The sequence below is a fragment of the Heterodontus francisci genome, unplaced genomic scaffold (assembly GCF_036365525.1).
Source record: "Heterodontus francisci isolate sHetFra1 unplaced genomic scaffold, sHetFra1.hap1 HAP1_SCAFFOLD_188, whole genome shotgun sequence".
NCBI classification, from domain to species: Eukaryota; Metazoa; Chordata; class Chondrichthyes; order Heterodontiformes; family Heterodontidae; genus Heterodontus; species Heterodontus francisci.
The window spans coordinates 1,126,829-1,415,186 of NW_027140635.1; the positions used below are offsets into that span (position 1 = coordinate 1,126,829).

The following is a 288,358-nucleotide window of genomic DNA, read 5'->3' on the forward strand; positions in this document are numbered from 1 at the left end:
GTGGTTACAGGGATAGGGAGGGTTGTAGGGGATGGAGGAGCTTTCAGTGATAGGGAGTGTTGTTGGACTGGAGGTGGTTACACATGTAGGGAGGGTTGTCGGGGCTGGAGGATGTGACAGAGATAGGGTGTGTTGGACGGTCAGGAGGAGGTTACAGAGATAGGGTGTGTTGTGGGTGCAGGGGGAGTTTACAGAGATTGGGAGCTTGGAGGGGGTGCAGGATGTTAGAGAGATCGGGAGGGTTGTATGTGCTGGAGGGGAGTACAGTGATAGGGAGAGTTATAGGCACTGGAGGCGGTGACAGATTTAGGGAAGCTTCTAGGGTATGGAGGACGTTACAGAGATAGGGACGGTTGTCGGGGTGGAGGAGGTTACAGAGATAGGGAAGTTTTTAGAGGTTGGAGGAGGTTGCATTTATAGGGAAGATTGTCGGAGTTGGAGGAGTTGGCAGAGTTAGGGAGGGTTGTCGCTCTGGAGGAGGTGACAGCGATAGGGAGCGTCCTTGGGGCTTGAATAGGTGCCAGAGATAGGGAGGGTTGGAGGGGCTGGAGGAGGTTACGGAGATAGGGAGGATTGTAGGAGGCTGCACAGATTGGGAGGGCTGTAGGGGCTAGAGGAGATTACAGAGATAGGGAGGGTTGTAAGGGCTTGAGGAAATTACAGAGATAGGGATTCTTCTTGGGGCTGGAAGACGTAACAGAGTTAGGTAGTGTTGTAGGGGCTGAGTAGGTTACAGAGATAGGCAGGGTTATCAGGTTTGCAGTAGGTGACAGAGATCGGGTGGGGCCTGGATTGAGTGGAGGTGAAGGTTCTATTGTCCTTAGCAGAGAGTTCAGTGACTAGGGGGAATAGATGTAAAGTGATTGCCAAAATAATCAGAGTTGAGATGAGGCAAAATGTTTTCACACAGAGGCTGATGTGGGTCTGGAACTCGCTGCCTGAAAGGGTAGTTGAGGCAGAGATCCTCAACTCATTCAAAAGGAGTCTGGATAAGCACCTCAAGTGCTGTAATCTGCAGGGTTACGGACCAAATGCTGGAAGGTGGGATTAGAATAGGTGGATCGTTTTTGGGCTGGCACAGACACAATGGGCCAAGTGGCCTCTTTCCGTGCGTTAAACTTTGTCTGATTCTATTTCTATGATTTAACGTTTCAGATCAATTAGCCAAGAACTGACGATCACTGATTAATATTTCTCCCCCCAGCCAGAATAACACCTTTGCTGCAATAAACGTAGCATCGAATTCCTGTGATCAGTCCCAGCTCCTCTCTCTGGTCCAGATAACAGACAGTTCCACAATTCGGGAATGAACAGTACAAAACTCCCCCATTTCCAATGAGCAACCCCACCTTCTCTCTCTCTCTCTCTTGTTCAGTAACATAGGAATTCTGCAATTGGGGAATGGACATATATCAAAACTCCATTTAACTATGCAACCTGCTCTCTCTGGCCCAGAAAACACGCAGTTCGAAAAGATAAATGACAAAAGTCTACAGTGTGTCTTGTACAATGGGAGGTCCTCTCTCTGGACCAGATAAAAGGCAAAGTATGGATAACAAAAAAAAGAGAGTGAGAGAGACGAAAGAAACGGGGTGCCAGACCGTATGGACGAATGAGACGAGGTGACAGAGAGTGAGATAAAGGAAGCAGACAGATTGATATAGAAATACAGACAGGGAGTGAGAGAGAGAATTGAAGAGAGAGCGAGAGAGAGTAGAAAATTACAGAGCACCAAACAGAGTGAGGGAGAGACGTGGGGGGAGACGGGGGGAGAGACAGAAAGTGAGAGTATGTCAGACAGAGCACAAAACCAAGAGATAGATAGAGAGAGAGAGGGAGAGAAAGAGAGAGAATGAAAGTTGGACAGGTAGAGCATGAAATAAAGAGAGAGACTGACGTGGAATGAGAGAGTAAATCAGACACGGAGAGAGACAGACATGCAACAAGTGAGAGAGGGGGGGAGTGACAGTGAGACAGACAGAGCATGGGAGAGAGAGAGACAGACACAGAGAGAAAGTCAAACAGATAGATCTGAATTTGTTCAACGTGAGTTTTGAGCTGTGGTTGGAATTGACATGTGTCACTGCCTCCCGAATATTTTCCAATTCCTGTGTGGGGGCTGTAAGGGGGATCAGACATATTCAAACTGCAGTAATGTTCCCGCCAAGGGCTTAGAATTAAATGTTTTACATCAACAAAACAGATCCACTGGTCAAACTGGTTCTGTCCTCATTGTGCTGAATTAATATGTCAATGGACAGGACCTCGAGGAACATATTGAACAACATCACAACGAGTAACATTTTTTTTTCTTTCATAGGATGTGGACGTCGCAGGCCAGGCCAGCATTTATTGTCCATCCTTAATTGCCCTTGAACTGAGTGGCTTGCGAGGCCATTTCGAGAGCATGTAAGAGTTAACCACATTGCTGTGGATCTGGAGTCACATGTAGGCCAGACCAGGTAAGGACAGCAGATTTCCTTCCCTAAAGGACATTAGTGAACCAGATGGGTTTTTACAACAATCGACAATGGTTTCATGGCCATCATTAGACTAGCTTTAAATTAAATCATATTCACTTGTGAAGCAAACTGTTGAGCTGGGTTGTGTCTGTGTGGAAAGGAATCCCCGTTCAAATCCCAAAACCTCTCCCTCCCACTCTCTCCAGTGGAAAGGATATTTCTCTCAGTCTGGTGAGTGTGGGTTGTGTGCTCGCATTGTGAGCTCAATCGATATCACTTTTGATCCTTTGCTTTCTAACCAGCATTTGTTTGAATTGGGATGTTACTGAGAGATTGTCAGTACAACTGAGAGAAAACAGTTTTGGGATCTTGCTGTATCTATTGCTGAGAATCTTTTGCTTTGATGTATCCAATTTAATTTATTTTACTGCTCTGCTCCTGGGGGCATTTGTTTTACTTTGAAAACTATAATGACAATATGTGGAGAGAGTGAGAGAGCTTTGGGATGAGTAATATTCATTTATTATTTATTTATTTATTATTACGGGGCGGCACAGTGGCGCAGTGGTTAGCACCGCAGGCTCACAGCTCCAGCGACCCGGGTTCAATTCTGGGTGCTGCCTTTGTGGAGTTTGTAAGTTCTCCCTGTGTCTGCATCGGTTTCCTCCGGGTGCTCCGGTTTCCTCCCACAGCCAACAGACTTGCAGGTTGATAGGTAAATTGCCCATTATAAATTGCCCCTGGTATAGGTAGGTGGTAGGGGAATATAGGGACAGGTGAGGATGTGGTAGGAATATGGGATTAGTGTAGGATTAGTATAAATGGGTGGTTAATGGTCGGCACAGACTCGGTGGGCCGAAGGGCCTGTTTCAGTGCTGTATCTCTAAATCTAAAAATCTAAATATTATTGGACAGACTGTCCATCCGCGTTGGACAGTGTCCTTCACCCAGAGGCAGGATTCAATGTGTCTACCTGCATTTGTGTCTGGCTTTTGGTCCATTTCAACACGCGCCTGTTTGGTGGTGGTCCTTGTGTTTTAAAATGGATTAAAGTTTTTGTTAGTTTAGGCATGGCCCGTCATTAATACACGAACATGTTAATTCGAGATGCATTCATTTAGGAAGGATAGGCGGAGGTGAAAAGGAGGTGCGATAGTGCTGTTAATGCAGGACGAGACAGTACATTAGTGAGACAGTATCTTAGATCAAAGGAGTAAGATGTCGAATCAGTTTGGGTGGAACTAATAAACAGCAAGGGGCAGCAAACATTGGTGGGAGATGTTTTGCAGACCACCAAACTACAGTGGTAATGTTGGACTCGGTAAACATCAGGAAATTACAGCTGCATGTAATACGGGCAATACAGTAACAATGGACATCTTCAATTTACAGATAGATTGCCTCATCCTAATTAGCACTAATTCTGTGGAGGATGAATTCCTAGTATGTGTACGGGATGGATGACTGGAGCAGTATGTTGAAGATCCAACTAGGGATTGATCTATTTCTGATTTAGTATTTTGTAATGAGAAAGGGCTAATTAACAACCTTGTTGTAAAGGAGCCATTATGAAATCGTGACCACAATATGTTAGAATTTTACATTTGAGAAAAAGGATATAGTTCATTCTGAAACTAGGCTTGTAAATCTGAACGAAGGAAACTGCTCACAAGTCCAGTCCAACTTAACTGCAGCTTCGACATGATGAGTTAATAAATGCCAACAATCTTCACCTTGTTGGAGTACCTTAAGCTCTACTCTGTATGGCTTTCAGAAATTAAACATTACACATATACTACAAGATTAAAGATTACACGTAGGTTAGGATACATAGAATTCCAGCAAAATAGCACTAAAATCCCAGTGAATATTCCTGGAAAAATCAATGCTGCAAATGATCCCCACAGACTCTCACCTAGTCTGTATCTTTAATCTCACCAAGTTCCCACTGATCGATGATCAGTCGTTCAGGAGGGACCTTCTTCCAATAGCTGGCCCGGCTATCTGGACTGCAGTGTCAGATAAAGGAAAGGGACCCCCTTATTTCCAGGACTGACCCTCACTCTCCCCTCGTGCACCATGTCACTGGGTTCAGTGTTAGGGTCCTTCCCTGCATGATCAATCACAATGTGTGATCAATATCTTTTCCTATACTGCCTGGACCACCCCACACACACATTGCATTTGCTTCTACATTCCAAACCTCACCCGTACCTAATTTCTTCTCATTAAAAGACTCCATTCTTTTCTCCATATCCTGCCTTCCTGTAATTCCAGGCCTTTAGATTGGACCAGGCCACATAGCTGACCAAAAGGTCACGGAGCAAAGGCAAACAATATGTTAATGGTGTTTTGAAAGACAAAACATTAGTACAGATTAGCTGTTAAGATACTGAATATTGAACAGCAGCAAGTGCAAACCTGAAAATAAACAGTGGGTAAGCAAACTGAAGCAATCTCGACCTCCTTTGTTATCTCTTGCCCCACCCCCACCTCACTTGCTTATAATCTGTGACTTTTCCAATATTTGTCAGTTCCGATGAAGGGTCACTGACCCGAAACGTAAACTCTGCTTCTCTTTCCACAGATGTTGCCAGACCTGCTGAGTGGTTCCAGCATTTCTTGTTTTTATTTCAGATTTCCAGCATCCGCAGTATTTTGCTTTTATTTTACTGGATAAGCTGGCGTTGTTTTCCTTCGAGCAGAGAAGGCTGAGGGGGGACATGATTGAGGTATCCAAAATTATGAGGGGAATTGATAGGTTAGATAGGAAGAAACTTTTTCCCTTAGCGGAGGGGTCAATAACCAGGGGGCATAGATTTAAGGGTAAGGGACAGGAGGTTTCGAGAGGATTTGAGGACAATTTCTTTCACCCTGAGGGTGGTTGGAATCTGGAACGCTCAACCTGAAGAGATGGTAGAGGCAGGAACCCTCGCAACATTTACGAAGTATTTAGATGAGCACATGAAATGCCATAGCATACAAGGCTACAGGCCAAGTGCTGGAAAATGGGATTAGAACAGGAAGGTGCTTGATGGTGGGCAGGAACACGATGGGCCGAAGGGCCTGTTTCTGCGCCGTATGACTCTATGACTCGAACTGTCGTCATAGTATTCAGTTCAAAATTGATCAGTTACATTGTTATTTCAGTCCATATTTACAGTACACACGGTACCTTACTGTTGAAATAAAGTCATATTGTATCTATTCGTCCCACTGGGGCAAAATTTCACTGGCTCAACATTCTGACCAAGTACTAAAACATTCCACAATGCAAGAATCTGAATTCAACAAAAGTTTCCTTTTCTGAGTCCCGCTAGTCTGTTCTGACTCTCCGAGGGATTACTGATGCGTATCCTTCACATGATCAGTCGCCCGAATCCCGTGTGCCTGTCCTGCACCCAAACCCGGCATCCACTTCTTTTAAGGCAAGTGATACAGGAGAGTCTCAGTGACTGAGGCAGGTGAGTCTTGAGCCTGAGCCAGGCACAGTGAGTGACCCGGGTTAATCCAACACTCCAGTGAATGTTTAAACAGAGCTGTACTCTATATCTAACCCGTGCTGTACCTTCTCTGAGTGTATTCGATGGGACAGGGTAGATGTGCAGAAGTTATCCCTTCATTTCATCTCTGGGAAATTGGAGAAGCCAGGGTTGTTCTCTGTGTCTCTCTCTGTCCTCCTCTCCATCTCTCCCTCCTGCTATCTCTGACACTGGGAGAGAGACAGAGGGAGAGAGACAGAGGGAGAGAGGGTTAGATATGCAGAGAGAGAGAGGGCTGCAGAGAGGAACAAGGTTGCAGAGAGTGAGATTGATGGGATGGATTTAAAGGGAGAATGTGAGATATATTCATTTGATGTCATCCTTCACTACTGTGTACAGAAACAGAGAAAGGTCGGTGTAGAGAGTGAAATATTGGTAGAGAGGGAGAAATGTAAATGAAGTTGGGGCCCAGGCGGCCGGTTCTGATGATCCAGAAGGAAAATGCTCCTTTGTGAACCTTCAGCAAGCTATTCCACCATGGGAGCCATCACACCCTCATGATTTTGGTGTGGAAATCTTATAAATCTAAGCCCCTGCTAAATCCAGCCTATCCAATCTTTACTCATCGTTAAAATTCTCCATTCCTGACAACATCCTCTGTAAATCTGCTCTGTACCCTCTCGAGTGTGACCACATCCTTCCTGTAGTGTGGTCACCAGAACTGTACACAGTACTCTAGCTGTGGTCTAACTAGTGTTTATACAGTATTAACATAACCTCCATGCCCTTATATTCTGTACATCGGCCAATAAAGGAAAGTATTCCGTAAGCCTGCTTAACCACCTGATCCACCTGTCCTGTTACCCTCAGGAATCAGTGGACATTCACTCCAACGTCCCTCTTTTCACAGACAGAGAGATTGTTCAGTTAGATTGTAAGAGCAAATGTAAAACATGATCATTTGATGTAATCCTTCACTGCAGTATACACAGACAATCGAGCGAGAGGCATGGAGTGTGAAAAATCGGGGCAGAGGGAGAAAAATAGACGGAGAGGCTAACAGATAGGAAAGGAGTGATAGGCACGGAGCGAGAGGTAATCTCTGGTAATATCTCTCGCTGGTAATCTCTCTCTGTGCCTATCTCTCTCTTCCCCTCTCTTCTACTCTCTGAAACCCTATTTCATCTCTCAGTTTATCATTTTCCAAGTGTATCGCTCCCTTTTAGAACATCGAACACAACAGCACAGTACAGGCCCTTGGGCCCACGATGTTGTGCCGAACATTTAACCTACTCAAACATCAAACTAACTACCTACTCTTCATTCTACTATCATCCATGTACCTATCCAAGAGTCGCTTAAATGCCCCGAATGTATCTGCTTCTACTACCACCGCTGGCAGCGCATTCCACGCACCCACCACTCTCTGTGTAAAGAACCTACCTCTGACATCTCCCCGAAACCTTCCTCCAAATCACCTTAATATTATGCCCCCTGGTGATAGCCCTTTCAACCCTGGGAAAAAGTCTCTGACTATTCACTCTATCCATGCCTCTCATCATCTTGTACCCCTCTATAAGTCACCTCTCATCATTCTTCGCTCCAATGAGAAAAGCCCTAGCTCCCTCAATCTTTCTTCATAGGACATGTCCTCCAGTCCAGGCAGCATCCTGGTAAATCTCTTCTGCACCCTCTCTAAAGCTTCCACATCCTTCCCATAATGAGGCGACCAGAACTGAACACAATATTCCAAGTGTGCCCTTACAGAGCTGCAGCATAACCTCGCCACTCTTAAACTCAATCCCCCTGTTAATGAAAGCCAACACACCATACGGCTTCTTAACAACCCTATCAACTTGGGTGGCAACTTTGAGTGATCTATGGACATGGACCCCAAGATCCCTCTGTTCCTCCACACTACCAAGAATCATGTCTTTAAGCCTGTATTCCGCATTCAAATTCGACCTTCCAAAATGAATCACTTCACACTTTTCCAGGTTGAACTCCATCTGTCACTTCTCAGCCCAGCTCTGCATCCTGTCAATGCCCCGTTGCAACCTACAACAGCCTTCCACACTATCCACAACTCCAGCAACCTTCGTGTCATCGGCCAACTTGCTAGCCCAGCCTTCCACTTCCTCATCCAAGTCATTTATAAAAATCACAAAGAGCAGAAGTCCCAGAACAGATCCTTGTGGAACACCACTGGTCACCGAGCTCCAGGCTGAATACTTTCCATCTACTACCACCCTCTGACTTCTATGGGCCAGCCAATTTTGTATCCAGACAGCCAACTTTCCCTGTATCCCATGCCTCCTTACTTTCTGAATGAGCCTACCATGGTGAACCTTATCAAACCTTTTCTCTTTCTATCTCTCTCTGTACACGATCTCAGTCTCTCCCTCTTGCTCTCAGGATGGGAAGAGGTAGAAAGAGAGCAGAGAAAAGGTGTCGCAGGTAGTGAGAGAGGAGGAGAAATAGACAGAGGAAGAGTGAGGCTGGCATTGGGAGAGGGAGCTTTACTCAATATCTAACCCCATTTTTTTTTCTAACCCCATGCTGTTTGATGGGGACAGTGCAGAGGGAGCTTTACTCTGTATCTAACCCCTGTGTTTTTTTTCTTTTTTTGGGGAGCTTTACTCTGTATCTAACACCGTTTCTTTTTTCTAACCCCGTGCTGTTTGATGGGGACCGTGCAGAGGGAGCTTTACTCTGTATCTAACCCCGTTTTTTTCCTAACCCCGTGCTGTTAGATGGGGACAGTGCAGAGGGAGCTTGACTCTGCATCTAACCCCGTTTTTTTTCTGATCCCATGCTGTTTGATGGGGACAGTGCAGAGGGAGCTTTACTCTGTATCTAACCCCTGTGTTTTTTTCTTTTTTTGGGGAGCTTTACTCTGTATCTAACCCCGTTTTTTTTCTAACCCTGTGCTATTTGATGGGAACAGTGCAGATGGAGCTTTACTCTGTATGTAACCTCTGTGTTACTTTTTCTTTTTTTTGGGAGCTTTACTCTGCATCTAACCCCGTTTTGTTTGTGGTCTTTATACCCCAGGCCCCTTTTATATTTTTCATGATAAGGTGGCCTTTATTGCCCAGGCCCCCTTCAAACACATACTTATATTTTTTTTAAATAACTTTATTAAAAACAGAAATAAACAAAAACTCAAATTAAAATGCCATTCTCGGCGTCGACAAAGCACTCCAGTCCCTGCGGTGCCCACCAGTCATGGAAGGCCTCAAGCGTACCAGCGGACACCGCATGCTCCCTCTCCAGGGACACCCGGGCACGAATGTAACCGTGGAAGAGGAGCAGGCAATCGGGAAGGATGGACCCCCCGACGGCCCGCAGCCTGGACCTATGAATTGCCACCTTGGCCAGGCCCAGGAGCAGACCAACGAGGAGATCCTCCTCCCGGCCCATGCCCCTCCGCAACGGGTGCCCAAAGATCAGGAGCGTGGGACAGAAGTGCAGCCAGAACCTAAGGGGCAGCCCCTTCAAATACTCAAAGAGGTGCTCCAACCTTGCACACTCATATATACATGGAACACGGACTCGTCCAGGCCGCAGAAAGTACAGGCAGCCTGGGAGTCCATGAACCTACATTAAAGTCTATTGCACGGGACTGTCCTGTGCAACACCCTGCACACCAGGACCCGATGTAAAGGGGGAAAGCTCCCGCATAGAGAGACCTCCATCGGGGTTTACCCTCGCCGCCAGATGGCAACCCAGACCGCCAGGGCGTGTCCGGCCAGCTGACGAGAGCGAGGAAGTGGAGAGTGTACAGGGGCAGCCCGTACAGGAAACCCCTCCGCGCCGATTGGAATGGTATGGAGGGCATTTCCGAGAGCCGGCTCGGGTTGTGCAGGACTGGCTCTCGAGGAGGGTTTCGGGGCCTGGGTCCGATGAGCAGTTCCGGCCGAGCGTGGGTCAGCTCGGCCGGGAGCGCTCTGCACTCCCAAGCCCCCTCGCCGCCCACAGTGAGAGGCGTCCCGGGGGCTTCGGCTACTCCTCCGCCCGCCGGACCGTCCCCGGAGTCGGCCGCCCGGACAGCCGAGGCTCTCAGCTCCGCCGGCGGGGGAGCACCCTGACTGGAGGCGACCATGTTCCAGACTGGGAATAGATCCCGGTAAAAGACAGGCAGCTCCCTCAGAGAAGCGTGGCTAACGGTCTCCACCGGGAGCTGCGTGTCGTCCTGAAGGCAGTGACACTGGTGGAAAAAATACATCGCCAGCGCTCACCAGCTAGGAGGACGCTCGACGTACAGGTATCTCTGCAGGGTCTGAAGGTGGAGAGTCGCAGGCTGGGTGCGGACGCACACCAGCGACTGGCCGCCCTCCTCAATCGGGTGGCTCAGGTCCCCGGCAGAGACCCAGTGTTTCCTCTTGCCCCAGAAGAAATCGACGAGTTTCTTCTGGGTCATGGTGGCAAATGCAGGGGACGGGGCCAAAGTGACCAACTGGTACCACAACATGGAGGCCACCAGTTGGTTTATGACCAGCGCTCGGCCCCTGTAGGAAAGCACTCGGAGCAATCCTGACCAGCACCCCAGCCGAGCGGTGACTTTCGCCTCCAACTCCTGCCAGTTTGCTGGCCAGGCTTCCTCAGCGGGGCTAAGGTGGACTCCCAGATAGAGGAGGTGCCATATGCTCCACGCAAAAGATGTCATCTCCTTGGAGTCCAGGTATCCTGCTACTCTCGTTATACCACCCAATATTTCACATTCATCCTTAACCACAACGTCTGCATCATCCCCCTCTTTTTTGGCTATTTCACAATATTGTTGCTCCTGTGTTTAAAGGGACAGTGACAGAGGGGTTGAGACATTGGGTAAGAGACAGAACACAGAGAGTTGTGGTGAATGGTTGTTTCAGACTGGAGGGAGGTATAGAGTGGTGTCACCCAGAGGTTTGTATTGGGACCACTGCTCTTTTTGATGTCTATTGAAAGCGCGCAGTGTCCCTCAAAGGTATTCGTGATCCACCCTGTCCAACGCATTCGCCCAATCGAGGGAGAGAAAGGCGACCGACTGACCAGTCCTCTGGGAAAGATGGATCAGATCCTGATCCAGGTGGATGTTGTCCTGGATGGACCGGCCCGGGACAGTGTAGGACTGGTCGGGGTGGATCATGTGGGCCAGCACGGAGCCCAGGCGGGTAGACATAGCCCGGGCAAAATCTTATAATCCGTGCTGAGGAGGGAGACCGGGCACCGGTTTTTGGGCAGGCGGAGATCGCCCCTCTTCAGCAGCAGGACGATGACCGCCCTGCACCACGAGAGGGGCATTTCCCCAGTCGCCAGGCTTTCCCCCAGGACCCGCGCGTAATCGTCCCCAGTTCGTCCCAGAACGCCATGAGGAACTCCACGGTCTGCCCGTGCAGCCCTGGGGATTTGCCCCTCGAGAGCTGGTGGAGGGCGCCGGACAGCTCCGCCAACGTGCGCGCAGCCTCCAATCCTTCGGCGCCCTCCTGGCTGACCTGCGGCAGGTCCTCCCACAAAACTCTGCACGCGTCCTCGCTGGACGGATCCGGAGAGAACAACGCACTGTAATAAGTCCGGACCAGGAGGGCCATTCTCTGTGGATCCATGATGGAGGTTCCGTCGTTGGCCAGCAGCTCAACGAGCTGCTTACAGATCCCCTGCCATTTTTCCAGCGAGTAGAAGAAGAGTGAGGCGTGGTCCAAATCTTCCAGGAGCTGGATCTGCGACCTCACGTACGCGCCTCTGGACCCTATGAGCTGCAGGTCCCTCAGCGCGCCCTTCTTCTCTTTGTACACCTGCCACAGGGCCGGGTCCGTGACGGCATGACCGAGGCGGGACTCCAAGTCGAGCACCTCCCTCTCAAGGCGCCCGATCTCGGCTTCCCGCTTCCTGGTCACCCACCCTGCGTACTGCTGACAGAAGACGTGGATGTGAGTCTTGCCCACATCCCACCATTGCCTCAAGGAGGGGAAGCCCCGCTGCTTCCTTCTCCAGTCAGCCCAGAATCGACAAAACGAGTCCCAGAATTGCTCGTCTTCCAGCAGCCGTTTATTAAAGTGCCAGTATGCGGACCCCGCCAGCGTGCGGAGCGGAGTGAAGTCCGCCCACACCAGACAGTGGTCCGAGCACGGCACCAGCTGCATGGAGGACGCCGAGACGCGGGAGACGTATGCCTGCAAAACGTCGAGGTGGTCGATTCGCGAACAACCTCCTCCAGTCCTCCACATGAAGGCGCTGGAGTCGGGATGGAGATTCCGCCAGATGTCCACCAAGTTAAGGGTACTGATCAGTCCCCACAACATGCTGAAGCATTTGCAACAATCTTCAGCCAGAAGTGCCGAGTTGATGATCCATCTCGGCCTCCTCCTGAAGTTCCCAGCAGCACAGATGTCAAACTTCAGCCAATTCGATTCACTCCACGTGGTATCAAGAAACGACGGAAGGCACTGAATACTGCAAAAGCTATGTGGCCTGACAACATTCCGGCAATAGTACTGAAGACCTGTGCTCCAGAACTTGCTGCGCCCCCAGCCAAGCTGTTCCAGTACAGCTCCAACACTGGCATCTATCCTGCAATGTGGAAAATTGCCCAGGTATGTCCTGTACAAAAAAAGCAGGACAAATCCAACCCAGCCAACTACCGCCCCATCAGCCTACTCTCAATCATCAGTAAAGTGATGGAAGGTGTCATCAACGGTGCCATCAAGCGGCAATTACTTAGCAATAACCTGCTCAATAAACTGAACTGGACCAGCCATATAAATACCGTGGCAACAAGAGCAGGTCAGAGGCGAGGAATTCTGAGGCGAGTAACTCACCTCCTAACTCCCCAACGCCTGTCCACAATCTGCAAGGCACAAGTCAGGAGTGGAATGGAATACTCTCCACTTGCCTGGATGGGTGCAGCTCCAACAACACTCAAAAAACTCGACACCATCCAGGACAAAGCAGCCCGCTTGATTGGCACCCCATCTACAAACATTCACTCCCTCCACCACCGACGTCCAGTGTCAGCAGTGTGTACCATCTACAAGATGCACTGCATCAATGTACCAAGGCTCCTTAGACAGCACCGTCCAAACCCGTGACCTCTACCAACTAGAAGGACAAGGGCAGCAAATACATGGGAACACCACCACCTACAAGTTCCACTCCAAGTCACACACCATCCTGACTTGGAACTATGTCGCCATTCCTTCACTGTCGCTGGGTCAAAATCCTGGAACTCCCTTCCTAACAGCACTGTGGGTGCACCTACACCACATGGATTGCAGCGGTTCAAGAAGGTAGCTCACCACCACTTTCTCAAGGACAATTAGGGATGGGTAATAAATGCTGGCCTGGCCATCGACGCCCACATCCCGTGAATGAATAAAAAAAAACTTCTGCACCGACGCTTGGCCATGCTGGGGACCGGAGCGACTCCCCACCTCGAGGGTGCAGTTAAAATTCCCCCCGAGGATGCTGCACTCTCCGCTATCGATGGAGTTCAAGAGAGCGGACACTTCTTCAAAGAAGCACGCTTGCAACGCGCCGGGCCTGGGCGCGTACACGTTCACAAAGTGGAGCGGCACGCTACCCAAGCGAACGGCGAGGTGGAGAAAGCGGCCTGGCACTAGCTCCTTGACCCCCAAGATCTCCGGCTGAAAAGTAAGGGCCAACAAGATAGCCACCCCACTAGAAATAGGGCTGAGGTGACTTATGTAGACCCCACCTTGCCGCTCCAGGAGCCAGGTGACTTCGTCTCCCGGAACGGTGTGGGTTACCTGCAGAAAGCTCACTGCGTATCTGCCTTCCCTGAGGACTGAGAGATTGTGAAATCTGCGGTGAGACCCCCTGCTGCCGTTGATGTTGAGGCTGGCTATTGTTATCTTCATGTCAAAGGTACTTAAAACCGGTCACCAACACCTCACTGTGAGGAGGGAGTAGAAGTGCACCTGGCCTTCCACTCCCCAGCAACCCATTGAGGAACACATTAAAACTGCGCCTCTCAACCAGTTTCACGCCCGCGCTCTTGCCCGCTTTCTTCAGGACGGCACGGACGAACTGTATGATCAGCGCCAGGTTCGACCAACGGCCGAGGGACAGCTGAACTTTATTGTGGCAACCCCTGCAAGCCGTGAGGAAATCCCGGCGTTCCGCCGTGGGGAGGAGAGGACATTCATTGGGAGGCACGAAGGACTCCGGCACAGCACTGGTGATGGAATCAAGGTCGTCCTCCGTGCCCCACGCCGAATCCCCATCCTCCTCCGGGTCATCACAGCCAGTGGCTGATACATCCACCACACACTGGAGCGGACGTCCCGGCCGAAGTGGAGCTGGCGGTCTAGAGGTTGGGGCAGTTCTTACGAACATGACTCACCCCCTTGCAGATGTGGCACTGCGCCCCGTCCGAGGTCCAAAAGACGGGATAGGCCGTCCCCTGGAACTCTACGCTGAAGTGGCCGTCCAAGACCACTCCCCACGCCAGCTGCATGAACAGCTGGCGGCGGAAGGAGTAGACATGTCGGAGGCTGTTCTCCCGAAGACTGAGCGGGACTGGGATGATCCCCGACCTCACCTCCCCCAGATGGTGCAGGTGGGGGAGGAGGAGCTCATCAGGAATGAAGGGTGGGACGTTTGACAAGATTACCCGATGTGCAGTGGCCCCCAGATGGTCCACTGGCAGGAAAATCCCACCCAGTGTGAGCCCCGTACTTTGGGCGAGGGACACCGCCTGCTCGGTCTTCAGGAAGATCGCAGCCTTCCCATACATCTTTGAGGCTGCCACAATGGCCGAGGGGCCGACAACCTCAGCCATTGCCTTAACACAAGCCTCAATAGTCATGGTAGGGTGGGTGTAACTCTTCACCTCATGTTTTGTTGTTAAGATTTTAAATGGTGATGGGGCCACAGGAGCGGCTGCCGCAGCTGCTGCAGCTTCGGAGGACCCCACCACCAGAGAGGACTGAGAAGTCATGGGGTAGAAGAGTTACACGCACTGTGTTTAGAGCAAAAAAAAGAGCAAATACAATAATAAATCAAAAATGTAAACACTTAAATGATGTAACACAGGGGAAGAGGCTGAGGGAGAGGAAGACCAAGAGGAATCAGTCTTTGTTGGTATTTGCACAAGTCTTTTAGCTGGTCCTTCAGTTGGGAGGGTGGGGTGATGTCTTCATCTGGGTCAGCTGTAAGCTGCCCAGGCACACGCCTCTTCCGATGTAGAGATAATAAGTCTCTTCACCTGGGAAGCTCCAGCTGTCCCAGGCTTAGTAGTTGGGATGGGAAGGGAGCTCCCTATCCAAAGATGTTAAACACAGCAGCTCCCTATTGAACAATACAGCCCCACCCAAGGTCTTCAGGTCTCTTCTTTCCCCAACCCCAGCAATCAATGTAAACGACTTCAGTATAAAACAAACTCACAAAAGAGCTTCCAGTTCTTCCAGTTCTCTGCCTTCCTTCCTTTGTTGAAAAAGTGGAAAAACCTTTGTTTCAGTTTGAGTCTCTCCCTCTTGCAGCAGTCACACGGCCTACAGCCTCCAACGTCTGCACAGAGCCATAGTCAGCTACACCTCGTTGATGCACTCAGAATCCCAAATCAGAGAGCAGCCAATCCCAGTGCTGTACCTGTCCTGGGAGTATTTGATGGGGACAGTGCAGAGGGAGCTTTACTCTGTATCTAACATTGACCAAGACACAGAAAGCAGAGAATAGTTGTGAACGGTTGTTTCTCAGACTGGGTAGAGATGTACAGCGGTACATCCAATCGTGCACAGCAAGCTCCCACAAACAGCAATGTGATAATAAGCAGAATCATGTTTTCGTGATTTTGGTTTTGTTATAAATATTGGCCAGGACACAAGGGAGAACTTCATTGAGCCCACACGGGTACGATGGGTGACTGGCCTCTTTCTGTGCTGGAGCAGTCTGTGATTCGGTGAGTTTACAGCGGACTGTCCTCGATCACATTTAAAAACTATTACCTCTGTTTTGTGATTCTCCCTCTTAGCTTAACCCTTGGAGTCCAGGTATCCTGCTACTCTCTTTATACCACCCAATATTTCACATTCATCCTTAACCACAACGTCTGCATCATCCCCCTCTTTTTTGGCTATTTCACAATATTGTTGCTCCTGTGTTTAAAGGGACAGTGACAGAGGGGTTGAGACATTGGGTAAGAGACAGAACACAGAGAGTTGTGGTGAATGGTTGTTTCAGACTGGAGGGAGGTATAGAGTGGTGTCACCCAGAGGTTTGTATTGGGACCACTGCTCTTTTTGATGTCTATTGATGACTTGGGTTTACAGAGCAGAACTTCAAAGTTTGCAGACGACACAAAACATTGGAAATGTAGTAAAGAGGGAAGAGAATAGTAGCAGACTTCAGGAAGCTATTGGCAGTCTGGTGAATTGGACAGACACATGGCAGGTTAACTTCAATGCTGAAAAATGTGAAGTGATGGATTTTGGAAGGAAGACTGCGGGAGAGGCAATCTAAACTAAATGGTACAATGTTAAAATGGGTGCAGGAACCGAGAGGCCTTACACATACAAGAGCTGACAGTCTCTCTCTCTCTCCCCCCCCACCCCCCCCCCCCCCCCCATCCCCCATTTAACTCTCTCTCTTTCTCTTTCAATACGGATCCTGACTTTTCTCAGAATCCTTCTTGGTTGAATAGTACCCCGAAATGTTTCAGTCTCATTGTTACCAAGAACATGTCACATTTCTGTGGTATTTTCTATATCTTAATGATTCAATTTGGAGTTTGGATTGTGCCAGGTAAATGTGGTATCTCATTCAGACATTCCTGCATTGTGGAACTGTCAGTTATCTGTGCAGGGAAAGGATATCAGGTTGTTTGAATGGAGTTGAAGGTGTTGGTTGCTTGAACAGGGTGTGAATTAGATTGTGGATTGCGTCACTGAAGGTCTTTAAGCCGATGTCCTGAGAGAATGAAGTGGTTTACCAATGTCTGAATAACATCAAAGTCTTTAAACACGTGAAAGAACAGGATTGGGGATACAAAAGCTGAGACAGTCAAGTAACATTAGTAGGAAGGTGAATGTCTTTTACAGTTTGTAATCTGAAAGCCTGAGCCAATGACTGAAAAAGCAGGAGTCCAAATCCCACATTGGGCTCTTGTGAATTTGAATTTCTCTGAAAATTAAAAATAAGTCTGGAATAATAAATCCTCCAAGATGAAATGATTCAATCTCACTGCTCTGACACTGATTTACCTTCAAGTAGCTTTTTCCAGTCCACTTTTTCTAAATTACCTTCCACCAGCCCGGCTTCATTCCCTAAAACTAAGTGTAAAACTGATCCATCTCTTGTTGGCCTTGCTACGTACTGGCCTGAAAAAGTTCCCCTGAATTCACTTTTAGAATTCTGTATCCTCGATACCCTTTACACTAGTCTCAGTTATCAATGCATTAGTTAGGTCTGCACTACATCCCGTCTCTGTTGAGATTACACATGGCCCTGTATCTGCTATAAAAAATGTCTTAAAGAATGGAGAGAAAACCCGCCAATTTATACACAAGATTCTAAGAAATATGAGCAGGTGTAGGCCATTCAGCCCATCGAGCCTGCTTAGCCATTCAATACAATCATGACTGATCTGATAGTGACCCTAACTCCACTTAACTGCCTGCACCCCATCATCCTTGACTCCCTTGTCGATCATAAATCTATCGAACTCAGCCTTGAATATATTCAATGACCCAATCTCCACTGCTCTCTGGCGGAGAGAATTCCAAAGTCTAACCAGACGCTGGGAGAAAGAAATCTTCCTGAGCTCAGTCTTAAATGGCAGACCCCTTATTTTTAAACAGCGCCCCCTAGTTCTAGACTCCCCCACAAGGGGAACATCCTCCCAGCATCCGCCCTGTAAAGTCCCCTCAGAATCTTGTATGTTTCAATAAGATCACCTCTCATTCTTCTGAACTCCAATGAGTTCAGGCCCAACCTGTTCAACCATTCCTCATAAGACAACCCCTTCATCCCAGAAATCAGCCAAGTGAACCTTCTCTGAACTGATTCCAATGATCCAAGCCTGACCATTTCTCCACTTTCAAAGAGACCAAACACCTTAATATTTCCCGCTCTCTCTGTTTATCCCATACAATATTTCACACTCTTTCTCTTTAACTACAATGTCTGCATCGTTCACGCTCTTTTATGAAGATAGGTACAAATTATTCATTATGAACCATGCCCACATCTCCCACCTCCGCACACACATTCCCTTTCTGGTACTTAATACTCTATCCTTAGTTATCCTCTTGCTCTGAATATATTTATAATGCATCTTTGTGATTTCCTTGATAATATTATTTTCCGGCCCTCGATTTGCTTTCCTAATTTGCTTTTTAATTTCAGCCCTGCACTTTCTTCACTCCTCTTGTCTTTCCGTGGTATTGAGCTCTCGGTATCTGACATAAGCTTCCCTTTTGTGCCTTATCCGATCCGGTTTGATCCTTGTTATCCAAGGGGCTCTAGATATGGGAGTCTCACCCTGTTTGTTTAGTTTTAGTTTAGTTGAGTGATACAGCACTGAAACAGGCCCTTCGAGACTGTGCTGACCATCAACCACCCATTTATACTAATCCTACCCTAATTCCATATTCCTACCACATCCCCACCTGTCCTTATATTTCCCTACCACCTACCTATACTAGGGGCAATTTATAATGACCAATTAACCTACCACCCTGCAAGTCTTTGGCATGTGGGAGGAAACCGGAGCACTCGGAGGAAACCCACACAGACACAGGGAGAACTTGCAAACTCCACACAGGCAGTACCCAGAATTGAACCCGGGTCACTGGAGCTGTGAGGCTGCAGTGCTAACCACTGCGCCACTGTGCCGCCCACTGTGTCTTTGTGGGAAAATATTTGTTCACAACCCTCACTAACTCTCACTGCTCTGACATTCATTTACCTTCAGGTAGCTGTTTCCAATCCACTTTGCTAAACCCTCCCCTCCCTGAAATTGCCATCTCCTCTGATCGCCCTGAAGGACCCTCACATCCTTCCTAATGTGTGGTGACCAAAACTGGATGCAACATTCTAGTTGTGGCCTAACCAGAGCTTTGTAAAGGTTCAGCAAATCTTCCCTGCATTTGTACTCACAACACTTTATGAAGCCTAAGAAGCCACATGCATTGATGACTGCTCTCTCAATATGTCCTGCCACCTTCTAAGATGTATGTACATGTATTCCCAGGTCCCTCTGTCCCTGCACACTCTCTAGAATTGGGCCATTAAGTCTATATTGCCTCTCCCAATCACTTCTGCCAAAATACATCACTTCACTTTTCCCTGTATTAAATTCCATCTGCCACTTGTCTGCCCATTCTGCTCACCGATCTATGTCCTGTTGCAGTCGATTGCTGTCATCCTCACTCTGCATCTCCTCCAAGTTTGATATCGTCGGCAAATTTCCTCAAACACTAAAACATTCCAAAACGCGAGGCTCTCAAATTTAACACAAGTTTCCTTTTCTGAGTCTCGCTGGTCTGTTCTGATTTTCTGTTGCGTTGCATCAGCCTGGATTTTGTGTTCTGTCCTAAACGCACAAGCATATAACTCAGAGGCAAGATTATTACCCACGGAGCCACAGCTGGCTCCAATGTTCCCTGAAAATTTCGATGTTGTGCAGGGCCAGTTATTCTTGCACTGTCCCTTTAAGAATCTTTGCAGACCTGTTATTTATCACGGAACAGAACCTGCGTGGTACCTTCCAGGCTGCTGCACACAGATTTGCAGGAACACTGAATGACATTCTCCATTGAAATCTCTTCCTTTTTCTCTCCGATAATCTCTCCCCATTGCTATACTTCCCTCTCTGTGTTATTCTCTCTGCATATCTATCCCTGTCTTTCTCACTGTTACTCTCCCCATGTGGATGGAGGAGGAGAAAAGGATGCATAAATAGTGGCAGCTTTCCTCTGTACCTAGCCCCACACTGTACCTGCCCTGCGACTGTTTGATGGAACAGAGAAGACAGAGATTTGCTCTGTAGATATCTTGGCTTGGCAGCATTTGATGGGACAGTGTAGACAGAGCTTTACGCTGTACCTTGGAGTTAAGAAGGGTAAGGATTGACTTGATCAAAGTTCACAAGATAATAGTGGAAACTGATTGGGTCGATAAAGAGAAACTCTTCTCACTAGTTGGGGGAGTCTCGGACGAGGCGGACTGTCTAAAAATCGAACATTTGTTGAAAAGCCTTTCAAGGGTGAAATTTATTAACACTTCTGCACACAAAGGTGATGTAATTTTGGAACTGACTTCCACAAATAACCCCACCCGAACTCTGCCATCTCCTCCAGCTCCAAAATCCCCCAATATTTGCGATCCACTAATTCTGATCTCTTGAGCATCCCCAATTTGAATCCTTCCACCATTGGTGGCCGTGCCTTCAAGCTGCCAATGCCATAACTCTGGAATTCCTTTCCTATACCTGGGGGTAGCTGTTGAACAGGCAGATACCGAGTGCAGAGAGTCTGTGAGGAAGGTTAGACAGTTGACAGGGCAAAGTTGCAGCCAGTATGATGGGTTGAAATGTGTCTATTTTAACGCAAGAAGTGTCAGGAATAAGGGTGATGAACTTTGAGCATGGATCTGTACTTGGGGCTACGATGTTGTGGCCATTACGGAGATGTGGATAACACAGGGGCAGGAATGGATGTTGGATGTTCCGGAGTTTAGATGTTTCAAAAGGAATAGGGAGTGAGGTAAAAGAGGTGGGGGAGTGGCATTGCTAATCAGGATAGTATCACAGCTGCAGAAAGGGAGGTCGTCGAGGAGGGTTTGTTTACTGAGTGATTATGGGTGGAAGTCAGAAACAGGAAAGGAGCAGTCACTTTGTTGGGAGTTTTCTATAGACCCCCCAATAGCAATAGAGGCATGGAGGAACAGATTGGGAGGCAGATTTTGGAAAGGTGCAGAAGTAACAGAGTTGTTGTCATGGGTGAATTCAACTTCCCTAATATTGATTGGAACCTCCTTAGTGCAAATGGTTTGGATGGAGCAGTTTTCGTCAGGTGTGTCCAGGAAGGTTTACTGACTCATTAAGTAGATAGGGGGGAGACTATGTTGGACTTGGTGCTTGGCAACGAACCAGGCCAGGTGGCAGATCTCTCGGTGGGAGAGCATTTCGGTGATAGTGATCACAACTCCCTGACCTTTACTATAGTCATGGAGAGGGACAGGAGCAGACGAGATGGGGGAGGGGGAATTACAATGCAATTAGGCAGGAACTGGAGAGCATAAATAGGGAACAGATGTTCTCAGGGAAATGCATGACAGAAATGTGGAGGTTGTTTAGGGAGCACTTGCTGCGACTGCTGGATAGGTTTGTCCCGATGAGGCAGGGAAGGGATGGTAGGGTGAAGGAACCTTGGATGACAAGAGATGTGGAACAGCTAGTCAAGAGGAAGAAGGAAGCTTACTTAAGGTTGAGGAAGCAAGGATCAGACAGGGCTCTAGAGGATTACAAGGTAGCCAGGAAAGAACTGAAGCATGCACTTAGGAGAGCTAGAAGGGGAGATGAAAAAGTCTTGGCGGGCAGGATTAAGGAAGATCCCAAGGTGTTCTGCACTTATGTGAGGAACAAGAGGATGGCCAGAGTGAGGGTAGGGCCGATCAGGAATAGTGGAGGGAATTTGTGCCTGGAGTCGGAGGAGGTAGGGGAGGTCATAAATGAATACTTTGCTTCAGTATTCAGTAGTGAGAGGGACCTGGTCGTTTGTGAGGACAGCGTGGAACAGGCTGATATGCTCGAACAGGTTGAGGTTAAGAGGGAGGATGTGCTGGAAGTTTTGAATGATATGAGGACAGATAAGTGCCCGGGGCCAGACGGGATATACCCAAGGATATTACGGGAAGCGAGAGAGGAGATTGCTGCGCCTTTGGCGATGATCTTTGCGTCTTCACTGTCCAGTGGAGGAGAACCAGATGATTGGAGGGTGGCAAATGTTGTTCCCTTGTTCAAGAAAGGGAATAGGGATAACCCTGGGAATTATAGACCTGTTAGTCTTACGTCGGTAGTGGGCAAATTATTGGAGAGGATTCTGAGAGACAGGATTTATGATTATTTGGAAAAGCATAGTTTGATTGGAGACAGTCAGCATGGCTTTTTAAGGGGCAGGTCATGCCTCACAAGCCTTACTGAATTCTTTGAAGATGTGATAAAACACATTGATGAAGGACGAGCAGTGGATGTGGTGTATATGGATTTTAGCAAGGCGTTTGATAAGGTTCCCCATGGTAGGCGCATTCAGAAAGTAAGGAGGCATAGGATTCAGGGACAGTTGGCTGTCTGGATACAAAATTGGCTGGCCCATAGAAGACAGAGGGTGTTTGTTGATGGAACGTATTCAGCATGGAGCTCGGTGACCAGTGGTGTTCCACAAGGATGTGTTCTGGGACATCTGCTCTTTGTTATTTTTATAAATGACTTGGATGAGGAAGTGGAAGGCTGGGTTAGCATGTTTGCCGATGACACGAAGGTTGCTGGAGTTGTGGATAGTGTGGAAGGCTGTTGTAGGTTGCAACTGGACATTGACAGGATGCAGAGCTGGGCTGAGAAGTGGCAGATGGAGTTCAACCTGGAAAAGTGTGAAGTGATTCACTTTGGAAGGTCGAATTTGAATTCAGAATACAGGCTTAAAGACAGGATTCTTGGTCGTGTGGAGAAACAGAGGGATCTTTTGGTCCATGTCCATAGACAGCTCAAAGTTGCCACCTAAGTTGATATGTTGTTAAGAAGGCGTCTGGTGTGTTGGCTTTCATTAACAGGGGGATTGAGTTTAAGAGCGGCGAGGTTATGCTGCAGCTCTATAAGGCCCTGGTTCGACCACACTTGGAATATTGTGTTCAGTTCTGGTCGCCTCATTATAGGAAGGATGTGGAAGCTTTAGAGAGGGTGCAGAGGAGATTTACCAGGATGCTGCCTGGACTGGAGGACATGTCTTATGAAGAAAGGTTGAGGGAGCTGGGGCTTTTCTCATTGGAGCGAAGAAGAATGAGAGGTGAGTTGATTGAGGGGTACAAGATTATGAGAGGCATAGATAGAGTGGATAGCCAGAGACTTTTTCCCAGGGTGGAAAGAGCTATCATCAGGGGGCATAATTTTAAGGTGATTGGAGGAAGGTATCGGGGAGATATCAGAGGTAGGTTCTTTACACAGAGAGTGGTGGGTGCGTGGAATGCGCTGCCAGCGGTGGTAGCAGAAGCAGATACATTAAGGGCATTTAAGCGACTCTTGGATAGGGACATGGATGATAGTAGAATGAAGGGTAGGTAGTTAGTTTGATTTTACAGTCGGTTAAATGTTCGCCCCAAAATCGTGGGCCGAAGGCCCTGTACTGTGCTGTACTGTTCTATGTTCTATGTATGTTAACCTCTCCGTCTCACCAATGCTCTTTCCTATTTGATGACGCTCCCTAAATTCAAGCTCTTTGACCAAGATTTTGGTGCTGAAAGAGAGAGAGAGAGAGAGAGAGAGAGAGAGAGAGAGAGAGAGAGAGAGAGAGAGAGAGAGAGAGAGAGAGAGAGAGAGAGAGAGAGAGAGAGAGAGAGAGAGAGAGAGACTGCGCACTGAAAATACTGTCCGCACGCAACAACTAAAGTCACACACCATCCTACCCTGAAACCATATCGCCATTCCTTCACTGTGAGTGGGTCAAAATCCTGGAACTCCCTTCCGAACAGCACTGTGGGTGTACCTGCCCTACATGCACTGCAGCGGCTCAAGAAGGAGGCTCAACACCACCTTCTCAAGGGCAGTTAGGGATAGGTAATAAATGCTGGCCTGGCCAGTAACGCAGACATCCAACAAATAAATAAAGAAAATAAAAAGTTGTCACCGAGTCACTTAAAGAGATATTACACTAGACGAACATAAACTTGGTCAGAGGTTGGTTTGAGGGAGCGTTTTCAAACAGGAAAGAGAATTAATGAGACGGAGATGTTTAGGAAAGGAATTCCAGAGTTAGGGTCTTAGCAGCATGAAGGCACGGCCACCAATGTGGGAACAATTCAAATTGGGGATGCCCAAGAGGCCAGAATTAAAAGATCGCATAGATTGGTGGATTGTGGAGCTGGAGGAGATTGCAGAGATAGGGAGGGGTCATTTGTGGAAGACAATTCCAAACTTCTACCACCCTTTATATGTAGAAGTGTTTCTATAAATCATCTTTGCAAGGGCTTTCGACTTATTTTTCATTTTTAGACAGTGCCACCCCCCCCCCCCCCCCCCCACCCCGTCCGAAACTGTCCCCATCGAATACTCACAGGGCAGGTACGCACGGGATTAGATACAGAGTAAAGATCTATCTAACAATGCCAGACTCACTGCTCCTCTGTCTCTTTCTCCTCATCTCTCACTGCCTGCAAAACCATTTCTCTGCCTCTCTTTCTCCGTCTTCCCATCCTGAGAGCAAGAGGGAGAGATTGAGATAGTGTGCAGAGGGAGATAGAGAGAGAAATGGGAGATATGGACTTGGAAAGTGAGTAACAGAGAGAATAAATAGGGTTTCAGAGAGTCGAAGAGAGGGGAAGAGAGAGATAGAGATGGAGAGAGATTGCCAGCAAGTGAGTTTACCAGAGATTACCTCTCTCTCAGTCCCAATCACTCCTTTCCAATTTGTTTCCATCTCCATCTATTTTTCTCCCTCTACCCCGATGTTTCACACTCGATGCCTCTCGCTCGTATGTCAGTGTGTACAGCAGTGAACGAATACATCAAATTATTATGTTTTACATTCGCTCTTTCAATCTAACCGAATAATCGCTATGTTTGGCAAAAGAGGGGCCTTGGCGTGACTGTACACTGATTCCTGAGGGTAGCAGGACAGGTGGATAAGGTGGTTAAGAAGGCTTACGGAATACTTTCCTTTATTGGCCGATGTAGAGAATATAAGAGCAGGGAGGTTATGCAAGTACTTTATAAAACACTAGTTTGACCACAGCTAGAGTACTGTGTACTGTTCTGGTCACCACATTACAGGAAGGATGTGATCACATTAGAGAGGGTACAGAGGAGATTTCCAGAGAATGTTGTCAGGAATGAAGAATTTTAACTATGAGTAAAGATTGCATAGGCTGGAATTGTTTTCTTTGGAACAGAGAAGGTTGATGGGAAGATTTAATTGAGGTGTATAAAATAATGTCGGGCAAGATAGAGTGGATAGGAAGGATCCATTTCCCTTAACAGAGGGGTCAATAACCATGGGCATAGATTTCCAGATTTCCACACCAATATCATGAGGGTGTGATGGCTTCCATGGTGGAATGCCTTGCTGGATGTTTACAATGGAGCGTTTTCCTTCCTGATCATCAAAACTGGCCGCCTGGGCCCCAACTTCAACTACATTTCTCCCACTTTACCAATATTTCACTCTACATACCTATCTTTCTCTGTTTGCGAACACAGCAGTGAAGGATTACATGAAATGAAGATTTCTTACATTCTCTCTTTCAATCCACACCAACAATATCTCTCCCTCCAACCTTGTCCCGCTCGACAGCACTCTTTTTGCCTGCATATCTAAGCCTCTCTCCCTCTGTCTCCCTCTTAGTGTCAGAGATATCAGGAGGGAGAGAGAGAGAGAGGAAGACAGAGAGAGAGACAGAGAACAACCCCAGCTTCTCCAATCTATCCACGTACCTGAAGTCCTTCATCCCTGGAACCAGGCTTGTGAATCTTTTCTGCACCCTCTCTAATGCGCTCACATTCTTCCCAAAGTACTGTGTCCATAACTGGACAGTGCTCCAGTTGAAGGCAAACCAGCATTTTACAAAGGTCATATTTTCCTTGCTTTTGTATTCAATGTGTCTATTTATAATCTCAGGACGCCTTATGCCATTTAACCACTTTCTGAACCTGCCGTGCCACCTTCAGATATTGGTGCACAAATACCCCCCAGATGTGTCCGTTCCTGCACCTCCTTTAGAATTGTATCCTTCACTTTATATTGTCTCTCCTCCTTTTTGCGAACCGTGGAGGCGGAAGATGCGGGCATGGTTCTTAATGAATACATTGCAGCTGTCTTCACAAAAGAGGGGACGACACAGACATTGTGGTCAATGAGGAAAGGCTGGAAATATTGAATGGGATAAACAGTGAGAGAGGAAATATTCAGGGGTTTAGCATCTTTGAAAGCTGATAATTCACCAGGCTCATACTGCTTAGAAGTGCAAGGGAGGAAATAGCAGAGGCTCTGACCATCATTTTTCAATCCTCTCTGGTTATAGTCGTGCTGCCAGAGGACAGGAGGATTACGTATGTTGTACTGTTGATTAACAAGAGAGAAAGTAATAGACTGAGTAATTACAGGCTACCCAGCCTAATCACAGTGGAGGGCAAATTATTGGGTATAAGGGAATGATTAATTCCTTTCTAGTACTGTGTGTCTCAGTGTCTCCATGTCTGTGTCTCTGTTACAATTTGAACACTACCCTTACATTGGTGAGGAGTCGGTCTCTGGAATAAATGTCCCAGTTACAGAGTTACAGTTACAGAGATACAGCACTGAAACAGGCCCTTCGGCCCACCGAGTCTGTGCCGAACATCAACCACCCATTTATACTAATCCTACACTAATCCCATATTCCTACCAAACATCCCCACCTGTCCCTATATTTCCCTACCACCTACCTATACTAGTGACAATTTATAATGGCCAATTTACCTATCAACCAGTGTTGTGGTAACATAAAATGGCCACCGAGAACCAGCCTAAAATGGCTGACTAATGTTTATGGATTTCCACAGATGTTTGAGAGAGGAGAGAGAGACAGACAGACAGACAGAAAGAGAGACAAAGAAAGAGACACAGAACAAGACACAGAGTGTGGTAGCAAGATATTTGTCACTGGGCAGAGGAAGAGGAGGAGGCCATTTGGCCCTTCAACCCTCTTCTGTCATTCAATGAGCTCATGGCTGATGTGTGATCTAACTCCATGTCACTATATTGGCCCCTTAATAACTTTGGTTGACAAAAATCTATCAAACTCAGATTTAAAAACTAACAAGTGTCTCAGCATCAATTGCCGTTTGTAGAAGAGAGTTCCAAACTGATACCACACCTGGTGTGTTGATGTGTTTCTTCATTTCAATCCTAAATGGTTTTTAGACTGCGTTTAGATTTTTAGACGATGCCCCCAAGTTCCTGACTCCGCAGCGAGTGGGAATTGTTACTCTCTGTCCACCCATCCGGTTTCCCTTATTATCTTGAAACCATTCATCAAATCACCCCATAAACTTCTAAATTCCATGAAGGCTCCACAGCAGGAGGGGAGAATGGAGCAGATGGTTTGGGATAGTGGATAAAATGAAGCAATGGATGAGGAGACTGAGGAGACAATACCAGTGAGAGGAGAGGCTGAGATTCACAGGGAGAGACTGCAGCAGTGTGTTAGAGGAAATCTAATCTATAGATCCCAGTAATACAACTCAATTAATATATTCAAACAATAATCCCTTTGGTTATTGGTGTTGGAAAACAGTTCATTGTTTCTACAATATGGTCAGTATATTTAGTTTGTACAGGCAGTTAAATATAAATTTAAATATATTTCTGATATCAACCTCGCTCTTTATTGAACTCAGCAGTCACAGAGATTTTAAGGTGCAGTATTTAAATAATGAATTACCATCAGTGAAGAACTGATTCTATTCAGTTTATTCAGTCACTAAGTAAGGAATAGGATCTTTCTGCAAAACAAAATCTGGACCTGACAGAAATCAACACAGCAGATAAAGTCCAACAGGAAAATGAAAACAATCTGACAACAGACAACTTCACCTCACAGTTTCTCTCACTCATTTTTCTGGACAATACTGCACTTTATGATAGTGAATTATTCACACTGCTGCTTCTTTCTCTTCACTTCTGCTTTTCTTTTTCCATCGGTTTCGTTCTCCCTGCTGCTTTTCTCCTTCCCTATCTCTCTGGAGTGCTCACACCCTGTAAATTGTTACTTAATGCTGCTTTTCACATATGATTTATTCCTAACATTCTGCATCTGTGTTCTGTTCACCAGCCCCAGGTTCAATGATTCTATTCTCAGAGTCAGTTTGTTCAATGGTGAAATTTCTGTGAATAATTCAATGTATCTACAGGACACCCAAGTCTCCAACTGTTCACCTGCGCTCTTCACTTCATCTACAATGCATGGAATAAACAGGATCGAAAGCTTCTTCCAGACAAACCTCACAATCATTGAAATTCCTTCCCCTGGAATTATAAAGTAATCTGTTAGAATGTGGGATTGTTTAATCAATAAATCACCAACATCAGCGCTGGAGCTGATAATCTACAGATAAATGGAAAGACGCTTGATTCCAACTGATAGAGTGAAAACCAGTAAAACATCACATCAGTACTTTCTATTTTACAATGTAGTGCAGTGACAGTGAAGGGTCCACAGTGAAGCAGAGAAGGAGATGTGAAAGTCTTAGCAGCAAACTCAGTTCAGTAGCCAGACTTCTGAAGCAGCGTCAGACACACAAATAATGAAATAATATTTGATAACTGTGATAACCAATAAATACATTGAAATCCCAGTTAAACTGAGCCATGTTATTGAGGAGAAAGGACATTGTTCTGTCCCCTTGTAACACTGAGACTGTGAGATGTCTCATTATCAATCACTGAAAAACAATAGTCATCAAAATATTCCGGAACCGGGTTAGATCCACTTCATCAAATTGTTAAAAGCTCCTGATGATCTGATTCTTGATTCTCTCTGATTTGATATACACAGAACGATCAGTAACAATGCCAATTTCTTAAAACAATAGTACTCAAGACATAATCTACCTTCTGCAAGACTGAAAGAGTAGACAATGAGGAGATTCCATCAGTAAATTGCTGGAAATGAACAGGTGGCTGTCGAACACACACCGTAAGAATTAATACCCAGTACAGCAGCACAGTTAACATCGATTTACACCATTAACAGCTGAGATACTGCTTACCAGGAACTCCAATTGCTGCAATTACCGGATAATAAATGTCTTCTATCTGATCCATTACTGGATATCCCACTTCTGTGAGAAGCAGAGACTTCTGTTAGCCTGGAATCCACAGCTCCACCAGGCACTCTGAGCTGATCCATTACAATGGGTCCTGATTTATACAGGGGATAAGTCTCCACTGACACGGTTATACCCCTGATCATTGCTATTAGTTAAACTCACCTGAACAAACACATTACATCAGCAGCTTTGACTCTGATGCAAATAATGTTGTGGATAAAACACAATCATTTCAATGTCAATGACATATTCTGAGTAAGACCTCTCTCGGGAATAAACCTGAAATCTGTACTCATACTGCACGGATGCTACAATTATGAGAGGCATCATTTACATTTTCCATATGATTGTATTGACCTTGTTCACTCCTGGTGTTTCTATTGTAAATGTAACTGATCTGCCTGCAGTGGACACTGAATCCAGGGACAAAAGCAATCCCGTTTACCTCTGTTCCTGCCTTTGCCCAGTTAAAATGTGAATTTTCAGTCTCTGATACCGGGCCATGTTCAGGGTTACAGCGCAGAAACTACTGTGAGTGATATTACGGGACAGACACTGCACACATCCATTTGGGAGGCAATTGGGTAGTGATAATACCTCTGGTCAAGTAATCCAGAGGCCCAACCTGATGTGCTGGGGACAGGGCTTCAAAACCGACCATGGCAGCTGATTAAATAGAGACAGCTCCCTCTCAAAGTATAAACGGGACGGAGCCCCCACGCTATGCATGAAGTGGAGGGAGCTCCCTCTCTATGCAGAAAGTGGAGGGAGCTCCCTCACTATGCATAACTTGGAGGGAGCTCCCACTCTATGCATAAAGTGGAGTTAGTTTCCTCGCTATGCAAAAAGTGGAGTTAGCTCCCTCTCCATGAATTAAGTGGTGTTAGCTCCCTCTATCTGCATGAAGTGGAGGGAGCTCCCTCTCTATGCATGAAGTGGAGGGAGCTCCCTCTCTATGCATGAAGTGGAGGGAGCTCCCTCTCTATGCATGAAGTGGAGGGAGCTCCCTCTCTATGCAGGAAGCGCAGGGAGCTCCCTCTCCATGCAGGAAGCGCAGGGAACTCCCTCTCTATGCATGCAGTGGAGGGAGCTCCCTCTCCAAGCATGAAGTGGAGGGAAGTCCCTCTCTTTGCAGGAAGTGGAGTTCGCTCCCTCTCTATGCATGAAGTGGAGGGAGCTCCCTTTCTATGCATAAAGTGGAGGGATCTCCCTCTCTGTGCATAAAGTGGTTGGAGATCCCTCTCGAGGCTTTAACTGGATGGAGCTCCCTCTCTATGCATAAAGTGGAGGGAGCTCCCTCTCTCTGTATGAAGTGGAGTGGAACTCCATCTCTCTGCATGAAGTTGAGGGAGCTCCCTCCCCACGCAAAAAGTTGAGGGAGCTCCCTCACTTTGCATAAAGAGGAGGGAGCTTCCTCTCTATGCATAAAGTGGAGGGAGCTCCCTCTCTATGCATAAAGTGGAGGGAGCTCCCTCTCTATGCACAAGGTGGATGCAGCTCCCTCTCTATGCATAAAGTGGATGCAGCTCCCTCTCCATGCATAAAGTGGAGGGAGCTCCCTCTCTATGCATAAAGTGTAGGGAGCTCCCTCTCTATGCATAAAGTGGAGGGAGATCCCTCTCTATGCATAACGTGTAGGGAGCTCCCTCTCCATGCATCAAGTGGAGGGCGCTCCTGCTCTATGCATAAAGTGGATGGAGCTCCCTCTCTGTGCTTTAACTGGATGGAGCTCCCTCTCTATGCATAAAGTGGAGGGAGCTCCCTCTCTATGCATGATGTGGGGGGAGCTCCCTCTCTAATGATAAAGTGGAGGGAGCTCCCTCTCTCTGCATAAAGTGGAGTTAGCACCCTCTCTCTGCATAAAGTGGAGGGATCTCCCTCTCTCTGCATGAAGTGGAGGGAGCTCCCTCTCTATGCATGAAGTGGAGGGAGCTCCCTCTCTATGCATGATGTGGTGCGGGCTCCCTCTCTATGCATGAGGCGGAGGGAGCTCCCTCTCCATGCATGAAGTGAAGGGAGCACCCTCTCTATGCATGATATGGAGTGAGCTCCCTCTCTATGCATGAAGTGGAGGGAGCTCCCTCTCTATGCATAAAGTGGAGTTAGCTCCCTTTCCATGGATGAAGTGGGGGGAGCTCCCTATCTTTGCATGAAGTGGAGGGAGCTCCCTCTCGATGCATGAAGTGTAGGGAGTTCCCTCTCAATACATGAAGTGGAGGGAGCTTTATCTCTATGCATGAAGTGGAGGGAGCTCCCTCTCTATGCAGAAAGTGGAGGGAGCTCCCTGTCTATGTATAACGTGGAGAGAGCTCCCTCTCTATGCAAAAAGTGGAGGGCGCTCCCTCTCCATGTATAAAGTGGATGGAGCTCCCTCTCTATGCATCATGTGGAGTGAGCTCCCTCTCTATGCATGAAGTGGAGTGAGCTCCCTCTCCATGCATGAAGTGGAGGGAGCTTCCTCTCGATGCATAAAGTGGAGGGAGCTCCCTCTCTATGCATGAAGTGGAGGGAGCTTCCTCTCTATGCATGATGTGGGGGGAGCTCCCTCTCTTAGGATAAAGTGGAGGGAGCTCCCTCTCTATGCACGAAGTGGAGGCAGATCCCTCTCTATGCATGAAGTGGAGGGAGCACCCTCTCCATGCATGAAGTGGAGGGAAGTCCCTCTCTGTGCAGGAAGTGGAGTTAGCTCCCTCGCTATGCATAAAGTGGAGTTATCTCCCTCTCTATGCATAAAGTGGAGTTAGCTCCCTTTCCATGGATGAAGTGGGGTGTGCTCCCTATCTTTGCATGAAGTGGAGGGAGCTCCCTCTCTATGCATGAAGTGTAGGGAGTTCCCTTTCTATAAATGAAGTGGAGTGAGCTCCCTATCTATGCATGAAGTGGAGGGAGCTCCCTCTCAATACATGAAGTGGAGGGAGCTTTATCTCTAGACATGAAGTGGAGGGAGCTCCCTCTCTATGCAGAAAGAGGAGGGAGCTCCCTGTCTATGTATAACGTGGCAGGAGCTCCCTCCCTATGCATAAAGTGGATAGCGCTCCCTCTCCATGCATAAAGTGGATGGAGCTCCCTCTCGATGCATCATGTGGAGTGAGCTCCCTCTCTATGCAAGAAGTGGAGTGAGCTCCCTCTCTATGCATGAAGTGGAGGGAACTTCCTCTCTATGCATGATGTGGGGGGAGCTCCCTCTCTAAGGATAAAGTGGAGGGAGCTCCCTCTCTCGGCAGAAAGTGGAGTTAGCGCCCTCTCTCTGCATAAAGTGAGGGATCTCCCTCTCTCTGCATGAAGTGGAGGGAGCTCCCTCTCTCTGCATGAAGTGCAGGGAGCTCCCTCTCTATGCATGATATGGAGTGAGCGCCCTCTCTATGCATGAAGTGGAGGGAGCTCCCTTTCCATGCACGAAGTGGAGGGAGATCCCTCTCTATGCATGAAGTGGAGGGAGCACCCTCTCCATGCATGAAGTGGAGGGAAGACCCTCTCTGTGCAGGAAGTGGAGTTAGCTCCCTCTCTATGCTTGAAGTGGAGGGAGATCCCTATCTGTGCATGAAGTTGAGGGAGCTCCCGCTCGACGCATAAAGTGGAGTGTGCTCCTCTCTATGCATAAATTGGAGGGAGCTCCCTCTCTATGCAAAAAGTGGAGGGAGATCCCTCTCTATGCATAAATTGGAGGGATCTCCCTCTCTATGCATAAAGTGGATCGAGCTCCCTCTCTATGCATCATGTGGAGTGAGCTCCCTCTCTGTGCATGAAGTGGAGTGAGCTCCCTCTCTATGCATGATGTGCAGTGAGCTCCCTCTCAATGCATGAAGTGGAGGGAGCTCCCTCTCTATGCATGAATTGAAGGGAACACCCTCTCTCTGCATGAAGTGGAGGGAGCTCCCACTCGATGCATGATGTGGAGGGAGCTCCCTTTCCATGCATGAAGTGGAGGGAAGTCCCTCTCTATGCATGAAGTGGAGTTAGCTCCCTCTCTATGCATGAAGTTGAGGGAGCTCCCTATCGATGCATTTAGTGGAGGGAGCTCCCGCTCTATGCATAAAGTTGAGGGAGCTCCCCTTCTTTGCATAAAGAGGAGGGAGCTCCCTCTCTATGTATAAAGTGGAGTGGGCTCCCTCTCTATGCATAAATTGGAGGGAGCTCTCTCTCTATGCAAAAAGTGGAGGGAGCTCCCTCTCTGTGCATCAAGTGGAGGGATCTCCCTCTCTATGCATAAAGTGGTTGGAGATCCCTCTCTATGCAGAAGGTGGAGTGAGCTCCCTCGCTATGCATAAAGTGGAGGGAGCTCCCTCTCTATGCATAAAGTGGATATAGCTCCCTCGCTATGCATAAAGTGGATTTAGCACCCTCTCTATGCATAAAGTGGAGTTAGCTCCCTTTCTATGGATGAAGTGTGGGAGCTTCCTCTCTTTGCATAAAGTGGAGGGAGCTCCCTCTCTATGCATGAAGTGGAGGGAGCTCCCTCTCTCTGCATTAAGTGGAGGGAGCTCCCTCTCTATGCATGAAGTGGAGGGAGCTCCCTCTCTGTGCATAAAGCGGATATAGCTCCCTCGCTATGCAGAAAGTGGAGTTAGCTCCCTCTCTATGCATAAAGTGGAGTTAGCTCCCTTTCTATGGATGAAGTGTGGGAGCTTCCTCTCTTTGCATGAAGTGGAGGGAGCTCCCTCTCTATGCATGAAGTGGAGGGAGCTCCCTCTCTATGCATGAAGTGTAGGCAGTTCCCTCTCTATGCATGAAGTGTAGGGAGTTCCCTGTTTATGCATGAAGTGGTGGGAGCTCCCTATCTATGCATGAAGTGGAGGGAGCTCCCTCTCTATGCATGAAGTGTAGGGAGTTCCATCTCTATGCATGAAGTGGAGGAAGCTCCCTCTCTATGTATGAAGTGGAGTTCGCTCCCTTTCTATGGATGAAGTGTGGGAGCTTCCTCTCTTTGCATGAAGTGGAGGGAGCTCCCTCTCTATGCATGAAGTGGAGGGAGCTCCCTCTCTATGCATGAAGTGTAGGGAGTTCCATCTCTATGCATGAAGTGGAGGAAGCTCCCTCTCTATGTATGAAGTGGAGGGAGCTCCGTCTCTATGCATGAAATGAAGGGAGCTCCCTCTCTATGCATAAAGTGGAGGGAGCACCCTCTCTATGCATGAAGTGGAGGGAGCTCCCTCTCTATGCATGAAGTGCAGGGAGTTCCATCTCTATGCATGAAGTGGAGGGAGCTCCCTCTCTGTGTATGAAGTGGAGGGAGCTCCCTCTCCATGCATGAAGTGGAGGCAGCTCCCTATCTATGCTTAAAGTGGAGGGAGCTTCCTCTCTATGTATAACGTGGAGGGAGCTCCCTCTATGCATAAAGTGGAGGGCACTCCCTCTCCATGCATAATGTGGATGGAGCTCCCTCTCTGTGCTTTAACTGGATGGAGCTCCCTCTCTATGCATAAAGTGGAGGGATCTCCCGCTCTATGCATAAAGTGGAGTGAGCTCCCTCTCTATGCATAAAATGGAGGGAGCTTCCTCTCGATGCATGAAGTGGAGGGAGCTCCCTCTCTCTGCATAAAGTGGGCTTAGCTCCCTCTCGATGCATAAAGTGGAGGGATCTCCCTCTCTATGCATGAAGTGGAGGAAGCTCCCTCTCTATGCATGAAATGAAGGGAGCTCCCTCTCTATGCATAAAGTGGAGGGAGCACCCTCTCTATGCATGAAGTGGAGGGAGCTCCCTCTCTATGCATGAAGTGCAGGGAGTTCCATCTCTATGCATGAAGTGGAGGGAGCTCCCTCTCTGTGTATGAAGTGGAGGGAGCTCCCTCTCCATGCATGAAGTGGAGGCAGCTCCCTATCTATGCTTAAAGTGGAGGGAGCTTCCTCTCTATGTATAACGTGGAGGAAGCTCCCTCTCTCTGCATAAAGTGGGGTTAGCTCCCTCTCGATGCATAAAGTGGAGGGATCTCCCTCTCTATGCATGAAGTGGAGGAAGCTCCCTCTCTATGCATGATGTGGAATGAGCTCCCTCTCGATGCATAAAGTGGAGGGATCTCCCTCTCTATGCATGAAGTGGAGGAAGCTCCCTCTCTATGCATGAAGTGGAGGGAACTCCCTCTCTATGCATGAAGTAATGGGAGCATCCTCTCTATGCATGAAGTGGAGTGTGCTCCCTCTCTATGCTTAAATTGGAGGGAGCTCCCTCTCTATGCAAAAAGTGGAGGGAGCTCCCTCTCTATGCATCAAGTGGAGGGATCTCCCTCTCTATGCATAAAGTGGTTGGAGATCCCTCTCTATGCTTTAACTGGATGGAGCTCCCTCTATGCATAAATTGGAGGGAGCTCCCTCTCTATGCTGAAAGTGGAGTGAGCTCCCTCGCTATGCATAAAGTCGAGGGAGCTCCCTCTCTATGCATAAAGTGGAGTTTGCTCCCTTTCTATGGATGAAGTGGAGGGAGCTCCCTCTCTTTGCATGAAGTGGAGGGAGCTCCCTCTCTATGCATGATGTGGAGGGTGCCCCCTCTCAATGCATGAAGTGGTGGGAGCTCCATCTCTATGCATGAAGCGGAGGGAGCTCCCTCTCTATGCATAAAGTGGAGGGTGCTCCCTCTCTCTGCATAAAGTGGAGGGAGCTCCCTCTCTATGCATAAAGTGGATGGAGCTCCCTCTCTATGCATAAAGTGGAGGGAGCTCCCTCTCTATGCACAAAGTGGAGGGAGCTCCCTCTCTATGCACAAAGTGGAGGGAGCTGCCTCTTTATGAATAAAGTGGAGTTAGCTCCCTCTCTATGCATAAAGTGGACTGAGCTCGCTCTATGCATAACGTGGAGTTCGCTCCCTCTCTGTGCATGAAGTGGGGGGAGCTCCCTCTCTATGCATGAAGTGGAGGGAGCTCCCTCTCTATGCATGAAGTGGAGGGAGCACCCTCTCTATGCATGAAGTGGAGGGAGCACCCTCTCTATGCATGAAGTGGAGGGAGCTCCCTCTCTCTGCATGAAGCGGAGGGAGCTCCCACTCTATGCATGAAGTGGAGGGAGCTCCCTTTCCATGCATGAAGTGGAGGGAAGTCCCTCTCTATGCATGAGGCGGAGTTAGCTCCCTCTCTATGCATGAAGTTGAGGGAGCTCCCTATCGATGCATTTAGTGGAGGGAGCTCCCGCTCTATGCATAACGTTGAGGGAGCTCCCCCTCTTTGCATAAAGAGGAGGGAGCTCCCTCTCTATGAAGAAGTGGAGTGGGCTCCCTCTCTATGCATAAATTGGAGGGAGCTCCCTCTCTATGCAAAAAGTGGAGGGAGCTCCCTCTCGATGCATCAAGTGGAGGGATCTCCCTCTCTATGCATAAAGTGGTTGGCGATCCCTCTCTATGTAGAAAGTGGAGTGAGCTCCCTCGCTCTGCATAAGTGGAGGGAGCTCCCTTTGTATGGATGAAGTGTGGGAGCTCCCTCTCTATGCAAAAAGTGGAGGGAGCTCCCTCTCTATGCATCAAGTGGAGGGATCTCCCTCTCTATGCATAAAGTGGTTGGAGATCCCTCTCTTTGCTTTAACTGGATGGAGCTTCCCCCTCTGTGCATAAATTGGAGGGAGCTCCCTCTCTATGCTGAAAGTGGAGTGAGCTCCCTCGCTAAGCATAAAGTCGAGGGATCTCCCACTCTATGCATAAAGTGGATATAACTCCCTCGCTGTGCATAAAGTGGAGTTAGCTCCCTCTCCATGCATAAAGTGGAGTTCGCTCCCTTTCTATGGATGAAGTGGGGGGAGCTCCCTCTCTTTGCATGAAGTGGAGGGAGCTCCCTCTCTATGCATGAAGTGGAGGGTGCTCCCTCTCAATGCATGAAGTGGTGGGAACTCCATCTCTATGCATGAAGTGGAGGGAGCTCCTTCTCTATGCATAAAGTGGATGGAGCTCCCTCTCTATGCATAAAGTGGATGGAGCTCCCTCTCGATGCATAAAGTGGAGGGAGCTCCCTCTCTATGCATAAAGTGGAGGGAGCTCCCTCTCGATGCATAAAGCGGAGGGAGCTGCCTCTCTATGCATGAAGTGGGGGGAGCTCCCTCTCTATGAATAAAGTGGAGTTAGCTTCCTCTCTATGCATAACGTGGAGTTCGCTCCCTCTCTATGCATGAAGTGGGGGGAGCTCCCTCTCTATGCATGAAGTGGAGGGAGCTCCCTCTCTATGCATGAAGTGGAGGGAGCTCCCTCTCTATGCATGAAGTGAAGGGAACACCCTCTCTCTGCATGATGTGGAGTGAGCTCCCTCTCTATGCATAATGTGGAGGGAGCTCCCTCTCTATGCATGAAGTGGAGGGAGCTCCCTCTCTATGCATGAAGCGGAGGGAGCTCCCACTCTATGCATGAAGTGGAGGGAGCTCCCTCTCTATGCATGAAGTGGAGGGATCTCCCACTCTATGCATGAAGTGGAGGAAGCTCCCTCTCTATGCATGAAGTGGAGGGAGCTTCCTCTCTATGCATGAAGTGACAGGAGCATCCTCTCTATGCATGAAGTGGAGTGTGCTCCCTCTCTATGCATAAATTGGAAGGAGCTCCCTCTCTCTGCAAAAAGTGGAGGGAGCTCCCTCTCTATGCATCAAGTGGAGGGATCTCCCTCTCTGTGCATAAAGTGGTTGGAGATCCCTCTCTATGCTTTAACTGGATGGAGCTCCCTCTCTATGCATAGATTGGAGGGAGCTCCCTCTCTATGCAGAAAGTGGAGTGAGCTCCTTCGCTATGCATAAAGTCGAGGGAGCTCCCTCTCTATGCACAAAGTGGATATAACTCCCTCGCTGTGCATAAAGTGGAGTTCGCTCCCTTTCTATGGATGAAGTGGGGGGAGCTCCCTCTCTTTGCATGAAGTGGAGGGAGCTCCCTCTCTATGCATGAAGTGGAGGGTGCTCCCTCTCAATGCATGAAGTGGTGGGAGCTCCATCTCTATGCATGAAGTGGAGGGAGCTCCCTATCTATGCATAAAGTGGAGGGAGCTCCCTCTCTATGCATAAAGTGGATGGAGCTCCCTCTCTGTGCTTTAACTGGATGGAGCTCCCTCTCTATGCATAAAGTGGAGGGAGCTCCCTCTCTATGCATAAAGTGGAGGGAGCTTCCTTTCTATGCATAAAGTGGAGGGAGCTCCCTCTCTATGCATAAAGTGGATGGAGCTCCCTCTCTGTGCTTTATCTGGATGGAGCTCCCTCTCTATGCATAAAGTGGAGGGAGCTCCCTCTCTATGCATAAAGTGGAGGGAGCTTCCTCTCTATGCATAAAGTGGAGGGAGCTCCCTCACTAAGGATAAAGTGGAGGGAGCTCCCTCTCTATGCAGAAAGTGGAGTTAGCTCCCTCTCTATGCATAACGTGGAGTTCGCTCCCCCTCTTTGCATGAAGTGGAGGGAGCTCCCTCTCTATGCATAAGTGGAGGGAGCTCCCTCTCCATGCATGAAGTGGAGGGAGCTCCATCTCTATGCAAGAACTGGAGGGAGCTCCCTCTCTATGCATAAAGTGGATGGAGCTCCCTCTCCATGCTTATATGGATGGAGCACCCTCTCTATGCATAATGTGGAGGGAGCTCCCCCTCTATGCATAATGTGGAGGGAGCTTCCTCTCTTTGCATGAAGTGGGGGCAGCTCCCTCTCTAAGCATAAATTGGAGGGAGCTCCCTCTCTATGTATAAAGAGCAGGGAGCTCCCTCTCTATGCATAAAGTGGAGGGAGCTCCCTCTCTATGCATAAAGTGGAGGGAGCTCCCTCTCTTTGCTTTAACTGGATGGAGCTCCCTCTCTATGCATAATGTGGAGGGATTTCCCTCTCCATGCATAAAGTGGAGGGAGCTCCCTCTCTATGCTTTAACTGGATGGAGCTCCCTCTCTATGCCTAATGTGGAGGGAGCTCCCTCTCTATGCATAATGTGGAGGGAGCTCCCTCTCTATGCATAATGTGGAAGGAGCTTCCTCTCTACGCATGAAGTGGGGGCAGCTCCCTCTCTAAGCATAAAGAGGCGGGAGCTCCCTCTCGATGCATGAAATGGGGGGAGCTCCCTCTCCAAGCATAAATTGGAGGGAGCTCCCTCTCGATGTATAAAGTGCAGGGATCTCCCTCTCTATGCATAAAGTGGATGGAGCTCCCTCTCTATGCCTAACTTGGAGGTAGCTCCGTCTCTATGCATAAACTGGATGGAGCTCCCTCTCTATGCATAAAGTGGAGGGAGCTTCCTCTCTATGCATAAAGTGGAGTTAGCTCCCTCTCTATGCATAAAGTGGAGTGAGCTCGCTCTCTATGCATAACGTGGAGTTCGCTCCCCCTCTATGCATGAAGTGGGGGGAGCTCCCTCTCTTTGCATGAAGTGGAGGGATCTCCCTCTCTATGCATAATGTGGAGGGAGCTTCCTCTCTATGCACAAAGTGGAAGGAGCTCCCTCTCTATGCATAAAGTGGATGGAGCTCCCTCTCTATGGCTAACTTGGAGGTAGCTCCGTCTCTATGCATAAACTGGATGGAGCTCCCTCTCTATGCATAAAGTGGAGGGAGCTTCCTCTCCATGCATAAAGTGGAGTTAGCTCCCTCTCTATGCATAAAGTGGAGTGAGCTCGCTCTATATGCATAACGTGGAGTTCGCTCCCCCTCTATGCATGAAGTGGGGGGAGCTCCCTCTCTTTGCATGAAGTGGAGGGATCTCCCTCTCTATGCATAATGTGGAGGGAGCTTCCTCTCTATGCATGAAGTGGGGGCAGCTCCCTCTTTAAGCATAAAGAGGCGGGAGCTACCTCTCTAAGTATAAAATGGAGGGAGCTCCCTCTCTATGTATAAAGTGCAGGGAGCTCCCTCTCTATGCATAAAGTGGAGGGAGCTCCCTCTCTATGCATAACGTGGAGGGAGCTCCCTCTCTATGCTTTAACTGGATGGAGCTCCCTCTCTATGCATAATGTGGAGGGAGCTCCCTCTCTATGCATAATGTGGAGGGAGCTCCGTCTCTATGCATAATGTGGAGGGAGCTCCCTCTCTATGCAAAAGGTGGAGGGAGCTCCCTCTCTATGCATAAAGTGGATGGAGCTCCCTCTCTATGCTTTAACTGGATGGAGCTCCATCTCTATGCATAATGTGGAGGGAGTTCCCTCTCTATGCATAATGTGGAGGGAGCTTCCTCTCTATGCATGAAGTGGGGGCAGCTCCCTCTCTAAGCATAAAGAGGCGGGAGCTCCCTCTCTATGCATGAATTGGGGGGAGCTCCCTCTCTAAGCATAAATTGGAGGGAGCTCCCTCTCTATGTATAAAGTGCAGGGAGCTCCCTCTCTATGCATAAAGTGGATGGAGCTCACTCTCTATACATAACTTGGAGGTAGCTCCGTCTCTATGCATAAAGTGGAGGGAGCTCCCTCTCTACGCATGAAGTGGAGGGAGCTCCCTCTCCACGCATGAAGTGGAGTTAGCTCCGTCTCTACGCATGAAGTGGAGTTCGTTCCTTCTCTACGCATCAATTAGAGTTAGCTCCCCCTCTATGCATGAAGTGGAGGGAGCTCCCTTTCTATGCATGAATTTTAGGGAGCTTCCTATCTTTGCAATAAGTGGAGGGAGCTCCCTCTGTATGCTTTAACTGGATGGAGCTCCCTCTCTATGCATAAAGTGGAAGGAGCTCCCTCTCTATGCATAATGTGGTAGGAGCTCCCTCTCGATGCATAAAGTGGAAGGAGCTCCCTCTTTTTGCATGAAGTGGAGGAATTTCCCTTTCTATGCATGAAGTCGAGGGAGCTCCCTATCTTTGCATTAAGTGGAGGGAGCTCCCTGTCCATCCATAAAGTGGAGGGATCTCCGTCTCTATGCATAAACTGGATGCAGCTCCCTCTCTTTGCTTTAACTGGAAGGAGCTCCCTCTCTATGCATAAAGTGGAGGGAGCTCCCTGTCTATGTATAACGTGGAGGGAGCTCTCTCACTATGCATAAAGTGGAGAGCGCTCCCTCTCTATGCATAAAGTGGATGGAGCTCCCTCCTTATGCATGATGTGGAGTGAGCTCCCTCTCTTTGCATGATGTGGAGTGAGCTCCCTCTCTATGCATGGTGGAGGGAGCTCCCTCTCCATGCATGATGTGGAGTGAGCTCCCTCTCCATGCATGAAGTGGAGGGAGCTCCCTCTCGATGCATGAAGTGAAGGGAGCACCCTCTCTCTTAATGATGTGGAGTGAGCTCCCTTTCCATGCATGAACTGGTGGGAAGTCCCTCTATATGCATGAAGTGGAGTTAGCTCCCTCTCTTTGCATGAAGTTGAGGGAGCTCCCACTCTATGCATTTATTGGAGGGAGCTCCCTCTCTATGCATGAAGTTGAGGGAGCTCCCCCTCTTTGCATAAAGAGGAGGGAGCTCCCTCTCTATGCATAAAGTGGAGTGGGATCCCTCTCTATGCATAAATTGGATGGAGCTCCCTCTCTATGCATAATGTGGAGGGAGCTCCATCTCTATGCATAATGTGGAGGGAGCTCCCTCTCTATGCATAAAGTGGAGTGGGATCCCTCTCTATGCATAATGTGGAGGGAGCTCCCTCTCTTTGCATAAAGAGGAGGGAGCTCCCTCTCTATGCATAAAGTGGAGTGGGATCCCTCTCTATGCATAAATTGGATGGAGCTCCCTCTCTATGCATAATGTGGAGGGAGCTCCCTCTCTATGCATAATGTGGAGGGAGCTTCCTCTCTATGCATGAATGGGGGCAGCTCCCTCTCTAAGCATAAAGAGGCGGGAGCACCCTCTCTATGCATGAATTGGGGGGAGCTCCCTCTCTAAGCATAAATTGGAGCGAGCTCCCTGTCTATGTATAAAGTGCAGGGAGCTCCCTCTTTATGCATAAAGTGGATGGAGCTCCCTCTCTATGCATAACTTGGAGGTAGCTCCGTCTCTCTGCATAAAGTGGAGGGAGCTCCCTCTCTCCGCATGAAGTGGAGGGAGCTCCCTCTCCACGCATGAAGTGGAGTTAGCTCCCTCTCTACGCATGAAGTGGAGTTAGTTCCTTCTCTACGCATCAATTAGAGTTAGCTCCCCCTCTATGCATGAAGTGGAGGGAGCTTCCTTTCTATGCATGAAGTCGAGGGAGCTTTCTATCTTTGCATTAAGTGGAGGGAGCTCCCTCTCTATGCATTAAGTGGAGGGAGCTCCCTCTCTATGCATAAAGTGGAAGGAGCTCCTTCTCTGTGCATAAAGTGGAAGGAGCGCCCTCTCGATGCATAAAGTGGAAGGAGAACCCTCTCTATGCATGAAGTTGAGGAAGCTCCCTCTCTATGCATAAAGTGGAGGGAGCTCCCTCTCTTTGCTTGAACTGGATGGAGCTCCCTCTCTATGCATAATGTGGAGGGATCTCCCTCTCTATGCATAAAGTGGAGGGAGCTCCCTCTCTGTGTATAAAGTGGAGGGAGCTCTCTCTTTGTGTATAAAGTGGAGGGAGCTCCCTCTCTATGCATAATGTGGAGGGAGCTGCCTATCTTTGCATTAAGTGGAGGGAGCTCCCTCTCCATCCATAAAGTGGGGGGATCTCCCTCTCTATGCATAAAGTGGATGCAGCTCCCTCTCGATGCTTTCACTGGAAGGAGCTCCCTCTCGATGCATAAAGTGGAAGGAGCTCCCTCTCTATGCATAAAGTGGAAGGAGCAACCCTCTCGATGCATAAAGTGGAAGGAGCTCCCTCTCTATGCATAAAGTGGAAGGAGCTCCCTCTCGATGCATAAAGTGGAAGGTGCTCCCTCTCTGTGCATAAAGTGGAAGGAGCTCCCTTTCGATGCATAAAGTGGAAGGAGCTCCCTCTCTGTGCATAAAGTGGAAGGAACTCCCTCTCTATGCCCAATGTGGAAGGAGCTCCCTCTCTATGCACAAAGTGGAAGCAGCTCCCTCTCTATGCACAAAGTGGAAGGAGCTCGCTCTCGATGCAGAAAGTGGAAGGAGCTCCCTCTCCATGCAGAAAGTGGAAGGAGCTCCCTCTCTATGCAGAAAGTGGAAGGAGCTCCCTCTCTATGCATAAAGTGGAAGGAGCGCCCTCTCGATGCATAAAGTGGAAGGAGCTCCCTCTCTACGCATAAAGTGGAAGGAGCTCCCTCTCTCTGCCCAAAGTGGAAGGAGCTCCCTCTCTATGCACAAAGTGGAAGCAGCTCCCTCTCTATGCACAAAGTGGAAGGAGCTCCCTCTCTATGCAGAAAGTGGAAGGAGCTCCCTCTCTATGCATAAAGTGGAAGGAGCTCCCTCTCTGTGCATAAAGTGGAAGGAGCTCCCTCTCTATGCCCAATGTGGAAGGAGCTCCCTCTCTATGCACAAAGTGGAAGCAGCTCCCTCTCTATGCACAAAGTGGAAGGAGCTCGCTCTCGATGCAGAAAGTGGAAGGAGCTCCCTCTCCATGCAGAAAGTGGAAGGAGCTCCCTCTCTATGCAGAAAGTGGAAGGAGCTCCCTCTCTATGCATAAAGTGGAAGGAGCGCCCTCTCGATGCATAAAGTGGAAGGAGCTCCCTCTCTATGCATAAAGTGGAAGGAGCTCCCTCTCTATGCAGAAATTGGAAGGAGCTCCCTCTCTATGCAGAAAGTGGAAGGAGCTCCCTCTCTATGCATAAAGTGGAAGGAGCTCCCTCTCTATGCATAAAGTGGAAGGAGCTCCCTCTCTATGCACAAAGTGGAAGCAGCTCCCTCTCTATGCACAAAGTGGAAGGAGCTCGCTCTCGATGCATAAAGTGGAAGGAGCTCCCTCTCTATGCAGAAAGTGGAAGGAGCTCCCTCTCTATGCAGAAAGTGGAAGGAGCTCCCTCTCTATGCATAAAGTAGAAGGAGCTCCCTCTCCATGCATAAAGTGGATGCAGCTCCCCGTCTATGCTTTGACTGGATGGAGCTCGCTCTCGATGGATAAAGTGGAGGGAGCACCCTCTCCATTTATAAAGTGGAGGGATCTCCCTCTCTATGCTTTAACTGGAAGGAGCTCCCTCTCTATGCATAAAGTGGAAGGAGCTCCCTCTCTATGCACAAAGTGGAAGGAGCTCCCTCTCTATGCACAAAGTGGAAGGAGCTCCCTCTCTATGCACAAAGTGGAAGGAGCTCCCTCTCTATGCATAAAGTGGAAGGAGCTCCCTCTCTATGCATAAAGTGGAAGGAGCTTCCTCTCCATGCAGAAAGTGGAAGGAGCTCCCTCTCTATGCATAAAGTGGAAGGAGCTCCCTCTCTATGCACAAAGTGGAAGGAGCTCCCTCTCTATGCACAAAGTGGAAGGAGCTCCCTCTCTATGCAGAAAGTGGAAGGAGCTCCCTCTCTATGCATAAAGTGGAAGGAGCTCCCTCTCTATGCACAAAGTGGAAGGAGCTTCCTTTCTATGCACAAAGTGGAAGGAGCTCCCTCTCTATGCACAAAGTGGAAGGAGCTCCCTCTCTATGCATAAAGTGGAAGGAGCTCCCTCTCTATGCATAAAGTGGAAGGAGCTCCCTCTCTATGCAGAAAGTGGAAGGAGCTCCCTCTCTATGCATAAAGTGGAAGGAGCTCCCTCTCTATGCACAAAGTGGAAGGAGCTCCCTCTCTATGCATAATGTGGAGGGAGCTCCCTCTCTATGCATAATGTGGAGGGAGCTTCCTCTCTATGCATGAATGTGGGCAGCTCCCTCTCTAAGCATAAAGAGGCGGGAGCTCCCTCTCTATGCATGAATTGGGGGGAGCTCCCTCTCTAAGCTTAAATTGGAGGGAGCTCCCTCTCTATGTATAAAGTGCAGGGAGCTCCCTCTTTATGCATAAAGTGGATGGAGCTCCCTCCCTATGCATAACTTGGAGGTAGCTCCGTCTCTCTGCATAAAGTGGAGGGAGCTCCCTCTCCGCATGAAGTGGAGTTAGTTCCTTCTCTACGCATCAATTAGAGTTAGATCCCCCTCTATGCATGAAGTGGAGGGAGCTCCCTTTCTATGCATGAAGTCGAGGGAGCTTTCTATCTTTGCATTAAGTGGAGGGAGCTCCCTCTCTATGCATTAAGTGGAGGGAGCACCCTCTCAATGCATAAAGTGGAAGGAGCTCCTTCTCTGTGCATAATGTGGAAGGAGCTCCCTCTCGATGCATAAAGTGAAAGGAGAACCCTCTCTATGCATGAAGTTGAGGAAGCTCCCTCTCGATGCTTTCACTGGAAGGAGCTCCCTCTCGATGCATAAAGTGGAAGGAGCTCCCTCTCTATGCATAAAGTGGAAGGAGCAACCCTCTCGATGCATAAAGTGGAAGGAGCTCCCTCTCTATGCATAAAGTGGAAGGAGCTCCCTCTCGATGCATAAAGTGGAAGGAGCTCCCTCTCTGTGCATAAAGTGGAAGGAGCTCCCTTTCGATGCATAAAGTGGAAGGAGCTCCCTCTCTGTGCATAAAGTGGAAGGAACTCCCTCTCTATGCCCAATGTGGAAGGAGCTCCCTCTCTATGCACAAAGTGGAAGCAGCTCCCTCTCTATGCACAAAGTGGAAGGAGCTCGCTCTCGATGCAGAAAGTGGAAGGAGCTCCCTCTCCATGCAGAAAGTGGAAGGAGCTCCCTCTCTATGCAGAAAGTGGAAGGAGCTCCCTCTCTATGCATAAAGTGGAAGGAGCGCCCTCTCGATGCATAAAGTGGAAGGAGCTCCCTCTCTACGCATAAAGTGGAAGGAGCTCCCTCTCTCTGCCCAAAGTGGAAGGAGCTCCCTCTCTATGCACAAAGTGGAAGCAGCTCCCTCTCTATGCACAAAGTGGAAGGAGCTCCCTCTCTATGCAGAAAGTGGAAGGAGCTCCCTCTCTATGCATAAAGTGGAAGGAGCTCCCTCTCTGTGCATAAAGTGGAAGGAGCTCCCTCTCTATGCCCAATGTGGAAGGAGCTCCCTCTCTATGCACAAAGTGGAAGCAGCTCCCTCTCTATGCACAAAGTGGAAGGAGCTCGCTCTCGATGCAGAAAGTGGAAGGAGCTCCCTCTCCATGCAGAAAGAGGAAGGAGCTCCCTCTCTATGCAGAAAGTGGAAGGAGCTCCCTCTCTATGCATAAAGTGGAAGGAGCGCCCTCTCGATGCATAAAGTGGAAGGAGCTCCCTCTCTATGCATAAAGTGGAAGGAGCTCCCTCTCTATGCAGAAATTGGAAGGAGCTCCCTCTCTATGCAGAAAGTGGAAGGAGCTCCCTCTCTATGCATAAAGTGGAAGGAGCTCCCTCTCTATGCATAAAGTGGAAGGAGCTCCCTCTCTATGCACAAAGTGGAAGCAGCTCCCTCTCTATGCACAAAGTGGAAGGAGCTCGCTCTCGATGCATAAAGTGGAAGGAGCTCCCTCTCTATGCAGAAAGTGGAAGGAGCTCCCTCTCTATGCAGAAAGTGGAAGGAGCTCCCTCTCTATGCATAAAGTAGAAGGAGCTCCCTCTCCATGCATAAAGTGGATGCAGCTCCCCCTCTATGCTTTGACTGGATGGAGCTCGCTCTCGATGGATAAAGTGGAGGGAGCACCCTCTCCATTTATAAAGTGGAGGGATCTCCCTCTCTATGCTTTAACTGGAAGGAGCTCCCTCTCTATGCATAAAGTGGAAGGAGCTCCCTCTCTATGCACAAAGTGGAAGGAGCTCCCTCTCTATGCACAAAGTGGAAGGAGCTCCCTCTCTATGCACAAAGTGGAAGGAGCTCCCTCTCTATGCATAAAGTGGAAGGAGCTCCCTCTCTATGCATAAAGTGGAAGGAGCTTCCTCTCCATGCAGAAAGTGGAAGGAGCTCCCTCTCTATGCATAAAGTGGAAGGAGCTCCCTCTCTATGCACAAAGTGGAAGGAGCTCCCTCTCTATGCACAAAGTGGAAGGAGCTCCCTCTCTATGCAGAAAGTGGAAGGAGCTCCCTCTCTATGCAGAAAGTGGAAGGAGCTCCCTCTCTATGCACAAAGTGGAAGGAGCTTCCTTTCTATGCACAAAGTGGAAGGAGCTCCCTCTCTATGCACAAAGTGGAAGGAGCTCCCTCTCTATGCATAAAGTGGAAGGAGCTCCCTCTCTATGCATAAAGTGGAAGGAGCTCCCTCTCTATGCAGAAAGTGGAAGGAGCTCCCTCTCTATGCATAAAGTGGAAGGAGCTCCCTCTCTATGCACAAAGTGGAAGGAGCTCCCTCTCTATGCATAATGTGGAGGGAGCTCCCTCTCTATGCATAATGTGGAGGGAGCTTCCTCTCTATGCATGAATGTGGGCAGCTCCCTCTCTAAGCATAAAGAGGCGGGAGCTCCCTCTCTATGCATGAATTGGGGGGAGCTCCCTCTCTAAGCTTAAATTGGAGGGAGCTCCCTCTCTATGTATAAAGTGCAGGGAGCTCCCTCTTTATGCATAAAGTGGATGGAGCTCCCTCTCTATGCATAACTTGGAGGTAGCTCCGTCTCTCTGCATAAAGTGGAGGGAGCTCCCTCTCCGCATGAAGTGGAGTGAGCTCCCTCTCCACGCATGAAGTGGAGTTAGCTCCCTCTCTACGCATGAAGTGGAGTTAGTTCCTTCTCTACGCATCAATTAGAGTTAGATCCCCCTCTATGCATGAAGTGGAGGGAGCTCCCTTTCTATGCATGAAGTCGAGGGAGCTTTCTATCTTTGCATTAAGTGGAGGGAGCTCCCTCTCTATGCATTAAGTGGAGGGAGCACCCTCTCAATGCATAAAGTGGAAGGAGCTCCTTCTCTGTGCATAATGTGGAAGGAGCTCCCTCTCGATGCATAAAGTGAAAGGAGAACCCTCTCTATGCATGAAGTTGAGGAAGCTCCCTCTCTATGCATAAAGTGGAGGGAGCTCCCTCTCTTTGCTTTAACTGGATGGAGCTCCCTCTCTATGCATAATGTGGAGGGATCTCCCTCTCTATGCATAAAGTGGAGGGAGCTCCCGCTCTGTGTATAAAGTGGAGGGAGCTCCCTCTTTGTGTATAAAGTGGAGGGAGCTCCCTCTCTATGCATAATGTGGAGGGAGCTGCCTATCTTTGCATTAAGTGGAGGGAGCTCCCTCTCCATCCATAAAGTGGGGGGATGTCCTCTCTATGCATAAAGTGGATGCAGCTCCCTCTCGATGCTTTAACTGGAAGGAGCTCCCTCTCGATGCATAAAGTGGAAGGAGCTCCCTCTCTATGCATAAAGTGGAAGGAGCTCCCTCTCGATGCATAAAGTGGAAGGAGCTCCCTCTCTATGCGTAAAGTGGAAGGAGCTCCCTCTCGATGCATAAAGTGGAAGGAGCTCCCTCTCTATGCATAAAGTGGAAGGAGCTCCCTCTCGATGCATAAAGTGGAAGGAGCTCCAACTCTGTGCATAAAGTGGAAGGAGCTCCCTCTCGATGCATAAAGTGGAAGGAGCTCCCTCTCTGTGCATAAAGTGGAAGGAGCTCCCTCTCTATGCCCAATGTGGAAGGAGCTCCCTCTCTATGCACAAAGTGGAAGCAGCTCCCTCTCTATGCACAAAGTGGAAGGAGCTCGCTCTCGATGCAGAAAGTGGAAGGAGCTCCCTCTCCATGCAGAAAGTGGAAGGAGCTCCCTCTCTATGCAGAAAGTGGAAGGAGCTCCCTCTCTATGCATAAAGTGGAAGGAGCGCCCTCTCGATGCATAAAGTGGAAGGAGCTCCCTCTCTATGAATAAAGTGGAAGGAGCGCCCTCTCGATGCATAAAGTGGAAGGAGCTCCCTCTCTATGCATAAAGTGGAAGGAGCGCCCTCTCGATGCATAAAGTGGAAGGAGCTCCCTCTCTATGCATAAAGTGGAAGGAGCTCCCTCTCTATGCCCAAAGTGGAAGGAGCTCCCTCTCTATGCACAAAGTGGAAGCAGCTCCCTCTCTATGCACAAAGTGGAAGGAGCTCGCTCTCGATGCATAAAGTGGAAGGAGCTCCCTCTCTATGCAGAATGTGGAAGGAGCTCCCTCTCTATGCAGAAAGTGGAAGGAGCTCCCTCTCTATGCATAAAGTGGAAGGAGCTCCCTCTCCATGCATAAAGTGGATGCAGCTCCCCCTCTATGCTTTGACTGGATGGAGCTCGCTCTCGATGGATAAAGTGGAGGGAGCTCCCTCTCCATTTATAAAGTGGAGGGATCTCCCTCTCTATGCTTTAACTGGAAGGAGCTCCCTCTCTATGGATAAAGTGGAAAGAGCTCCCTCTCTATGCACAAAGTGGAAGGAGCTCCCTCTCTATGCATAAAGTGGAAGGAGCTCCCTCTCTATGCAGAAAGTGGAAGGAGCTCCCTCTCTATGCACAAAGTGGAAGGAGCTCCCTCTCTATGCACAAAGTGGAAGGAGCTCCCTCTCTATGCATAAAGTGGAAGGAGCTCCCTCTCTATGCAGAAAGTGGAAGGAACTCCCTCTCTATGCATAAAGTGGAAGGAGCTCCCTCTCTATGCGCAAAGTGGAAGGAGCTCCCTCTCTATGCAGAAAGTGGAAGGAGCTCCCTCTCTATGCAGAAAGTGGAAGGAGCTCCCTCTCTATGCATAAAGTGGAAGGAGCTCCCTCTCTATGCAGAAAGTGGAAGGAGCTCCCTCTCTATGCATAAAGTGGAAGGAGCTCCCTCTCTATGCAGAAAGTGGAAGGAGCTCCCTCTCTATGCACAAAGTGGATGGAGCTCCCCCTCTATGCACAAAGTGGAAGGAGCTCCCTCTCTATGCATAAAGTGGAAGGAGCTCCCTCTCTACGCATAAAGTGGAAGGAGCTCCCCCTCTATGCACAAAGTGGAAGGAGCTCCCTCTCTATGCATAAAGTGGAAGGAGCTCCCTCTCTATGCATAAAGTGGAAGGAGCTCCCCCTCTATGCACAAAGTGGAAGGAGCTCCCTCTCTATGCAGAAAGTGGAAGGAGCTCCCTCTCTATGCATAAAGTGGAAGGAGCTCCCTCTCTATGCACAAAGTGGAAGGAGCTCCCTCTCTATGCATAAAGTGGAAGGAGCTCCCTCTCTATGCAGAAAGTGGAAGGAGCTCCCTCTCCAAATATAAAGTGGAGCGATCTCCCTCTCTATGCATAAAGTGGATGCACTCCCTCTCTGTGCTTTAACTGGAAGGAGCTCCCTCTCTATGCATAAAGTGGAAGGAGCTCCCTCTCTATGCATAAAGTGGATGGAGCACCCTCTCTATGCATAAAGTGGAAGGAGCTCCCTCTCTATGCATAAAGTGGAAGGAGCTCCCTCTCTATGCATAAAGTAGATGGAGCTCCCTCTCTATGCATAAAGTGGAAGCAGCTCCCTCTCCATGCATAAAGTGGAAGGAGCTCCCTCTCTATGCAGAAAGTGGAAGGAGCTCCCTCTCTATGCACAAAGTAGAAGGAGCTCCCTCTCTATGCACAAAGTGGAAGGAGCTCCCTCTCTATGCAGAAAGTGGAAGGAGCTCCCTCTCTATGCAGAAAGTGGAAGGAGCTCCCTCTCTATGCGGAAAGTGGAAGGAGCTCCCTCTCTATGCAGAAAGTGGAAGGAGCTCCCTCTCTATGCTTAAAGTGGAAGGAGCTCCCTCTCTATGCAGAAAGTGGAAGGAGCTCCCTCTCTATGCAGAAAGTGGAAGGAGCTCCCTCTCTATGCAAAAAGTGGAAGGAGCTCCCTCTCTATGCACAAAGTGGAAGGAGCTCCCTCTCTGTGCAGAAAGTGGAAGGAGCTCCCTCTCTCTGCAGAAAGTGGAAGGAGCTCCCTCTCTATGCAGAAAGTGGAAGGAGCTCCCTCTCCATGCAAAAAGAGGAGTTAGCTCCCTCTCTATGCATAAAGTGGAGGGATCTACCTCTCTATGCATGAAGTGGAGGAAGCTCCATCTCTATGAATGATGTGGATTGAGCTCCCTCTCGATGCATGATGTGGAGTGAGCTCACTCTCTATGCATGAAGAGGAGGGAGCTCCCTCTCTATGCATTAAGTGACGGGAGCATCATCTCTATGCATGAAGTGGAGTGTGCTCCCTCTCTGTGCATAAATTGGAGGGAGCTCCCTCTCCATGCAAAAAGTGGAAGGAGCTCCCTCTCTATGCAGAAAGTGGAAGGAGCTCCCTCTCTATGCACAAAGTAGAAGGAGCTCCCTCTCTATGCACAAAGTGGAAGGAGCTCCCTCTCTATGCACAAAGTGGAAGGAGCTCCCTCTCTATGCAGAAAGTGGAAGGAGCTCCCTCTCTATGCGGAAAGTGGAAGGAGCTCCCTCTCTATGCAGAAAGTGGAAGGAGCTCCCTCTCTATGCTTAAAGTGGAAGGAGCTCCCTCTCTATGCAGAAAGTGGAAGGAGCTCCGTCTCTATGCAGAAAGTGGAAGGAGCTCCCTCTCTATGCACAAAGTGGAAGGAGCTCCCTCTCTATGCACAAAGTGGAAGGAGCTCCCTCTCTATGCACAAAGTGGAAGGAGCTCCCTCTCTGTGCAGAAAGTGGAAGGAGCTCCCTCTCTCTGCAGAAAGTGGAAGGAGCTCCCTCTCTATGCAGAAAGTGGAAGGAGCTCCCTCTCCATGCAAAAAGAGGAGTTAGCTCCCTCTCTATGCATAAAGTGGAGGGATCTCCCTCTCTATGCATGAAGTGGAGGAAGCTCCATCTCTATGTATGATGTGGATTGAGCTCCCTCTCGATGCATGATGTGGAGTGAGCTCACTCTCTATGCATGAAGAGGAGGGAGCTCCCTCTCTATGCATTAAGTGACGGGAGCATCATCTCTATGCATGAAGTGGAGTGTGCTCCCTCTCTGTGCATAAATTGGAGGGAGCTCCCTCTCTATGCAAAAAGTGGAGGGAGCTCCCTCTCTATGCATCAAGTGGAGGGATCTCCCTCTCTATGCATAAAGTGGTTGGAGATCCCTCTCGATGCTTTAACTGGATGGAGCTCCCTCTCTATGCATAAATTGGAGGGAGCTCCCTCTCTATGCAGAAAGTGGAGTGAGCTCCCTCTCTATGCACAAAGTGGATATAACTCCCTCGCTGTGCATAAAGTTGATTAAGCTCATTCTCTATGCATAAAGTGGAGTTCGCTCCGTTTCTATGGATGAAGTGGGGGGAGCTCCCTCTCTTTGCATGAAGTGGAGGGAGCTACCTCTCTATGCATAAAGTGGAGGGTGCTCCCTTTCTATGCATAAAGTGAGGGAGCTCCCTCTCTATGCATAAAGTGGATGGAGCTCCCTCTCTGTGCTTTAACTGGATGGAGCTCCCTCTCTATGCATAAAGTGGAGGGGGCTCCCTCTCTACGCATAAAGTGGAGGGAGCTTCCTCTCTATGCATAAAGTGGAGGGAGCTCCCTCACTAAGGATAAAGTGGAGGGAGCTCCGTCTCTATGCATAAAGTGGAGTGAGTTCGCTCTCTATGCATAACGTGGAGTTCGCTCCCCCTCTATGCATGAAGCGGGGGGAGCTCCCTCTCTTTGCATGAAGTGGAGGGAGCTCCCTCTCTATGCATAAGTGGAGGGAGCTCCCTCTCTATGCATGAAGTGGAGGGAGCTCCATCTCTATGCAAGAACTGGAGGGAGATCCCTCTCTATGCATAAAGTGGATGGAGCTCCCTCTCCATGCTTTAACTGGATGGAGCTCCCTCTCTATGCATAATGTGGAGGGAGCTCCCTCTCTATGAATAATGTGGAGGGAGCTCCTTCTCTATGCATAATGTGGAGGGAGCTCCCTCTCTATGCAAAAGGTTGAGGGAGCTCCCTCTGTATGCATAAAGTGGATGGAGCTCCCTCTCTATGCTTTAACTGGATGGAGCTCCCTCTCTATGCATAATGTGGAGGGAGTTCCCTCTCTTTGCATAATGTGGATGGAGCTTCTTCTCTATGCATAATGTGGAGGGAGCTTCCTCTCTATGTATAAAGTGCAGGGAGCTCCCTCTCTATGCATAAAGTGAATGGAGCTCCCTCTCTATGCATAACTTGGAGGTAGCTCCATCTCTATGCATACAGTGGAGGGAGCTCCCTCTCTACGCATGAAGTGGAGGGAGCTCCCTCTCTAAGCATAAAGAGGCGGGAGCTCCCTCTCTATGCATGAATTGGGGGGAGCTCCCTCTCTAAGCATAAATTGGAGCGAGTTCCTCTCTATGTATAAAGTGCAGGGAGCTCCCTTTCTATGCATAAAGTGGATGGAGCTCCCTCTCTATGCATAACTTGGAGGTAGCTCCGTCTCTATGCATAAAGTGGAGGGAGCTCCCTCTCTCCGCATGAAGTGGAGGGAGATCCCTCTCCACGCATGAAGTGGAGTTAGCTCCCTCTCTACGCATGAAGTGGAGTTAGTTCCTTCTCTACGCATCAATTAGAGTTAGCTCCCCCTCTATGCATGAAGTGGAGGGAGCTCCCTTTCGATGCATGAAGTCGAGGGAGCTTTCTATCTTTGCATTAAGTGGAGGGAGCTCCCTCTCTATGCATAATGTGGAAGGAGCTCCCTCTCGATGCATAAAGTGGAAGGAGAACCCTCTCTATGCATGAAGTTGAGGAAGCTCCCTCTCTATGCATAAAGTGGAGGGAGCTCCCTCTCTTTGCTTTAACTGGATGGAGCTCCCTCTCTATGCATAATGTGGAGGGATCTCCCTCTCTATGCATAAAGTGGAGGGAGCTCCCTCTCTGTGTATAAAGTGGAAGGAGCTCCCTCTTTGTGTATAAAGTGGAGGGTGCTCCCTCTCTATGCATAATGTGGAGGGAGCTGCCTATCTTTGCATAAAGTGGAGGGAGCTCCCACTCCATGCATAAAGTGGGGGGATCTCCCTCTCTATGCATAAAGTGGATGCAGCTCCCTCTCTATGCTTTAACTGGAAGGAGCTCCCTCTCGATGCATAACGTGGAAGGAGCTCCCTCTCTATGCATAAAGTGGAAGGAGCTCCCTCTCTATGCATAAAGTGGAAGGAGCTCCCTCTCGATGCATCAAGTGGAAGGAGCTCCCTCTCTATGCATAAAGTGGAAGGAGCTCCCTCTCGATGCATAAAGTGGAAAGAGCTCCCTCTCTGTGCATAAAGTGGAAGGAGCTCCCTCTCGATGCATAAAGTGGAAGGAGCTCCCTCTCTGTGCATAAAGTGGAAGGAGCTCCCTCTCTATGCCCAAAGTGGAAGGAGCTCCCTCTCTATGCACAAAGTGGAAGCAGCTCCCTCTCTATGCACAAAGTGGAAGGAGCTCGCTCTCGATGCAGAAAGTGGAAGGAGCTCCCTCTCCATGCAGAAGGTGGAAGGAGCTCCCTCTCTATGCAGAAAGTGGAAGGAGCTCCCTCTCTATGCATAAAGTGGAAGGAGCGCCCTCTCGATGCATAAAGTGGAAGGAGCTCCCTCTCTCTGCATAAAGTGGAAGGAGCTCCCTCTCTATGCCCAAAGTGGAAGGAGCTCCCTCTCTATGCACAAAGTGGAAGCAGCTCCCTCTCTATGCACAAAGTGGAAGGAGCTCGCTCTCGATGCATAAAGTGGAAGGAGCTCCCTCTCTATGCAGAAAGTGGACGGAGCTCCCTCTCTATGCATAAAGTGGAAGGAGCGCAGTCTCCATGCATAAAGTGGATGCAGCTCCCCCTCTATGCTTTGACTGGATGGAGCTCGCTCTCGATGGATAAAGTGGAGGGAGCTCCCTCTCCATTTATAAAGTGGAGGGATCTCCCTCTCTATGCTTTAACTGGAAGGAGCTCCCTCTCTATGCATAAAGTGGAAGGAGCTCCCTCTCTATGCACAAAGTGGAAGGAGCTCCCTCTCTATGCAGAAAGTGGAAGGAGCTCCTTCTCTATGCATAAAGTGGAAGGAGCTCCCTCTCTATGCATAAAGTGGAAGGAGCTCCCTCTCTATGCAGAAAGTGGAAGGAGCTCCCTCTCTATGCATAAAGTGGAAGAAGCTCCCTCTCTATGCACAAAGTGGAAGGAGCTCCCTCTCTATGCACAAAGTGGAAGGAGCTCCCTCTCTATGCAGAAAGTGGAAGGAGCTCCCTCTCTATTGCATAAAGTGGAAGGAGCTCCCTCTCTATGCAGAAAGTGGAAGGAGCTCCCTCTCTATGCATAAAGTGAAAGGAGCTCCCTCTCTATGCACAAAGTGGAAGGAGCTCCCTCTCTATGCACAAAGTGGAAGGAGCTCCCTCTCTATGCCCAAAGTGGAAGGAGCTCCCTCTCTATGCACAAAGTCGAAGGAGCTCCCTCTCTATGCATAAAGTGGAAGGAGCTCCCTCTCTATGCAGAAAGTGGAAGGAGCTCCCTCTCCAAATATAAAGTGGAGTGATCTCCCTCTCGATGCTTAAAGTGGATGCACTCCCTCTCTGTGCTTTAACTGGAAGGAGCTCCCTCACTATGCATAAAGTGGAAGGAGCTCCCTCTCTATGCATAAAGTGGATGGAGCTCCCTCTCTATGCATAAAGTGGAAGGAGCTCCCTCTCTATGCATAAAGTGGAAGGAGCTCCCTCTCTATGCAAAAAGTGGATGGAGCTCCCTCTCTATGCATAAAGTGGAAGGAGCTCCCTCTCTATGCATAAAGTGGAAGGAGCTCCCTCTCTATGCATAAAGTGGAAGGAGCTCCCTCTCTATGCAGAAAGTGGAAGGAGCTCCCTCTCTATGCACAAAGTGGAAGGAGCTCCCTCTCGATGCAGAAAGTGGAAGGAGCTCCCTCTCTATGCAGAAAGTGGAAGGAGCTCCCTCTCTATGCGTAAAGTGGAAGGAGCTCCCTCTCTATGCAGAAAGTGGAAGGAGCTCCCTCTCTATGCGGAAAGTGGAAGGAGCTCCCTCTCTATGCAGAAAGTGGAAGGAGCTCCCTCTCTATGCAGAAAGTGGAAGGAGCTCCCTCTCTATGCACAAAGTGGAAGGAGCTCCCTCTCTATGCACAAAGTGGAAGGAGCTCCCTCTCTCTGCAGAAAGTGGAAGGAGCTCCCTCTCTCTGCAGAAAGTGGAAGGAGCTCCCTCTCTATGCAGAAAGTGGAAGGAGCTCCCTCTCCATGCAAAAAGAGGAGTTAGCTCCCTCTCTATGCATAAAGTGGAGGGATCTCCCTCTCTATGCATGAAGTGGAGGAAGCTCCATCTCTATGAATGATGTGGAGTGAGCTCCCTCTCTATGCATGATGTGGAGTGAGCTCCCTCACTATGCATGAAGTGGAGGGAGCTCCCTCTCTATGCATGAAGTGACGGGAGCATCCTCTCTATGCATGAAGTGGAGTGTGCTCCCTCTCTATGCATAAATTGGAGGGAGCTCCCTCTCTATGCAAAAAGTGGAGGGAGCTCCCTCTCCATGCATCAAGTGGAGGGATCTCCCTCTCTATGCATAAAGTGGTTGGCGATCCCTCTCGATGCTTTAACTGGATGGAGCTCCCTCTCTATGCATAAATTGGAGGGAGCTCCCTCTCTATGCAGAAAGTGGACTGAGCTCCCTCGCTATGCATAAAGTCGAAGGAGCTCCCTCTCTATGCACAAAGTGGAAGGAGCTCCCTCTCTATGCACAAAGTGGAAGGAGCTCCCTCTCTATGCACAAAGTGGAAGGAGCTCCCTCTCTATGCATAAAGTGGAAGGAGCTCCCTCTCTATGCAGAAAGTGGAAGGAGCTCCCTCTCCAAATATAAAGTGGAGTGATCTCCCTCTCTATGCATAATTTGGATGCACTCCGTCTCTGTGCTTTAACTGGAAGGAGCTCCCTCACTATGCATAAAGTGGAAGGAGCTCCCTCTCTATGCATAAAGTGGATGGAGCTCCCTCTCTATGCATAAAGTGGAAGGAGCTCCCTCTCTATGCATAAAGTGGAAGGAGCTCCCTCTCTATGCAAAAAGTGGATGGAGCTCCCTCTCTATGCATAAAGTGGAAGGAGCTCCCTCTCTATGCATAAAGTGGAAGGAGCTCCCTCTCTATGCATAAAGTGGAAGGAGCTCCCTCTCTATGCAGAAAGTGGAAGGATCTCCCTCTCTATGCACAAAGTGGAAGGAGCTCCCTCTCGATGCAGAAAGTGGAAGGAGCTCCCTCTCTATGCAGAAAGTGGAAGGAGCTCCCTCTCTATGCGTAAAGTGGAAGGAGCTCCCTCTCTATGCAGAAAGTGGAAGGAGCTCCCTCTCTATGCGGAAAGTGGAAGGAGCTCCCTCTCTATGCAGAAAGTGGAAGGAGCTCCCTCTCTATGCAGAAAGTGGAAGGAGCTCCCTCTCTATGCACAAAGTGGAAGGAGCTCCCTCTCTATGCACAAAGTGGAAGGAGCTCCCTCTCTCTGCAGAAAGTGGAAGGAGCTCCCTCTCTCTGCAGAAAGTGGAAGGAGCTCCCTCTCTATGCAGAAAGTGGAAGGAGCTCCCTCTCCATGCAAAAAGAGGAGTTAGCTCCCTCTCTATGCATAAAGTGGAGGGATCTCCCTCTCTATGCATGAAGTGGAGGAAGCTCCATCTCTATGAATGATGTGGAGTGAGCTCCCTCTCTATGCATGATGTGGAGTGAGCTCCCTCACTATGCATGAAGTGGAGGGAGCTCCCTCTCTATGCATGAAGTGACGGGAGCATCCTCTCTATGCATGAAGTGGAGTGTGCTCCCTCTCTATGCATAAATTGGAGGGAGCTCCCTCTCTATGCAAAAAGTGGAGGGAGCTCCCTCTCCATGCATCAAGTGGAGGGATCTCCCTCTCTATGCATAAAGTGGTTGGCGATCCCTCTCGATGCTTTAACTGGATGGAGCTCCCTCTCTATGCATAAATTGGAGGGAGCTCCCTCTCTCTGCATAAAGTGGAGTTCGCTCCCTTTCTATGGATGAAGTGGGGGGAGCTCCCTCTCTTTGCATGAAGTGGAGGGAGCTCCCTCTCTATGCATAAAGTGGAGGGTGCTCCATTTCTATGCATAAAGTGAGGGAGCTCCCTCTCTATGCATAAGGTGGATGGAGCTCCCTCTCTGTGCTTTAACTGGATGGAGCTCCCTCTCTATGCATAAAGTGGAGGGGGCTCCCTCTCTATGCATAAAGTGGAGGGAGCTTCCTCTCTATGCATAAAGTGGAGGGAGCTCCCTCACTAAGGATAAAGTGGAGGGAGCTCCCTCTCTATGCAGAAAGTGGAGTTAGCTCCCTCTCTATGCATAAAGTGGAGTGAGCTAGCTCTCTATGCATAACGTGGAGTTCGCTCCCCCTCTATGCATGAAGTGGGGGGAGCTCCCTCTCTTTGCATGAAGTGGAGGGAGCTCCCTCTCTATGCATAAGTGGAGGGAGCTCCCTCTCTATGCATGAAGTGGAGGGAGCTCCATCTCTATGCAAGAACTGGAGGGAGATCCCTCTCTATGCATAAAGTGGATGGAGCTCCCTCTCCATGCTTTAACTGGATGGAGCTCCCTCTCTATGCATAATGTGGAGGGAGCTCCCTCTCTATGCATAATGTGGAGGGAGCTCCCTCTCTATGCATAATGTGGAGGGAGCTCCCTCTCTATGCATAATGTGGAGGGAGCTCCCTCTCTATGCAAAAGGTGGAGGGAGCTCCCTCTCTATGCATAAAGTGGATGGAGCTCCCTCTCTATGCATTAACTGGATGGAGCTCCCTCTCTATGCATAATGTGGAGGGAGTTCCCTCTCTTTGCATAATGTGGATGGAGCTTCCTCTCTATGCATAATGTGGAGGGAGCTTTCTCTCTATGTATAAAGTGCAGGGAGCTCCCTCTCCATGCATAAAGTGGATGGAGCTCCCTCTCTATGCATAACTTGGAGGTAGCTCCGTCTCTATGCATAAAGTGGAGGGAGCTCCCTCTCGACGCATGAAGTGGAGGGAGCTCCCTCTCTAAGCATAAAGAGGCGGGAGCTCCCTCTCTATGCATGAATTGGGGGGAGCTCCCTCTCTAAGCATAAATTGGAGCGAGTTCCTCTCTATGTATAAAGTGCAGGGAGCTCCCTTTCTATGCATAAAGTGGATGGAGCTCCCTCTCTATGCATAACTTGGAGGTCGCTCCGTCTCTATGCATAAAGTGGAGGGAGCTCCCTCTCTCCGCATGAAGTGGAGGGAGATCCCTCTCCACGCATGAAGTGGAGTTAGCTCCCTCTCTACGCATGAAGTGGAGTTAGTTCCTTCTCTACGCATCAATTAGAGTTAGCTCCCCCTCTATGCATGAAGTGGAGGGAGCTCCCTTTCGATGCATGAAGTCGAGGGAGCTTTCTATCTTTGCATTAAGTGGAGGGAGCTCCCTCTCTATGCATAATGTGGAAGGAGCTCCCTCTCGATGCATGAAGTTGAGGAAGCTCCCTCTCTATGCATAAAGTGGAGGGAGCTCCCTCTCTTTGCTTTAACTGGATGGAGCTCCCTCTCTATGCATAATGTGGAGGGATCTCCCTCTCTATGCATAAAGTGGAGGGAGCTCCCTCTCTGTGTATAAAGTGGAAGGAGCTCCCTCTTTGTGTATAAAGTGGAGGGTGCTCCCTCTCTATGCATAATGTGGAGGGAGCTGCCTATCTTTGCATAAAGTGGAGGGAGCTCCCACTCCATGCATAAAGTGGGGGGATCTCCCTCTCTATGCATAAAGTGGATGCAGCTCCCTCTCTATGCTTTAACTGGAAGGAGCTCCCTCTCGATGCATAACGTGGAAGGAGCTCCCTCTCTATGCATAAAGTGGAAGGAGCTCCCTCTCTATGCATAAAGTGGAAGGAGCTCCCTCTCGATGCATAAAGTGGAAGGAGCTCCCTCTCTATGCATAAAGTGGAAGGAGCTCCCTCTCGATGCATAAAGTGGAAAGAGCTCCCTCTCTGTGCATAAAGTGGAAGGAGCTCCCTCTCGATGCATAAAGTGGAAGGAGCTCCCTCTCTGTGCATAAAGTGGAAGGAGCTCCCTCTCTATGCCCAAAGTGGAAGGAGCTCCCTCTCTATGCACAAAGTGGAAGCAGCTCCCTCTCTATGCACAAAGTGGAAGGAGCTCGCTCTCGATGCAGAAAGTGGAAGGAGCTCCCTCTCCATGCAGAAGGTGGAAGGAGCTCCCTCTCTATGCAGAAAGTGGAAGGAGCTCCCTCTCTATGCATAAAGTGGAAGGAGCGCCCTCTCGATGCATAAAGTGGAAGGAGCTCCCTCTCTCTGCATAAAGTGGAAGGAGCTCCCTCTCTATGCCCAAAGTGGAAGGAGCTCCCTCTCTATGCACAAAGTGGAAGCAGCTCCCTCTCTATGCACAAAGTGGAAGGAGCTCGCTCTCGATGCATAAAGTGGAAGGAGCTCCCTCTCTATGCAGAAAGTGGACGGAGCTCCCTCTCTATGCATAAAGTGGAAGGAGCGCCGTCTCCATGCATAAAGTGGATGCAGCTCCCCCTCTATGCTTTGACTGGGTGGAGCTCGCTCTCGATGGATAAAGTGGAGGGAGCTCCCTCTCCATTTATAAAGTGGAGGGATCTCCCTCTCTATGCTTTAACTGGAAGGAGCTCCCTCTCTATGCATAAAGTGGAAGGAGCTCCCTCTCTATGCACAAAGTGGAAGGAGCTCCCTCTCTATGCAGAAAGTGGAAGGAGCTCCCTCTCTATGCATAAAGTGGAAGGAGCTCCCTCTCTATGCATAAAGTGGAAGGAGCTCCCTCTCTATGCAGAAAGTGGAAGGAGCTCCCTCTCTATGCATAAAGTGGAAGAAGCTCCCTCTCTATGCACAAAGTGGAAGGAGCTCCCTCTCTATGCACAAAGTGGAAGGAGCTCCCTCTCTATGCAGAAAGTGGAAGGAGCTCCCTCTCTATTGCATAAAGTGGAAGGAGCTCCCTCTCTATGCAGAAAGTGGAAGGAGCTCCCTCTCTATGCATAAAGTGAAAGGAGCTCCCTCTCTATGCACAAAGTGGAAGGAGCTCCCTCTCTATGCACAAAGTGGAAGGAGCTCCCTCTCTATGCACAAAGTGGAAGGAGCTCCCTCTCTATGCACAAAGTGGAAGGAGCTCCCTCTCTATGCATAAAGTGGAAGGAGCTCCCTCTCTATGCAGAAAGTGGAAGGAGCTCCCTCTCCAAATATAAAGTGGAGTGATCTCCCTCTCTATGCATAAAGTGGATGCACTCCCTCTCTGTGCTTTAACTGGAAGGAGCTCCCTCACTATGCATAAAGTGGAAGGAGCTCCCTCTCTATGCATAAAGTGGATGGAGCTCCCTCTCTATGCATAAAGTGGAAGGAGCTCCCTCTCTATGCATAAAGTGGAAGGAGCTCCCTCTCTATGCAAAAAGTGGATGGAGCTCCCTCTCTATGCATAAAGTGGAAGGAGCTCCCTCTCTATGCATAAAGTGGAAGGAGCTCCCTCTCTATGCATAAAGTGGAAGGAGCTCCCTCTCTATGCAGAAAGTGGAAGGAGCTCCCTCTCTATGCACAAAGTGGAAGGAGCTCCCTCTCGATGCAGAAAGTGGAAGGAGCTCCCTCTCTATGCAGAAAGTGGAAGGAGCTCCCTCTCGATGCGTAAAGTGGAAGGAGCTCCCTCTCTATGCAGAAAGTGGAAGGAGCTCCCTCTCTATGCGGAAAGTGGAAGGAGCTCCCTCTCTATGCAGAAAGTGGAAGGAGCTCCCTCTCTATGCAGAAAGTGGAAGGAGCTCCCTCTCTATGCACAAAGTGGAAGGAGCTCCCTCTCTATGCAAAAAGTGGAAGGAGCTCCCTCTCTCTGCAGAAAGTGGAAGGAGCTCCCTCTCTCTGCAGAAAGTGGAAGGAACTCCCTCTCCATGCAGAAAGTGGAAGGAGCTCCCTCTCCATGCAAAAAGAGGAGTTAGCTCCCTCTCTATGCATAAAGTGGAGGGATCTCCCTCTCTATGCATGAAGTGGAGGAAGCTCCATCTCTATGAATGATGTGGAGTGAGCTCCCTCTCTATGCATGATGTGGAGTGAGCTCCCTCACTATGCATGAAGTGGAGGGAGCTCCCTCTCTATGCATGAAGTGACGGGAGCATCCTCTCTATGCATGAAGTGGAGTGTGCTCCCTCTCTATGCATAAATTGGAGGGAGCTCCCTCTCTATGCAAAAAGTGGAGGGAGCTCCCTCTCCATGCATCAAGTGGAGGGATCTCCCTCTCTATGCATAAAGTGGTTGGCGATCCCTCTCGATGCTTTAACTGGATGGAGCTCCCTCTCTATGCATAAATTGGAGGGAGCTCCCTCTCTATGCACAAAGTGGATTTAACTCCCTCGCTGTGCATAAAGTTGAGTAAGCTCCCTCTCTCTGCATAAAGTGGAGTTCGCTCCCTTTCTATGGATGAAGTGGGGGGAGCTCCCTCTCTTTGCATGAAGTGGAGGGAGCTCCCTCTCTATGCATAAAGTGGAGGGTGCTCCATTTCTATGCATAAAGTGAGGGAGCTCCCTCTCTATGCATAAGGTGGATGGAGCTCCCTCTCTGTGCTTTAACTGGATGGAGCTCCCTCTCTATGCATAAAGTGGAGGGAGCTCCCTCTCTATGCATAATGTGGAGGGAGCTCCCTCTCTATGCAAAAGGTGGAGGGAGCTCCCTCTCTATGCATAAAGTGGATGGAGCTCCCTCTCTATGCATTAACTGGATGGAGCTCCCTCTCTATGCATAAAGTGGTTGGCGATCCCTCTCGATGCTTTAACTGGATGGAGCTCCCTCTCTATGCATAAATTGGAGGGAGCTCCCTCTCTATGCAGAAAGTGGACTGAGCTCCCTCGCTATGCATAAAGTCGAAGGAGCTCCCTCTCTATGCACAAAGTGGAAGGAGCTCCCTCTCTATGCACAAAGTGGAAGGAGCTCCCTCTCTATGCACAAAGTGGAAGGAGCTCCCTCTCTATGCATAAAGTGGAAGGAGCTCCCTCTCTATGCAGAAAGTGGAAGGAGCTCCCTCTCCAAATATAAAGTGGAGTGATCTCCCTCTCTATGCATAATTTGGATGCACTCCGTCTCTGTGCTTTAACTGGAAGGAGCTCCCTCACTATGCACAAAGTGGAAGGAGCTCCCTCTCTATGCACAAAGTGGAAGGAGCTCCCTCTCTATGCAGAAAGTGGAAGGAGCTCCCTCTCTATTGCATAAAGTGGAAGGAGCTCCCTCTCTATGCAGAAAGTGGAAGGAGCTCCCTCTCTATGCATAAAGTGAAAGGAGCTCCCTCTCTATGCACAAAGTGGAAGGAGCTCCCTCTCTATGCACAAAGTGGAAGGAGCTCCCTCTCTATGCACAAAGTGGAAGGAGCTCCCTCTCTATGCACAAAGTGGAAGGAGCTCCCTCTCTATGCATAAAGTGGAAGGAGCTCCCTCTCTATGCAGAAAGTGGAAGGAGCTCCCTCTCCAAATATAAAGTGGAGTGATCTCCCTCTCTATGCATAAAGTGGATGCACTCCCTCTCTGTGCTTTAACTGGAAGGAGCTCCCTCACTATGCATAAAGTGGAAGGAGCTCCCTCTCTATGCATAAAGTGGATGGAGCTCCCTCTCTATGCATAAAGTGGAAGGAGCTCCCTCTCTATGCATAAAGTGGAAGGAGCTCCCTCTCTATGCAAAAAGTGGATGGAGCTCCCTCTCTATGCATAAAGTGGAAGGAGCTCCCTCTCTATGCATAAAGTGGAAGGAGCTCCCTCTCTATGCATAAAGTGGAAGGAGCTCCCTCTCTATGCAGAAAGTGGAAGGAGCTCCCTCTCTATGCACAAAGTGGAAGGAGCTCCCTCTCGATGCAGAAAGTGGAAGGAGCTCCCTCTCTATGCAGAAAGTGGAAGGAGCTCCCTCTCGATGCGTAAAGTGGAAGGAGCTCCCTCTCTATGCAGAAAGTGGAAGGAGCTCCCTCTCTATGCGGAAAGTGGAAGGAGCTCCCTCTCTATGCAGAAAGTGGAAGGAGCTCCCTCTCTATGCAGAAAGTGGAAGGAGCTCCCTCTCTATGCACAAAGTGGAAGGAGCTCCCTCTCTATGCACAAAGTGGAAGGAGCTCCCTCTCTCTGCAGAAAGTGGAAGGAGCTCCCTCTCTCTGCAGAAAGTGGAAGGAGCTCCCTCTCCATGCAGAAAGTGGAAGGAGCTCCCTCTCCATGCAAAAAGAGGAGTTAGCTCCCTCTCTATGCATAAAGTGGAGGGATCTCCCTCTCTATGCATGAAGTGGAGGAAGCTCCATCTCTATGAATGATGTGGAGTGAGCTCCCTCTCTATGCATGATGTGGAGTGAGCTCCCTCACTATGCATGAAGTGGAGGGAGCTCCCTCTCTATGCATGAAGTGACGGGAGCATCCTCTCTATGCATGAAGTGGAGTGTGCTCCCTCTCTATGCATAAATTGGAGGGAGCTCCCTCTCTATGCAAAAAGTGGAGGGAGCTCCCTCTCCATGCATCAAGTGGAGGGATCTCCCTCTCTATGCATAAAGTGGTTGGCGATCCCTCTCGATGCTTTAACTGGATGGAGCTCCCTCTCTATGCATAAATTGGAGGGAGCTTCCTCTCTATGCACAAAGTGGATTTAACTCCCTCGCTGTGCATAAAGTTGAGTAAGCTCCCTCTCTCTGCATAAAGTGGAGTTCGCTCCCTTTCTATGGATGAAGTGGGGGGAGCTCCCTCTCTTTGCATGAAGTGGAGGGAGCTCCCTCTCTATGCATAAAGTGGAGGGTGCTCCATTTCTATGCATAAAGTGAGGGAGCTCCCTCTCTATGCATAAGGTGGATGGAGCTCCCTCTCTGTGCTTTAACTGGATGGAGCTCCCTCTCTATGCATAAAGTGGAGGGGGCTCCCTCTCTATGCATAAAGTGGAGGGAGCTTCCTCTCTATGCATAAAGTGGAGGGAGCTCCCTCACTAAGGATAAAGTGGAGGGAGCTCCCTCTCTATGCAGAAAGTGGAGTTAGCTCCCTCTCTATGCATAAAGTGGAGTGAGCTAGCTCTCTATGCATAACGTCGAGTTCGCTCCCCCTCTATGCATGAAGTGGGGGGAGCTCCCTCTCTTTGCATGAAGTGGAGGGAGCTCCCTCTCTATGCATAAGTGGAGGGAGCTCCCTCTCTATGCATGAAGTGGAGGGAGCTCCATCTCTATGCAAGAACTGGAGGGAGATCCCTCTCTATGCATAAAGTGGATGGAGCTCCCTCTCCATGCTTTGACTGGATGGAGCTCCCTCTCTATGCATAATGTGGAGGGAGCTCCCTCTCTATGCATAATGTGGAGGGAGCTCCCTCTCTATGCATAATGTGGAGGGAGCTCCCTCTCTATGCATAATGTGGAGGGAGCTCCCTCTCTATGCAAAAGGTGGAGGGAGCTCCCTCTCTATGCATAAAGTGGATGGAGCTCCCTCTCTATGCATTAACTGGATGGAGCTCCCTCTCTATGCATAATGTGGAGGGAGTTCCCTCTCTTTGCATAATGTGGATGGAGCTTCCTCTCTATGCATAATGTGGAGGGAGCTTTCTCTCTATGTATAAAGTGCAGGGAGCTCCCTCTCCATGCATAAAGTGGATGGAGCTCCCTCTCTATGCATAACTTGGAGGTAGCTCCGTCTCTATGCATAAAGTGGAGGGAGCTCCCTCTCGACGCATGAAGTGGAGGGAGCTCCCTCTCTAAGCATAAAGAGGCGGGAGCTCCCTCTCTATGCATGAATTGGGGGGAGCTCCCTCTCTAAGCATAAATTGGAGGGAGCTCCCTCTCTATGTATAAAGTGCAGGGAGCTCCCTCTCTATGCATAAAGTGGATGGAGCTCCCTCTCTATGCATAACTTGGAGGTAGCTCCGTCTCTATGCATAAAGTGGAGGGAGCTCCCTCTCTCCGCATGAAGTGGAGGGAGCTCCCTCTCCACGCATGAAGTGGAGTTAGCTCCCTCTCTACGCATGAAGTGGAGTTAGTTCCTTCTCTACGCATCAATTAGAGTTAGCTCCCCCTCTATGCATGAAGTGGAGCGAGCTCCCTTTCTATGCATGAAGTCGAGGGAGCTTCCTATCTTTGCATTAAGTGGAGGGAGCTCCCTCTCTATGCATAAAGTGGATGCAGCTCCCTCTGTATGCTTTAACTGGATGGAGCTCCCTCTCTATGCATAAAGTGGAAGGAGCTCCTTCTCTATGCATATATTGGAAGGAGCTCCCTCTCTATGCATAATGTGGAAGGAGCTCCCTCTCTATGCATAAAGTGGAAGGAGCTCCCTCTCTTTGCATGAAGTGGAGGAATTTCCCTTTCTATGCATGAAGTCGAGGGAGCTCCCTATCCTTGCATTAAGTGGAGGGAGCTCCCTGTCCATCCATAAAGTGGAGGGATCTCCGTCTCTATGCACAAAGTGGATGCAGCTCCCTCTCTATGCTTTAACTGGAAGGAGCTCCCTCTCTATGCATAAAGTGGAGGGAGCTCCCTGTCTATGTATAACGTGGAGGGAGCTCTCTCACTATGCATAAAGTGGAGAGCGCTCCCTCTCTATGCATAAAGTGGATGGAGCTCCCTCCTTATGCATGATGTGGAGTGAGCTCCCTCTCTTTGCATGAAGTGGAGTGAGCTCCCTCTCTATGCATGAAGTGGCGGGAGCTCCCTCTCTATGCATGATGTGGAGTTAGCTCCCTCTCTTTGCATGAAGTTGAGGGAGCTCCCACTCTATGCATTTATTGGAGGGAGCTCCCGCTCTATGCATGAAGTTGAGGGAGCTCCCCCTCTTTGCATAAAGAGGAGGGAGCTCCCTCTCTATGCAATTTGTGGAGTGGGATCCCTCTCTATGCATAAATTGGATGGAGCTCCCTCTCTATGCATAATGTGGAGGGAGCTCCATCTCTATGCATAATGTGGAGGGAGCTTCCTCTCCATGCATGAAGTGGGGGCAGCTCCCTCTCTAAGCATAAAGAGGCGGGAGCTCCCTCTCTATGCATGAATTGGGGGTAGCTCCCTCTCTAAGCATAAATTGGAGGGAGCTCCCTCTCTATGTATAAAGTGCAGGGAGCTCCCTCTCGATGCATAAAGTGGATGGAGCTCCCTCTCTATGCATAACTTGGAGGTAGCTCCGTCTCTCTGCATAAAGTGGAGGGAGCTCCCTCTCTTCGCATGAAGTGGAGGGAGCTCCCTCTCCACGCATGAAGTGGAGTTAGCTCCCTCTCTACGCATGAAGTGGAGTTAGTTCCTTCTCTACGCATCAATTAGAGTTAGCTCCCCCTATATGCATGAAGTGGAGGGAGCTCCCTTTCTATGCATGAAGTGGAGTTAGTTCCTTCTCTACGCATCAATTAGAGTTAGCTCCCCCTCTATGCATGAAGTGGAGGGAGCTCCCTTTCTATGCATGAAGTCGAGGGAGCTTTCTATCTTTGCATTAAGTGGAGGGAGCTCCCTCTCTATGCATTAAGTGGAGGGAGCTCCCTCTCTATGCATAAAGTGGAAGGAGCTCCTTCTCTATGCATAATGTGGAAGGAGCGCCCTCTCTATGCATAAAGTGGAAGGAGCTCCTTCTCTATGCATAATGTGGAAGGAGCTCCCTCTCGATGCATAAAGTGGGAGGAGTACCCTCTCTGTGCATGAAGTTGAGGAAGCTCCCTCTCTATGCATAAAGTGGAGGGAGCTCCCTCTCTTTGCTTTAACTGGATGGAGCTCCCTCTCTATGCATAATGTGGAGGGAGCTCCCACTCTATGCAAAAGGTGGAAGGAGCTCCCTCTCTATGCATAAAGTTGAAGGAGCTCCCTCTCTATGCATAAAGTGGATGGAGCTCCCACTCTATGCAGAAAGTGGAAGGAGCTCCCTCTCTATGCAGAAAGTGGAAGGAGCTCCCTCTCTATGCATAAAGTGGAAGGAGCTCCCTCTCTATGCAGAAAGCGGAAGGAGCTCCCTCTCTATGCATAAAGTGGAAGGAGCTCCCTCTCTATGCACAAAGTGGAAGGAGCTCCCTCTCTATGCACAAAGTGGAAGGAGCTCCCTCTCTATGCAGAAAGTGGAAGGAGCTCCCCCTCTATGCAGAAAGTGGAAGGAGCTCCCTCTCTATGCATAAAGTGGAAGGAGCTCCCTCTCTATGCACAAAGTGGAAGGAGCTCCCTCTGTATGCATAAAGTGGAAGGAGCTCCCTCTCTATGCACAAAGTGGAAGGAGCTCCCTCTCTATGCACAAAGTGGAAGGAGCTCCCTCTCTATGCACAAAGTGGAAGGAGCTCCCTCTCTCTGCATAAAGTGGAAGGAGCTCCCTCTCTATGCAGAAAGTGGAAGGAGCTCCCTCTCCAAATATAAAGTGGAGCGATCTCCCTCTCTCTGCATAAAGTGGATGCACTCCCTCTATGTGCTTTAACTGGAAGGAGCTCCCTCTCTTTGCATAAAGTGGAAGGAGCTCCCTCTGTATGCATAAAGTGGATGGAGCTCCCTCTCTATGCATAAAGTGGAAGGAGCTCCCTCTCTATGCATAAAGTTGAAGGAGCTCCCTCTCTATGCATAAAGTGGATGGAGCTCCCTCTCTATGCAGAAAGTGGAAGGAGCTCCCTCTCTATGCAGAAAGTGGAAGGAGCTCCCTCTCTATGCATAAAGTGGAAGGAGCTCCCTCTCTATGCAGAAAGTGGAAGGAGCTCACTCTCTATGCATAAAGTGGAAGGAGCTCCCTCTCTATGCACAAAGTGGAAGGAGCTCCCTCTCTATGCACAAAGTGGAAGGAGCTCCCTCTCTATGCAGAAAGTGGAAGGAGCTCCCCCTCTATGCAGAAAGTGGAAGGAGCTCCCTCTCTATGCATAAAGTGGAAGGAGCTCCCTCTCTATGCACAAAGTGGAAGGAGCTCCCTCTGTATGCATAAAGTGGAAGGAGCTCCCTCTCTATGCACAAAGTGGAAGGAGCTCCCTCTCTATGCACAAAGTGGAAGGAGCTCCCTCTCTATGCACAAAGTGGAAGGAGCTCCCTCTCTCTGCATAAAGTGGAAGGAGCTCCCTCTCTATGCAGAAAGTGGAAGGAGCTCCCTCTCCAAATATAAAGTGGAGCGATCTCCCTCTCTCTGCATAAAGTGGATGCACTCCCTCTATGTGCTTTAACTGGAAGGAGCTCCCTCTCTTTGCATAAAGTGGAAGGAGCTCCCTCTGTATGCATAAAGTGGATGGAGCTCCCTCTCTATGCATAAAGTGGAAGGAGCTCCCTCTCTATGCATAAAGTGGAAGGAGCTCCCTCTCTATGCATAAAGTGGATGGAGCTCCCTCTCTATGCATAAAGTGGAAGGAGCTCCCTCTCTATGCAGAAAGTGGTAGGAGCTCCCTCTCTATGCAGAAAGTGGAAGGAGCTCCCTCTCTATGCACAAAGTGGAAGGAGCTCCCTCTCTATGCACAAAGTGGAAGGAGCTCCCTCTCTATGCAGAAAGTGGAAGGAGCTCCCTCTCTATGCAGAAAGTGGAAGGAGCTCCCTCTCTATGCGTAATGTGGAAGGAGCTCCCTCTCTATGCAGAAAGTGGAAGGAGCTCCCTCTCTATGCGTAAAGTGGAAGGAGCTCCCTCTCTATGCAGAAAGTGGAAGGAGCTCCCTCTCTATGCAGAAAGTGGAAGGAGCTCCCTCTCTATGCACAAAGTCGAATGAGCTCCCTCTCTATGCACAAAGTGGAAGGAGCTCCCTCTCTATGCACAAAGTGGAAGGAGCTCCCTCTCTGTGCAGAAAGTGGAAGGAGCTCCCTCTCTCTGCAGAAAGTGGAAGGAGCTCCCTCTCTATGCAGAAAGTGGAAGGAGCTCCCTCTCCATGCAACAAGAGGAGTTAGCTCCCTCTCTATGCATAAAGTGGAGGGATCTCCCTCTCTATGCATGAAGTGGAGGAAGCTCCATCTCTAAGAATGATGTGGAGTGAGCTCCCTCTCTATGCATGATGTGGAGTGAGCTCCCTCTCTATGCATGAAGTGGAGGGAGCTCCCTCTCTATGCATTAAGTGGATGGAGCTCCCTCTCTATGCATAAAGTGGAAGGAGCTCCCTCTCTATGCATAAAGTGGAAGGAGCTCCCTCTCTATGGATAAAGTGGATGGAGCTCCCTCTCCATGCATAAAGTGGAAGGAGCTCCCTCTCTATGCAGAAAGTGGTAGGAGCTCCCTCTCTATGCAGAAAGTGGAAGGAGCTCCCTCTCTATGCACAAAGTGGAAGGAGCTCCCTCTCTATGCACAAAGTGGAAGGAGCTCCCTCTCTATGCAGAAAGTGGAAGGAGCTCCCTCTCTATGCAGAAAGTGGAAGGAGCTCCCTCTCTATGCGTAATGTGGAAGGAGCTCCCTCTCTATGCAGAAATTGGAAGGAGCTCCCTCTCGATGCGCAAAGTGGAAGGAGCTCCCTCTCTATGCAGAAAGTGGAAGGAGCTCCCTCTCTATGCAGAAAGTGGAAGGAGCTCCCTCTCTATGCACAAAGTGGAAGGAGCTCCCTCTCTATGCACAAAGTGGAAGGAGCTCCCTCTCTGTGCAGAAAGTGGAAGGAGCTCCCTCTCTCTGCAGAAAGTGGAAGGAGCTCCCTCTCTATGCAGAAAGTGGAAGGAGCTCCCTCTCCATGCAAAAAGAGGAGTTAGCTCCCTCTCCATGCAAAAAGAGGAGTTAGCTCCCTCTCTATGCATAAGGTGGAGGGATCTCCCTCTCTATGCATGAAGTGGATGAAGCTCCATCTCTATGAATGATGTGGAGTGAGCTCCCTCTCTATGCATGATGTGGAGTGAGCTCCCTCTCTATGCATGAAGTGGAGGGAGCTCCCTCTCTATGCATGAAGTGACGGGAGCATCCTCTCTATGCATGAAGTGGAGTGTGCTCCCTCTCTATGCATAAATTGGAGGTTGCTCCCTCTCTATGCAAAAAGTGGAGGGAGCTCCCTCTCTATGCATCAAGTGGAGGGATCTCCCTCTCTATGCATAAAGTGGTTGGAGATCCCTCTCGATGCTTTAACTGGATGGAGCTCCCTCTCTATGCATAAATTGGAGGGAGCTCCCTCTCTATGCAGAAAGTGCAGTGAGCTCCCTCGCTATGCATAACGTCGAGGGAGCTCCCTCTCTATGCTCAAAGTGGATATAACTCCCTCGCTGTGCATAAAGTTGAGTAAGCTCCCTCTCTATGCATAAAGTGGAGTTCGCTCCCTTTCTATGGATGAAGTGGGGGGAGCTCCCTCTCTTTGCATGAAGTGGAGGGAGCTTGCTCTCTATGCATAAAGTGGAGGGTGCTCCCTTTCTATGCATAAAGTGAGGGAGCTCCCTCTCTATGCATAAAGTGGATGGAGCTCCGTCTCTGTGCTTTAACTAGATGGAGCTCCCTCTCTATGCATAAAGTGGAGGGGGCTCCCTCTCTATGCATAAAGTGGAGGGAGCTTCCTCTCTATGCATAAAGTGGAGGGAGCTCCCTCACTAAGGATAAAGTGGAGGGAGCTCCCTCTCTATGCAGAAAGTGGAGTTAGCTCCCTCTCTATGCATAAAGTGGAGTGAGCTCGCTCTCTATGCATAACGTGGAGTTCGCTCCCCCTCTATGCATGAAGTGGGGGGAGCTCCCTCTCTTTGCATGAAGTGGAGGGAGCTCCCTCTCTATGCATAAGTGGAGGGAGCTCCCTCTCTATGCATGAAGTGGAGGGAGCTCCATCTCTATGCAAGAACTGGAGGGAGATCCCTCTCTATGCATAAAGTGGATGGAGCTCCCTCTCTATGCTTTAACTGGATGGAGCTCCCTCTCTATGCATAATGTGGAGGGAGTTCCCTCTCTTTGCATAATGTGGATGGAGCTTCCTCTCTATGCATAATGTGGAGGGAGCTTCCTCTCTATGTATAAAGTGCAGGGAGCTCCCTCTCTATGCATAAATTGGATGGAGCTCCCTCTCTATGCATAACTTGGAGGTAGCTCCGTCTCTATGCATAAAGTGGAGGGAGCTCCCTCTCTACGCATGAAGTGGAGGCAGCTCCCTCTCTAAGCATAAAGAGGCGGGAGCTCCCTCTCTATGCATGAATTGGGGGGAGCTCCCTCTCTAAGCATAAATTGGAGGGAGCTCCCTCTCTATGTATAAAGTGCAGGGAGCTCCCTCTCTATGCATAAAGTGGAAGGAGCTCCCTCTCTATGCATAACTTGGAGGTAGCTCCGTCTCTATGCATAAAGTGGAGGGAGCTCCCTCTCTCCTCATGAAGTGGAGGGAGCTCCCTCTCCACGCATGAAGTGGAGTTAGCTTCCTCTCTATGCATGAAGTGGAGTTAGTTCCTTCTCTACGCATCAATTAGAGTTAGCTCCCCCTCTATGCATGAAGTGGAGCGAGCTCCCTTTCTATGCATGAAGTCGAGGGAGCTTCCTATCTTTGCATTAAGTGGAGGGAGCTCCCTCTCTATGCATAAAGTGGATGCAGCTCCCTCTGTATGCTTTAACTGGATGGAGCTCCCTCTCTATGCATAAAGTGGAAGGAGCTCCTTCTCTATGCATAAATTAGAAGGAGCTCCCTCTCTTTGCATAATGTGGAAGGAGCTCCCTCTCTTTGCATGAAGTGGAGGAATTTCCCTTTCTATGCATGAAGTCGAGGGAGCTCCCTATCTTTGCATTAAGTGGAGGGAGCTCCCTGTCCATCCATAAAGTGGAGGGATCTCCGTCTCTATGCATAAAGTGGATGCAGCTCCCTCTCGATGCTTTAACTGGAAGGAGCTCCCTCTCTTTGCATAAAGTGGAGGGAGCTCCCTGTCTATGTATAACGTGGAGGGAGCTCTCTCACTATGCATAAAGTGGAGAGCGCTCCCTCTCTATGCATAAAGTGGAGGGAGCTCCCTCTCTATGCATGATGTGGAGTGAGCTCCTTCTCCATGCATGAAGTGGAGGGAGCTCCCTCTCGATGCATGAAGTGAAGGGAGCACCCTCTCTCTGCATGATGTGGAGTGAGCTCCCTCTCTATGCATGATGTGGAGGGAGCTCCCTTTCCATGCATGAACTGGTGGGAATTCCCTCTCTATGCATGAAGTGGAGTTAGCTCCCTCTCTTTGCATGAAGTTGAGGGAGCTCCCACTCTATGCATTTATTGGAGGGAGCTCCCGCTCTATGCATGAAGTTGAGGGAGCTCCCCCTCTTTGCATAAAGAGGAGGGAGCTCCCTCTCTATGCATAAAGTGGAGTGGGATCCCTCTCTATGCATAAATTGGATTGAGCTCCTTCTCTATGCATAATGTGGAAGGAGCGCCCTCTCTATGCATAATGTGGAAGGAGCTCCCTCTCGATGCATAAAGTGGAAGGAGAACCCTCTCTATGCATGAAGTTGAGGAAGCTCCCTCTCTATGCATAAAGTGGAGGGAGCTCCCTCTCTTTGCTTTAACTGGATGGAGCTCCCTCTCTATCCATAATGTGGAGGGATCTCCCTCTCTATGCATAAAGTGGAGGGAGCTCCCTCTTTGTGGATAAAGTGGAGGGAGCTCCCTCTCCATGCATAATGTGGAGGGAGCTCCCACTCTATGCAAAAGGTGGAAGGAGCTCCCTCTCTATGCATAAAGTGGATGGAGCTCCCTCTCTATGCATAAAGTGGAAGGAGCTCCCTCTCTTTGCATAAAGTGGAAGGAGCTCCCTCTCTATGCATAACTTGGAGGTAGCTCCGTCTCTATGCATAAAGTGGAGGGAGCTCCCTCTCTCCGCATGAAGTGGAGGGAGCTCCCTCTCCACGCATGAAGTGGAGTTAGCTCCCTCTCTACGCATGAAGTGTAGTTAGTTCCTTCTCTACGCATCAATTAGAGTTAGCTCCCCCTCTGTGCATGAAGTGGAGCGAGCTCCCTTTCCATGCATGAAGTCGAAGGAGCTTCCTATCTTTGCATTAAGTGGAGGGAGCTCCCTCTCTATGCATAAAGTGGATGCAGCTCCCTCTGTATGCTTTAACTGGATGGAGCTCCCTCTCTATGCATAAAGTGGAAGGAGCTCCTTCTCTATGCATAAATTAGAAGGAGCTCCCTCTCTGTGCATAATGTGGAAGGAGCTCCCTCTCTTTGCATGAAGTGGAGGAATTTCCCTTTCTATGCATGAAGTCGAGGGAGCTCCCTATCTTTGCATTAAGTGGAGGGAGCTCCCTGTCCATCCATAAAGTGGAGGGATTTCCGTCTCTATGCATAAAGTGGATGCAGCTCCCTCTCTATGCTTTAACTGGAAGGAGCTCCCTCTCTTTGCATAAAGTGCAGGGAGCTCCCTGTCTATGTATAACGTGGAGGGAGCTCTCTCACTATGCATAAAGTGGAGAGCGCTCCCTCTCGATGCATAAAGTGGATGGAGCTCCCTCCTTATGCATGATGTGGAGAGAGCTCCCTCTCTTTGCATGAAGTGGAGTGAGCTCCCTCTCTATGCATGAAGTGGAGGGAGCTCCCTCTCTATGCATGATGTGGAGTGAGCTCCTTCTCCATGCATGAAGTGGAGGGAGCTCCCTCTCGATGCATGAAGTGGAGTGAGCTCCCTCTCTTTGCATGAAGTTGAGGGAGCTCCCACTCTATGCATTTATTGGAGGGAGCTCCCGCTCTATGCATGAAGTTGAGGGAGCTCCCCCTCTTTGCATAAAGAGGAGGGAGCTCCCTCTCTATGCATAAAGTGGAGTGGGATCCCTCTCTATGCATAAATTGGATGGAGCTCCCTCTCTATGCATAATGTGGAGGGAGCTCCCTCTCTATGCATAATGTGGAGGGAGCTTCCTCTCCATGCATGAAGTGGGGGCAGCTCCCTCTCTATGCATAAAGAGGCGGGAGCTCCCTCTCTATACATGAATTGGGGGCAGCTCCCTCTCTAAGCATAAATTGGAGGGAGCTCCCTCTCTATGTATAAAGTGCAGGGAGCTCCCTCTCTATGCATAAAGTGGATGGAGCTCCCTCTCTATGCATAACTTGGAGGTAGCTCCGTCTCTCTGCATAAAGTGGAGGGAGCTACCTCTCTTCGCATGAAGTGGAGGGAGCTCCCTCTCCACGCATGAAGTGGAGTTAGCTCCCTCTCCACGCATGAAGTGGAGTTAGTTCCTTCTCTACGCATCAATTAGAGTTAGCTCCCCCTCTATGCATGAAGTGGAAGGAGAACCCTCTCTATGCTTTAACTGGAAGGAGCTCCCTCTCTTTGCATAAAGTGGAGGGAGCTCCCTGTCTATGTATAACGTGGAGGGAGCTCTCTCACTATGCATAAAGTGGAGAGCGCTCCCTCTCTATGCATAAAGTGGATGGAGCTCCCTCCTTATGCATGATGTGGAGTGAGCTCCCTCTCTATGCATGAAGTGGAGGGAGCTCCCTCTCTATGCATGATGTGGAGTGAGCTCCTTCTCCATGCATGAAGTGGAGGGAGCTCCCTCTCGATGCATGAAGTGAAGGGAGCACCCTCTCTCTGCATGAAGTGGAGTTAGCTCCCTCTCTTTGCATGAAGTTGAGGGAGCTCCCAATCTATGCATTTATTGGAGGAAGCTCCCGCTCTATGCATGAAGTTGAGGGAGCTCCCCCTCTTTGCATAAAGAGGATGGAGCTCCCTCTCTATGCATAATGTGGAGGGAGCTTCCTCTCCATGCATGAAGTGGGGGCAGCTCCCTCTCTAAGCATAAAGTGGATGGAGCTCCCTCTCTATGCATAACTTGGAGGTAGCTCCGTCTCTCTGCATAAAGTGGAGGGAGCTCCCTCTCTTCGCATGAAGTGGAGGGAGCTCCCTCTCCACGCATGAAGTGGAGTTAGCTCCCTCTCTACGCATGAAGTGGAGTTAGTTCCTTCTCTACGCATCAATTAGAGTTAGCTCCCCCTCTATGCATGAAGTGGAGGGAGCTCCCTTTCTATGCATGAAGTCGAGGGAGCTTTCTATCTTTGCATTAAGTGGAGGGAGCTCCCTCTCTATGCATTAAGTGGAGGGAGCTCCCTCTCTATGCATAAAGTGGAAGGAGCTCCTTCTCTGTGCATAATGTGGAAGGAGCGCCCTCTCTATGCATAATGTGGAAGGAGCTCCCTCTCGATGCATAAAGTGGAAGGAGAACCCTCTCTATGCATGAAGTTGAGGAAGCTCCCTCTCTATGCATAAAGTGGAGAGAGCTTCCTCTCTTTGCTTTAACTGGATGGAGCTCCCTCTCTATCCATAATGTGGAGGGATCTCCCTCTCTATGCATAAAGTGGAGGGAGCTCCCTCTCTGTGTATAAAGTGGAGGGAGCTCCCTCTTTGTGGATAAAGTGGAGGGAGCTCCCTCTCCATGCATAATGTGGAGGGAGCTCCCACTCTATGCAAAAGGTGGAAGGAGCTCCCTCTCTATGCATAAAGTGGATGGAGCTCCCTCTCTATGCATAAAGTGGAAGGAGGTCCCTCTCCATGCATAAAGCGGATGGAGCTCCCTCTCTATGCAGAAAGTGGAAGGAGCTCCCTCTCTATGCAGAAAGTGGAAGGAGCTCCCTCTCTAAGCATAAAGTGGAAGGAGCTCCCTCTCGATGCATAAAGTGGAAGGAGCTCCCTCTCTATGCAGAAAGTGGAAGGAGCTCCCTCTCTATGCATAAAGTGGAAGGAGCTCCCTCTCTATGCACAAAGTGGAAGGAGCTCCCTCTCTATGCACAAAGTGGAAGGAGCTCCCACTCTATGCAGAAAGTGGAAGGAGCTCCCTCTCTATGCATAAAGTGGAAGGAGCTCCCTCTCTATGCAGAAAGTGGAAGGAGCTCCCTCTCTATGCACAAAGTGGAAGGAGCTCCCTCTCTATGCACAAAGTGGAAGGAGCTCCCTCTCTATGCACAAAGTGGAAGGAGCTCCCTCTCTATGCACAAAGTGGAAGGAGCTCCCTCTCTATGCAGAAAGTGGAAGGAGCTCCCTCTCTATGCAGAAAGTGGAAGGAGCTCCCTCTCCAAATATAAAGTGGAGCGATCTCCCTCTCTATGCATAAAGTGGATGCACTCCCTCTCTGTGCTTTAACTGGAAGGAGCTCCCTCTCTATGCATAAAGTGGAAGGAGCTCCCTCTCTATGCATAAAGTGGATGGAGCTCCCTCTCTATGCATAAAGTGGAAGGAGCTCCCTCTCTATGCATAAAGTGGAAGGAGCTCCCTCTCGATGCATAAAGTGGATGGAGCTCCCTCTCTATGCATAAAGTGGAAGGAGCTCCCTCTCTATGCATAAAGTGGAAGGAGCTCCCTCTCTATGCAGAAAGTGGAAGGAGCTCCCTCTCTATGCACAAAGTGGAAGGAGCTCCCTCTCTATGCACAAAGTGGAAGGAGCTCCCTCTCTATGCAGAAAGTGGAAGGAGCTCCCTCTCTATGCAGAAAGTGGAAGGAGCTCCCTCTCGATGCGTAAAGTGGAAGGAGCTCCCTCTCTATGCAGAAAGTGGAAGGAGCTCCCTCTCTATGCGTAAAGTGGAAGGAGCTCCCTCTCTATGCAGAAAGTGGAAGGAGCTCCCTCTCTATGCAGAAAGTGGAAGGAGCTCCCTCTCTGTGCACAAACTGGAAGGAGCTCCCTCTCCATGCACAAAGTGGAAGGAGCTCCCTCTCTGTGCAGAAAGTGGAAGGAGCTCCCTCTCTCTGCAGAAATTGGAAGTAGCTCCCTCTCTATGCAGAAAGTGGAAGGAGCTCCCTCTACATGCAAAAAGAGGAGTTAGCTCCCTCTCTATGCATAAAGTGGAGGGATCTCCCTCTCTATGCATGAAGTGGAGGAAGCTCCATCTCTATGAATGATGTGGAGTGAGCTCCCTCTCTATGCATGATGTGGAGTGAGCTCCCTCTCTATGCATGAAGTGGAGGGAGCTCCCTCTCTATGCATGAAGTGACGGGAGCATCCTCTCTATGCATGAAGTGGAGTGTGCTCCCTCTCTATGCATAAATTGGAGGGAGCTCCCTCTCTATGCAAAAAGTGGAGGGAGCTCCCTCTCTATGCATCAAGTGGAGGGATCTCCCTCTCTATGCATAAAGTGGTTGGAGATCCCTCTCTATGCTTTAACTGGATGGAGCTCCCTCTCTATGCATAAATTGGAGGGAGCTCCCTCTCTATGCAGAAAGTGCAGTGAGCTCCCTCGCTATGCATAAAGTCGAGGGAGCTCCCTCTCTATGCACAAAGTGGATATAGGTCCCTCGCTGTGCATAAAGTTGAGTAAGCTCCCTCTCTATGCATAAAGTGGAGTTCGCTCCCTTTCTATGGATGAAGTGGGGGGAGCTCCCTCTCTTTGCATGAAGTGGAGGGAGCTCCCTCACTATGCATAAAGTGGAGGGTGCTCCCTTTCTATGCATAAAGTGAGGGAGCTCCCTCTCTATGCATAAAGTGGATGGAGCTCCCTCTCTGTGCTTTAACTGGATGGAGCTCCCTCTCTATGCATAAAGTGGAGGGGGCTCCCTCTCTATGCATAAAGTGGAGGGAGCTTCCTCTCTTTGCATAAAGTGGAGGGAGCTCCCTCACTAAGGATAAAGTGGAGGGAGCTCCCTCTCTATGCAGAAAGTGGAGTTAGCTCCCTCTCCATGCATAAAGTGGAGTGAGCTCGCTCTCTATGCATAACGTGGAGTTCGCTCCCCCTCTATGCATGAAGTGGGGGGAGCTCCCTCTCTTTGCATGAAGTGGAGGGAGCTCCCTCTCTATGCATAAGTGGAGGGAGCTCCCTCTCTATGCATGAAGTGGAGGGAGCTCAATCTCTATGCAAGAACTGGAGGGAGATCCCTCTCTATGCATAAAGTGGATGGAGCTCCCTCTCCATGCTTTAACTGGATGGAGCTCCCTCTCTATGCATAATGTGGAGGGAGCTCCCTCTCTATGCATAATGTGGAGGGAGCTCCCTCTCTATGCATAATGTGGAGGGAGCTCCCTCTCCATGCTTTAACTGGATGGAGCTCCCTCTCTATGCATAATGTGGAGGGAGTTCCCTCTCTTTGCATAATGTGGATGGAGCTTCCACTCTATGCATAATGTGGAGGGAGCTTCCTCTCTATGTATAAAGTGCAGGGAGCTCCCTCTCTATGTATAAAGTGGATGGAGCTCCCTCTCTATGCATAACTTGGAGGTAGCTCCGTCTCTATGCATAAAGTGGAGGGAGCTCCCTCTCTACGCATGAAGTGGAGGGAGCTCCCTCTCTAAGCTTCAAGAGGCGGGAGCTCCCTCTCTATGCATGAATTGGGGGGAGATCCCTCTCGAAGCATAAATTGGAGGGAGCTCCCTCTCTATGTATAAAGTGCAGGGAGCTCCCTCTCTATGCATAAAGTGGATGGAGCTCCCTCTCTATGCATAACTTGGAGGTAGCTCCGTCTCTATGCATAAAGTGGAGGGAGCTCCCTCTCTCCGCATGAAGTGGAGGGAGCTCCCTCTCCACGCATGAAGTGGAGTTAGCTCCCTCTCTACGCATGAAGTGGAGTTAGTTCCTTCTCTACGCATCAATTAGAGTTAGCTCCCCCTCTATGCATGAAGTGGAGGGAGCTCCCTTTCGATGCATGAAGTCGAGGGAGCTTCCTTTCTTTGCATTAAGTGGAGGGAGCTCCCTCTCTATGCATAAAGTGGATGCAGCTCCTTCTCTATGCATAAATTGGAAGGAGCTCCTTCTCTATGCATAAAGTGGAAGGAGCTCCCTCTCTTTGCATGATGTGGAGGAATTTCCCTTTCTATGCATGAAGTCGAGGGAGCTCCCTATCTTTGCATTAAGTGGAGGGAGCTCCCTGTCCATCCATAAAGTGGAGGGATCTCCGTCTCTATGCAGAAAGTGGATGCAGCTCCCTCTCTATGCTTTAACTAGAAGGAGCTCCCTCTCTATGCAGAAAGTGGAAGGAGCTCCCTCTCTATGCAGAAAGTGGAAGGAGCTCCCTCTCTATGCAGAAAGTGGAAGGAGCTCCCTCTCTATGCAGAAAGTGGAAGGAGCTCCCTCTCTGTGCACAAAGTGGAAGGAGCTCCCTCTCTATGCACAAAGTGGAAGGAGCTCCCTCTCTGTGCAGAAAGTGGAAGGAGCTCCCTCTCTCTGCAGAAAGTGGAAGGAGCTCCCTCTCTATGCAGAAAGTGGAAGGAGCTCCCTCTCCATGCAAAAAGAGGAGTTAGCTCCCTCTCTATGCATAAAGTGGAGGGATCTCCCTCTCTATGCATGAAGTGGAGGAAGCTCCATCTCTATGAATGATGTGGAGTGAGCTCCCTCTCTATGCATGATGTGGAGTGAGCTCCCTCTCTATGCATGAAGTGGAGGGAGCTCCCTCTCTATGCATGATGTGACGGGAGCATCCTCTCTATGCATGAAGTGGAGTGTGCTCCCTCTCTATGCATAAATTGGAGGGAGCTCCCTCTCTATGCAAAAAGTGGAGGGAGCTCCCTCTCTATGCATCAAGTGGAGGGATCTCCCTCTCTATGCATAAAGTGGTTGGAGATCCCTCTCTATGCTTTAACTGGATGGAGCTCCCTCTCTATGCATAAATTGGAGGGAGCTCCCTCTCTATGCAGAAAGTGCAGTGAGCTCCCTCGCTATGCATAAAGTCGAGGGAGCTCCCTCTCTATGCACAAAGTGGATATAGGTCCCTCGCTGTGCATAAAGTTGAGTAAGCTCCCTCTCTATGCATAAAGTGGAGTTCGCTCCCTTTCTATGGATGAAGTGGGGGGAGCTCCCTCTCTTTGCATGAAGTGGAGGGAGCTCCCTCTCTATGCATAAAGTGGAGGGTGCTCCCTTTCTATGCATAAAGTGAGGGAGCTCCCTCTCTATGCATAAAGTGGATGGAGCTCCCTCTCTGTGCTTTAACTGGATGGAGCTCCCTCTCTATGCATAAAGTGGAGGGGGCTCCCTCTCTATGCATAATGTGGAGGGAGCTTCCTCTCTATGCATAAAGTGGAGGGAGCTCCCTCACTAAGGATAAAGTGGAGGGAGCTCCCTCTCTATGCAGAAAGCGGAGTTAGCTCCCTCTCTATGCATAAAGTGGAGTGAGCTCGCTCTCTATGCATAACGTGGAGTTCGCTCCCCCTCTATGCATGAAGTGGGGGGAGCTCCCTCTCTTTGCATGATGTGGATGGAGCTCCCTCTCCATGCTTTAACTGGATGGAGCTCCCTCTCTATGCATAATGTGGAGGGAGTTCCCTCTCTTTGCATAATGTGCATGGAGCTCCCTCTCCATGCATGAAGTGGAGGGAGCTCCGTCTCGTTGCATGAATTGAAGGGAGCACCCTCTCTCTGCATGATGTGGAGTGAGCTCCCTCTCTATGCATGATGTGGAGGTAGCTCCCTTTCCATGCATGAACTGGTGGGAAGTCCCTCTCTATGCATGAAGTGGAGTTAGCTCCCTCTCTTTGCATGAAGTTGAGGGAGCTCCAACTCTATGCATTTATTGGAGGGAGATCCCGCTCTATGCATGAAGTTGAGGGAGCTCCCCCTCTTTGCATAAAGAGGAGGGAGCTCCATCTGTATGCATAAAGTGGAGTGGGATCCCTCTCTATGCATAAATTGGAGGGAGCTTCCTCTCCATGCATGAAGTGGGGGCAGCTCCCTCACTAAGCATAAAGAGGCGGGAGCTCCCTCTCTATGCATGAATTGGGGGTAGCTCCCTCTCTAAGCATAAATTGGAGGGAGCTCCCTCTCTATGTATAAAGTGCAGGGAGCTCCCTCTCTATGCATAAAGTGGATGGAGCTCCCTCTCTATGCATAACTTGGAGCTGGCTCCGTCTCTCTGCATAAAGTGGAGGGAGCTCCCTCTCTTCGCATGAAGTGGAGGGAGCTCCCTCTCCACGCATGAAGTGGAGTTCGCTCCCTCTCTACGCATGAAGTGGAGTTAGTTCCTTCTCTACGCATCAATTAGAGTTAGCTCCCCCTCTATGCATGAAGTGGAGGGAGCTCCCTTTCTATGCATGAAGTCGAGGGAGCTTTCTATCTTTGCATTAAGTGGAGGGAGCTCCCTCTCTATGCATTAAGTGGAGGGAGCTCCCTCTCTATGCATAAAGTGGAAGGAGCTCCTTCTCTATGCATAATGTGGAAGGAGCGCCCTCTCTATGCATAATGTGGAAGGAGCTCCCTCTCGATGCATAAAGTGGAAGGAGAACCCTCTGTTTGCTTTAACTGGATGGAGCTCCCTCTCTAGCATAATGTGGAGGGATCTCCCTCTCTATGCATAAAGTGGAGGGAGCTCCCTCTCTGTGTATGAAGTGGAGGGAGCTCCCTCTTTGTGTATAAAGTGGAGGGAGCTCCATCTCCATGCATAATGTGGAGGCAGCTCCCACTCTATGCAAAAGGTGGAGGGAGCTCCCTCTCTATGCATAAAGTGGATGGAGCTCCCTCTCTATGCTTTTACTGGATGGAGCTCCCTCTCTGTGCATAAAGTGGAAGGAGCTCGCTCTCGATGCAGAAAGTGGAAGGAGCTCCCTCTCCATGCAGAAAGTGGAAGGAGCTCCCTCTCTATGCATAAAGTGGAAGGAGCTCCCTCTCTATGCATAAAGTGGAAGGAGCTCCCTCTCTATGCACAAAGTGGAAGGAGCTCCCTCTCTATGCAGAAAGTGGAAGGAGCTCCCTCTCGATGCATAAAGTGGAAGGAGCTCCCTCTCTATGCCCAAAGTGGAAGGAGCTCCCTCTCTATGCATAAAGTGGAAGGAGCTCCCTCTCTATGCACAAAGTGGAAGCAGCTCCCTCTCTATGCACAAAGTAGAAGGAGCTCGCTCTCGATGCATAAAGTGGAAGGAGCTCCCTCTCTATGCAGAAAGTGGAAGGAGCTCCCTCTCTATGCAGAAAGTGGAAGGAGCTCCCTCTCTATGCATAAAGTGGAAGGAGCTCCCTCTCCATGCATAAAGTGGATGCAGCTCCCCCTCTATGCTTTGACAGGATGGAGCTCGCTCTCGATGGATAAAGTGGAGGGAGCTCCCTCTCCATTTATAAAGTGGAGGGATCTCCCTCTCTATGCTTTAACTGGAAGGAGCTCCCTCTCTATGCATAAAGTGGAAGGAGCTCCCTCTCTATGCACAAAGTGGAAGGAGCTCCCTCTCTATGCAGAAAGTGGAAGGAGCTCCCTCTCTATGCATAAAGTGGAAGGAGCTCCCTCTCTATGCATAAAGTGGAAGGAGCTCCCTCTCTATGCAGAAAGTGGAAGGAGCTCCCTCTCTATGCATAAAGTGGAAGGAGCTCCCTCTCTATGCACAAAGTGGAAGGAGCTCCCTCTCTATGCAGAAAGTGGAAGGAGCTCCCTCTCGATGCATAAAGTGGAAGGAGCCCCCTCTCTATGCATAAAGTGGAAGGAGCTCCCTCTCTATGCATAAAGTGGAAGGAGCTCCCTCTCTATGCCTGAAGTGGTGGCAGCTCCCTCTCTATGTACAAAGTGCAGGGAGCTCCCTCTCCATTTATAAAGTGGAGGGATCTCCCTCTCTATGCTTTAACTGGAAAGAGCTCCCTCTCTATGCATAAAGTGGAAGGAGCTCCCTCTCTCTGCACAAAGTGGAAGGAGCTCCCTCTCTATGCAGAAAGTGGAAGGAGCTCCCTCTCTATGCAGAAAGTGGAAGGAGCTCCCCTCTCTATGCATAAAGTGGAAGGAGCTCCCTCTCTATGCATAAAGTGGAAGGAGCTCCCTCTCTATGCAGAAAGTGGAAGGAGCTCCCTCTCTATGCATAAAGTGGAAGGAGCTCCCTCTCTATGCAGAAAGTGGAAGGAGCTCCCTCTCTATGCATAAAGTGGAAGGAGCTCCCTCTCTATGCATAAAGTGGAAGGAGCTCCCTCTCTATGCAGAAAGTGGAAGGAGCTCCCTCTCGATGCATAAAGTGGAAGGAGCTCCCTCTCTATGCATGAAGTGGTGGCAGCTCCCTCTCTATGTACAAAGTGCAGGGAGCTCCCTCTCTCTGCATAAAGTGGATGGAGCTCCCTCTCTATTTATAACTTGGAGGTAGCTCCGTCTCTCTGCATAAAGTGGAGGGAGCTCCCTCTCTTTGCTTTAACTGGATGGAGCTCCCTCTCTATGCATAATGTGGAGGGATCTCCCTCTCTATGCATAATGTGGAGGGAGCTCCCACTCTATGCATAAAGTGGATGGAGCTCCCTCTCTATGCTTTTACTGGATGGACCTCCCTCTCTGTGCATAAAGTGGAGGGAGCTCCCTCTCTATGCATAATGTGGAGGGAGCTCCCTCTCTATGTATAATGTAGAGGGAGCTTCCTCTCTATGCATGAAGTGGTGGCAGCTCCCTCTCTATGTATAAAGTGCAGGGAGCTCCCTCTCTATGCATAAAGTGGATGGAGCTCCCTCTCTATGCATAACTTGGAGGTAGCTCCGTCTCTATGCATGAAGTGGAGGGAGCTCCCTCTCGACGCATGAAGTGGGGGGAGCTCCCTCTCCACGCATGAAGTGGAGTTAGCTCCCTCTCTACGCCTGAAGTGGAGTTAGTTCCTTCTCTACGCATCAATTAGAGTTAGCTCCCCTCTATGCATGCAGTGGAGGCAGCTTCCTCTCGATGCATGAACTGGAGGGAGCTCCCTTTCTATGCATGAAGTTGAGGGAGCTTCCTATCATTGCATTAAGTGGAGGGAGCTCCCTCTCAATGCATAAAGTGGATGCAGCTCCCTCTGTATGCTTTAACTGGATGGAGCTTCCTCTCTATGCATAAAGTGGAAGGTACTCCCATCTATGCATAAAGTGGAAGGAGCTCCCTCTCTATGCATGAAGTTGAGGAAGCGCCCTTTCTATGCATGAAGTCGAGGGAGCTCCCTATCTTTGCATTAAGTGGAGGGAGCTCCCTCTCCATCCATAAAGTGGGGGGATATCCCTCTCTTTGCATAAAGTGGATGCAGCTCCCTCTCTATGCTTTAACTGGAAGGAGCTCCCTCTCTATGCATAAAGTGGAAGGAGCTCCCTCTCGATGCATTAAGTGGAAGGAGCTCCCTCTCTATGCATAAAGTGGAAGGAGCTCCCTCTCTATGCATAAAATGGAAGGAGCTCCCTCTCGATGCATAAAGTGGAAGGAGCTCCCTCTCGATGCATAAAGTGGAAGGAGCTCCCTCTCTATGCATAAAGTGGAAGGAGCTCCCTCTCGATGCATTAAGTGGAAGGAGCTCCCTCTCTATGCATAAAGTGGAAGGAGCTCCCTCTCTATGCATAAAATGGAAGGAGCTCCCTCTCGATGCCTAAAGTGGAAGGAGCTCCCTCTCGATGCATAAAGTGGAAGGAGCTCCCTCTCGATGCATAAAGTGGAAGGAGCTCCCTCTCTGTGCATAAAGTGGAAGGAGCTCCCTCTCGATGCATAAAGTGGAAGGAGCTCCCTCTCTGTGCATAAAGTGGAAGGAGCTCCCTCTCTATGCCCAAAGTGGAAGGAGCTCCCTCTCTATGCACAAAGTGGAAGCAGCTCCCTCTCTATGCACAAAGTGGAAGGAGCTCGCTCTCGATGCAGAAAGTGGAAGGAGCTCCCTCTCCATGCAGAAAGTGGAAGGAGCTCCCTCTCCATGCAGAAAGTGGAAGGAGCTCCCTCTCTATGCATAAATTGGAAGGAGCTCCCTCTCGATGCATAAAGTGGAAGGAGCTCCCTCTCTATGCCCAAAGTGGAAGGAGCTCCCTCTCTATGCGCATAGTGGAAGGAGCTAACTCTCTATGCACAAAGTGGAAGCAGCTCCCTCTCTATGCACAAAGTGGAAGAAGCTCGCTCTCGATGCATAAAGTGGAAGGAGCTCCCTCTCTCTGCAGAAAGTGGAAGGAGCTCCCTCTCTATGCAGAAAGTGGAAGGAGCTCCTCTCTATGCATAAAGTGGAAGGAGCTCCCTCTCCATGCATAAAGTGGATGCAGCTCCCCCTCTATGCTTTGACAGGATGGAGCTCGCTCTCGATGGATAAAGTGGAGGGAGCTCCTTCTCCATTTATAAAGTGGAGGGATCTCCCTCTCTATGCTTTAACTGGAAGGAGCTCCCTCTCTATGCATAAAGTGGAAGGAGCTCCCTCTCTATGCACAAAGTGGAAGGAGCTACCTCTCTATGCAGAAAGTGGAAGGAGCTCCCTCTCTATGCATAAAGTGGAAGGAGCTCCCTCTCTATGCACAAAGTGGAAGGAGCTCCCTCTCTATGCATAAAGTGGAAGTAGCTCCCTCTCTGTGCAGAAAGTGGAAGGAGCTCCCTCTCCAAATATAAAGTGGAGCGATCTCCCTCTCTATGCATAAAGTGGATGCACTCCCTATCTGTGCTTTAACTGGAAGGAGCTCCCTCTCTATGCATAAAGTGGAAGGAGCTCCCTCTCTATGCATAAAGTGGATGGAGCTCCCTCTCTATGCATAAAGTGGAAGGAGCTCCCTCTCTATGCATAAAGTGGAAGGAGCTCCCTCTCTATGCATAAAGTGGATGGAGCTCGCTCTCGATGGATAAAGTGGAGGGAGCTCCTTCTCCATTTATAAAGTGGAGGGATCTCCCTCTCTATGCTTTAACTGGAAGGAGCTCCCTCTCTATGCATAAAGTGGAAGGAGCTCCCTCTCTATGCACAAAGTGGAAGGAGCTCCCTCTCTATGCACAAAGTGGAAGGAGCTCCCTCTCTATGCATAAAGAGGAAGGAGCTCCCTCTCTATGCATAAAGTGGAAGGAGCTCCCTCTCTATGCAGAAAGTGGAAGGAGCTCCCTCTCTATGCATAAAGTGGAAGGAGCTCCCTCTCTTTGCACAAAGTGGAAGGAGCTCCCTCTCGATGCAGAAAGTGGAAGGAGCTCCCTCTCTATGCATAAAGTGGAAGGAGCTCAATCTCTATGCAGAAAGTGGAAGGAGCTCCCTCTCTTTGCATAAAGTGGAAGGAGCTCCCTCTCTATGCACAAAGTGGAAGGAGCTCCCTCTCTATGCACAAAGTGGAAGGAGCTCCCTCTCTATGCATAAAGTGGAAGGAGCTCCCTCTCTGTGCAGAAAGTGGAAGGAGCTCCCTCTCCAAATATAAAGTGGAGCGATCTCCCTCTCTATGCATAAAGTGGATGCACTCCCTCTCTGTGCTTTAACTGGAAGGAGCTCCCTCTCTATGCATAAAGTGATAGGAGCTCCCTCTCTATGCATAAAGTGGATGGAGCTCCCTCTCTATGCATAAAGTGGAAAGAGCTCCCTCTCTATGCATAAAGTGGAAGGAGCTCCCTCTCTATGCATAAAGTGGATGGAGCTCCCTCTCTATGCATAAAGTGGAAGGAGCTCCCTCTCCATGCATAAAGTGGAAGGAGCTCCCTCTCTATGCACAAAGTGGAAGGAGCTCCCTCTCTATGCACAAAGTGGAAGGAGCTCCCTCTCTATGCACAAAGTGGAAGGAGCTCCCTCTCTATGCAGAAAGTGGAAGGAGCTCCCTCTCTATGCAGAAAGTGGAAGGAGCTCCCTCTCTATGCGTAAAGTGGAAGGAGCTCCCTCTCTATGCAGAAAGTGGAAGGAGCTCCCTCTCTATGCGTCAAGTGGAAGGAGCTCCCCCTCTATGCGTAAAGTGGAAGGAGCTCCCTCTCTATGCAGAAAGTGGAAGGAGCTCCCTCTCTATGCAGAAAGTGGAAGGAGCTCCTCTCTATGCATAAAGTGGAAGGAGCTCCCTCTCCATGCATAAAGTGGATGCAGCTCCCCCTCTATGCTTTGACAGGATGGAGCTCGCTCTCGATGGATAAAGTGGAGGGAGCTCCATCTCCATTTATAAAGTGGAGGGATCTCCCTCTCTATGCTTTAACTGGAAGGAGCTCCCACTCTATGCATAAAGTGGAAGGAGCTCCCTCTCTATGCACAAAGTGGAAGGAACTCCCTCTCTATGCAGAAAGTGGAAGGAGCTCCCTCTCTATGCATAAAGTGGAAGGAGCTCCCTCTCTATGCATAAAGTGGAAGGAGCTCCCTCTCTATGCAGAAAGTGGAAGGAGCTCCCTCTCTATGCAAAAAGTGGAAGGAGCTCCCTCTCTATGCAAAAAGTGGAAGGAGCTCCCTCTCTATGCACAAAGTGGAAGGAGCTCCCTCTCTATGCACAAAGTGGAAGGAGCTCCCTCTCTATGCATAAAGTGGAAGGAGCTCCCTCTCTATGCAGAAAGTGGAAGGAGCTCCCTCTCTATGCATCAAGTGGAAGGAGCTCCCTCTCTATGCACAAAGTGGAAGGAGCTCCCTCTCTATGCATAAAGTGGAAGGAGATCCCACTCTATGCAGAAAGTGGAAGGAGCTCCCTCTCTCTGCATCAGGTGGAAGGAGCTCCCTCTCTCTGCTTAAAGTGGAAGGAGCTCACTCTCTATGCATGAAGTCGTGAGAGCTCCCTATCTTTGCATTACGTGGAGGGAGCTCCCTCTCCATCCATAAAATGGAGGGAGCTCCCTCTCTATGCATAAAGTGGATGCAGCTCCCCCTCTATGCTTTGACTGGATGGAGCTCGCTCTCGATGCATGAAGTGGAAGGAGCTCCCTCTCCATCTATAAAGTGGAGGGAGCTCCCTCTCTATGCATAAAGTGGAAGGAGCTCCCTCTCTTTGCATAAAGTGGAAGGAGCTCCCTCTCTCTGCATCAGATGGAAGGAGCTCCCTCTCTCTGCATAAAGTGGAAGGAGCTCCCTCTCTATGCATGAAGTCGAGGGAGCTCCCTATGTTTGCATTACGTGGAGGGAGCTCCCTCTCCATCCATAAAGTGGAGGGAGCTCTCTCTCTATGCATAAAGTGGATGCAGCTCCCTCTCTGTGCTTTAACTGGATGGAGCTCCCTCTCTCTGTATAAAGTGAAGGGAGCACCCTCTCCATGCATGAAGTGGAGGGAGCTCCCTCTCTATGCATGAAGTGAAGGGAGCACCCTCTCTATGCATAAAGTTGAGGGTGCTCCCTCTCTTTGCATAAAGAGAAGGGAGCTCCCTCTCTATGCATAAAGTGGAGGCAGCTCCTTCTCTTTGCAGAAAGAGAAGGGAGCTCCCTCTCTCTGCATGAAGTGGAGGGAGGTCATTCTCTATGCATAAAGTGGAGGGAGCTCCCTCTCTATGCAAAAAGTGGAGGCAGCTGCCTCTCTATGCTTGAATTGGAGGGAGCTCCCTCTCTATGCATGAAGTGCAGGCAGCTCCTTCTCTATGCATGAAGTGGAGTGAGCTCCCTCTCGATGCATGAAGTGCAGGCAGCTCCTTCTCTATGCATGAAGTGGAGGGTGCTCCCTCTCTATGCATGAAGTGGAGGGAGCTCCCTCGCTATGCATGACGTGGAGGGAGCTACCTCGCTATGCATAAAGTGGAGTTAGCTCCCTCTCTCTGCATAAAGTGGAAGGAGCTCCCTCTCTATGCATAAAGTTTAAGGAGCTCCCTTCTGATGCATAAAGTGGAAGGAGCTCCCTCTCTCTGCATCAGGTGGAAGGAGCTCCCTCTCCATCCATAAAGTGGAGGGAGCTCCCTCTCTATGCATAAAGTGGATGCAGCTCCCTCTCTGTGCTTTAACTGGTTGGAGCTCCCTCTCTATGCATAAAGTGGAGTTAGCTCCCTCTCTCTGCATAAAGTGGAAGGAGCTCCCTCTCTATGCATAAAGTGGAAGGAGCTCCCTTCTGATGCATAAAGTGGAAGGAGCTCCCTCTCTCTGCATCAGGTGGAAGGAGCTCCCTCTCCATCCATAAAGTGGAGGGAGCACCCTCTCCATGCATGAAGTGGAGGGAGCTCCCTCTCTATGCATGAAGTGAAGGGAGCACCCTCTCTATGCATAAAGTTGAGGGTGCTCCCTCTCTTTGCATAAAGAGAAGGTAGCTCCCTCTCTATGCATAAAGTGGAGGCAGCTCCTTCTCTTTGCAGAAAGAGAAGGGAGCTCCCTCTCTATGCATGAAGTGGAGGGAGGTCATTCTCTATGCATAAAGTGGAAGGAGCTCCCTCTCTATGCATAAAGTGGAGGGAGCTCCCTCTCTATGCAAAAAGTGGAAGCAGCTCCCTCTCTATGCTTGAATTGGAGGGAGCTCCATCTCTATGCTTGAATTGCAGGCAGCTCCCTCTCTATGCATGAAGTGCAGGCAGCTCCTTCTCTATGCATGAAGTGGAGGGTGCTCCCTCTCTATGCATGAAGTGGAGGGAGCTTCCTCTCTATGCATGACGTGGAGGGAGCTCCCTCGCTATGCATAAAGTGGAGTTAGCTCCCTCTCTCTGCAGAAAGTGGAGTTAGCTCCCTCTCTCTGCATAAAGTGGAGGGAGCTCCCTCTCTATGCATGAAGTGGAGTGAGCTCCCTCTCTCAGCATGATGTGGAGGGAGTTCCCTCTCTATGCATAAAGTGGAGGGAGCTCCCTCTCTATGCTTGAATTGGAGGGAGCTCCCTCTCTTTGCATGAGGCACAGGGATCTCCCTCTCTATGCATGCAGTGGAGGGAGCTCCGGCTCTATGCATGAAGTGGAGGGAGCTCGCTCTCGATGCACGTTTTGGAAGGTGCTCACTCTCTATGCATGAAGTGGAGTTAGATCCCTCTCTATGCATGAAGTGAATGCAGCTCCCTCTCTATGCTTTAACTGGATGGAGCTCCCTCTCTATGCATAAAGTGGAAGGAGCTCCCTCTCTATGCATGAAGTGGAGGGAGCTCCCTCTCGACGCACAAAGTGGAAGGAGCTCCCTCTCTGCGCATAAAGTGGAAGGAGCTCCCTCTCTATGCATAAAGTATAATCAGCTCCCACTCTATGCATAAAGTGGAGGGAGCTCCATCTCTACGCATAAAGTGGAGGGAGCTCCCTCTCTCCACATAAAGTGGATGGACCTCCCTCTCCACGCATACTGTGGAGGGCGATTAAGGACAAAGGAGAGAGGGAAATGTAAACAAATGGATAGAGGGACGAAATGAAAGTCAGTGGGAGACAGAAGATACAGTGAAATGAGAGCTTGACAGAATCCCAGTAACAATCGCCATTGTCTGACAATTGTGGTATTGGGTATTTACTGCGACTGTTTCAGGGCTGAGTTTTGGCTCAGTGTTTGATATTTTCAAACTGCAGTGACATTCCCAACAAGGGCAAGAGTTACAGATTCAAAATTAATAACGGAATGGCTCGAAGCATTGCTGTCCAGGGAGAGAGGGAGGGGGTGATGGAGGGAGTCAGACACAGACATAGTGGGACAGAGACATTGGTGGGGAGAGAGAGTGAGTTAGACGGAGAAAGCCAAAGAGAGAGACAGATACAGAGGGAGAGAGACCAACAGAGAAAAGGAGAGTGAAAGACAATGGTTGAAACAGAGACTGAGGGGGACACAGACAGAGAGTGTGTGACAGGGTGAGATTATAGGAGAAACTTTAGATTTAACAATGTTTGAAAAAAGATAAAATTAAAAACTAAAACTCGCTGTGAGCAAAAACTAAATCTGAAAGGAAACGTTGGGGGTTTAGTGTGAGTGCTTTGGAGGCAACTTTTGGATCAGTGTTTCATATTTTCAAACTGCAGGGACATTTATTGTTGTTGACTATAGATTATCAAAAAATGACAAACTTTATAAGCAGGGGAGAGGGGAGACAGGGTGTGAGGGGACCTTGACAGAACCGCAGTAACAGTCCCCATTATCTGCACAGTCCTGTATTGGGGGTTTAGTGTGAGAGTTTAGGGGGCGAGTATTGATCAGTGTTTGATATTTTCAAACTGCAGTGACGTTCCCAGCAAGGGCAAGATTTATAGGTTCAAAAGTAACCAAGAAATGGATTAAAACATTCCTGTCCAAGGAGAGATAGAGGGAGAGATTGTGTGAGACAGGTGCAGGCACAGTCATCGACTGAGGTGGAGAAAGAGGGAGAAGAAGATAGAGGGAGAGAGAGAGAGATGGAGAGAGACAGACATGAGAGACTGAGACAGATAGAGGATGAGACAAGATGTAACAGTCAGTAACAATCCTCATTATCTGCCCAGTCCTGTATTGAGAGTTTAGTGTGAATGTTTTACGTGTGAGTGTTGGATCAGTGTTTGATATTTTCAAACTGCAGTGACCTTTCCAGCAAGAGCAATAAATAAAAGAATAAAAGAGCAGGGAGGTTATGCTGAAACTGTATAACTCATTGGTTAGACCACAACTTGAGTACTGTGTGCAGTTCTGGTCTCCTCACTACAGAAAGGATGTAATTGCACTAGAGAGGGTACAGAGGAGATTTTCGAGGATGTTGCCAGAACTGGAGAAATGCAGCTATGAGGGAAGCTTGTACAGGCTGGGGTTGTTCTCTCTGGAACAGAGAAGGCTGAGGGGAGATCTGATTGAAATGTGAGGGGCTTGGATGGAGTGGAGCTGAAGGGTCTATTCACCTTGGCAGAGAGCTCAGTGACGAAGGGGCATAGAATTAAAGTGATTGGTAGAAATATTGGAGGGGAGATGAGGAAAAACTTTTTCACCCAGAAGGTGGTGAGGGTGTGAAATGCACAGCCTGAAAGGGTAGATGAGGCGGAAAACCTCAACTCATTCAAAAGGAGTCTGGATATGCACCTCAAGTGCCGTAATCTACAGCGCTACGGACCAAATGGTGGCAGGTGGGATTAGAATAGGTGAATCGTTTTTCGGCTGGCACAGACATGATGGGCCAATTGGCCTCTTTATTTGCCTTAAATTTTTCTATGATTCTAAAGGAAAGAGTTACTGGTTCAAAATTAACCAAGAAATGTCTGAAAGCATTGCTGTCCTGGGAGAGAGAGAGGAAGGGAGAGATAAAAAGAGAGAAAGAGAGAGAGAAAGAGAGAGAGAGACAGGCAGAGAAAGAGGGAGAGACAGAGAGAGAGGGAGACACAGACAGATCGGGAGGGGAGACAGAGACAGAGCGAGAGGGAGAAACAGAGACAGCGAAGGCGGGAGATACAGAAACAGGGGAGATAGAGACAGGGGAGACAGAGGGGAGGGAAAGACATACAGAGAGGGAGTGGGAGAGAGAGAGAGGGACCAGTAGAGTGATAGAGAGGGAGGCACAGAGGGAGAGAGAAAGACATACAGAGGGACAGATGGAGATGGAGATGCAGAGTGAGAGAGGGAATGATTGGGAGAGACAGGGAGTGTGGGAGACAGGGATAGAAGGAGAGACAGAAACAGAGAGAGAGGGGAGAGACAGGGATTGGCAGAGAGAGAGACAGGGAAAGAGGGAGAGACCGAGAGAGAGAGAGGCAAAGCGAGAGAGAGAGAGAGAGAGAGAGGGAGGGACAGAGGGAAGGACAGAGGGAGGGACAGAGGGAGGGACAGAGAGAAAGATGGGGAGACCGAGAGAGAGAGACAGGACAAAGAGAGAGAGAGATTGAAAGAGAGTAAAGATAGAAACATAGAGAGAGACAGTGACAGAGAGTGGGGAGACTTCAGCAGCAACTTTAGGTCAGTTATTTTAACTTCGGTGGTGGAAAAGATTTAGAAAAAATAATTCGGGTTAATATCAATAGTCACATGGACAAATGTGAGTTAATTAAGGAAAGGCAGTATGGATTTCTTAAGGGAAAATCATGTTTAACGAACTGGCTGGAGTTTTCTGAGGAGGTAACAGAGAGGGTTGATGAGGGCAATGGTGTCGATGTGGCGTACATGAACTTCCAAAAGGCGTTTGAGACAGTGCCACACAACAGACGTGTGAGAAAACTTGTAGCTCATAGAATAAATGGGATGGTAGCAACATGGATATGGAATTGGCTGAGTGACAAGAAACAAAGAATAGTGGTTAATGGATGCTTTTCAGTCTGGGGGAAGGTTTGTAGTGGAGTTCCCCAGGGGTCAGTGTCGGGACCCTGGCTTTTCCTGACCTAGACCTTGGTGTACAGGGAACAATTTCGAAGTTTGCTACGAAACTTGGAAGCATTGTGAACTGTGAGGAGGACAGTGACGAACTTCAAAAGGGTATCGACAAGTTAGTGGAATGGGCAGGCAGGTGGCAGATGACGAACAATGCATAGAAATGTGAAGTGAATCATTTGGCAGGAAGAACATGGAGAGACAATATAGAATAAAGGGAATAATTCCAAAGGGTGTGCAGGAGCAGAGGGACCTGGGTGTATATGTGCATAAGTCATTGAAAGTGGCAGGACAGGTTGAGAGAGCAGTAAATAAAGCATACAGTATCCTGGGATTTATTAATAGTGGCACAGAGTACGAGAGCAAGGAGGTTATGTTGAATCTGTATAAGATACCAGTTCGTCCTCAGTTGGAGCATTGCGTCCATTTCTGGATGCCACACTTCAGCAAAGACGTGAGAGCATTGGACAGAGTACAGAAGAGATTCACGAGAATGATTCCAGGGATGAGGAATTTCAGTTATGAAGATAGACTGGAGAAGTTAGAACTGTTTTCTTTGGAAAAGAGAAGGCTGAGAGGTGACTTGATCGTGGTATCAAAAATCATGAGGGGTCTGGACAGAGTAGATGGAGAGACACTGTTCCCACATATGAAAGGATCCAGAATCAGAGGACACAGATTGAAAATATTTGCTAAGAGAAGCAAAAGTGACATGAGGAAAAAAATGTTCATGCAGTGAGTGGTTCATGTCTGGAATGTGCTGCCTGAGAACGTGGCGGAGGCAGGTTCAATTGAAGCATTCAAATGGGAATGAGACTGTTATACGAAAAGGAAGAATGCGCAGGGTTATGGGGACAAGGTGAGGAATGGAACTGAGAGAATTGCATCTCGGAAAACCACTGCAGACATAATGGGACGAATGGCCTCGTTCTGCACTGTAACAATTCTGAGACAGGCAGAGAAAGAGAGACAGAGAGAGGCAGAGAGAGAGGCAGAGAGAGAGAGAGAGTGTGCGAGAGCGACAGAGAGACAGAGACAGAAAGGGAGAGACAGAGGGAGGGAGACGCTACAGCAAAGATAGAGAAGGAGAAGCAGAGCGAGGGAGAGACGGAAAGACCGAGGTAGACAGAGGGACAGAGACATAGAGGGGGAGAGAATGACAGAGAGGGAGATAGAGAAGGAGAGATAGTGGGAGGGGTGGAAGGTGTGAGAGAGAAAGAGATATTGTTATGGATTGAGACAGAATAAGAGGGAGAGAAGAGGGAGAGAAAGTAACAGAGAGAGGGAGGAAGAGACAATGAGACAGACAGAGAGAAGGAGAGGCAGAGAAATGGAGAGAAAGAGAAAGAGAGAGAGAGAGAATCTCACTGCGGAGTTACATTAATAACAGACCTCCTCCCAGTGGAGATATTACAATGCCAGACCCACTCAGTGACCCTCCCTGTGGAGATACTATAATAACAGACCCACTCATTGACTCTCCCTGTGGAGATACACGATCAGGACACACACTCAGTGACTCACACCGCGGTGTTATTATAGCAACAGAGCCACTCAATGACACTGTCTTTGGAGTTAAAACAATAAAAGACCAAATCAGGAACTCTTCCTGCAGAAATATTATAATAACAGACCCACACAGTCACTCTTCCTGTGGAAATACTAAAATAACAACCCCCCTCAGTGACTCTCCCTGTGGAGATACAATCATAACAGATCCACTCAGTGACTCTACCTGTGGAGATAATATAAAAACGGATCCATTCAGTGACTCTTCCTGTTGAAATAGTAAAACAACAACCCCCCTCAGTGACTCTCTCTGTGGAGATACAATCATAACAGATCCACTCAGTGACTCTACCTGTGGAGATAATATAAAAACGGATCCATTCAGTGACTCTTCCTGTTGAAATAGTAAAACAACAACCCCCCTCAGTGACTCTCCCTGTGGAAACACTATAATAACAGACCCACTCAGTGATTCTCCCTGTGGAGACACTATAATAACAGACCCCCTCAGTGACTCTCCCTGTGGCGATATTATTATAACAGACCCACTCAGTCACTCCCATTGTGGAAATACTGTCATAACAGACCCACTCAGTGAGTCTCCCAGTGGCGATACTTCAATAACAGACCGACTCGGTGACTCTCCCAGTGGAGATACTAGAATAAAATACCCAGTCAGTGACTCTCCCTGTGGAGATTCTATAATAACAGATCGATCAGTCACTCTCCCTGCAGAGTTACTGTAATAACAGACCCACTCAGTGACTCTCCCTGTGGAGATAGTACAACAACAGACCCAATCACTGACACTCCCTGTGGAGATACTAGAATAACAGACCCACACAGTGAGTCTGCCTGTGGAGATACTAAAACAACAGACCCACTCATTGACTCGCCCTGAGGAGATAATATTATAACTGACACACTCACTGACTCTCCCTGTGGAGATACTGCAACAACAGACCCAACCACTGACACTCCCTGTGGAGATACTATAATAACAGACCGAGTCAGTAACTCTCCCTGTGGAGATTATATATTAACAGGCCCACTCATTAACTCTCCCTGTGGAGATACTAAGACAACAGATCCACTCAGTGACTCTCCCTATGGAGATACTATAATAACAGAACAACTCAGTGTCTCACCCTGTGGAGATACTATAATAACAGACCCACTGATTGACTCTCCCTGAGGAGATACGATAATAACAGAACCACTCAGACACTCTCCCTGTGGAGATACTGTAATAACAGACCCACTCATTGACGCTCCCAAGGGAGGTACTGTAACAGCAGATCCACTCAGTGACTCACTCTGTGGAGATACTATAATAACAGATCCACTCAGTAACACTCCCTGTGGAGATACTACAATAACAGACCCGCTCAGTGACTCTCACTGTGGAAATACAACAACAACAGACCCACTCAGTGACACCCCCACTGGATATACTATTACAACAGGCACACTCAGAGACTATCCTAGTTGAGATACTATAATAACAGACCCACTCAGAGACCCTCCCTGTGGGATACTATATATCAGACCCACTCAGTGACTCTCCCTGAGGAGATGCAATAATAACAGACCCACTGAGTGAATCTCCATGAGGGATACTTTAATAACAGAGACACTCAGTGACTCTCCCTGTGGAGATAATATTATAACCGTCACACTCAGTGACTGTCCCAGTGGAGGTACTATAATAATATACCCAGTCAGTGACTCTCCCTGTGGAGATACGAGGACAACAGACCCACTCAGTGACTCTCCCTATGGAGATACTAAAACAACAGACCCACTCAGTAACTACCCCTGTGCAGATATTGTAATAACAGACCCTGTCAAAACTCTCCCTGTGGAGATTATACATTAACAGACTCACTCATCAACTCTCCCTGTGGAGATACGAAGACAACAGACCCACTCAGTGACTGTCCCTGTGGAAATCCTATAATAACAGAACAACTCTGTGTCTCTCCCTGTGGAGATAATAGAATAACAATGCTATTCAGTAACTCTCCTTGTGGAGGTACTATAATAACAGAACCACTCAGTGACACTCTCTGTGGAGGTACTATGATACCAGACCAACTCGGTGTCTATCCCTGAGGAAATACAATAACATCAGACCCGCTCAGTGACTCTCCGTGTGGAGATACTAGAATAACAGACGCACTCAGTGTCAATCCCTGTGGAGATACTATAATAACATACCCACACAGTGACTCTCCCTGTGGAGATACTAAAACAACAGACCCACTCATTGACTCTACCTGAGGAGATAATATTACAACCGAAACACTCAGTGACTGTCGCAGTGGAGATACTATAATAACAGACCAAGTCAGTAATTCTCCCTGCATAGATTATATATTAACAGACCCACTCATTAACTCTCCCTGCGGAGATACGAAGACAACAGACAGACTCAGTGACTCTCCCTGTGGAGATCCTATAATAACAGAACAACTCAGTGTCTCTCCCTGTGGAGATACTAGAATAACAATACTACTCAGTGACTCTCCCTGTGGAGATACTATAATAAAAGACCCACTCAGTGACTTTCCCTGTGGAGATACAATAGTATGAGACCCACACAGTGACTCTTCCTGTGGAGATCCTATAATAACAGAACAACTCAGTGTCTCTCCCTGTGGAGATACTAGAATAACAATACTACTCAGTGACTCTCCCTGTGGAGATATTACAATAAAAGACACACTCAGTGACTTTCCCTGTGGAGATACTATAGTATCTTCCCAAATATCGACTGGAAATACCATAGTTCGAGTACTTTAGATGGGTCAGTTTTTGTCCAGTGTGTGCAGGAGGGTTTTCTGACACAGTATGTAGACAGGCCAACCAGGGGCGATGCCACATTGGATTTGGTACTGGGAAATGAACCCGGCCAGGTGTTAGATTTAGATGTTGGTGAGCACTTTGGTGATAGTGATCACAATTCGGTTAGGTTTACCTTAGCGATGGGCAGGGACAGGTATATACCGCAGGGCAAGAATTATAACTGGGGGAAAGGAAATTATGATGCGATTAGGCAAGATTTAGGATGCGTAGGATGGGGAAGGAAACTGCAGGGGATGGGAACAATCGAAATGTGGAGCTTATTCAAGGAGCAGCTACTGTGTGTCCTTGATAAGTATAAACCTGTGAGGCAGGGAGGAAGTTGTTGTGCGAGGGAGCCGTTGTTTACTAAAGAAGTTGAAGCGCTTGTCAAGAGGAAGAAGAAGGCTTATGTTAGGATGAGACGTGAACGCTCAGTTAGGGCGCTTGAGAGCTACAAGCTAGCCAGGAAGGATCTAAAGGGAGAGCTAAGAAGAGCAAGGAGATGACACGAGAAGTCATTGGTGGATCGGATCAGGGAAAACCCTAAGGCTTTCTATAGGTATATCAGGAATAAAAGAATGACTAGAGTTAGATTAGGGCCAATCAAGGATAGTAGTGGGAAGTTGTGTGTGGAATCAGAGGAGATAGGGGAAGTGTTAAATGAATATTTTGCGTCAGTATTTACAGTAGAGAAAGAAAATGTTGTTGAGAATACTGAGATTCAGGCTACGAGGCTAGATGGGATTAAGGTTCACAAGGAGGAGGTGTTAGCAATTTTGGAAAGTGTGAAAATAGATAAGTCCCCTGGGCCAGATGGGATTTATCCTTGGATTCTCTGGGAAGCCAGGGAGGAGATTGCAGAGCCTTTGTCCTTGATCTTTATGTCGTGATTGTCGACAGGAATAGTGCCGGAAGACTGGAGGATAGCAAATGTTGTCCCCTTGTTCAAGAAGGGGAGTAGAGACAGCCCTGGTAATTATAGACCTGTGAGCCTTACTTCGGTTGTGGGTAAAATGTTGGAAAAGGTTATAAGAGACAGGATTTATAATCATCTTGAAAAGAATAAGTTCATTAGCCATAGTCAGCACGGTTTTGTGACGGGTAGGTCGTGCCTCACAAACCTTATTGAGTTTTTCGAGAAGGTGATCAAACAGGTGGATGAGGGTAAAGCAGTGGATGTGGTGTATATGGATTTCAGTAAGGCGTTTGATAAGGTTCCCCACGGTAAGCTATTGCAGAAAATACGGAAGTATGGGGTTGAAGGTGATTTAGAGCTTTGGATCAGAAATTGGCTAGCTGAAAGAAGACAGAGGGTGGTGGTTGATGGCAAATGTTCATCCTGGAGTTTAGTTACTAGTGGTGTACCGCAAGGATCTGTTTTGGGGCCACTGCTGTTTGTCATTTTTATAAATGACCTGGAAGAGGGTGTAGAAGGGTGGGTTAGTAAATTTGCAGATGACACTAAGGTCGGTGGAGTTGTGGATAGTGCCGAAGGATGTTGTAGGGTACAGAGGGACATAGATAGGCTGCAGAGCTGGGCTGAGAGATGGCAAATGGAGTTTCATGCGGAAAAGTGTGAGGTGATTCACTTTGGAAGGAGTAACAGGAATGCAGAGTACTGGGCTAATGGGAAGATTCTTGGTAGTGTGGATGAACAGAGAGATCTTGGTGTCCAGGTGCATAAATCCCTGAAGGTTGCTAACCAGGTTAATAGGGCTGTTAAGAAGGCATATGGTGTGTTAGATTTTATTAGTAGGGGGGTCGAGTTTCGGAGCCACGAGGTCATACTGCAGCTGTACAAAACTCTGGTGAGACCGCACCTGGAGTATTGCGTGCAGTTCTGGTCACCGCATTATAGGAAGGATGTGGAAGCTATGGAAAGGGTGCAGAGGAGATTTACTGGGATGTTGCCTGGTATGGAGGGTAGGTCTTACGAGGAAAGGCTGAGGGACTTGAGGTTGTTTTCGTTGGAGAGAAGGAGGAGGAGAGGTGACTTAACAGAGACATATAAGATAATCAGAGTGTTAGATAGGTTGGATAGTGAGCGTCTTTTTCCTCGGATGGTGATGGCAAACACGAGGGGACATAGCTTCAAGTTGAGGGGTGATAGATATAGGACAGATGTGAGAGGTAGTTTCTTTACTCAGAGAGTAGTAAGGGCGTGGAACGCCCTGCCTGCAGCAGTAGTAGATTCGCCAACTTTAAGGGCATTTAAGTGGTCATTGGATAGACATATGGATGAAAATGGAATAGTGTAGGTCAGATGGTTTCACAGGTCGGCGCAACATCGAGGGCCGAAGGGCCTGTACTGCGCTGTAATGTTCTAACTATAGTATGAGACCCACACAGTACTCTCCCTGTGGAGATACTGTAATAACAGACCCACTCATTGACTCTCCCTGAGGAGATACGATAATAACAGACCCACTCAGTGACGCTCCCAAGGGAGGTACTGTAACAGCAGATCCACTCAGTGACTCACTCTGTGGAGATACTATCATAACAGACCTACTCAGTTACACTCACTGTGGAGATTCGAGAATAACAGACCCACTCAGTTACTCTCACTGTGGAGATACTATAATAACAGACCCACTCAGTGACTCTCCCTGTGGAGATCCTGTAATAACAGACTCTCTCAGTGACTCTTCCTGTGGAGATACAATATTAACAGACCCAGTCAGTGACTCTCTCTGTGGAGATACTATAATAACAGACCCATTCTGTGTCTCTCCCTGAGGAAGTCCTATAATAACAGATCCAGTCAGTGACTCTCAATGTGTAGATATTATAATATCAGAACCACTCAGTGAGTCTGCCAGTGGAGAAACTATCATAACAGACCCACTCATTAACTCTCCCAGTGGAGATACTACAACAACAGACCCACTCAGTGACACCCCCACTGGAGATACTCTCATAACTGACCAACTCTCTGACACTCCCTGTGGGGATAATAAAACAACAGACCCACTCAGTGGCTCTCCGTGTGGAGATACTAAAACAACAGACCCACTCATTGACTCTTCCTGAGGAGATACTATAATAACAGACCCACTCACTGACCCTCCCTGTCGAGATACCAGAACAACAGACCCACTCAGTGACTCTCCCTGTGGAGTTAGCATAATAACTGAGCCACTCAGTGGCTGAATTCTCTCTCACGCACTGAATTCTCTCTCGCACACTTAATCTCTCTCTCACTCAATCTCTCTCCCTCACTTTGTGTTTCTGTCTCTGTTTCTCTCTCTGTTCCTCAATCTCTCCCGCTCTCCCTCACTTTGTGTTTCTATTTCTGTTGCTCTCTCTCTCTGTTCCTCAATCACTCTCTCTCTGTTTTTCTCCATCTCTGAGTTCCTCCATCTCTCTCTCTCTCTCTCTCTCTGCCTCACTTTGTGTTTCTCTGTCCTCTCTCTCAATCTCTCTGTGATTCTCTGTGCCTTCCTCACTGGCTTTCTGTCTGTCTCTTTGGTGCCTGCAATTTCTTTGTGGCTCTGTTCTTTCCATTCACTTTTTTCCCTCCTCTTTTTCTCTCTATTTCTGTCCTTTTTCAATTTCTGACTTTCTGTCTTTTCTCTATTTCTGACTATTTCTATCTTTTCTCTATTTCTGTCTCTCTGTCTTTTCTCTATTTCTCTGACTTTCTCTCTCTTTTCTGTTTCTGTCTCTTTCTATGTTTTCTATCTTTTCTCTTTCTATTTCTATCTTCTCTCTTTCTCTCTTCTCTATTTCTATCTTATCTCTCTTTCTTTTACTCTCTTTCTTGTCACTTTCCATCTTTTCTCTCTTTTTCTACGTCTCTTTCTATCATTTCTCTCTCTCTCTCTCTCTTTCCGATCTTTTCTGTCTTTTTCTGACCTTCCCCCCCCTGCAATTTATTTACACACACCCCCACGCCCGCAATTTTTATCCACCACGCAAATCTTTTCCCCTGCAATATTTCCCCCCCTGGAAACATCCCCCCTTGTACAGACCCCCCAATCTAAATAATCCTCGTCTGCAGACCCCTGTCTCATATCACCTGTTAACTGACCCCCATCTAATACCCTCATTATCAACAGACCCCCATCTAATTATCCCCTTCCCTCTGTTACAAGACAATCCATCTAAATACCCCACCCCCAGGACAGACTCCCATCTAAATACCCCACCCCCAGGACAGACTCCCATCTAAATACCTCCCAGGAACAGACTCCCATCTAAATACCCCCCAGGAACAGACTCCCATCTAAATACACCCCAGGACAGACACCCATCTAAATACCCCCCAAGGACAGACTCCCATCTAAATCCACCCCCAGGACAGACCCACATCTAAATAATCCCCCAAAAAAGACTCCCATCTAAATAGCCCCCAAGGACAGACCCCCCATCTCAATACCCCCCCCCGGGAAAAAACTCCCATCTAAATACCCCCAGGAACAAACTCCCATCTCAATATCCCCCCAGGACAGACCCCCATTTAAATACACCCCAGGAACAAACTCCCATCTCAATACACCCCCACCCCCCCGGAACAGACCCCCATCTAAATAACCCCCCTAGGAACAGACCCCCATCGTAATACCCCCCCCCCCCCAGGAACAAAGTTCCATCTAAATACCCCCCAGGAACAAACTCCCATCGAAATACTCCCCAGGAACAAACTGTCATCGCAATACATCTCCCCCCCCCGGAACAGACCCCCATCTAAATACCCCCCGCCCCCCAGGAAAAAACACCCATCTAAATATCCCCCGGGAACAAACTCCCATCTAAATACCACCCAGTAGCATACTCCCATCTAAATAACCCCGCCAGGAACAAACTCCCATCTAAATACCCCCCAGGAACATGCTCCCATCTCAATACACCCCCGCCGGAACAGACCCCCATCTAAATACCCCCCAGGAACAAACTCCCATCTCAATGCACCCTCGCCGGAACAGACCCCCATCTAAATACCCCCCAGGAACAAACTCCCATCTCAATAACCCCCCGGAACAGACCAGCATCTCAATGTCCCCCCGGAATAGACCCCCATCCAAATAACCCCCCAGGAGCAAACTCCCATCTAAATACCCCTCGGGAACAAACTCCCATCTCAATACACCCCCGTAACAGACCCCCATCTAAATAATCCCCCCCGAACAAGCTCCCATCTAAATACCCCCCAGGAACAAACTCCCATCTAAATACCCCCAGGAACAGACCTCCATCTAAGTACAACCCCCCCAGGAACAGACCCCCATCTGAATACCCCACTGCTATGAAGAGACCCCCATCTAAATACCCCCAGGAACAGACACCCATCTAAACACCCCCGGCATTAACTAACCCCAATCTAATTCTGCCCCCTACCTTCCACTGTAAACACTCCCCCTTTATAAATACCCTCCCTGTCCTGTAAAAGCCCCCCTCTACTAATTCCACCCTGTATCATCTCCTCCGTGAACAGCCCCCACCCCCACCGTGTTATTCCAACCTCCATCACTTTCCTGGGTTTGGCTCCATCTCCCGACAATCTTTGATTCACTTTAATTCCGAATCTGGATAAGCCACTGGAATTCCATCAACTGGCTCCCAGACCCCCGGCACCTTTAACCCGTGTCTGGCCAAAATCAGGGCCGGGCATAGAGCAAGGACCTCCTGCGGCTAATTGGCATTCTGAGCTTTTAACGCACAGGAAAATCCCAGCCCCAGACACAGCCCTCTCTGCAGAAAGGTGTTTCACCCGTTCTCCCCATCGGCTTCAGGAAATCAAACAGAGGGAGACACACGCAAACACACACACACTGACTGGCACAGGGACGGGAGGAGGCATTTCAGCCCTTTGAGCCTGTCCCACCCATGTTAGATCATGGCTGACTTGTCCCTTCCCCCATTGAGCCACAAGGAGACAGGCAGAGACAGTCGGGGAGCAGATACACAGAGAGTCAAAGAAACACTGGCTGGACTCGGACTTGGTGCCAATGGTGCAAACCAGGGTGGAGGGGAGGAGAGTGGTTGTGTATCGGCTGTCCGTTCAGCAACTCTCCCCTGTTTTTACCTCAATGGGAGCAAAACCCACCCCCAAACAGAGGTACAGAGATTCAGAAAACAGATCCCGGCATTAGGACAGAACAGAGAGAGAGAGAAATAAATAAAAAAAAGAGCTGGAGAATGAGATGCAGGGAGTCCGAAATCAGTGAGAGAAACGGAGAACAGAGGGTCAGAAATACTGAGAAAGGCAGAAAGAGAGAGAGAAATGGAGACATACACAGAGATGTAGATATTGAGAAAGAACCCAGACCAACAGAGAGATGCAGAGACAGAAAGTGGTGGAGGGGCAGAGATACAAAGTAAGATGTGTTTACAGAATAGAGAGGAGTGTCCCGGGATGGGGGAAATGTAGAGATAATCTTGCAGGAAAGGAGGAGCAGAGATGGAAAGATTCAGGCATTTGGAAGTGAGTGAGAGAAGAAATGGACAGAGAGAGAGACAGATAAAGATGCAGAGAGTCGCAGAAAGAGAGTGACAATGGAAACCTGTGAGACTCCAGAGAGAGGCAGAGATGTTGAGAGGTACAGAGAAAGGGATTTAAAGATGTGAAGAAACAGAGTTGGGAACAAGAAGGAAGGTACAGAGAACAAGTGGCAGCAAGAGATGGGGAGAGGGAAATCTACGGGATTACATTGACTGTTCTGGAGCAGCGCTTCCCAAACTATTCCCTTCGGGAGCGCCCTCCAGCCCCCTCCCTATTGGTAACAAATCCACAGACCCCCGAAAACACAAAATCAAAATACTGCGGATGCTGGAAATTTGAAATAAAAACTGTTAGAAATACTGAGCATTTCCAGCACTTTGTTTTTCTATCAGCCCCGAAAACACACACAGTCTTCTTTTCTGTATTTAGAAATGAATTTGACAATGACAAATATATATTTATTATTATTTTCCCTCCCTGGTTAAAGCTCTTGTCTGTGAATTCCACGTGGCCAAAAGATTCTCCCGCTGCATCTTCACAGCTGCAGCTTCCGAAAAGTGTCTCCTTGAGAATAAGAGAAATAAATTTGATTCAAACAAAGCAAAGCATTTTTGAACAGAAATAAAACACAGCAAGAGCCCAGGGCTCTTTCTCTCACTCACTGACATAAAACAATCTCTCAGTGACTCCCCATCGGACAAACACATCCCCCGACACAGAGCCAGAGACTGGGAAGTGTGGATGTGTTTACCCTGTCATTTCCTGCTCTCTCTCTCTCTATTCCTCTCTCTATTTCTCTGTGTGTCTCTCAACATCTGTTTCAGCCTCATTGTAAAAACACACACACACTGGTCACCCCCATCCCCTCTCCTGCAGAAGGATAGAGAGAGAAATCCACATTCCCATCCATGAAAATCTGAATTCAAATGGTTCCCAGGTGATTCATTTCACTGTCAAATTCAGCCCACAGCCCAAAACACCAGCATTATTCGGGAATGAGAACAAGCCTTTAGAAACCTTCACATTTCACCCATTTCATTGCTGATTCACAAAAGTATTTGACACTCAATGAATTAATTTTTAAAGTGGTCGGCAATGTTGGAACTGCTGTAGGCCATTGGTGCACAGCAAGATCCCACAAGCTGCAGTGTGATATCAGTCGGCTATCCCTCCTCTCCCCCTCTGATTTCCTCCATGTTTCCCTCATTCTCCTGCGTATCTCTCCCTCCTGTTACTCTCATTCAGAGAGACAGATGGGGAGAGCGAGAGAAATTCATGGCACAGCCCAAAACACCAGCATTATTCAGGAATTATACCGACTTCAAGCTCAGGACTTTAATTCCAGGCCTTCAGGAGAGCTTTACACACAATGAATTCACTTCTAAAATGCAGTCACTGCTACAATGCAGTGAATTCTGCAGGCAAGCTGTGGACAGCAAGATCCCAGCAATGGTGACACTTTCAACATTCAGATTACCAAGGTTTTGAGTTTGGATTTCTCTCTCTCTCTTTCTCTCTCTCTCTGTCTTTCTCCATCTTTCTCTGCCTTCGCTCCCTCACCCAAACTCCACCCCTCTCTCTCTCTCTCTCTGTTTTACCTGTCACCTCCAGCTTTTTCTCACTCTCCCTCTTTTTCTCTCCATCTGTTTCTGCCTCATTGTTGTAAGGCAGGAATTGATGCAGGGAATGTATGCACAGCAGGATCCCACAATGTGGTCTTAGCCAGATATCCCATCACAATCCTCAGAAAATGCTAAACTCCATCTTTAAACTTCTAACAAGCCTTTATACAGCTTCACGTTCAGCTCTTGTAAGTATTGGCCCTCAGGAGCAGTTGACACTCAATGAATTAATTTTTAAGGTGGTTGTCACTGTTAAAATGCAGGAAATCTGCAAGCAATTTGAGCACAGCAAGATCCCACAGAAAGCATTATGACAATATGCAGATAATCTGTTTTTAGTGATGTAAGTTTAGAGATCCCAGAGGGAGGAACATTCCTGCAGTTTGAAAATCTCAAACACCCCTCTCCCTGTCTTTCTCCTGCTCCCGCTCTGCAGCCATCTACATCTGTTTCTTTTTCTCTCGATCTGGGATTTAAGCTAGATTGAAACGTCCTCTGAAGTATTTCTGTCACCGTTTAAAATAACCACACGACACATTGTGGCTCCTATTGATTAATGGTTAAAATAGAGAGACTGCAGGGGGAGAGAAAAGCAGAGGAAGATGGAGAGAAAACACCGCGAAATCCACACTCAGATCCTCAGGAAACTGAATTTTAAAGTGTCCTCATTGTTGTCATGTAGGGAATGCTGCAGGGCAATAGATGCACAGCAAGATCCCACAAGCAGCAATGTGACTATAGTTAGATTTCACCTCAGCCACCAGAAAGGGGGAAACTCCCTCTTTAAACTGGGAACGATCCATCTGTGCACAGCAAGATCCCACAAGCAACAGGGTGATAACAACTGCGACCCATCTCATTCCCTGCATGTTTCCCTCAGTATCCTGCGTCTCTCTCCCTCATGTTGCTCGCATTCAGAGAGACAGATGGAGAAAGAGAGACAGAAAAATCCACTCTCAGAACCTCACTCTGAATTCAAATGACTGCTGCACATTTCATTTCACCTGAAATTCACGGCACTGCCCAAAACACCAGCATTATTCTGGAATTATACCGGCTTCAAGCTCAGGACTTTAATTGCAGGCCTTCAGGAGAGCTTTACACACAATGAATACACTTTTAAAATGTTGTCACTGTGACAATGCAGGGAATTCTGAGGGCAAGCTGTGCACAGCAAGATCCCAGCAATGGTGACACTTCAAAATTCAGTTAACCAAGGATTTGATTGTGGATTCCTTTCTCTCTGCCTCTCTCTCTCTCTCTCTCCATCTTTCTCTGCCTTCCCTCCCTCACCCACACTCCGCCTGTTTCTCTCTCTCTGCGTTTAACCTGCTACCTCCAGCTGTTTCTCATCTCCCTCTTTTTCTCTCCATCTGTTTCTGCCTCAGTGTTGCAATGTAGGATTTGATGCAGGGAATGCACAGCAGGATCCCACAATCTGATAATAGCCAGATATCCCATCACAGTCCTCAGAAAATGCTAAACGCCATCTTTAAACTTATAACAAACCTTTATACAGCTTCACGTTCAGCTCTTGTAATTATTGTAAAATCCTTGTAAAAACACAGAGAAATCAACTGTCAGATCCTCAGGAGGCTGAATTTTAAAGTGTCCTCATTTGTGTCAGGTAAGAAATATTGCAGGGCACTAGATGCACAGCAAGATCCCACAAGCAGCAATGTGATAATAGCCACATTTCCCCTCAGTCCCCAGCAAGGGCTAAACCCCCTCTTTAAACTGGGACAAGCTGCTGATTCTGTCTCACCATTTCAAATAATGACAATACACATTTCTGTGTGTGGCATTTTTTTTTAATTAAACGTTTAAATGGAGAAGGCGAATGTGTAACAGAGACAGAGAAGAGAAAGCATGGGGGGAGATAGAGACACAGGGAAAGAATGTGCAGACAGAGAGAAAGCTAACCTCAGAACTGCAGTAAAATGAATTAAAATAGGCACCGTGCACCTTATTTCACTGTAAGTTTCATAGCATTGCCCAGCAAACCTCACAGCCAGGGCTGCAAGGAGCAAGTGGCAAATGGGACTCCCTCCTGTGGCTGCTCCTTTAACCCCAGGCTTTCAACCTGTTTCAAACTCCAGGGCCCCAATCCGACAAGATCTAGTTAACCCAGGGCTCCAGAGAGGAAATTAAACCTCGGGCGTGTAAACAGGCACAACTCACGGGGCCCACTGGATGCAGCCTGTGGACAAGGCCTCAGTCCGTCCTCTCTGGAGGAAGGACCTGTCCAAGGATTCCTCTTCCCAAACTTTCCCTCTTTTCATCTTCACGATGCAGTTTTCAAAAAGTAAATTTTTGAAGGCAAGAGAGAGACAGAGAAAATTGATTAAAAGGCATTGTTAATCAAAATAGCACAGCAAGAGCCTAGCAATTGCCCTCGGTGACACAGATAATCTCTCAGCAACACCCAAATACAGACAAATCACAGTTAACAAAGCAGAGGCTGAAAGGATTCAGACAGTTCCCCCCACCAACGTGTGTCTGTGTGTCTGTCTCTTTATCCCTCTCCGTGTCACTGCTTCTCTCTCTCTCTCTGTTCCTATCTCAGTCGCCCCTGTGTCCCTTTCTCTTGCTCACCCTCTCTGTCCATATTGGGTTCTTCCCCTCTATTTCATTTCTTATGTTAATTGAAATGAGCTATGAAATATTTCTGTCACCATTGAAAACAACAACAAATCATATTGCAGTGTGTGGTTTTAACTATTAAATGTTTAAAGAGAGAGACAGAGGGAAAGAGAGCTGGAGAGAGACAGAGAGAGAAATATCAACTCAGACCTTCAGTAAAATGAATTGAAATGGACTCTTTACATCTTATTTAACAGTAAAGTTTCAGAGAATTGCCCAAAGTGCACGGATTATTCTAGAATTATAACAAGCCTTTAGAACCTGTCATATTTGTGATTTAATTCCTAGCTTTTGACGCTCAATGATTTACTTTTTAAAGTGGTTGTCACTGTTGCAATGTTGAAAATGCTGTCGGCCATTGATGCACAGCAAGATCCCACAAGCAGCAGTGTGATAACAGCCCTTCCTCTCTCCCTCTGATTCCCTCCATGTTTCCTCACTCTCCTACATCTCTCTCCCTCCTGTTACTCTCATTCAGAGAGACAGATGGAGAGAGAGAGAGAGAGAGGTAGAGAAATCCACTCTCAGAACCTCACTCTCAATTCAAATGGCTGCTGCACATTTCATTTCACCCTCAAATTCACAGCACTGCCCAAAACACCAGCATTATTCGGGAATTATAACAAGCCTTTTGACAACTACACCTTTCAGATGTTTAATTTAGTCTTGCGAGGTGGGCCCCAGAGAGGAAATTATACCTGGGAGTAATAAACAGTCACAACTCAAGTGGGCACTTTGGATACAGCCTGTGGACAAGGTCTCAGTCCATCCCCTCTGGAAGAAGCTCCTGTCCAAGGATTCCTCGTCCCAAACTTTCCCTCTTTTCACCTTCATGGTGCAGTTTTCAGAATGAAAATTCCTCAAGGGAAAGAAGGAGAAAAAAATTGGATTAAAATACAAAGCGGGGATATTTTTGAACAAAATAGCACAGCAAGAGCCCATGGTTTCCTCTCTCAGTTACACAATCAGCAATATTCAAATACAATGTATTCAAATAGGGGCGGCACAGTGGCGCAGTGGTTAGCACTGCAGCCTCACAGCTCCAGGGACCTGGGTTCGATTCTGGGTACTGCCTGTGTGGAGTTTGCAAGTTCTCCCTGTGTCTGCGTGGGTTTTCTCCGGGTGCTCTGGTTTCCTCCCACGAGCCAAAAGACTTGCAGGTTGGCAGGTAAATTGGCCATTATAAATTGTCACTAGTATAGGTAGGTGGTAGGGAAATATAGGGACAAGTGGGGATGTTTGGTAGGAATATGGGATTAGTGTAGGATTAGTATAAATGGGTGGTTGATGGTCGGCACAGACTCGGTGGGCCGAAGGGCCTGTTTCAGTGCTGTATCTCTAATCCTAATCCAATCAAATCACAGTTGGAAACCAGATTGAGACAGAGAGAACACACACACACACTGAACCAGACTGGGGAATGTGTCCACTCTCGAGAGAGACACAGTGAAAGGTGGGTTTTGTGATTGGAACTGAGATCTTCCGACCCAGTTATATCCTGAGTTATCTGTTTGCAAACTCCACCCCTTGAGCTTCTGACAGTTGGGCTGTCTCTCAATTTCCTGCCTCGGGCGCCTGTCCATTGATATGTTAATCCCAGGACAGGACCTTCCTGACTCTTCCAGTCCATTGATATGTTAATCCCAGCACAGCAATGCTTTCAGCCATCTCTTAGTCAACTTTAAACCTGTAATTCTTTCCCTGCAGTTTGAAAATATCAAGCACCGATCCAACACTCACCCCTGAAACCTTCACACTAAACCCGCAATATAGGACTGGGCAGATAATGGGGATTGTTACTGAAGTTGTGTTTGGGGACTTTTAATGACATCAGTGTGAATTGTAAAGTATCTCCCCTTCCCTCACTTCTAAAGTCTCTCAGGGTTGTTGTTGTGCACTGACAGCTTTTTCAGTGTCCAGTCCCTTTCAAATTTTAATAAAATCTGTGGTACACAAATAAATGTAACGTTTCTCCTACAAGCTGTTTTGTCCTCCCTCTTCCACTGTCTCTCTGAAACTCCTTATCTCTCTCTGTGTCTCTCTCAGGACTGGGCAGACACTGGGGATTGTTACTGAGGTTCTGTTGGCCATTTGTACTGTCATCAGTGTGGATTGTATAACCTGTGTGTGTGTGAGTGTGTCTGTGTGTGTGCGTCAGTGCGTGTGTAAGTCTATGTGTGTGTGTCTGCATGTCCCTTTATGTGTGTCTCTGTGTGTGTCTGCATGTTTGTGTGTGTGAAAGAGAGAATCGCAGGGACACCTCTCTGCATATCTATCTCTCCTTCTCTCGCTCTTTTTCCTTCTCTCTCTACCTCTCCCTTTCTCTGTCTGCCTCTCTCATAGAAACATAGAAAACAGGAGTAGGCCATTCAGCCACTCGGGACTGCTCTGCCATTCAATAAGGATCATGACAAATGGTCTAATTCAGTACCCTGTTCCCACTTTCTCCCCATAGCCCTTGATCCCTTTGGCATTAATAAATATATATCTCTCCTCCTTGAATATATTTAATGACATGGCCTCCACTGCCTTCTGCGGTTAGAGAATTCCACAGGATCACCACCCCCTTCCCCATCTCTCACTCACCCTCTATCCCCACCTTCTATCTCTCACTCCCCATCTCTCTCCCTCTTCCCATCACTCTCCCTCTCCCCCTCCATCTCACTCTCCCCCTCCATCTCACTCTCACCCTCCATCTCTCTCTCACCCTCTATCTCTCTCTCACCCTCTATCTCTCTCTCACCCTCTATATCTCCCTCTCCCCCTCTCCCCTCTATCTCTCTCTCCCCAACTCCCTCTATCCCTCTATCTCCCTCTCTCCCTCTCCTCCTCTATCTCCCTCTCCCCCTCTATCTCCCTCACCCCCTCTATCTCCCTCACCCCCCTCTATCTCCCTCTCCCCCCTCTAGCTCCCTCTCCTGTCTATCTCCATCTCCCCGCTCTATCTCTCTCTCCCCCTTTATCTCTCTCTCTCCTCTCTATCTCCCTCTTGGCCTCTATCTCTCTCTCCACCCTCTATCTCCCTCTTCCGCTCTCTCTCTCCCTCTTTCCCTCTATCTTCCTCTCCATCTCTCTCTCCCCCTCTCTCCCTCTCCCCCTCTCTGTCCCACTCTCTCTCCCTCTCCCCCTCTATCTCTCTGTCCCCCATCTCCCTCTACCCCTCCATCTCCCTCTCTCCCTCTCCTCCTCTATCTCCCTCTCCCCTCTATCCCCCTCACCCCCTCTATCTCCATCTCCCCCCTCTATCTCCATCTCCCCGCTCTATCTCTCTCTGCCCCTCTATCTCTCTCTGCCCCTCTATCTCTCTCTCCCTTCTCTTTCTCCCTCTTGGACTCTATCTCTCTCTCCACCCTCTATCTCCCTCTGCCTGTCTATCTCTCTCTCCCCCTCTATTTCCCTCTCCTGCTCTCTCTCTCCCTCTTCCCCTTTATCTCCCTCTCCCCCCTCTGTCTCTCCCTCCCCCTCTAGCTCACGCTCCCCGCTATCTCTCTCTCCCCCACGATCTCCCTCTCCCCCTCTCTCTCGTGCCCCTCTCTCTCCCTATCCCCCTCTATCTCCCTCTCCCCCTCTATCTACCTCTCCCCCTCTATCTACCTCTCCCCCTCTATCTACCTCTCCCCCATCTCCCTCTCGCCCTCTATCTCACTCTCCACCCTCTCCCCCTCTTTCTCTCTCTCCCCCTCTAACTCTCTCTCCCCCTCTAACTCTCTCTCCCCCTCTAACTCTCTCTCCCCCTCTAACTCTCTCTCCCCCTCTAACTCTCTCTCCCCCTCTAACTCTCTCTCCCCCTCTAACTCTCTCTCCCCCTCTATCTCTCTCTCCCCCTCTAACTCCCTCTCCCCTCTATCTCTCTCTCCCCTCTATCTCTCTCTCCCCTCTATCTCTCTCTCCCCCTCTATCTCCCACCCCCGCTCTCTCTCCCACCCCCGCTCTCTCTCCCTCTCTCCCGCTATCTCCCTCTCCCCCTCTATCTCTCTCTCCCTGTCTATCTCTCACTACCCCTCTCCCTCTCTCTCTCGCCCCACTCTCTTCCAATCCCCCTCTATCTCCCTCTCCCCCTCTATCTTCCTCTCCCCTCTATCTCTCTCCCCCCATATCTCTCTCCCCGTCTATATCTCTCTCGTCATCTATCTCCCTCTTTTCCTCTATCTCCCTCTCCCCCTCTATCTGCCTCTCACCCTCTATCTCTCTCTCCCCCCTCTATCTCCCTCCCCCACTCTCCCTCCCCCTCTATCTCCCTCTTCCCTCTATCTCTCTCTCCCCCTCTATCTCTCTCCCCCTCTATCTCCCTCTTCCCTCTATCTATCTCTCCCCCTCCATATCTCTCTTCCTCTCTATCTCTCTCTCTCTCTCCTCCCTACAACTCTCTCTCCCCCATCTCCCTCTGTCGTTGTCTTTCGCTATCACTGTCTCTGTCCCTCTCTCTCACTGCCGCTCCCTCTCTCTCTGTTTCTCTCTCCGTCTCTCTCTCTCTCTCTCTATCTATCTATCTATCTATCTATCTATCTATCTATCTATGATAATCTCTCTCTCTCTTTGCCTCTATCCATGATTCTATTTGTGTCTCTCTCACAGCATCTCTGCCTCTCTCTATATATCTCTAGCTCTCATCTCTCTCCCCCTCTCTCCCTCTCCCCCTCTCTGTCCCACTCTCTCCCTCTCCCCCTCTATCTCTCTGTCCCCCATCTCCCTCTACCCCTCCATCTCCCTCTCTCCCTTTCCTCCTCTATCTCCCTCTCCCCTCTATCTCCCTCACCCCCTCTATCTCCATCTCCCCCCTCTATCTCCATCTCCCCCCTCTATCTCCATCTCCCCGCTCTATCTCTCTCTGCCCCTCTATCTCTCTCTGCCCCTCTATCTCTCTCTCCCTTCTCTTTCTCCCTCTTGGACTCTATCTCTCTCTCCACCCTCTATCTCCCTCTGCCTGTCTATCTCTCTCTCCCCCTCTATTTCCCTCTCCTGCTCTCTCTCTCCCTCTTCCCCTTTATCTCCCTCTCCCCCCTCTGTCTCTCCCTCCCCCTCTAGCTCACGCTCCCCGCTATCTCTCTCTCCCCCACGATCTCCCTCTCCCCCTCTCTCTCGTGCCCCTCTCTCTCCCTATCCCCCTCTATCTCCCTCTCCCCCTCTATCTACCTCTCCCCCTCTATCTACCTCTCCCCCATCTCCCTCTCGCCCTCTATCTCACTCTCCACCCTCTCCCCCTCTTTCTCTCTCTCCCCCTCTAACTCTCTCTCCCCCTCTAACTCTCTCTCCCCCTCTAACTCTCTCTCCCCCTCTAACTCTCTCTCCCCTCTATCTCTCTCTCCCCCTCTATCTCCCTCGCCCCCTCTATCTCCCACCCCCGCTCTCTCTCCCTCTCTCCCGCTATCTCCCTCTCCCCCTCTATCTCTCTCTCCCTGTCTATCTCTCACTACCCCTCTCCCTCTCTCTCTCGCCCCACTCTCTTCCAATCCCCCTCTATCTCCCTCTCCCCCTCTATCTTCCTCTCCCCTCTATCTCTCTCCCCCCATATCTCTCTCCCCGTCTATATCTCTCTCGTCATCTATCTCCCTCTTTTCCTCTATCTCCCTCTCCCCCTCTATCTGCCTCTCACCCTCTATCTCTCTCTCCCCCCTCTATCTCCCTCCCCCACTCTCCCTCCCCCTCTATCTCCCTCTTCCCTCTATCTCTCTCTCCCCCTCTATCTCTCTCCCCCTCTATCTCCCTCTTCCCTCTATCTATCTCTCCCCCTCCATATCTCTCTTCCTCTCTATCTCTCTCTCTCTCTCTCCTCCCTACAACTCTCTCTCCCCCATCTCCCTCTGTCGTTGTCTTTCGCTATCACTGTCTCTGTCCCTCTCTCTCACTGCCGCTCCCTCTCTCTCTGTTTCTCTCTCCGTCTCTCTCTCTCTCTCTCTCTATCTATCTATCTATCTATCTATCTATCTATGATAATCTCTCTCTCTCTTTGCCTCTATCCATGATTCTATTTGTGTCTCTCTCACAGCATCTCTGCCTCTCTCTATATATCTCTAGCTCTCACTGTCTCTGTATCTCCCTCTCTATATCCCTGTCTCCCTCTCTATTTCTGCCTCTTCCTCTCCGTCTCGCTCTTGGTCCCTCCTTCTGTCTTTCCCTCTGTCACTCCCTCTCTCTCCTCTCTCTGACTCCCGCTCTCTCCTCTGTTTGTCTCTCTCTCTGTCCCTCCATCTGCCTTTCCCTTTCTGTCACACCCTCTCGTCTTCTCTCTGTCTCTCCCTCTCTCTCCTTCGCTCTCTCTGACCCTCCATCCGTCTTTTCCTCCCTGTCACTCTCTCTCTCTCCTTCTATCTCTGTCTCTCCCTCTCTCTCTGTCTCGGTCTCTCCCTCTCTCCCTCTCTTTCTCTGCCTCTGTCCATAACTTTGTCTGTGTCTCTAAGACACCACTTCTCCCTTTCTGTTTCCGCCTCTCTCTCTCGTTTCATCTCGCCCTTCCTCCCTCGAACCCAGGACAGCAATGGTATCAACTATTTCTCCTTCTTTCTTTATCCCTCTCTCTCTCTGTCCCACCCTCTCCTTCTATCTCTTTCTCTTTCTCTCTCTCTCTCCATCCCTCCATCTTTCTTTCCCTCCCTGTCACTCCCACACTCTCCTTCTATCTCTGTCTCTCTCTCTGTCCCTCCATCTGTCTTTCCCTCTCTGTCTCTCCCTCTCTCCTTCTATCTCTGTCGCTCCCTCTCTCTCCTTCTCTCTCTGTTCCCTCCATCTGTCTTTCGCTCCCTGGTACTCCCTCTCTCTCCTTCTATCTCTGTCCCTCTCTCTGTCCCTCTCTCTGTCCCTCTCTCTGTCCCTCTCTCTCCCTCCATCTGTCTTTCCCTCCCTCTCACTCTCTCTCTCCTTCTATTTCTGTCTCTCCCTCTCTCACTCTCTTTCTCTGCCTCCGTCCATAACTCTGTCTATGTCTCTAAGGCACCATTTCTCCCTTTATCTTTCCTCCTCTCTCTCTCTCTTTTCATCTCGCCCATCGTCCCTCGCTCCCAGGACAGCAATGGTTTCAACCATTTCTCCTTCTTTCATTATCCCTCCCTCTCTGTCCCACTCTCTCCTTCTATCTCTATCTCTGCCTCTCTCACTCTCTCTCTCTCTGTCACTCCATCTGTCTTTCCCTCTCTGTCACTCCCTCTCTCTCCTTCTATCTCTGTCTCTCTCTTTCCATCCCTCTATCTGCCCTACCCTCCCTATCACTCCGTCTCCCTTCTTCTCTCTCTGTCCCTCCATCTGTCATTCCCTCCCTGACACGCCCTCTCTCTCTTTCTATCTCTGTCTCTCTCTCTGTCCCTCAATCTGTCTTTCCCAGTCTGTCTCTCCCTCTCTCTCCTTCTGTCTCTGTCTCTCACCCTATCCCTCCATCTGTCTTTCCCTCTCTGTCACTCCCTCTCTCCTTCTCTCTGTCTCTCCCTCTCTCTGCGTCTCTCTCTCTCTCTGCCACTCCATCTATCTTACAACCCTCTGTCACTTCCTCTCAGTCCATCTACCTCTGTCTCTCTCTCTCCATCCCTCTATCTGTCCTTCCCTCCCTGTCACTCCATCTCTCTCCTTCTCTCTCTGTCTCTCACTCTGTCCATCCATCTGTCTTTCCCTGCCTGTCACTCCCACTCACGCCTTCTCTCTCTGTCTCTCTCTCTCTGTCCCTCCATCTGTCTTTCCCTCCCTGACACTCCCACTCTCTCCTTCTATCTCTGTCTCTCTCTGACCCTCCATTTGTCTTTCCCTCCCTGTCACTTCCTCTATCTCCTTCTATCTCTGCCTCTCTCTCTGTCCCTCCATCAGTCTTTCCCTCTCTGTCACTCCCTCTCTCCTTCTCTGTGTCTCTCCCCCTCTCTCATTCTCTCTCTCTGTCCCTCCATCTGTCTATACATCCCTGTCGCTCCCTCTCCCTCCTTCGATCTCTGTCTCTCTCTCTCTCTCTGTCTGTCTCTCTCTGTCCCTCCATCTGTCTTTCCCTCTCTGTCACTCCCTCTCATTCCTCTCTCTGACGCCCTCTCTCTCCTTTCTTTGTCTCTCTATCTGTCCCTTCATCTGTCTTTCCCTTTATGTCTTTCCCTCTCTCTCCTTCTCTCTCTCTCTGTCCCTGCATCCGTCTTTCCAGCCCTGTCACTCCCTCTTTCCTTCTCTGTGTCTCTCCCTCTCTCTCATTCTCTCTCTCTGTCCCTCCATCTGTCTATCCCTCCCTGTCGCTCCCTCTCTCCTTCTCTCTGTCTCTCCCTGTCTCTACTTCTCTCTCTCTCTGTCCCTGCATCTGATTCCCCCCCCCCCCCCGTCACTTCCCCTCTCTCTCCTTCTATCTCTGTCTCTGCAACTCTCTCTGTTTCACTCTCTGTCCGTCCATCTGTCTTTTCCTCCCTGTCACTCCCTCTCTCATTCTCTCTCTCTCTCTCTCTCTCCCTCTCTCATTCTTTCTCTCTGTCCCTCCATCTGTCCATCCCTCCCTGTCGTTCCCTCTCTCTCCTTCTATCTCTGTCTCTCTCTCTCTGTCTGTCTGTCTCTCTCCCTCCATCTGTCTTTCCCTCTCTGTCACTCCCTCTATCTCCTTCTATCTCTGCCTCTCTCTGTCACTATCTCTGTCTCTCCTTCTATTACTGGCTCTTCCTCTATTCTTGCCTTTCTCTCTCTCTGTCTCACCTTCTCTGCCAATCCCTGTCGCTCACAATCCCTGTCTCTCTCCCTCTGTGTCTCCATCTCTCCCTCTCTCTGACACTCTTTCTGTCCCTCCATCTGTCTTTCCCTCTCTGTCACTCCCTCTCTCTCCTTTCTCTGACGCCCTCTCTCTCCTTTCTTTGTCTCTCTCTCTGTCCCTCCATCTGTCTTTCCCTCCCTGTCACTCCCTTTCCTTCTCTCTGTCTCTCCCTCTCTCTCCTTCTCTCTCTCTCTCTGTCCCTGCATCTGTCTTTTCCGCCCTGTTAGTCCCTCTCTCACCTTCAATCTCTGTCTGTGCCTCTCTCTCTGTTTCGCTCTCTGTCCCTCCAACTGTCTTTCCCTCCCTGTCAATTCCTCTGTCTCCTTCTATCTCTGTCTCGCTCTGTCCCTCCATCAGTCTTTCCCTCTCGGTCACTCCCTCTCTCCTTCTCTGAGTCGCTCCCTCTCTCTCATTCTTTCTCTCTGTCCCTCCATCTGACTTTCCCTCTCTGTCACTCCCTCTATCTCTTTCGATCTCTGCCTCCCCCAATCATTATCTCTGTCTCTCCATCTATCACTGGCTCTTCCCCTATTCTTGCCTCTCTCTCTCTCTCTCTCTCTCTCTGTCTTACCTTCTCTGCCAATCCCTGTCTCTCCCAATTCCTGCCCCTCTCCCTCTGTGTCACCCTCCCTTCCTCTCTCTCAGTCTGTCTCTTTCTCTCCCTCTTTCTTTATCCCTCCCTATCTGTCCCATTCTCTCCTTCCATCTCTCTGACTGTCTCTGTGTCCTTCCATCTGTCTTTCCCTCTTTGTCATTCCCTCTCTCTCTCTCCTTCCATCTCTGTCTGTCTCCGTCCCTCCATCTGTCTTTCCCTCTCTCTCACTCCCTCTATCTCCTCTCTCTGTCTCTTTCTCTGTGTCTCCATCTGTCTATCCCTCTCTGTCACACCCTCTTTCCTTCTCTCTGTCTATCCCTCTCCCTCTTCTCTCGCTCTCTGTCCGTGCAACTGACTTTCCCTCCCTGTCTCTCCCTCACTCTCCTTCTATCTCTGTCTCTCTCTCTATCCCTCCATCGGTCTTTCCCTCTCTTTCACTCCCTCTCTCCTTCTCTCTGTCTCTCCCTCTCTCTCTGTCTCTCTCTCTCTGTCCCTCCGTCTGTCTGTCCCTCTCTCTCGCTCCCTCTCTCTCCTTCTATCTCCGTCTCTCTCTCTCTCTGTTTCTGTCTCTCTCTCCTCCATCTGTCTTTCCCTCTCTGTCAGTCATTCTATCTCTATCTATCTCTGTCTCTCACTCGCCCTCTCTCCCTCTCTTTCTCTGTCCATGACTCTGTCAGTGTCTCTAAGACACCATTTCTCTATTTCTCTTTCCCCCTCTCTCTCTTTTCATCTTGTCCTTCCTCCCTCGCTCCCAGGACAGCAATGGTTTCAACCATTTCTCCTTTCTTTATCCCTCCCTCTCTGCCCATTCTCTCCTTCTATCTCTGTCTCTCTCTCTCTCATTCTTTCTCTCTGTCCCTCCATCTGTCTATCCCTCCCTGTCGCTCCCTCTCTCTCCTTCTATCTCGGCCTCTCTCTGTCATTATCTCTGTCTCTCCTTCTATCACTTGCTCTTCCTCTATTCTTGCCTTTCTCTCTCTCTGTCTCACCTTCTCTGCCAATCCTTGTCTCTCCCAAACCCTGTCTCTCTCCCTCTGTGTCTCCATCTCTCCCTCTCTCTGTCTCTCTCTCTCTGTCCCTCCATCTGTCTTTCCCTCTCTGTTACTCCCTCTCTCTCTGACGCCCTCTCTCTCCTTTCTTTGTCTCTCTCTGTGTCCCTCGATCTGTCTTTCCCTCCCTGTCACTCTCTCACTCTCCTTCTATTTCTGTCTCTCCCTCTCTCTCTCTGCCTCTGTCCATAACTCTGTCAATGTCTCTAAGACACCATTTCTCCCATTCTCTTTCCCCCTCTCTCTCTTTTCGTCTCGCCCTCCCTCCCTCGTTCCCAGGACAGCAATGGTTTCAACCATTTCTCCTTCTTTCTTTATCCCTCCCTCTCTGCCCACTCTCTCCTTTTTCCTCTGTCTCTGCCTCTCCCTCTCTCTCTCTGTCACTCCATCTATCTTTCCCTCTCTGTCACTCCCTCTCTCTCCATCTATCTCAGTCTCTCTCTCTCCATCCCTCTATCTGTCCTTTCCCCCTGTCACTCCATCTCTCTCCTTCTCTCTTTGTCTCTCACTCTGTCCCTCCATCTGTCTTTCCTTCCCTGTCACTCCCTCTCTCTCCTTCTATCTGTCTCTCTCTCTGTCCTTCCATCTGTCTTTCCCTCTATGTCTCTCCCTCCTTCTCCTTCTATCTCTGTCTTTCTCGCTATCCCTCCATCTGTCTTTTCCTCCCGGTCGCACCCTCTCTCCTTCTCTCTGTCTCTCCCTGTCTCTCCTTCTCTCTCTCTCTGTCCCTGCATCTGTCTTTCCCGCCCTGTCACTCCCCCTCTCTCTCCTTCTATCTCTGTCTCTGCCTCTCTCTCTGTTTCACTCTCTGTCCCTCCATCTGTCTTTCCCACCCTGTCACTCCCTCTCTCTCCTTCGATCTCTGTCTCTCTCTCTCTCATTCTTACTCTCTGCCCCTCCATCTGTCTATCCCTCTCTGTCGCTCCCTCTCTCTCCTTCTATCTCAGCCTCTCTCGGTCATTATCTCTGTCTCTCCTTCTATCACTGGCTCTTCCTCTATTCTTGCCTTTCTCTCTCTCTGTCTCACCTTCTCTGCCAATCCCTGTCTCTCCCAATCCCTGTCTCTCTCCCTCTGTGTCTCCATCTCTCCCTCTCTCTGTCTCTCTCTCTGTCCCTCCATCTGTCTTTCCCTCTCTGTCACTCCCTCTCTCTCCTCTCTCTGACGCCCTCTCTCTCCTTTCTTTGTCTCTCTCTGTGTCCCTCGATCTGTCTTTCCCTCCCTGTCACTCTTTCACTCTCCTTCTATTTCTGTCTCTCCCTCTCTCCCTCTCTTTCTCTGCCTCTGTCCATAACTCTGTCAATGTCTCTAAGACACCATTTCCCCCTTTCTTTCCCCCGCCCCTCTCTCTTTTCGTCTCGCCCTTCCTCCCTCGCTCCCAGGACAGCAATGGTTTCAACCATTTCTCCTTCTTTCTTTATCCCTCCCTCTCTGCCTCACACTTTCCTTCTATCTATGTGTCTGCCTCTCTCTGTTTCACTGTCAGTCCATCAATCTTTCTCTCTCTGTCACTCCCTCTCTCTCCATCCCTCTATCTGTCCTTCCCTCCCTGTCACTCCATCTCTCTCCTTCTATCTCTGTCTTTCTCTCTGTCCCACCATCTGTCTTTCCCTCTATCACTCCCTCTCTCCTTCTCTCTGTCTCTCCCTCTCGGTCCTTCTCTCTCTCTCTGTCCCTCCATCTGTCTTTCCCGCCCTGTCACTCCCTCTCTCTCCTTCTATCTCTGTCTCTCTGTCTGTCTCTCTCCATCCCTCCATATGTCTTTCCTTCGCTGTCACTCCCTCTATCTCCTTCTTTCTCAAGGCAGTCTATGAAAGAATCAGGGAGGAAGGATAACTCAGGAGTTATTATTAGAGATGTTGGAGATCATGAGGCTAAGAAAGCTAGCATAAAGGCACTTTACCTGAATGCTCGTAGCATTCGTAACAAGGTTGATGAGTTAACGGCACAAATAATCGTGAATAAATATGATTTGGTAGCCATTACGGAGAAATGGTTACAGGTTGGTCACGACTGGGAGTTAAATATCCAGGGGTACCAGACTATTCGGAAGGACAGACAGGAAGGTAAGGTGCAGCTCTGATACTCAAGGACGACATCAGGGCGGTGCTGAGAGATGATACAGGTTCTATGGAGAATGAGGTTGAATCCATTTGGGTGGAAATTAGAAACTCTAAGAAGATAGTCATTGATAGGCGTAGGCTATTGGCCACAAAACAATAACATCACTTTGGGGCGGGCAATATACAAAGAAATAACTAATGCCTGTAAAAATGGTACGGCTATTATCATGGGGGATTTTAATCTACATGTCGATTGGTCGAACCAGCTCAGTCAGGGTAGCCTTGAGGAGGAGTTCGTTGTGTGTATCCGTGATAGTTTTCTTGAACAGTATGTAATGGAACCGACGAGGGAGCAAGCTATCCAATATCTAGTACTGTGTAATGAGACAGGAATAATTAATGACCTCATGGTTAGGGATCCTCTTGGAAGGAGTGATCACAGTATGGTTGAATTTAGAATACAGATGGAGAGTGTGAAGATAAAATCCAATACCAGGGTCCTGTGCTTGAACAAGGGGGACTACAATAGAATGAGGGAGGACTTGGCTAAAGTGAACTGGAAACAAAGATTTTATGGTGGGACAGTTGACGAGCAGTGGAGGGCTTTCAAGGCAATTTTTCAAAGTGCTCAGCAAAAGTATATTCCAGTGAAAAGGAAGGACTGGAAGAAAAGGGGTAATCTACCATGGGTGTCTAAGGAAATGTGGGAGGCTAGCAAATTGAAAGAGAAGCCATACAAAGTGGCCAAAAGCAGCATGGAACTAGAAGATTGAGAAAACTTTAAAGGTCAACAGAAAGCTACAAAAAAAGCTAGAAAGAAAAGTAAGATAGAACATGAGAAAAAACTAGCACAGAATATAAAGACAGATAGCAAAAGTTTCTATAAATGTATAAAACGAAAAAGAGTGGCTAAAGTAAACGTTGGTCCTTTAGTGGATGAGAAGGGGAATTTAGTTATGGGATATGATGAAATGGCCGAGGCATTGAACAGGTATTTTGTATCGGTCTTCACAGTGGAGGACGTTAATAACATGCCAGTAATTGACAAAGAGGCGAACGTAGGTGAGGACCTGGGAACAATTATTATTATGGAAGAAGTAGTGTTGGGCAAGCTAATGGAGCTAAGGATTGATAAGTCTCCTGGCCCTGATGGAATGCATCCCAGGGTACTAAAAGAGATGGATGGCGGGAGAAATAGCAGGTCAACTGACGGTAATTTTCCAAAATTCGCTGGATCTGGGGTAGTCCCAGCTGATTGGAAAATAGGAGATGTGACACCACTGTTTAAAAAGGGAGGTAGACAAAAGATGGGGAATTATAGACCGGTTAGCTTAACCTCTGTAGTGGGGAAGATGCTTCAGTCTATTATCAAGGAAGAAATAGCAGGGCATCTCGATAGAAATTGTCCCGTTGGGCAGACGCAGCATGGGTTCATGAAGGGCAGGTCATGCTTGACAAATCTTTTGGAATTCTATGATCACATTACGAGCAAGGTGGACAATGGGGACCCAGTGGATGTGGTGTACCTAGATTTCCAAAAGGCCTTCGACAAGGTGCTGCACAAGAGGCTGCTGCATAAGATAAGGATGCATGGCGTCAGGCGTAAAGTATTAGCATGGATAGAGGATTGGTTGACTAACAGGAAGCAGAGAGTGGGGATAAATGAGTGCTATTCTGGTTGGCAATCAGTCACTAGTGGTGTGCCTCAGAGATCGGTGTTGGGACCGCAATTATTTACAATTTATATCGATGATTTGGAGTTGGGGACCACGTGTAGGGTGTCAAAGTTTTCAGATGACACTAAGATGAGTGGCAGAGCAAAGTGTGCAGATGACTGTGAAACTTTGCAGAGGAACATAGATACATTGTGTGAGTGGGCAAAGGTCTGGCAGATGGAATACAATGTTAATAAATGTGAAGTCATTCATTTCGGTAGGAGTAAGAGGAAAAAGGATTATTACTTGAATGGTAAAAGGTTGCAGCATGCTGCTATGCAGAGGGACCTCGGTGTCCTTGTGCATGAATCGCAGAAGGTTGGTCTGCAGTACAGCAAGTAATTAGGAAGGCAAATGGAATTTTGTCCTTCATTGCTAAAGGGATTGAGTTTAAAAGCAGAGAGGTTATGTTGCAGCTGTATAAGGTACTGGTGAGGCCGCACCTGGAGTACTGTGTGCAGTTTTGGTCTCCTTACTTGAGAAAGGATGTACTGGCACTGGAGGGGGTGCAGAGGAGGTTCACTAGGTTGATTCCGGAGTTGAGGGGGTTGGCTTATGAGGAGAGACTGAGTAGATTGGGATTATATTCATTGGAGTTCAGAAGAACGAGGGGGGATCTGATAGAAACATATAAAATCATGAAGGGAATAGATAAGATACAAGTAGAGAGGATGTTTCCACTGGCAGGTGAAGCTAGGACAAGAGGGCATAGCCTCCAGATTAGAGGGAGCAGATTTAGGACTGAATTAAGAAGGAACTTCTTCACCCAGAGGGTTGTTAATCTATGGAATTCCTTGCCCAGTGAAGTAGTTGACGCTACTTCAGTAAACGTCTTTAAAGCTAAGGTAGATATCTTTTTGAACAATAAAGGAATTAAGGGATATGGTGGGAGCGCGGGTAAGTGGATCTGAGTCCACGAAAAGATCAGCCATGATCTTATTGAATGGCGGAGCAGGCTCGAGGGGCCGGACAGCCTACTCCTGCTCCTAGTTCTTATGAACCAATGTTTTAGAGAAGGTTCATCATAACTTCTTTGCTTTGTACTCTGTGACTCTCTTTATAAAGCCTAGAACCCCACATATTTCTTCAATGACTTTCTCAACCTGCCCAGTCACCTTCAACAATTTGTTCACATACACTCCCAGGTCTTTCTGCTCATGCCGACCCCTGGGGAACACCACTGTGTACCTTCATCCAGTCTGAAAAATAATCGTTCACCATTACTCATTGTTTGTCATTCAGCCAACTTGGTATCCATGCTGCCAACGTCCTTTTCATTCCATGGGCTTCAAATTTGCTGATAAAGTCTATTACGTGGCACAGTCTCAGTCTTGAATAAACTCATCTACTGAGTGTCCACAGCAATCTGGGCTCGAGAGTTCCAAAGATTTACAACACTCGGATCGAAGAGGTTTCTGCTCATCTCAGTCCTAATGGACCACCCCTTACCTTGCTACTATGACTACTAGTTCTGAACTCTCCAGCTGGGGAAACAGTCTCAACTTCTACCCTGTCAAGCCCTCGGAGAATGTTATAAGTTTCTACGAGATCACCTTTCATTCTTCTAAACACCAAAGAGCATAGGCCTATTCTACTCAATCACTCCCCATAGGACAGTGCACCCATCACAGGAATCAACCCAGTGAACCTTCAATCCACCCCCTAAGGCTAGTATATCTCGATCCCCCAATCCCTTAGACTACAATATTTACCAGTCTTTCACCTCTAAAAAAAAAAGACTGCTTTTCAATTCTTCTGCCCAAAGTGAATAATTGCTTGCCCAAACACTTAAGGGGTCTACATTCCTTTGTAGCCTCTTTGCGTCCTCTTCAGTTTACATTCCCACCTGGCTTTCTATCGGCAGAACTTGGTCCTCTTGTCCAAGTCATTGATATAGATTGTAAGTAGCTGAGGCCCAAAGACTGATCCTTGCAGTACTCCCAGAGTTACAGCCAACCCTGAAGTGTTTCACTTACTCTTACTTGGTCTTCAGCCTGTTATGCAATATTCAATCCGTGCTAATATATTCTCCCTAATCCCAGAAGCCCTAATCTTGTACAACAATCTCCTGTGTGGTATCGTGTCAAATACCTTCTGAAAATCCAATTAGACTACATCCACTGATCTCCCTTATCCACCCTACCAGTGACACCCTCAAAAAAAAAACTTAGTCAAGCATAACTTCCCTTCCAAAAATCCATGTTTACTTTGCCTCATCATATGATTCTCTCTTTCCCCCCTCCGCACAGTTACAATTGCTACCTTCTAATCTGAGGAGACCATTTTAACTTTTACCCAACTTCTGTCTCAGAATTGCCGCACTTTTGCAACATTTAAAGTAACTTTGCACAGTCTACTGCCCTCCGCCCATCACTGCTGTGATTGAGACCTCAGTCCCCAGCCTGCTGCAGTTTTCCTGTGAACATCAACGCAAGCTCGAGGAACAGCATCTCATTTACCGATTGGGCACTCGACAGCCTTCCGGACTCAATATTGAGTTCAATAATTTGAGACCATGAGCCCCATTATTTTTTGAGATATACATATATAAACAAAATAATGCAAACTATAAATATATTTAACCATGTGCTCGCCAAACTTATTTTTCATGTTTTCGCTTTTGTACAGAGCTGTTCATTATTCTGCCATTAACACTCTCTCTGAACTCGCGCTGTCTTTTTGTACAACTATGTCGCACTCAATTTGCATTCTGTTCCATAACATCTGTCATTTAATCTCTCTCTCCCCCTCCATCCTTTCACAGTCCTTCCTTCTTGTCCGTCTTGTCTCCTGCTGACTCTGTGGCTGGTCGCTGGCTATACTGGTTTTTCAGCTTCAGTCGGATTGTTGGCTGGAATATCACTTACCTGGGTTTTAATGGAGTCCTCCAACTTTGCCATCACCTTTTTATCCTGCAACTGACTCTGTACACCTCCAGAGGATCTCCATTCCTAGGAAATACCTGTATCTATGCATCCTGATACTCTATCTTCAAACTTGCTTTATCTGTCTCCAAACTCACAGAACAGCTCATTGATGCTCCATGCTGATTCCAACCATTCCAAGTCATCATTATTCCACCACAGGTTCTCAGACTAACTCTGAACTCCTTCCTAATATCCCCATCTAATTCCCCTTTACTATCATGTTTTCATGCAACTAGACTGATTTAACTGGAGCTCTCCCGGTGTCCATGTTAGCTGCCATCCAAATTCGAGCCGATCAATCTATTTCCACTTTGGCTCTTTCCCTTAAACTTCTTTTCTCTTTACCCCTCCAAAAGCTCTTGTATTGCCATCCCTCTTTTCACTTCCCCACTCTCACACACACTGCACTCCCTACCCCAACCCTTCAGGACTCAACGTTCCTGTCGTCCCAGGCTCGAGTCCCATTCCGATAAGCTGGCAATTTAGCACAGTGCTTCTCTTGGCATCCTCTGATGACCTCACTGAGGCATCGGGTGCTTCCTCATTCTAAGCAGCAACCCAAGTGTCCATCCCACTCTCCTCTCCCTTCCCATCCAGTGCGACCACTAGGGACTGATCATACCAATCTTCACCCTGTTCAACTCACTGCTGACCCTGTGGACTGACCGTTCTCACCACTCCATCTACACATTTTCCTCCAGAATGTACGTTCACGTGTCATCCGTGACCTTACTGTGCGTCGACATCATGGCCTTAAAGGAAAGCTGGCTGAGGGGTGATGACACCACGCCACTTAATGAAGCCTCCCCGCCTGGTTACATCATCCATCACCTGCCCTGCTAAGACCATCGCTGTGGCTGTGTCGCTCTCATCGCCAGATCACACCTTGGACTGACACTTCCCCACCCCCCCCCCCCCCACCACCACCCCACTCCTCTGGCCCTTTCTCCTCCTTTGAGCATCTCACCTTGTTCCACCCCATCGCCTCTCGATCAAAACCATTGTTCTGTCCTGCCTTCAATTCCAATAAAGAGTTTTATCGCGGAGATACCTTCACTGCTTTTCTCCCTCAGCCTCTGCGCTGAAAGAATTCTCATCCTCAGTGATTTCAATCTCCATCTCAGCTCATCATGTTCTCACTCTCTCCTGAGTTCATGGCCCTCTTATCCTCTCTCAATCTCGCTCTTCACGTAAATAGCCAAACCCGGCCATTTTCACGGCCACCCCCTCGACCTTGCCGACTCACGTGACCTTGCTACTCCCACTGCACAAGTTACAGAAAAGGCCATCTCATGATCACTTCCTTGCCTCACTCTGCACCCACATCCCTTTCCCACACTCCAACTCCACCTCCTTCTGTATCCATCCCTGGATAAATACAATCCCCCTATTTACTTACAACTACACTTTCAAAATCTCAACGATCTACCCTTTGGCCCTCAGACATTTTCGGCAGCTACTGATTTGCACAACTCACCTCCACCTTTGTCCCCAGTAAACAGATCAATCTCTCACCCTGGCCTGCCCCCTGGTCCAGCCCTAATCTCCACTGCCTTATGTCTAAGGGATGCAGACGTGAATGGACATGGCAAACAACTGGTTTAGCCATCCAGCTGGACAACCTAAAACACCATCAGGTCTTGCTCTCATCGACTAAAACTGATCATCCTGGATTGCAAGGATAACCCCTGGCTCCCTTTCTCTATTACAAACTGTCTTCTTAAACCCCTCTACCCTCACCTCTGACAATAAATGTGAGCAACTCACAGACTTCTTTGTCACTAAGATCAAGACCTGCCTATCAGCTGCCCCTGCCAGTTCCTTCTTCTCATTAGCCCAATGGCCAAACTTCCTATAACGCTGCCTCCTTCCCTCGCCCTGAACTCACACCCATCTCCCCTCATGCCCTGTCTGAACTCATCTTGTCCACAAGACCCACCTCCTGTCCCCTCGATCCTATTCCCTACAATCAGGTTTCCACAACCGCCATAGTACTGAAACACTTCCTATCAAGTCACAATGACATCCACTGTGACTGTGACTGTGGTACACGTTCCCTCCTCCTCCATCTCGATCTGACTGCACCCATTGACATGGTTGACCACACCATCCTCCTCCAACACCTCTCCACTGTCGTCCAGCTGGGTGGGACTGCTCTCACTCTTATTTATCTCATTGTAACCAGAGAATCACTTATAATGGCTCTCTTCCTGCTCCTGCACTGTTACCTCTGGTGTCTATCCGATCTATCCTTGGCCCCCCTCCTAATTCTAATCTGCATGCTGCCCCTCGGCGACATCGAAAAGCATAGCTTTAGTTTTCATAACGTATGCTGATGACACCGAGCTCTACCTCGCCAGTTCCCTCCAGTCCGCCACTGTTGCGAAATTATCAAACTCATTCTCCGACATCCAGAATGAGAGAAATGTCCTCCAATCAAATATCAGGAAGACTGAAACCGTTGTTGCAAACTCTGTTCATTAGCTACTGACCCTCCCCCTGGTCACAGTCCAAGATTAAGCCAGTCTATTCACACAGTTGGTGTCCCATCACGCCACCACTAAGACCACCTATTTCCATTTCTGGAGCATCACCCAACTTTGCCCCCGTCTCAGCACATCTGCTGCTGAAACCCTCATTCTTGCCTTCGTTCCCTCTCGACTTGATTATTCCAACACACTCCTGGCTGGTTTCCCACATTCTACTCTGTAAACCTGAGATTACTACCTTTGAGGTCCGACTTCTTAAATTTATGTCCGAACTCCCTATATTCAGCTTGTAGGACCTCATTCCCTTTTTTTAAAAACCTATGTCGTTGGTACAAATATGTACCAAGACAACTGGCTGCTCGCGCTCCCCCCTCAGCATTCCCTGCAGTCGAGACATCCTTGACCCTAGCACCAGGGAGACAACATACCATCCTGGAGTCTCTTTTGTGATCACAGAAACGCCTGACTGTTCCCCTTACGATTGAATCCCCAATCACTAAATCCCTGCCACTCTTCTTCCTTCCCTCTTGTGCGACAGAGCCACACATGGTGCCATGAACTTGTCTGTTGCTGCTATCCCCTGAGCCATCTCCCCCAACAATATTCAAAGCGGTATATCTGTTAGAGAGAAGGGGTTGGCCACAGGGGACTCCTCCACTAACTGCCTTCCTCTACTCCGCCTGCTGGTCACCCACTTCCTTTCTGCCTTTGCAGCATTTTCCTGCAGTGACCACCTCGCTAAACGTGCTATCAATGACGTTTTCAGCATCGCGGATGCTCCACAGTAAAACCACCCAGAGCTCCAGCTCCGTAATGCTGGTAGCCAGTAGCTGCAGATGGATACACTTCCTGCACACACGGACATCAGGGACACTGGAAGCGTCCCTGATTTCCCACATAGCGGAGGAGGAGCAGATCACGGGGCTGAGCTCTCCTGTCATGACTTACCCTTAGATTGATTAGTTAATCCCTGAATTCAACAATACTAATCACGCTCGGGGACTTGTTCTACTCCAAACACGACCCACTACAATCTAAAGTCCTTACCTTTACTTTTGAAGTTGCTGATAAATCCTACTAAAAATTAATATAGTTCACTAGTTAAAATAAATCTCACTCAAAAAACGTTACTCACTTGTTCCTTATTATTAAACTTTTTACTGCACTAACCCGGCTATTTAAGAGTTATTCCCACAGCATTTACTCACCAATCACCCTGCATCTTTCCTGTTACATCACTGCTCACTTTGTTTTCCAACTCTGGCGTGCTTGGACTCCTCTCCCGGAAGGCAAGTGCTCCAGAAACCTCCAACATATCTGTGCTGCCCAAATTCTGGCCTCTTATGCATCCCTGATTTTAATCGCTCCACCATTGCTGGCTATGTTTTCAGTTGCCTCAGACCCAAGCTCTGGAAGCCCCTCCCTGCATCTCTTCAACTCTCTGTTTTGCTCTTTTAAGACACTTTTTAAAAAACCTACCTCCTTGACCAAGCTTTTTGTCATTTAACCCTCCTTTTGTGGCTTGGTGTTATACTTTGTTTTATAATGCTCCGGTGAAACACCTTGGGATGTTTTATGAAATTAAAGGCGCTGGAAAATACAAGTTGTTGTTGGAAGTCTGGAAGATCAAAACCTGTGTGTCCACGATCACTGCAGCAAGCTCCTTGAATCCAGCAGGGGACAGGCCCTCTGGTCCAGGGCATGTGTCAGCTTTCAGTCCCTTGAGTACCCCAGACTGTATTCTTACCCGGTTCGGTCCGTTCGCTGGAGTTTCTATCCCGGACCAGCCCCTGTATTCTTACCTGGTTCGGTCCATTCCCTGGGGTTTCTATCCTGGTGCAGCCCCTGTATTCTGACCCAGTTCGGTCCGTTCGCTGGAGTTTCTATCCCGGACCATCCACTGGATTCTTACCCGGTTCGGTCCATTCCCTGGGGTTTCTATCCCGGACCAGCCCCAGTATTCTGACCCAGTTCGGTCCATTCCCTGGGGTTACTATCCTGGACCAGCCCCTGTATTCTGATCCGGTTCAGTCCATTCCGTGGGGTTTCTATCCCGGACCAGCCCCTGTATTCTGACCCAGTTCAGTCCATTCCCTGGGGTTACTATCCTGGACCAGCCCCTGTATTCTGATCCGGTTCAGTCCATTCCCTGGGGTTTCTATCCCGGACCAGCCCCTGTATTCTGACCCAGTTCAGTCCATTCCCTGGGGTTACTATCCTGGACCAGCCCCTGTATTCTGACCCAGTTCAGTCCATTCCCTGGGGTTACTATCCTGGACCAGCCCCTGTGTTCTGATCCAGTTCAGTCCATTCCCTGGGGTTTCTATCCTGGTGCAGCCCCTGTATTCTGACCCGGTTTGGTCCATTCCCTAGGGTTTCTATCCCGGACCAGCCCCTGTAATCTGACCCGGTTCAGTCCATTCCCTGGGGTTTCTATCCCGGACCATCCCCTGTATTCTGATCTGGTTCAGTCCATTCCCTGGGGTTTCTATCCCGTACCAGCCCCTGTATTCTGACCCGGTTCAGTCTATTTCCTGGGGTTTCTATCCCGGACCATCCCCTGTATTCTGATCTGGTTCAGTCTATTCCCTGGGGTTTCTATCCCGGACCATCCCCTGTATTCTGATCTGGTTCAGTCCATTCCCTGGGGTTTCTATCCAGTACCAGCCCCTGTATTCTGACCCGGTTCAGTCTATTCCCTGGGGTTTCTATCCCGTACCAGCCCCTGTATTCTGACCCGGTTCAGTCTATTTCCTGGGGTTTCTATCCCGGACCATCCCCTGTATTCTGATCTGGTTCAGTCTATTCCCTGGGGTTTCTATCCCGGACCAGCCCCTGTATTCTGACCCAGTTCAGTCCATTCCGTGGGGTTTCTATCCCGGACCATCCCCTGTATTCTTACCCGGTTTGGGCCATTCCCTGGGGTTTCTATCCCGGACCATCCCCTGTATTCTGACCCAGTTCAGTCCATTCCCTGGGGTTACTATCCTGGACCAGCCCCTGTGTTCTGACCCAGTTCAGTCCATTCCCTGGGGTTACTATCCTGGACCAGCCCCTGTATTCTGACCCAGTTCAGTCCATTCCCTGGGGTTACTATCCTGGACCAGCCCCTGTGTTCTGATCCAGTTCAGTCCATTCCCTGGGGTTACTATCCTGGACCAGCCCCTGTGTTCTGATCCAGTTCGGTCCATTCCCTGGGGTTACTATCCTGGACCAGCCCCTGTATTCTGACCCAGTTCAGTCCATTCCCTGGGGTTACTATCTTGGACCAGCCCCTGTATTCTGACCCAGTTCAGTCCATTCCCTGGGGTTACTATCTTGGACCAGCCCCTGTATTCTGACCCAGTTCAGTCCATTCCCTGGGGTTACTATCTTGGACCAGCCCCTGTATTCTGACCCAGTTCAGTCCATTCCCTGGGGTTACTATCCTGGACCAGCCCCTGTGTTCTGACCCAGTTCAGTCCATTCCCTGGGGTTACTATCCTGGACCAGCCCCTGTATTCTGACCCAGTTCAGTCCATTCCCTTCCCTGGGGTTACTATCCTGGACCAGCCCCTGTGTTCTGATCCAGTTCAGTCCATTCCCTGGGGTTACTATCCTGGACCAGCCCCTGTATTCTGACCCAGTTCAGTCCATTCCCTGGGGTTACTATCCTGGACCAGCCCCTGTGTTCTGATCCAGTTCAGTCCATTCCCTGGGGTTACTATCCTGGACCAGCCCCTGTGTTCTGACCCAGTTCAGTCCATTCCCTGGGGTTACTATCCTGGACCAGCCCCTGTGTTCTGATCCAGTTCAGTCCATTCCCTGGGGTTACTATCCTGGACCAGCCCCTGTATTCTGATCCAGTTCAGTCCATTCCCTGGGGTTACTATCTTGGACCAGCCCCTGTATTCTGACCCAGTTCAGTCCATTCCCTGGGGTTACTATCTTGGACCAGCCCCTGTATTCTGATCCAGTTCAATCCATTCCCTGGGGTTACTATCCTGGACCAGCCCCTGTATTCTGATCCAGTTCAGTCCATTCCCTGGGGTTACTATCCTGGACCAGCCCCTGTATTCTGATCCAGTTCAGTCCATTCCCTGGGGTTACTATCCTGGACCAGCCCCTGTATTCTGACCCAGTTCAGTCCATTCCCTGGGGTTACTATCTTGGACCAGCCCCTGTGTTCTGATCCAGTTCAGTCCATTCCCTGGGGTTGCTATCTTGGACCAGCCCCTGTATTCTGACCCAGTTCAGTCCATTCCCTGGGGTTACTATCCTGGACCAGCTCCTGTATTCTGATCCAGTTCAGTCCATTCCCTGGGGTTACTATCCTGGACCAGCCCCTGTATTCTGACCCAGTTCAGTCCATTCCCTGGGGTTACTATCTTGGACCAGCCCCTGTGTTCTCACCCAGTTCAGTCCATTCCCTGGGGTTACTATCTTGGACCAGCCCCTGTATTCTGACCCAGTTCAGTCCATTCCCTGGGGTTACTATCTTGGACCAGCCCCTGTATTCTGATCCAGTTCAGTCCATTCCCTGGGGTTACTATCCTGGACCAGCCCCTGTATTCTGATCCAGTTCAGTCCATTCCCTGGGGTTACTATCCTGGACCAGCCCCTGTATTCTGATCCAGTTCAGTCCATTCCCTGGGGTTACTATCCTGGACCAGCCCCTGTATTCTGATCCAGTTCAGTCCATTCCCTGGGGTTACTATCCTGGACCAGCCCCTGTATTCTGATCCAGTTCAGTCCATTCCCTGGGGTTACTATCCTGGACCAGCCCCTGTATTCTGATCCAGTTCAGTCCATTCCCTGGGGTTACTATCCTGGACCAGCCCCTGTATTCTGACCCAGTTCAGTCCATTCCCTGGGGTTACTATCCTGGACCAGCCCCTGTATTCTGACCCAGTTCAGTCCATTCCCTGGGGTTACTATCTTGGACCAGCCCCTGTATTCTGACCCAGTTCAGTCCATTCCCTGGGGTTACTATCTTGGACCAGCCCCTGTATTCTGACCCAGTTCAGTCCATTCCCTGGGGTTACTATCCTGGACCAGCCCCTGTATTCTGATCCAGTTCAGTCCATTCCCTGGGGTTACTATCCTGGACCAGCCCCTGTATTCTGATCCAGTTCAGTCCATTCCCTGGGGTTACTATCCTGGACCAGCCCCTGTATTCTGACCCAGTTCAGTCCATTCCCTGGGGTTACTATCCTGGACCAGCCCCTGTTGTACTGTGAACTACCTCCCTCCCTCTTGTGTTGAAAATACTGGAGCTGAGCTGACGTCACAGCCGGAGCCCCCGCCCCTGTAACCCGGGCAACCAAACTCTTTATGACGTTGGTCAGAGTCCGCGCGCCATCGAAGTTGAAACGGGCACGTCACTGGAAATGCCCGGATGAGCGGCAGCAGTGCGCCTGCGCGCGGGAGCCGGGCTGTTGCCGGAAGTCGTTTTGTTTCATTTCCGTGCTCCGGCGATGAGCGAAGGAAAATAAAGAGAAAATATTCAGCAGGTCCGGCAGCATTTGTGGAGAGAGAGAGAGAGAGAGAGTTAACGGGGCAGGTCTGCCATCTTGACTGAGTAAGCGGGGTGAGTGTTGCGCTGACGCTGGCGCCGCCCCTTTCTCCTGTTTTTTTTAACTGAGACTCCCGCATCCGCTTGAACGTCCGAGCCACGTGACCTGCGGATTCGTGGGCGGGGCTTTGAGGGACGCGTATCCCAATTGGATGTCAATTGACCAATGGGTGAAGCGGATTCGTGGGCGGGGCTTTGAGCGACGCGTATCCCAATTGGATGTCAATTGACCAATGGGTGAAGCGGATTCGCTGAGGGACGTTAATTTATGCAGAGATTTGGTCTGACCGAAGCGGGGGAAGTTTTTCAGGTCCGGGAAGAGGCCGCTCGGCCCATCATGTCTTTGCCGGCCCCCAAAAACAACCCACCATCCACCCAGTCTAATTCCACCTCCCAGCATTTGGTCCATAGCCCTGCAGATTAACGGCACTTGAGGTACATATCCAGACTCCTTTCTGAATGAGTTGAGGGTCTCTGCCTCAACTATCCTTTTCAGGCAGTGACTTTCAGACCATCACCATCCTCTGGGTGAAAAGGTTTTTCCTCATCTCACCTCTAATCTTTCTACCGATTACTTTAAATCTATGCCCCCCCCCTCCCCCCATCACTGACCTCTCTGCTAAGGTGAATAGACCCTTCACCTCCACTCTATTCAGGTCCCTCACAATTTTGTACATTTCAATCTGATCTCCCCTCAGCCTTCTCTGTTCCAAGGAGAACAACCCCAGCCTATCCAATCTTTCCTCATAGCTGTATTTTCCAGTCCAGACAACATCCTGGTAAATATCGTCTGCACCCTCTCTAGTGCAATTACATCATTTCTGTAATGAGGTGACCCGAACTGCACACAGTATTCAAGTTGTGGCCCAACCAATGAGTGATACAGTTCCAGCAGAACCTCCCTGCTCTTGTATTCGAGACCTCAGTTAATAAAGGAAAGGATTCCATATGCCTTCTTAACCACCTTACCGACCTGTCCTACCTTCAGGGATCTGTGGACATTCACTCCAAGGTCCCTCACTTCCTCTACACTTCTCAGTATTTTCCCATTAATCATGTATTCCTTTGCCTTGTTTGACCTCCCCAAATGCATCACCTCACACTTCTCCAGGTTGAATTCCATTTGCCACTTTTCTGCACATCTGACCAGACCATCAGTATCTTCCTGTAGCCTACAGCTATCCTCCTCGCTATCTACCACACAGCCAATCTTTGCGTCGTCTGCAAACTTCTTAATCATGCCCCCTACATTTACGTCCAAATCGATAATATATCCCACAAAAAGCAGGGGACCCAGGACGGAGCCCTGTGGAACGTCACTGGAAACAGCCGTCCAGTTACAAACAAACCCGTCAACAATTACTCTTTGTTTCCTGCCATTGAGCCAATTTTGTATCCACCTTGCTGCATTTCCCTGGATCCCATGGGATTTTATTTTTTTAACCAGTCTGCCATGTGGGACCTTGTCAAAAGCCTTGCTAAAATCCGTGTATACCACATCAACTGCATAACCCCCATCTATCTTCCTTGTTACTTCTTCAAAACATTTGATCAAGTTGGTCAAACAAAATCTTCCCTTAACAAATCCATGCTGACTATCCATGATTCACCTGTGCCTTTCTAAGTGACAGTTTATCCTGTCTCTCGGAATAGATTCCAATAATTTGCCCACTACTGAGGTTAGACTGACTGGCCTGTAATTATTCCGTCTATCCTTTGCTCCCTTTTTAAACAGAGGTACAACGTTAGCAATTCTCCAACACCACACCTGTATCCAGTGAGGACTGGAAAATGATGGTCAGACCCTCTGCTATTTCCTTTCTTGCTGCTTTTAACAGTCTAGGATACATTTCATCTGGCTCTGGTGGTTTATCAACTTTCAAGGATGCTACTCCTATTAATACTTCCCCTCTCCCTATGTTTATCACATCCAATGCTTCACACTCTTCCTCCTTAACTATAATATCTGCAACGCCCCCCTGTTTTGTGAAGACAGACGCAAAGTATTCATTAAGAACCATACCAATATCTTCCACTCCTACACATAGGTTACCTTTTTGGTCTTTTATGGGCCCTACTCTCTCCTTAGTTACTCTTAATGTATTGATAAAACATCTTTGGGTTCATCTTGATTCTGCTTGCCAATATTCTTTCATGCCCTCTGTTTGCTTTTCTAATTTCCTTTTTGATTTCACCCCTCCACTTTCTATCCTCCTGCTGGCTTTCTGTAGTATTGAGTTCTCGGTGTTGGACATAAGCTTTCCTTTTCTGCCTTATCTAACCCTGTAGGCTCCTTGCCATCCATAGGGCTCTAGATTTGGCCGCCTCACCCTTTTTCTTTGTAGGAACATGTTTACCCTGAACCCCTTGAATCTCCCCTTTGAATGCCTCCCACTGTTCTGACACTGATTTACCTTCAAGTATCTGATTCGGTCCACTTTCACTAAATCACTCCTCAGTTTAGTCAAATTGGATTTGCCCAATTGAGAACTCTAACTCCTGTTCTATCTCTGTCCTTTTCCACAATTATGTTAAAACTGACTGAATTATGATCACTATCACCAAAATGCTCTCTCTCCCACTGCCAATCCTTCCATCTGCCCATCTTCATTTCCTAAAACTAAGTCTCAAACTGCGCCCTCTCTTGTTGGACTTACTACATACTGGGCAAAAAAGTTCTCCTGAAAGAATTCTGCTCCCTCAATTCCTTTCACATTAAAACTATCCCGGTTAATATTGGGGGAGTTAAAATCGCCTACTATTACTGCCCTATTGATCTTGAACTTCTCAGAGATTTGCCTACATATCTGCTCTTCTATCTCCCTCTGACTGGGGGTCTATAGTACACACCTAGCAGTGTCATTGCCCCTTTTTTGTTCTTTCGCTCAATCCATATGGTCTCATTTGATGAACCTTCCAACATATTATCCCTCCTCACAATAGTTTCTTGGACCTAAAATGCCACTCCTCCTCCTTTCTTATCCCCCTCCCTATCGCATCTGAAAAGCCTGTAACTATCAGCTGCCATTCCTGTCCCTCCTTAAGCCATGTTTCTGTAATAGCTATGATATCATACTGCCACATGTCTATTTCTGCCCTCAGCTCATCTGCTTTATTTGCTATACTTCTTGCATTGAAGTAGATACCCTGAGCACTGCCAAATTTTTTTTATTTTCTAACCCTCATTTCCTCTGTCTTCCAGACCCATCCGTTAATTTTCCACCTTCCATTTTCATTTCTGATTTTGTCCCAACTGAGTCCACCCTCAGGTCCCCATCCCCCTGCCAAACTAGTTTAAACCCTCCCCAACAGCACTGGCAAAACGTCCCGTAAGGAACTCAGTTCAGGTGCAACCCGTCCAGGTCTCATCTCCCCCCACAGCCGGTCCTATTGTCCCAGGAATCTGAAGCCCTCCCTTCTGCACCATCTTTCCAGCCACGCATTCATCTGTCTTATCCTTCTATTTCTATACTCACTAGCACGTGGCACTGGGAGTAATCTGGGGTTTACTACTTTTGAGGTCCTGCTTGCTAATTTCTTACCAAGCTCCCGAAATTCTGACTGCAGGACCACATCCCTCTTTCTACCTGTGTCGTTGGTTCCGATGTGGGCCATGACTGCTGGCTGTTCACCCTCCCCCTTCAGAATGCTCAGTGACCCTAGCACCAGGGAAGCAACACACCATCCTGGATTCATGTTTGCGGCCACAGAAACGCTGGTCTGTTCCCCTGACTATTGAATCACCTATCACTATGGCTCTTCTAGTCTTCCCTGTACCCCCCTGTGCAGCTGAGCCACCCATGGTCCCATGTTGCCATGGACTTGATTCTGGCTGCACTCCCCAGGTGAAGCATCACTTTCCTCAGTTTTCAGAACTGAATACCTGTTGGAGAGTGAGATGAACTCAGGGGTTTCCTGCACTACCTGCCTGATTCTTTTTGACTGTCTGGTGGTCACCCATTCCCTCTCTCCCTGCAAACTCTTAGCTGTGGGGTGACCACATCTATAAAAGTGCGATCCACGTAGATCTCATCCTCATGAATACACTGCAGTGTCGCTAGCTGCTGCTCAAGTTCCAAAACCCGGAGCTCAAGCTGCTTCAATTGACGACACTTCCTGCACAAATGTTTCTCCAGGATATGGGAACCGTCCTGGAGCTCCCACATAGCACAGGAGGTGCACTCTTGAGGTTGTAGCAACCCTGCCATACCTTTTATTTATAAGTTGACCCTTTACTATTGCTTAAAAAAAAACCTTACTAATACTATAACAGCTTAGAATTATTAATAAACCTTACGAGAACTGATAAATCCTACTAAAAATCAATGCAATTCACTAGTTAAAATAAACCTAACTCAAAAAAAGAAGCAGCTACTCACATGTTCCTTATTATTAAGTTATTTACACACACACACCTGAACAGTACTGTCCCAACCCAACTAGTTCGAGTTATTCCCACAGCAGTTGCTCACCTTGCAGCTTTCCTGCAACGTCACTGCTCACTTTGTTTTCAAACTCTGATGTGCCTGGACTCCTCTCCGCTGCTCTCCCGGAAGGTAAGTTCTCTCGGCCGCAATCCTCAGACTCTATTTATTGGCTCCCCATTCCGTGCTCTTCCCGCAGGCCCGCTGCTCTCCCGGAAGGTAAGTGCTCGAGGCCACGATCCTCAGGCTGTATTTATCGGCTCCCTCCTCGTGCTCTCCTGGAAGGTAAGTGCTTTCTATTATTAGGGGATGCTTTTAGTGTGTTCCACTGTGAAGACAGATACAAAGTATTTGTTCAAAGTCTCTGCAATTTCCTTCTTCCCATTACTTATTCCCCAGTCTCAAACTTTATCATGACCAGGTCCATATTTCCCTGCAGAATATTCTCTACCTCACAGATGATAATAAATCTCATCAATGAATGCTCCCAGTGCGGAGTCTCGGCCAATGGGATCCTGTCTGCAAATGGGTTCCAGAGATCAGCAGGTTCACTAGATTTCACTGAGCAGCCTCTGATGTGGAGAGTTGATCATAATACCTGGGAAAGGCTTGGCCTCAGAACTAACAGCTGCTGTACTGATGGAGGGCGAAGGACTGATACCATATTTAACAAGGCAACGGTCTCCTTCTAATATTACCGTTCCACCCTCTTATTAATATTGTATTTATTACAGAACGTCAGGATCTGGGAACGCCTGTCACCACCATGACCGAAGGTCCAAGCGGAGGAGCAGATCGAACACCTTCAAGAATGAGATTGAGCACAGGTAAGTTCACAAATCTCTTCAAATACAAACTCTGCCCTGACAAATGGTCCTACGCTCCTTGAAGAATCTTCAGCTCATACAAGCAGAGCACACAGTACAGGGGTTTAATAGGAAGAGGGGCATCACACAGCTGGAGGGAACCCCTGAGCACCAGAACAGAGCAATAGATATCTGGTATTGGGGACTTTAAACTGGGTAGAGACAGTCATTCAGTGAAGAATATGTTTCTGAGCAACAGTGTGACCGCAAAGAGCAGGAAGCCACCCAACGCTGGACAGGATGAGAAACAGGTGAGGCACAGGAATAGGTGAGAGATCATGGTGAGATATTGTGTATTCGGTGGAACAGAAAATATCCTCTGTTGCCCTGAGCAGGCCCTGAATGGGATGTTGAGTTGCTGGTGCCAGAGGGAAGAGGCTGTTGATGAAAGTAACAGTCAGTAAGATCAATGTTCAGATCCACTCTGAAACCCCATACACACCTGGCAGGATCCTGATACACTGAAAAACCCCATACACACCTGGCAGGATCCTGATACATTGTGGAAACCCCATACACACCTGGCAGGATCCTGATCCACTGTGAAACCCCCATACACACCCGGCAGATCCTGATACACTGTGAAAACCCCATACACACCTGGCAGGATCCTGATCCACTCTGAAACCCCATACACACCTGGCAGGATCCTGATAAACTGTGAAACCCCCATACACACCTGGCAGGATCCTGATCCACTGTGAAACCCCCATACACACCTGGCAGATCCTGATACACTGTGAAAACCCCATACACACCTGGCAGATCCTGATCCACTGTGAAACCCCCATACACACCTGGCAGGATCCTGATACATTGTGGAAACCCCATACACACCTGGCAGATCCTGATACACTGTGAAACCCCCATAGACACCTGGCAGATCCTGATACACTGTGAAAACCCCATACACACCTGGCAGGATCCTGATACACTGTGAAACCCCCATACGCACCTGGCAGATCCTGATACATTGTGGAAACCCCATACACACCTGGCAGATCCTGATCCACTGTGAAAACCCCATACACACCTGGCAGATCCTGATCCACTGTGAAAACCCCATACACACCTGGCATGATCCTGATACACTGAAAAACCCCATACACACCTGGCAGGATCCTGATCCACTGTGAAACCCCCATACACACCCGGCAGATCCTGATACACTGTGAAACCCCCATACACACCTGGCAGATCCTGATACATTGTGGAAACCCCATACACACCTGGCAGGATCCTGATACATTGTGGAAACCCCATACACACCTGGCAGGATCCTGATCCACTGTGAAACCCCCATACACACCCGGCAGATCCTGATACACTGTGAAACCCCCATACGCACCTGGCAGATCCTGATACATTGTGGAAACCCCATACACACCTGGCAGGATCCTGATCCACTGTGAAAACCCCATACACACCTGGCAGATCCTGATCCACTGTGAAAACCCCATACACACCTGGCATGATCCTGATACACTGAAAAACCCCATACACACCTGGCAGGATCCTGATCCACTGTGAAACCCCCATACACACCCGGCAGATCCTGATACACTGTGAAACCCCCATACGCACCTGGCAGATCCTGATACATTGTGGAAACCCCATACACACCTGGCAGATCCTGATCCACTGTGAAAACCCCATACACACCTGGCAGATCCTGATCCACTGTGAAAACCCCATACACACCTGGCATGATCCTGATACACTGAAAAACCCCATACACACCTGGCAGGATCCTGATACACTGTGAAAACCCCATACACACCTGGCAGATCCTGATCCACTGTGGAAACCCCATACACACCTGGCATGATCCTGATACACTGTGAAAACCCCATACACACCTGGCAGGATCCTGATCCACTGTGAAAACCCCATACACACCTGGCAGGATCCTGATACACTGTGAAAACCCCATACACACCTGGCAGGATCCTGATCCACTGTGAAACCCCATACACACCTGGCAGATCCTGATCCACTGTGAAAACCCCATACACACCTGGCATGATCCTGATACACTGTGAAAACCCCATACACACCTGGCAGGATCCTGATCCACTGTGAAAACCCCATACACACCCGGCAGGATCCTGATACACTGTGAAACCCCATACACACCTGGCAGGATCCTGATCCACTGTGAAAACCCCATACACACCTGGCAGGATCCTGATACACTGTGAAAACCCCATACATACCCGGCAGGATACTGATCCACTGTGAAACCCCATACACACCTGGCAGGATCCTGAGACACTGTGAAAACCCCATACACACCTGGCAGGATCCTGAGACACTGTGAAAACCCCATACACACCTGGCAGGATCCTGATCCACTGTGAAAACCCCATACACACCTGGCAGGATCCTGATACACTGTGAAAACCCCATACACACCCGGCAGGATACTGATCCACTGTGAAACCCCATACACACCCGGCAGGATACTGATCCACTGTGAAACCCCCGTACACACCTGGCAGGATCCTGATCCACTATGAAAACCCCATACACACCTGGCAGATCCTGATCCACTGTGAAAACCCCATACACACCTGGCATGATCCTGATACACTGTGAAAACCCCATACACACCTGGCAGGATCCTGATCCACTGTGAAATCCCCATAAACACCTGGCAGGATCCTGATACACTGTGAAAACCCCATACACACCTGGCAGGATCTTGATCCATTGTGAAAACCCCATACACACCCGGCAGGATCCTGATACACTGTGAAAACCCATACACACCTGGCAGGATCCTGATCCACTGTGAAAACCCCATACACACCTGGCAGGATCCTGATACACTGTGAAAACCCCATACACACCCGGCAGGATACTGATCCACTGTGAAACCCCATACACACCTGGCAGGATCCTGATCCACTGTGAAACCCCCATACACACCTGGCAGAATCCTGATACACTGTGAAACCCCATACACACCTGGCAGGATCCTGATACACTGTGAAAGCCCCATACACACCTGGCAGGATCCTGATAAACTCTGAAACCCCATACACACCTGGCAGGTTCCTGATACACTGTGAAAACCCATACACACCTGGCTGGATCCTGATCCACTGTGAAACCCCCATACACACCTGGCGGATGCTTATACTCTGTGAAAACCCCATACACACCTGGCAGGATACTGATCCACTGTGAAAACCCCATAAACACCTGGCAGGATCCTGATCCACTGTGAAAACCCCATAAACACCTGGCAGATCCTGATACACTGTGCAAACCCCATACACACCTGGCAGGATCCTGATCCACTGTGAAACCACCGACACAACTGGCAGATTATGTAAAACTGTGAAACCCCCATACAGGCCTGGCCGGATCCTGATACACTGTGGAAACCCCATACACATCTGGCAGGATCCTGATACACTGGGAAACCCCCATACACACCTGGAAGGATCCTGATACACTGTGAAAACCCCATTCACACCTGGCAGGATCCTGATGCACTGTGAAACCCCGTACACACCTGGCAGGATCCTGATGCACTGTGAAACCCCGTACACACCCGGCAGGATCCTGAGACACTGTGAAAACCCCATACACATCTGGCAGGATCCTGAGAAACTGTGAAAACCTCATACACACCCGGCAGGATCCTGATACACTGTGAAATCCCATACACACCTGGCAGGATCCTGATACATTGTGAAAACCCCACACACACCTGGCAGGATCCTGACACACTGTGAAACCCCATACACACCTGGCAGGATCCTGATACACTGAGAACACCCCGTACACAACCGGCAGGATCCTGATACATTGTGAAAACCCCATATACACCTGGCAGGATCCTGATCCACTGTGAAAACCCCATACACACCTGGCAGGATCCTGATCCACTGTGAATACCCCATCCACACCTGGCAGATCCTGATCCACTGTGAAAACCCCATACACACCTGGCAGGATCCTGATACACTGTGAAAACCCCATAAACACCTGGCAGGATCCTGATACACTGTGAAAACCCCATACACACCTGACAGGATCCTGATCCACTGTGAAATCCCCATAAACACCTGGCAGGATCCTGATACACTGTGAAAACCCCATACACACCTGGCAGGATCTTGATCCATTGTGAAAATCCCATACACACCTGGCAGGATCCTGATCCACTGTGAAACCCCCATACACACTTGGCAGATCCTGATACTCTGTGAAAACCCCAGACACATCTGACAGGTTCCTGATCCACTGTGAAACCCCCATACAAACCTGGCAGATCCTGATACAATGTGAAACCCCCATACACACCTGGCAGATCCTGATACTCTGTGAAAACCCCATACACACCTGGCAGGATCCTGATACTCTGTGAAAACCCCATACACACCTGGCATGATCCTGATCCACTATGAAAACCCCATACACACCTGGCAGATCCTGTTACACTGTGAAACCCCCATACACACCTTGCTGGATCCTGTTACACTGTGAAACCCCCATACACACCTGGCAGGGTCCTGATACACTGTGAAAACCCGTACACACCTGGCAGGATCCTGATACACTGTGAAAACCCCACAAACACCTGGCAGATCCTGATACACTGTGAAACCCCCTACACAACTGGCAGATCCTGTTATACTGTGAAACCCCCATACAGGCCTGGCCGGTTCCTAATACACTGTGGAAACCCCATACACATCTGGCATGATCCTGATACACTGTGAAACCCCATACACACCTGGCAGGATCCTGATCCACTGGGAAACCCCCATACACACCTGGCAGGATCCTGATACACTGTGAAATCCCCATTCACACCTGGCAGGATCCTGATGCACTGCGAAACCCCGTTCACATTTGGCAGGATCCTGATACACTGTGAAACCCCCAAACACATCTGGCAGGATCCTGATCCACTGGGAAAACCCCATACACACCTGGAAGGATCCTGATCCGCTGTGAAAACCCTATTCACACCTGGCAGGATCCTGATGCACTGTGAAACCCCGTTCACATTTGGCAGGATCCTGATAAACTGTGAAACCCCATACTCACCTGGCAGGATCCTGATACACTGTGAAAACCCCATACACACCTGGCAGGATCCTGATACACTGTGAAAACCCCATACACACCTGGCAGGATCCTGATTCACTATGAAACCCCCATACACACCTGGCAGGATCCTGATAAACTGTGAAACCCCCATCCACACCTGGCAGGATCCTGATCCACTGTGAAACTCCCATCCACACCTGGCAGGATCCTGATAAACTATGAAACCCCTATACACACCTGGCAGGATCCTGATAAACTGTGAAAATCCCATACACACCTGGCAGGATCCTGATAAACTATGAAACCCCCATACACACCTGGCAGGATCCTGAGAAACTGTGAAAATCCCATACACACCTGGCAGGATCCTGATACACTGTGAAAACCCCATACAAACCTGGCAGGATCCTGATGCACTGTGAAACCCCGTTCACATTTGGCAGGATCCTGATACACTGTAAAACCCCATACTCACCTGGCAGGATCCTGTTACACTGTGTAAACCCCATACACACCTGGCAGGGTCCTGATACACTGTGAAAACCCCATACACACCTGGCAGGATCCTGATACACTTTGAAAACCCCATACACTCCTGGCAGGACCCTGATTCACTATGAAACCCCAATACACACCTGGCAGGATCCTGATAAACTGTGAAAATCCCATACACACCTGGCAGGATCCTGATACACTGTGAAAACCCCATACACACCTGGCAGGGTCCTGATACACTGTGAAAACCCCAGACACACCTGGCAGGATCCTGATACACTGTGTAAACCCCATACACACCTGGCAGGGTCCTGATACACTGTGAAACCCCATACACACCTGGCAGGATCCTGATACACTTTGAAAACCCCATACACTCCTGGCAGGATCCTGATAAACTGTGAAACCCCCATCCACACCTGGCAGGATCCTGATAAACTATGAAACCCCCATACACACCTGGCAGGATCCTGATAAACTGTGAAACCCCCATCCACACCTGGCAGGATCCTGATAAACTATGAAACCCCCATACACACCTGGCAGGATGCTTAGAAACTGTGAAAATCCCATACACACCTGGCAGGATCCTGATACACTGTGAAACCCCGTTCACATTTGGCAGGATCCTGATAAACTGTGAAACCCCATACTCACCTGGCAGGATCCTGATACACTGTGAAAACCCCATACACACCTGGCAGGATCCTGATTCACTATGAAACCCCCATACACACCTGGCAGGATCCTGATAAACTGTGAAACCCCCATCCACACCTGGCAGGATCCTGATCCACTGTGAAACCCCCATCCACACCTGGCAGGATCCTGATAAACTATGAAACCCCCATACACACCTGGCAGGATCCTGAGAAACTGTGAAAATCCCATACACACCTGGCAGGATCCTGATACACTGTGAAAACCCCATACAAACCTGGCAGGATCCTGATAAACTGTGAAACCGCCATACACACCTGGCAGAACCTGATACACTGTGAAAGCTCCATTCACACCTGGCAGGATCCTGATGCACTGTGAAACCCCGTTCACATTTGGCAGGATCCTGATACACTGTAAAACCCCATACTCACCTGGCAGGATCCTGTTACACTGTGTAAACCCCATACGCACCTGGCAGGGTCCTGATACACTGTGAAAACCCCATACACACCTGGCAGGATCCTGATACACTTTGAAAACCCCATACACTCCTGGCAGGACCCTGATTCACTATGAAACCCCAATACACACCTGGCAGGATCCTGATAAACTGTGAAAATCCCATACACACCTGGCAGGATCCTGATACACTGTGAAAACCCCATACACACCTGGCAGGGTCCTGATACACTGTGAAAACCCCAGACACACCTGGCAGGATCCTGATACACTGTGTAAACCCCATACACACCTGGCAGGATCCTGATACACTGTGAAAACCCCATACACACCTGGCAGGATCCTGATACACTTTGAAAACCCCATACACTCCTGGCAGGATCCTGATAAACTGTGAAACCCCCATCCACACCTGGCAGGATCCTGATAAACTATGAAACCCCCATACACACCTGGCAGGATCCTGATAAACTGTGAAACCCCCATCCACACCTGGCAGGATCCTGATAAACTATGAAACCCCCATACACACCTGGCAGGATGCTTAGAAACTGTGAAAATCCCATACACATCTGGCAGGATCTGGATAGACTGTGAAACCCCATTCACACCTGGCAGGATCCTGATAAACTGTGAAACCCCCATACACAACTGGCAGGATTCTGATATACTGTGAAACCCCCATACACATCTGGCAGGATCTGGATAGACTGTGAAACCCCATTCACACCTGGCAGGATCCTGATAAACTGTGAAACCCCCATACACACCAGGCAGGATCCTGATAAACTGTGAAACCCCCATAGAAACCTGACAGGATTCTGATACACTGTGAAAACCCCTTACACACCTGGCATGATCCTGATAAACTATGAAACCCCCATACACACCTGGCAGGATCCTGATAAAATTTGAAACCCCATACTCATCTTTCAGGATCCTGATACACTGTGAAAACCCCAGACACACCTGGCAGGATCCTGATCCACCGTGAAAACCCCATACACACCTGGCAGGATCCTGATAAACTATGAAACCGCCATACACACCTGGCAGATCCTGATACACTGTGAAAACCCCATTCACACCTGGCAGGATCCTGATGCACTGTGAAACCCCGTTCACATTTGGCAGGATCCTGATACACTGTGAAACCCCATACTCACCTGGCAGGATCCTGTTACACTGTGTAAACCCCATACACACCTGGCAGGGTCATGATACACTGTGAAAACCCCATACACATCTGGCAGGATCCTGATACACTGTGAAAACCCCATACACACCTGGCAGGATCCTGATTCACTATGAAACCCCCATACACACCTGGCAGGGTCATGATACACTGTGAAAACCCCATACACACCTGGCAGGATCCTGATAAACTGTGAAAATCCCATACACACCTGGCAGGATCCTGATAAACTATGAAACCCCCATACACACCTGGCAGGATCCTGAGAAGCTGTGAAAATCCCATACACACCTGGCAGGATCCTGATACACTGTGAAAACCCCATACACACCTGGAAGGATCCTGATAAACTGTGAAACCCCCAAACACAACTGGCAGGATCCTGATAAACTGTGAAACCCCATACACATCTGGCAGGATCCTGATAGACTGTGACATCCTACTCACACCTGGCAGGATCCTGATAAACTGTGAAACCCCCAAGCACACCTGGCAGGATTCTGATAAACTGTGAAACCCACATACACACCTGGCAGGATCCTGATAAACTGTGAAAAGCCCATACACACCTGGCAGGATCCTGATCCACTGTGAAACCCCCATCCACACCTGGCAGGATCCTGATAAACTATGAAACCCCCATGCACACCTGGCAGGATCCTGAGAAACTGTGAAAATCCCATACACACCAGGCAGGATCCTGATAAACTGTGAAACCCCCAAACACAACTGGCAGGATCCTGATAAACTGTGAAACCCACATACACACCTGGCAGGATCCTGATAGACTGTGACATCCTACTCACACCTGGCAGGATCCTGATCCACTGTGAAACCCCCATCCACACCTGGCAGGATCCTGATAAACTATGAAACCCCCATGCACACCTGGCAGGATCCTGAGAAACTGTGAAAATCCCATACACTCCTGGCAGGATCCTGATACACTGTGAAAACCCCATACACACCTGGCAGGATCCTGATAAACTGTGAAACCCCCATACACAACTGGCAGGATTCTGATAAACTGTGAAATCCCATACACATCTGGCAGGATCTGGATAGACTGTGAAACCCCATTCACACCTGGCAGGATCGTGATAAACTGTGAAACCCCCATACACACCTGGCAGGATTCTGATACACTGTGAAACCCCCATACACACCAGGCAGGATCCTGATAAACTGTGAAACCCACATACACACCTGGCAGGATCCTGATAGACTGTGACATCCTACTCACACCTGGCAGGATCCTGATCCACTGTGAAACCCCCATCCACACCTGGCATGATCCTGATAAACTTTGAAACCCCATACTCATCTGGCAGGATACTGATACACTGTGAAAACCCCATACACACCTGGCAGGATCCTGATCCACCGTGAAAACCCCATACACACCTGGCAGGATCCTGATAAACTATGAAACCGCCATACACACCTGGCAGATCCTGATACACTGTGAAAACCCCATTCACACCTGACAGGATCCTGATCCACTGTGAAAACCCCTTCCACACCTGGCAGGATCCTGATAATCTATGAAACCCCCATAAACACCTGGCAGGATCCTGATAAACTGTGAAACCCCCATACACACCAGGCAGGATCCTGATAAACTATGAAACCGCCATACACACCTGGCAGGATCCTGATACACTGTGAAAACCCCATACACACCTGGCAGGATCCTGATAAACTGTGAAACCCCCATACACACCTGGCAGGATCCTGATAAACTGTGAAAATCCCATACACACCTGGCAGATTCCTGATAAACTGTGAAACCCCCATACACATCTGGCAGGGTCCTGACATACAGTGAAAACCCCATACACAGCTGGCAGGATCCTGATAAACTGTGAAACCGCCATACACACCTGGCAGGATCCTGATAAACTATGAAACACCCATACACACCTGGCAGGATCCTGATACACTGTGAAAACCCCATACTCACCTGGCAGGATCCTGATAAACTGTGAAACCCCATACACATCTGGCGGGATCCTGATAGACTGTGAAACCCCATTGACACCAGGCAGGATCCTGATACACTGTGAAAACCCCATACACACCTGGCAGGATCCTGATACACTTTGAAAACCCCATACACTCCTGGCAGGACCCTGATTCACTATGAAACCCCAATACACACCTGGCAGGATCCTGATAAACTGTGAAAATCCCATACACACCTGGCAGGATCCTGATACACTGTGAAAACCCCATACACACCTGGCAGGGTCCTGATACACTGTGAAAACCCCAGACACACCTGGCAGGATCCTGATACACTGTGTAAACCCCATACACACCTGGCAGGGTCCTGATACACTGTGAAACCCCATACACACCTGGCAGGATCCTGATACACTTTGAAAACCCCATACACTCCTGGCAGGATCCTGATAAACTGTGAAACCCCCATCCACACCTGGCAGGATCCTGATAAACTATGAAACCCCCATACACACCTGGCAGGATCCTGATAAACTGTGAAACCCCCATCCACACCTGGCAGGATCCTGATAAACTATGAAACCCCCATACACACCTGGCAGGATGCTTAGAAACTGTGAAAATCCCATACACACCTGGCAGGATCCTGATACACTGTGAAACCCCGTTCACATTTGGCAGGATCCTGATAAACTGTGAAACCCCATACTCACCTGGCAGGATCCTGATACACTGTGAAAACCCCATACACACCTGGCAGGATCCTGATTCACTATGAAACCCCCATACACACCTGGCAGGATCCTGATAAACTGTGAAACCCCCATCCACACCTGGCAGGATCCTGATCCACTGTGAAACCCCCATCCACACCTGGCAGGATCCTGATAAACTATGAAACCCCCATACACACCTGGCAGGATCCTGAGAAACTGTGAAAATCCCATACACACCTGGCAGGATCCTGATACACTGTGAAAACCCCATACAAACCTGGCAGGATCCTGATAAACTGTGAAACCGCCATACACACCTGGCAGAACCTGATACACTGTGAAAGCTCCATTCACACCTGGCAGGATCCTGATGCACTGTGAAACCCCGTTCACATTTGGCAGGATCCTGATACACTGTAAAACCCCATACTCACCTGGCAGGATCCTGTTACACTGTGTAAACCCCATACGCACCTGGCAGGGTCCTGATACACTGTGAAAACCCCATACACACCTGGCAGGATCCTGATACACTTTGAAAACCCCATACACTCCTGGCAGGACCCTGATTCACTATGAAACCCCAATACACACCTGGCAGGATCCTGATAAACTGTGAAAATCCCATACACACCTGGCAGGATCCTGATACACTGTGAAAACCCCATACACACCTGGCAGGGTCCTGATACACTGTGAAAACCCCAGACACACCTGGCAGGATCCTGATACACTGTGTAAACCCCATACACACCTGGCAGGGTCCTGATACACTGTGAAAACCCCATACACACCTGGCAGGATCCTGATACACTTTGAAAACCCCATACACTCCTGGCAGGATCCTGATAAACTGTGAAACCCCCATCCACACCTGGCAGGATCCTGATAAACTATGAAACCCCCATACACACCTGGCAGGATCCTGATAAACTGTGAAACCCCCATCCACACCTGGCAGGATCCTGATAAACTATGAAACCCCCATACACACCTGGCAGGATGCTTAGAAACTGTGAAAATCCCATACACATCTGGCAGGATCTGGATAGACTGTGAAACCCCATTCACACCTGGCAGGATCCTGATAAACTGTGAAACCCCCATACACAACTGGCAGGATTCTGATATACTGTGAAACCCCCATACACATCTGGCAGGATCTGGATAGACTGTGAAACCCCATTCACACCTGGCAGGATCCTGATAAACTGTGAAACCCCCATACACACCAGGCAGGATCCTGATAAACTGTGAAACCCCCATAGAAACCTGACAGGATTCTGATACACTGTGAAAACCCCTTACACACCTGGCATGATCCTGATAAACTATGAAACCCCCATACACACCTGGCAGGATCCTGATAAAATTTGAAACCCCATACTCATCTTTCAGGATCCTGATACACTGTGAAAACCCCAGACACACCTGGCAGGATCCTGATCCACCGTGAAAACCCCATACACACCTGGCAGGATCCTGATAAACTATGAAACCGCCATACACACCTGGCAGATCCTGATACACTGTGAAAACCCCATTCACACCTGGCAGGATCCTGATGCACTGTGAAACCCCGTTCACATTTGGCAGGATCCTGATACACTGTGAAACCCCATACTCACCTGGCAGGATCCTGTTACACTGTGTAAACCCCATACACACCTGGCAGGGTCATGATACACTGTGAAAACCCCATACACATCTGGCAGGATCCTGATACACTGTGAAAACCCCATACACACCTGGCAGGATCCTGATTCACTATGAAACCCCCATACACACCTGGCAGGGTCATGATACACTGTGAAAACCCCATACACACCTGGCAGGATCCTGATAAACTGTGAAAATCCCATACACACCTGGCAGGATCCTGATAAACTATGAAACCCCCATACACACCTGGCAGGATCCTGAGAAGCTGTGAAAATCCCATACACACCTGGCAGGATCCTGATACACTGTGAAAACCCCATACACACCTGGAAGGATCCTGATAAACTGTGAAACCCCCAAACACAACTGGCAGGATCCTGATAAACTGTGAAACCCCATACACATCTGGCAGGATCCTGATAGACTGTGACATCCTACTCACACCTGGCAGGATCCTGATAAACTGTGAAACCCCCAAGCACACCTGGCAGGATTCTGATAAACTGTGAAACCCACATACACACCTGGCAGGATCCTGATAAACTGTGAAAAGCCCATACACACCTGGCAGGATCCTGATCCACTGTGAAACCCCCATCCACACCTGGCAGGATCCTGATAAACTATGAAACCCCCATGCACACCTGGCAGGATCCTGAGAAACTGTGAAAATCCCATACACACCAGGCAGGATCCTGATAAACTGTGAAACCCCCAAACACAACTGGCAGGATCCTGATAAACTGTGAAACCCACATACACACCTGGCAGGATCCTGATAGACTGTGACATCCTACTCACACCTGGCAGGATCCTGATCCACTGTGAAACCCCCATCCACACCTGGCAGGATCCTGATAAACTATGAAACCCCCATGCACACCTGGCAGGATCCTGAGAAACTGTGAAAATCCCATACACTCCTGGCAGGATCCTGATACACTGTGAAAACCCCATACACACCTGGCAGGATCCTGATAAACTGTGAAACCCCCATACACAACTGGCAGGATTCTGATAAACTGTGAAATCCCATACACATCTGGCAGGATCTGGATAGACTGTGAAACCCCATTCACACCTGGCAGGATCGTGATAAACTGTGAAACCCCCATACACACCTGGCAGGATTCTGATACACTGTGAAACCCCCATACACACCAGGCAGGATCCTGATAAACTGTGAAACCCACATACACACCTGGCAGGATCCTGATAGACTGTGACATCCTACTCACACCTGGCAGGATCCTGATCCACTGTGAAACCCCCATCCACACCTGGCATGATCCTGATAAACTTTGAAACCCCATACTCATCTGGCAGGATACTGATACACTGTGAAAACCCCATACACACCTGGCAGGATCCTGATCCACCGTGAAAACCCCATACACACCTGGCAGGATCCTGATAAACTATGAAACCGCCATACACACCTGGCAGATCCTGATACACTGTGAAAACCCCATTCACACCTGACAGGATCCTGATCCACTGTGAAAACCCCTTCCACACCTGGCAGGATCCTGATAATCTATGAAACCCCCATAAACACCTGGCAGGATCCTGATAAACTGTGAAACCCCCATACACACCAGGCAGGATCCTGATAAACTATGAAACCGCCATACACACCTGGCAGGATCCTGATACACTGTGAAAACCCCATACACACCTGGCAGGATCCTGATAAACTGTGAAACCCCCATACACACCTGGCAGGATCCTGATAAACTGTGAAAATCCCATACACACCTGGCAGATTCCTGATAAACTGTGAAACCCCCATACACATCTGGCAGGGTCCTGACATACAGTGAAAACCCCATACACAGCTGGCAGGATCCTGATAAACTGTGAAACCGCCATACACACCTGGCAGGATCCTGATAAACTATGAAACACCCATACACACCTGGCAGGATCCTGATACACTGTGAAAACCCCATACTCACCTGGCAGGATCCTGATAAACTGTGAAACCCCATACACATCTGGCGGGATCCTGATAGACTGTGAAACCCCATTGACACCAGGCAGGATCCTGATACACTGTGAAACCCCCATACACACCTGGCAGGATCCTGATACACTGTGAAACCCCCATACACACCTGGCAGGATACTGATTAACTGTGAAACCCCATACACATCTGGCAGGATCCTGATACACTGTGAAAACCCCCAAAACACCTGGCAGTGTCCTGATCCACTGTGAAACCCCCATACACACCTGGCAGGATCCTGATAAACTATGAAACCCCCATACACACCTGGCAGGATGCTGATAAACTGTGAAACCCCCATCCAAACCAGGCAGGATCCTGATACACTGTGAAATTCCCATACACACCTGGCAGGATCCTGATGCACTGTTAAAACCCCATACACTCCTGGCAGGATCCTGATGCACTGTGAAAACCCCATACACACCTGGCAGGATCCTGATACACTGTGATAACCCCATACACACCTGGCAGGATCCTGATCCACTGTGAAAACCCCATACACACCTGGCAGGATCCTGATGCACTGTGAAACCCCCATACACACCTGGCAGGATCCTGATAAACTATGAAACCCCCATACACACCTGGCAGGATGCTGATAAACTGTGAAACCCCCATCCAAACCAGGCAGGGTCCTGATACACTGTAAAAACCCCATAGACACCTGGCAGGATCCTGATGCACTGTGAAAACCCCATACACACCTGGCAGGATCCTGATGCACTGTTAAAACCCCATACACTCCTGGCAGGATACTGATAAACTGTGAACCCCCATACACACCTGGCAGGATCCTGATGCACTGTGAAAACCCCATACACACCTGGCAGGATCCTGATACACAGTGAAACCCCATTCACATCTGGCGGGATCCTGATACACTGTGAAACCCCATACACACCTAGCAGGATACTGATGCACTGTGAAAACCCCATACACACCTGGCAGGGTCCTGATACACTGTGAAAACCCCATTCACACCTGGCAGGATCCTGATACACTGTGAAAACCCCATACACTCCTGGCAGGATCCTGATGCACTGTGAAAACCCCATACACACCTGGCAGGATCCTGATACACTGTGAAAACCCCATACACACCTGGCAGGATCCTGATGCACTGTTAAAACCCCATACACTCCTGGCAGGATCCTGATGCACTGTGATAACCCCATACACACCTGGCAGGATCCTGATCCACTGTGAAAACCCCATACACACCTAGCAGGATCCTGATGCACTGTGAAACCCCCATACACACCTGGCAGGATCCTGATAAACTATGAAACCCCCATACACACCTGGCAGGATGCTGATAAACTGTGAAACCCCCATCCAAACCAGGCAGGGTCCTGATACACTGAAAACCCCATAGACACCTGGCAGGATCCTGATGCACTGTGAAAACCCCATACACACCTGGCAGGATCCTGATGCACTGTTAAAACCCCATACACTCCTGGCAGGATACTGATAAACTGTGAACCCCCAGACACACCTGGCAGGATCCTGATGCACAATGAAAACCCCATACACACCTGGCAGGATCCTGATGCACTGTGAAAACCCCATACACACCTGGCAGGGCCCTGATCCACTGTGAAAACCCCATTCACACCTGGCAGGATCCTGATCCACTGTGAAAACCCCATACACACCTGGCAGGATCCTGATAATCTATGAAACCCCCATACACACCTGGCAGGATCCTGATAAACTGTGAATCCCCCATACATACCAGGCAGGATCCTGATACACTGTGAAAACCCCCATACATACCTGGCAGGATCCTGATACACAGTGAAACCCCATTCACATCTGGCGGGATCCTGATACACTGTGAAACCCCATACACACCTGGCAGGGTCCTGATACACTGTGAAAACCCCATACACACCTGGCAGGGTCCTGATACACTGTGAAAACCCCATACACACCTGGCAGGATCCAGATACACTGTGAAACCCCCATACACACCTGGCAGGATCCTTATAAACTATGAAACCCCCATACACACCTGGCAGGATCCTGATCCACTGTGAAACTCCCATCCACACCTCGCAGGATCCTGATAAACTATGAAACCCCCATACACACCTGGCAGGATCCTGATAAACTGTGATAATCCCATACACACCTGGCAGGATCGTGATAGACTGTGAAAACCCCATACACACCTGGCAGGATCCTGATAAACTGTGAAACCCCCATACACACCTGGCAGGATCCTGATAAACTGTGAAAAACCCATACACACCTGGCAGGATCCTGATAAACTATGAAACCCCCATACACACCTGGCAGGATCCTGATAAACTGTGAAACCCCATACACACCTGGCAGGTTCCTGATCCACAATGTAAACCCCACACACACCTGGCAGGATCCTGATGCACTGTGCAACCCCCATCCACACCTGGCAGGATCCTGATAAACTGTGAAACCGCCATACACACCTGGCAGGATCCTGATAAACTGTGAAACCCCATACACATCTGGCGGGATCCTGATAGACTGTGAAACCCCATTCACACCTGGCAGGATCCTGATAAACTGTGAAACCCCATACAAATCTGGCAGGATCCTGATACACTGTGAAAACCCCAAACACACCTGGCAGGATCCTGATCCACTGTGAAAACCCCATACACACCTGGCAGGATCCTGATTAACTATGAATCCCCCATACACACCTGGCAGGATCCTGATACACTGTGAAAACCCCATACACACCTGGCAGGATCCTGATAATCCGTGATACCCCCATACACACCTGGCAGGATCCTGATACACTGTGAAAACCCCATACACAACTGGCAGGATCCTGATGCACTGTTAAAACCCCATACACACCTGGCAGGATCCTGATAAACTGTGAAACCCCCATCCAAACCAGGCAGGATCCTGATACACTGTGAAAACCCCATAGACACCTGGCAGGATCCTGATGCACTGTGAAAACCCCATACACACCTGGCAGGATCCTGATGCACTGTGAAAACCCCATACACACCTGGCAGGATCCTGATACACTGTGATAACCCCATATAAACCTGGCAGGATCCTGATGCACTCTGAAAACCCCATACACACTTGGCAGGATCCTGATCCACTGTGAAAACCCCATACACATCTGGCAGGATCCTGATAATCTATGAAACCGCCATAGACACCTGACAGCATCCTGATACACAGTGAAAACCCCATTCACAACTGGCGGGATCCTGATATACTGTGAAACCCCATACACACCTGGCAGGTTCCTGATACACTGTGCAACCCCCATACACACCTGGCAGTGTCCTGAAACACTGTGAAAACCCCATTCACACCTGGCAGGTTCCTGATCCACAATGTAAACCCCACACACACCTAGCAGGATCCTGATGCACTGTGCAACCCCCATCCACACCTGGCAGGATCCTGATAAACTGTGAAACCGCCATACACACCTGGCAGGATCCTGATAAACTGTGAAACCCCATACACATCTGGCGGGATCCGGATAGACTGTGAAACCCCATTCACACCTGGCAGGATCCTGATAAACTGTGAAACCCCATACAAATCTGGCAGGATCCTGATACACTGTGAAAACCCCAAACACACCTGGCAGGATCCTGATCCACTGTGAAAACCCCATACACACCTGGCAGGATCCTGATTAACTATGAATCCCCCATACACACCTGGCAGGATCCTGATACACTGTGAAAACCCCATACACACCTGGCAGGATCCTGATAATCCGTGATACCCCCATACACACCTGGCAGGATCCTGATACACTGTGAAAACCCCATACACAACTGGCAGGATCCTGATGCACTGTTAAAACCCCATAATCACCTGGCAGGATCCTGATAAACTGTGAAACCCCCATCCAAACCAGGCAGGATCCTGATACACTGTGAAAACCCCATACACACCTGGCAGGATCCTGATGCACTGTGAAAACCCCATACACACCTGGCAGGATCCTGATGCACTGTGAAAACCCCATACACACCTGGCAGGATCCTGATACACTGTGATAACCCCATATAAACCTGGCAGGATCCTGATGCACTCTGAAAACCCCATACACACTTGGCAGGATCCTGATCCACTGTGAAAACCCCATACACATCTGGCAGGATCCTGATAATCTATGAAACCGCCATAGACACCTGACAGCATCCTGATACACAGTGAAAACCCCATACATACCTGGCAGGATCCTGATACACAGTGAAACCCCATTCACAACTGGCGGGATCCTGATATACTGTGAAACCCCATACACACCTGGCAGGTTCCTGATACACTGTGAAAACCCAATACACACCTGCCAGGGTCCTGATACACTGTGAAAACCCCATTCACACCTGGCAGGATCCTGATACACTGTGAAACCCCCATACACATCTGGCAGGATCCTGATTCACTATGAAACTCCCATACACACCTGGCAGGATCCTGATAAACTATGAAACCCCCATACACACCTGGCTGGATCCTGATCCACTGTGAAAATCCCATACACACCTGGCAGGATCGTGATACACTGTGAAAACCCCATACACACCTGGCAGGATCCTGATAAACTATGAAACCCCCATACACACCTGGCAGGAACCTGATGCACTGTGAAAACCCCATACACACCTGGCAGGATCCTGATCCACTGTGAAAACCCCTTCCACACCTGGCAGGATCCTGATAATCTATGAAACCCCCATAAACACCTGGCAGGATCCTGATAAACTGTTAAACCCCATACACACCAGGCAGGATCCTGATACACTGTAAAACCGCCATACACACCTGGCAGGATCCTGATCCACTGTATAAACCCCATACACACCTAGCAGGATCCTGATGCACTGTGCAACCCCCATACACACCTGGCAGTGTCCTGATACACTGTGAAAACCCTATTCACACCTGGCAGGATCCTGATACACTGTGAAAACCCCATACACATCTGGCAGGATCCTGATACACTGTGAAACCCCCATACACATCTGGCAGGATCCTGATTCACTATGAAACCCCCATACACACCTGGCAGGATCCTGATAAACTATGAAACCCCCATACACACCTGGCAGGATCCTGATAAACTGTGAAAAGCCCATATACACCTGGCAGGATCCTGATAAACTGTGAAAACCCCATACACAACTGGCAGGATCCTGATAAACTGTGAAACCCCCATACACACCTGGCAGGATCCTGATTCACTATGAAACCCCCATACACACCTGGCAGGATCCTGATATACTGTGAAAATCCCATACACACCTGGCAGGATCGTGATACACCGTGAAAAGCCCATATACACCTGGCAGGATCCTGATAAACTGTGAAACCCACATACACACCAGGCAGGATCCTGATAAACTGTGAAACACCCATACACACCTGGCAGGATCCTGATAAACTGTGAAACCCACATACACACCTGGCAGGATCCTGATAAACTATGAAACCCCCATACACACCTGGCAGGATCCTGATAAATTGTGAAAATCCTGTACACACCAGGCATGATCCTGTTACACTGTGAAAACCCCATACACACCTGGCAGGATCCTGATAAACTGTGAAACCCCCATACACACCTGGCAGGATCCTGATAAACTGTGAAACCCCATACACATCTGGCGGGATCCTGATAAACTGTGAAACCCCCATGGACACCTGACAGGATCCTGATAGACTGTAAAAAATCCATACACATCTGGCAGGATCCTGATAAACTGTGAAACCCCATACACACCTGGCAGGATCCTGATAAACTGTGAAACCCACATACACACCTGGCAGGATCCTGATAAACTATGAAACCCCCATACACACCTGGCAGGATCCTGATAAACTGTGAAACCCACATACACACCTGGCAGGATCCTGATAAACTATGAAACCCCCATACACACCTGGCAGGATCCTGATAAATTGTGAAAATCCTGTACACACCTGGCATGATCCTGTTACACTGTGAAAACCCCATACACGCCTGGCAGGATCCTGATAAACTGTGAAACCCCCATACACACCTGGCAGGATCCTGATAAACTGTGATACCCCATACACATCTGGCGGGATCCTGAGAGACTGTGAAACCCCATTCACACCTGGCAGGATCCTGATAAACTGTGAAACCCCCATGGACACCTGACAGGATCCTGATAGACTGTAAAAAATCCATACACATCTGGCAGGATCCTGATAAACTGTGAAACCCCATACAAATCTGGCAGGATCCTGATCCACTGTGAAAACCCCATACACACCTGGCAGGACCCTGATAATCTACGAAACCCCCATACACACCTAGCAGGATCCTGATGCATTGTGAAACCCCCATACACACCTGGCAGGATCCTGATCCACTGTGAAAACCCCATACACACCTGGCAGGACCCTGATAATCTACGAAACCCCCATACACACCTAGCAGGATCCTGATGCATTGTGAAAACCCCAGACACACCTGGCAGGATCCTGATGCACTGTGAAAACCCCAGAAACACCTGGCAGGATCCTGATCCACTGTGAAAACCCCATTCACACCTGGCAGGATCCTGATCCACTATGAAAACCCCATACACACCTGGCAGGATCCTGATAAACTGTGAAAATCCCATAGACACCTGGCAGGATCCTGATACACTGTGATAACCCCATATAAACCTGGCAGGATCCTGATGCACTCTGAAAACCCCATACACACTTGGCAGGATCCTGATCCACTGTGAAAACCCCATACACATCTGGCAGGATCCTGATAATCTATGAAACCGCCATAGACACCTGACAGCATCCTGATACACAGTGAAAACCCCATACATACCTGGCAGGATCCTGATACACAGTGAAACCCCATTCACAACTGGCGGGATACTGATATACTGTGAAACCCCATACACACCTGGCAGGTTCCTGATACACTGTGCAACCCCCATACACACCTGGCAGTGTCCTGAAACACTGTGAAACCCCCATGCACACCTGGCAGGATCCTGATAAACTGTGAAAATCCCATACACACCTGGCAGGATCGTGATACACTGTGAAAAGCCCATATACACCTGGCAGGATCCTGATAAACTGTGAAACCCCCATACACACCTGGCAGGATCCTGATAAACTGTGAAACACCCATACACACCTGGCAGGATCCTGATCCACTGTGAAATCCCCATACACATCTGGCAGGATCCTGATACACTGTGAAAACCCCATACACAACTGGCAGGATCCTGATGCACTGTTAAAACCCCATACACACCTGGCAGGATCCTGATAAACTGTGAAACCCCCATACACACCTGGCAGGATCCTGATGCACTGTGAAAACCCCATACACACCTGGCAGGATCCTGATACACTGTGATAACCCCATATAAACCTGGCAGGATCCTGATGCACTCTGAAAACCCCATACACACTTGGCAGGATCCTGATCCACTGTGAAAACCCCATACACATCTGGCAGGATCCTGATAATCTATGAAACCCCCATACACACCTGGCAGGATCCTGATACACAGTGAATCCCCCATACACATCTGGCGGGATCCTGATACACTTTGAAACCCCATACACCCCTGGCAGGATACTGATGCACTGTGAAAACCCAATACACACCTGCCAGGGTCCTGATACACTGTGAAAACCCCATTCACACCTGGCAGGATCCTGATACACTGTGAAACCCCCATACACATCTGGCAGGATCCTGATTCACTATGAAACTCCCATACACACCTGGCAGGATCCTGATAAACTGTGAAACCCCCATACACACCTGGCAGGATCCTGATTCACTATGAAACCCCCATACACACCTGGCAGGATCCTGATATACTGTGAAAATCCCATACACACCTGGCAGGATCGTGATACACCGTGAAAAGCCCATATACACCTGGCAGGATCCTGATAAACTGTGAAACCCACATACACACCAGGCAGGATCCTGATAAACTGTGAAACACCCATACACACCTGGCAGGATCCTGATAAACTGTGAAACCCCCATACACACCTGGCAGGATCCTGATAAATTGTGAAAATCCTGTACACACCTGGCATGATCCTGTTACACTGTGAAAACCCCATACACACCTGGCAGGATCCTGATAAACTGTGAAACCCCCATACACACCTGGCAGGATCCTGATAAACTGTGAAACCCCATACACATCTGGCGGGATCCTGATAGACTGTGAAACCCCATTCACACCTGGCAGGATCCTGATAAACTGTGAAACCCCCATGGACACCTGACAGGATCCTGATAGACTGTAAAAAATCCATACACATCTGGCAGGATCCTGATAAACTGTGAAACCCCATACACACCTGGCAGGATCCTGATAAACTGTGAAACCCACATACACACCTGGCAGGATCCTGATAAACTATGAAACCCCCATACACACCTGGCAGGATCCTGATAAACTGTGAAACCCACATACACACCTGGCAGGATCCTGATAAACTATGAAACCCCCATACACACCTGGCAGGATCCTGATAAATTGTGAAAATCCTGTACACACCTGGCATGATCCTGTTACACTGTGAAAACCCCATACACGCCTGGCAGGATCCTGATAAACTGTGATACCCCATACACATCTGGCGGGATCCTGAGAGACTGTGAAACCCCATTCACACCTGGCAGGATCCTGATAAACTGTGAAACCCCCATGGACACCTGACAGGATCCTGATAGACTGTAAAAAATCCATACACATCTGGCAGGATCCTGATAAACTGTGAAACCCCATACAAATCTGGCAGGATCCTGATACACTGTGAAAACCCCAAACACACCTGGCAGGATCCTGATCCACTGTGAAACCCCCATACACACCTGGCAGGATCCTGATCCACTGTGAAAACCCCATACACACCTGGCAGGACCCTGATAATCTACGAAACCCCCATACACACCTAGCAGGATCCTGATGCATTGTGAAAACCCCAGACACACCTGGCAGGATCCTGATGCACTGTGAAAACCCCAGAAACACCTGGCAGGATCCTGATCCACTGTGAAAACCCCATTCACACCTGGCAGGATCCTGATCCACTATGAAAACCCCATACACACCTGGCAGGATCCTGATAAACTGTGAAAATCCCATACACACCTGGCAGGATCCTGATCCACTGTGAAACGCCCATACACACCTGGCAGGATGCTGATAAACTGTGAAAATCCCATAGACACCTGGCAGGATCCTGATACACTGTGATAACCCCATATAAACCTGGCAGGATCCTGATGCACTCTGAAAACCCCATACACACTTGGCAGGATCCTGATCCACTGTGAAAACCCCATACACATCTGGCAGGATCCTGATAATCTATGAAACCGCCATAGACACCTGACAGCATCCTGATACACAGTGAAAACCCCATACATACCTGGCAGGATCCTGATACACAGTGAAACCCCATTCACAACTGGCGGGATCCTGATATACTGTGAAACCCCATACACACCTGGCAGGTTCCTGATACACTGTGCACCCCCCATACACACCTGGCAGTGTCCTGAAACACTGTGAAACCCCCATGCACACCTGGCAGGATCCTGATAAACTGTGAAAATCCCATACACACCTGGCAGGATCGTGATACACTGTGAAAAGCCCATATACACCTGGCAGGATCCTGATAAACTGTGAAACCCCCATACACACCTGGCAGGATCCTGATAAACTGTGAAACACCCATACACACCTGGCAGGATCCTGATCCACTGTGAAATCCCCATACACATCTGGCAGGATCCTGATACACTGTGAAAACCCCATACACAACTGGCAGGATCCTGATGCACTGTTAAAACCCCATACACACCTGGCAGGATCCTGATAAACTGTGAAACCCCCATACACACCTGGCAGGATCCTGATGCACTGTGAAAACCCCATACACAACTGGCAGGATCCTGATACACTGTGATAACCCCATATAAACCTGGCAGGATCCTGATGCACTCTGAAAACCCCATACACACTTGGCAGGATCCTGATCCACTGTGAAAACCCCATACACATCTGGCAGGATCCTGATAATCTATGAAACCCCCATACACACCTGGCAGGATCCTGATACACAGTGAATCCCCCATACACATCTGGCGGGATCCTGATACACTTTGAAACCCCATACACCCCTGGCAGGATACTGATGCACTGTGAAAACCCAATACACACCTGCCAGGGTCCTGATACACTGTGAAAACCCCATTCACACCTGGCAGGATCCTGATACACTGTGAAACCCCCATACACATCTGGCAGGATCCTGATTCACTATGAAACTCCCATACACACCTGGCAGGATCCTGATAAACTATGAAACCCCCATACACATCTGGCTGGATCCTGATCCACTGTGAAAATCCCATACACACCTGGCAGGATCGTGATACACTGTGAAAACCCCATACACACCTGGCAGGATCCTGATAAACTATGAAACCCCCATACACACCTGGCAGGAACCTGATGCACTGTGAAAACCCCATACACACCTGGCAGGATCCTGATCCACTGTGAAAACCCCTTCCACACCTGGCAGGATCCTGATAATCTATGAAACCCCCATAAACACCTGGCAGGATCCTGATAAACTGTGAAACCCCATACACACCAGGCAGGATCCTGATACACTGTAAAACCGCCATACACACCTGGCAGGATCCTGATCCACTGGAAAACCCCATACACACCTAGCAGGATCCTGATGCACTGTGCAACCCCCATACACACCTGGCAGTGTCCTGATACACTGTGAAAACCCTATTCACACCTGGCAGGATCCTGATACACTGTGAAAACCCCATACACACCTGTCAGGATCCTGATACACTGTGAAACCCCCATACACATCTGGCAGGATCCTGATACACTGTGAAACCCCCATACACAACTGGCAGTATCCTGATTCACTATGAAACCCCCATACACACCTGGCAGGATCCTGATAAACTATGAAACCCCCATACACACCTGGCAGGATCCTGATAAACTGTGAAAAGCCCATATACACCTGGCAGGATCCTGATAAACTGTGAAAACCCCATACACAACTGGCAGGATCCTGATAAACTGTGAAACCCCCATACACACCTGGCAGGATCCTGATTCACTATGAAACCCCCATACACACCTGGCAGGATCCTGATATACTGTGAAAATCCCATACACACCTGGCAGGATCGTGATACACCGTGAAAAGCCCATATACACCTGGCAGGATCCTGATAAACTGTGAAACCCACATACACACCTGGCAGGATCCTGATAAACTATGAAACCCCCATACACACCTGGCAGGATCCTGATAAATTGTGAAAATCCTGTACACACCTGGCATGATCCTGTTACACTGTGAAAACCCCATACACACCTGGCAGGATCCTGATAAACTGTGAAACCCCCATACACACCTGGCAGGATCCTGATAAACTGTGAAACCCCATACACATCTGGCGGGATCCTGATAGACTGTGAAACCCCATTCACACCTGGCAGGATCCTGATAAACTGTGAAACCCCCATGGACACCTGACAGGATCCTGATAGACTGTAAAAAATCCATACACATCTGGCAGGATCCTGATAAACTGGGAAACCCCATACACACCTGGCAGGATCCTGATAAACTGTGAAACCCACATACACACCTGGCAGGATCCTGATAAACTATGAAACCCACATACACACCTGGCAGGATCCTGATAAACTATGAAACCCCCATACACACCTGGCAGGATCCTGATAAATTGTGAAAATCCTGTACACACCTGGCATGATCCTGTTACACTGTGAAAACCCCATACACGCCTGGCAGGATCCTGATAAACTGTGAAACCCCCATACACACCTGGCAGGATCCTGATAAACTGTGATACCCCATACACATCTGGCGGGATCCTGAGAGACTGTGAAACCCCATTCACACCTGGCAGGATCCTGATAAACTGTGAAACCCCCATGGACACCTGACAGGATCCTGATAGACTGTAAAAAATCCATACACATCTGGCAGGATCCTGATAAACTGTGAAACCCCATACAAATCTGGCAGGATCCTGATACACTGTGAAAACCCCAAACACACCTGGCAGGATCCTGATCCACTGTGAAACCCCCATACACACCTGGCAGGATCCTGATCCACTGTGAAAACCCCATACACACCTGGCAGGACCCTGATAATCTACGAAACCCCCATACACACCTAGCAGGATCCTGATGCATTGTGAAAACCCCAGACACACCTGGCAGGATCCTGATGCACTGTGAAAACCCCAGAAACACCTGGCAGGATCCTGATCCACTGTGAAAACCCCATTCACACCTGGCAGGATCCTGATCCACTATGAAAACCCCATACACACCTGGCAGGATCCTGATAAACTGTGAAAATCCCATACACACCTGGCAGGATCCTGATCCACTGTGGAACGCCCATACACACCTGGCAGGATGCTGATAAACTGTGAAAATCCCATAGACACCTGACAGGATCCTGATAGACTGTGAAAACCCCATACATAACTGGCAGATTCCTGATACACAGTAAAGCCCCATTCACATCTGGCGGGATCCTGATCCACTGTGAAACCCCATACACACATGTCAGGATCCTGATACCCTGTGAAACCCCCATACACACCGAGCAGGATCCTGATGCACTGTGAAAACCCCAGATACTCCTGGCAGGAACCTGATGCACTGTGAAAGCTCCATACACACCTGGCAGGATCCTGATCCACTGTGAAAACCCCATACACACCTGGCAGGATCCTGATAATCTATGAAACCCCCTTACACACCTGGCAGGATCCTGATAAACTGTGAAAACCCCATACACACCTGGCAGGATCCTGATACACTGTGAAAAACCCATACACACCTGGCAGGATCCTGATCCACTGTGAAAACCCCATACACACCTGGCAGGATCCTGATGCACTGTGAAAAACCCATACACACCTGGCAGGATCCTGATCCACTGTGAAAACCCCATACACACCTGGCAGGATCCTGATAATCTATGAAACCCCCATACACACCTGGCAGGATCCTGATACACTGTGAAAACCCCATACACAACTGGCAGGATCCTGATGCACTGTTAAAACCCCATACACACCTGGCAGGATCCTGATAAACTGTGAAACCCCCATACAAACCAGGCAGGATCCTGATACACTGTGAAAACCCCACACACACCTGGCAGGATCCTGATGCACTGTGAAAACCCCATACACACCTGGCAGGATCCTGATCCACTGTGAAAACCCCATACACACCTGGCAGGATCCTGATACACTGTGATAACCCCATATAAACCTGGCAGCATCCTGATGCACTCTGAAAACCCCATACACACTTGGCAGGATCCTGATCGACTGTGAAAACCCCATACACATCTGGCAGGATCCTGATAATCTATGAAACCCCATTCACATCTGGTGGGATCCTGATACACTTTGAAACCCCATACACACCTGGCAGGTTCCTGATACACTGTGTAAACCCCATAGACACCTAGCAGGATACTGATGCACTGTGAAAACCCAATACACACCTGCCAGGGTCCTGATACACTGTGAAAACTCCATACACACCTGGCAGGATCCTGATACACTGTGAAACCCCCATCCACATCTGGCAGGATCCTGATTCACTATGAAACTCCCATACACACCTGGCAGGATCCTGATAAACTATGAAACCCCCATACACACCTGGCTGGATCCTGATCCACTGTGAAAATCCCATACACACCTGGCAGGATCGTGATACACTGTGAAAACCCCATACACACCTGGCAGGATCCTGATAAACTATGAAACCCCCATACACACCTGGCAGGAACCTGATAAACTGTGAAACCCCATACACATCTGGCAGGATCCTGATACACTGTGAAAACCCCATACACACCTGGCAGGAACCTGATCCACTGTGAAACCCCCATAAACACCTGGCAGGATCCTGATAAACTATGAAACCCCCATACACACCTGGCAGGATCCTGATAAACTGTGCAACCCCCATAGACACCTGACAGGATCCTGATGCACTGTGAAAACCCCACACATACCCGGCAGGTTCTTGATACACAGTCGAACCCCATTCACACCTGGCAGGATCCTGATCCACTGTGAAAACCCCATACACACCTGGAAGGATCCTGATACACTGTGAAACCCCATACACACTTGGCAGGATCCTGATACACTGTGAAACCCCAAACACACCTGGCAGGGTCCTGATACACTGTGAAAACCCCATACACACCTGGCAGGATCCTGATGCAATGTGAAAACCCCATACACACCTGGCAGGAACCTGATCCACTGTGAAAACCCCATACACACCTGGAAGGATCCTGATGCAAGGTGAAAACCCCATACACACCTGGCAGGATCCTGATGCACTGTGAAAGCCCCATACACACCTGGCAGGATCCTGATAATCTATGAAACCCCCATAAACACCTGGCAGGATCCTGATAAACTGTGAAACCCCCATACACACCAGGCAGGATCCTGATACACTGTAAAACCCCCAAAGACAACTGACAGGATCCTGATACACAGTGAAAACCCCATACATACCTGGCAGGATCCTGAAACACAGTGAAACCCCATTCACAACTGGCGGGATCCTGATACACTGTGAAACCCCATACACACCTGGCAGGTTCCTGATCCACTGTGTAAACCCCATACACACCTAGCAGGATCCTGATGCACTGTGAAAACCCCATACACACCTGGCAGTGTCCTGATACACTGTGAAAATCCCATTCACACCTGGCAGTATCCTGATACACTGTGAAACCCCCATACACATCTGGCAGGATCCTGATTCACTATGAAACCCCCATACACACCTGGCAGGATCCTGAGAAACTATGAAACCCCCATACACACCTGGCAGGATCCTGATCCACTGTGAAACCCCCATCCACACCTCGCAGGATCCTGATAAACTATGAAACCCCCATACACACGTGGCAGGATCCTGATACATTGTGAAAACCCCATACATACCTGGCCGGATCCTGATACACAGTGAAACCCCATTCACACCTGGCAGGATCCTGATCCACTGTGAAACACCCATACACACCTGGAAGGATCCTGATACACTGTGAAACCCCATACACACTTGGCAGGATCCTGATACACAGTGAAACCCCAAACACACCTGGAAGGATCCTGATACACTGTGAAACCCCAAACACACCTGGCAGGATCCTGATCCACTGTGAAAACCCCATACACACCTGGCTGGATCCTGATAATCTATGAAAACCCCATGCACACCTGGCAGGATCCTGATCAACTGTGAAAACCCCCATACACACCTGGCATGATCCTGATGCACTGTGAAAACCCCATACACTCCTGGCAGGATCCTGATGCACTGTGAAAACCCCATACACACCTGGCAGGATCCTGATCCACTGTGAAAACCCCATACACACCTGGCAGGACCCTGATAATCTACGAAACCCCCATACACACCTAGCAGGATCCTGATGCATTGTGAAAACCCCAGACACACCTGGCAGGATCCTGATGCACTGTGAAAACCCCATTCACACCTGGCAGGATCCTGATCCACTATGAAAACCCCATACACACCTGGCAGGATCCTGATACACTGTGAAAGACCCATAGACACCTGGCAGGATCCTGATAAACTATGAAACCCCCATACACACCTGGCAGGATCCTGATAAACTGTGAAAATCCCATACACACCTGGCAGGATCCTGATCCACTGTGAAACCCCCATCCACACCTGGCAGGATCCTGATAAACTATGAAACCCCCATACACACCTGGCAGGATGCTGATAAACTGTGAAAATCCCATACACACCTGGCAGGATCGTGATACACTGTGAAAACACCATACACAACTGGCAGGAACTGGATAAACTGTGAAACCCCCAAACACACCTGGCAGGATCCTGATATACTGTGAAAACCCCATACACACCGGGCAGGATCCTGATAAACTGTGAAAACCCCATACACACCGGGCAGGATCCTGATAATCTATGAAACCCACATACACACCTGGCAGGATGCTGATAAATTGTGAAAATCCCATACACACCTGGCAGGATCCTGATACACTGTGAAAACCCCATACACAACTGGCAGGATCCTGATAAACTGTGAAAACCCCATACACACCAGGCAGGATCCTGATAAACTGTGAAACCCCCATAGACACCTGACAGGATCCTGATAGACTGTGAAAACCCCATACATAACTGGCAGATTCCTGATACACAGTAAAGCCCCATTCACATCAGGCGGGATCCTGATCCACTGTGAAACCCCATACACACCTGGCAGGATCCTGATACACTGTGAAACCCCCATACACACCTGGAAGGATCCTGATACACTGTGAAACCCCATACACACCTGGCAGGATCCTGATAAACTGTGAAAACCCCATACACACCTAGCAGGATCCTGATGCACTGTGAAAACCCCAGATACTCCTGGCAGGAACCTGATGCACTGTGAAAGCTCCATACACACCTGGCAGGATCCTGATCCACTGTGAAAACCCCATACACACCTGGCAGGATCCTGATAATCTATGAAACCCCCTTACACACCTGGCAGGATCCTGATAAACTGTGAAAACCCCATAGGCAACAGGCAGGATCCTGATACACTGTGAAAACCCCAGATACTCCTGGCAGGAACCTGATGCACTGTGAAAGCTCCATACACACCTGGCAGGATCCTGATCCACTGTGAAAACCCCATACACACCTGGCAGGATCCTGATAATCTATGAAACCTCCTTACACACATGGCAGGATCCTGATAAACTGTGAAAACCCCATAGGCAACAGGCAGGATCCTGATACACTGTGAAAACCCCATACACACCTGGCAGGATCCTGATGCACTGTGAAAAACCCATACACACCTGGCAGGATCCTGATCCACTGTGAAACCCCCATACACACCTGGCAGGATCCTGATACACTGTGAAAACCCCATACACAACTGGCAGGATCCTGATGCACTGTTAAAACCCCATACACACCTGGCAGGATCCTGATCCACTGTGAAACCCCCATACACACCTGGCAGGATCCTGATACACTGTGAAAACCCCATACACAACTGGCAGGATCCTGATGCACTGTTAAAACCCCATACACACCTGGCAGGATCCTGATAAACTGTGAAACCCCCATACAAACCAGGCAGGATCCTGATACACTGTGAAAACCCCATACACACCTGGCAGGATCCTGATGCACTGTGAAAACCCCATACACACCTGGCAGGATCCTGATACACTGTGATAACCCCATATAAACCTGGCAGGATCCTGATGCACTCTGAAAACCCCATACACACTTGGCAGGATCCTGATCCACTGTGAAAACCCCATACACATCTGGCAGGATCCTGATAATCTATGAAACCCCCATACACACCTGGCAGGATCCTGATAAACTGTGAATCCCCCATACACACCTGGCAGGATCCTGATACACTGTGAACACCCCATTCACACCTGGCAGGATCCTGATACACTGTGAAAACCCCATACACACCTGGCAGGATCCTGATACACTGTGAAACCCCCATACACATCTGGCAGGATCCTGATTCACTATGAAACTCCCATACACACCTGGCAGGATCCTGATAAACTATGAAACCCCCATACACACCTGACAGGATCCTGATAGACTGTGAAAACCCCATACATAACTGGCAGATTCCTGATACACAGTAAAGCCCCATTCACATCTGGCGGGATCCTGATCCACTGTGAAACCCCATACACATCTGGCAGGATCCTGATACACTGTGAAACCCCCATACACACCTGGAAGGATCCTGATACACTGTGAAACCCCATACACACCTGGCAGGATCCTGATAAACTGTGAAAACCCCATACACACCTAGCAGGATCCTGATGCACTGTGAAAACCCCAGATACTCCTGGCAGGAACCTGATGCACTGTGAAAGCTCCATACACACCTGGCAGGATCCTGATCCACTGTGAAAACCCCATACACACCTGGCAGGATCCTGATAATCTATGAAACCCCCTTACACACCTGGCAGGATCCTGATAAACTGTGAAAACCCCACAGGCAACAGGCAGGATCCTGATACACTGTGAAAACCCCAGATACTCCTGGCAGGAACCTGATGCACTGTGAAAGCTCCATACACACCTGGCAGGATCCTGATCCACTGTGAAAACCCCATACACACCTGGCAGGATCCTGATAATCTATGAAACCCCCTTACACACATGGCAGGATCCTGATAAACTGTGAAAACCCCATAGGCAACAGGCAGGATCCTGATACACTGTGAAAACCCCATACACACCTGGCAGGATCCTGATGCACTGTGAAAAACCCATACACACCTGGCAGGATCCTGATCCACTGTGAAACCCCCATACACACCTGGCAGGATCCTGATACACTGTGAAAACCCCATACACAACTGGCAGGATCCTGATGCACTGTTAAAACCCCATACACACCTGGCAGGATCCTGATCCACTGTGAAACCCCCATACACACCTGGCAGGATCCTGATCCACTGTGAAACCCCCATACACACCTGGCAGGATCCTGATACACTGTGAAAAACCCATACACACCTGGCAGGATCCTGATCCACTGTGAAACCCCCATACACACCTATCAGGATCCTGATAAACTGTGAAACCCCCATACAAACCAGGCAGGATCCTGATACACTGTGAAAACCCCATACACACCTGGCAGGATCCTGATGCACTGTGAAAACCCCATACACACCTGGCAGGATCCTGATACACTGTGATAACCCCATATAAACCTGGCAGGATCCTGATGCACTGTGAAAACCCCATACACACTTGGCAGGATCCTGATCCACTGTGAAAACCCCATACACATCTGGCAGGATCCTGATAATCTATGAAACCCCCATACACACCTGGCAGGATCCTGATAAACTGTGAATCCCCCATACACACCTGGCAGGATCCTGATACACAGTGAAACCCCATTCACATCTGGCGGGATCCTGATACACTTTGAAACCCCATACACACCTGGCAGGTTCCTGATGCACTGTGAAAACCCAATACACACCTGGCAGGATCCTGATACACTGTGAAACCCCCATACACATCTGGCAGGATCCTGATTCACTATGAAACTCCCATACACACCTGGCAGGATCCTGATAAACTATGAAACCCCCATACACACCTGGCTGGATCCTGATCCACTGTGAAAATCCCATACACACCTGGCAGGATCGTGATACACTGTGAAAACCCCATACACACCTGGCAGGATCCTGATAAACTATGAAACCCCCATACACACCTGGCAGGAACCTGATACACTGTGAAAACCCCATACACACCTGGCAGGAACCTGATCCACTGTGAAACCCCCATAAACACCTGGCAGGATCCTGATAAACTATGAAACCCCCATACACACCTGGCAGGATCCTGATAAACTGTGCAACCCCCATAGACACCTGACAGGATCCTGATGCACTGTGAAAACCCCACACATACCCGGCAGGATCTTGATAGACAGTCGAACCCCATTCACACCTGGCAGGATCCTGATACACTGTGAAAACCCCATACACACCTGGAAGGATCCTGATACACTGTGAAACTCCATACACACTTGGCAGGATCCTGATACACTGTGAAACCCCAAACACACCTGGCAGGGTCCTGATACACTGTGAAAACCCCATACACACCTGGCAGGATCCTGATGCAATGTGAAAACCCCATACACACCTGGCAGGATCCTGATCCACTGTGAAAACCCCATACACACCTGGCAGGATCCTGATGCAATGTGAAAACCCCATACACACCTGGCAGGATACTGATCCACTGTGAAAACCCCATAAACACCTGGCAGGATCCTGATAATCTATGAAACCCCCATACACACCTGGCGGGATCCTGATAAACTGTGAAACCCCCAAACACACCAGGCAGTATCCTGATAGACTGTGAAAACCCCATACACACCTGGCAGGATCCTGATGCACTGTGAAAACCCCATACACACCTGGCAGGATCCTGATAATCTATGAAACCCCCATAAACACCTGGCAGGATCCTGATAAACTGTGAAACCCCCATACACACCAGGCAGGATCCTGATACACTGTAAAACCCCCAAAGACACCTGACAGGATCCTGATACACTGTGAAAACCCATACATACCTGGCAGGATCCTGAAACACAGTGAAACCCCATTCACAACTGGCGGGATCCTGATACAAAGTGAAACCCCATACACACCTGGCAGGTTCCTGATCCACTGTGTAAACCCCATACACACCTGGCAGGATCCTGATGCACTGTGAAAACCCCATACACACCTGGCAGTGTCCTGATACACTGTGAAAACCCCATTCACACCTGGCAGTATCCTGATACACTGTGAAACCCCCATACACATCTGGCAGGATCCTGATTCAATATGAAACCCCCATACACACCTGGCAGGATCCTGATAAACTATGAAACCCCCATACACACCTGGCAGGATCCTGCTCCACTGTGAAACCCCCATCCACACCTGGCAGGATCCTGATAAACTGTGAAAATCCCATACACACCTGGCAGGATCGTGATACACTGTGAAAAGCCCATATACACCTGGCAGGATCCTGATAAACTGTGAAACCGCCATACACACCTGGCAGGATCCTGATAAACTGTGAAAACCCCAGACACACCTGGGAGGATCCTGATAAACTGTGAAACCCACATACACACCTGGCAGGATCCTGATACATTGTGAAAACCCCATACATACCTGGCAGGATCCTGATACACAGTGAAACCCCATTCACACCTGGAAGGATCCTGATACACTGTGAAACCCCATACACACTTGGCAGGATCCTGATACACAGTGAAACCCCAAACACACCTGGCAGGGTCCTGATCCACTGTGAAAACCCCATACACACCTGGCTGGATCCTGATAATCTATGAAACCCCCATGCACACCTGGCAGGATCCTGATACACTGTGAAACCCCAAATACACCTGGCAGGATCCTGATGCACTGTGAAAACCCCATACACACCTGGCAGGATCCTGATGCAATGTGAAAACCCCATACACACCTGGCAGGATCCTGATCCACTGTGAAAACCCCATACACACCTGGCAGGATCCTGATGCAATGTGAAAACCCCATACACACCTGGCAGGATACTGATCCACTGTGAAAACCCCATAAACACCTGGCAGGATCCTGATAATCGATGAAACCCCCATACACACCTGGCGGGATCCTGATAAACTGTGAAACCCCCAAACACACCAGGCAGTATCCTGATAGACTGTGAAAACCCCATACACACCTGGCAGGATCCTGATGCACTGTGAAAACCCCATACACACCTGGCAGGATCCTGATAATCTATGAAACCCCCATAAACACCTGGCAGGTTCCTGATAAACTGTGAAACCCCCATACACACCAGGCAGGATCCTGATACACTGTAAAACCCCCAAAGACACCTGACAGGATCCTGATACACTGTGAAAACCCCATACATACCTGGCAGGATCCTGAAACACAGTGAAACCCCATTCACAACTGGCGGGATCCTGATACACTGTGAAACCCCATACACACCTGGCAGGTTCCTGATGCACTGTGTAAACCCCATACACACCTGGCAGGATCCTGATGCACTGTGAAAACCCCATACACACCTGGCAGTGTCCTGATACACTGTGAAAACCCCATTCACACCTGGCAGTATCCTGATCCACTGTGAAACCCCCATACACATCTGGCAGGATCCTGATTCAATATGAAACCCCCATACACACCTGGCAGGATCCTGATAAACTATGAAACCCCCATACACACCTGGCAGGATCCTGATCCACTGTGAAACCCCCATCCACACCTGGCAGGATCCTGATAAACTGTGAAAATCCCATACACACCTGGCAGGATCGTGATACACTGTGAAAAGCCCATATACACCTGGCAGGATCCTGATAAACTGTGAAACCCCCATACACACCTGGCAGGATCCTGATAAACTGTGAAAACCCCAGACACACCTGGGAGGATCCTGATAAACTGTGAAACCCACATACACACCTGGCAGGATCCTGATACATTGTGAAAACCCCATACATACCTGGCAGGATCCTGATACACAGTGAAACCCCATTCACACCTGGCAGGATCCTGATCCACTGTGAAACCCCCATACACACCTGGAAGGATCCTGATACACTGTGAAACCCCATACACACTTGGCAGGATCCTGATACACAGTGAAACCCCAAACACACCTGGCAGGGTCCTGATCCACTGTGAAAACCCCATACACACCTGGCTGGATCCTGATAATCTATGAAACCCCCATGCACACCTGGCAGGATCCTGATACACTGTGAAACCCCAAACACACCTGGCAGGATCCTGATGCACTGTGAAAACCCCAGAAACACCTGGCAGGATCCTGATCCACTGTGAAAACCCCATTCACACCTGGCAGGATCCTGATAGACTGTGAAAACCCCATACATAACTGGCAGATTCCTGATACACAGTAAAGCCCCATTCACATCTGGCGGGATCCTGATGCACTGTGAAACCCCATACACACCTGGCAGGATCCTGATACACTGTGAAACCCCCATACACACCTGGAAGGATCCTGATACACTGTGAAACCCCATACACACCTGGCAGGATCCTGATAAACTGTGAAATCCCCATACACACCTAGCAGGATCCTGATGCACTGTGAAAACCCCAGATACTCCTGGCAGGAACCTGATGCACTGTGAATGCTCCTTACACACCTGGCAGGATCCTGATCCACTGTGAAAACCCCATACACACCTGGCAGGATCCTGATAATCTATGAAACCCCCTTACACACCTGGCAGGATCCTGATAAACTGTGAAAACCCCATAGGCAACAGGCAGGATCCTGATACACTGTGAAAACCCCATACACACCTGGCAGGATCCTGATGCACTGTGAAAACCCCATACACACCTGGCAGGATCCTGATGCAATGTGAAAACCCCATACACACCTGGCAGGATCCTGATCCACTGTGAAAACCCCATACACACCTGGCAGGATCCTGATGCAATGTGAAAACCCCATACACACCTGGCAGGATACTGATCCACTGTGAAAACCCCATAAACACCTGGCAGGATCCTGATAATCGATGAAACCCCCATACACACCTGGCGGGATCCTGATAAACTGTGAAACCCCCAAACACACCAGGCAGTATCCTGATAGACTGTGAAAACCCCATACACACCTGGCAGGATCCTGATGCACTGTGAAAACCCCATACACACCTGGCAGGATCCTGATAATCTATGAAACCCCCATAAACACCTGGCAGGATCCTGATAAACTGTGAAACCCCCATACACACCAGGCAGGATCCTGATACACTGTAAAACCCCCAAAGACACCTGACAGGATCCTGATACACTGTGAAAACCCCATACATACCTGGCAGGATCCTGAAACACAGTGAAACCCCATTCACAACTGGCGGGATCCTGATACACTGTGAAACCCCATACACACCTGGCAGGTTCCTGATGCACTGTGTAAACCCCATACACACCTGGCAGGATCCTGATGCACTGTGAAAACCCCATACACACCTGGCAGTGTCCTGATACACTGTGAAAACCCCATTCACACCTGGCAGTATCCTGATACACTGTGAAACCCCCATACACATCTGGCAGGATCCTGATTCAATATGAAACCCCCATACACACCTGGCAGGATCCTGATAAACTATGAAACCCCCATACACACCTGGCAGGATCCTGATCCACTGTGAAACCCCCATCCACACCTGGCAGGATCCTGATAAACTGTGAAAATCCCATACACACCTGGCAGGATCGTGATACACTGTGAAAAGCCCATATACACCTGGCAGGATCCTGATAAACTGTGAAACCCCCATACACACCTGGCAGGATCCTGATAAACTGTGAAAACCCCAGACACACCTGGGAGGATCCTGATAAACTGTGAAAACCCCAGACACACCTGGCAGGATCCTGATAAACTGTGAAAACCCCAGACACACCTGGCAGGATCCTGATAAACTGTGAAACCCACATACACACCTGGCAGGATCCTGATACATTGTGAAAACCCCATACATACCTGGCAGGATCCTGATACACAGTGAAACCCCATTCACACCTGGCAGGATCCTGATCCACTGTGAAACCCCCATACACACCTGGAAGGATCCTGATACACTGTGAAACCCCATACACACTTGGCAGGATCCTGATACACAGTGAAACCCCAAACACACCTGGCAGGGTCCTGATCCACTGTGAAAACCCCATACACACCTGGCTGGATCCTGATAATCTATGAAACCCCCATGCACACCTGGCAGGATCCTGATACACTGTGAAACCCCAAACACACCTGGCAGGATCCTGATGCACTGTGAAAACCCCAGAAACACCTGGCAGGATCCTGATCCACTGTGAAAACCCCATTCACACCTGGCAGGATCCTGATAGACTGTGAAAACCCCATACATAACTGGCAGATTCCTGATACACAGTAAAGCCCCATTCACATCTGGCGGGATCCTGATGCACTGTGAAACCCCATACACACCTGGCAGGATCCTGATACACTGTGAAACCCCCATACACACCTGGAAGGATCCTGATACACTGTGAAACCCCATACACACCTGGCAGGATCCTGATAAACTGTGAAATCCCCATACACACCTAGCAGGATCCTGATGCACTGTGAAAACCCCAGATACTCCTGGCAGGAACCTGATGCACTGTGAATGCTCCTTACACACCTGGCAGGATCCTGATCCACTGTGAAAACCCCATACACACCTGGCAGGATCCTGATAATCTATGAAACCCCCTTACACACCTGGCAGGATCCTGATAAACTGTGAAAACCCCATAGGCAACAGGCAGGATCCTGATACACTGTGAAAACCCCATACACACCTGGCAGGATCCTGATGCACTGTGAAAAACCCATACACACCTGGCAGGATCCTGATCCACTGTGAAAACCCCAGACACACCTGGCAGGATCCTGATGCACTGTGAAAACCCCAGAAACACCTGGCAGGATCCTGATCCACTGTGAAAACCCCATTCACACCTGGCAGGATCCTGATACAATGTGAAAGACCCATACACACCTGGCAGGATCCTGATCCACTGTGAAACCCCCATCCACACCTGGCAGGATCCTGATAAACTATGAAACCCCCATACACACCTGGCAGGATGCTGATAAACTGTGAAAATCCCATACACACCTGGCAGGATCCTGATCCACTGTGAAACCCCCATCCACACCTGGCAGGATCCTGATAAACTATGAAACCCCCATACACACCTGGCAGGATGCTGATAAACTGTGAAAATCCCATACACACCTGGCAGGATCGTGATACACTGTGAAAACACCATACACAACTGGCAGGAACTGGATAAACTGTGAAACCCCCAAACACACCTGGCAGGATCCTGATATACTGTGAAAACCCCATACACACTGGGCAGGATCCTGATAAACTGTGAAAACCCCATACACACCGGGCAGGATCCTGATAAACTGTGAAAACCCCATACACACCGGGCAGGATCCTGATAAACTATGAAACCCCCATACACACCTGGCAGGATGCTGATAAATTGTGAAAATCCCATACACACCTGGCAGGATCCTGATGCACTGTGAAAACCCCATACACAACTGGCAGGATCCTGATAAACTGTGAAACCCCCATACACACCAGGCAGGATCCTGATAAACTGTGAAACCCCCATAGACACCTGACAGGATCCTGATAGACTGTGAAACCCCATACATAACTGGCAGATTCCTGATACACAGTAAAGCCCCATTCACATCTGGCGGGATCCTGATCCACTGTGAAACCCCATACACACCTGGCAGGATCCTGATACACTGTGAAACCCCCATACACACCTGGAAGGATCCTGATACACTGTGAAACCCCATACACACCTGGCAGGATCCTGATAAACTGTGAAAATCCCATACACACCTGGTAGGATCGTGATACACTGTGAAAACACCATACACAACTGGCAGGAACTGGATAAACTGTGAAACCCCCAAACACACCTGGCAGGATCCTGATATACTGTGAAAACCCCATACACACCGGGCAGGATCCTGATAAACTGTGAAAACCCCACACACCGGGCAGGATCCTGATAAACTGTGAAAACCCCATACACACCGGGCAGGATCCTGATAAACTATGAAAGCCCCATACACACCTGGCAGGATGCTGATAAATTGTGAAAATCCCATACACACCAGGCAGGATCCTGATAAACTGTGAAACCCCCATAGACACCTGACAGGATCCTGATAGACTGTGAAAACCCCATACATAACTGGCAGATTCCTGATACACAGTAAAGCCCCATTCACATCTGGCGGGATCCTGATCCACTGTGAAACCCCATACATACCTGGCAGGATCCTGATACACTGTGAAACCCCCATACACACCTGGAAGGATCCTGATACACTGTGAAACCCCATACACACCTGGCAGGATCCTGATAAACTGTGAAAACCCCATACACACCTAGCAGGATCCTGATGCACTGTGAAAACCCCAGATACTCCTGGCAGGAACCTGATGCACTGTGAAAGCTCCATACACACCTGGCAGGATCCTGATCCACTGTGAAAACCCCATACACACCTGGCAGGATCCTGATAATCTATGAAACCCCCTTACACACCTGGCAGGATCCTGATAAACTGTGAAAACCCCATAGGCAACAGGCAGGATCCTGATACACTGTGAAAACCCCATACACACCTGGCAGGATCCTGATGCACTGTGAAAAACCCATACACACCTGGCAGGATCCTGATCCACTGTGAAAACCCCAGACACACCTGGCAGGATCCTGATGCACTGTGAAAACCCCAGAAACACCTGGCAGGATCCTGATCCACTGTGAAAACCCCATTCACACCTGGCAGGATCCTGATACACTGTGAAAGACCCATACACACCTGGCAGGATCCTGATAAACTATGAAACCCCCATACACACCTGGCAGGATCCTGATAAACTGTGAAAATCCCATACACACCTGGCAGGATCCTGATCCACTGTGAAACCCCCATCCACACCTGGCAGGATCCTGATAAACTATGAAACCCCCATACACACCTGGCAGGATGCTGATAAACTGTGAAAATCCCATACACACCTGGCAGGATCGTGATACACTGTGAAAACACCATACACAACTGGCAGGAACTGGATAAACTGTGAAACCCCCAAACACACCTGGCAGGATCCTGATATACTGTGAAAACCCCATACACACCGGGCAGGATCCTGATAAACTGTGAAAACCCCATACACTCCGGGCAGGATCCTGATAAACTGTGAAAACCCCATACACACCGGGCAGGATCCTGATAAACTATGAAACCCCCATACACACCTGGCAGGATGCTGATAAATTGTGAAAATCCCATACACACCTGGCAGGATCCTGATACACTGTGAAAACCCCATACACAACTGGCAGGATCCTGATAAACTGTGAAACCCCCATACACACCAGGCAGGATCCTGATAAACAGTGAAACCCCCATAGACACCTGACAGGATCCTGATAGACTGTGAAACCCCATACATAACTGGCAGATTCCTGATACACAGTAAAGCCCCATTCACATCTGGCGGGATCCTGATCCACTGTGAAACCCCATACACACCTGGCAGGATCCTGATACACTGTGAAACCCCCATACACACCTGGAAGGATCCTGATACACTGTGAAACCCCATACACACCTGGCAGGATCCTGATAAACTGTGAAAACCCCATACACACCTAGCAGGATCCTGATGCACTGTGAAAACCCCAGATACTCCTGGCAGGAACCTGATGCACTGTGAAAGCTCCATACACACCTGGCAGGATCCTGATCCACTGTGAAAACCCCATACACACCTGGCAGGATCCTGATAATCTATGAAACCCCCTTACACACCTGGCAGGATCCTGATAAACTGTGAAAACCCCATAGGCAACAGGCAGGATCCTGATACACTGTGAAAACCCCATACACACCTGGCAGGATCCTGATCCACTGTGAAAACCCCAGACACACCTGGCAGGATCCTGATGCACTGTGAAAACCCCAGAAACACCTGGCAGGATCCTGATACACTGTGAAAGACCCGTACACACCTGGCAGGATCCTGAAAAACTATGAAACCCCCATACACACCTGGCAGGATCCTGATAAACTGTGAAAATCCCATACACACCTGGCAGGATCCTGATCCACTGTGAAACCCCCATCCACACCTGGCAGGATCCTGATAAACTATGAAACCCCCATACACACCTGGCAGGATGCTGATAAACTGTGAAAATCCCATACACACCTGGCAGGATCGTGATACTCTGTGAAAACACCATACACAACTGGCAGGAACTGGATAAACTGTGAAACCCCCAAACACACCTGGCAGGATCCTGATATACTGTGAAAACCCCATACACACCGGGCAGGATCCTGATAAACTGTGAAAACCCCATACACACCGGGCAGGATCCTGATAAACTGTGAAAACCCCAGACACACCAGGCAGGATCCTGATAAACTATGAAACCCCCATACACACCTGACAGGATGCTGATAAATTGTGAAAATCCCATACACACCTGGCAGGATCCTGATACACTGTGAAAACCCCATACACAACTGGCAGGATCCTGATAAACTGTGAAACCCCCATACACACCAGGCAGGATCCTGATAAACTGTGAAACCCCCATAGACACCTGACAGGATCCTGATAGACTGTGAAAACCCCATACATAACTGGCAGATTCCTGATGCACAGTAAAGCCCCATTCACATGTGGCGGGATCCTGATCCACTGTGAAACCGCATACACACCTGGCAGGATCCTGATACACTGTGAAACCCCCATACACACCTGGAAGGATCCTGATACACTGTGAAAGCTCCATACACACCTGGCAGGATCCTGATCCACTGTGAAAACCCCATACACACCTGGCAGGATCCTGATAATCTATGAAACCCCCTTACACACCTGGCAGGATCCTGATAAACTGTGAAAACCCCATAGGCAACAGGCAGGATCCTGATAAACTGTGAAAACCCCATACACTCCTGGCAGGATCCTGATAAACTGTGAAAACCCCATACACACCTGGCAGGATCCTGATAAACTGTGAAACCCACATACACACCTGGCAGGATCCTGATAAACTATGAAACCCCCATACACACCTGGCAGGTTCCTGATCCACTGTGTAAACCCCATACACACCTGACAGGATCCTTTTAAACTATGAAATCCCATACACACCTGGCAGGATCCTGATCCACTGTGGAAACCCACATCCACACCCCGCAGGATCCAGATAAACTATGAAACCCCCATACACACCTGGCAGGATCCTGATAAACTGTGAAAATCCCATGCACACCTGGAAGGATCGTGATACACTTGTGAAAACTCAATGCACACCTGGCAGGATCCTGATAAACTGTGAAACCCCCATACACACCTGGCAGGATCCTGATAAACTATGAAACCCCCATACACACCTGGCATGATCCTGATCCACTGTGAAACCCCCATCCACACCTCGCAGGATACTGATAAACTATGAAACAACCATACACACCTGGCAGGATCCTGATATACTGTGAAAATCCCATGCACACCTGGCAGGATCGTGATACACTGTGAAAACCCCATGCACACCTGGCAGGATCCTGATAAGCTGTGAAAACCCGATACACACCTGGCAGAATCCTGATAAACTGTGAAAACCACATACACACCTGGCAGGATCCTGATAAACTGTGAAACCCACATCCACACCAGGCAGGATCCTGATAAACTGTGAAACCCCCATACACACCTGGCAGGATGCTGATAAACTGTGAAACCCCATTGGCAACTGACAGGATCCTGATAAACTATGAAAGCCCCCATACACACCTGGCAGGATGCTGATAAACTGTGAAACCCCATACACATCTGGCAGGATCCTGATACACTGTGAAAACCCCATACACACCTGGCAGGATCCTGATCTACTGTGAAACCCCCATACACACCTGGCAGGATCCTAATAAACTATGAAACCCCCATACACACCTGGCAGGATCCTGATAAACTGTGAAACCCCCATAGACACCTGGCAGGATCCTGATACACAGTGAAACCCCATTCACACCTGGAAGGATCCTGATACACTGTGAAACCCCTATACACAGCTGGAAGGATCCTGGTACACTGTGAAACCCCATACACACCTGGCAGGATCCTGATATATTTTGAAAACCCCACACACACCTGGCAGGATCCTGATCCACTGTGAAACCCCCATCCACACCTGGCAGGATCCTGATAAACTATGAAACCCCCATGCACACATGGTAGGATCCTGATATACTGTGAAAACCCCATCCACACCTGGCAGGATCCCGATAAACTGTGAAACCCGCATAGATACCTGACAGGATCCTGATAGACTGTGAAAACCCCATACATACCTGGCAGGATCCTGATACACAGCAAAACCCCATTCACATCTGGCGGGATCCTGATACACTGTGAAACCCCATACACACCTGGCAGGATCCTGATACACTGTGAAATCCCATACACACCTGGCAGGATCCAGATAAACTGTGAAACCCCCATACACACCTGGAAGGATCCTGATACTCTGTGAAACCCCATACACACCTGGCAGGATCCAGATAAACTGTGAAAACCACATACACACCTAGCAGGATCCTGATGCACTGTGAAAACCCCAGACACACCTGGCAGGATCGTGATCCACTGTGAAAATCCCAGACACACCTGGCAGGATCCTGATAATCTATGAAACCCCCATACACACCTGGCAGGATCCTGATCCACTGTGAAAAGCCCATTCACACCTGGCAGGATCCTGATCCACTGTGAAAACCCCATACACACCTGACAGGATCCTGAGACACTGTGAAAGCCCCATACACACCTGGCAGGATCCTGATCCACTGTAAAACCCCCATACACACCTGGCAGGATCCTGTTAAGCTGTGCAAATCCCACGCACACCTGGCAGGATCGTGATACACTGTGAAATCCCCATACACACCTGGCAGGATCCTGATAAACTGTGAAACCCCCATACACACCTGGCAGGATCCTGATATACTGTGAAATCCCCATACACACCAGGCAGGATCCTGATAAACTATGAAACCCCCATACACACCTGGCAGGATCCTGATCCACTGTGAAACACCTATCCACACCTCGCAGGATACTGATAAACTATGAAACAACCATACACACCTGGCAGGATCCTGATATACTGTGAAAATCCCATGCACACCTGGCAGGATCGTGATACACTGTGAAAACCCCATGCACACCTGGCAGGATCCTGATAAGCTGTGAAAACCCGATACACACCTGGCAGAATCCTGATAAACTGTGAAAACCACATACACACCTGGCAGGATCCTGATAAACTGTGAAACCCACATCCACACCAGGCAGGATCCTGATAAACTGTGAAACCCCCATTGGCAACTGACAGGATCCTGAAACACTGTGAAAAACCCATACACACCTGGCAGGATCCTGATAAACTATGAAAGCCCCCATACACACCTGGCAGGATGCTGATAAACTGTGAAACCCCATACACATCTGGCAGGATCCTGATACACTGTGAAAACCCCATACACACCTGGCAGGATCCTGATCTACTGTGAAACCCCCATACACACCTGGCAGGATCCTAATAAACTATGAAACCCCCATACACACCTGGCAGGATCCTGATAAACTGTGAAACCCCCATAGACACCTGGCAGGATCCTGATACACAGTGAAACCCCATTCACACCTGGAAGGATCCTGATACACTGTGAAACCCCTATACACAGCTGGAAGGATCCTGGTACACTGTGAAACCCCATACACACCTGGCAGGATCCTGATATATTTTGAAAACCCCACACACACCTGGCAGGATCCTGATCCACTGTGAAACCCCCATCCACACCTGGCAGGATCCTGATAAACTATGAAACCCCCATGCACACATGGTAGGATCCTGATATACTGTGAAAACCCCATCCACACCTGGCAGGATCCCGATAAACTGTGAAACCCGCATAGATACCTGACAGGATCCTGATAGACTGTGAAAACCCCATACATACCTGGCAGGATCCTGATACACAGCAAAACCCCATTCACATCTGGCGGGATCCTGATACACTGTGAAACCCCATACACACCTGGCAGGATCCTGATACACTGTGAAATCCCATACACACCTGGCAGAATCCAGATAAACTGTGAAACCCCCATACACACCTGGAAGGATCCTGATACTCTGTGAAACCCCATACACACCTGGCAGGATCCTGATAAACTGTGAAAACCACATACACACCTAGCAGGATCCTGATGCACTGTGAAAACCCCAGACACACCTGGCAGGATCGTGATCCACTGTGAAAATCCCAGACACACCTGGCAGGATCCTGATAATCTATGAAACCCCCATACACACCTGGCAGGATCCTGATCCACTGTGAAAACCCCATACACACCTGGCAGGATCCTGAGACACTGTGAAAGCCCCATACACACCTGGCAGGATCCTGATCCACTGTAAAACCCCCATACACACCTGGCAGGATCCTGTTAAGCTGTGCAAATCCCACGCACACCTGGCAGGATCGTGATACACTGTGAAATCCCCATACACACCTGGCAGGATCCTGATAAACTGTGAAACCCCCATACACACCTGGCAGGATCCTGATATACTGTGAAATCCCCATACACACCTGGCAGGATCCTGATAAACTATGAAACCCCCATACACACCTGGCAGTATCCTGATAAATTGTGAAAATACCATCCGCACCTGGCAGGATCCTGATACACTGTGAAAACCCCATACACACCTGGCAGGATCCTGATAAACTGTGAAACCCCCATACACACCTGGCAGGATCCTGATAAACTGTGAAACCCCATACACATCTGGCAGGATCCTGATAGACTGTGAAACCCCAGTCACACTTGGCAGGATCCTGATAAACTGTGAAACCCCCATACACACCTGGCAGGATCCTGATCCACTGTAAAACCCCCATACACACCTGGCAGGATCCTGTTAAACTGTGAAAATCCCACGCACACCTGGCAGGATCGTGATAAACTGTGAAATCCCCATACACACCTGGCAGGATCGTGATAAACTGTGAAACCCCCATACACACCTGGCAGGATCCTGATAATCTGTGAAACCCCCATACACACCAGGCAGGATCCTGATAAACTGTGAAACCCCCATAGACACCTGGCAGGATCCTGATAAACTGTGAAACCCCCATACACACCAGGCAGGATCCTGATAGACTGTGAAAACCCCATACATAACTGGCAGATTCCTGATACACAGTAAAACCCCATTCACATCTGGCGGGATCCTGATCCACTGTGAAACCCCATACACACCTGGCAGGATCCTGATACACTGTGAAACCCCCATACACACCTGGCAGGATCCTGATAAACTGTGAAACCCCCATACACACCTGGAAGGATCCTGATAGACTGTGAAAACCCCATACATAACTGGCAGATTCCTGATACACAGTAAAACCCCATTCACATCTGGCGGGATCCTGATCCACTGTGAAACCCCATACACACCTGGCAGGATCCTGATACACTGAAACCCCCATACACACCTGGAAGGATCCTGATACACTGTGAAACCCCATACACACCTGGCAGGATCCTGATAAACTGTGAAAACCCCATACACACCTAGCAGGATCCTGATGCACTGTGAAAACCCCAGATACTCCTGGCAGGAACCTGATGCACTGTGAAAGCTCCATACACACCTGGCAGGATCCTGATCCACTGTGAAAAGCCCATTCACACCTGGCAGGAACCTGATCCACTGTGAAACCCCCATACACCCCTGGCAGGATCCTGATCCACTGTGAAAACCCCATACACACCTGGCAGGATCCTGATAATCTATGAAACCCCCTTACACACCTGGCAGGATCCTGATAAACTGTGAAAACCCCATAGGCAACAGGCAGGATCCTGATACACTGTGAAAACCCCATACACACCTGGCAGGATCCTGATGCACTGTGAAAAACCCATACACACCTGGCAGGATCCTGATCCACTGTGAAAACCCCATACACACCTGGCAGGATCCTGATAATCTATGAAACCCCCATACACACCTGGCAGGATCCTGATAAAATGTGAAACCCCCATACACATCTAGCAGGATCCTGATACACTGTGAAAACCCCATTCACACCTGGCAGGATCCTGATTCACTATGAAACCCCCATACACACCTGACAGGATCCTGATAAACTATGAAATCCCATACACACCTGGCAGGATCCTGATCCACTGTGGAAACCCACATCCACACCCCGCAGGATCCAGATAAACTATGAAACCCCCATACACACCTGGCAGGATCCTGATAAACTGTGAAAATCCCATGCACACCTGGAAGGATCGTGATACACTGTGAAAACCCAATGCACACCTGGCAGGATCCTGATAAACTGTGAAACCCCCATACACACCTGGCAGGATCCTGATAAACTGTGAAAACCCCATACACACCTGGCAGGATCCTGATAAACTGTGAAACCCACATACACACCTGGCAGGATCCTGATAAACAATGAAACCCCCATACACACCTGGCAGGATCCTGATCCACTGTGAAACCCCCATCCATACCTCGCAGGATACTGATAAACTATGAAACAACCATACACACCTGGCAGGATCCTGATATACTGTGAAAATCCCATGCACACCTGGCAGGATCGTGATACACTGTGAAAACCACATACACACCTGGCAGGATCCTGATAAACTGTGAAACCCACATCCACACCAGGCAGGATCCTGATAAACTGTGAAACCCCCATTGGCAACTGACAGGATCCTGAAACACTGTGAAAAACCCATACACACCTGGCAGGATCCTGATAAACTATGAAAGCCCCCATACACACCTGGCAGGATGCTGATAAACTGTGAAACCCCATACACATCTGGCAGGATCCTGATACACTGTGAAAACCCCATACACACCTGGCAGGATCCTGATCCACTGTGAAACCCCCATACACACCTGGCAGGATCCTAATAAACTATGAAACCCCCATACACACCTGGCAGGATCCTGATAAACTGTGAAACCCCCATAGACACCTGACAGGATCCTGTTACACTGTGAAAACCCCATACATACCTGGCAGGATCCTGATACACAGTGAAACCCCATTCACACCTGGCAGTATCCTGATCCACTGTGAAACCCCCACACACACCTGGAAGGATCCTGATACACTGTGAAACCCCATACACACTTGGCAGGATCCTGATACACTGTGAAACCCCCATACACAGCTGGAAGGATCCTGGTACACTGTGAAAACCCATACACACCTGGCAGGATCCTGATATATTTTGAAAACCCCATACACACCTGGCAGGATCCTGATGTACTGTGAAAACCCCATGCACACCTGGCAGGTTCCTGATAATCTATCAAACCCCCATACGCACCTGGCAGGATCCTGATAAACTGTGAAACCCACATCCACACCAGGCAGGATCCTGCTAAACTGTGAAACCCCCATTGGCAACTGACAGGATCCTGAAACACTGTGAAAAACCCATACACACCTGGCAGGATCCTAATAAACTATGAAACCCCCATACACACCTGGCAGGATCCTGATAAACTGTGAAACCCCCATTGGCAACTGACAGGATCCTGAAACACTGTGAAAATCCCAGACACACCTGGCAGGATCCTAATAAACTATGAAACCCCCATACACACCTGGCAGGATCCTGATAAACTGTGAAACCCCCATAGACACCTGACAGGATCCTGTTACACTGTGAAAACCCCATACATACCTGGCAGGATCCTGATACACAGTGAAACCCCATTCACACCTGGCACTATCCTGATCCACTGTGAAACCCCCACACACACCTGGAAGCATCCTGATACACTGTGAAACCCCATACACACTTGGCAGGATCCTGATACACTGTGAAACCCCCATACACAGCTGGAAGGATCCTGGTACACTGTGAAACCCCATACACACCTGGCAGGATCCTGATATATTTTGAAAACCCCATACACACCTGGCAGGATCCTGATACACTGTGAAAACCCCATACACACCTGGCAGGATCCTGATGTACTGTGAAAACCCCATGCACACCTGGCAGGTTCCTGATAATCTATCAAACCCCCATACGCACCTGGCAGGATCCTGATAAACTGTGAAAACCCCACACACACCTGGCAGGATCCTGATACACTGTGAAAACCCCATACACACCTGGCAGGATCCTGATAATCTATGAAACCCCCATACACACCTGGCACGATCCTGATAAACTGTGATACCCCCATACACACCAGGCAGGATCCTGATACACAGTGAAACCCCATTCACATCTGGCGGGATCCTGATACACTGTAAAACCCCATACACATTCTGGTAGTTTCCTGATACACTGTGAAACCCCCAAACACATCTGGAAGGATCCTGATACACTGTGAAACCCCATACACACCTGGCAGGATCCTGATAAACTGTGAAAACCACATACACACCTAGCAGGATCCTGATGCACTGTGAAAACCCCAGACACACCTGGCAGGATCCTGATACACTGTGAAAACCCCATACACACCTGGCAGGATCCTGATCCACTGTGAAAACCCCATACACACCTGGCAGGATCCTGATACACTGTGAAAGCCCCATACACACCTGGCAGGATCCTGATAAACTATGAAACGCCCATACACACCTGGCAGGTTCCTGATAAACTGTGAAAGTCCCATACACACCTGGCAGGATCCTGATCCACTGTGAAACCCCCATCCACACCTGGCAGGATCCTGATAAACTATGAAACCCCCATGCACACATGGTAGGATCCTGATAAACTGTGAAAACCCCATACAAACCGGGCAGGATCCTGATAAACTGTGAAACCCCCATACACAGATGGCAGGATCCTGATAAACAATGAAACCCCCAAACACACCTGGCAGGATCCTGATATACTGTGAAAACCCCATCCACACCTGGCAGGATCCCGATAAACTGTGAAACCCCCATAGATACCTGACAGGATCCTGATACACAGCAAAACCCCATTCACATCTGGCGGGATCCTGATACACTGTGAAACCCCATACACACCTGGCAGGATCCTGATACACTGTGAAATCCCATACACACCTGGCAGGATCCAGATAAACTGTGAAACCCCCATACACACCTGGAAGGATCCTGATGCACTGTGAAAACCCCAGACACACCTGTCAGGATCCTGTTAAACTGTGCAAATCCCACGCACACCTGGCAGGATCGTGATACACTGTGAAATCCCCATACACACCTGGCAGGATCCTGATAAACTGTGAAACCCCCATACACACCTGGCAGGATCCTGATATACTGTGAAAACCCCATACACACCTGGCAGGATCCTGATAAACTATGAAACCCCCATACACACCTGGCAGTATCCTGATAAATTGTGAAAATACCATCCGCACCTGGCAGGATCCTGATACACTGTGAAAACCCCATACACACCTGGCAGGATCCTGATAAACTGTGAAACCCCCATACACACCTGGCAGGATCCTGATCAACTGTGAAACCCCATACACATCTGGCAGGATCCTGATAGACTGTGAAACCCCAGTCACACCTGGCAGGATCTTGATAAACTGTGAAACACCCATAGACACCTGACAGGATCCTGATAAACTGTGAAACCCCCATACACACCAGGCAGGATCCTGATACACTGTGAAAGCCCCATACACACCTGGCAGGTTCCTGATCCACTGTAAAACCCCCATACACACCTGGCAGTATCCTGTTAAACTGTGAAAATCCCACGCACACCTGGCAGGATCGTGATACACTGTGAAATCCCCACACACACCTGGCAGGATCCTGATAAACTGTGAAACCCCCATACACACCTGGCAGGATCCTGATCCACTGTGAAACCCCCATCCATACCTCGCAGGATACTGATAAACTATGAAACAACCATACACACCTGGCAGGATCCTGATATACTGTGAAAATCCCATGCACACCTGGCAGGATCGTGATACACTGTGAAAACCACATACACACCTGGCAGGATCCTGATAAACTGTGAAACCCACATCCACACCAGGCAGGATCCTGATAAACTGTGAAACCCCCATTGGCAACTGACAGGATCCTGAAACACTGTGAAAAACCCATACACACCTGGCAGGATCCTGATAAACTATGAAAGCCCCCATACACACCTGGCAGGATGCTGATAAACTGTGAAACCCCATACACATCTGGCAGGATCCTGATACACTGTGAAAACCCCATACACACCTGGCAGGATCCTGATCCACTGTGAAACCCCCATACACACCTGGCAGGATCCTAATAAACTATGAAACCCCCATACACACCTGGCAGGATCCTGATAAACTGTGAAACCCCCATAGACACCTGACAGGATCCTGTTACACTGTGAAAACCCCATACATACCTGGCAGGATCCTGATACACAGTGAAACCCCATTCACATCTGGCAGTATCCTGATCCACTGTGAAACCCCCACACACACCTGGAAGGATCCTGATACACTGTGAAACCCCATACACACTTGGCAGGATCCTGATACACTGTGAAACCCCCATACACAGCTGGAAGGATCCTGGTACACTGTGAAAACCCATACACACCTGGCAGGATCCTGATATATTTTGAAAACCCCATACACACCTGGCAGGATCATGATACACTGTGAAAACCCCATACACACCTGGCAGGATCCTGATGTACTGTGAAAACCCCATGCACACCTGGCAGGTTCCTGATAATCTATCAAACCCCCATACGCACCTGGCAGGATCCTGATAAACTGTGAAACCCACATCCACACCTGGCAGGATCCTGATCCACTGTGAAACCCCCAGACACACCTGGCAGGATCCTAATAAACTATGAAACCCCCATACACACCTGGCAGGATCCTGATATATTTTGAAAACCCCATACACACCTGGCAGGATCCTGATACACTGTGAAAACCCCATACACACCTGGCAGGATCCTGATGTACTGTGAAAACCCCATGCACACCTGGCAGGTTCCTGATAATCTATCAAACCCCCATACGCACCTGGCAGGATCCTGATAAACTGTGAAAACCCCACACACACCTGGCAGGATCCTGATACACTGTGAAAACCCCATACACTCCTGGCAGGTTCCTGATGCACTGTGAAAACCCCATACACACCTGGCAGGATCCTGATCCACTGTGAAATCCCCATACACACCTGGCAGGATCCTGATAATCTATGAAACCCCCATACACACCTGGCACGATCCTGATAAACTGTGATACCCCCATACACACCAGGCAGGATCCTGATACACAGTGAAACCCCATTCACATCTGGCGGGATCCTGATACACTGTAAAACCCCATACACATTCTGGTAGTTTCCTGATACACTGTGAAACCCCCAAACACATCTGGAAGGATCCTGATACACTGTGAAACCCCATACACACCTGGCAGGATCCTGATAAACTGTGAAAACCACATACACACCTAGCAGGATCCTGATGCACTGTGAAAACCCCAGACACACCTGGCAGGATCCTGATACACTGTGAAAACCCCATACACACCTGGCAGGATCCTGATCCACTGTGAAAACCCCATACACACCTGGCAGGATCCTGATACACTGTGAAAGCCCCATACACACCTGGCAGGATCCTGATAAACTATGAAACGCCCATACACACCTGGCAGGTTCCTGATAAACTGTGAAAGTCCCATACACACCTGGCAGGATCCTGATCCACTGTGAAACCCCCATCCACACCTGGCAGGATCCTGATAAACTATGAAACCCCCATGCACACATGGTAGGATCCTGATAAACTGTGAAAACCCCATACAAACCGGGCAGGATCCTGATAAACTGTGAAACCCCCATACACAGATGGCAGGATCCTGATAAACAATGAAACCCCCAAACACACCTGGCAGGATCCTGATATACTGTGAAAACCCCATCCACACCTGGCAGGATCCCGATAAACTGTGAAACCCCCATAGATACCTGACAGGATCCTGATACACAGCAAAACCCCATTCACATCTGGCGGGATCCTGATACACTGTGAAACCCCATACACACCTGGCAGGATCCTGATACACTGTGAAATCCCATACACACCTGGCAGGATCCAGATAAACTGTGAAACCCCCATACACACCTGGAAGGATCCTGATGCACTGTGAAAACCCCAGACACACCTGTCAGGATCCTGTTAAACTGTGCAAATCCCACGCACACCTGGCAGGATCGTGATACACTGTGAAATCCCCATACACACCTGGCAGGATCCTGATAAACTGTGAAACCCCCATACACACCTGGCAGGATCCTGATATACTGTGAAAACCCCATACACACCTGGCAGGATCCTGATAAACTATGAAACCCCCATACACACCTGGCAGTATCCTGATAAATTGTGAAAATACCATCCGCACCTGGCAGGATCCTGATATACTGTGAAAACCCCATCCACACCTGGCAGGATCCCGATAAACTGTGAAACCCCCATAGATACCTGACAGGATCCTGATACACAGCAAAACCCCATTCACATCTGGCGGGATCCTGATACACTGTGAAACCCCATACACACCTGGCAGGATCCTGATACACTGTGAAATCCCATACACACCTGGCAGGATCCAGATAAACTGTGAAACCCCCATACACACCTGGAAGGATCCTGATGCACTGTGAAAACCCCAGACACACCTGTCAGGATCCTGTTAAACTGTGCAAATCCCACGCACACCTGGCAGGATCGTGATACACTGTGAAATCCCCATACACACCTGGCAGGATCCTGATAAACTGTGAAACCCCCATACACACCTGGCAGGATCCTGATATACTGTGAAAACCCCATACACACCTGGCAGGATCCTGATAAACTATGAAACCCCCATACACACCTGGCAGTATCCTGATAAATTGTGAAAATACCATCCGCACCTGGCAGGATCCTGATACACTGTGAAAACCCCATACACACCTGGCAGGATCCTGATAAACTGTGAAACCCCCATACACATCTGGCAGGATCCTGATCAACTGTGAAACCCCATACACATCTGGCAGGATCCTGATAGACTGTGAAACCCCAGTCACACCTGGCAGGATCTTGATAAACTGTGAAACACCCATAGACACCTGACAGGATCCTGATAAACTGTGAAACCCCCATACACACCAGGCAGGATCCTGATACACTGTGAAACCCCCATACACACCAGGCAGGATCCTGATAAACTGTGAAACCCCCATACACACCAGGGAGGATCCTGATACACTGTGAAAGCCCCATACACACCTGGCAGGATCCTGATCCACTGTAAAACCCCCATACACACCTGGCAGTATCCTGTTAAACTGTGAAAATCCCACGCACACCTGGCAGGATCGTGATACACTGTGAAATCCCCACACACACCTGGCAGGATCCTGATAAACTGTGAAACCCCCATACACACCTGGCAGGATCCTGATATACTGTGAAAACCCTATACACACCTGTCAGGATCCTGATAAACTGTGAAACCCCCATACACACCTGGCAGGATCCTGATAAACTGTGAAACCCACATACACACCTGGCAGGATCCTGATAAACTATGAAACCCCCATACACACCTGGCAGGATCCTGATCCACTGTGAAACCCCCATCCATACCTCGCAGGATACTGATAAACTATGAAACAACCATACACACCTGGCAGGATCCTGATATACTGTGAAAATCCCATGCACACCTGGCAGGATCGTGATACACTGTGAAAACCCCATGCACACCTGGCAGGATCCTGATAAGCTGTGAAAACCCGATACACACCTGGCAGAATCCTGATAAACTGTGAAAACCACATACACACCTGGCAGGATCCTGATAAACTGTGAAACCCACATCCACACCAGGCAGGATCCTGATAAACTGTGAAACCCCCATTGGCAACTGACAGGATCCTGAAACACTGTGAAAAACCCATACACACCTGGCAGGATCCTGATAAACTATGTAAGCCCCCATACACACCTGGCAGGATGCTGATAAACTGTGAAACCCCATACACATCTGGCAGGATCCTGATACACTGTGAAAACCCCATACACACCTGGCAGGATCCTGATCCACTGTGAAACCCCCATACACACCTGGCAGGATCCTAATAAACTATGAAACCCCCATACACACCTGGCAGGATCCTGATAAACTGTGAAATCCCCATAGACACCTGGCAGGATCCTGATGTACTGTGAAAACCCCATGCACACCTGGCAGGTTCCTGATAATCTATCAAACCCCCATACACACCTGGCAGGATCCTGATAAACTGTGAAACCCCCATAGACACCTGACAGGATGCTGTTACACTGTGAAAACCCCATACATACCTGGCAGGATCCTGATACACAGTGAAACCCCATTCACACCTGGCAGTATGCTGATCCACTGTGAAACCCCCACACACACCTGGCAGGATCCTGATACACTGTGAAGCCCCATACACACTTGGCAGGATCCTGATACACTGTGAAACCCCCATACACAGCTGGAAGGATCCTGATAATCTATCAAACCCCCATACGCACCTGGCAGGATCCTGATAAACTGTGAAAACCCCATACACACCTGGCAGGATCCTGATGTACTGTGAAAACCCCATGCACACCTGGCAGGTTCCTGATAATCTATCAAACCCCCATACGCACCTGGCAGGATCCTGATAAACTGTGAAACCCCCATACACACCAGGCAGGATACTGATACACTGTGAAAACCCCACACACACCTGGCAGGATCCTGATGTACTGTGAAAACCCCATGCACACCTGGCAGGTTCCTGATAATCTATCAAACCCCCATACGCACCTGGCAGGATCCTGATAAACTGTGAAACCCCCATACACACCAGGCAGGATACTGATACACTGTGAAAACCCCACACACACCTGGCAGGATCCTGATACACTGTGAAAACCCCATACACTCCTGGCAGGTTCCTGATGCACTGTGAAAATCCCATACACACCTGGCAGGATCCTGATCCACTGTGAAATCCCCATACACACCTGGCAGGATCCTGATAATCTATGAAACCCCCATACACACCTGGCACGATCCTGATAAACTGTGATACCCCCATACACACCAGGCAGGATCCTGATACACAGTGAAACCCCATTCACATCTGGCGGGATCCTGATACACTGTAAAACCCCATACACATTCTGGTAGTTTCCTGATACACTGTGAAACCCCCAAACACATCTGGAAGGATCCTGATACACTGTGAAACCCCATACACACCTGGCAGGATCCTGATAAACTGTGAAAACCACATACACACCTAGCAGGATCCTGATGCACTGTGAAAACCCCAGACACACCTGGCAGGATCCTGATACACTGTGAAAACCCCATACACACCTGGCAGGATCCTGATCCACTGTGAAAACCCCATACACACCTGGCAGGATCCTGATACACTGTGAAAGCCCCATACACACCTGGCAGGATCCTGATAAACTATGAAACGCCCATACACACCTGGCAGGTTCCTGATAAACTGTGAAAGTCCCATACACACCTGGCAGGATCCTGATCCACTGTGAAACCCCCATCCACACCTGGCAGGATCCTGATAAACTATGAAACCCCCATGCACACATGGTAGGATCCTGATAAACTGTGAAAACCCCATACAAACCGGGCAGGATCCTGATAAACTGTGAAACCCCCATACACAGATGGCAGGATCCTGATAAACAATGAAACCCCCAAACACACCTGGCAGGATCCTGATATACTGTGAAAACCCCATCCACACCTGGCAGGATCCCGATAAACTGTGAAACCCCCATAGATACCTGACAGGATCCTGATACACAGCAAAACCCCATTCACATCTGGCGGGATCCTGATACACTGTGAAACCCCATACACACCTGGCAGGATCCTGATACACTGTGAAATCCCATACACACCTGGCAGGATCCAGATAAACTGTGAAACCCCCATACACACCTGGAAGGATCCTGATGCACTGTGAAAACCCCAGACACACCTGTCAGGATCCTGTTAAACTGTGCAAATCCCACGCACACCTGGCAGGATCGTGATACACTGTGAAATCCCCATACACACCTGGCAGGATCCTGATAAACTGTGAAACCCCCATACACACCTGGCAGGATCCTGATATACTGTGAAAACCCCATACACACCTGGCAGGATCCTGATAAACTATGAAACCCCCATACACACCTGGCAGTATCCTGATAAATTGTGAAAATACCATCCGCACCTGGCAGGATCCTGATAAACTGTGAAACCCCCATACACACCTGGCAGGATCCTGATCAACTGTGAAACCCCATACACATCTGGCAGGATCCTGATAGACTGTGAAACCCCAGTCACACCTGGCAGGATCTTGATAAACTGTGAAACACCCATAGACACCTGACAGGATCCTGATAAACTGTGAAACCCCCATACACACCAGGCAGGATCCTGATACACTGTGAAAGCCCCATACACACCTGGCAGGATCCTGATCCACTGTAAAACCCCCATACACACCTGGCAGTATCCTGTTAAACTGTGAAAATCCCACGCACACCTGGCAGGATCGTGATACACTGTGAAATCCCCACACACACCTGGCAGGATCCTGATAAACTGTGAAACCCCCATACACACCTGGCAGGATCCTGATATACTGTGAAAACCCTATACACACCTGTCAGGATCCTGATAAACTGTGAAACCCCCATACACACCTGGCAGGATCCTGATAAATAATGAAACCCCCATACACACCTTGCAGTATCCTGCTACACGGTGAAAACCACATACACACCTGGCAGGACCCTGATACACTGTGAAAACCCATACGCACATGGCAGGATCCTGATGCACTGTTAAAACCCCATACACACCTGGCAGGATCCTGATACACTCTAAAACTCCCATACACATCTGGCAGGATCCTGATTCACTGTGAAACCCCCATACACACCTGGCAGGATCCTGATCCACTGTGAAACCCCCATACACACCTGGCAGTATCCTGATAAACTATGAAACCCCCACACACACCTGGCAGGATCCTGATAGACTGTGAAAACCCCAAACACATCTGGCAGGATCCTGATACACTGTGTAACTGCCAAACGCATCTGGCAGGATCCTGATTCACTGTGAAACCCCCATACACACCTGGCAGGATCCTGATCCACTGTGAAACCCCATACGCATCCAGCAGGATCCTGATAGATTGTGAAACCCCATTCACACCTGGCAGGATCCTGATAATCTGTGAAAACCCCATAGACACCTGGCAGGGACCTGACTCACTCTGAAACCCCCATACACACCTGGCAGGATCCTGATAAACTATGAAACACAAATACAGACCTGGCAGGATCCTGATAAACTGTGAAAACCCCATTCACACCTGGCAGGATCCTGATCCACTGTGAATACCCCCAAACACAACTGGCAGGATCCTGATCCACTGTGAAACCCCCGTACACACCTGGCATGATCCTGCTATACTGTGAAAACCCATACACACCTGGCAGGATCCTGATCCACTGTGACAACCCCATTCACACCTGGCAGGATCCTGATCCACTGTGAAAACCCCATACACACCTGGCAGGATCCTGATACACTGTGAAAGCCCCATACACACCTGGCAGGATCCTGATACACTGTGAAACCCCCACAGACACCTGGCAGAATCCTGATACACTGTGAAAACCTCATACACACCTGGCAGTATCCTGATACACTGTGAAAGCCCCATACACACCTGGCAGCATTCTGATACTCTGTTAAATGCCCAGATACACCTGGCAGGATCCTGATCCACTGTGAAAACCTCATACACACCTGGCAGGATCCTGATAAACTGTGAAAACCCCATACACACCTGGCAGGATTCTGATACACTGTTAAAAGCCCAGACACACCTGGCAGGATCCTGATACACTGTGAAAACCCCAGACACACCTGGCAGGATCCTGATACACTGTGAAAACCCCAAACTCAACTGGCAGGATCCTGATACACTGTGAAAACCCATACACACCTGGCAGGATCCTGATACACAGTGAAACCCCATTCGCATCTGGCAGGATCCTGATACACTGTGAAACCCCATCCACACCTGGCAGGATCCTGATCCACTGTGAAACCCCCATACACACCTGGCAGGATCCTGATCCACTGTGAAAACCCCATTCACACCTGGCAGAATCCTGTTCCACTGTGAAACCCCATTCACATCTGGCAGGTTCCTGATACACTGTGAAACCCCACTCACACCTGGCAGGATCCTGATCCACTGTGAAACCCCATTCTCACCTGGCAGGATCCTGATCCACTGTGAAACCCCATTCACATCTGGCAGGATCCTGATACACTGTGAAACCCCACTCACACCTGTCTGGATTCTGATACACTGTGAAACCCCATAAACACCTGGCAGGATCCTGATCCACTGTGAAACCCCATACACACCTGGCAGGATCCTGATCCGCTGTGAAAGCCCCATGGACACCTGGCAGGATCCTGATGCACTGTGAAATCCCCATGCACACCTGGCAGGATCCTGATGCACTGTGAAAACCCCAAACACACCTGGCAGGATCCAGATACACTGTGAAAACCCCGTAAACACCTGGCAGGTTCCTGATCCACTGTGAAACCCCATACACACCTGGCAGGATCCTGTTCCACTGTGAAACCCCATTCACATCTGGCAGCATCCTGATACACTGTGAAAACCCCATACACAGCTGGCAGGATCCTGATGCACTGTGAAAACCCCAAACACACCTGGCTGGATTCTGATGCACTGTGAAACCCCCATACACACTTGGCAAAATCATGATACACGTTTAAAACCCATACACACCAGGCAAGATCATGATGCACTGTGAAAACCCATACACATGTGGCAGGATCCTGATACACTGTGAAAACCCCATGCACACCTGGCAGGATCCTGATGCACTGTGAAAACCCCAAACACACCTGGCAGGATTCTGATGCACTGTGAAACCCCCATACACACCTGGCAAGATCATGATGCACTGTGAAAACCCATACACACGTGGCAGGATCCTGACAAACTGTGAAAACCCATTCACATCTGGCAGGATCCTGATACACTGTGAAAACCCCATACATACCTGGCATGATCCTGATACACAGTGAAACCCCATTCACATGTGGAGGGATCCTGATACACTGTGAAACCCCATACGCACCTGGCAGGATCCTGACAAACTGTGAAAACCCATTCACATCTGGCAGGATCCTGATACACTGTGAAAACCCCATACATACCTGGCATGATCCTGATACACTGAAACCCCATAGACACCTGGAAGGATCCTGATACACTGTGAAACCCCATACACACCTGGCAGGATCCTGATAAACTGTGAAACCCCATACACATCTGGCAGGATCCTGATAGACTGTGAAAACCCCAAACACATCTGGCAGGATCCTGATACACTGTGAAACTCCAATACACATCTGGCAGGATCCTGATTCACTGTGAAACCCCCATACACACCTGGCAGGATCCTGATCCACTGTGAAACCCCATACACATCTAGCAGGATCCGGATAGACTGTGAAACCCCATTCACACCTGGCAGGATCCTGATAAACTGTGAAAACCCCATAAACACCTGGCAGGGTCCTGATCCACTGTGAAACCCCCATCCACACCTGGCAGGATCCTGATAAACTATGAAAACCCAATACACACCTGGTAGGATCCTGATAAACTATGAAAACCCCATTCACATCTGGCAGGTTCCTGATCCACTGTGAAACCCCCATACACACCTGGAAGGATCCTGATAGACTGTGAAACCCCAGTCACACCTGGCAGGATCTTGATAAACTGTGAAACACCCATAGACACCTGACAGGATCCTGATAAACTGTGAAACCCCCATACACACCAGGCAGGATCCTGATACACTGTGAAAGCCCCATACACACCTGGCAGGATCCTGATCCACTGTAAAACCCCCATACACACCTGGCAGTATCCTGTTAAACTGTGAAAATCCCACGCACACCTGGCAGGATCGTGATACACTGTGAAATCCCCACACACACCTGGCAGGATCCTGATAAACTGTGAAACCCCCATACACACCTGGCAGGATCCTGATGTACTGTGAAAACCCTATACACACCTGTCAGGATCCTGATAAACTGTGAAACCCCCATACACACCTGGCAGGATCCTGATAAATAATGAAACCCCCATACACACCTTGCAGTATCCTGATAAATTGTGAAAATACCATCCGCACCTGGCAGGATCCTGATATACTGTGAAAACCCCATACACACCTGGCAGGATCCTGATAAACTGTGAAACCCCCATACACACCTGGCAGGATCCTGATAAACTGTGAAACCCCATACACATCTGGCAGGAACCTGATAGACTGTGAAAACCCAGTCACACCTGGCAGGATCTTGATAAACTGTGAAACCCCCATACACACCTGGCAGGATCCTGATAAACTGTGAAACCCCCATACACACCTAGCAGGATCCTGATAGACTTTGAAATCCCCAGACTCTCCTGGCAGTATCCTGATACACGGTGAAAACCACATACACACCTGGCAGGACCCTGATACACTGTGAAAACCCATACGCACCTGGCAGGATCCTGATGCACTGTTAAAACCCCATACACACCTGGCAGGATCCTGATACACTCTGAAACTCCCATACACATCTGGCAGGATCCTGATTCACTGTGAAACCCCCATACACACCTGGCAGGATCCTGATCCACTGTGAAACCCCCATACACACCTGGCAGTATCCTGATAAACTATGAAACCCCCACACACACCTGGCAGGATCCTGATAGACTGTGAAAACCCCAAACACATCTGGCAGGATCCTGATACACTGTGTAACTGCCAAACGCATCTGGCAGGATCCTGATTCACTGTGAAACCCCCATACACACCTGGCAGGATCCTGATCCACTGTGAAACCCCATACGCATCCAGCAGGATCCTGATAGATTGTGAAACCCCATTCACACCTGGCAGGATCCTGATAATCTGTGAAAACCCCATACACACCTGGCAGGGTCCTGATCCACTCTGAAACCCCCATACACACCTGGCAGGATCCTGATAAACTATGAAACACAAATACAGACCTGGCAGGATCCTGATAAACTGTGAAAACCCCATTCACACCTGGCTGGATCCTGATCCACTGTGAATACCCCCAAACACAACTGGCAGGATCCTGATCCACTGTGAAACCCCCGTACACACCTGGCATGATCCTGCTATACTGTGAAAACCCATACACACCTGGCAGGATCCTGATCCACTGTGACAACCCCATTCACACCTGGCAGGATCCTGATCCACTGTGAAAACCCCATACACACCTGGCAGGATCCTGATACACTGTGAAAGCCCCATACACACCTGGCAGGATCCTGATACACTGTGAAACCCCCACAGACACCTGGCAGAATCCTGATACACTGTGAAAACCTCATACACACCTGGCAGTATCCTGATACACTGTGAAAGCCCCATACACACCTGGCAGCATTCTGATACTCTGTTAAATGCCCAGATACACCTGGCAGGATCCTGATCCACTGTGAAAACCTCATACACACCTGGCAGGATCCTGATAAACTGTGAAAACCCCATACACACCTGGCAGGATTCTGATACACTGTTAAAAGCCCAGACACACCTGGCAGGATCCTGATACACTGTGAAAACCCCAGACACACCTGGCAGGATCCTGATACACTGTGAAAACCCCAAACTCAACTGGCAGGATCCTGATACACTGTGAAAACCCATACACACCTGGCAGGATCCTGATACACAGTGAAACCCCATTCGCATCTGGCAGGATCCTGATACACTGTGAAACCCCATCCACACCTGGCAGGATCCTGATCCACTGTGAAACCCCCATACACACCTGGCAGGATCCTGATCCACTGTGAAAACCCCATTCACATCTGGCAGAATCCTGTTCCACTGTGAAACCCCATTCACATCTGGCAGGTTCCTGATACACTGTGAAACCCCACTCACACCTGGCAGGATCCTGATCCACTGTGAAACCCCATTCTCACCTGGCAGGATCCTGATCCACTGTGAAACCCCATTCACATCAGGCAGGATCCTGATACACTGTGAAACCCCACTCACACCTGTCTGGATTCTGATACACTGTGAAACCCCATAAACACCTGGCAGGATCCTGATCCACTGTGAAACCCCATACACACCTGGCAGGATCCTGATCCGCTGTGAAAGCCCCATGGACACCTGGCAGGATCCTGATGCACTGTGAAATTCCCATGCACACCTGGCAGGATCCTGATGCACTGTGAAAACCCCAAACACACCTGGCAGGATCCAGATACACTGTGAAAACCCCGTAAACACCTGGCAGGTTCCTGATCCACTGTGAAACCCCATACACACCTGGCAGGATCCTGATGCACTGTGAAAACCCCAAACACACCTGGCTGGATTCTGATGCACTGTGAAACCCCCATACACACTTGGCAAAATCATGATACACGTTTAAAACCCATACACACCAGGCAAGATCATGATGCACTGTGAAAACCCATACACACGTGGCAGGATCCTGATACACTGTGAAAACCCCATGCACACCTGGCAGGATCCTGATGCACTGTGAAAACCCCAAACACACCTGGCAGGATTCTGATGCACTGTGAAACCCCCATACACACCTGGCAAGATCATGATGCACTGTGAAAACCCATACACACGTGGCAGGATCCTGACAAACTGTGAAAACCCATTCACATCTGGCAGGATCCTGATACACTGTGAAAACCCCATACATACCTGGCATGATCCTGATACACAGTGAAACCCCATTCACATGTGGAGGGATCCTGATACACTGTGAAACCCCATACGCACCTGGCAGGATCCTGACAAACTGTGAAAACCCATTCACATCTGGCAGGATCTTGATACACTGTGAAAACCCCATACATACCTGGCATGATCCTGATACACTGAAACCCCATAGACACCTGGAAGGATCCTGATACACTGTGAAACCCCATACACACCTGGCAGGATCCTGATAAACTGTGAAACCCCATACACATCTGGCAGGATCCTGATAGACTGTGAAAACCCCAAACACATCTGGCAGGATCCTGATACACTGTGAAACCCCCATACACACCTGGCAGGATCCTGATCCACTGTGAAACACCATACACATCTAGCAGGATCCGGATAGACTGTGAAACCCCATTCACACCTGGCAGGATCCTGATAAACTGTGAAAACCCCATACACACCTGGCAGGGTCCTGATCCACTGTGAAACCCCCATCCACACCTGGCAGGATCCTGATAAACTATGAAATCCCAATACACACCTGGTAGGATCCTGATAAACTGTGAAACCCCCATACACACCAGGCAGGATCCTGATACACTGTGAAACCCCCATAGACACCTGGCAGGAGCCTGATCCACTGTGAAACCCCATTCACACCTGGCAGGAACCTGATGCACTGTGAAAACCCCAAACACATCTGGCAGGGTCCAGATACACTGTGAAAACCCCATAAACACCTGGCAGGATCCTGATCCACTGTGAAACCCCATACACACCTGGCAGGATCATGATACACTGTGAAAACGCCATACACACCTGGCAGGATCCTGATAAACTATGAAAACCCCATTCACATCTGGCAGGATCCTGATACACTGTGAAAACCCCATACATACCTGGCATGATCCTGATACACAGTGAAACCCCATTCATATCTAGCGGGATCCTGATACACTGTGAAACCCCACACACATCGCAGGTTCCTGATCCACTGTGAAACCCCCATACACACCTGGAAGGATCCTGATACACTGTGAAACCCCATACACACCTGGCAGGATCCTGATACACTGTGAAACCCCATACGCACCTGGCAGGATCCTGATACACTGTGAAACCCCCATACACACCTGGCAGGATCCTGATCCACTGTGAAAACCCCATACACACCTGGCAGGATCCTGATAAATTATGAAACCCCCATACACACCTGGCAGGATCCTGATAAAATGTGAAAATCCCATACACACCTGGCAGGATCCTGATAAATTATGAAACCCCCATACACACCTGGCAGGATCCTGATCCACTGTGAAAACCCCATACACACCTGGCAGGATCCTGAATCACTGTGAAACCCCATACGCACCTGGCAGGATCCTGATGCACTGTGAAAACCCCATACACACCTGGCAGGATCCTGATACACTGTGAAACTCCCATACACACCTGGCAGGATCCTGAAAAACTATGAAACCCCATACACACCTGGCAGGATCCTGATGCACTGTGAAAACCCCATACACACCTGGCAGGATCCTGATCCACTGTGAAAACCCCATGCACACCTGGCAGGATCCTGAAAAACTATGAAACCCCCACACACACCTGGCAGGATCCTGATCCACTGTGAAAATCCCATTCACACCTGGCAGAATCCTGATCCACTGTGAAACCCCATACACAGCTGGCAGGTTCCTGATACACTGTGAAACCCCACTCACCCCTGGCAGGATCCTGATCCACTGTGAAACCCCATTCACATCTGGCAGGATCATGATCCACTGTGAAACCACATTCACATCTGGCAGGATACTGATACATTGTGAAAACCCCACTCACACCTGGCAGGATCCTGATCCACTGTGAAACCCCATTCACATCTGGCAGGATCCTGATCCACTGTGAAACCCCATTCACATCTGGCAGGATCATGATCCACTGTGAAACCACATTCACATCTGGCAGGATACTGATACATTGTGAAAACCCCACTCACACCTGGCAGGATCCTGATCCACTGTGAAACCCCATTCACATCTGGCAGGATCGTGATCCACTGTGAAAACCCATTCACATCTGGCAGGATTCTGATCCACTGTGAAACCCCATTCACATCTGGCAGGATTCTGATACACTGTGAAACCCCATACACACCTGGCAGGACCCTGATCCACTGTGAAAACCCCATACACACCTGGCAGGACCCTGATCCACTGTGAAAACCCCATTCACACCTGGCAGGATCCTGATACACTGTGAAACTCCCATACACATCTGGCAGGATCCTGATTCACTGTGAAACCCCCATACACACCTGGCAGGATCCTGATCCACTGTGAAACACCCATACACACCTGGCAGGATCCTGATAAACTATAAAACCCCCAAACACACCTGGCAGGATCCTGATAAACTGTAAAAATCCCATACATAGCTGGCAGGATCCTGATAAACTGTGAAAACCCCATACACACCTGGCAGGATCCTGATGCACTGTGAAAACCACATACACATCTCGCATGATCCTGATACACTGTGAAGCCCTATACACACCTGGCAGGATCCTGATACACTGTGAAACTCCCATCCACACCTGGCATGATCCTGATACACTGTGAAAACCCCATACACACCCGACAGGATCCTGATCCACTGTGAAAACCCATAAACACCTGGCAGGAGCCTGATCCACTGTGAAAACCCCATTCACACCTGGCAGGATACTGATACACTGTGAAAACCCCATACACACCTGGCAGGATCCTGATACACTGTGAAAACCCCATACACACCTGGCAGGATCCTGATAAACTGTGAAAACCCCATACACACCTGGCAGGATTCTGATACACTGTGAAAAGCCCAGACACACCTGGCAGGATCCTGATACACTGTGAAAACCCCAGACACACCTGGCAGGATCCTGATCCACTGTGAAAACCCCATTCACACCTGGCAGGATCCTGATCCACTGTGAAACCCCATACACACCTGTCAGGATCCTGATACACTGTGAAACCCCCATGCACACCTGGCAGGATCCTGATACACTGTGAAACCCCATACACACCTGACTGGATCCTGATCCCCTGTGGAAACCCCACATTCACCTGGCTGGATCCCGACTCACTGAAACCTAATACTAATCTGCTCCGTGCTGCACCGACACTGTGACTGCACCAGTGTAGAACTTGAGCCTGATGTTAAAGGCTGCCTGCAGTCCGAGGAATCAGTCCGACCACAATCTGTTTGGGTAGATGTGGTTCACAGCACAGAATAAGAGATCAGAAAGTGTTTGACTTGATTGAAGAAGCTGTACAGCTATCAACACAATAGAACATTAATCCCTGAAGGAATTTAAGAAAATCACAATGTTCCGAGACTATGAAGGTATTTGCTCGCTTCCCAATGGCAGTGAAAGAGAGTATCTTATTGAATTAGAAAAAAAAATGTCCTTCATTTGGAAGTATTTTTACACCCAATGTGATGACTGGTGGAAACATATCAATAATTTCTCAAATCTACAGAAAACCGAGACTAAATTGAAACAATAGATGATAATTATCCGTAGAACCGTTAAAAAGGATTATGAATGTTTTCTGCTCTGACATTGCACTGAGTCTAACAAGATTGTAATCAAAATATGAATGTAGGTGTAAAACTGCTGAAAAACCATTGACAATTTCTGAAACACAATTCATTGATCTGGGACAGGGAATGGCCATTTAGCTTCAATAAGTCTGACTGTGTGACGGAGCTGAGCCCACCTACCCTTCTTCTCATTGTATCCACAAAAACATCGTCACATGCCTCTAGGCCCCATTTAATACTGCCACTGTAGTGTCCTTCCCTGGTAACTATTCCCTGCTTTATTATCCTTTGGGTGAAAATAATATCCTGATGTCCCTTTTATTGCTTCTGACTTTCAATTTTCTCTGTTACTCATTATTTTGGTTAAGGTTGAGCCTGTTTCATGCACTAAATGTTGTGAATTCCTTTAAAACATTTCAATACTGATGTATCTTGCCCAAACAAAATACATCAAACCCCTTCACCCTTCCCTCAACCTAAACTCCTAACACCTTGAATCATCAATAAAGAGCGCATGGATGAATTACAACAATTGTTCATTCCTGTCTGGCGCAAAAATAAAACAGGAAGGGTGGCTCAACCGTGGCTTACAAAAGAAATTAGGGAAAGTATTAGATCCAAGGAGGAGAAATATAAAATGGCCAGAACAAGCAGCAAACCCCAGGATCGGGAGCAGTTTAGAATTCAATAAAGGAGGACAAAAGGATTGATAAAGAAGGGGAAAATAGAGTATGAGAGTATGCTTGCAGAGAACATAAAAACTGACTGTAAACGCTTCTATAGATATGTGAAGAGTAAAAGATTAATTAAGACAAATGTGGGTCCCTTACAGTCAGATATGTCAGAATTTATATAAAAGGGAAATACTGCCGATGATGGAAATCTGAAATATAAACAAGAAATGCTGGAAATACTCAGCAGGTCTGGCAGCATCTGTGCAGAGAGAAGCAGAGTTAACATTTCAGGTCAGAGACCCTTCTTCAGAACGGGGGAATTTATAATGGGGAACAAAGAAATGGCAGACCAATAAAATACATACTTTGGTTCTGTCTTCACAAAGGAGGACACTAATTCCTTCCCTGAAATGTTGGGGAACTGTCTGAAATCAGTATGAGTAGGGAAATGGTGTTGGGGAAATTGATGGGATTGAAGGCCGATAAATCCCCAGAGCCTGATAATCTACATCCCAGAATACTTAAGGAAGTGGCCCTAGAAATAGTAGATGCATTGCTGGTCATTTTTCAAAATTCTATAGACTCTGGAACAGTTCCAACAGATTGGAGTGTAGCTAATGTAACCCCACTATTTAAAAAAGGAAGTAGAGAGAAAACAGGGAATTATAGACCAGTTAGCCTGACGTTGGTAGTGGGGAAAATGCTAGAGTCCATTATAAAAGATGTAATAGCAGAGCACTTGGAAAACAATGACAGGATCGGACAAAGTCAACATGGATTTACGAAGGGGAAATCATGCTTGACAAATCTACTGGAATTATTTTGAGGATGTAACTAGTGGAATAGATAAGAGAGAACCAGTGGATATGGTATATTTGGACTTTCAGAAGCTTTCGATAAGGTCCCACATAAGAGATTAGCATGCAAAATTAAAGCACATGGGATTGGGGGTAAGGTACTGACATGGATAGAGAACTGGTTGGCAGTCCTGCTCAGGTCAGGACAAAAGTACCTGACCGAACCACCATGGACCCAAGTCCGACCCGGCCCGAGACCCTCCGATTTTGCCCCGAGCCCGATCCGACCCGAACTCGACACTGCCCAAGCCCGACCCGACCGTCCCTTTACTGACCATCCGACTGAGAAGCTCCACGAAGCTACAGCACGTGCGTGATGATGTCATAGTGACGTCACTCGCTCACTGCACAGATTCAGTTTCCTCCCTGACTCCCAGCTCGGGTAAGTTTTTAAAAAAAATTTCAATATTTACCAGCAGAGCACTTAACGTGTGTGTTCGGCCTGACCTGACCCGACCCGACTTGACCTGGACTCGGCCCAAACGCCGTACCCTGTCATCGTTTGGTCCCGTCAGGTTTGGGTCAGGTAGCAGGCCTCTAGTTGGCAGACAGGAAACAAAGAGTAGGAATAAACGGGTCCTTTTCCAAGTGGCAGGCAGTGACTAGTGGGGTAGCGCAGGGATCAGTGCTCGGACCCCAGCGGCGGCGCAGTGGTTAACACCGCAACCTCACAGCTTCGAGGACCCTGGTTCAATTCCGGGTACTGCCTGTGTGGAGTTTGCAAGTTCTCCCTGTGTCTGCGTGGGTTTCCTCCAGGTGCTCCGGTTTCCTCCCACATGCCAAAGACTTGCAGGTTGATAGTTTAATTGGCCATTATAAAATTGCCCCTAGTATAGGTAGGTGGTAGGGAAATATAGGGACAGGTGGGGATGTGGTAGGAATATGGAATTAGTGTAGGATTAGTATAAATGGGTGGTTGATGGTCAGCACAGACTCGGTGGGCCGAAGGGCCTGTTTCAGTGCTGTATCTCTAAACTATTCACAATATATATTCATGATATAGATGAGGGAATTCAATATAATATATTCAGGTTTGCAGATGACACAAAGCTGGGTGGGAGTGTGAGCTGTGAGGTGGATGCAGAGAAGCTCCAGTGTGATTTGGACAGATTGAGTGAGTGGGCAAATACATGGCAGATGCAGTATAATGTGGATAAATGTGAGGTTATCCACTTTGGCAAAAACAGAAAGGCAGATTATTATCTCAACGGCGATCGATTGGGAAAGGGGGAACCTGGGTGTCCTTGTGCACCAGTCGCTGAAAGTAAGCATGCAGGTGCAGCAGACAGTTAAGAAGGCAAATGGTATGTTGGCTTTCAGAGCAAGAGGATTTGAGTGCAGGAGCAAAGATGTCTTGCTGCAGAAAGAGAAGGTCATGGAAGCTCGTGAGTTCAAGGGAGGGAACAGCGATATCCTGGAGCATGTCAATATTACAAAGGAGGAGGTGTTGGAGGTTTTGAAGTGCATTAAGGTGGATACATCCCCAGGGCCTGACCAGGTGTATCCTAGGAAGCTATGGGATGCAAGGGAGGAGATTGCTGGGGCCCTGGCTGAGATTTTTGTATCATCGTTATCCACGGGTGAGGTACCGGAAGACTGGAGGATAACTAATGTTGTGCCTTTATTTAAGAAGGGCAGCAGGGATAAGCCAGGGAACTACAGGCCAGTGAGCCTTACATCAGTGGTGGGAAAGTTATTGGAAGGGAATCTGAGAGACAGGATTTATATGCATCTGGAAAGGCATGGTCTGATTAGGGATAGTCAGCATGGCTTTGTGCGTGGGAAATCATGTCTCACGAATTTGATTGAGGAAGTGACCAAGAGGATTGACGAGGGCAGGGCGATGGACTTTGTCTACATGGACTTTATCAAGGCCTTTGACAAGGTCCCGTTTGGTAGGCTGGTCCAGAAGGTTCGAACACATGGGATCCAGGGTGAGCTTCCAATTGGAAACAAAATTGGCTTGGTGATGGGAGGCAGAGGGTGGGAGTGGAGGGTTGTTTTTGAGATTGGAGGCTGGTGACCAGTGGTGTGCCGCAGGGATCGGTGCTGGGCCCTCTGTTATTTGTCATATATATTAATGACTTGGATGTGAATGTAAGGGACATGGTTAGTAAGTTCGCAGATGACACCAAAATTGGTGGTATAGTGGACAGTGAAGAAGGTTGTCTAAGGTTACAACAGGATATAGATCAACTGGGAAAGTGGCAAGGGATTGGCAAATGGAATTTAACGCAGACAAGTGCGAAGTGATGCATTTTGGGAAGTTAAACCAGGGCAGGACATATACAGTAAATGGCAGGGCCCTGGGGAGTGCTGTTGAGCAGAGAGACCTTGGGGTGCAAGTAAATAGTTCCCTGAAAGTGGCAACACAGGTAGACAGGGTGGTGAAGAAGGCGTATGGCATGCTTGCCTTCATCGGCCGAGGCATTGAGTACAAGAGTTGGGACGTCATGTTACAGTTGGACAGAACATTGGTTAGGCCACATTTGGAGTACTGTGTGCAGTTCTGGTTACCGCACTACAGGAAAGATGTGATTAAGCTAGAGAGGGTGCAGAAAAGATTCACAAGGATGTTGCCTGGTTTGGAGGACTTGAGTTAGAGAGTCATAGAGAGAAACAGCACTGAAACAGGCCCTTCGGCCCACCGAGTCTGTGCCGATCAACAACCACCCATTTATACTTATCCTACATTAATCCCATATTCCCATCATTCTCCTAACACCTACCTACACTAGGGGCAATTTACAATGGCCAATTTACCTATCAACCTGCAAGTCTTTGGCTGTGGGAGAAAACCGGAGCACCCGGCAGAAACCCACGCGGTCACAGGGAGAACTTGCAAATTCCGCACAGCAGTACCCAGAGCCGAACCCGAGTCGCTGGAGCTGTGAGGCTGCAGTGCTAACCACTGTGCCGCCCGAGAGATTGGATAGGCAGAGTCTGTTTTCCCTTGAGCGAAGGAGGCTGAGAGGGGACATGACAGAGGTATATAAAATTATGAGAGGCATAGATAGGGTAGATAGCCAGAATCTGTTTCCCATGGTAGGGGTGACTAAAACTAGAGGGCATAGATTTAAGGTGAAAGGGAGGAGGTTTAAAGGGGATCAAAGGGGTAAATTTTTCACACAAAGAATAGTGGGTATCTGGAATGAGCTGCCAGAGGAGGTGGTGGAGGCAGGAACAGTAGCAACATTTAAGAGGCATCTGGACAGGTACTTGAATGAGCAAAGTATAGAGGGATATGGAATTAATGCAGGCAGGTGGGATTAGTATAGATAGGCATTGTGGTCAGCTTGGACGTGGTGGGCCGAAGGGCCTGTTTCTATGCTGTATGACTCTATGACTCTAATTATACAAGGCCTTGGTGAGACCACATCTGGAGTATTGCGTGCAGTTTTGGTCTCCATATGTGTGGAAGGATGTTCTTGTTATGGAGGGAGTGCAGCAAAGGTTCACCAGACTGATTCCTGGGATGGCAGGACTGACGTATGAAGAGAGATTGGGTCGATCAGGCTTGTATTCGCTAGAGTTTAGAAGAATGAGAGGGGATCTCATAGAAACCTACAAAATTCTAACAGGACTGGACAGACGAGATGCAGGAAGGATGTTCCCGATGGCGGGGGAGTCCAGGACCAGGGGTCACAGTCTAAGGATAAGAGGTCAGCTATTTAGGACTGAGATGAGGAGGGATTTCTTCACCTAGAGAGTGGTGAACCTGTGGAATTCTCTACCACAGAAAGCAGTTGAGGCCAAATCATTAAATATATTCAAGAAAGAGTTAGATATAGTTCTTAGGGCTAAAGGGATCAAGGGATACGGGGAGAAAGAGGGAACAGGGTACTTAGTTTGGTGATCAGCCATGATCGTATTGAAGGGCCGAATGGCCTACTTTTGCTCCGATTTGTTTTCTATCTTTATGAATCCTCTCTGCACCTTCAGAATGGCAGTAACCTTTACCTATGACCATGTGACTGTAAAAGCGAACACAGTACGCCAGAGAACTTACCCAAGTCCTGAAACAATAGCAATGTATCTCCTGGCTGTTCAGAGTCTGTCCATCTCTCCGTCCACACAATACACCAGATAACCTGCTCAAGCTCTGATACAATAACTGTGCAATTTCTATTTACAGTTAGAGAGGTTTCAGAAGGTAATTTTACAGCTTAGGTCAAAGTCAGTTGAAGGAATGGTTGTTCTTCATAGAATGATGAAATTTGGGAACGTGGAAGAGGCAGAACTGGAGGTTAAAGACAAAGGTTTGGGGCGAGGCCATGGTGGGATCTGAAAACAAGAATGAGAATTTTTAAATCGAGGCATTGCCAGACCAGCAGCCAATGTTGGTCAGCGAGTACAGGGGTGATAGTTGAACGAGACTCAGTGTCAGTCGGATATGGGTAGTAGAGTTTAGTATGTGCTCAAGTTTATGGAGGGAGAAAGGTGGGAGGCTGGCCAGGAGAACATTGGAATAGCTGAGTCTAGAGGTCAGACATTGATTTTAGTTTAGTTTAGAGATACAGCACTGAAACAGGCCCTTCGGCCCACCGAGTCTGTGCCGACCATCAACTACCCATTTCTACTAATCCTACACTAATTCCATGTTCCTACCACATCCCCACCTGTCTCTATATTTCCCTACCACCTACCTATACTAGGGGCAATTTATAATGGCCAATTTACCTATCAACCTGCAAGTCTTTGGTGTGTGGGAGGAAACTGGAGCACCCGGAGGAAACCCACGCAGACACAGGGAGAACTTGCAAACTCCACACAGGCAGTACCCGGAATTGAACCCAGGTCGCTGGAGCTGTGAGGCTGCGGTGCTAACCACTACGCCACTGTGGGTTACAGCAGCAAATGAGCTGAGGAAGGGGCAGAGATGGGCGATATTATGGAGGTGGAAGTAAGTGTTCTTTGTACTCGGGAGGATATTTGGTCAGAAACTCAGTTATGAGTCAGATCAAATGCCACTTGGAACTTTTGTACATTCTGTCTGACCCTCTCCCAATGCACACAATATCCCAAATAATCTGTCCAAGGCCGAATACATTAACAATGTGACTCCTGACTGTTCACAAACTGAGCCCCTCCCACTGATATCCAATGACCTGTTTTGCATTTATACAGAAGGTAAGCACGACTGACAGTTTCACAGATTGATCCATTGGAACAAGGTGTCCAAACTTTTCGCGTTGGGGACCGTGAGATGAGAGTAACTGCCCGTGATATCAGGGCAGCGTTTGACCAATCAAGGAACCTTCGTGAAACTGGAGTGAACGGGAGTCGGGGGGAAAACTCTCTTCTGGTTAGAGTCGTACCTTGTCCAAAGGAAGATGGTTGTGGTATGTGGAGGTCAATGATCTCAGTCCCAGGACATCACTGCAGGCATTCCTCAGGGTAGTGCCCTCGGCGCAACCACCTTCATCAATGACCTTTCTTCAATCATAAGGTCAGAAGTGGGGATGTTCGCTGATGATTGCACAATGTTCAGCACCATTCGTGACTCAGATACTGAAGCTGTCCCTGTAGAAATGCAGCAAGACCTGGACAATATCCAGGCTTGGGTTGGTAAGTGGCAAGTAACATTCGCACCACACAAGTGCCAGACAATGATCATTTCCAACAAGAGTGAATTTAACCATCTACCCTTGACATTTAATGGCATTGCCATCGCTGAATCCCCCACTATCAACATCCATGGGGCTACCATTGACCAGAAATTGAACTGGAGTAGCCATATAAATACCGTGGCTACAAGAGCAGGTCAGAGGCTAGGAATCCTGCAGCGAGTAACTCGCCTCCTGATTCCGCAAAGCCTGTCCACCACCTACAAGGCACAAGTCAGGAGTGTGATGGAATACTCTCCACTTGCCTGGATGGGTGCAGCTCCAACAACACTCAAGAAGCTCGACACCATCCAGAAGAAAGCAGCCCACTCGATTGGCACCCCATCTACAAATATTCACTCCCTCCACCACTGACACACAGTGGCAGCAGTGTGTACCATCTACAAGATGCACTGCAGCGACACACCAAGGCTCCATAGACAGCACCTTCCAAACCCAAGACCTCCACCACATGGAAGAACAAGGGCAGCAGATGTAAGGGAACACCACCACCTGCAAGTTCCCCTCCAAGTCACACACCATCCTGACTTGGAACTACATCACCGTTCCTTCACTGTCGCTGGGTCAAAATCCTGGAACTCCCTTCCTAACAGCACTGTGGGTGTACCTCCCCCACATGGACTGCAGTGGTTCAAGAAGGCAGCTCACCACCACCTTCTCAACAGCAATAAATGCTCTCCAGCCAATGAAGCCCACATCCCAGAACTAAATAAAAAAAAATACAATTTTTATCTTGCATAGGGGACTAGCGCGACAGTTTCGGAAAGATAAAGGATTAAAAATGTATCTTGCTAGTAATCAAAACACAAATGTACATTTTTGTGAATGATTTTAAATGAGCAGGCTAATTTATTGACTTACTTTCTCTTCACTATGTCAGACACTGATTTAATGAGATACCTGGCATTTTTCTGCTTGCACGAGTAGTCAGTGTTTGCCCGCACGCTTGTTATCGTGATGTGGAGCATTCCACATAGATGTTCATCTGTCAGGAGTGATCTTCATTGCCCCTTTGTGTCCCCACCCCCCGCCACACTCTGCATCTCCCCTGTCTGCGTTCTCTCCCGCGTTCCCCCCTTTGCGTCACTCTCCCCACTCTGTGTCTGTCCACTGTGTCTGTCTGCCTGTGTGTGTCCCTCGTGTGTGTGTGTGTGTCCTGTGTGTCCCTCGTGTGTGTGTGTGTGTGTCCCTCGTGTGTGTGTCCTGTGTGTCTGTGTGTGTGTGTCCTGTATGTCTCTGTGTGTGTGTCCCGTGTGTGTGTGTGAGTCCCGTGTGTGCGTGTGTGTGTCCCGTGTGTGTGTGTGTGTGTCCCATGTGTGTCTCTCGTGTGTGTGTGTGTCCCTCGTGCGTGCGTGTGTGTGTGTCCCCCTCGTGCGTGTGTGTGTGTGTGTCCCCCTCGTGTGTGTGTGTGTCCCCCTCGTGTGTGTGTCCCCCTCGTGTGTGTGTGTCCCTCGTGTGTGTGTGTGTGTGTGTCCCCCTCGTGTGTGTGTGTGTCCCCCTCGTGTGTGTGTGTGTGTCCCTCGTGTGTGTGTGTGTGTGTGTGTGTCCCTCGTGTGTGTGTGTGTGTGTGTGTGTGTGTGTGTGCGTGTCCCTCGTGTGTGTGTGTGTGTGTGCGTGTCCCTCGTGTGTGTGTGTGTGTGTGCGTGTCCCTCGTGTGCGTGTCCCTCGTGTGTGTGTGCGTGTCCCTCGTGTGTGTGCGTGTCCCTCGTGTGTGTGCGTGTCCCTCGTGTGTGTGTGTGTGTCCCTCGTGTGTGTGTGTGTGTCCCTCGTGTGTGTGTGTGTGTCCCACGTGTGTGTGTGTGTGTCCCACGTGTGTGTGTGTGTGTGTCCCTCGTGTGTGTGTGTGTCCCTCGTGTGTGTGTGTGTCCCGTGTGTGTGTGTGTCCCGTGTGTGTGTGTCCCGTGTGTGTGTGTCCCGTGTGTGTGTCCCGTGTGTGTGTCCCGTGTGTGTGTCCCGTGTGTGTGTCCCTCGTGTGTGTCCCTCGTGTGTGTGTGTGTCCCATGTGTGTGTGTGTGTGTGTGTGTGTGTGTGTGTCCCATGTGTGTGTGTGTGTGTCCCATGTGTGTGTGTGTGTGTCCCATGTGTGTGTGTGTGTGTCCCTTGTGTGTGTGTGTGTCCCTCGTCTGTGTGTGTGTCCCTCGTCTGTGTGTGTGTCCCATGTCTGTGTGTGTGTCCCATGTGTGTGTGTGTGTGTCCCATGTGTGTGTGTGTGTGTCCCGTGTGTGTGTCCCGTGTGTGTGTCCCGTGTGTGTGTCCCGTGTGTGTGTCCCTCGTGTGTGTCCCTCGTGTGTGTGTGTGTCCCATGTGTGTGTGTGTGTGTGTGTGTCCCATGTGTGTGTGTGTGTGTCCCTTGTGTGTGTGTGTGCCCCTCGTGTGTGTGTGTGTGTGTCCCTCGTGTCTGTGTATGTGTGTCCCGTGTGTGTGTGTGTGTCCCTCGTGTGTGTGTGTGTGTGTGTGTGTGTGTGTGTCCCATGTGTGTCCCTCGTGTGTGTGTCCCTCGTGTGTGTGTCCCTCGTGTGTGTGTCCCTCGTGTGTGTGTGTGTGTCCCTCGTGTGTCCCTCGTGTGTGTGTGTCCCTCGTGTGTGTGTGTGTGTGTGTCCCTCGTGTGTCCCTCGTGTGTGTGTGTGTCCCTCGTGTGTGTGTGTGTCCCACGTGTGTGTGTGTGTCCCACGTGTGTGTCCCTCGTGTGTGTGTCCCATGTGTGTGTGTGTGTGTGCCCCATGTGTGTGTGTGTGGGTCCAGTGTGTGTGTGTCCCATGTGTGTGTGTGTGTGTGCCCCATGTGTGTGTGTGTGGGTCCAGTGTGTGTGTGTCCCATGTGGTGTGTGTGTGTGTCCCATGTGGTGTGTGTGTGTGTCCCTCGTGTGTGTGTGTGTGTCCCTCGTGTGTGTGTGTGTGTCCCTCGTGTGTGTGTGTGTGTCCCACGTGTGTGTGTGTGTGTGTGTGTCCCACGTGTGTGTGTGTGTGTGTGTGTGTGTGTGTGTCCCATGTGTGTGTGTGTGTGTGTCCCATGTGTGTGTGTGTGTGTGCCCCATGTGTGTGTGTGTGTGTCCATTGTGTGTGTGTGTGTCCCGTGTGGTGTGTGTGTCTGTCCCGTGTGGTGTGTGTGTGTGTCCCTCGTGTGTGTGTGTGTCCCTCGTGTGTGTGTGTGTCCCTCGTGTGTGTGTGTGTCCCTCGTGTGTGTGTGTGTCCCTCGTGTGTGTGTGTCCCTCGTGTGTGTGTGTCCCTCGTGTGTGTGTGTGTCCCATGTGTTTGTGTGTGTCCCTCGTGTGTGTGTGCCCCTCGTGTGTGTGTGCCCCTCGTGTGTGTGTGCGTCCCGTGTGTGTGTGTGTCCCATGTGTGTGTCCCTCGTGAGTGTGTGCGTGTGTCCCTCGTGTGTATGTGTGTGTGTGTCCCTCGTGTGTGTGTGTCCGTCATGTGTGTGTGCCCCTCGTGTGTGTGTGCCCCTCGTGTGTGTGTGTCCCTCGTGTGTGTGTGTGTGTGTGTGTCCCTCGTGTGTGTGTGTGTGTGTCCCTCGTGTGTGTGTGTGTGTGTGTGTGTCCCTCGTGTGTGTGTGTCCCTCATGTGTGTGTGTCCCCCGTGTCTGTGTCTGTGTGTCCCTCGTGTGTGTGTGTCCCTCGTGTGTGTGTGTGTCTGTGTGTGTCCCTCGTGTGTGTGTCCCTCGTGTGTGTGTCCCTCGTGTGTGTGTCCCTCGTGTGTGTGTCCCTCGTGTGTGTGTGTGTCTGTGTGTGTGTGTCTGTGTGTGTGTGTGTGTGTGTGTGTGTGTGTGTGTCCCTCGTGTGTGTGTGTGTCTGTGTGTGTGTGTGTCCCTTGTGTCTGTGTGTGTGTGCCCCTCGTGTGTGTGTGTGTCCCGTGTCTGTGTCTGTGTGTCCCTCGTGTCTGTGTGTCCCTCGTGTCTGTGTGTCCCTCGTGTCTGTGTGTCCCTCGTGTGTCTGTGTGTCCCTCGTCTGTGTGTCCCTCGTGTGTGTGTGTGTGTGTGTGTCCCTCATCTGTGTGTGTGTCCCTCATCTGTGTGTGTGTCCCTCATCTGTGTGTGTGTCCCTCGTCTGTGTGTGTGTCCCTCGTCTGTGTGTGTGTGTCCCTCGTGTGTGTGTGTGTGTGTGAGTGTGTGTGTGTGTGAGTGTGTGTGTGTGTGAGTGTGTGTGTGTGTGTCCCTTGCGTCTGTGTGTGTGTGTCCCTTGCGTCTGTGTGTGTGTGTCCCTTGCGTCTGTGTGTGTGTCTCCCTCGTGTGTGTGTGTGTGTGTGTGTCCCCATGTCTGTGTCTGTGTGTCCCTCGTGTCTGTGTCCCTCGTGTGTGTTTGTGTGTCCCTCGTGTGTGTGTCCCTCGTGTGTCTGTGTGTCCCTCGTCTGTGTGTCCCTCGTGTGTCTGTGTGTCCCTCATCTGTGTGTCCCTCGTGTGTGTGTGTCCCTCGTCTGTGTGTGTGTGTGTGTGTGTGTGTCCCTCGTCTGTGTGTGTGTGTGTGTGTGTGTGTGTGTGTGTGTGTCCCTCGTCTGTGTGTGTGTGTGTGTGTCCCTCATCTGTGTGTGTGTGTGTGTGTCCCTCGTCTGTGTGTGTGTGTCCCTCGTCTGTGTGTGTGTGTCCCTCGTCTGTGTGTGTGTGTGTCCCTCGTCTGTGTGTGTGTGTGTCCCTCGTCTGTGTGTGTGTATCCCTCGACTGTGTGTGTCCCTCGTCTGTGTGTGTGGTGTGTGTGTGTGTGTGTCCCGTGTCTGTGTCTGTGCGTCCCTCGTGTGTGTGTGTGTGTGTCCCTCGTCTGTGTGTCCCTCGTGTGTCCCTCGTCTGTGTGTGTCCCTCGTCTGCGTGCGTGTGTGTGTGTCCCTCGTCTGTGTGTGTGTGTGTGTGTCCCTCGTCTGTGTGTGTGTGTGTGTGTCCCTCGTGTGTGTGTGTGTGTCCCGTGTGGTGTGTGTGTGTGTGTCCCGTGTGGTGTGTGTGTGTGTCCCTCGTGTGTGTGTGTGTCCCTCGTGTGTGTGTGTGTCCCTCGTGTGTGTGTGTGTCCCTCGTGTGTGTGTGTGCCCCTCGTGTGTGTGTGCGTCCCGTGTGTGTGTGTGTGTCCCATGTGTGTGTCCCTCGTGAGTGTGTGCGTGTGTCCCTCGTGTGTATGTGTGTGTGTGTCCCTCGTGTGTGTGTGTCCCTCGTGTGTGTGTGTCCCTCGTGTGTGTGTGCCCCTCGTATGTGTGTGCCCCTCGTGTGTGTGTCCCTCGTGTGTGTGTGTGTGTCCCTCGTGTGTGTGTGTGTCTGTGTGTGTGTGTCCCTTGTGTCTGTGTGTGTGTGCCCCTCGTGTGTGTGTGTCCCCCGTGTCTCTGTCTGTGTGTCCCTCGTGTCTGTGTGTACCTCGTGTGTGTGTCCCTCGTGTGTGTGTCCCTCGTGTGTGTGTGTGTGTGTGTGTGTGTGTGTGTGTGTGTGTGTGTGTGTGTCCCTCGTGTGTGTGTGTGTCTGTGTGTGTGTGTGTCCCTTGTGTCTGTGTGTGTGTGCCCCTCGTGTGTGTGTGTGTCCCGTGTCTGTGTCTGTGTGTCCCTCGTGTCTGTGTGTCCCTCGTGTCTGTGTGTCCCTCGTGTCTGTGTGTCCCTCGTGTGTCTGTGTGTCCCTCGTCTGTGTGTCCCTCGTGTGTGTGTGTGTGTGTGTGTCCCTCATCTGTGTGTGTGTCCCTCATCTGTGTGTGTGTCCCTCATCTGTGTGTGTGTCCCTCGTCTGTGTGTGTGTGTGTCCCTCGTGTGTGTGTGTGTGTGTGTGTGTGAGTGTGTGTGTGAGTGTGTGTGTGTGTGAGTGTGTGTGTGTGTGTCCCTTGCGTCTGTGTGTGTGTGTCCCTTGCGTCTGTGTGTGTGTCTCCCTCGTGTGTGCGTGTGTGTGTGTCCCCATGTCTGTGTCTGTGTGTCCCTCGTGTCTGTGTCCCTCGTGTGTGTTTGTGTGTCCCTCGTGTGTGTGTCCCTCGTGTGTCTGTGTGTCCCTCGTCTGTGTGTCCCTCGTGTGTCTGTGTGTCCCTCATCTGTGTGTCCCTCGTGTGTGTGTGTCCCTCGTCTGTGTGTGTGTGTGTGTGTGTGTGTGTGTCCCTCGTCTGTGTGTGTGTGTGTGTGTGTGTGTGTGTGTGTGTGTGTGTGTGTGTGTCCCTCGTCTGTGTGTGTGTGTGTGTGTCCCTCGTCTGTGTGTGTGTGTGTGTGTCCCTCGTCTGTGTGTGTGTGTGTCCCTCGTCTGTGTGTGTGTGTCCCTCGTCTGTGTGTGTGTGTCCCTCGTCTGTGTGTGTGTGTGTCCCTCGTCTGTGTGTGTGTGTGTCCCTCGTCTGTGTGTGTGTATCCCTCGACTGTGTGTGTCCCTCGTCTGTGTGTGTGGTGTGTGTGTGTGTGTGTCCCGTGTCTGTGTCTGTGCGTCCCTCGTGTGTGTGTGTGTGTGTGTGTGTGTGTGTGTGTGTGTCCCTCGTCTGTGTGTCCCTCGTGTGTCCCTCGTCTGTGTGTGTCCCTCGTCTGCGTGCGTGTGTGTGTGTCCCTCGTCTGTGTGTGTGTGTGTGTGTCCCTCGTGTGTGTGTGTGTGTCCCGTGTGGTGTGTGTGTGTGTGTCCCGTGTGGTGTGTGTGTGTGTCCCTCGTGTGTGTGTGTGTCCCTCGTGTGTGTGTGTGTCCCTCGTGTGTGTGTGTGTCCCTCGTGTTTGTGTGTGCCCCTCGTGTGTGTGTGTGCCCCTCGTGTGTGTGTGCGTCCCGTGTGTGTGTGTGTGTCCCATGTGTGTGTCCCTCGTGAGTGTGTGCGTGTGTCCCTCGTGTGTATGTGTGTGTGTGTCCCTCGTGTGTGTGTGTCCCTCGTGTGTGTGTGCCCCTCGTGTGTGTGTGCCCCTCGTGTGTGTGTGTCCCTCGTGTGTGTGTGTGTCTGTGTGTGTGTGTCCCTTGTGTCTGTGTGTGTGTGCCCCTCGTGTGTGTGTGTCCCCCGTGTCTCTGTCTGTGTGTCCCTCGTGTCTGTGTGTCCCTCGTGTGTGTGTCCCTCGTGTGTGTGTCCCTCGTGTGTGTGTCCCTCGTGTGTGTGTGTGTCTGTGTGTGTGTGTCTGTGTGTGTCCCTCGTGTGTGTGTGTCCCTCGTGTGTGTGTGTCCCTCGTGTGTGTGTGTGTGTGTGTGTGTGTGTGTGTGTCCCTCGTGTGTGTGTGTGTCTGTGTGTGTGTGTGTCCCTTGTGTCTGTGTGTGTGTGCCTTTCGTGTGTGTGTGTCCCCCGTGTCTGTGTCTGTGTCTGTGTGTCCCCCGTGTCTGTGTCTGTGTGTCCCTCGTGTCTGTGTGTCCCTCGTGTGTCTGTGTGTCCCTCGTCTGTGTGTACCTCGTGTGTGTGTGTGTGTGTGTGTCCCTCGTCTGTGTGTGTCCCTCGACTGTGTGTGTGTGTGTGTCCCTCGTGTGTGTGTGTGTCCCTTGCGTCTGTGTGTGTGTCTCCCTCGTGTGTGTGTGTGTGTCCCCATGTCTGTGTCTGTGTGTCCCTCGTGTCTGTGTCCCTCGTGTGTGTTTGAGTGTCCCTCGTGTGTGTGTCCCTCGTGTGTCTGTGTGTCCCTCGTCTGTGTGTCCCTCGTGTGTCTGTGTGTCCCTCATCTGTGTGTCCCTCGTGTGTGTGTGTCCCTCGTCTGTGTGTGTGTGTGTCCCTCGTCTGTGTGTGTGTGTGTGTGTGTGTGTGTGTCCCTCGTCTGTGTGTGTGTGTGTCCCTCGTCTGTGTGTGTGTGTGTCCCTCGTCTATGTGTGTGTGTGTCCCTCGTCTATGTGTGTGTGTGTCCCTCGTCTGTGTGTGTGTGTGTCCCTCGACTGTGTGTGTGTGTCCCTCGACTGTGTGTGTCCCTCGTCTGTGTGTGTGGTGTGTGTGTGTGTGTGTCCCGTGTCTGTGTCTGTGCGTCCCTCGTGTGTGTGTGTGTGTCCCTCGTGTGTGTGTGTGTGTGTGTGTGTGTCCCTCGTCTGTGTGTCCCTCGTCTGTGTGTGTCTCTCGTCTGCGTGTGTGTGTGTGTGTCCCTCGTCTGTGTGTGTGTGTGTGTGTGTGTGTCCCTCGTCTGTGTGTGTGTGTGTCCCTCGTGTGTCCCTCGTCTGTGTGTGTCCCTCGTCTGTGTGTGTGTGTGTGTCCCGCGTCTGTGTGTGTGTGTGTGTGTGTGTGTGTCCCTCGTCTGTGTGTGTGTGTGTCCCTCGTCTGTGTGTGTGTGTGTCCCTCGTGTGAGTGTGTGTGTCCCTCGTCTGTGTGTGTGTCCCTCGTCTGTCTGTGTTCCTCGACTGTGTATGTCCCTCGCCTGTGTGTGTGTGTGTCCCTCGCCTGTGTGTGTGTGTGTCCCTCGCCTGTGTGTGTGTGTGTCCCTCGCCTGTGTGTGTGTGTGTGTCCCTCGCCTGTGTGTGTGTGTGTCCCTCTTCTGTGTGTGTGTGTGTCCCTCGTCTGTGTGTGTGTGCCCCTCGTGTGTGTGTGCCCCTCGTGTGTGTGTGTCCCTCGTGTGTGTGTGTCCCATGTGTGTGTGTGTGTGTGTCCCATGTGTGTGTCCCTCGTGTGTGTGTGCGTGTGTCCCTTGTGTGTATGTGTGTGTGTCCCTCGTGTGTGCCCCTCGTGTGTGCCCCTCGTGTGTGCCCCTCGCGTGTGCCCCTCGCGTGTGTGCCCCTCGCGTGTGTGCCCCTCGCGTGTGTGCCCCTCGCGTGTGTGTCCCTCGCGCGTGTGTCCCTCGTGTGTGTGTGTGTGTGTGTGTCCCTCGTGTGTGTGTCTGTGTGTGTGTGTCCCTTTTGTCTGTGTGTGTGTGTCCCTCGTGTGTGTGTGTGTGTCTGTGTGTGTGTGTCCCCCGTGCCTGTGTCTGTGTGTCCCTCACGTGTGTGTGTGTGTCCCTCACGTGTGTGTGTGTGTGTGTGTGTCCCTCGTCTGTGTGTCCCTCGTGTGTCTGTGTGTCCATCGTCTGTGTGTCCCTCGTGTGTGTGTGTGTGTGTCCCTCGTCTGTGTGTGTGTGTGTGTGTGTGTCCCTCGTCTGTGTGTGTGTGTCCCTCGTCTGTGTGTGTGTGTCCCTCGTCTGTGTGTGTGTCCCTCGTCTGTGTGTGTGTGTGTGTGTGTGTGTGTCCCTCGTCTGTGTGTGTGTGTGTCCCTCGTGTGTCTGTGTGTGTTCCTCGACTGTGTGTGTCCCTCGTCTGTCTGTGTGTGTGTGTGTGTCCCTCGTCTGTGTGTGTGTGTCCCTCGTCTGTGTGTGTGTGTGTCCCTCGTCTGTGTGTGTGTCCCTCGTGTGTCTGTGTGTGTGTGTCCCTCGACTGTGTGTGTCCCTCGACTGTGTGTGTCCCTTGTCTGTGTGTGTGTGTCCCTTGTCTGTGTGTGTGTGTCTATGTGTGTCCCTCGTGTGTGTGTGTGTGTCCCTCGTCTGTGTGTGCGTGTGTGTGTGTGTCCCTCGTCTGTGTGTGTGTGTCCCTCGTCTGTGTGTGTGTGTCCCTCGTCTGTGTGTGTGTGTGTGTGTGTCCCTCATCTGTGTGTGTGTGTGTCCCTCGTCTGTGTGTGTGTGTGTCCCTCGTCTGTGTGTGTGTCCCTCGTCTGTGTGTGTGTCCCTCGTGTGTCTGTGTGTGTGTGTCCCTCGACTGTGTGTGTCCCTCGACTGTGTGAGTCCCTCGTCTGTGTGTGTGTGTGTTTCCCTCGTCTGTGTGTGTGTGTGTCCCTTGTCTGTGTGTGTGTGTCTGTGTATGTGTGTCCCTCATCTGTGTCTGTCTGTTCCCTCTGTGTGTGTGTGTGCGTGTGTGTGTGTCCCCTCTGTGTGCGTGTGCGCGTCTGTGTAAGAGTCCTGTCTGTATGTTTGTGTGTCCTGTCTGTATGTTTGTGTGTGTATGTCCCCACTGCGTGTGTGTGTCCTCTTTGTGCATTTGTGTATCCCCTTCTGTGTGCGTGCGTGTGTGTGTGTCCCCTGTGTGTGATGTATGTATCTGTGTGTGTGTCCCCTCTGTGTGCGTGTGCGCGTCTGTGTAAGAGACCTGTCTGTATGTTTGTGTGTCCTGTCTGTATGTTTGTGTGTGTATGTCCCCACTGTGTGTGTGTGTCCGCTATGTGCGTTTGTGTATCCCCTCTGTGTGTGCATGCGTCCCTTCTGTGTGCGTGCGTGTGTGTGTGTCCCCTGTGTGTGATGTATGTATCTGTGTGTGTGTCCCCTCTGTGTGCGTGTGTGTCTGTGTATGTGTCCTGTCTGTATGTTTGTGTGTCATGTGTGTGTGTGCGCATGTGCATGTGTCCCCACTCTGTGTGTGTGTGTGTGTGTGTGTGTGTGTGTGTGTCCCCTCTGTGTGTGTCTGTGTATGTGTCCTGTCTGTATGTTTGTGTGTCATGTGTGTGTGTGCATGTGTCCCCACTCTGTGTGTGTGTGTGTGTGTGTCCCCTCTGTGTGCGTCTGTGTATGTGTCCTGTCTGTATGTTTGTGTGTGCGCGTATGTGTGTCTCCCCACTGCGTGTGTGTCCTCTATGTGCGTTTGTGTATCCCCTCTGTGTGCGTGCATCCCCTCTGTGCGTGTGCGTCCCTTCTGTGTGTGTGTGTATCCCCTCTGTGTGCATGTGTGTATCTGTGTGTGTGACCCCTCTGTGTGCGTGTGTGTTTGGGTATGTGTCCTGTCTGTATGTTTGTGTGTTCTGTGTGTGTGTGTGCGCGCATGTGCATGTGTCCCCACTCTGTGTGTGTGTGTGTCTCTCCTCTGTGTGTTGTGCGTGCGCCCATCTGTGCGGGCCCCACCCTGACTGCACCACCTGCCTATGTGCGCCCTCCACCCCCTCTGAGCGCCCCCACCCCCTCCCCCCAACCCTCTACGTGTCTCGCCCCTCCCCCACCCCCATGCCCACTTCTCTCTCTCTCTCTCGCTCTGTTTCCCTCCCCTCTCTCTGTCTATCTCCCCCTTTCACTCTTACCCTCTCTGTCCTCCTTTTTCTCTCTCTGTCAGCTGCAGAGAGTGAGAATGCTCAGTTGATGTTTTTTCAGTGTATTTAAAAAATCGAAAGTCTGTTACACGCTGACAGGTGCTGACAGTGGGAACTGCAGTTTCCCAACTTCGGACAGATTTGGGGCTTTCCAGTGGGTACTGACTGTATTTTTAAAAAGCCCACCAGAAAACCACAAACTTGTCCGATGTTGGGAAACCACAGTTCCCACTGTCAGCTTCGAAACTGACTTGGGATTTTTTTTTTTTTAAAGCTGGTCTGCAGGAAGAAGCCAGTGCAGAATTTCTCAACTCCAGTCACAGATTCCTGGTGAGGATGAGGAACAGCCTGGTCTAGTTTACATCTACAGGCTGGATGGAAACCATTGGTGGGTCAGATCCTGGCCCAGGGGCTGTATGTTGGATAACGCTGCACTAGAACATCTTGTGTCATAAAACCTGTTAGTTAGAGATACAGCACTGAAACAGGCCCTTCGGCCCACCGAGTCTGTGCCGACCATCAACCACCCATTTATCCTAATCCTACATTCCTACCACATCCCCACCTGTTCCTATATTTCCCTACCACCTACCTATACTAGGGGCAATTTTTATAATGGCCAATTTACCTATCAACCTGCAAGTCTTTGGCTGTGGGAGGAAACCGGAGCACCCGGAGGAAACCCACGCCGACACAGGGAGAACTTGCAAACTCCACACAGGCAGTACCCGGAATTGAACCCGGGTCGCTGGAGCTATGAGGCTGCAGTGCTAACCACTGCGCCACTGTGCCGCCCACCATGTGTCGATTTGTATTGAGATGCCTGTTGTATGGGGTAGACTGGATAGTATTAAGCATCAGAGGGAAAATATCACCACCTTCGAAGAGTCCACGTTCAGCAATTATTCGAATCAAGTGAGAATTTTTCACTTTCAAGCAGGGTTTACCATTTACAGGGTTTTAATTTCTACACACATCTCTATCTAAGCTGTTAATTAAATCACAATATTTCACTGAATAATAAAATGATACCGTAAAGCTGTTTTTAAGTCATTGCAACTGACATTGAGAACCGCTTTCTGTCTGTTCTATTTGAAGATGTTCAACAGAAACACAAGGAAACACTCCGGATACAAACTGAGTCACTGAGAGTGAACACTATCCTAATAAAGGAGAAGGTTAAAATGTTCCAGCTGGTTGATCGATACACTGAGCTAACGGTCATTTCTACTGTTCGAGATCAGACACTTGTAGAACATAAGCTGCTGGCAAGAGGCCGAGACCATGAAGACTGCAGAGAGAAACATCTCCAGAGAGAACTGGAAAAAATCCAAACTGATCAGTTGTTCCAGAGCAGTTTTTCCCAAAGAAAATCCAAATCTGGGAGTTTAGCAGTGGTGCGTGGAGTCCCGGGAATTGGAAAGACAACATTGGTACAAAAGATTGTTTATGACTGGGCCACTGGGAAAATATACCCAAAATTTCAATTTGTTTTCAGTTTTAAATTCCGTGAGTTGAACGCTATTAACTGTAGAATAAACCTGAGGAAACTAATACTGGATCTGTATCCTTACTTTGAGAATCTTCTGGGAGAGCTCTGGAAGAACCCAGAGGGATTACTGTTTATATTCGATGGTTTGGATGAATTCAAGGACAGGTTCGATTTTGCTGACAATCGGAGAAATACAGAAGCTCAGTCCATGTGTACAGATCCCGAATGCTGGTGTGAAGTGTCTGACATTGTGTACAGTTTAATACAGCACAAGCTGCTCCCAGGTTGTTCAGTGCTAGTGACCAGCCGTCCCACTGCTTTACATTTATTGGAAAAGGCTGAGATCAGTGTCTGGGCTGAAATCCTGGGATTTGTTGGTGATGAACGGAAGGAATATTTCAACAAGTTTTTTGAAGATCGGACGGTGGCAGCAGCTGTTTTCAAACACGTGGAGGAGAACGAGATCCTGTACACCATGTGTTACAACCCTTCATACTGCTGGATTCTCTGTCTGTCACTGGGTCCCTTCTTTACACAAAGAGACAGGAAACAGCAGCAAGTTCCCAAGACCATCACCCAAGTATATTCTTATTATATTTATAACATTCTGAAAAACCATGGCCGAGAGATTGAAAGCCCTTGTGATGTATTACTAAAGATTGGTCAGATGGCCTACACAGGAGTCTCTGAGAAGAAGATTGTGTTTAGAAATGAAGATTTGATCGAGTACAGTCTGCAACCTTCCCACTTCCTGTCTGGGTTCATAATGGAACTTTTGGAGAGAGATGATTCTGTTCAGAGGGTGGTTTACACATTCACACACCTCACCATCCAAGAGTTTGTAGCCGCAATCGCACAATTCTTGACTCCTGATCCCGGGAACATCCCGAAACTCCTGAATGAAGCCCACAGCAAGGAGGATGGGAGGTTTGAGATATTTCTCCGTTTTGTTGCTGGTCTCACCTCCTCACACTCAGCTCAGCCCCTACAGGAGGTTCTGGGTCCATTTTCTCATCAAACAACCTGCCAAGTGATTGACTGGGTGAAGGAGAAGATTGAAGGACAAATTGGAAACACAGAGGGTAAAAGAAACCTCCTGAACACATTGTACTACCTGTTTGAGTCTAAGAATAAAGCACTGGTTCAGGCCACAGTCGGATCGGTGGAAATACTTACATTTCGTGGATTGGACCTGAAAACAATTGACTGTGCGGTCCTGTCTCATGTCATTGCACTCTGTGATACAATAAAAGAATTTGATCTGGAGTCCTGCAACATACAGTTTGAAGGACTCCAGCGGCTGAGACCTTCACTTCACAAATGCCAGGTGTTGAGGTAATTATTTATTTGTCTCCAACTGTTGGATGAATTGTAGAACAAAGAACAGTACAGCACAGGAACAGGCCATTCGGCCCTCCAAGCCTGCGCCGATCATAATGTCTGTCTAAGCTAAAACCTTCTGCACTTCCGAGGTCCGTATCCCTCTATTCCCATCCTATTCATGTATTTGTCAAGATGCCTCTTAAACGTCTCTATGGTACCTGCCTCCACCACCTCCCCCAGCAACAAGTTCCAGACACTCACCACCCTCTGTGTAAAGAACTTGCCTCGCACATCCCCTCTAAACTTTGCCCATCGCACCTTAAACCTATGTCCCCTAGTAACTGACTCTTCCACTCTGGGAAAAAGCTTCTGACTATCCACTCTGACCATGCCACTCATAACTTTGTAAATCTCTATCATGTCACCCCTCCACCTCCGTCATTCCAGTGAAAACAATCCCAGTTTCTCCAACCTCTCCTCATAGCTAATGCCCTCCAGACCAGGCAAAATCCTGGTAAATCTCCTCTGTACCCGCTCCAAAGCCTCCACGTCCTTCTGGTAGTGTGGCGACCAGAATTGCACGCAATATTCTAAGTGTGGCCTAACTAAGGTTCTGGACAGCTGCAACATGACTTGCCAATTTTTATACTCTATGCCCCGACCAATGAAGGCAAGCATGCCGTATGCCTTCTTGACTAGCTTATCCACCTGCGTTGCCAGTTTTAGTGACCTGCGGACATGTACGCCCAGATCTCTCTGCCTGTCGATACTCCTAAGGGTTCTGCCATTTACTGTATACTTCCCACCTGCATTAGACCTTCCAAAATGCATTACCTCACATTTGTCCGGATTAAACTCCATCTGCCATTTCTCCGCCCAAGTCTCCAACCGATCTATATCCTGCTGTATCCTCTGACAATCCTCATTACTATCCGCAATTCCACCAACTTTTGTGTCGTCCGCAAACTTACTAATCAGACCAGCTACATTTCCCTCCAAATCATTTATATATAATACAAACAGCAAAGGTCCCAGTGCTAATCCCTGCGGAACACCACTAGTCACATCCCTCCATTCAGAAAAACACCCATCCACTGATACCCTCTGTCTTCTGTGACCGAGCCAGTTCTGTATCCATCTTGCCAGCTCACCTCTGATCCCGTGTGACTTCACCTTTTGTACCAGTCTGCCGTGAGGGACCTTGTCAAAGGCTTTACTGAAGTCCATATAGATAACATCCACTGCCCTTCCTTCGTCAATCATCTTTGTCACTTCCTCAAAAAACTCCATCAAGTTAGTGAGACACAACCTCCCCTTCACAAAACCATGCTGCCTCTCGCGAATAATTCAATTTGTTTCCAAATGGGAGTAAATCCTGTGCCGAAGAATCCTCTCCAATAATTTCCCTAACACTGACGTAAGGCTCATCGGCCTGTAATTTTCTGGATTATCCTTGCTACCCTTCTTAAGCAAAGGAACAACATTCTCCAGTCCTCTGGGACCTCACCTGTAGCCAATGAGGATACAAAGATTTCTGTCAAGCCCCCAGCAATTTCCTCCCTTGTCTCCCTCAGTATTCTGGGGTAGATCTGATCAGGCCCTGGGGACTTATCTACCTTAATGTTTTTCAAGACGCCCAACACCACCTCCTTTTTGATATCGGCATTACCCAGACTATCTACACTCCCTTCCTTGGACTCATCATCCACCAACTCCTTCTCTTTGGTGAATACTGATGCAAAGTACTCATTTAGTACCTCACCTATTTCCTCTGGCTCCACACATAGATTCCTTCCTCTGTCCTTGAGTGGGCCAACCCTTTCCCTGGCAAACCTGTTGCTCTTTATATACGTATAAAAAGCTTTGGGATTCTTCTTAATCAATCATGACAACAGACATAGATTCTGTTGTTGCTCCATAATGAAGGGAAGCAAACAGTTCAGCTCAATGAGAGAGGCAGATTCAACACAAAGATGACCAATAATAAAGGGATGAGTTAGTAATTCTCTCAGGACTAGAGAAACCAAAATGGATCCTTGTGAACTATTAAGGATTTTACAGTCTTCATATGATCAGTCATACAGGTCACAGGAAAGGGCTGATAGTTTAATTATGAAAAATCATTATCGATTGCTGTTTTTCTTCTTGTCTGTGATACATCCATTGAAGAGACACGTAGGCCAGCAGTCCGTGTACACAGAGCATCACACCCTCTTCTCGATGTGTACCATTAAGTGACGGTTACTGAAGTGTCAGCTCCCATAAGATGTGGAAGTTGGAACTGCAAACATTCAGTAACTAAGAGGAAAGCAGAGCTTCCGGGCAGTGACCAGCTGGTGGGAGAGCTGACCTTTCCCCACAGGGTCTTGTTACATTACCTTAAAGCATCAATGACCCAGCAAATACAGGTCACTCAAATAGACTCTTCTGACTCAGGTGGGAGTCCTGGCTGAAGGTCATGGAGTCAGGCCCCTTGCTCATCATCCAGGCCGATACTTCAGTGAATTTGGGAGCTCAAATCAGCTGGGATAAAGGTTTAAATCGAACAGGTGGTGGGGTATTGGTCCTGAAGTACTGTCACATACAGGCCAGCGGTGGGGCTTCACACACAGTTGGTGGCTCCTGGGTAAACTAGGGTAGTAAACCCAGTAGTTTCCCAGAATTCGTCCACTGTGTATGAGGTCCCGCTCGGAGGAAAGTTCCAAAAATTCTCCCAAAACCAGTTGAAATAAATAGAGAGCTAGTTTGATGAGCAATGAAGTGAGAGACTGCCTTCCCCTATAAACTAAGAGAGCAGGGATGTTTAAAACTTGTAACGGGACAGAATAAACTCTCCTTGTTAGATAAAATACTGGGGAGCAGAGTTTACAGCAGCAGTTAGCACTGTTTCACAATGTAACTAACCCTGAGGTATCATACAGATTAACATTGTATACAGAGTATAAAGTACAAGAAATCACCACTTTGTCATTTAGTTCAGGGAAAATCACCCCATTCCCCTAAACTCTGGGCCTTTAGCATCAGCAGAAATCAGACAAGTTTCTCCAACCATGACTGTGCCAGTTTCATAGTTCGACAGAATGAGATTCAACGTCAGTTAGAGGAAAATCTGGCTATTAGAATGAGAACATTCCAGCGCAGTACAGGCCCTTCGGCCCTCGATGTTGCGCCGACCTGTGAAACCATCTGACCTACACTATTCCATTTTCATCCATATGTCTATCCAATGACCATTTAAATGCCCTTAAAGTTGGCGAGTCTACTACTGTTGCAGGCAGGGCGTTCGACGCCCCTACTACTCTCTCAGTAAAGAAACTACCTCTGACATCTGTCCTATATCTATCACCCCTCAACTTAAAGCTATGTCCCCTCGTGTTTGCCATCACCATCCGAGGAAAAAGACTCTCACTATCCACCCTATCTAACCCTCTGATTATCTTATATGTCTCTATTAAGTCACCTCTCCTCCTCCTTCTCTCCAACCTCAAGTCCCTCAGCCTTTCCTCGGAAGACCTTCCCTCCATACCAGGCAACATCCTAGTAAATCTCCTCTGCACCCTTTCCAAAGCTTCCACATCCTTCCTATAATGCGGTGACCAGAACTGCACGCAATACTCCAGGTGCGGTCTCACCAGAGTTTTGTACAGCTGCAGCATGACCTCGTGGCTCTGAAACTCGATCCCCCTCCTAATAAAAGCTAACACACCATATGCCTTCTTAACAGCCCTATTAACCTGGGTAGCAACTTTCAGGGATTTATGTACCTGGACACCAAGATCTCTCTGTTCATCTACACTACCAAGAATCTTCCCATTAGCCCAGTACTCTGCATTCCTGTTACTCCTTCCAAAGTGAATCACCTCACACTTTTCCGCATTAAACTCCATTTGCCATCTCTCAGCCCAGCTCTGCAGCCTATCTATGTCCCTCTGTACCCTACAACATCCTTCGGCACTATCTACAACTCCACCGACCTTAGTGGCATCCGCAAATTTACTAACCCACCCTTCTACACCCTCTTCCAGGTCATTTATAAAAATGACAAACAGCAGTGACCCCAAAACAGATCCTTGCGGTACACCACTAGTAACTAAACTCCAGGATGAACATTTGCCATCAACCACCACCCTCTGTCTTCTTTCAGCTAGCCAATTTCTGATCCAAAGCTCTAAATCACCTTCAACCCCATACTTCCGTATTTTCTGCAATAGCCTACCGTGGGGAACCTTATCAAACGCCTTACTGAAATCCAAATACACCACATCCACTGCTTTACCCTCATCCACCTGTTTGGTCACCTTCTCGAAAAACTCAGTAAGGTTTGTGAGGCACGACCTACCTTTCACAAAACCGTGCTGACTATCGCTAATGAACTTACTCTTTTCAAGATGATTATAAATCCTGTCTCTTGTAACCTTTTCCAACATTTTACCCATAACCGAAGGAAGGCTCACAGATCTATAATTACCAGGGCTGTCTCTACTCCCCTTCTTGAACAAGGGGACAACATTTGCTATCGTCCAGTCTTCCGGCACTACTCCTGTCGACAATGACGACATAAAGATCAAGGACAAAGGCTCTGCAATCTCCTCCCTGGCTTCCCAGAGAATCCTAGGATAAATCCCATCTGGCCCAGGGGACTTATCTATTTTCACACTTTCCAAAATTGCTAACACCTCCTCCTTGTGAACCTCAATCCCATCTAGCCTAGCAGTCTGAATCTCAGTATTCTCCTCGACAACATTTTCTTTCTCTACTGTAAATACTGACGAAAAATATTCATTTAACACTTCCCCTATCTCCTCTGATTCCACACACAACTTCCCACTACTATCCTTGATTGGCCCTAATCTAACTCTAGTCATTCTTTTATTCCTGATATACCTATAGAAAGCCTTAGGGTTTTCCTTGATCATATCCGCCAATGACTTCTCGTGTCCTCTCCTTGCTCTTCTTAGCTCTCCCTTTAGATCCTTCCTGGCTAGCTTGTAACTCTCAAGCGCCCTAACTGAGCCTTCACGTCTCATCCTAACATAAGCCTTCTTCTTCCCCTTGACAAGCGCTTCAACTTCTTTAGTAAACCACGGCTCCCTCGCTCGACAACTTCCTCCCTGCCTCACAGGTGCATACTTATCAAGGACACGCAGTAGCTGCTCCTTGAATAAGCTCCACATTTCGATTGTGCCCATCCCCTGCAGTTTCCTTCCCCATCCTACGCATCCTAAATCTTGCCTAATCGCATCATAATTTTCTTTCCCCCAGCTATAATTCTTGCCCTGCGGTATATACCTGTCCCTGCCAATCGCTAAGGTAAACCTAACCGAATTGTGATCACTATCACCAAAGTGCTCACCTACATCTAAATCTAACACCTGGCCGGGTTCATTAACCAGTACCAAATCCAATGTGGCATCGCCCCTGGTTGGCCTGTCTACATACTGTGTCAGAAAACCCTCCTGCACACACTGGACAAAAACTGACCCATCTAAAGTACTCGAACTATAGTATTTCCAGTCAATATTTGGAAAGTTAAAGTCCCCCATAACAACTACCCTGTTACTCTAGCCCCTGTCTAGAATCATTTTCGCTATCCTTTCCTCTACATCTCTGGAACTATTCGGAGGTCTTTGGAAGACTCCGAACAGCGTGACCTCTCCTCTCCTGTTTCTAACCTCGGCCCATACTACCTCAGTAGACGAGTCCTCAAACGTCCTTTCTGTCGCTGTAATACTCTCCTTGATTAACAATGCAACACCCCCTCCTCTTTTAAGTGTCTTCAATGTTTCCTGGGAAAAGCAAGTGAGAAAAATGATATCAGATCCAGGGTTTGATTCAGTTTGTTTCTCATTCTCTGTTTGTGTTTAGACTGAGGGGCAATAACGTGGGAGATTCAGGAGTGAAACTACTGTCTGAAGCTCTGAGGAACACTGACTGTAAAATGCAGAAACTGGAGTAAGTACCAGATGGTATTACTTTGTTTATACTAACTGGATATTGAACATTGTATATTGTTATCAGTAACAGTAATAGTGTCATTATTTAACACTGATTAACCCTGATTCCTCTTATTTCTCTCACTGTCATCCCCAGTCTATGGGATGTCGGCCTGACTGATTCTTGTATTGAGGATCTCGCCTCTGCTTTCAGTACAAATCAGTCACTAACTGGTCTGAACCTGGGATCAAACACCTTCACAGACCGATCTGTCCCCGCTCTCAGCTGCCTCATAATGAACTGCAGGCGTCTGGAGCAGATCTGGTGAGTGTCTGTGTTATTGTTCAAATGTCTTTCAGTCACTTTTAGGGGTAACAATTGTCTGTGATTATGATTGAAATATTAATCCCAGTCTTCCTGTCATTTACGCTGTTGTTCAACCTGTCTAATTCCGCTTTAACTCGTAATCTGTTTCAGGCTTGTGGAGAATCGCTTCAGTTCAGTCCGAAAGAATCAGCTGAAGTCACTGCAAGACACAAGACCAAGGCTGAGAGTGACTGTGTGAACATTTTGATTTATAATCATTTATAATGGACATTTTTGGTTGATTTTTCTGTCCCCCCACTTTCAGCAGCTGTGCTTCAGGTTTAAATCCTATTGGATATTTAACTGGTTCCAGCTCGAGCTGAGTGAGCTTCATCTCCCATGGTGACGTCAAAAGGCCCAAGAACAGGGTCAGGAGACTGTGGTATTGACAGGACAGAGGTTCCTACAACTCTTCCAACTAGGAAAGGAAAGTGGTATTGATGTATCAGACCCACTCTCTGATTTCAATATGGAAGAATTTGTTAGTAAATTTAACTATGATATCGATTTTACTTGAACTAGAAGTTCAGGTTAAAATAACCAAATTACTGAAATTATCTTGATGTAACTCAGCATGTATGGTGGGAATTAAAGCAGACAAAGTGAAGTTAGAAAATTCCACCACATTATCCTGTGGTGGAAAGCATTATGGAATTGGGGAACTGCAGCCGAGATAAATCCTTGGATAAGAATCATTTCTCATGTCTAGCTCATAATCCAGTCAATCATTGTGATCCACTTAATCCGGAGGAGAAAAGACAGCAGCTGAAGAGCGAGCAGCCGTTAATCTGTGAGTCGAGTTGTTTAACCGCCAAACCGATAGTGTGTGCGGCCCTGTCGTTTCAGAGGTCAGACCACATCCAATGACAGTGATCCTCTTGTGATTGGGCGAGCTCACAGTAAGTGACTGCATCCCTGGTCACATTCTCCAGGAATACCTTCTGCATCCCGTGAGTAACTCGCGCCTTGAGCCCGAGATCCGCTTGACACCGTCACAGGAGAACAACCCCAGCTTCTCCAATCTATCCATGTCACTGAACCTCCTCATCCCCGCAGCCATTCTTGAGAAGCTGTTCTGCACTCTCTCTAATGCCTTAACACCCTTCCGAAAATGTGGCATCCAGAACTAGACCCAATACTTGAAGCGAGGCCGGACCAGCTTTTTATAACTTCCTTTCTTTTGTACTCTATGCCCCTATCCATAAAGCCCAGGATCCCGAATGCTTTTACAACCTGCCCTGCCATCTACAATGATTTGTGGATATATACCCCCAGGTTGCTTTGCTCCTGAACTCCTTTAGAATTATACCCTTTTTTTTTGCAGAAAACCTGCAAAGTCCTATTTTTACCTGGAACAATTCTATTGGAGAGACAGAAGATGCAGTCTCATCTCTTATTGATATACCAGAGATGGACATAGTATTAATCTCACATTCAGGGGCAATGCCAGCCAGTGATAAATTCCATATTTAACCCTCTCTTGCCTGTAGAAATCTCCGCAGTCCAGCAGCTCAGGGTTGCTGGCTATTCTTCCCTCTCAGTGACAGAGTGTCAGATATTAACTATTGCACTATCCCAGCAAAGCCAGCCACTGCCTTCGCTCCTCCTGTGTCTCTGCACGATTGCTTTGTGAGGGCAGGTTTGTCAACAGCAAAAACCCTGCACGGAATGATCCCAAATTGAACTTCTTTAAGAGTCAAACCCCCAGCTTTCACCAATTCTCTGGCCTGTCCCCAAGTCCCAGTTCCTATGCTCAGATACTGATCAAAGTTAATTGCAGAACATTTCCATTAATTTTTGGCTGAATGAGTTCAGAGTTCCGCACAGTCCTGCTCCTGTCCCCTTGTAAGTGAGAGGCACGCAGTGTCCCCTCTCCCCCCCTACTGCCTGCAAACTCCATTCACTCAGTGTGCGGCAAAACATCTGCCAGTGGAGAGATCAAGGTCCCCGGGGAAAGGAGAAAACAGCAGCCTCCTTCCAGCAGTGCATTGCAGATGGGCTCAGAGATCAGCATTGAGGCTGCCGCAAGTTCAAGGGGAATCGGGGATGTGAGTAAGAGGCGGAGTGGAGCAGGATCTGGTTCTTGAACATGGAGGGAGTGGAGGGGGAAGGGAAGGGAGAGGACATTCGCGGGATGTGTATAAGAGGCGGAATGGAGCAGCATGTGATCCTGGAACACGGAAGGAGGGAAGGCAGAGGGCATTCCTGGGCTGTGTGTAAGAGGCGGAGTGGAGCAGGATCTGGTCCCGGAGGGAAGGGAGTGAGCAGAGCGAAGGGAAATGACATTCTTGGTTAAGGCCTGCCCGGGTCTGCAAATGAGACCTGACCCGAGCCCGACAGAACCCCATCCAACCCGGCCCGAGTCCTTCAATTTTTTCCCATGCCCAACCCGACTATCACTTAACTGACCTTCCGGGTTTCACTTTGTTTCTTACCTGCACAAGCTTAAAATAACTAACAAAACCACCTTTAAAGTCCAAAAAGTAAAGTAACATTAAAGTCACTTACCTGAGGTTGTGATAGAGTGTGTCCGAGCCGATCCGACCCGAATGCCGGACCTGGAAGTGTGAGCTGACCTGACCTGAACCCGACACGTCATCGGGTTCAGGTCTGGTTGTTGGCCTTTAAGAATGGCCAATTTGCTTATCAGCCTGCGGGTCTTTGGCTGTGGGGGAAGGCCGGGGCAGCTGGCGGAGGCCCACGCGTTCACAAGGGGAGCTTGCGGGCTCCGAGCGGGCGGTGCCCAGGGCTGAACCCGGGTTGCTGGAGCTGTGAGCCTGTGGTGCTAGCCACTGCCTGTGTCACCCCGCGAGAGATGGATGTATATTGGAAACAAAGTTGGCGAAATTTTCCAGTTCAGGACGAGGGCACGAAACGGCACCAATACAGTCATCAATGTATCAGGTGAGGAGGGGGTCTGAGTAGGAATGGAACAAAGAATGTTCCATATATCCCACAAAGACAGGAAGAACTCCGACCTATCCAGGTATCCGTAGCAATACCTTTTATTTGGAGGAAGTGAATGGAGTTAAAGGAGAAGTTGTTCAACGTTTTTACCCCAGATTCCTTCTGTGGCAGAATGTGTCCCATTGATGGCTGCAGGGACCGAGTGCACATGCTCAGCACAGGTTTTACACTGAGCATGTGCAGAGTGATCGCACTCTGCTCAAAGGAGCTGGAGAACTGAACCCAGCCAGTGTAGAGGGATGGAGAAAACTGGCAGTGGAGGGAAGAAATGGTGCAGATGGTGCCATGGGTTTGGATTTCAGCGCAGGGAGGAGGGAAAGTGTGTGGGACAGGGATTTACAGCTTTGGGGGGAAGAGGAGAGGAAAGAATGATTTTTGGAGAGGTGACTAAAGTAGTGCACAGGGGAATGTCTATGGATGTTATTTATGTGGATGTCCAGAAGGTACTTGATAAACTCCCTCAAAAAAGCCTGTTTGCTGAAACTGAAGCCCATGGAATTGAAGACAGGTCAGGTTAGGAAATGAGCTGAGCTGCGGGAAACAGAGAGCAGGAATAATGAGCAGGTAATCGATTTGGCAGGATGTGAAGTAAGGAGGTAAATCCTCAACCCAAGATAGACTGTGCACTGCAACAACGACAGGCTGCAGCCAGCTGCAAGACATCAGGCCTGTGAGCATCAGCAACAAGACTAAACGACACACTGAATGGGCTAGGGTCCCTTTATCAAACACACATTAGGATAGACAGGGTGGGTGGTGTTTTTATAGCCAAGATAGAGTAGAAATGGTTTCACTGTTGGTTTTTGTTTAATAAATACGCTTGATTGATTCATCACATACCTATATATATATATATGGGAATATACAATGGATGGTAGGACCCTAGGAAGTACAGAGGGACCTTGGTGTACTTGTCCATAGATCACTGAAGGCAGCAGCACAGGTCGATAAGGTGGTTAGGAAGGCATATGGAATACTTGCCTTTATTAGTTGAAGCATAGAATATAAGAGCAGGGAGGTTATGATGGAGCTGTATAAAACGCTAGTTAGGCCACAGCTGGAATACTGTGTACAATTCTGGTCACCACACTATAGGAAGGATGTGATTGCACTGGAGAGGGTGCAGAGGAGATTCACCAGGATGTTGCCTGGGCTGGAGCATTTCAGCTATGAAGAGAGACTGAAAAGGCTAGGGTTGTTTTCATTAGAGCAGAAAAGGCTGAGGGGGGACATGATTGAGGTATACAATATTATAAGGGGCATTGATAGGTTAGATGGGAAGAAACTTTTTCCCTTAGCGGACGGGTCAAGAACCAGGTGGCATACGCACTGCCTGAAGAGGTGGTAGAAGCAGGAACCCTCACAACATTTAAGAAGTATTTAGATGAGCACTTGAAATGACATAGCATACAAGACTATGGCCCAAGTGCTAGAAAATGGGATTAGAATAGATAGGTGATGGCTGGCACAGACATGATGGGCCAAAGGGCATGTTTCTATGCTGTATAACTTAATGACTCGATTTGTGTGTGAGAGGCTGAGTGCGGCAGGATCTGGTCCCAGAACATGGAGTGAGTGGAGGGGGAAGGGAGAGAACATTCCCGAGCTGTGTCTAACAGGCGGCGTGGAGCAGGATCTGGTCCCAGAACATGGAGTGAGCCGAGGGAGGAGACATTCCCAGGATGGGTCTGTGTCCTGAACATGGAGTGAGCGGAAGGAAGGGAAAGGACGTTCCCGGGCTGTGTGTAAGAGGCAGAGTGAAGCAGGATCGGGTCCCGGAACATAAGAGTGAGCAGAGTGGAGGGAAGGGAGAGGACATGCCCGGGCTGTGTGTAAGAGGCAGAGTGGAGCAGATTCAGGTCCTGGAACATGGAGCGAGACAAGGGAGAGGAAATTCCTAGGATGGGTTTAAGAGGCGGAGTGGAGCAGGATCAGGTCGCAGAACATGGAGGGGGGAGGGGGGGGGTGGCAGGGTGTGGACATTCCCGTCTGTGAGTAAGAGGTGGAGTGGAGCAGGATCTGGTTCCCGAACATGGAGTGAATGGAAGGTGGAAGGGAGAGGACGTTCCTAGGCTGTGAATAAGAGGGAGTGGAGCGGGATTTGGTCCCAGCACATGGAGTGAGTGCTGGGGAGGGGCGGGGTGTGGTCATTCCCGGGCTGTGAGTAAGAGGCGGAGTGGAGCAGGATCTGGTCCCGGAACATGGAGTGAATGGAGGGGGATGGGAAAGAACATTCCCAGGCTGTGAATAAGAGGTGGAGTGGAGCAGGATTTGGACCCAGCACATGGAGTGAACGGAAGGTGGAAGGGAGAGGACATTCCCAGGTGTGTGTAAGAGGTGGCGTGGAGCAGGAACTTGTTCCAGAACATGGAGTGAGCAGGAGAAGAGAAAGAACATTTCTGGGATGTGTGTAAGAGGTGGAGTGGAGCAGGATCTGGTCCCGGAACATAGAGTGAGTAGAGGGAGGGGACGTTCCCGCGATGTGTGTAAGAGGCAGAGTGGAGCAGGATCTGGGCCCAGAATATGGAGTGAGCGTAGTGGAGGGAAAGGAAAGGACATTCCCGGGCGGTGTGTGAGGCAGAGTGGAGTGGGATTTGGTCCCGGAACATAAAGTGAGCGGAAGGGGGAATGGAGAAGACATTCCTGGTTGTGTGTAAGAGGCAACGTGGAGCAGGAACTTGTTCCAGAACATGGAGTGAGTGGGAGAAGGGAAAGAGCATTCCAAGGCTGTGTGTAAGAGGCAGAGTGGAGCAGGATGTGGTCTCAGAATATGGAGTGAGCAGAGTGGCTGTGTGTAAGAGGTGGAGTGGAACAAGATCTGGTCCCGGAACATGGAGTGAGCAGACGGAGTGGAAGGGAGAGGACATTCCAGGGCTGTGTGCAAGAGGTGGAGTAAAGCTGGATCTGGTCCCGGAACATGGAGTCAGCAGAGGCGGCGAAAGGAGAGGACATTCCTGGGCTTCGTGCAAGAGGCAGAGTGGAGCAGGATCTGGTCCCGGACCATGGAGTGAGCGGAAGGTGGAAGGGAGAGGATGTTCCCGGTTGTGTGTAAAAGGCAACGTGGAGCAGGAAATTGTTCCAGAACATGAAGCGAGCAGGAGAAGAGAAAGGACATTCCCAGGATATGTGCAAGAAGCCACGTGGAGCAGGAATTGGTTCCAAAACATGAAGTGAGCGGGAGAAGGGTAAGGACATTCCCGGGATGTGTGTAAGAGGCGCAGTGGAGCAGGATCTGGTCCTGCCACATGGAGTGATTTGGGGGGGTGTGCGGGGAGGTGGAAGGGAGGGGACATTCCCGGGCTGTGTGTAAGAGGTGGAGTGAAGCAGGAACTGGTCCCGGAATATGGAGTGAGCAGAGAAGGGAAGGGAAGGGAGAAGACATTCCCGGGATCAGAGTAAGAGGCAGAGTGGAGCAGATTCTAGTCCTGGAACATGAAGCAAGCAGAGTGCAGGGAAGGCAGAAGGCATTCCTGGGCTGTGTGTAAGAGGCAGAGTGGAGTGGGTTCTGGTCCCGGAACATGGAGTGAGCAGAGGGATGCAAGAGAGAGGATATTGCCAGGATGTGTGAAAGAGGCGGAGTGGAGCAGGATCTGGTGCCAGAACATGGAGTGAGTGGAGGGGGGTGGAAGGGAGAGGACATTCCCATGCTATGAATAATAGCTGAAGTGGAGCAGATTCTGGCCCTGGAACATGGAGTGGAGGCGGAATGGCGAGGACATTCCTGGGCTCTGTGTAAGAGGCGGAGTGGAGCAGGATCTGGTCCAGGAACATGGAGTGAGTGGAAGGTGGAAAGGAGAGAGCATTCCCGAGTGTATGCAAGAGGTGGCATGGAGCAGGAACTGGATCTAGAACATGGAGTGAGCTGGAGAAGAGAAAGGACATTTCCGGGCTGTGTGTAAGAGGTGGAGTGGAGCAGATTGTGTCCCGGCCCATGGAGTGAGCAGAAAGGTGAAGGGATAGGACATTTCCGGGCTGTGTGTAAGAGGCGGAGTGGAGCAGATTGTGTCCCGGCCCATGGAGTGAGCAGAAAGGTGAAGGGATAGGACATTTCCGGGCTGTGTGTAAGAGGCGGAGTGGAGCAGATTGTGTCCCGGCCCATGGAGTGAGCAGAAAGGTGAAGGGATAGGACATTTCCGGGCTGTGTTTAAGAGGTGGAGTGGCACAGGAACCGGTCCCGGATCATGGAGTGAGTGAATTGTGTGTGAGGGATTTTACTGACTAGGGGAAGGAGGTGCTCTTTGGTCTCCTTTTCTTTTTTGCTTTTTCAGCCTCCACAGTACAGGGGAAGAAGCTGATTGGCAAGTAATTGGTAAGTTATTCTACTTATTACATTAGATTTTTTTTTTTGTAAAGCTGAGGTATGGCAGGACAGATCGACCAAGTAGATTAAGCCTCCTGTGGTATGTGTGAAGTCATGGATGCACCATGTGTCCTTGACAAACACATCTGCAGCAAGTAACACCAGCTGCAGAAGCTTGAGCTCTGGGTTTCGGAACTCAAGCGGCGGCTGGAGTCACTGTGGTGCATTCACGAGGGAGAGAACGACATGGATAGCACATTTCAGGAGAGAGTCACCCCGGAGCTTAAGAGTGCACAGGCAGAGAGGGACTGGGTGGCTGTCAGACAGACAAGAAGGTCAAGGCAGGTAGGGCAGGAGACCCCGGAGAGCATCCTACCTTCTAACCGGTATTCAGGTTTGAGTACCAATGGTTCCTCTGGAGAGTACAGAAAGAGTTATGACCAGAACACCATGGGTGGCTCAGCTGTGCAGGGAGGGAGGAGAAAAGACAAGAGAGCAATAGTGGTAGGGGATTCTTTAGATAGACAAACAGATATGCGTTTCTATGGTCACAGACGTGATTGCTGGATGGTATGTTGCTTCCCTGGTGCAAGGGTCATGAATATCACCAAGCAGCTGCAGAGCATTCTGGAGGGTGAGGGTGCACAGCCAGAGGTCGTGGTCCACATTGGTACCAATGATATAGGACGAAAGAGGGATAAGGTCCTGAAGGCTGAGTTTAGGGAGTTAGGAAAGAGTTTAGCAAGCTGGAACTTAAGGGTAGTAATCTCTGGATTACTTGCAAGGCCACGTGCTAGTGAGTATAGAAATAGGAGAATACACCAGATTAATGCATGGCTCGAACGATGGTGCAGTGGGGAGGGCTTCAGATTTGTGGGACATTTGGACCGGCTCTGAGGAAGGTACAAACCAGACGATTTACACCTGAACAGGACTGGGACAAATATCCTTGCGGGAAGGTTTCCTAGTGCCGTTGGGGATGGTTTAAACTAGACTAGCAGGGGGTTGGGAACCTGAGGGCAGTTTCAGATAGGACAATTTCAGGCCAGGGAACGGAAGGCAGAAAATTAGCGAGTGACTCAGAAAGACAGAGAAATAAAGGTGAAAAAGTGTGCAGCACAGGAATTTGGCAATGTTAAAAGGTATTTATATAAATGCAAGGAGTATACTAAATAGAGCCAATGAGCTGAGGGCACAGATAGACACATGGCAACACAATATTGTTTTTATAACAGAAACTTGGCTTAAGGTGGGTCAAGAATGGCAGCTCAACAACCCTGGATATAGAGTTTTCAGGCGGGATATAGAGCAAGATAAAAAAGGAGGGGGTGTGGCATTATTAGTTTAGGAATCAATAAAAGCTTTGAGAACGAATGATATGCTAAATGAACCATCAAATAAGGCCATATGGGTGGAGATTAGAGATAAAAAAGGGGCAGCCGTACTACTAGGAGTGTACTATAGACCCCCAGATAGTGAGAGGGAGATAGAGGGACAAATATGTAGGCATGTTTCTGAGTGTAAAAATTATAGGGCAATAATAGTTGGGGATTTCAGCTACCCCAATATCAACTGGGATACAAGCAGTGTGAAGGACACAGAGGACACAAAATTCTTGAACTGCATTCAAGAGAACTTTTTTAGCCAGCACATAACAAGTCCAACGAGAAGGGGTGCAATTCTAGATTTAGTCTTTGGTAATGAAGCTGGGTAAGTAGATAAAGTAGCAGTGGGTGACCATTTTGGAGATAGTGATCATAATACAGTTAGTTTTAGCATAATCATGGAAAAGGACAAAGAAAAGAGAGGGGTTAAAGTTCCAAATTGGTGGAAGGTAACTTTTACCAAACTGAGAGGCGATCTGGCAAAAGTGGACTGGATACAGCTACTGGAAGGAAAATCAGTGGCAAATCAGTGGGAGGTATGCAAAAGAAAAATACTACAGGCACAGTCTAGGCATGTCCCTGCAAAGATAAAGGGTGGTACTGCCAAGTCTAGAGCCCCCTGGTTATCGCGAGGTTTACAGGGTATGTTGAAGCAGAAAAAGAAAGCTTATGACGATCACCAAAAACTCAATACTCTAGAAAGCCTAGAGGAGTATTAAAAGTGTAGGGTGAAGTGAAAAAGGAAATTAGAAAAGTAAAGAGAGGACATGATATTGGCAGGTAAAATCAAGGAAAACCCAAAGATGTTTTATCAGTACATTAAGAGCAAGAGGATAACTAAGGAAAGGTTTGGGCTATCAGAGATGTACCAGGGAACTTACATGTGAATGCAGATGATGTGAGCAGGGTTCTTAATGAGTTTTTTGCCTCTGTCTTCACAAAGGAGAGGGATGATGCAGATATTGTAGAAGAGGAGGAGTGTGAAATATTAGATTAGATAAGCATAATGAGAGAGGAGGTACTAGAGGGTCTGACATCCTTGAAAGGATAAATCACCAGGGCTGGATGGATTACATCCCAGGTTATTAAAGGAAGCCAGGGAGGAAATAACGGATGTGCTGAGGATCATTTTCAAATCCTCACTAGATACAGGCAAGGTGCCAGAGGATTAGAGGTCTGCGAAAGTTATACCATGTTTAAAAAGGGTGTGAGGGATAGGCCAAATAATTATAGGCTGGTCAATCTGACCTCGGTGTTGGGTAAATTGTTGGAACCTTCTGAGGGACAGGATAAACTGCCACTTAGAAAGGCTAGAAATGTTCAGGGATAGTCAGCATGGATTTGTTAAGGGAACGCCATGTCTTACTAACTTAATTGAATTATTTGAGGAAGTAACAAGGAGAATTGATGAGGATAGTGAAGTGGATGGATTTTAGTAAGGCATTTGACAAGGTCCCGCATGCCAGCCTGGTCAGTAAAATGAAAGCCCATGGGATAGAGGGAAATGTGGCGAGTTGGATCCAAAATTGGCTCAGCGACAGGAAGCAAAGGATAAAGCTGTTTCCAGTGGTGTTCTGCAGGGTTCAGTGTTGGGTACCCTTGCTGTTTGTGTTATATATGAATGATTTGGAATTAAATATGGAAGGCATGATTTGGAAATTTGCTGACGACACACAAATTGGCCATGTAGCTGATAGTGAAGAAGATAGCCGTAGACTCCAAAATGATATCAATGGTTTGTTTGAGTGGGCGGAAAAGTGGCAAATGGAATTCAATCCAGATAACTGTGAGGTAATGCATTTGGGGAGGGCAAATAAAGAGAGGGAATACGCAGTAAATGGGAGGATATTGAGAGGGGTAGAAGTAGTGAGAGACCTTGGAGTGTATGTCCACATGTCCTTAAAGGTAGCAGATCAAGTAGATAAAGTATGTATGTGGAATGCTTTCTTTTACTGTCTGAAGTATTGAATACAAAAGCAGGGATGTGATGCTGGAACTGTATAAAACGCTGGTTAGGCCACAGCTGGAATATTGCGTCTCGTTCTGGTCACCACAGGAAGGACATAATTGCTCTGGAGAGAGTACAGAGGAGATTTACAAGAATGTTGCCAGGGCTTGAAAGTTACAGCTATGAGGAAATATTGGATAGACTAGGGTTGTTTTGCTTAGAACAGAGGCGGCTGAGGGGTGACTGAATTGAGGTGTATAAAATTATGAGGGGCCTAGAAAGAGAAACAGGTAGGACCTGTTTCCCCTAGCGGAGAAGTCAATTACCAGGGGGCACAGATTTAAGGCGATTGGTAGAAGAATTAGAGGGGACATGAGGAAAAACTTTTTCACCCAAGGGGTGGTGGGTTTCTGGAATTCACTGCCAGGAACGGTCCTATCCCTTCCTTTCCTTTTCCTTTTGGCCTCCTTGTCTCAAGAGACAATGGGTAAGCACCTAGAGGTGGTCAGTGGTTTGTGGAGCAGCGCCTGGAGTGGCTATAAAGGCAAATTCTAGAGTGACAGACTCTTCCACAGGCACTGCAGGTAAAGTTGGTTGCTGGGGCTGTTACACAGTTGGCTCTCTCCTTACACTGTTGTCTCTTTTCTTGCCAAATGATGAGTCTCTTCGACTCGCCTCTCTTTAGCCCCGCCTTTATAGCTGTCCGCCAGCTCTGGCAATTGCTGGCAACTGGCTCCCATGACTTGTGGTCAATTTCGCAAGACTTCATGTCGCGTTTACAAATGTCTTTAAACCGGAGACAAGGACGGCCGGTGGGTCTGATACCAGTGATGAGCTCACTGTACAATGTGTCCTTGGGGATCCTGCCATCTTCCATGTGGCTCACATGGCCCAGCCATCTGAAGCGCCGCTGGTTCAGTAGGGCGTACATGCTGGAGATGTTGGCTGCCTCAAGGACTTCTGTGTTGGAGATACGGTCCTGCCACCTGATGCCAGTATTCTCCGGAGACAGCGAAGATGGAATGTGTTGAGATGTCACTCTTGGCTGACATACCTTGTCAGGGCCTCGCTGCCGTAGAGCGAGGTACTGAGGACACAGGCTTGATACACTCAGACTTTTGTGTTCCATGTCAGTACGCCATTTTCCCACACACTCTTGGCCAGTCTGGACATAGCAGCAGACGCCTTTCCCGTGCGCTTGTTGATTTGCGCATCGAGAGACAGGTTACTGATGATAGTTGAGCACAGGTAGGTGAACTCTTGAACCACTTCCAGAGCGTGGTTGCTGATATTGATGGATGGAGCATTTCTGACGTCCTATCCCATGATGCTCGTTTTCTTTAAACTGATGGTTAGGCCAAATTTGTTGCAGGCAGCTGCAATCCTGTCGATGAGTCTCTGCAGACACTTTCCTTGTGGGATGTTAATGCAGCATCGTCAGCAAAGAGGCGTTCCCTGATGAGGACCTTCCGTACTTTGGTCTTTGCTCTAAGACGAGCTGAGAAGATGTTTCCCCTCGTGGGGAAGTCTCGAACTAGGGGACACAGTTTAAAACTTAGGGCTCTCCCATTTAAGACAGAGATGAGGAGATTTTATTTTTCTCAGAGGGTGGTTAGTCTGTGGAATTCTCTTCCATAGAGAACGGTGGAGGCTGCATCATTGAATATATTCAAGGCTGAGTTAGATAGATTTTTGATCAATGATGGAGTCAAGGGTTATCTATGCAGTCTGGAAAGTGGAGCTGAGGACATAATCTGATCATCTTATCGAATGGCAGAGCAGGCTCGAGGGGCCGAATGGCCTACTCCTGCACCTAATTCTTTTATTGTTGTGTGTTACATTCAACCAGACTGCCTCTATCCTCCTGAAGTCTGCTACTATTCCCTTCCCTGTTCATTACATTGCAGATAACACAAACCCTGGCAAACATTGAAATTATGCCCTATAAACCCAAGTCCCAGTCATTTATATATATCAAAAAGAGCAGTAGCCCTAATATGAACAGCAGTGGTTTGTGGGGGGAGGGGAATGCCACTGTTTACCTCCCTACAATTTGAAACAACCATTGATACAACATTGGCCAAAGCGTTATCAGCTCAGCCACTGCCCCTTTAATCTACGGAGCACCAATATTGCTAACTGGTCTATTATGAGGCACCATCAAGTCCTCCCCATAAGCACACTGGTCCCAGACCTCTCTGTTTGCACTGTCCCATCAAAATTCCCCAGACAGGTACAGCATGAATTGGATAGGGAGTAATGATCCTTCCACACTGTCCCATCCAATAGTCCCAGGGCAGGAACATCATGGGGTGGGTACAGAGTGAATCTCCCTCTACAGTGTCCAAAACAGAGAGAGAGAGAGACAGAGAGAGAGAGACAGACCAGCAGGGTGACTGAGAGTGCAAGAAGGATATTTAACATAGGACATAGGAAGAGGAGGAGGCAAGTTAACCTGTCAACCCTGTTCCGGCATTCAATGAGATTATGGCTGATCACAGAATCACAGACTTGATACAATACAGAAGGAGGCCATTCGGTCCATCGTGTCTGTACCAGCTCTCTGAATGAACAATTCACCCAGTGCCATTCCCCTGCCTTTTCCCCATAACTTTGCACATTCTTCCTTTTCAGATAACATTGAACCTGCCTCATCCACACTGTCAGGCAGTGCATTCCAGACCTTCACCACTCGCTGCGTGAAAACATTTTCTCATGTCGCTTTTGTTACATTTCCAATCAATTTAAATCTGTGCCCTCGCGTTCTCGATCCTTTCACGGGTGGGAACAGTTTCTCCGTCTTCTCTGTCCAGACCCCCTCATAATTTTGAATACCTCTATCAACACATCTCTCATCCTTCTCCTGTCCAAGGAAAGCAGTCTTAACTTCTCCAATCTATCTTCATAACTGAAGTTCCTCATCCCTGGAACCAATCTTGTCAATCTTTTCTGTACTCTCTCCAATGCCTTCACATATTTCATGGACGCAATATTCCAGCTGAGGCCGAACTAGTGTCTGATACAAGTTGAACATTACTTCCTTGCTCTTGTACTCTATGCCCCTATTAATAACGTCCAAGAACTGTATGCTTAATGAACCACTCTCTCAAACTGTCCTGCCACCTTCAATCACTAATGAACATATACACCCAGGTCCCTCTGCTCCAGCATCCCTTTAGAATTGTGCCCTTTACTTTATGCAGTCTCTCCATTTTCTTCCTACCAAAAGGAATCACTTCACATTCTCCACATTGAACTTCATCTGCCACTTGTCCACCCATTCAACCAATTTGTCTATGGTATTTTGAAGTTCTACACTAGCTCCTCACAGTTTGCAATGCTCCTAAGTTTCATAACATTCTCAAATTTTGACATTGTACCCTGTACATCAAGGTCTTTGTCATTAATATATCATCAGGAAAAGCAAGGGTCCCAACACTGATCTCTGGGGAACTCCAATACAACCCGTCCTCCAGCCCAAAAAACATCCATTAACCACTACTATTTGTTTCCTGTCATTCAACCAATTTTGTATCCATGTTGCTACGTCCATTTTATTCCATGAGCTATAACCTTGCTCACCAGTCTGTCGTGTGGCACTGTATCAGATGCCCTCTGGTAGTACATGTACACCAAAGGGATAGAGGAAGAGGAGGAGGCCATTTAACCCCTCAACCCTGTTCCAGCATTCAGTGAGATCATGGCTGATCTTTGGTCAAACTAACACCATAAAACCTGCCTCTGCCCCATATCCCGTACTACCTTCGTTTAACTAAAATCTATTAATCCCAGATCTGAAAATGAACAATTAAACCGGCATGAATTACTATTTATAGACGAGAGTTTCAAAGTTATGAAGAAATCTAAAGCAAAGATTGGAGAGGCTGGGGTTGTTTTCTTTGGAACAGAGGATGCTGAGGGGAGATTGAGTTGAGGTGTATAAAATTATGAAGGGCCGAGATAGAGTGGATAGGAAGGACCAATTTCTCTTGGCACAGATGTCCCTAAGCAGGGAAATAGATTTGAAAATTTCCACAATGAATGTCATGGTGGTGTGATGGCTCCCATAGTGGAATAGCTTGGATGTTTAAAATGGAGGGTATTCCTCTGGATCATCAGAAGTGGCCGCCTGGGTCCCAACTTCATCTACATTTCTCCCTCCTTTCCGCTGTTTCTCTCTCCATACCTATCTTTTATATGTTTGTGCACACAGCAGAGAAGGATTACATGAAATTAATATATCTTAGATTCTCCTTTTCAATCCACCCCAACAATCTGTCTCTACCCCCAACCTTATCCCTCTCTTCCTCCCTCTCTCTTTGCATATCTCACTCTCTGTCTCTCTTCTAGACTTAGTGATAGCAGGAGGGAGAGAGAGAGAGAGGAAGACAAAGAAAGAATATTGAAGGCACTATACTCTGTTCCTAAGATGTGCTGAATCTGCTCTGGGAGTGTTTGATGGGCTACATTAATCGTCCATGTACAGTCCTATATCAGGTTGTGAAGAAGCAGAGCTTGTTCAGTACACAACGGGTCAAAGGGAACGATTCACTCCTGTCTGCTACTGGTAAGAGAGACTGACCTTATCATCAAGGCAACGTTTGACTGAGTGTGGCATCGTGGAGCCCGAGTAAAATTGAAGTCAGTGGGAGCCAGGGAGAAAACTCTCTGCTGATTGGAATCATACTAAGCACAAAGGATGATGGTTGTGGTTGCTGGAGCTCAATCATCTCAGCCCCAGGACATCACTGCAGGAATTCTGCAGGGTAGTGTCCTAGGTCTAACCATCTTCAGCTGCTTCATCAATGACCTTCCCTCCATCATAAGGTCAGAAGTGGGGATGTTCACTGATGATTGAACAATGTTCAGTTCCATTCACACCTCCTCAGGTAATGAAATCCCAGCAGAAAATGCTGGAAATACTGAGCAGGTCAGGCAGCATCTGTGGAGAGAGGAACAGAGTTATTGATTCAGCTCGATGGTTTCCAGATTTCCAGCATCCACAGAGATTTTGCCTCGGATAAAGGGCCCCGACCCTGCACTGTCAAAACTGTCCAAACCTTTTAACCTGTCTGGCCACCTCGTGATGTTGAATATCTCTGTCAAATCTCCTCTCAAGTTTTTCTTCTCTTTTTTTTAATTCCTTTATGGGATGTGAGCATCGCTGGCTAGGCCAGCATTTATTGCCCATCCCTAAGTGCCCTCGAACTGAGTGGCCATTTCAGAGGGCATGTAAGAGTTAACCACATTGCTGTGGGTCTGGAGTCACATGTAGGCCAGACAAGGTAAGGACAGCAGATTTCCTTCCCGAAACGACATTAGTGAACCAGATGGGTTTTTACAACTATTGACAATGGTTTCATGGTCACAATAGACTAGCTTTTTTTTTAAATTCGAGATTTATATTAACTGAATTCAAATTTCAACATCTGCCATGGTGGGATTTGAACCCATGTCCTCAAAGCAGTAGCCTGGGTCTCTAGGCTACCAGTCCAGTGACGTTACCACTACTCCACCGCCTCCCCAATATGGAGAACACCACCAGCTTCTCCATTCTATCCACGTAACTGAAGTTCCTCATCCCTGGAACCATGCTCATGAATCTTTTCTGCACCCTCTCTAATGCCTCCACTTACTTCCGAAAGTGCAGTGCCCAGAATTGGACACATTACTCCAGATGAGGCAAAACCATTGTTTTACAAAGGTCTGTCATAACCTTCTTGGTTTTGTATTCTATGTCTCTACTTAGAAAACCCAGGACCCTTTATGTCTTTTAACCATGTTCTCAATCTACCCTGCCACCTTCATTGATTTGAGCACATATACCCTCCGATCTGTCTGTTCCTGCACCCCCTTTAGAATTCTATCCTTTGGTTTGAATTTCTTCTCCTCTTTCTTCCTGCCTGTGGAGATGGAAGATGTGGACATGGTTCTTAATGAATTCATTGCATCTGTCTTCTTCACAAAAGAGGGGACGATGCAGATATTGTCATCAAGGAGCAGGAGTTTGAAAAATTGAATGGGATAAACATGTTGAGAGGAAATAGTAATGGGTTTAGCATCTTTTAAAGCTGATAATTCACCAGGCTCAGGTTGTTAAGAGAAGCAAGGGAGGAAATATCGGAGGCTCTGACCATCATTTTCCAATCCTCTCTGGTTACAGGCGTGGTGCCAGAGGACTGGAGGACTGCTAACATTGTACCATTAATTAAAAAGGGAGAAAGGGATAGACTGAGTAATTATAGGCCACTCTTCCTAACCTCAGTGGAGGGCAAATTATTGGGAAAAATTCTCAATACATAAAGAGCAGAAGGATAGCAAAGGAAAGACTAGGGTCAAATAGGGACCAAAAGATTAACAGTCTGTGGAGGTGGAAGATCTTAATGAATACATTGTGTCCAATTCTGGGATCACACTTTAGGAAGGACATGGACACTTTGGTGAATGTACAGAAGAGATTTATTGGAACGGTTACAGAGATGAGATTATTACAGTTATGCTGATAGATTGGAGAAGCTGGGGTTGTTCTCCATAGAGATTGAAGCTTAAAAGGAGATTTCACAGAGGTGTTTGAAATCATGAAAGGGTTAGATAGAGTTGACAAAGAGAAACTGTTTCCAGTGGCTGAAGGATCGATACACAGAGGGTTCAGATTTATGTGATTGAGTAAGGAATCGGCTTAAGTGTTCATATCAGCCATAATCTAGAATGGCAGAACAGGCTCGAAAGGCTGAATGGCCTCTGCCCGCTCCTATGTTCCGATATTCCTATCAGGTTGGACAAGGCAGCTGGACATTTAGCCAGTGAGTGAGGTTGGAGAGAGAGAAGGAAAAGGACATGTTGGAGCTGGAGGGGAGACAGGTGCAGATGGTTGGGGGGAGGGGGAGCAGCCCCAAGTCGTGGTCCACATAGGCACCAACTTCATAGGTAGGAAGAGAGATGGGGATTTAAGGCAGAAATTCAGGGAGCTAGGGTGGAAGCTTAGAGCGAGAACAACCAGAGTTGTTATCTCTGGGTTGTTGCCCGTGCCACATGATAGCGAAGCGAGGAATAGGGAGAGAGAGGAGTTGAACACGTGGCTGCAGGGATGGTGTAGGAGGGAGGGTTTTGGTTTCCTGGATAATTGGGGCTCTTTCTGGGGTAGGTGGGACCTCTACAAACAGGCTGGTCTTCACCTGAACCAGAGGGATGCCAATATCCTGGGGGGGGGGGGGGGGGGGAGATTTGCTCGTGCTCTTCGGGGGGGTTTAAACTAATTCAGCAGGGGAATGGGAACATAAATTGTACTTCCAGTGTACAGGCTGTTGAGAGTAGTGAGGTAGGGGATAAGGTTACAGGGACGCAAGAGGGCACTGGCAAGCAAGAACTTGGTTTAAAGTGTGTCTACTTCAACGCCAAGAGCATCTGGAATAAGGTGAGCGAGCTTGCAGCATGGGTTGGCACCTGGGATCTCGATGTTGTGGCCATTTCGGAGACATGGGTAGAGCAGGGGCAGGAATGGATGTTGCAGGTTCTGGGATTTAGATGTTTCAGAAAGAACAGAGAAGAGGGTAAAAGAGGGGGAGGTGTGGCATTGTTAATCAAGGAAAGTATTACAGTGGCAGAAAGGACGTTTGAGAACGCGTCTACTGAGGTAGTATGGGCCGAGGTTAGAAACAGGAGAGGTGAGGTCACCCTGTTGGGAGTCTTTTATAGACCTCCAAATAGTTCCAGCGATGTAGAGGAAAGGATAGCGAAGATGATTCTCGACAGGGGCGAGAGTAACAGGGTAGTTGTTATGGGGGACTTTAACTATCCAAATATTGACTGGAAATACTATAGTTCGAGTACTTTAGATGGGTCAGTTTTTGTCCAGAGTGTGCAGGAGGGTTTTCTGACACAGTATGTCGACAGGCCAACCAGGGGCGATGCCACATTGGATTTGGTACTGGGTAATTAACCCAGCCAGGTGTTAGATTTAGATGTAGGTGAGCACTTTGGTGATAGTGATCACAATTCGGTTAGGTTTACCTTAGCGATGGGCAGGGACAGGTATATACCACAGGGCAAAAATTGTAGCTGGGTGAAAGGAAATTATGATGCGATCAGGCAAGATTTAGGATGCGTAGGATGGGGAAGGAAACTGCAGGGGATGGGCACAATCGAAATGTGGAGCTTATTCAAGGAGCAGCTACTGCGTGTCCTTGATAAGTATGTACCTGTGAGGCAGGGAGGAGGTTGTCGAGCGAGGGAGCCATGGTTTACTAAAGACGTTGAAGCGCTTGTCAAGTGGAAGAAAAAGGCTAATGTTAAGATGAGACGTGAAGGCTCAGTTAGGGCGCTTGAGAGTTACAAGCTAGCCAGGAAGGATCTAAAGGGAGAGCTAAGAAGAGCAAAGAGAGGACACGAGAAGTCATTGGCGGATAGGATCAGGGAAAACCCTAAGGCTTTCTATAGGTATATCAGGAATAAAAGAATGACTAGAGTTAGATTAGGGCCAATCAAGGATAGTAGTGGGAAGTTGTGTGTGGATTCAGAGGAGATAGGGGAAGCGTTAAATGAATATTTTTCGTCAGTATTTACAGTCTTTCGTCTTTTGGGCCTCCTTATCTCGAGAGACAATGGATACGCGCCTGGAGGTGGTCAGTGGTTTGTGAAGCAGCGCCTGGAGTGGCTATAAAGGCCAATTCTGGAGTAACAGGCTCTTCCACAGGTGCTGCAGAGAAATTTGTTTGTTGGGGCTGTTGCACAGTTGGCTCTCCCCTTGCGCCTCTGTCTTTTTTCCTGCCAACTACTAAGTCTCTTCGACTCGCCACAATTTAGCCCTGTCTTTATGGCTGCCCGCCAGCTCTGGCAAATGCTGGCAACTGACTCCCACGACTTGTGATCAATGTCACACGATTTCATGTCGCGTTTGCAGACGTCTTTATAACGGAGACATGGACGGCCGGTGGGTCTGATACGAGTGGCGAGCTCGCTGTACAATGTGTCTTTGGGAATCCTGCCATCTTCCATGCGGCTCACATGGCCAAGCCATCTCAAGCGCCGCTGACTCAGTAGTGTGTATAAGCTGGGGATGTTGGTCGCTTCAAGGACTTCTGTGTTGGAGATATAGTCCTGCCACCTGATGCCAAGTATTCTCCGAAGGCAGCGAAGATGGAATGAATTGAGACGTCGCTCTTGGCCTGGCGTATTTACAGTAGAGAAAGAAAATGTTGTCGAGGAGAATACTGAGATTCAGACTACTAGGCTAGATGGGATTAAGGTTCACAAGGAGGAGGTGTTCGCAATTTTGGAAAGTGTGAAAATAGATAAGTCCCCTGGGCCAGATGGGATTTATCCTAGGATTCTCTGGGAAGCCAGGCAGGAGATTGCAGAGCCTTTGTCCTTGATCTTTATGTCGTCATTGTCGACAGGAATAGTGCCGGAAGACTGGAGGATAGCAAATGTTGTCCCCTTGTTCAAGAGGGGAGTAGAGACAGCCCTGGTAATTATAGACCTGTGAGCCTTACTTCGGTTGTGGGTAAAATGTTGGAAAAGGTTATAAGAGACAGGATTTATAATCATCTTGAAAAGAATAAGTTCATTAGCGATAGTCAGCACGGTTTTGTGAAGGGTAGGTCGTGCCTCACAAACCTTATTGAGTTTTTCGAGAAGGTGACCAAACAGGTGGATGAGGGTAAAGCAGTGGATGTGGTGTATATGGATTTCAGTAAGGCGTTTGATAAGGTTCCCCACGGTAGGCTATTGCAGAAAATACGGAAGTATGGGGTTGAAGGTGATTTAGAGCTTTGGGTCAGAAATTGGCTAGCTGAAAGAAGACAGAGGGTGGTGGTTGATGTTCATCCTGGAGTTTAGTTACTAGTGGTGTACCGCAAGGATCTGTTTTGGGGCCACTGCTGTTTGTCATTTTTATAAATGTCCTGGAAGAGGATGTAGAAGGGTGGGTTAGTAAATTTGCAGATGACACGAAGGTCGGTGGAGTTGTGGATAGTGCCGAAGGATGTTGTAGGGTACAGAGGGACAAAGATAGGCTGCAGAGCTGGGCTGAGAGATGGCAAATGGAGTTTAATGTGGAAAAGTGTGAGGTGATTCACTTTGGAAGGAGTAACAGGAATGCAGAGTACTGGGCTAATGGGAATATTCTTGGTAGTGTAGATGAACAGAGAGATCTTGGTGTCCAGGTACATAAATCCCTGAAAGTTGCCACCCAGGTTAACAGGGCTGTTAAGAAGGCATATGGTGTGTTAGCTGTTATCAGTAGGGGGGTCGAGTTTCGGAGCCACGAGGTCATGCTGCAGCTGTACAAAACTCTGGTGAGGCCGCACCTGGAATATTACATGCAGTTCTGGTCACCACATTATAGGAAGGATGTGGAAGCTTTGGAAAGGGTGCAGAGGAGATTTACTAGGATGTTGCCTGGTATGGAGGGAAGGTCTTACGAGGAACGGCTGAGGGACTTGAAGTTGTTTTCGTTGGAGAGAAGGAGGAGGAGAGGTGACTTAATAGAGACATATAAGATAATCAGAGGGTTAGATAGGGTGGATAGTGAGAGTCTTTTTCCTCGGATGGTGATGGCAAACACGAGGGGACATAGCTTTAAGTTGAGGGGTGATAGATATAGGACAGATGTTAGAGGTAGTTTCTTTACTCAGAGAGTAGTAGGGGCGTGGAACGCCCTGCCTGCAACAGTAGTAGACTCGCCAACTTTAAGAGCATTTAAGTGGTCATTGGATAGACATATGGATGAAAATGGAATAGTGTAGGTCAGATGGTTTCACAGGTCGGCGCAACATCGAGGGCCGAAGGGCCTGTACTGCGCTGTAATGTTCTAAATGTTCTAAATATTTGGGAAAGTGGATAAACTGAAGCAATGGATGAGGAGATTGAGGATTCAGTACAGTGAGAGGAGAGGCTGAGATTGACAGGGAGAGACTGCAGCAGAGTGTTAGAGGAAATCTAATCTATCGATTGCAGTAACACAACTCAATTCATACATTCAAACAATAATCCCTGTGGTTATTGGTGTTGGAATACAGTTCATTGTTTACGCAATATAGTCAATACATTTAGTTTCTACAGGCAATTAAATATCAATTTAAAAATTTCTGATATCAGCCTCACTCTTTATTCAATTCAGCAGTCACCGAGATTTAAAAGTGCAGTATTTAAATCATGAATTACCATCAGTGAAGAACTGATTTTATTCTGTTTATTCAGTCAGTAAGTAAGGAATAGGAACTTTCTACAAAACAAAATGAGGACCTGACAGAAATCAACACAGAGGATCAAGTCCAACAGGAAAATGAACACAATCCAACAACAGAGAACTTCAACTCACAGTTACTCTCACTAATTGTTCTGGATATTCCAGCACTTTATGATAATGAATTATTTACACTGCTGTTGCTTTCTCTTTCCCTTTACTTCTGTTTAATTCTTTCCCTCGGTTTCGTTCACCTGGCTCCTTTTCTCCTTTCCTATCTCTCTGTTACTTCATGCTACTTTTCACATACGATGTATTCCTAACATTCTGCACCTGTGTTCTTTTCACCAGCCCCCGGTTCAATGATTCTATTCTCAGTCAGTGTTCAGTGGTGAAACCTCTGTGAATAATTTAATATATCTACAGAACATCCAAGTCTCCACCTGTTCACTTATACTCTTCACTTCATCTACAATGCATAGAATAAACAGGATGGAAAGCTTCTTCCAGTCAAACCTCAGAATCATTGAAATTCCTTTGCCTGGAATTATCAAGTACACCGTTAGAATGTAAGATTGTTTCATTAATAAAACAACAACATCAGCGCTGCAGCTGATAAACGACAGATAATTGATTCCAACTGATAGAGTGTAAACCAATAAAACATCACATCAATACTTTCTATTTTACAATGTGCTCCAGTGACAGTGAAGGTTCCACAGTGAAACAGAGAAGATGTGAAAGAGACAGCAGTAAACTCAGTTCCGTAGCCAGACCTCTGAAGCAGCGTCAGACACACACAGAATGAAATACTATTTTATAACAGTGATAACCACTAAATACATTGAAATCCCAGTTAAACTGAACCAAGTTAGTGGGGAGGGAGGACTTTGTGTTGTCCCTTTATAACACTGAGACCATGAGATGTCTCATTATCAATTACCGAAAACAACATTCATAAAAATATTCCAGGACCGGTTAGATCCACGATATGCACCTGCTAAAATCTCCTGATGGTCTGTTTCTTTGTTTGAACCAAGACACTTTATACAAATACACTCAATACACAGAATAATCCAGTAACACTACCAGGGTTACTTAAACCGAAACGATTCAAGACATAGTACAACTCCTGCAAGACTGAAGGAGTAGACAATGAGGAGATTCCATCAGTAAATTGCTGGAAAAGAAGAGGTGGCTGCGTAAAACACACAGTGAGTATTAATACCAAATCGAGCAGCACAGTTAACATCGATTTACATCATGAAGAGCTGAGATACAGGTTTACCAGGAACTCTAATTGTTGCAAGTGCAGGATAATACATGCTTACAATCTGATAGATTACTGTGTATCCCATTTCTGTGAGAAGCAGAGACTTCTGTTAGCCTGGAACCCACAGCTCCGGCAGGCATTCTGAGCTGATCCATTCCAATGGGTCCTGATGTATACAGTGGATAAATCTCAACTAACACGGCTATACCCCTGACCATAGCTATTAGCTACACTCACCTGAACAAACACATTACATCAGCGGCTTTGACTCTGATGTAAATAATGTGGTGGATAAAACGCAATCACTTCAATATCAATGCCATTTTCTAGGTAAGACCTCTCTCAGGAATAAACCTGAAAACTGGTCTTTTACTTCTGGTTTTTAGTTTTAGTTTTAGATTTAGAAATACAGCTCTGAAACAGGCCCTTCGGCCCACCAAGTCTGTGCCAACCACCCATTTATACTAATCCTACACTAATCCCATATTCCTACCACATCCCCAACTGTCCCTATATTTCCCTACCACCTACCTATACTAGCGACAATTTATTATGGCCAATTTACCTACCAACCTGCAAGTCTTTTGGCTGTGGAGGAAACCGGAGCACCCGAAGAAACTCCACGCAGACACAGGGAGAACTTGCAAACTCCACACAGGCAGTACCCAGAATTGAACCCGGGTCGCTGGAGCTTTGAGGCTGCGGTGCTAACCATTGCACCACTACTTTCGATCAGAGAGAATAGCTTTTGTCTGGTTTGCAAAACAGGTTCCAGCCCAAATTGGTTTGGTCTTGCGAAAAGACAAACTATATCTCCGCAGCAGCCAGTTATGTGACAGTCATTTCTCTCTGCTGAATGGCTTGGAAAAATAGCTTGCCTTGCAACTGCCCCACCTTGTTCAGCATTCACTGTTCTCAGAGAAAACTATTTTGTCAGTCTTAAAGGCACACAGGCAACTGTTGTAACAATATGCACATAGGAATTAGGAGCAGTAGTAGTCCAGTTGGTCCCTCGAGCCTGCTACACCATCCTACAAGATCATGGCTGATCTGCTATTAGTCTCAATCCTACTTTCCTGCCTACCAGCGATTCCCTTTGACTACCTTGTTTGTCAAGAATCTGCCTACCTCTACCTTAAAATATTCAATGACCCTGCCTCAACCGCTTTCCGGGGAGAGATGTTCCATAGACCTAAGACCTTCTGAGAGAGAAGATAATCTCCTCATCTCTGCCTTAAATGGGAGACCCCTTATTCTTAAACAGTGTCCCCTAGTTTAGACTCTCCCACAAGGGGAAACATCCTTTCAACATCCACCCTGTCACGTCCCCTCAGGACTTTTATGTTTCAATAAGATCACCTCTCTTTCTTCTGAACTCCAATGAATACAGACACAACCTGTCCAACTTTTCCGCATAAGATAACAGTCTTACTCCATGAATTAGTCGAGCGAACCTTCTCTTAACTGCTTCCAATGCAATTATAATCCTTTCTTAACTCAGGTAACCGAAATTGTACACAAGACTCCAGATGTGGGTCTCACCAGTGCCCTGTACAGCTGCAGCAAAACAGCCTTACCATTATATTAAATTACCCTTGAAATAAACGACAACATTTCATTTGCCTTCTTAATTACTTTCTGTACCTGCATACTAACGTTTTGTGTATAATCTACGAGTACACACAGATCTCTCTGCATCTCAGAGTTGTGCAGTTTGTCTCCCTGTAAGTAATATGTTGCTTTTCTATTCTTCTCGCTAAAATGGACAAGCTCACACTTTTCCAGATTATCTTCCAAATATGTTCCCACTCACAACCTATCTATGTCCATTTGCAGCCTCTTTCTGTCCTCTTCACAACTTGTTCTCCTACCTATCTTTGTGCTATCAACAAATAAACCAAGCATACACTCTTTCCCTTCATCCAAGTCATTGATATGTATTGAAAATAGTTGACGACCCAGCACTGATCTCTGTGACATTCCAATAGTTACAGCTTGCCAACCTGATAACGACCCAGTTGTATCTAATCTCTGTTTCCTGTTAGCTAACCAATACTCTATCCATGTCAGTATGTTACCCACGATACCATAGGCTCTTGTTTTGTTTAGTAACCTTTGATGCATCACTTTGTCAAATGCCTTCTGGAAATCCAAGTACACCAATCCCAGGTTCTCCTTGATCCACGTTGCTTGTTTCTTCCTCAAAGATATCCGATAATTTAGTTAAACACGATTTCCCTTTTACAAAACCATGTTGAACCTGCTTCACTGCATTGAGAGTTTCTTCATGAAATCCGTAATAATAGATTCCAGCATTTCCCAATGAAAGATGTTAAGCTAACTGGCCTGTAGTTTCCTGCTTTCTGTCTTCATCCTTCCTTGAATAGCAGAATTACATTGACTTTTTACCAATCTGATGGGACCTTTCCAGAATGTAGTGAAGTTTGGAAAGTTAAAGCAAACGCTTCTAATATCTCAGCAGTTACCTCTTTGAAGACCCGAGGATGAAGTCAATCAGGACCAGGAGACTTGTCAGCTTTTAGTTCTAATAATTTCCTCAGTATCTTTTCCCAGGTGATGCTTTTGTTTTAAGTTCCTCCATCCCTTTCAACTCTTGATTCACAATTATTTCTGAAATGCCTACGGCACAGTGGCGCAGTGGTTAGCACCGCAGCCTCGCAGTTCCAGGGACCCAGGTTCGATTCTGGGTACTGCCTGTGTGGAGTTTGCAAGTTCTCCCTGTGTCTGTGTGGGTTTTCTCCGGGTGCTCCGGTTTCCTCCCACAAGCCAAAAGACTTGCAGGTTGATAGGTAAATTGGCCATTATAAATTGTCACTAGTATAGGTAGGTGGTAGGGAAATATAGGGATAGGTGGGGATGTTTGTTGGGAATATGGGATTAGTGTAGGATTAGTCTAAAATGGGTGGTTAATGTTTGGCACAGACTCGGTGGGCTGAAGGGCCTGTTTCAGTGCTGTATCTCTAATCTAATCTTTTACAGTGAAGGCAGATACAAAGAATCACTTCAATTCCTCCGTCATTTCCCAATTTTCCATTATTAACTCCCCACAATCACTGTCTGGAGGATCAATGCTCACTTTATTTACTCTCCCCTTTTTAAACACCTATAGAAAATCTTACTATCAGTTTTAACATGTCTAGCTAGCTTTCTCTCGTACTCTAATTTCTCTCTCATTATTCTTTTGGTCATTCTTTGTTTTTAAAAAAATGTTATGTCCAATCTTCAGAGCTGCCACTGCTCTTCACTGAATTGTACGCTTTCTCTTTCAATTTGATACTATATTTAATTCCTTAGTTAGCTCAGCATCGTGGGGAAAGTCTTTGCTCGAGTCGCTCTGAACAGCGAAATATATTCGAAATTAAAATGTCATCCATGATCGAGAGAATAATATATTTCTCGAGAAAGTTTTTCTTCGAAAAAAAGTGAGGTAAAGTGACCCATCTCAGAATATTTGGCTCCGCCCCTTGGAGACAAGCAAAGAAATTAACCTGGCTGCAGCTTGGACGTTATTAAATTTCCAATTTCTAAATTGGCATATAATTGGACAAATGAACCCATTGGGCTCAGAGGCAGAGCCTTATTGGATTATTTGTGTTTTTTTTAACTAGATGACGGTAAGTTCCAAGGCCACATGAGAACTGAGGCCACAGCAAGAGATCCAGCAGTTTTAAGAATTTAGGAACATCACTGTGGACAGCAAATGTCACAACATCTTTATCTATGAGACAAAGTGCTGAGAAGGAGAGATAGATGCAAACACTTCTGCCTTTAATGTAAAATAAATTGCAATACCTCCAAGTCTGAGCATAGGACGGCACAGTGGCGCAGTGGTTAGCACTGCAGCCTCATAGCTCCAGTGACCCGGGTTCGATTCCGGGTACTGCCTGTGTGGAGTTTGCAAGTTCTCCCTGTGTCTGCATGGGATTTCTCCGGGTGCTTCGTTTTCCTCCCACAAGCCAAAAAGACTTGCAGGTTGATAGGTAAATTGGCCATTAGCAATTATCACTAGTATTGGTAGGGAAATATAGGGACAGATGGGGATGTTTGGTAGGAATATGGGATTAGCATAGGATTAGTATAAATGGGTGGTTGATGGTCGGCACAGACTCGGTGGGCCGAAGGGCCTGTTTCAGTGCTGAATCTCTAATCTAAAAAAAAATCTAATCTAATCAGGACATAAATAAAGTTAAATTGATATGAATGGTTATTTAAAGCACTCATAGGAACAGTCTAGGTGGTTACTAAGTATAAAAAAATGTTTCTTTTGGGGAGTTATTAAATGGAACATTAATAAAACTTGGCAATGCAGCAACACTTTATCTGAATTTGGAATGATTTGAGATGGCAAAAATCCAGTGTAATTTAGGAAGTTACTTTCAAGAAATTAAAATGTCATCCATGATAGAGAGAAAAACAAACAAATTATGGTAATGCCTGGAATCAAATGGGGATGTTTGATTTCTGTTTTGAAAGAATTATGACGACACAGTTTCTCCATGGTTCATGAATGAAATAAAATTATAATTAATGGGAATTGGCAATTAGATCTGGCTGATGCAGGAGCTAATTGGAATTCAAACCTTTCAGTCAACATAGTGTAGAATTTGTAAGAAGTTTAGAACTTTCCAGTGAAAGTCAGGAGAGTGCAGATGAGACTGGTACTCTGATAGTTTTCCCTTGGAGGTATCCGTATCCTTGTCTATGAATTTCTTTTTAAAGAGAGCGACATTTGAAAGTCTGGCCATGAGCCGAGACATCAGGACCCAGCAGGGAGAGGTAAGCAAAGCTCTCAGACAGACACGACCAGCTCCCCACCTCCCTCCCCCCCCACCCCACCACCCCGTCCCCCCCCCACCACCACCACCAGCACCCCAGCATTTGATATTTTGATAAGATCACCTGAAAATTGACAATATGTGGCATGATATTGGGATAGCGGTGTAAGTACACCGTGCACTTACGGTGATTTGTTACATCTAGAGCAACTGAACTAATGACAGGAAGGGTGATGAGACTGCCAGGGTATGTTGCAGCAGGTAGTGAGGAAGTAGGGCCCGCACGATTTAAAAGATTTGCAAAAGAACTGTGCAAACAACTGCAAGAGCGAAAACAGGAGGTCAGAGATCAGCAGTTAATAGAAGATATAAGAATGGACATGAAAGAGAAACAGGAGAAGTTGCCGAGTGTGGGAGATAAAGTAATGGTAATGGTCATGCCTGAGAAACCAGGATTTGCACCTAGGTGGATAGGACCCTATGCAGTAATAATGACCAGTGATACCTGTGCCTGTGTGGACATTAGAAGGAAGGGACTCTGGGAACACTGGACGCAACTGAAACGTGTAACTGACTGATTTTGTTTTGTAGAATTTAATCGTGGCTGCCCAGTGACGACTGGAAGGCCCATTTTATCTTACAGAGTGTTACCCACAATATTGATGCTCCTGGGAATGGGAATCAGCAAAGGTTCAACCTGCCAAGCGACAAACGGATCGTACTACAATAGCTCAACAGACCTCAAGACCATAGGGATAAACGGTCAGAACACTGACACCAAGGACACAATTAACCCCCACCCCCACATCACGCACCCCCTGGCTTGCCCAATACTAAACCATGAGCCAGAGAATGGGCTCGTGTTAGCATAGACTAGTAAGACTTTGTACGATAATGTTCACCATGAGCTGGTACCCGCTGATCTATACGTTTCCGACATTAAATTACCTCAGTGGTGTCCGGTGGAAAGCCAAACGTGAAATGAGGCTTTAGTAAAACAAGTAATAACGCAGGCATCATGGGTCAATGCAGGGGGGCGACCATGGCGAGCACTCCCCACTCTGAGGAGGTACCGATGAAAATGTAATCTATTGATGGATGCTGCCACGTTACTTAACATGGGAACTTTAGTCATGAATTCGATTTTTTAAAATTCATTCACGGGATGTGGGCGTCGCTGGCCAGGCCAGCATTTATTGCCCATCCCTAATTGCCCTTGAGAAGGTGGTAGTGAGCTGCCTTCTTGAACCGCTGCCGTCCATGTGAGGTAGGTACACCCACAGTGCTGTTAGGAAGGGAGTTCCAGGATTTTGACCCAGCGACAGTGAAGGAACGGCGATATAGTTCCAAGTCAGGATGGTGTGTGACTTGGAGGGGAACTTGCAGGTGGTGGTGTTCCCATGTGTCTGCTACCCTTGTCCTTCTAGTTGGTAGAAGTCGCGGGTTTGGAAGGTGATGTCTAAGGAGCCTTGGTGCGTTGCTGCAGTGCATCTTGTAGATGGTACACACTGCTGCCACTGTGCGTCTGTGGTGGAGGGAGTGAATGTTTGTACATAGGGTGCCAATCAAGCGGGCTGCTTTGTCCTAGATGGTGTCGATCTTCTTGAGTGTTGTTGGAGCTGCACCCATCCAGGCAAGTGGAGAGTATTCCATCACACTCCTGACATTTGCCTTGTCGATTGTGGACAGGCTTTGGGGAGTCAAGAGGTGAGTTACTCGCCTCAGGATTCCTAGCCTCTGACCTGCTCTTGTAGCCATGGTATTTATATGGCTACTCCAGTTCAGTTTTCGGTCAATGGTAGCCCCTGGGATGTTGATAGTGGGGGATTCAACGATGGTAATGCCGTTGAATGTCAAGGGGTGATGGTTAGATTCCTTTTGTTGGAGATGGTCATTGCCTGGCACTTGTGTGGCACGAATGTTACTTGCCACTTATCAGCCCAAGCCTGGATATTGCCAGGTCTTGCTGCATTTCTGCACAGACTGCTTCAGTATCTGAGGAGTCGTGATTGGGAGTCACGAATTGACTTGGCTTCAGTGAGCCAAAAAGGTCTGGATGCTAAGCTCCCAACTGAAAGTCATCCTCAGACAGGGACAATTGATCCAGAGTGAACGGCTCGATGTGGGTCAGACTCTGACATGGGCAGTTCGGGATTTGGTTGTAGTCCTTGAGAGTCATGCATGGACCATTAACAAGCTAATTGGTGAAGGGCGTAACATCTCAGAGGATGTGGTTAGGAACGATGTCTGCAGCACTTATGGATCTTGGATGCTTGAGCAAACTCAGGAGAGCTTGAGACAGCTCCATGCGGGTGAAGTTCCCCTGTAGATAACAAATACTCACTTATCTAACTTGTCCCGTCACCAGAACCAGAACCTGACTGGTTGCCAGCTCAGAGGTTTAACACGTGTGTATAAAACTGATGAGAAATGTATTGTCAATAACAGCCTACTGATGGGTGTGGTCTTGGAAATCCCAGTTATACCAGAATCAATACATAGTAAAACCCTATTGGGGTTAATAACGGAAGATTATTATGCAAAATGTCAACGTATGCTGCCGTATACTGTAGAAATAGAGGGGGGAATTGGTAGGTACCACCTTATATAGATGTAGTGTAGGAGCCTCTGCTGTAGTGTGCCCATACCCAATATATATAACTGAAGAGGCAAAATATGTCAATTATACAATGCAAGCTATACAGGCAGTAATGGAACTGACTCACATTGTATATGGAGGAAAAGGGAGATATTGTCTGACCATGACACGATGAGGATATCAGTACAGACACAACTGATCCTGTCCTATAAATAATGACACGGTGCGTTTACACCCACAAGTACCAGCGAGAGTGGGAAAGATAGAACTGGTGGAGATATATAAAAGAGAAACTGTCAACCTGCAGATCACCGAGAGCATAAAGGAAGACCTTATACAGTATTTGAGGAAGTTCTCATACTCCATCCCACCGCTGCCCACACACCTCACCGGCATCCATGAAGGGTTACAGCAGGTACATAGGGTGTGTTACATATTACAACAACAAACTTAGGCGCTGGAAGAAGAGGTCGAACAGATCGATGATACCAAATGGTGGGAGAACCTGTGGAATTGGAGTTCGAACTTCCAGATACCCCGCTGGGTCAGGATCATCTCTCACATCCCTGGTTATTGCCCAAGGAGTGATGGTTGTATATTTGACGTGTTTAGTCTACAGGGTCAGGAGGACACACAAGGGGAAGCCAGTAGAATGGGAACATGAGAACTCAAGGGTTAGGGAAGCTGTTTGTGAGCCCTTACTGCAGGGCCGACCCACACAGTTGGTGCAGTCAATTGCCTTTGCAACTCTAAGCTGGATGCCTGGCCAGTCTCAAAGAGTGGCGAAGAGGAATGAGAGTTGAGCACATCACTGTTCAGGTCTGCTGATCATCTTGGGCTGGGCCAAAGGCCAAATTGGGGGACTCAAGGGGTGAAGTAGAAACAAGTCGAGTTTTGGAAAAGCATCTCAGCAGAATTTAACAGTCTGGTTGAGAAATGAAGCTAACATGCTGCTGGGATAAGGGATAGGATTAGAGTGCAAAGTTTAGAGCTGGGGTCTCGAGGCCACTGTTTCCGTGGAATGGGAAAAAAGGAGATAATAGTCTCAGATGGAGCCATCTGGTATGTGTACTGTTAAGGTTGAAGATGTGTGTTCATTGGAATGTGTAATCAATCCCTATTGTTTTATGATCTATCCTTTCAATCATCCATTGTTTGAACACATTGTATGATAGGAACGGTATATAAGTTAGTGCTTCTGAATGTAAAGTTAGAGTATTACCTCAGAATACCTGAGGCTGTGTCTCTCCCTGTGTAGGCCTGAATAAATTGATTGGACCTGTACCTGAGTCTCCTGTTCGATGCATCAACAAAGCTGGAAATTTCAGCCCAAATCCTGTCAAACTGTTACTTTGTCTCCAGGTCTGATCAGTAATTTATCTGCATCCTTTTCTATCTCTTCCAGTTAACTTGGTGGCGATTGTGATCCTGTCCCGAGGAAAGTGCGGTCTCTCCAAATGTATCACTGTCTACCTGGTGGGAATGGCAGTGGCTGATTAGAATTAGAATTAGAACATTACAGCGCAGTACAGGCCCTTCGGCCCTCGATGTTGCGCCGACCTGTGAAACCATCTGACCTACACTATTCCATTTTCATCCATGTGTCTATCCAATGTCCACTTAAATGCCCTTAAAGTTGGCGAATCTACTACTGCTGCAGGCAGGGCGTTCCACGCCCTTACTACTCTCTGAGTAAAGAAACTACCTCTCACATCTGTCCTATATCTATCACCCCTCAACTTGAAGCTATGTCCCCTCGTGTTTGCCATCACCATCCGAGGAAAAAGACGCACATTATCCACCCTATCTAACCCTCTGATTATCTTATATGTCTCTATTAAGTCACCTCTCCTCCTCCTTCTCTCCAACGAAAACAACCTCAAGTCCCTCAGCCTTTCCTCGTAAGACCTTCCCTCCATACCAGGAAACTTCCTAGTAAACCTCCTCTGCACCCTTTCCATAGCTTCCACATCCTTCCTATAATGCGGTGACCAGAACTGCACGCAATACTCCAGGTGCGGTCTCACCAGAGTTTTGTACAGCTGCAGCACGACCTCGTGGCTCCGAAACTCGACCCCCTTACTAATAAAAGCTAACACACCATATGCCTTCTTAACAGCCCTATTAACCTGGTTAGCAACCTTCAGGGATTTATGCAGCTGAGCACCAATATCTCTCTGATCATCTGCACTACCAAGAATCTTCCCATTAGCCCAGTACTCTGCATTCCTGTTACTCCTTCCAAAGTGAATCACCTTGCACTTTTCCGCATTAAATTCCATTTGCCATCTCTCAGCCCAGCTCTGCAGCCTATCTATGTCCCTCTGCACCCTACAACATCCTTCGGCACTATCCACAACTCCACCGACATTAGTGGCATCCGCAAATTTACTAACCCACCCTTCTACACCCTCTTCCAGGTCATTTATAAAAATGACAAACAGCAGTGGCCCCAAAACAGATCCTTGCGGTACACCACTAGTAACTAAACTCCAGGATGAACATTTGCCATCAACCACCACCCTCTGTCTTCTTTCAGCTAGCCAATTTCTGATCCAAAGCTCTGAATCACCTTCAACCCCATACTTCCGTATTTTCTGCAATAGCCTACCATGGGGAACCTTATCAAAGGCCTTACTGAAATCCATGTACACCACATCCACTGCTTTACCCTCATCCACCTGTTTGGTCACCTTCTCGAAAAACTCAATAAGGTTTGTGAGGCACGACCTACCCTTCACAAAACCGTGCTGACTATCGCTAATGAACTAATTCTTTTCAAGATGATTATAAATCCTGTCTCTTATAACCTTTTCCAACATTTTACCCACAACCGAAGTAAGGCTCACAGGTCTATAATTACCAGGGCTGTCTCTACTCCCCTTCTTGAACAAGGGGACAACATTTGCTATCCTCTTGTCTTCTCGCACTATTCCTGTCGACAATGACGACGTAAAGATCAAGGACAAAGGCTCTGCAATCTCCTCCCCAGTTTCCCAGAGAATCCTAGAATAAATCCCATCTGGCCCAGGGGACTTATCTATTTTCACACTTTCCAAAATTGATAACACCTCCTCCTTGTGAACCTCAATCCCATCTAGCCTCGTAGCCTGAATCTCAGTATTCTCCTCGACAGCATTTTCTTTCTCTACTGTAAATACTGACGCAAAATATTCATTTAACACTTCCCCTTCCTCCTCTGATTCCACACACAACTTCCCACTACTATCCTTGATTGGCCCTAATCTAACTCTCGTCATTCTTTTATTCCTGAAATACTTATAGAAAGCCTTAGAGTTTTCCCTAATCCTATCCGCCAATGACATCTCGTGTCCTCTCCTTGCTCTTCTTAGCTCTCCCTTTAGATCCTTCCTGGCTAGCTTGTAACTCTCAAGCGCCCTTACTGAGCCTTCACGTCTCATCCTGACATAAGCCTTCTGCTTCCTTTTGACAAGCGCTTCAACCACGGCTCCCTCGCTCGACAACGTCCTCCCTGCCTCACAGGTACATACTTATCAAGGACACGCAGTAGCTGCTCCTTGAATAAGCTCCACATTTCGATTGTTCCCATCCCCTGCAGTTTCCTTCCCTATCCGACGCATCCTAAATCTTGCCTAATCGCATCATAATTTCCTTTCCCCCAGCTATAATTTTTGCCCTGCGGTATATACCTGTCTCTGCCCATCGCTAAGGTAAACCTAACCGAATTGTGATCACTATCACCAAAGTGCTCACCTACATCTAAATCTAACACCTGGCCGGGTTCATTACCCAGTACCAAATCCAATGTGGCATCGCCCCTGGTTGGCCTGTCTACATACTGTGTCAGAAAACACTCCTGCACACACTGGACAAAAACTGACCCATCTAAAGTACTCTAACTATAGTATTTCCAGTCGATATTTGGAAAGTTAAAGTCACCCACAACAACTACCCTGTTACTCTCACGCCTGTCGAGAATCATCTTCGCTATCCTTTCCTCTACATCTCTGGAACTATTTGGAGGTCTATAAAAGACTCCCAACAGGGTGACCTCACCTCTCCTGTTTCTAACCTCGGCCCATACCACCTCCGAAGACGAGTCCTCAAACGTCCTTTCTGTCGCTGTAATAATCTCCTTGATTAACAATGCCACACACCCACCCCCCCCCCCCCCCCCCACCCCGCCCCTCTTTTACCATCTTCTCTGTTCTTACTGAAACATCTAAATCCCGGAACCTGCAACATCCATTCCTGCCCCTGCTCTACCCATGTCTCAGGAATGGCCACTACATCGAGATCCCAGGTACCAACCCATGCTGCAAGCTCACCCACCTTATTCCGGATGCTCCTGGCATTGACATAGACACACTTTAAACCAGGTTCTTGCTTGCCAGTGCCCTTTTGCGTCCTTGTAACCTTATCCCTGACCTCACTACTCTCAACATCCTGTACGCTGGCACTACATTTTAGGTTCCCATTCCCCTGCTGAATTAGTTTAAACCCCCCCAAAGAGCACTAGCAAATCTCCCCCCCCAGGATATTGGTACCCCTCTGGTTCAGGTGAAGACCATCCTGTTTGTGGAGGTCCCACCTACCCCAGAAAGAGCCCCAATTATCCAGGAAACCAAAACCCTCCCTCCTGCACCATCCCTGCAGCCACGTGTTCAACTTCTCTCTCTCCCTATTCCTCGCTTCGCTATCACGTGGCACGGGCAACAACCCAGAGATAACAACTATGTTTGTTCTCGCTCTAAGCTTCCACCCTAGCTCCCTGAATTTCTGTCTTAAATCCCCATCTCTCTTCCTACCTATGTCGTTGGTGCCTATGTCGACCAAAACCTGGGGCTGCTCCCCCTCCCCCTTAAGGGTCCCAAAAACACGATCCGAGACATCACGAACCCTGGCACCTGGGAGGCAACATACCAACCATGAGTCTCTCTCGTTCCCACAGAACCTCCTATCTGTTCCCATAACGATGGAGTCCCCAATGACTAATGCTCTGCTCCTCTTCCCCCTTCCCTTCTGAGCAACAGGGACAGACTCTGTGCCAGAGACCTGTACCACATTGCTTACCCCTGGTAAGTCGTCCCCCGCAACAGTATCCAAAACGGTATACCTGTTGTTGAGGGAAACGGCCACAGGGGATCCCTGCACTGCCTGCTGGTTCCCTCTCCTTCCCCTGACGGTAACCCATCTGCCTACTTCTTTTACCTGAGGTGTGACTACCTCCCCATAACTCCTCTCAATAACCCCTCCGCCTCCCGAATGATCCGAAGTTCATCCAGCTCCAGCTCCAGTTCCCGAACGCGGTTCTCGAGGTTTAGGAGTTGTGTGCACTTCCCGCAGATGCAGTCAGCAGGGACACTCTTGGCGACCCTTACCTCCCACATTCTGCAGGAGGAACATACAACTGCCTTAACTTCCATTTCCTCTATTCTAAATTCCCAACAAATCTACTGAAAAACCAAAAAAAAAATGTCAAAACTTGTTAGGTTAGCAATCCAACGAACAGAACTTCTTAAATAAAAAGCTTACCTTATCAACACAACAGAGTCCTTTTTTTTGGTTAGAGAAGGAGGGTGGGTGGGAGACACGACACGTGTAGTGACTCGGGTACAGGTACCGCCCAAATATATAGTTTTTGCTTACCCAGCAGTCCCCTGGTCCTCCAAAAACAAAAGGGAATTAACTTTTAAAATTCCACTGAAATTGACTTCCCAGCTGTCAGCCCGCTCTCGCACCTCCGCGACTGTCAAGCTGCAGTCACCAAAACTAAAAGAAAGAGATTTTAAACCACCCAAATATATAGTTTTTTACTTACCCAGCAGTCCCCTGGTCCTCCGAAAACAAAAGGGAATTAACTTTTAAACTTCCACTGAAATTGACTTCCCAATTGTAAGCTCGCTCTCGCACCTCCGCTACAGTCAAGCTGCAGTCACCAAAACAAAAAGGATGCTGCTCCTTCAGAGGGTCAGTACTGAGGGAATGCCTCATTGTTGTTGAGTCAGTACCGAGGGAGTGCTGCCCTCTCAAAGTGTCTGCACTGAGGGAGTGCTGCACTGTCAGAGGTTCAGTACTGAGGGAGTGCCGCATGGTCAGATGGTCAGTACTGAGGGAGTGCCATACTGTCGGATTGTCAGTACTGAGGGACGGCCGCACTGTCGGAGGGTCAGTACTGAGGGAGTGCTGCACTGTCAGAAAGTGGGTGATGAGGGAGTGCCGCACTGTGAGAGGATCAGCACTGAGGTAGCGCTGCACTGTCAGATGGTTAGTACTGAGGGAGCTCCTCATTGTTGTTGAGTCAGTACTGAGGGAGAGCCGCACCGTCGGACGGTCAGTACTGAAGGAGTGCCATACGGTCGGAAGGTCAGTAATAAGAGAGTGCCATTCTGTCGGAGTGTCAGTACTGAGGTAGAGCCGCACTGCCGGAGGGTCAGTACTGAGGGAGTGCCATACTGTCAGAGCGTTAGTACTGAGGGAATACCATACTGTCGAATTTTCCATATTGAGGGAGCGCCGCATTATCGGAGCTTCTTACTGAGGGAGTACATCACTGTCGGAGGGTCAGTACTGATGGAGTGCCGCACTGTCGGAGGGTCACTACTGATGGAGTGCCGCACTGTCGGAGCGTCATTACTGAGGGAGTGCCGCACTGTTGGAGGGTCAGTATTGATTGAGTGACATAATGTTGGAATTTCAGTACTGAGGGAGTGCCATGCATTCGGAGAGTCAGTACTGAGGGAGTGCTGCACTGTCAGAAAGTTGGTGATGAGGGCATGATGCACAGTCATGTGGATCAACACTGAGGGAGTGATGCCCTTTTGGAGCGTTTGTCCTGAGTGAGTGCTGCCTTGTCAGAGGGTCAGTACTGAAGGAGTGCCGCAGTGTCGGATGTTCAGTACTGATGTAGAGCCGCACTGCCGGAGGGTCAGTACTGACAGAGGGTCAGTAATGACAGAGTGCCAAACTGCCGGAAGGTATTGTGTGAGTGCCGCACTGTCGGAGGGTCAGTACAGAGATAGTGCCATACTGTTGAAGGATCAGTACTGATGGAGTGCTGCAGTGTCGGATGGTAAATACTGAGGGACTGCCATGCTGTCGGTGGCTCCGTACTGAGGGATTGCCATACTGAAGAGGGTCAGTACAGTGCTACACTGTTAGAAGTTCAGTACTGAGGGAGTGCTGCCTGTTTGGAGCGTTAATACTGATGGAGGGCTCCACTGTCAGATTGTCAGTACTGAGGGAGAGCTGCATTGATGTTGAGTCAGTACTGAGGGAATGCTGCACTTGCAGTGTTTCAGTACTGAGGGAGCGCATCACTGTCAGAGGGTCAGTACTGAGAGAGTGCTGAATTGTTGTTCAGTCAGTACTGATGGAGTGCTGCACTGTCAGAGGGTCAGTATTGAGGTCGTGCAAAACTGTCGGAGGGCCATTACTGAGGCAGTGCCGCTCTTTCGGAGGATCAGTACTGATGGAGTGCCAGACTGTCGGAGGGTCAGTACTGAGGGAGTGCCATACTGGCAGAGGGTCAGTCCTGAGGGAGTGCCGCACTGTCGGATGGCCAGTACAAAGGGAGTGCTATAGTGTCGGAGGGTCAGTACTGAGGGAGTGCCGCCATGTCGGACGGTCAGAACTGAGGGAATGCTGCACTGTCAGGAAATTGGTGCTGAGGGCGTGCCACACTGTCGGAGGATCTGTACTGAAGGACTGCTGCACATTTGGTGCGTCAGTACCGAGGGTTTGCTGCACTGTCATATGGTCAGTACTGAGGGAGTGCTGCATTGTTGTTCAGTCAGCACTGAGGAAGAGCTGCACTGTCTGATTGTCAGTAATGAGAGAATGCTGCATTCTCAGAATGTCAGTACTGAGGGAGTGCTGCAATGTTGGAAGGTCAGTACTGAGTGTGTGCCATACTGTCGGATGGTCATTACTGAGGGAGTGCCAAGCTGTCGGAGGGTCAGAACTGAGTGAGTGAAGCGCTGTCGGAGGTTCAATACTGAAGGAGTGCCATAATGTCGGAGGGTCAGTAGTGAGGGAGTGCCGCACTGTCGGTGGCTGAGTAATGAGGGAGTGCCATACTTTCGGAGTGTCATTACTGAGGCAATGCCATACTGTCGGAGGGTAAGTACTGAGGGAGTGCCGCTCCGTCGGAAGATAAGTACTGAGAGAGTGCTGTACTGTCGGAGGATCAGTACTGAGGGAGTGCCGTACTGTCGGAGGGTAAGTACTGAGTTAGTGCCATAGTGGCAGAGGGTTAGGACTGAGGGAGAGCAGCACTTTCGGATGGCCGGGACAGAGTGAGTCCCAAAATGTCGGAAGGTCAGTGGTGAGGGAGTGCCAAAATATTGGAGGGTAGGTAATGAGAGACTGCCATACTGTCGGAGTGTCAGTACTGAGGGTGTACCGCACTGTCGGAGGGTCATTACTGATGGAGTGCCATACTGTCAGAGGGCCAGTACTGTGGGAGTGCTGAACTGTCAGAGGGCCAGTACTGTGGGAGTGCTGAACTGTCAGAAAGTTGGTGATGAGGGAGTGACGCACAGTCAGAGGTTCCGCACTGAGGAAATGCTGCAACTTTGGAGCGTTACTACTGATGGAGGGCTGCACTGTCAGATGTTCAGTACTGAGGGAGCGCCTCATTTTTGTTCAGTCAGTACCGAGGGAGCGTTGCCCTCTCAGAGTGCCAGCACTGAGGGAGTGCTGCACTGTCAGAGGTTCAGTACTGAGGCAGTGCCCCAATGACGGAGATTCAGTACTGAGGGAGTGCCGCAGTGGAGGAGGTTCAGTGCTGAGAGATTGCCATACTGTAACAGTATTAGTACTGAGGGTGTGTCATACTGTCGGGCGGTCAGTACTGAGGGAGTGCCGCACTGTTGGAGCATCAGTAATGAGGGAGAGCCATACTGTCGCAGGGTCAGTATTGAGGGATTGCCATACTGTCGGAGTGTCAGTACTGAGGGTGTGCCGCACTGTCGGAGGGTCAGTACTGAGTGAGTGCCATACTGTCGGAGTCAGTAATGAGGGAATGACATACTTTCGGAGGGTCAGTCCTGAGGGACTGCTGCACTGTTAGAGGTTGAGTACTGAGGGAGTGTTGCACTGTCAGAAAGGTGGTACAGAGGGAGTGCTGGACTGTCGGATGGTCAGTACAGAGGAAATGCCATACTGTCGGGGGGTCAGTACTGATGGAGTGCTGCACTGTCAGATGCTCAGAAATGAGGGAGTGCCATAACGTCGGAGTGTCACTACTGAGGGAAAACCATACTGGTGGAGGGTCAGTACAGTGGTAGAGCTGCACTGTCAGATAATCAGTACTGAGGGAGTGCTGCACTGTCGGACGATCAGTACTGAGGAGGGCCATAATGTCGGAGAGTCAGTACTGAAGGTGTGCCATCCTGTCGGAGGGTCAGTCCTGAGGGAGTACTGAATTTCTGGCGCACCAGTACTGAGGGACTGCTGCACTGTCAGATGATCAGTACTGAGAGAATGCTGCATTGTTGTTGAGTCAGGACTGAGGGAATACTGCACTCTCAGAGTTTCAGTACTGAGGGAGTGCTGCACCCTCAGAGAGTTTGTACTGTGTGAGTGCTGCACTGTCAGAGCGTCAATACTGAGGGAGTGCTGCACTGACAGTGGGTCAGTTCTGAAGGAGCACTGCATTGTTGTTGAGTCATTACTGAGGGAGCGCTTCGCTCTCAGAGTGTAAGTATTGAGGTAAGTTGCACTGTCTGAGGGTCAATGCTGAGGGAGCGCTGCAATGTTGTGGTATCAGTACAGAGGGAGAGCTGCACTGTCAGAGTGTCAGTACTGAGGGAATGCTACACAGTCAGAGCGTCAGTACCGAGACAGTGCCGCACAGTCGGAAGGTCTGGACAGAGGGAGTGTCATACTGTTGGAGTGTCAGTACTGAGGAAGTGCCATACTGTCGGAGGGTCAGTAAAGAGGGAGTGCCATACTGTCAGAAGGTCAGTGCTGAGGGAGTGCAACATTGTCGGATGGGCAGTACTGAGGGAGTGCTGCACTAATGGCAGTTCAGTACTTAGGGAGTGCCATACTGTTGGAGAGTCAGTAATGAGGGAGTGCTGCAGTGTTGGGGGTTGAGTACTGAGGGAGTGCCATACTGTTGGAGGATCAGTAATGATTGATTGCCATACTATTGGAGGCTCACTACTGAGGGAGTGCCGAACTATTTGCGTTTCGGTACTGAGGGAGGGCTATACTGGTGGAAGGTCAGTACTGAGGGAGTGCTGCAATGTCGTAGGATCAGTACTGAGTGAGAGCTGCACTGTTTGAGGGTCAGAACTGAGGGAGTGTCGCACTGTCAGAGGGACAGTACTGAGGGAGTGCCATGCTGGCGGTGGCTCGATACTGAAGGAATGCCATACTGTTGGAGGGTCAGAACTGAGTGAGTACCATACTGGTGGAGTGTCAGTGCAGAGGTAGAGCTGCACTGTCGGAGGATCAGTACTGAGGGAGTGCTGCCCTGTCGGAAGGTCAGTACTGAGGGAGAGCTCCACTGTCGGACGATCAATACTGAGGGAGGGCTGTGCTGTCGGAGGGTCAGTATTGAGGGTATGCCTTACTGTCGGAGGGTAGGTACAGAGGGAGTGCTGCACTTTTGGTGCGCTCGTACTGAGGGACTGCTGCACTGTCAGATGGTCAGTACAGAGTGAGTGCTGCATTGTTGTTGAGTCTGTACTGAGTGAGTGCTGCACTGTCAGAGGGTCAGTACTGTGGGAGTGCTGCATTGTTGTTGAGTCAGCACTGAGGGAGCGCTGCACTCTCAGAGAGTCAGTACTGTGGGAGTGCAGCACTGTCATAGGGTCAGTTCTGAAGGAGCACTGCATTGTAGTTGAGTCATTACTGAGGGAGCGCTTCACTTTCAGAGTGTCAGTATTGTGGTATGCTGCACTGTCAAAGGGTCGGTTTGGAGGGAGCGCTGCATTGTTGTTGAGTTAGTACAGAGGGAGCGCTGCATTGTCAGAGGGTCAATACTGAGGGGCTGCTGCACTCTCAGAGTGTCAGCACTGAGGGAATGCTGCACTGCCAGAGGATCAGGACTGAGGGAGTGCTCCACTTTTGAAGGGTCACTACTGAGGGCGTGCTGCAATGTCGGATGGTCAGTACTGAGGGAGTGTCAAACTGTCAGAACGGTGGTGGTGAGGGAGTGCCACAGTTTCGGAGGATCAGGACTAAGGAACTGCCACACTGGCGGAGGGTACGCACGGCAGGAGGGCCATACTGTCGGAGGGTAGGTACTGAGGGAGTGTTGCACGTTTGGAGCGCCAGTACTGAGGGACTGCTGCACTGTCAGATGGTCAGTCCTGAGAGAGTGCTGCATTGTTGTTGTGTCAGTACTGAGAGAGTGCCGCACTGTTGGAGGGTCAGTACTGAGGGAGTGCCATCATGTCGGACCGTCACTCCTGAGGGTGTGCCATACTGTCGGAGGGTCAGTACTGAGGGAGTGCTGCACTTTTGGAGCGCCAGTACTGAGGGACTGCTGCACTGTCAGATGGTCAGTCCTGAGAGATTGCTGCATTGTTTTTTTTTTTAGAATTAGAATATTACAGCGCAGTACAGGCCCTTCGGCCCTCGATGTTGCGCCGATCATCTGACCTACACTATTCCATTTACGTCCATATGTCTATCCAATGACCACTTAAATGCCCTTAAAGTTGGCGAGTCTACTACTGTTGCAGGCAGGGCGTTCCATGCCCCTACTACTCTCTGCGTAAAGAAACTACCTCTGACATCTGTCCTATATCTTTCACCCCTCAACTTAAAGCTATGTCCCCTCGTGTTTGCCATCCTCATCCGAGGAAATAGACTCTCACTATCCACCCTATCTAACCCTCTGATTATCTTGTATGTCTCTATTAAGTCACCTCTCCTCCTCCTTCTCTCTAATGAAAACAACCCCAAGTCCCTCAGCCTTTCCTCGCAAGACCTTCCTTCCATACCAGGCAACATCCCAGTAAATCTCCTCTGCACCCTTTCCAAAGCTTCCATATCCTTCCTATAATGTGGTGACCAGAACTGCACGCAATACTCAAGGTGCGGCCTCACCAGAGTTTTGTGCAGCTGCATCATGACCTCGTGGTTCCGAAACTCGATCCCCCTACTAATAAAGGCTAACACACCATATGCCTTCTTAACAGCCCTATTAACCTGGGTGGCAACTTTCAGGGATTTATGTACCTGGATACCAAGATCTCTCTGCTCATCTACACTACCAAGAATCTTCCCATTAGCCCAGTACTCTGCATTGCTGTTACTCCTTCCAAAGTGAATCACCTCACACTTCTCCGCATTAAACTCCATTTGCCATCTCTCAGCCCAGCTCTGCAGCCTATCTTTGTCCCTCTGTACCCTACAACACCCTTCGACACTATCCACAGCTCCACCGACCTTCGTGTCATCCGCAAATTTACTAACCCACCCTTCTACACCCTCATCCAGGTCGTTTAAAAAAATGACAAACAGCAGTGGCCCCAAAACAGAACCTTGCGGTACACCACTAGTAACTAAACTCCAGGATGAACATTTGCCATCAACCACCACCCTCTGTCTTCTTTCAGCTAGCCAATTTCTGATCCAAAGCTCTAAATCACCTTCAACCCCATACTTCCGTATTTTCTGCAATAGCCTACCGTGGGGAACCTTATCAAACGCCTTACTGAAATCCATATACACCACATCCACGGCTTTACCTTCATCCACCTGTTTGGTCACCTTCTCGAAAAACTCAATAAGGTTTGTGAGGCACGACCTACCTTTCACAAAACCGTGCTGACTATCGCAAATGAACTTATTCTTTTCAAGATGATTATAAATCCTGTCTCTCATAACCTTTTCCAACATTTTACCCACAACCCAAGTAAGGCTCACAGGTCTCTAATTACCAGGGCTGTCTCTACTCCCCTTCTTGAACAAGGGGACAACATTTGCTTTCCTCCAGTCCTCCGGCACTACTCCTGTCGACAATGACGACATAAAGAACAACAACAACGGCTCTGCAATCTCCTCCCTGGCTTCCCAGAGAATCCCAGGATAAATCCCATCTGGCCCAGGGGACTTATCTATTTTCACTCTTTCCAAAATTGCTAACACCTCCTCCTTGTGAATCTCAATCCCATCTAGCCTAGTAGGCTGTATCTCAGTAATCTCCTCGGCAACATTTTCTTTTTCTACTGTAAATACTGACGAAAAATATTCATTTAACGCTTCCCCTATCTCCTCTGATTCCACACACAACTTCCCACTACTATCCTTGATTGGCCCTGTTCTAACTCTTATCATTCGTTTATTCCTGATATACCTATAGAAAGCCTTAGGGTTTTCTTTGATCCTATCCGCCAATGACTTCTCGTGTCCTCTCCTTGCTCTTCTTAGCCCTCCCTTTAGATCCTTCCTGGCTAGCTTGTAACTCTCAAGCGCCCTAACTGAGCCTTCACGTCTCATCCTAACATAAACCGCCCTCTTCCTCTTGACAAGCACTTCAACTTCTTTAGTAAACCACGGCTCCCTCGCTCGACAACTTCCTCCCTGCCTGACAGGTACATACTTATCAAGGACACGCATTAGCTGCTCCTTGAATAAGCTCCACATTTCGTTTGTGCCCATCCCCTGCAGCTTCCTTCCCCATCCTACACATCCTAAATCTTGCCTAATCGCGTCATAATTTCCTTTCCCCCAGCTATAATTCTTGCCCTGCGGTATATACCTGTCCCTGCCCATCGCTAAGGTAAACCTAACCGAATTGTGATCACTATCGCCAAAGTGCTCACCTACATCTAAATCGAGCACCTGGCCGGGTTCATTACCCAATACCAAATCCAATGTGGCATCGCCCCTGGTTGGCCTGTTCACATACTCTGTCAGAAAACCCTCCTGCACACACTGGACAAAAACAGACCCATCTAAAGTACTCGAACTATAGTATTTCCAGTCAATATTTGGAAAGTTAAAGTCCCCCATAACCACTACCCTGTTACTCTCGCTCCTGTCGAGAATCATCTTCGCTATCCTTTCCTCTACATCTCTGGAACTATTTGGAGGTCTAGAGAAAACTCCCAACAGGGTGACCTCTCCTCTCCTGTTTCTAACCTCGGCCCATACTACCTCAGTAGACGAGTCCTCAAACGTCCTTTCTGCCGCTGTAATACTTTCCTTGATTAACAATGCTACACCCCCCCCCCCTCTTTTACCCTCTTCTCTCTTCTTACTGAAACATCTAAATCCCGGAACCTGCAACATCCATTCCTGCCCCTGCTCTACCCATGTCTCTGAAATGGCCACAACATCAGGATCCCAGGTACCAACCCATGCTGCAAGCTCACCCACCTTATTCTGGATGCTCCTGGCGTTGAAGTAGACACACTTTAAACCAAGTTCTTGCTTGCCAGTGCCCTCTTGCGTCCCTGTAACCTTATCCCCTACCTCACTACTCTCAACAGCCTGTACACTGGAACTACAATTTAGGTTCCCATTCCCCTGCTGATTTAGTTTAAACCCCCCCGAAGAGCACTAACAAATCTCCCCCCCCCCCCCCCCACCCAGGATATTGGTACCCCTCTGGTTCAGGTGAAGACCATCCTGTTTGTAGAGGTCCCACCTACCCCAGAAAGAGCCCCAATTATCCAGGAAACCAAAACCCTCCCTCCTACACCATCCCTGCAGCCACGTGTTCAACTCCTCTCTCTCCCTATTCCTCTCTTCGCTATCACGTGTCACAGGCAACAACCCAGAGATAACAACTCTGGTTGTTCTCGCTCTAAGCTTCCACCCTAGCTCCCTGAATTTCTGCCTTAAATCCCCATCTCTCTTCCTACCTATGTCGTTGGTGCCTATGTGGACCACGACTTGGGGGTGCTCCCCCTCCCCCTTAAGGATCCCAAAAACACGATCGGAGACATCACGTACCCTGGCACCTGGGAGGCAACACACCAACCGTGAGTCTCTCTCGTTCCCACAGAACCTCCTATGTGTTCCCCTAACTATGGAGTGTCCAATGACTATTGCTCTGCTCCTCTTCCCTTTTCCCTTCTGAGCAACAGGGACAGACTCTGTGCCAGAGACCTGCATCCCATTGCTTACCCCTGGTAAGTCGTCCCCCCCCAACAGTATCCAAAACGGTATACCTGTTGTTGAGGGAAACGGCCACAGGGGATCCCTGCACTGCCTGATGGTTCCCTTTCCTTCCCCTGACGGTAACCCATCTACCTACTTCTTTTACCTGAGGTGTGACTGCCTCCCTATAACTCCTGTCAATAATCCCCTCCGTCTCCCGAATGATCCGAAGATCATCCAGCTCCAGCTCCAGTTCCCTAACGCGGTCTGCGAGGAGCTGGAGTTGGGTGCACTTCCCGCAGATGCAGTCAGCAGGGATACTCTTGGCGACCCCTACCTCCCACATTCTGCAGGAGGAACATACAACTGCCTTTACCTCCATTCCCACTATTCTAGATTCCCAATAAATCTACTGAAAAACCAAACGAAAAAAAAAAAGTCAAAACTTGTTCGCTTAGCAATCCGACGGACTGAACTTTTTAAATAAAAAGCTTACCTTATCAACACACCAGAGTCCTTTTTTTTGGTTAGAGGAGAAGGGTGGGTGGGAGACACTACACGTGTAGTGTCTCGGGTACTGCCACTGCCCAAATAAATAGTTTTCCCCTTCCCAGCAGTCCCCTGGTCCTCCGAAACAAAAGGGGATTAACTTGTAACTTACTGAAATTGACCGCTCAGCTGAAAGTCCGCTCCGCACCTCGTTCTGTCAAAGCTGCTCCTCGCAAAAGACAAAGATTTTAAAACTGCCCAAATAAATAGTTTTCTCCTACCCAGCAGTCCCCTGGTCCTCCAAAACAAAAGGGGATTAACTTGTAACTTACTGAAATTGACCGCTCAGCTGAAAGTCCGCTCCGCACCTCGTTCTGTCAAAGCTGCTCCTCGCAAAAGACAAAGATTTTAAAACTGCCCAAATAAATAGTTTTCCCCTACCCAGCAGTCCCCTGGTCCTCCGAAACAAAAGGGGATTAACTTGTAACTTACTGAAATTGACCGCTCAGCTGAAAGTCCGCTCCGCACCTCGTTCTGTCAAAGCTGCTCCTCGCAAAAGACAAAGATTTTAAAACTGCCCAAATAAATAGTTTTCCCCTACCCAGCAGTCCCCTGGTCCTCCGAAACAAAAGGGGATTAACTTGCAACTTACTGAAATTGACCGCTCAGCTGAAAGTCCACTCCGCACCTCGTTCTGTCAAACCTGCTCCTCGCAAAAGACAAAGATTTTAAAACTGCCCAAATAAATAGATTTCCCCTACCCAGCAGTCCCCTGGTCCTCCAAAACAAAAGGGGATTAACTTGTCACTTACTGAAATTGACCGCTCAGCTGAAAGTCCGCTCCGCACCTCGTTCTGTCAAAGCTGCTCCTCGCAAAAGACAAAGATGTTAAAACTGCCCAAATAAATAGTTTTTCCCTACCCAGCAGTCCCCTGGTCCTCCGAAACAAAAGGGGATTAACTTGTAACTTACTGAAATTGACCGCTCAGCTGAAAGTCCGCTCCGCACCTCGTTCTGTCAAAGCTGCTCCTCGCAAAAAAAAAAGAGAGTGCCGCACTATTGGAGGGTCAGTACTGAGGGAGTGCCATCATGTCGGACCGTCACTCCTGAGGGAGTGCCGCAATGTCCGAGGGTCAGTACTGAGCGAGTGCTGCACTGTTAAATGTTCAGTACTGAGGGAGTGCTGCACTCTCAGTTGGTCAGTACTGAGGGAGTGCCATACTGTTGGAAGTTCTGTATTGAGGGAGTGCCACACTGTCAGACGGTCTGCACTGATGGAGTGCCATACTGTAGGACGGTCAGTACTGAGGAAGTGCTGCACAGTCGGAGGGTCTGTAGTTCGGGAGTGCCACATTGTTGTTAATTCTGTCCTGAGATAATGCTGCACCCTCAGATTGTCACGACTGAGAGAGTGCTGCACTGTCGGAGGATCATTACTGAGTGACTGCTGCACTGTTAGAGGGTCAGTACTGAGCGAGTGTTGCACTGTCAGAAGGTCGGTACTGATTGAGTGTTGCACTGTCGGAGAGTCAGTACGAAGGGAGTGCCGCACTGTCGGAGGGTCAGTACTGAGGGAGTGCCATACTGTCGGAGGCTCAGTACTGAGGGAGTGCTGCACTGTCAGATGGTCAGTTCTGAAGGAGCGTTGTCTTGTTGCTGAGTCAGTACCGAGGGCGCGCTGCACTCTCGTAGTGCCAGTATTGAGGGATGCGGCTCTGTCAGAGCGTTAGTGCTGAAGGACTGCAGCATTGTTTCTGAGTCAGTACTGATGGAGCGCTGCACTGTCAGAGGGTCAATACTGAAGGAGTGCTGCACTACCAGAGTGTCAGTACTGAGGGAATGCTGCCCTGCCAGAGCATCAGTACTGTGGGAGCTCCGCACTGTCAGAGGACCAGTACTGAGGGACTGCTGCACTGTTGAATGGTCACTACTGAGGGAGTGCTGTTGTGTCGGAGGGTCAGTACTGAGAGAGTGCCATACTGTCAGAGGGTCGGTACTGAGGGGTGCAATGCTGTCGGAGGCACAGTACTGGGGAGTGCTGCACTGTTGGGGGTTAAGTACAAAGGGAGTGCCTGAATGTCGGAGGGTCAGTACAGAGGTAGTACCATACTGTCGCAGGGTCCGTACTGAGGGAGTGCCGTGCTGTTGGAGGGTCAGTTCTGACTGAATGCCATACTGTGGAGGCTCAGTACTGAGGAGCAGCTGCATTGTTGTTGAGTCGGTACTGAGGGATTGCGGCATTCTCAGAGTCCAAGGGTCAGTCCCAAGGGAGTTCCATATTGTCAGAGCGTCAGTACTGAGATGGGCTGCACTCTCAGAGTGTCAGTACTTATGGAATGCTGCACTGCCAGAGGATCAGTACTGAGGGAGTGCCATACTCTTGGAGTGTTAGAACTGAGGGAGTGCAATACTGTCGGAGGGTCAGTACTGAGGGAGTGCTGCAATGTCGGAATGTCAGTACTGAGTAAGTGCCATACTGTCGTAGGGTAGGCACTGAGAGACAGCCGCACTGTTGGAGGATCAGTACTGAGGCTGTGCTGCACTTCCAGAGGCTCTGTTCTCAGGGAGTGCAAAACTGTCGGAGGGTCAGTAAAGAGGGAATGCCATACTGTCAGAGGGTCAGGACTGAGGAATTGCTGCACTGTCATATTCTCAGTGTTGAGGGAGTGCCATAAGTTCAGAGGGTCAGTGCTGAGTAGCCGCTGCATTGTTATTGAGTCAGTACTGAGGGATTGCGGCATTCTCAGAGTCCAAGGGTCAGTACCGAGGGAGGTCCATACTGTCACAGGATCATAACTGAGGGAGTGCCATACTGTCGGAGGGTCAGCTCTGCGGGAGTGCTGCACTGTCAGAGGGTCAATACTGAGGAAGTGCTGCACTGTCGGAGGGCTGGATCTGAGGGAGTGCTGCATTTTTGGATCGTCAGTACTGAGGGAGTTCTGAACTTTCAGAAGGTCAGTACTGAGGGAGAGCTGCATTGTTGTTGAGTCTGCACTGAGGGAATGCAGCACTGTCAAAGCATCGGTAATGAGGGAGTGCTGCATTGTTGTTGAGTCAGTACTGAGGGAGCGCTGCATTCTCAGCACTGAGTGAGTGCTGCACTGTCACAGGGTCAGAAATGAGGGAGTGCTGCAGCCTCAGAGTGTCAGTGCTGAGGGAGTGCTGCACTGTCAGTGTGTCAGTACTGAGGGAGTGCTGCATTGTTGTCGAGTCAGAACTGAGGGAGCGCTGCACGTTCTGTTTGTCAGTTCTGAAAAAGCGTTGCAGTGTTCCTGAGTCACTACTGAGGGAGCGCTGCACTCTCAGATTGTCAGTATTGAGGCATGCTTCTCTGTCAGATGGCAGGTACTGAGGGACTGCTGAATTGTTGTTGAGTCAGGACTGAGGGTGTGATGCACTGTCACAGGATCAGTATTGAGGGAGTGCTTAATTGTTGTCGAGTCAGCACTGAAGGAGCGCTGCACTTTCAGATGGTCAGTTCTGAAAAAGCGCTGCATTGTTGCTGAGTCAGTACGGAGGGAGCGCTGCACTCTCCGATTGTCAGTATTGAGGGATGCTGTTCTGTCAGATGGTATTTACTGAGGGACTGCTGCATTGTTGTTGAGTCAATAGTGAGGGAGCGCTGCAATGTCAGAGTGTCAGTACTGTGATGGGCTGCACTCTCAGAGTGTCAGTACTGATGGAATGCTGCACTGCCAGAGGATCAGTACTGACGGAGTGCCATACTCTCGGCGTTTCAGAACTGAGGGAGTGCAATGCTGTCGGAGGGTAAGTACTGAGGGAGTGCCGCACTGTCGGAGGGTAGGTACTGAGGGACAGCCGCACTGTTGGAGGATCAGTACTGAGGCTGTGCCGCACTTACAGAGGCTCTGCACTCAGGGAGTGCCAAACTGTCGGAGGGTCAGTAAAGAGGGAATGCCATGCTGTCGGAGGCTCAGTACTGAGGGAGTGCCACACTGTTTGATGGTCAGTACTGAGGGAGTGCCGTACATGTGGAGGGTCTGTACTGAGAAAGTGCTGCCGTTTTAGAAAAAAAAACAAAGAACAAAGAAAATTACGGCACAAGAACAGGCCCTTCGGCCCTCCAAGCCTCCGCCGATCCAGATCCTCTACCTAAACATGTCGCCTATTTTCTGAGCGTCTGTATCTCTTTGCTTCCTGCCCATTCATGTCTCTGTCTAGATACATCTTAAAAGACACTATCGTGTTCGCATCTACCACCTCCGCTGGCAAAGCGTTCCATGCACCCACCACCCTCTGTGTAAAGACCTTTCCACGCATATACCCCCTAAACTTTACCCCTTTCACTTTGAACTCGTGTCCCCTTGTAATTGAATCCCCCACTCTGGGAAAAAGCTTCTTGCTATCCACTCTGTCTACACCTCTCATAATTTTGTGCACCTCAATCAGGTCCCCCCGCAACCTCCGCCTTTCTAATGAAAATAATCCTAATCTACTCAACCTCTCTTCATAGCGAGCGCCCTCCATACCAGGCAACATCCTGGTGAACCTCCTCTGCACCCTCTCTAAAGCATCCACATCCTTTTGGTAATGTGGCGACCAGAACTGCACGCAGTATTCCAAATGTGGCCGAACCAAAGTCCTATACAACTGTAACATGACCTGCCAAATCTTGTACTCAATCTCCCGTTCGATGAAGGAAAGCATGCCGTATGCCTTCTTGACCACTCTATTGACCTGCGTTGCCACCTTCAGGGAACAATGGACCTGAACACCCAAATCTCTCTGTACATCAATTTTCCCCAGGACTTTTCCATTTACTGTACAGTTCACTCTTGAATTGGATCTTCCAAAATGCATCACCTCGCATTTACCCTGATTGAACTCAATCTGCCATTTCTCTGCCCAACTCTCCAATCTATCTATATTCTGCTGTATTCTCTGACAGTCCCCTTCACTATCTGCTACTCCACCAATCTTAGTGTCATCTGCAAACTTGCTGATCAAACCACCTATACTTTCCTCCAAATCATTAATGTATATCACAAACAACAGTGGTCCCAGCACAGATCCCTGTGGAACACCACTGGTCACACGTCTCCATTTTGAGAAACTCCCTTCCACTGCTACTCTCTGTCTCCTGTTGCCCAGCCAGTTCTTTATCCATCTAGCCAGGACACCCTGGATCCCATGCGACTTCACTTTCTCCATCAGCCTACCATGGGGACCCTTATCAAACGCCTTACTGAAGTCCATGGATATGACATCTACAGCCCTTCCCTCATCAATCAACTTTGTCACTTCCTCAAATAATTCTATTAAGTTAGTAAGACATGACCTTCCCAGCACAAAACCATGTTGCCTATCACTGATAAGCCCATTTTCTTCCAAATGGGAATAGATCCTATCCCTCAGTATCTTCTCCAGCAGCTTCCCTACCACTGACGTCAGGCTAACCGGTTTATAATTACCTGGATTATCCCTGCTACCCTTCCTAAACAAGGGGACAACATTAGCAATTCTCCAGTCCTCCGGGACCTCACCCGTGTTTAAGGATGCTGCAAAGATATCTGTTAAGGCCCCAGCTATTTCCTCTCTCGCTTCCCTCAGTAACCTGGGATAGATCCCATCCGGACCTGGGGACTTGTCCACCTTAATGCCCTTTAGAATACCCAACACTTCCTCCCTCCTTATGCCGACTTGACCTAGTGTAATCAAACATCTGTTCCTAACCTCAACATCCGTCATGTCCCTCTCCTCGGTGAATACCGATGCAAAGTACTCGTTTAGAATCTCACCCATTTTCTCTGAGTCCAAGCATAACATTCCTCCTTTGTCCTTTAGTGGGCCAATCCTTTCTCTAGTTACCCTCTTTCTCCTTATATATGAATAAAAGGCTTTGGGATTTTCTTTAACCCTGTTTGCTAAAGATATTTCATGACCCCTTTTAGCCCTCTTAATTCCTCGTTTCAGATTGGTCCTACATTCCCGATATTCTTTCAAAGCTTCGTCTTTCATCAGCCGCCTAGACCTTATGTATGCTTCCTTTTTCCTCTTAGCTAGTCTCACAATTTCACCTGTCATACATTGTTCCCTAATCTTGCCATTTCTATCCTTCATTTTCACAGGAACATGTCTCTCCTGCACGCTAATCAACCTCGCTTTAAAAGCCTCCCACATATCACATGTGGATTTACCTTCAAACAGCTGCTCCCAATCTACATTCCCCAGCTCCTGCCGAATTTTGGTATAGTTGGCCTTCCCCCAATTTAGCACTCTTCCTTTAGGACCACTCTCGTCTTTGTCCATGAGTATTTTAAAGCTTACGGAATTGTGATCACTATTCCCTAAGTAGTCCCCTACTGAACCTTCAACCACCTGGCCGGGCTCATTCCCCAACACCAGGTCCAGTATGGCCTCTTCCCGAGTTGGACTATTTACATACTGCTCTAGAAAACCGTCCTGGATGCTCCTTACAAATTCTCCTCCATCTAGACCTCTAACACTAAGTGAATCCCAGTCAATGTTGGGAAAATTAAAATCTCCTATCACCAGCACCCTGTTGCTCCTACATCTTTCCATAATCTGTTTACATATTTGTACCTCTATCTCACGCTCGCTGTTGGGAGGGCTGTAGTACATCCCCAACATTGTTACCCGACCCTTCCTATTTCTGAGTTCTGTCCATATTGCCTCACTGCTCGAGTCCTCCATAGTGCCCTCCTTCAGCACAGCTGTGATATCCTCTTTGACCAGTAATGCAACTCCTTCACCCCTTTTACCTCCCTCTCTATCCCGCCTGAGGCATCGATATCCTGGGATATTTAGTTGCCAATCATGCCCTTCCCTCAACCAAGTCTCAGTAATAGCAATAACATCATACTCCCAGGTACTAATCCAAGCCCTAAGTTCATCTGCCTTACCTACTATACTTCTTGCATTAAAACAAATGCACCTCAGACCACCACTCCCTTTATATTCATCGTCTGCTCCCTGCCTGCTCTTCCCCTTAGTCACACTGACTTCATTATCTAGTTCCTTACAGGCTTTTGTTACTAGCGCCTGACTGTCAACTGACCTAAATTGGTTCCCATCCCCCTGCCACATTAGTTTAAACCCTCCCCAACAGCGTTAGCAAAAGCACCCCCAGGGACATTGGTTCCAGTCCGGCCCAGGTGTAGACCGTCCAATTTGTAATAGTCCCACCTCCCCCAGAACCGGCCCCAATGTCCCACAAATCTGAACCCCTCCTTCCTGCACCATCTCTCAAGCCACGCATTCATCCTGACTATTCTTTCATTTTTACTCTGACTATCACGTGGCACTGGTAGCAATCCTGAGATTACTACCTCTGAGGTCCTACTTTTTAACTTGGCTCCTAACTGCCTAAACTCTGCTTGTAGGACCTCATCCCGTTTTTACCTATATCATTGGTGCCTATGTGCACAATGACAACTGGCTGTTCACCCTCCCCCTTTAGAATGTTCTGCAGCCGATCTGAGACATCCCTGACCCGTGCACCTGGGAGGCAACATACCATTCGGGAGCCTCGTTTTCGACCACAGAACCGCCTATCTACTCCCCTTACAATCGAATCCCCTACGACTATAGCCCTTCCACTCTTTTTCCCCACCTTCTGAACAGCAGAGCCAGCCACGGTGCCATGGACCTGGCTA

At 48.8% G+C, this 288,358-nt stretch overlaps 1 protein-coding gene across 1 annotated transcript; it reads left to right on the top strand.

Moving 5' to 3' along the window:
* Nucleotides 1-25,778: 25,778 nt before the first annotated feature.
* Nucleotides 25,779-238,507, top strand: LOC137360363 (NACHT, LRR and PYD domains-containing protein 3-like). Its single transcript, XM_068025826.1, has 7 exons — nucleotides 25,779-25,876; nucleotides 138,231-138,323; nucleotides 225,888-225,943; nucleotides 226,712-228,440; nucleotides 234,294-234,380; nucleotides 234,519-234,686; nucleotides 234,840-238,507. The coding sequence occupies exons 1-7, from the start codon at nucleotides 25,779-25,781 to the stop codon at nucleotides 234,925-234,927; spliced, it is 2,319 nt and encodes a 772-aa protein (XP_067881927.1). The 3' UTR covers nucleotides 234,928-238,507.
* Nucleotides 238,508-288,358: the final 49,851 nt, after the last annotated feature.

Bases quoted from the DNA above. Each gene is read 5' to 3' on its own strand.
- LOC137360363 (XM_068025826.1), top strand. From the start codon at position 25,779: ATGCCATTTAACCACTTTCTGAACCTGCCGTGCCACCTTCAGATATTG. The intron at 228,441-234,293 runs GTAATTATTTAT...GTTTGTGTTTAG, and splicing joins CACAAATGCCAGGTGTTGAG to ACTGAGGGGCAATAACGTGG. The intron at 234,687-234,839 runs GTGAGTGTCTGT...AATCTGTTTCAG, and splicing joins AGGCGTCTGGAGCAGATCTG to GCTTGTGGAGAATCGCTTCA.